This window comes from Cinclus cinclus, chromosome 14, assembly GCF_963662255.1.
Source record: "Cinclus cinclus chromosome 14, bCinCin1.1, whole genome shotgun sequence".
Taxonomy (NCBI): domain Eukaryota; kingdom Metazoa; phylum Chordata; class Aves; order Passeriformes; family Cinclidae; genus Cinclus; species Cinclus cinclus.
In genome coordinates, this window is record NC_085059.1 from 5,544,223 (window position 1) to 5,825,056 (window position 280,834).

Sequence of the window (280,834 nt, forward strand, 5' to 3'; positions counted from 1 at the left end):
CCAGGCTTGGCCTGCGTACACTTTCCACACCTACTGGGACAGAGATACAGGCATGCAGCTCAGTACATTCACACAGCCAGACAAGACAAAGAAGTGACAATGTTTACAGAGATGAATGGTCCCTAAGGGGACATGGGAATGGGTAAACTCAAGGCAGATTTGCTTAAATCTGGTCATATGGACCTCAAACAGCACCTGCTGCCAATACAGCTCTGCAAGATGAGATGGGAGAAATTCCCCCCACCACCACCCCCCAATCCCTGTAATTTTAGGTCTCTTGCCCTTTAAATCCTTCCCACATACTCTGTTGAGCCACTCTCCCAGCAGCCCCATAAAGTCTTGAGTGGTCCATACATGGAGGTGTGTGCTGTGGGTGGACCTGGCAGCTGAAATAATGCAGAGGATTCCAAGGATAGAGCCATCCAGGCTACTTCAGGTCGTTGTTGATAACCACACTGTCATGCATGTCACAGTAAGTTGTCATCTTCTTCCTCTTGCCAAAGGTGGAGAAGCTGTTTTTGTTCTCCCGGCCTGGGAAGAGGGGCCCATCCTTGCTGGAAAGCAGAGTGGGCGTGCCTGGGATGTAAACGTTGTGCTGATAATCCAGGGCTGGGTACAAAGGGCTGTACTGGGGTGTCCAGACGCTGTTGGGACCTGCTGAAGCCTTCTGAAACTCTGGAGAAAAGATGAGTGTATGACTGGCTCAGGTCACATCCACATCCCACGATTCAAGTCCTGTGTCACCAACCTCCATCCTGGTGCCTGGACATCCCTCCCACCCACAAAATTTCCCCACTGCTAGGAACAGGGATGTGATGCCCCCACTGCACCTCTAAAAGTGACCAGAGGGTCTGGTCTTCCCAGTCCCAGTATCTCAATACTCACCAGAGACAGGGGTCACCAGTGTGCACAGCCTCTCATGCTCCTTCTGGAGGGCTTTACGGATTTCCCCCACATCCTCCAGGCTCTGGGAGCTAAAGAGAAGAGACTGGTTCAAAGCTGTGTCAGATGTAACCTCCCCATTCCCGTATCCCCCTTCCTCCTGCTTCTTCTGTTCCCCCAGTGCTGGATTCAGTACCTTTTCAGGGCAGCTCGCTGTGTGCTTGGAGGCAGCCAGTCTGTGTTGGGCTGCTTGGCCTGGAAAACACAGGGAAGAGCAAGGCTGGTTATTGGGACCTTCTGCCAATCAGCCCTGGGACTCTTTGTCAAAAAACCCATCTCTGCCAGCACAAGGCTTCAGCAGGCAGGGATGCAGTACTACATCTCCACTTTCCCTGGGCCCTTCGTGGAGAAGCAAGCAGCACGTTCCTGTTTTGGGGAAACTGAGACAGCATTGAATCAGCCTGTTCCCTTCTGGCTCTTCCTCACCCTCCCAAGATATTGGGTTGTTTTTGGGCTTGTCCTCTGCCTCTGAGTTTTAAGCCTGTCATTCTTGGGAGAGACAGGTGGTTTTCCTATTCCTGCTGATTTTCAAAAGCCTTTTTTTGCATGTGCAATGTTTACTTAGCCCAGGTCTGAGGTACCAAATGATGAGAGATGCAGAAATTGGCTGCCTGCTCGAAGTCCCAGGAGGGTTGCAAAAACTGCAGGAAACTCTAATTAAGTATTAGGAAAGAGAGTCCAGGGGCGCAAGGAGACACGTAGAGAGACTCTCTTGGCAGAGAGCAGGGAAGGGATGATTTATTAAAAGTCAAACGTAAGTGGATTAGACGCCTCATCACTCTCCATCCTTGTAATCGTGTTTTGGAGAGTCTTTCATCGGGAAAATTAGACATTCCTCACTTCAATACCTAACAAATGTTGACATCGAAATCCTGCCCTGAAGACCCCACTCCCTGCCTGCTGGCACAGCCTGGTGCAGAACAGCAGCCAGGCCTGGGACACTGCAGCCCCCCGTCAGCACAGGGGAAGCAGAGCAGCAGCGATGCTCAGACTGTCCCAGCATGAATTCCTTACCCACGCCAAGGAGAAGTCACCCCCACCATCCCACCGCCCCTAGGGCACTGGAGCATCTCTGCTGCCTCTAACGGGTACAAAAGACGGCGAGAAGGGATTTCCTCTCGCCTCAGCCGAGCCTGGCGCTCCCCCGGTAATTAGACCCGTCGGGAAGCTCGGTGATCTCGCTGCCTGTCGGCTCCTAATTCCCGCACTGATCAAAGGCTCCGGTTATTCTCTGGGAGAAGCCGTGCCTGGTTTCACTCGTGGCAGAGGCTGAGGGAGGGGGCTGGGGGGACCTGCGGAGTGCTGGTAAGCACTGCTGGGCATTATGTTACCTCTTTGGAGACCTGGAGATGCTGGTCTGGCCGGGATCTCTTCCCGGGGTCCTTCTCGTTGTTCCGGGGGGGGCTGCAGGGTTTGAGGAACATGAAGTCGCTCTGAGCAGACTCAGGACCAAGGCAGACCTTGTAGCAGTAGCCTGGGGGGCCGCCCGCAGGCACATCAAGGCAGGTGGCAGCCGTGGTCCCTGCAGGGGGCTGTGCCGTCAGGTTGGAAGTTTTCAGGCCATCAGAGGAGGGTCTAGACCCGGGACAGCAGTGGCAGCGAGGTGGTGAGCAGCTGTCCCCTTGGCGGGAACGCCGCTCTCCACGGCAGCGAATGGCTGTGAGAATGAGGATGGCGAGAAGGAAGGTGAAGGAGATGGAGCCCAGGGAGACAAGGAGATAGAGGGTGAGTGGGGAAGATGAGGAGACCTCCGGAGGGAGGCTGAACTCGCTGAAGTCGGAGAGAGTCTGGGGGATGGTCTCCACCACCGAAAGCAGGAGGGACACGGTGGCAGAGAGGGCTGGCTGCCCTCCATCCCGCACCTGCACCACCAGCTGCTGCCGGTTTGCATCCTGCTCCAGAAAGGAGCGGAGGGTGCGCAGCTCACCCGTGTCGGGTGCAACGCTGAAGAGGGTGAAGTCAGTAGCCTGGAGGAGCTGATAGGAGAGGCGAGAGTTCAGCCCCTCATCCGCATCCACTGCCGACACCGTGCCCACGAGGTAGCCAGGCCTGGCTGCTCGCGGCACCAGCTCGGTGGCAACGGAGCCGTTGCGTGGCATGGGGGAAACGATGACCGGAGCATTGTCATTCTGGTCCAACACAAAGATGTGGACGGTGACGTTGGCACTGAGTGGGGGAAACCCCGCGTCCTGTGCTTGCACCTGGATCTGGAAGCTGCGGATCTGCTCATAGTCGAGGGAGCGCAGGGCGTACATGTGCCCGCTGTCTGAGTTGATGGACACGTAGGTGCCCACAGGCATGCCATGGATGTGCCCCTCGGCAATGGAATAGGACAGGTAGGCGTTTTGTTGGCAGTCAGGGTCTAATGCACTGACGGAGCAGATGGAGGCACCTGGCGCGTTGTTCTCCATCACGTAGACGCTGTAGGAGGGCTGGAGGAAGCGTGGAGCGTTGTCGTTCACATCAGACACGGGGATGGTGAGGGTGCTGCGGGTCAGCAGGGCAGGCGAGCCCATGTCCCGTGCCGTGATGCTGACATTGTACTCGGGCACAACCTCCCGGTCCAGCGCTTGCGTGGTGACCAGCGTGTAGTAGTTCCGGAAGGAGGAGCGGAGCTCGAATGGCACATTGGGGCCGACCTCACAGCTCACACGCCCGTTGTCCCCAGAGTCCCGGTCCAGAACGCTGATGACAGCGATCACAGTGCCTGGGGGGGCATCCTCCAGCACGGGTGTGGACACAGAGGTGAGCGTCACCTCTGGCGCATTGTCATTGACATCAAGGAGGTGAACAAGCACCCTGCAGTGCACAGCCACAGCTGAGGGCCCGCGGTCCTTGGCTTGCACGTAGAGCTCGTGGATGCTGGCCCGCTCGTAGTCCAGGCGGCCCTTCAGGAGCACCTGCCCACTCCGGGGCTCTACGTGGAAGAGCTCCCGGACACGCGGTGGTGCGTGCCCACTGAAGGAGTACTCGATCTCCCCATTGGGGCCCTCATCCAGGTCAGTGGCATTGAGCTGGATGACCAGAGTGCCAGCAGGAGCATCCTCAGGAAGGCTCACACCATAGGAGGGCTGGTCAAAGGCAGGCACGTTGTCATTGGCGTCCAGCACCGTGACTAGGATGTGCGCTGTGCCTGAGCGTTCGGGCATGCCGCCGTCGACAGCGGTGAGCAGCACCCGGTGCACACGTTGCTGCTCACGGTCGAGGGCACGCTCCAGCACCAGCTCTGCAAACTTGCTGGCATCACTGCGTGTCTGCACCTCGAGTGAAAAGAAGCCATTTGGGCTGAGGCGGTAGGTGTGCACAGAGTTGGTCCCCACATCAGGATCCTGGGCGCTCTCCAGTGGGAAGCGGGCACCGAGCACGGCAGACTCGGCCACCTCCAGCACGTATTCTTGCCAAGGGAAGGTGGGTGCGTGGTCGTTAATGTCCAGCACCTCCACCTCGATGCGGTAGAGCTCCAGTGGGCTCTCGACGAGGAGCTGCAGGTGGAGCAGGCAGGTCCCCCCGGCCTCGCACACTTCCTCCCGGTCAATCCGCTCATTCACAAAGAGGATCCCGTTCTCCAGGTTCACCTCCAGGTGCTGCCTGGCCCCGGCCCGTGACACGATGCGGAACCTCCGCGCTGACAGGGTGGACACATCCAGTCCCAGGTCCTCACCCAGGTTGGCCACGAAGGCTCCGTGCTCCAGCTCCTCCGGCACGGCGTAGCGCAGCTGCCCCCGCGCCGGGGACCCGGCCAACAGGAGGAAGAGGAGGGTGCGGAGGAAGAGCTGTCCCCGCCCGGGGCCTGCCCCGGCCCCCATGGCCCCGCGGCAATCCCGGGGACGAGGAGTCGCACCCGCGCCGCCGCCTCCTCCCTCGCCTTCGCTTGCCTCTCGCACTTTCAAAGAGTTTAGGGCTCCCGGGGGCGGCGGAGGAGGGCCCTGCCCAGAACTGAGGGGCCGAACCGCGGCCACCGGCAGTCGCTTAACCCTTTCTTTGCTGGCCCCCGCAAGGGGCTGCAATCCGGGGCCACAGCACAATCTGTTTACCGGAGCCGGACGCACCTGGGAAGGGGATCACTTTCGGGCAGATCCCGTTAACGGCGGTGGGAGCTCCAGCGAGACCGATCTCTGTCCGGGGCACCGGTATTACTCCGCAGATGCTGCGCTCGTCCCCACGGTAGATTAAGAGGAGGACAGATCGCGGCTGCTGCCAAATCCCCCGGCCGCGTCCCCCGCCGTGCCGGTCCTAACCTTTACCAGATGGTTAAGCCCCTCCAGACTTGATTACATTTCCCTGCACACCGTTTTCCTTGTAATGCGGAGTTTTTAATTACAGGAGCAGGGGGATTACAGCCCTGGATAAAGCTGAGCCCATCAGCGCGGAGGCACAGAGACCCCCCCCCCTCCCTTCTTTCCCTGCCTCCTTCCCACCCCCGACACCCCTCTTTTGCCCACAGCTCCGCGTCCCAAATCCCGCTCTCCCACCGGGCACCCCAGTGTCAGCCCCCTCGGGCTCTCGGGGCGCGATCCTGCCCAGATACCCCGAGATTTGCCTCCCCACACCCCCAGCGATGCCTCCACCGCGGGCACAAACTTTCGGCCCCCCGCGGAAGGCGAGGGGGAGGCGGGAGAGGAGCGAGCCGCGGGTCCCCCGCCGACACCCGAAGCGCGACAGACGGTGGCCCCTGCGCCTCCCGTTCCCCTCCCCGCCCCGGTACCGCTCACGGTCCCTCCGCTGGCCGATCCGTTCTCCCCGCAGACCCGTCTCCAGCCGCCGCCGCGCCCGGCAGCTCCGTGAGTCGCCTCCCACCGTCGCCGTCCCCGGGGGCGCTCGGTAACGGGACGGGGCGGTCGCTGCCCCCGCCCCGCGGCTGCTCAGGGTGCGGATAATCCCCTAACGATCTAGTTAAAGGCTCGAAGGGGCTCGGAGCCGCTTTAGCCGGTCACTGATATTTCACCGCCTTTGTCTCTGCTTACTGGTCCCCGTTGGGAGGGGAACCGCCGGCCCCAACCGCTCCCCCCACCTTGCTCCCCACGGGGACCCGAGTGGGAAGCAGCATCCAGAGTCGACCGGGAGACCGGAGGAGGCAAGAGGCGGCGGAGCTGGAGGGGTTTGTCGGGCTGGGAGAAGGATTTGGTCCCTGGGAGTGCAGCGAAACCCATGCGGGACGTGCCGCGCTCGTGGGGTCGCCGGTCGGGGAGGAGGGCAGGCAGGGGCAGGCAGGAAGGGGAGCGCCTGAAGCACGCGTGGACTCGGGCCGCTCACGGGTGGAATCGGGACGGCTCCCGGTGAGTGAAGCCCAGCCTGCACAGGCTGCGCCGGTCACTGCCAGCCTGTCCCCCGAGCCATGTCCCACGCCAAGATCACCCCTGGCGGCGTCGTTGTCACCCCCGCCCGGATCTGTTTCTTTTTAATCCCACTCCAATCTCCTATTTGCGTCCCCCTGCCCGCCCCACCTTCATTTCATCACCGCCCAGCACTCCCAGGGCTGAGACCCCGGAGGTGGGATGGAGCGGATCGCGCTCCTCCGAGAGCCCCCTCGAGTGCTGCTCGAGCCAGAGGGGGATTGAGGGTGGGGGTGACACGGGACACAGAAATTTTCTGGGGTCTTATTTCATTCCCTCCAGTCCTTCCCCCTTCTCCGACCAAATGCATTCTGCAAAATCATTGGAGCGGCTCTGGTCCTATTGTTTGATTTAGAGTAAAATATTCACCACCACCTCCTGCTCCCCCAGGTGCACCGGCAGGATCCGAGACCCCCCCCCCGACTCCCGCCCTTCTTCAGCTCTGCTTGGTAATGCAGCCCCCACCCCCGCACATCATCTCTGCTTCCTGGGGGGGGAACCGTGTCATGTCCCCTCTTGCTTCCCTCCCCTAAGGGAGATCACAGGATAGTTCCATCCTGTTCCTTTTCCTCATCTCCCCAGACCCTGTAGTCTCTTCTAGCTCCCCTACCAGACCCCACGATTCCATGGGACCACGGAACAGTGGGGGGTAGGGGGGGCGTGGGAGGGGTTTGGGAGAACAGGTTTGTTCCAAGGATCCCTTTCCTGAAGGAAATGGCTCAGGCTGGGGGTGCTGCAGAGGGGTGAGGAATCCAAAGAAGAGCCTTTTTTGGGGAAACATAGCAGAGGAGGGTGAGCAGCAGGATGGGGGGATGGAATGGGGACAGTGCATCACTAACACCCCACTTCATACCCTGTAGATTTTAGGGCCCCTCTTGTGGTGCAGAAGAGTGTTCAGCTGCCAGCCCTGTTCTCTCGGGGTAGGGAATCAGGATGCAGCTTGGAGCTTGTTTTTGGAAAATGCTGGAAGCTAGAAGGGAGTATGTCTCTCTGAGATGTCTTGGCACAGGCAGGCGGGTGGCCAGTTGCCGCGGGTCAGCACTGATGTGCCTTGGCAAGGCCAGCCGGAGAGATCAGGGTGGGATGCAGCAGGAGATGCCGCAGGTTGAGCTGCCTTGGAAAAGTCATGCAGAGAGCAAAGGACTGAGGGAGGGGGGGACCATCATTCAGCTGCCTGTGGGCACTAAACCTTGCCCAGCCACCACTGTCGCTCCATTTCCCTGCCTGCTGCGTTCCGGGGCAGCAGAAGGGGCTGAAAGAAACGCTGTCCCTGCCAGACCACACAGCCCTTCCCCCAGCTCCCCCGGGTGCCCGTCTGCCCAGCCGTGCATGTGGCTTCGCTGCTCCCTCCTCGCTCCAAGCGGGAGCAGTTACAGTCTGTGGTGCCCGAGAGGGCAAATGCGGTGGAAGCAGGGGGTTTCCTGGTGGGAATGAGAGCAGCCCTGGCCCCGCAGCTGGGAAGTGACTCTGGGGTTGCTTTTGTAGGGTCAGGTGCTGGGGATTTGGTCTGTGAAGCCACAATGCTCTCTGCAGCAGGATGCCCTGGTCAGTGCTCCTTCTGCCCCAAAGCTTTGGTTCCCTACCTTCCCTTGGGAGGAAAACCCATGCCCTGAAGGGGATGGTGGCCGTCTTGGCATGTTTATCAGGGCTGGGGGGCACTCTGCCTGCCCTTGTGTGCTGGGATGCAAGACATGACACGTGCCCATCTCCTTTCAGAAGTGCACAGGGACAGGGAATGAGAAAGAAAGGGCATGAGCTGGAGAAAGGAAATTCTTATTAAGGAAAAAAATCTTTAGCATAAGGGACCAGGGACCAGACTGGGGCAGGGTTTGCCATCCTGGGGATCCTCCTGAGCTGCTGAATCTAGTTTTGAGTAGGGATGCCCCAGGGTCCTCCAGATGTCCTGACAGAAAAAAATCCCTTGTGAACTTGGGAAGTCCCAGTCACTGAGCAGAGGTGAGTAGGTCACCAAGGCAAGTGAAAGAGCTGCCCAGAGAGCCCAGGCTTCCAGAGCACAGGTCCCAAGTTTGTCAGGAGACAAACTGTCAGGAGACACTTCTCTTCCCAGGCACCATGCCCAGGGGTGGATGGAGCAATGAAGGATGCCATGACTCTATTCCCACTGGAAGTCCTTGTCCATGGGATTCACTCTGCAAGGTGCTGGAGTTGCTTACCACCCTCCTCTTCCTCTGCAGTGGTGCACCCGGCATGATGTGTTCATGAAGTTCCAGGGAGTTTGCAGGTGAGAAGATGTTGCTGAGGTGAGCAACTCAAGGCTCACTACTGGTAGAAGGCACTTGACTCTCTTGGCCAGCCACACATAGGGACAACTCCCCCAGTCTCTTCATCTGGGACAGATGGAAACTGAAACAGGCTCAGCTCTGAGCAGACCCTCTGTAGCTGTCACCTCTTTTTGAGCATTTTCAGGACATGGGGCCCAGTCCTGCTCAGCCTCTGAGGGAGGGAGTTCTGACCCCCTGTAGGACACAGACTTCAATGGCAGTTCAGGAAGCCAAAGCTCCCCACCTGCTCTGGAGGGGGGGGAAATTTCTTGCAAACCCAAGCTGCCACAGGACCTGCTCTCATGGCTGATGTCTTGTTCCACTTGGAGTAAGAGACTTGGGACCCAAAGCAAAAGAAGGGGTGCGTCCCCATTATCCTGAGAGCTGGGACTACTCATTTTGCTGTGGGCATCCTCTTAGAGGGTCTCCCTAAAATGTCCTGAGGGAATGTCTCCTTTCTGCTGAGAGGGATGAAGGTAACTGTGATCAGGAAAGAAAGGTGGGTAACAGTGTGATGATTGCCTGGGGGAAGAGCAGAAACTTTGTGAGAGAGGAGGTGACACCTCTCCTCTGGCAGGCACCAGTGTGACTGGAATATTATGCATAACACTTGTGCCTGAAGTTCTGAAAGGTTAAAAAACTGATTTAAGCCTTGGAAGAGTACCTGACAGGGAGAAGTGTAAGTGAACTCTGTGGAGAAAGAAACCAGAGGAGACGTGATGGTAGGGCCAGGAGGAAATGTTTTGGAGAATTAGAAGGAATGCAGAGTCATGGCTTGAGCCTGACAGCTTCATATATTGGGCAGAGAGAAGGGACCAAGCTGTCAGGACTTTTGATGGAATCTGTGTCTTTTGGTGTCCACAGATCCATATGGAACAAGAAATTCCTAAGTTCCCCGGTGTATCATGATGGTGTGGGAAGACTGGGCCTGGGAAGAGTGGCTCTGATTGATCTGACCTCTTCCAGCAGAGAAACCACTGCAGCTTTTCCACTCATGTTGATGTTGGGACCCCAGTGAGGAGGCCAAGGGCCAGTAGGAGTAGTAGCCAAATAGGAGTGGATGTTTCCTCTCCCCACAGACATCTTGCATCAACACCCAAACAAAAACTGTGTGCCTGCAGTTCATATTCAAGTCTCACATCCCTGGGATAGGTTGGTGGTTTCAGAAGGAAAAGGCACAAAACGGCATGTTCTCCTTTACCCCCATTTCTAAAATTCTAATTCTTCCAGTCTCGGACAGATATGAAGATGTTTCCTGCTTCCCTGTCCCTTCTTTCACTTCATTTCTCTGTCTCCATTCCCAGGATAGGAACCATCTCTACCCCCCCACTCTCCCCTGGCCTCTGCCAGGGTCTCCTTGGTCACCCTGAGACACACCCCACTGTCCCCATCTTCTTCAGGGAGCTTTGCAGATCCTCCAGGCCTCTCTTTTCTCCCCCACCAGCCCTACTTCTTTCCTCTCTGTCTGAGAGATCAGTCATCGAGGGTGTCAACGCACACGCACCCGACTCCCCCGGGAGGATGGGGAGCTGGAAGCTGGGGGTGGTGTTCTGCTGCGAGAAGGCAAAGCTGCCATCAGCAGCCGCTTTGATCTGGAGACAATTACAGACGAGAGTAGGACCCTGCTCCACTCAGCCAATAAATAATGGAATCTGTGTGTTGACACAGACAGATTTCCCCCAAACTGTCAGAGAAGGGGAGACGGAGTGAGTGAACAGGAGCCCGAGAGGCTGGAGGGAAGGGGAGAGAAACAGGAAGGGGAAGGAATGAAGTGGGCCTGTGGGAAAACAGGGAGAAGGGAAAACAAAAGAAGTTTGGGAAGCCAACACTGATGAGGGGAGCTGGGCAGGGAGGAGAAGGAGCCTAAGGAACACGTGTTTGTAGAGGGGAAGGAAAATCAAGGAACTGTGGGTGGAAAGGGGGGGGTGGGGTGTGGAGTGCTGCATATGAAGCTGGAAGCAGAGGGAAAAAAATCTGAAGGTGGAAAAGAAGGAGAAGGAGGAACAAAGGCATGGCAGTGTCCCCGGGGCTCCCCGGCTGCCTGGCAGATCACACGCTCTCCGAGCAGGGACCATATTCCCACAGCCCTCCGCAGAGCGGCCCTGACCCCCCCGAGGCGCTCAGCACTGCGGAGCTGGCGATGGGGAGGCACGCATGAGTTGGTGAAATGGTGCCACTGGTGTGCAGCCAACAGCAGAGATTTGCTCTGAGATCACAAGTCCCTGAAAAACCTCCTGCGGATGCCCTGTCCCCGTGCTCCCCCTGCTCCTCCCCATCTCCCTCTCCCTGCTCCCTCTCCAGCCTGGAGCTGTTTGTTCTCTGGCTGGTGATGGTTTTGTACTTCACTTACGACAAAGCAAAACCTCCCTTGTGCTCAGGAGCCCCACACTGAGCCCAGAAGAAAACATCCATCCAGCAATCCTCCAACCTGGATGTGGCAACGGATCTGTCAGGGATGGGGGATGCACTGGGGTTGTCTCCTTCCTCCCAGTTTGGAACACTCACTTGCCCTGTTTGTTTCCTCTTGGCCCCATGTGTTGTCTGAGCTGGATCAGTCCCAGAAATTGAGTGTGTGGAGTATGGCCCAACTTGCTGAGGTCTCCAGGCCAAGCACCACTTCACTGTGGGTGTCCCTGGCTCCCAGCTTGATCCTTTTTGTAAAAACTGGTATCCGAGTTGGCTCCGAATACCTCCCAGCCCAGAGTTTCTCCCCTCTATAAATCTTCATATTTCCCTATCTCTGCCTCCCACCCCTTCCTCAACTAATGCCCAAAGAACCTGTGGCTGCTCTCTCCCTGGAAGTGCTCAAGGTTTGGATGGGGCTTGGAGCAACCTGGCCTAATGGAAGGTGTCCCTAGCAGGGAGGGGGTTGGAACTGGCTGATCTTCAAGGTCCCTTCCAACCTGAACCATTCCAGGATCCTGTGATTCCTATTTTCTATTGCAGCAACCTCAGCTCTAATCAGGGCTGAACCTTCAGCCTTGCACAGATCAGATTCTCCCCTGGGGACACCTTGCTGTCACCACACGAGGAAGGCAGGACAGGATCCAGATTGAGCCAAGCATTGACTGATCCAGGTGGCTTTCAGTACATAAGGTCTCCACAGAGCTGGGAAGGGGCAGGAATAATGGCTCTGGAGTTGTGTGGGATGGTCCCACAGCACTGATGGGACTGATGCGAGACCCAGGAGCCTGAACAGAGCAGGGGTTGGTGGCACAGACTCCAGGCACCACTGTACCAGGTCAAAGCCATGCAGGAGGGAGGATTTCCAGGGGTATGGCCTATGGATGTTGTTTAGCTTTAACACTGGTAAATGGCAGGAATGCCTGCCTAACTGGGGCAGCAGTAGCTTGTGGCCTGAGCAGTGGGAGGACTGGAGCTCCTGCCAAGTTCTTAAATCTTTCAGGATGTAAAACTGGTGTAAATCGCTGAAAAACCAGGTCTTTCTGCTAATAAAATCACAGGGAATGATTCAACTAGCCTAGACAGGGCCAGGCTGGGACCCCTTCTCCAGAATCACTTCAGGTCCCTAGTCACAGTCATTTACTGGAATGGTAGGAATGCTGCTGCTGCTCATCTAGTCCCAAGCAAAATGCACAGAGTGAGGGGAAGGTGGATCAGCAGGAGAGGGCAGGGTTGAGGAAGTGTCCAGAAGCTTTCTAGGGTGCCCAGGAAGGAAAGAAAGGAGAGCAGCTGGGTATTCATGCTCAGCCCCTCCGTGAAACCTCAGCCCTTCATCCCAGGATGAGGCCAGGGGAGATGTCTGGGAGAGAGGAAGCGGAGGTAGCAAGACAGATTTATGTTTTTTCTGGGGTCTGCTGTGATGCCTGAATTTTTCTCCAAACACTGCCATCAATGTTTAGTGGGATGAAGATGAGGGAGGCCAGCTCAAGCTGAGCACAGTCCCCACCCTTCCTCTGGGTTCTCCAAGCCACAGGTCACAAGGAACTTGCACCTCTGCCCAGGCACTGGGCACAAGCACCAAGCTGGCTCCAGGCACCTCAAAGCACTGTCACATTGAGAGCAGGCAGGAACACCCCAGCCTGGATGAGCAAACCATGCAAAATGTCTCTTCTTACTCCACCAGATCCATTTCAACTTGTGGAAGAGCTAACAAGAAGCAGTAAGGACAGAGCACCCCGGCCTTGTTCACTGGTGAGGAGAAGAAGGGGGGCTGCAGAGCTGGGTCTTCTCTCTCTCTCCAAGTAAAACCCCAAGTCCTGATGCATATTGGGTACATCTAGCACCTTAAATTCAACATGGAGATAGCAAATGCTAACAAGGAGTCATGGAGAACCACTGCTCCAGCACTGGGAGCTGAAAGCCAAGGGTTAACACCTCTCAAAACAGTGGTGGGAGCAAAGGGTTAACAAGGCTGGTACAGGCAATGTTATCTGTCTCTTCTCTAAATATTATTTCCTCCCATGAAACCAGCTTTTCATCCTTGGCTAGAGGCAGCTCCCGCTGCTGGGAATCCAGCAGGAGCTTGTATCTGCTGCTGCACACACCACTGCTCCCAGCAAGCTGCCGAGACAAAGAGCTGCGCTCCCCTGGCGCCAGCAGCCCCAGCATGGGGAGCTGGGGCTGGGGCTTTGGCCCCCAGGGTGCAGGTGGCCTCGGGATGGGCTCGGGGATGACAGGCTTTACACCAAGGAGGAATCTCATTATTGAAAGCACTGCACTGTGGAGGGATTTCCTCCCTGTTTTGCAGGGACAGGCAGGGCCCAGCAGCAGGAGGCTGTGCAAACCTCACCACCACCCCAGGAAGGTTTCTGTGGGGCTGCTCATTTCACACCTCACCCCTTGGGTGTACCAAGATGGACAAGAAGATCAGGATACACCGTGGGAAAACCAAGACAGCGGTCACCGGCTCCAAGATCACAAGCTGGAAAAGATTGGGGGTGCGGGGCAGCCTCTGCCCCCCTTGTCAGCAGCACCAACTGCATTGAAGGGCTGGGTATCTGCAAAGCTGGTGGCTGGAATAAAATGGCTGCTGCTAAATCTTCTCTGAAACATCCTAAACTTTTAATGTGTATGAAACCACGGCAGCATCCCTCTCGCATCCCGGAGGGCACAAAGGCGCGAGCGTCTCCGCTCTCCCATTCAGCCGAGCCACGTGCTGCAGCCTGAACAGCGCTAGGAACGTGGCTGGAATGAAAGTCGCCCTCCCAGCCTGTGTGCTCAGAGAGCCAAAGTCAAAGGATTGCCAAGTTAAAGGGGTCAAACCTCCAAGGACAGCTGTATCTGACTGGCTATATATCATTTCAATAGCATCTTCAACGGGGATTATAATCTGAATTGAAGCGGAAAGACCTGAGGCAATGAAGCTGTCAGCAGGCTAAGATTAAGGAATTAAAACAGCAGCACAACATTACAGGATTTGTTCTAGATGTATTAGAAAGAGCAGGCTAAACACTGCAGCCTTCCCCAGGCTGGAAATTTCATAGGAGCACGGAGAAGGGCAAGCAGAAGGATTTCATCAATATACATAAAAAGAGAGAGGAGAGCGAGACAGAGCTACGAAAACCCAGCCATGCAAAATATAAATCCTAACTGCAGACGGAAATGAGTCACACAAGGTTTGACTGAGGTAAATAAAAGCAGAAATGAAGTGGATTTAGGGGCAGGCAGAGGTGAAAAGACACTGACAGCCAGTAGACAGGGAAAAAATGGCCCTTAATATACTAAAGCTGGTAAAATCTGGAAGGCAGCCCAGCCTGTCTTGGATTGCCTGATGGGAATGAAGGTCCCCAGCCCTGAGCTCCCTTCCCCTTCCATATTCTTATACCCATCTCCAGAATTACTTAAAAAAGCCAAGAATGATGGCAAAGGCCTGCCTAGGGCAGCTGGGAGCTGAGCCAGGAGAGGAGGGCACACACCTCACCTCTGCCACCACTGGGGTCCCCAGAAGGCCACCCCAGCTCTGTGCTGCTGGGAGACACCAGCAGCTGTTCTTGTTGGGAAACAGAAGCTCTCAAAATAAAGAAGGCACCAAACCCCCACCAAAGGGGCCATTAAAACGTTCCATTTATTTCTGGCAAATTGTACACACCTTTCTTTCATTGGCTCTATCCTAGACCAGACATGGGGAGGAACTTCTCCCCTACCTTAATGATACTGAAATTATGGGATAAAACACAAAGAAAAGGAGGGAAGTCTCCCTTGCAGATAAAACAAACAGCAAAGTTTCAGCACCCAGACTCCATGCAGCCACCAGCTCTGCTCAGCACAAGCCATAAAGATGCACCTCTCACACTGCTTGCTGTGGCACATTTTCTTCATTATGAGCCTAAAAGCAACTGAATCCCTCCCAGCACCTCAAACACATCTTGGGTGACAAGTAGGGCCTGGCTGACAACTAGATTAATCCTGAACCAGGCCACCTGTGCAGAATGTGCACTTTATTGACAAAAAAATGTACCCAACAGAGCACTTCCCTGCACACACACGGCCACAGAGCAGCTGAGCAGCCACATCTAGGACACAGAAGGAGAAGGGAAGCTAATGAGAGGCAGAGCTTGATCTGCAGCACAGGTAGAGCATGGAATCACTTTTCAACTCTTCCAGCCAACTTCTACTGGGAGATTTACATACAAGTCCTCAATCAAGTCTTTGAAGAGTTATCCAGAGTTCCCTGGGTAAAAACAAGCTGTTTAGAGAAAGAGGAGAGTCCAGAGCTGCTCAGTGGCTCTTTTTAGTCGAGCCAAAACCAGAGAAACCCATCACAGCTGCCATTTCATCATCCTCTTCAAAGGTCAAATCTTCCTCTGCCCGCCTCTTCTTCTCTCTCTGCTTCTCCTTCTTGTAGGCTTTGGCCTTCTCCTCCTGCAGCAAGGGACACAACAGCAAAACAATTTGCACCTCCTGGTCTGAAGTTTTGAGAGACCAGGTACTACAAAATTAACACCAATCCTGCCCACAGTAGCCAAGCTGTGCTTGAGGAAATAAACAGCAGAAATCCTGGTCTGCAGTCTTCAAGGAGGAAGCTCACCAATGAATCCAGACCACCCCATTTCCCAGGCTAAGAGTAGAGCCACACACACAGAAATGGACAAAATTAACATTATCAAACTCTCTCTTCCGAGCAAACATAACAAGTTTTGCCTGGAATCAAGGCTGAGACAAGAAGGAGCTGGTTTGAAAGCAGGAGGCCGTTGCCTTGTCCAATGCTTCATGCCAGTGACTGTGATGCCTGCTGGCTCTCAGCCTGGCAGAGTGACAGCTGCTCACTGCAACAGCAGCCGAAGCTCTGAGCGGCTTGGAGGGGGGTTTTGGCATCAAAGAGTCTGTGCTGCTCTAATCAAAGCGTTTTGCTCTGTGAGGATCACGAGCCCTGGAACAGAGCCAGGTTTGTACTGGGTGACACCGAAGCACGGCTTCAGCTCCCAACTTAGCAACTGCTCCCACTGTCCACTGTGCTCCTGAACACAGCCATGCCCTGGAGACAGCTATACCAGGAGTTGCTGCTGATTTCTTTCTTGCCATTGACTGGCAGCAGCTTTTCAACCCACAGCCCTCCCTTTGCTGCTGGGGCACCTCCCTCCTATCCCTTAAACAGATGGGGCTCAGCAGCACCACAGCCTTCCTGAAAGCAGAGCACGGTGCTACTCTGTGAGCATCCCGAAGAGCTTCCCAAAACGCTCAGGTCTTGGCCAGGGAGACTCAAACAGTAAGTGATTTGTAACCTTGGGTTATGTGGCTGCTGAGAGAGGAGAAGAACCCATAGAAGCTTCTCAGCTGTCAGAACTTTGTTGGGTCTTCAAATAATTGAGCTTCACATTTACTAACACCTAAGCCCCAGTTTGAGAGAAATCTGCTGTCTTTTATCACCTCCTCACACATTTTGCACCACAACATGCTGCTCACAAAGCCCTTCTACACTTGGAAAGGCCACACAGAAGCAAATGCCCTGTGGAAGGGGATTCCAGCAATTCTAAGAGCTGTGGAAGATAATGGATGAAGATGCAGATCTGCTACCGGACCACACAAATTCCAATGCAACTAGAGGGAGATAAAAAATGGACTTGTGCTGTTCTCAGTGGAAGTCTGAACCATCTGAAGTTATTCTCACACAGAAGAGGGGAAAAGGGTTTCCAGGGACAGCAACACAAACTTTTCAAAAGCAAAAAAATGCACCCCACTGATAGGAGCAGATGAGAAGCCCATGCTACCAAGAACAATGCTTCTGAGGAACAAGGGCAGGAAACCAGGGCTAATTTCCTCCCAAAACATGTTTCTGGGGAGCTTTGCTTCCTCAGTTGTTGCCCAGACTCACCTCCTCACGGAGTTCCTTCATCCTCTCCTCAAAGTCATAATCCTTCTGCTTCTCCTCCATCTTCTTCTTGTTCACCTCAAAGCGTTTCTTCACCTGGTCCAGTGTGGAACGCTCCACCCGCATGGACATGCCCAGATTCCTCTGGTCTGGAGAACACGAGTGGAATCAGCAATGTGCAGCAACACTTCAGGGCTCTGCACAAAGCCTCCATCCCTGATCCCAATTTAAGCAGCACAGCACCACCTTCCTGCCCATCATCCTCCTCAAAGCACTTTCCAGGGCCAGACTAAGGGTTTCTTAGGTTGGCGAGGTGGGCTTTAGGGGCATACCATAACCCACAAAAGCAGTGGCCGTAACAATCCAAACACTACTTGTAGCAAGACCACAGACTTCTTTAAAGGTTCCTTATTTGGATACTCCCTGTCATATTGGTGCTCTGATGCTTCAGGAAATTTAATCTTGGACCAGTGGAATAAAAAAGTGTCAGAGTGTTGAAAAAGGAGCCAGAATAAAACTGACAGGCTGGCATCTCTCAGCTGTGGGCAATGCTAAACAAGACGTGAGTGGCACTCAGAGATCCTGATTACACAGGACATTCTTAGCTAAAGCAGAGAATATAAACTCAGGCCTCTGATTCAGTGGCTCTTCAGAGCAGATTCACAGTTTTTCACTTGTGGGTAAGCCTATGCTGACGGGGCTACCCCCAGAAATGCCTCCAACCCACATTCCTGTATGGATCCAAACAGCCTGTTCACTCCAGCAGCCCTGCAAGGTTTGTCCCAGGGATGCAGCAGCACTTGGAAGCTTAAACTACACACCAGGAATTAGTAAAAGGACTGCCAAGAACAAACACATTTGAGCCAGACTTACTGACTGGTTTGAAAGTTCCCAGGCATATTCATACTAACATATTGTGCAACCAGCCACACTGCAATCCCAGCTCAACCCTACAACTCATGCCCATCCACACAGCCATGCCAGGATTTTAAATTCCAGATACTCTCATATGAACTTCTTGATCATCTCCCAACGTGTCAAACAAGGCACGTTGGCACCTTCCTTCCATTCACATAAAAGCCCAGGTTTTTAAAACACTGTTTTCTTTGTTCAGCTACAGAAAAACAGTCCTCAGGTTCCTCCTGAACCTCCTCTTCTCAAACAGCCCTGTGTGCAGGTCCAGAGCACACACATCCCTGCCTTTTTGTAAAGGGGTGATTTTCTGACTTCCACAAGGAGCCAAAAACACCTTCATGAGCAGGAACAACATGTAAAGTGTGTCATTCTGTCCTGCTGCTCCTTTATTTTCTCTACATTCCCCACTCCCTGAACAAGGAGAAGCAATATCCACAGTCAGATCAATGAGGGTACAGTCCTGATCCATGCTCCAGAGCTCAGGCATCAGCCAGCTCTGAGCTTTATACTCAGCTTCTGCAAAGAGAAGTTTCTGATCATGGACCAGTCCCAGACCTTTTACTTATCTAAATACTTCTTTATAGTTCTAGTGCTCTAAAAAGCCTCTCTCCAGGTTTTCAGAGGAGACATCACGATTTGGGGTGTGGACTAGATGACCTCTGAGGGTCCCTTCCAATCCAAACTATTCTACAATTTTCTGACCCCGGGTTTCTCACAGCATTGACATGATGGATGGGGAAAACATTTCCACTAACCACAGTACACCAATCACTGCTTCTGCTGGGCATATTCCATGAAAGTGGTCCAGCACTCTTGGACGGTGTCAGGAGATAAGGGCAGCACTTCCACAGCTCTCATGATGAGCTTCTACATCCTGATCTCCTAAGCTCCCTGATCCATGGGTAAGTGTTCAGGCCTCAGACATGGGTGAGGCACAAAAGGAACAGTCCCTCCAGCTCAACCAATCCTCCAATAAGGCAAAGAAAAGGTCCTTACGTTTTTTGCCATTGATGTGATCCAAGAAGTTGATGGAATCTTTCACCACACAGTCACATACATTACAGTAATACCTGTCAGGGGAGACAGAAAAAATGAACCCCAAAGCATGGCACAAAGCTCAACCCACAGAGCAGCTATTTGAGACAATCTGCATGTCACTGGGGATACAGGACACTTCTCCAAGGCAAGAGAGCCCCAGGGAAGAGTAAGGGCAATGGCACACCTAATGGACAGGGCTGCCATGGAGGTACCAACCCTTATACTGACACCTCTGACATGACAGAAACCAAATTCTGAGCTCCTCTGAGAGATACCAGCCACAGCATCCTCCCCTTCCAGTCACACCCTGCTGGGTGGGATGGACTTTGTGACACAGCCTGCCCTCCCCAAAGGCAGGGCTGGCCAGCAGCCCAGGTTTCCATTCCCTAGCCTCTCACCTGGCTGCAAGGTGAGTGCTACCATCCCTAACACCTCACAGTGCAACTCCCTGATGAGCACAGCTGTGCTTTCTGCCCATCTCAAGAGCTGCTGCAAAAGTCCAGCCAGGGGCTGAACTGCCATTCCTGGATGCTGGTCAGGGCTGCACATTTCCCTGGCACTACTGCCCAGGGAGACACCGACAGGGTCACTCCTGAGGTGACACAAACTCAACACATTCTTTTCATGCTTTTGATGTCTTAAGGTGAGCTCAGAAGCCTTTCAGACTTCGGTGGAACACAGCTCACACAAACAGTGGCCAAACACCATTCCTAAGAACAGCTATCTGGATGTTTCTCCCATTCCCAGTGCACAGATACCCAAATCAGCAGCAGTCCTGGTCTCGGTGCAAGCAGGTCTGGTTAAAGACACCCAAGCAGACAGCAGAGATCTGCCCCTGCTGGTCCTACAGGTGGGCAACACTGATGCTAAGGAATAATGTCCAAAGAGGCTCAGCCTCCTAAGTCTCTTTCAAATGATACCCCAAGAGACACAGTTTAGGTGTAGAAAAATGCAGCCCCACCATGCCAGACTCCAAACACAGGCAGCAGCTCCTGGTGTCCTGTGAGGGTTCCCTGCTGTGTCACAGCTTCCCAGTCTAATCAGCATGACTCTGAGACTTCAATAAGATCACAACCTACCCTCCCATCTCTGACTGAGGGGTAGTTTTGGTGATGACAATGGTTTTCCCCAGCTTGGATTCCAGGTCCACTTTGTAGTCTCGGTGCCGCAGAAGTTCCCTTTTGACAGGCTGAGCTGGTTTGCCTAAAATACAAACAAAAAGTCAAGCTTGACATGCTGGATTTCATGTTCCCCTTGGTACAGAGGGGCCTGCTGGGTAACTGGGACTACCTGATTCATGCAGAAAATGCACCTTTGTTTTTAAATGAATAAAGGATATGATTTCCTCCCACTGTTTCCTGGCTCCTAGTAGAAGCAGGTACATCTCTGACTTGAGTCATATTCTGAGATCTTCTTTCTAGCAACTGTTCCCCTCCTTCCCCAAAGAGTCAGCCCCTGGAAAGGTTCTCAGTGATTTCTTTTGTCAAAAAAAATATACTCAGTGGCAAACAAAGTAGAAAGTGTAGGAGCAAGCCAGCTCTTTCCCTTTGGGATTGGACTTCTCACTGCTCCTTCCCTCCCAAATTCCAAGGGTTTGGGAGCCTCACTGCCAATCTGGCACAGCTGGCCTGGAGCCAGCACACTACTCACCATCTTTCTTTTCTCTCTCCTCTGTGAGCCGCTTCTCTGCGAGTTTCTCATATTCATCCTTGTCCCACTTCCGGCGGAAGTCCAGGTTCTTGGTCTGGGAGGGAAACAAAGTTCATGAGCATTTATTACACAGTCTGATCACCTCTGAGGGGGTAAGGAGGTGGAATCACTTGGTCTGTGAGGCCAGTGCAGCAAATTAGGAGAATTATATTATATCCCACTGTCTTCTGTTTTCCATCCAGGAATTAGGGATATGGTTTAAGATAATCACTCTCCGCATGCCTCTAGCTACTACTAGAATAATTTCAGAGCACTAAAAGAAGAAATGAGTTGATCTTAACAGCTCCTGAGACGATCATCCATGGTTTTGCCTTGAAAATCAGACTCAAATGGGATTGAAAGTGATGGATGTAAGACCTGTTAAATGCCCCCTGACAAATACAGCAGGAGGACTACACCTTCTTCCAGAAGTCAAAAGAATCCAAGCTGCAATGTCAGACAAGGAAGCTGTAAAACACAGCCCAAGCCACAGAGAGTCTGATTACACTGCAGGAGCAGGGAAGGCTCTGCCTGTCTGCTCTCAGCAGTGTCTACGTGTTGCAGGCATCAAAGTGCCAGCTTGCCATGAAATCACGGGCATCCGTGTGGGATTTCCAAGTGAGCACTTGTACAAGCAAACCAGAAGAAGCTCTGAAACCCCGTCTGTCAAGGCAGGGCTTGGAGGTGCAAGGAAGCACCTGTACAAAATCCACAGGTTTTGCTGTCCTGCTCCTGCAGTTTTACATAGGGAAGGGCAGAAACACTTCCAAGGCATGCTGGTCCTTTGGGAGCTCCACAGAACTATCTGGCAGTGACAGGATACTTTAATACAATTCTGAAATGGTTTGGGTTGAAGGGACCCTAAAGTTCATCTTGTTCCACATTCCCTACCATGGGCAGGGACACCTTCCACTATCCCAGGTTGCTCCAAGCCCTGTGCAGCCTGGCCTTGAACACCTTCAGGGATGGGGCAGACACAGCCTCTCTGGGCAGCCTGTGCCAGGGCCTCCCTACCCTCACAGGGAAGAATTTCTTCCCAGCACTCAATCTAACACTGCCCTCTGGCAGTGGGAAGCCATTCACCCTTGTCCTGTCACTCCATGCCTTTGTTCAAAGTCCTTCTCCAGCTCTCTTTGAGCTCCTTTAGGCACTGGAAGATGCTCTAAGGTCTCTTTGGACAGAGACTGGTGTTCAGTCTTCCCCAGGCTGAACATCCCCAGCTCTCTGTCTCCACAGCAGAGGGGCAGCAGCCCTTGGACCATATCCTTGGAGCCTCCTCTGGGCTCACTCCAACAGGTCCATGTATTTCCTGTGCTGGGGCCCTGGAGCTGGACACAGCATGTGCACAAAGGCTGAATTCAGGTGAAGCTGGCAATGAAGAATACAAATAACACTTTTTTGGGTGGATTTCACTCAATCCCCAATGCTGAGGACAGAATTGATTGGACAAGAATTCCTATTCCACTCATATCTACTCTGACCAACCCAGCTCAAGCTCTTCCCAGCATGTGCCCCTTCTGCAGCTCAGGCCCCTACACCTGGGATCAGTCACGGTTTCACTCAGCCACTTCCTGAATTTCCTGAGCAGATAACCCTCCCTTTGCATAGAGCTGCATTTCCCTCAGCATGGCAGGGAGAGCCTCTCAGTTTCACATTAAAGAAAGGACAAGATGTATTTAAAAACACCTCTGGGGGAGAAGGACCCCCCATCACCCCACACCCCACCGCCTTCTCCGTTCAGCCAAATCAAGAATCCAATCACAATCCAAAGGACACAAATCCCATTTGGAGCTACAGCAGCAGCACAGCCATTTAAAGTTCTCTCCTCTGGCAATCCTTCAAATGGAACGAACAACTACTGATAGGGATGAAAACGCCTTGGGGAGGTGTAGAAAAATTCTCATTTATTCCCAGAGCTTCTTAAGCACTTTAAGGATGTCGTAACAGGTTTTATTAACCACCCTGAGCAAAAGAAAAGAAAATATCACTGAGTGTAAATTAACGTTTGGGGGTATTTTCTAGACTCTCCTGCATGCCAGGCATTATCACAAATTGTAGCTGGTGGGAGCCTACGGAGGGGGAGGTTTATTAGCTGCTTCTCTCTCCTGCTGCAATAAAAGGAAAAGAGTCTTTTGCAGCTCTTTTACCAATCTGCCTCATCCAGGCGTGGGGAAAGAAATTAAACTAAACTGCGTTACAAGATCTTGGTTGGACAATATTTGAAGGCATGTTTCTGAATTGCTGTGGTGGAGGCAAGGGGGCTGCAAGCCCCCCAAATCTTTATCTCGGAGCTGTTTTGGGTGACAGAGACTACTTCCCAAATTAATAACATATATTAATAACCAGCAGTGCCCCACAGTCTCTTGTTCCCTCTGGAGATGGACACCAAATGTGCCCAGTATCAGCACCAAACCCTGTTAAACAACACAGGAGTCTTAAGCCAGGCTCAATACAATAGGAATTCCCACCTGGTAGCTGACAATAAACCACAGGCCCCACGTCCCTCACAGGCAGACATCCTGCTCCTGACCTCCCCCACTTCATGGAATCAATCCTGGAATGGTTTGGATTGGAAGGAACCTTGAAGATCAGCCAGTCCCACCCTCCTGCCAAGGGTAGGGACACCTTTCACTATCCCAGGTTGCTCCAAGCCCCATTCAACCTGGCCTTGAACATTTCAGTGGATGGGGCAGCCACAGCTTCTCTGGGCAGTGCCAGTGCCTCACTTCTCAGTAAATGGCTTCAAGGAAGGACAGATGGGCCAAAACCCTTCAAAAAATACAGCCCCTGTGCTGCTGACAGCTTTGGGATATCAGTGGAGGTGTTCAAACAGCCTGGCTCTCCAGTCAGGCTACACCTGCAGCATCTACCTTACCCATCCCATTTTAACACTCACAGAATCATTTAGGTTGGGAAAAAAACCCAAAATAATCAAATCCAAGATGTGACAGATCCCTACTTTGTCACCCAGTCCAGAGCACTGAGTGACACATCCAGTCAGTCCCTGAACACCTCCAGGGATGGTGACCACCACCTCCCTGGACAGCCTCTTCTGGGAAAAAAAAAAACTCCTCCTGATTTCCAAACTAAACCTCCCCCGTTTCCTCTCAGAAAGGTTGTCTGGGAGCAGGGCTCAACCCACACAAGGATGCACCCTCCTGTCAGGGGAGTTGCAGAGATGTTCCTCCACCAGGACAGGAAAAAGGCAATCCTTTCCCTGGGGAGGGAAGGGAAGGAGCCACCTGCATGAGCCATCGCCCAGCCCCTGTGGATAGGTGGGGGTCCCTCCCAGGGGGCTGCAGTTGGGTGGACACCTCAATCTCCTCTTGCTCCCTGTCTGGGACAGACGGAGGTCTGGCCCTAGGATGGGAGAATCACAGAACCACTGCGACTGGAAAAATCCTCGGAGACCATCGAGTCCAACCTGTGACCCAACACCACCACGTGAACTAAACCAGGGCACCGAGTGCCACGTTCTGCCGTGTCTTACACACCTCCAGGCACGGTGACTCCACGACTCCGCTGGCGGGCGGGATCGCGGCGGGACCACCCCACTTCCAGCCCTGAAAGTATAGGGGTGTCTCAAGAGAACCCCGGCCTCCCACCGCCCACACACAGAGGTGTAAAGAGCAGGGATGAGCCCCCTCCCACCCCACGCACACCCGCCCACCGCGGCACCCCCTCATCCCGCGGCCTGGCAGCGGCCCCGAGCGCGGCGCGGCGCGGCGGGGCCCTGCCCCCGGCTCTGCCAAACCCGGAACGAGCAGCGGGGGCGGCCGAGCGGGCGGCAGCCCACACTCCGAGGGCAGCCCACACTCCGAGGGCAGCCCCAGCGGCAGCACCTACCCCGCTGCCCGACGCCATGGCGAGCTGAGGGCACAGCACCGGGAACTGTCGCGCGGCGCCGTAAAGCGCGGCCTCCCGCGCAGCCACGTGTCCCGCCGCGGTCACGTGCCCGCGCTCCCGGCGTGCCGGTGCCGGCCATGCTGCGCCTCGGATCCTTCGCCGCCGCCGCCGCCCGATGCCTGCTGGCGGGGTCCCGCCTCGGGCCGCTGGGCCTTGCTGGGAGCCGCGGCAGCTTCGCCCGGTCCTGGCTGCCGGCCGGTGACCGCGGTCCCCTGTCCCGGCAGGTGCGGGCGGCGGCGGGCGGCGAGAGGGTGCCGGTGCTGAAGACGCCGAAGGTAAATGTGGGGGGTGGGTACCGGGTGTTACCCCGCGCTCTCGTCGCTGACGGCCGCTCTCTGTCCCGGGCAGGGCACCCGCGACCACCCGCCGGCGCAGGCGGCGCTCCGTGACCGGCTCCTGAGCGCCGTGGTGTCCTGCTTCAAGCGGCACGGGGCGGCCGCCATCGACACCCCCGTGCTGGAGCTGCGGGTGAGGCTCGGCGACAACTCTTCCCCCGTGGTGTGGGAAGGGGGACACGCTCTAGGGTCTGTGGGCCCCCCTCTGCTCCCTGGGGAGGGCAGCTGGACATGAACTCTTGTTTCCTTTTTGGAGGGGGATGGGGAGGTGGGCTCAGGTTCGGGGGGCTGGAGGAGGGATGTGTGTAATGTCCAGTTGGTGGGGACCGAGCTCTGTGCTTCGTCTCGGGGGACCCTTCACCCCAGAGCCACCCGGTCACCAGCCCCTCTGCCCTTCCCCAGGAGACGCTGATGGGGAAGTATGGGGAGGATACGAAGCTCATCTACGAGCTGCAGGACCAGGGAGGGGAGCTGCTTGCCCTGCGCTACGACCTCACCGTATCCTGTGCTCCCAAGGGCATGGTGGCACTCTTAGGGGATGGTGGCACCCTTAAAGGATGGTGGCAGACCAAGGTAGTGGCCACCTCTGCCTTGAGGGATTGCTCTTACCCTGGCCTGCTTCCACTGAGGAGATGGCAGCCCCCTTGGCCATTCCAGCTGGTCTGGCTGTCGTTGTTGTGACTCCATCCCTCAGCCAGGCCAGGGCCCGGAGTAAAGCCCCTTCCTTCTGTGGACATGCACCAGTATTATCTACTGTACTGGTTTTATCTCCTCCCAGTTACGATCCCCATCTCTGCTGTGCCCATCCCACCTTGCTAGTGCCACCTGGGAAGGTGTTTGCTTCAGGTGTCCATCCCAGGCCATCTCAACAAAATCTGATTCCTTCAATGTCCATATAGCTGTGCCATGCATTGAATTCCCGTTGATCAAACCGTGAGAGGCTGGAATGATGAGAGAGGGTCCTTGTGTGTGTGATGTTGTCACGCTGTGGGTCTGGAGGAGGAAATGGAGCTGTCCCAGCATTGAAAGAGTTCAGGTGGTTCATTTTACTCATCCTCAGTCTAGGGGATGATCTCCCCAGAGGTCATAGTTACGGAATATCACAAGTTGGAAAGGATCTGCAAGAATCATTGAAGTCCAGCTCATGACCCTGCACAGGACACTCCAAGAGTCTCCCCATGATTGTGACAAAAACTGGGATGCTGCTGGCAAAGGGAACGGGCGATGGGAGGCTTTGAGGTTCAGCTTCTACAGTGCTGGGGATCTCCATGTTGCCATCCTTAACTCTTCGGGCCCAGGTGCCCTTTGCTCGCTACCTGGCCATGAACAAGGTCACCAACATGAAGCGCTACCACGTCGCCAAGGTGTACAGGAGGGACAACCCGGCCACAACCCGGGGCCGCTACCGCGAGTTCTACCAGTGCGTGAGTGTTGTGGTGGCTAGTGCTGCCACCAAGGCCACAATGCCAGGAGGGTTTTCCCAGCTGGAGTGCCTCCAGCTGCTGCAGAGCAGCACGGCATACCTGGCTAAGGCTCCTTGGCTCTGCCAGGAGCTCCCATCATTTCTTCTGCCCCCAGGACTTTGACATCGCCGGGCAGTTTGACCCAATGATTCCTGATGCCGAGTGCCTAAAGATCGTGCATGAGATCCTGAGTGACCTACAGCTCGGGGACTTTGTCATCAAGGTGAGACTGGGTGGGTTCTCTGTGCCGTAGTGGGAGGCATGGTCATTGTTCCTGTGGTTTTGCACAGGAGTAGCTCTGTCTGCTGTAAGGCCTGACCCAGAAGTTGATCCCACCTCTCTGCCTCCTCATATCGTATATGCAAAGGGTGGACTTGCTTGGACATGCCTAGAGCTGAGAATACCAGGGGTTCTCATGAGGCTGCAGTCAGCAGAGTTCTCTCCAGGATTAACGACAGTCTTCTGCAGAATTCCAGCAGCTGACTAGATCCACAAAGTCACAGGATGGTTTTAATACGTCGACACCTCCTCTTCCCATGGAGTTTGGGTGCTGGGAGAACAGCACAAGGAAATGCCAATAGGTGCAGCTTCCCACACACTAGGAAAAAAATGAATGACATCAGGAGGTGACCCCAAGGTAAGCGTGCCTCTCCCTCCCCCAGGTCAACGACCGTCGGATTTTGAATGGTGTGTTTGCTGTCTGTGGTGTTCCAGAGAGCAAGTTCATACCTGCCTGCTCCACTGTGGACAAGCTGGACAAGGTCAGCATTGGGCTCACAGGGAGACACTTCTGGTCTTGGGATGGATGTCTTAGGCTGGGCAGTGTTGTGGCTGTTCTTGTTGTGAAGAGTTTTACAGCAGCTGAGATGGGGTCTGTGAAAGATTTGAAGAGTTCTTGGGCCTGGTTAAGAATAAAGCCTAGTGATTTGTTAAAAATTCCTGTGAGAGAGAAAGGCATGATTAGTGAGATTGCTGACTGTTCTTCCACACAAGTTGTGCACATGTGGGCTGATGGAGGCAGCGGGTGAAGAGAACATCCTGCAGTGGCTGATGCCCTTCTCTCCCCTGCAGATGCCATGGGAAGAAGTGAGGAGTGAGATGGTGGGAGAGAAGGGGCTCTCTCCCGAGGCTGCGGATCGCATCGGGGAGTATGTCCAGCTCCATGGTGAGCACCACGGGGTCGTGCCCTTGGCCTTGTTCTGGGCTGGGGAAGGAAGGTGCAGGGCACACGCCCAGCTGGCCAGGGCCCCCGTGCTGGCTGCTGCTGCCCTGGCACACCTGAGGCATGGCTGGTCCCCACAGGTGGGCTGGACCTGATCGAGCGGCTTCTCCAGGATCCCAAGCTGTCCCAGAACAAGCTGGCCAAGGAAGGGCTGGGGGACATGAAGCTGCTCTTTGAGTACCTGACCCTGTTTGGCATCACAGGGAAGGTGAGGAGATGTGGGGGCAGAAGGGGCTGCTGCCCTCGTGGCCCCCCCCGAGCACCCGCTGACGGGGCTGCCCTTGTGCCCTGCAGATCTCCTTCGACCTGAGCCTGGCACGGGGCCTGGACTATTACACAGGGGTGATCTTTGAGGCTGTGCTGCTGCAGCAGGAGAACGAGCACGTGGAGGAGCCGGTCAGCGTTGGGAGCGTGGCTGGAGGCGGCCGCTACGACGGGCTGGTGGGGATGTTTGATCCCAAGGGCAGGAAGGTGCCCTGTGTGGGGGTCAGCATTGGGATCGAGCGGATCTTCTCCATCCTGGAACAGAGACTGGAGGTAGGTGATAGAGGCAGTGCATCGGGGAAGGGTTTAGGAAGCAAAATACTGTTTATTAGAGGTCTCCAGCTCCACAGTGCTCAAGGGAAAATAATTTTGGGGGAGAAGGTGGCTTTTTGCATGCCTAATTATCGATGGACAGAAGACAGAGTTCTTTTCTGCAGCCCATTATGATGCAGGTGTGGGCATCTGAGGGCAGCATTCCCTAGGAGATGTCAAGGAAGTGTTAGAGACAGCCTTGAGCTCTGGGCCTGGCTCTGAGCTTTGTGCCCCGGTCATATTGTTCTTGTGTCTTGCCTCTGAAGTTTTCTGCCCTGGGAATTCTGAAGCAATGAATTTGGTAACTGCTGTGAACTCACTGTAATAAACCCCAGGAAAGCCTCTGTGAAGATTCATCATTGTTTGTTTGGTTCCAAGCCTGTGATTCCTAGCAAGTGAAGCTGAGGCAATGTGTTTGTACGTGAAGAATCAAAGGAGACATTGGAAAGCTGTCCTGGTCCCATCCAGGAGGTTAGCCAGGGTCTCCTAGGAACAGCAGCACACAATTAGTTAGTGTGACAGTATGCAGAATCCCTGAGGGGCTCATTAAAGGTGTCCAGGTTGTCACTGACTGAATTAAGATCTGGAGATGGATGATATGAGGTGTTGTGAGCTGCAGATTCCCACTCCCATGGATGCAGAGTCACTCCCGTGTATGTCCCATGTCTGTCCCTTCAGGCTTCTGGGGAGAAACTTCGAACAACTGAGACCCAAGTGCTGGTGGCTACACCACAGAAACACCTGCTTGCTGCCAGACTGAAGCTCATCTCTGAGCTGTGGGATGCAGGGATCAAGGTAAAGGAATGACTTGGGCTTGGCAGTGTCCCAGGTGAGGGAGGGAGAGCCTAAAGGGAGCTGCAGCACAGCAAGACCAAATCTAATAGTTGTGTGTCTTCCCAAGATCTGGGTCTGTCTGAGATCACAAGATCCAAGTTGAAACAAGACCTCCAAGATCATCAAGTCCAACCTTTAGATCTAGGCAGGCAGAGGAGAACAGCCCAGAGCAGTAAAGTGGTTGCTGCAGGGTTTAGTATTGGTGCTTTACTGCAGTATTCATCAGAGCAAAGTTGGGTTAGTGATTCACCCTTCCCACTCCATCCTAGGCAGAGATGCTGTACAAGAAGGATCCTAAATTGCTGAAGCAGCTGCAGTACTGTGAGGACACAGGGATCCCCCTTGCTGCCATTGTGGGAGAGCAGGAGCTGGCAAACGGAGTGGTCAAGCTGCGAGATGTTGCAACAAGAGAGGAGGTGAGAATGCCCCTTTTACACCAGTTTTCCAAACTCTAGGGATTACTGAAGAGCTCTGGGTCTTCCCTCAGTGTTCCTTTGGGAGGATCAAGATAGCGCAGGTCTATTGGGTGACTCCAGAAAACCAGTCACAAACTGTGTTGGTATCCTCAGTCTTTAAAAGTGCTTTTCTCTAATGCTGCTCTGCTTTGCAGGTTGATATCCCCAGAGGAAAGCTTATTGATGAGATCAGGAGAAGGCTGGTGGAGCCCTGAGGACTTTTCTGGCTGGAGCTGCTTGGCTGAACTGCTGCACAACTGGAACCCTCCTGCAGCACCTCAGCCATTCACTGCCTAAGGCTCATGACCTCGGCTAAGGCAGTGAGAACGGAGGAGTAAGAGGGTTTTAAAAGCTGTGGACGGTGCGGTCACCAGGTTAACCTTGTGGTTAGCTTCTCTGAATGTCAAGTTTGTCCCTGTATGTGTACAGCCATTTCCATCACTGTACTCGGTGGCACGGATGGATGTGGTGCGGCTGAATCCAGGATCAAGGCGGAACTCCACATTTGGGAGGGCTAATCCTTGGTATGTTGGGCACCTGCCCAGCTCAGGACGTGGGGCGAGGGGGGCAGTGGAAAAGGACCCCCGGCCCTGCTTGGGCTGCGGGGGCCGCTCCCGACCCGCAGCCGGGCGCGGAGCTGCGGGACCGCCCTGGAAGGCAGCACGTGTCCCATCACCGAGGGGCACAACGAGCGGCTGGAGCAGCGGCGCAGGCCGGGTCGCGCGTGGAGAGAGAGGCGGTATTTTTATACATTAAACAAAAACCCCGATTATAAACCCAAACCGCAGGCCCCGGCTTTTACTTCCCCGCGGTGGCGGCGCTGCGCGTGCGCGGTGGCCGCGCGGGAGTGGCGCATGCGCGGCGCGGGCGAGGACTCGCCATGGCGGCCGAGGAGGCGGCGGTGCGGGCCCAGGCGGAGACCGTGCGGAGGCTCAAACAGGACAAGGCCGATCCTGACGAGGTGCGGAGCTCTGGTGTTGCTGGGAATGAGGTGCAGGGAGAGCAGCAGTAGGGCTGGGACGGGCGGGGAATGAGAACTGGGGCGCCGGCGGTGTTGGGATGGGGATGAGGGGCTTGAGGGAACTGAGGGTGCTGGGGCTGCGCTGGGAGAGCAGCTGGGCGATGGGTGGGGAACTGAGAGTACTGGTGTAGAGGTTATTGGGCTGGGGCTGGCGGCTTTGGGAAGAAGGGTATCGGAAAGGATGGACGTGCAGGGCTGGGAAGTGGAAGGTGATCATCACTCGTGGTGGTGATTCCGGTGTTAGATGGAGGGATGCTTGGGGAGAGTTAGAATGGGAGGAGGATGATGGAAACTGCAAGTGCTGGTGCGGGAGCTGGTGGTGGTCGGAGATAGCTGGATGGTAATGGAGGTGGCGGGAGTCAGAGAATGGTGGGGGTGTTTGCTTCCTGAGATAGAGATGCTTGCATGAGAAGTGGGAAGTACTGGAGAGGGGCAGGGAATGTCCTCTGGTTGCTGAGAAACTGGGAATAGTGGGTGTATTGAGGTTGTGGAGTCCAGGTGCACTGGGAATGCTGAGGTTGAAGGTACTGGGGAAGGCAGTGGTGGGTGGTCTTATCCCCAGCTCCCTCCTTGCTCCATCCCCAGATTGCAAAGGAAGTGTCAAAGCTGCTCGAGATGAAGGCACAGCTGGGGGCAGATGAGGGGAAACACAAGTTCGTGCTCAAGACCCCAAAGGTAACTCCTTACAGTACACTCCATCCAGTGCCCCTCTGTGCATTTCCTCCCCCATAGACACACCCAGCACCCCCCCCACATCTGTGGGTAAAAGTCCAGCATGGCCACACCTGTCTTTGTTCTCATTTCTGTTTCCACTTTCAGTTTTAGCAGCAAGGGGGAGAGGGATGAAAATATCCCCTGACAGCATTTAACCCAGATACCCCCCACTTTAGAGGCTTCTGGGTGCTTCTGTGATATTCCAACCACTGCTGTAGTGATCAGGAAATTCCCTTCTAATGAAGTGTTATTGTAGCTGCCCAGTGCGAGAGTGCTCATATCTGCCCTTAGACTGAGGAGCTGAATAATCCATTTTAAATCCAGTTTACTGAACAGGTCTGGCCAGCTGCTGGAATTTCTGTGTCTTCTTGTGAAAGGACCCTTCCTTTACAAGTAATTTTTCAGTCTCCAGGCCCCTAAGAATAGTGTCCATAATGTAATTTCTGCTGAAAGACTTTGTAGCCTGGATATTTCATCACTGGCAGCTGATGAGAGACCACCTGCTTCCATGCTGTGGCGTGGAGAAAGTTATGAATATGTTCACAAACAAACCAGGCTATGGGGATAATACTGACATAGGAAATCACAGAAACACGGAATGGTTTGGGTTGGAAGGACCTTAAAGCTCATCTTGCTCCACCCCCTGCCACGGGCAGGGACACCTCCCACCATCCCAGGTTGCTCCAAGCCCTGTCCAACCTGGCCTTGAATGCTTCCAGGGATGGGGCAGCTCTGGGTAGCCCAGGGAAGAATTTATTCCCAATATTTAAATGTCTCAAAAATCCCATTTTCCATTTCCTTTCTGATAAGTTTTGTTGAATGTTATTGCAGTGTGATGCCTGGAAAGTGGAAGGGTATTCCTGTGTTTAAAAGTGTGGAGGAGGGGGATTTTGCAGCCCTGTTGAGTGCCAGAGAAACTCATTTGAGTTTCCAGCCTATCTCAGGCTTGTCAGTGGCAGCTGAAGGCCACCTGAGTGCTGTGGGTGGGGGTGCTTCCTCCTGCCTAACTGGTTTTATAGAGTGGAGGTTGGAGGTCTAGCTAATTAACAACTATTTATATGTTACCAAGAGCATAAAGGTGGTCACTGAAATTATTCCATGATCCTTGACACCAAAGAAATGGAGAGGGTGCATGGCCCTTTGGATTGTAGTCAGACATTTCACAGGTGTTACATTTTGAAAGATGATTTTTCTCTATGTTTGGAAATTGCAGAGCTGGTGGTTTCAGAGCATGTGTGTCCTCTGTTTCCACCTTTGGGGTGGCTCATTGGGCAGGGGTCTGGCTAATTAGTCTGAGTCAGAGCTGAGAAGAGGTCCTGGTTGCACTGTCAGACTTGAAGGCAGTGGACTCTGACTGCTGGATCTGTTCTATCTCCTTTGATTCCTGTACTGGGAAACTCCCGGTTTAGGTTTTGCTCTGTGGACCTTGGCAGACTCTCTTTGAGCTGTGCCCTGAGGTTTTCCAACATTTGAAGTGCTGTTTACCAATATCTGGTGTCTGGACCTTGCCTCTCTGGCTTTGTTAGCAGTATGGCAGCTTCTTCATATTGCTTCTGGCATCTTTCTCATTCCATGCCTCTAACCCAAAGTGTTCTTTGCTCCTTCCCTCATCCCAGGGCACCCGGGATTTCGGCCCCAGGGAAATGGCCATCCGTGAGAGAGCCTTCAAAGCCATCATCTCGTGCTTCAAGCGCCACGGAGCCGAAGTCATCGACACACCGGTGTTCGAGCTGAAGGTGGGTGAGGATGCAGCAGGTTGGCTCAGCTGGTGAGGATCCTACAGATGAGAGTGTTGAGGGTTGAGTTTCCTTCTCCTGTTCCTGGGCATTCTCCCTTTCTCTCCTTGTTTTCTCAGTGCTCTAGGGCTGATCCTGTGTCACTGAAGGTGCTGTTGGTTCGTGTGTTGTTTTGTTGTAGGAGACGCTGACAGGGAAATACGGTGAAGACTCGAAGCTCATCTATGATCTAAAAGATCAGGGAGGAGAGCTGCTGTCCTTGCGCTATGACCTGACAGTATCCTGCCACAGTTGGTGCTGAGGGGGCCTTGTCTGTTCTCCTTTTGGGGAGCACTGTCCTGAGGGGGAGGGAGGACCCCAAACTGACAAAGAGAGCATGAGCAGGCACTGTGGTTCAGTGGGTGCAGAACCCTTGCTCAGTTATTTACTCTGCATTGCTTCTGTTCAGTGAAGGAATGCTTAGAATCATGGAGTATCCTGAGTTAGAAGTGACTCCAAGGATCTTTGAGTTAAATTCCTGACCCTGCACAGGGCGATCCAGCCAAGTGCCTGAGAGCATTTCCCAAATGCTTCTTGAGCTCTCTTAGGCCTGGTGCTGCAACCACTTCCTTGGGGAGCCTGTGTCTGTGCCCAACAACCGTCTGGGGGAGGAACCTTTTCCTAATATCCAGCCTGACCCTCCCTGACACAGCTTTATGCCCCATGTGTGTGGAAGTACAGAAGATCTGTTCTGTGTGGTTTCTCCCAAGAAGGGTTTCCAGGCCAGGATGCTGCAGCACACAGCCCGCATGAGACTGAGATCCAGCCTAAGGTGCTGCTGGAAGAAGCCTGAAGGGACACTTGGGAGACAGCGTGTGTGGAGACCCTGGGGAGCTGTGATAAGTCCAGCTGTCTCTTGGCAGTCCGTTGCCCCAGGGCTGCTGGGTGGGAAACAGTGAGGACCCAGTACTGCCTGTGACTGATAATTGGGGGGCATGATCCTTTCTTGTTGCCATCCTTAACTGTCTGTCTCAGGTGCCCTTTGCTCGCTATCTGGCCATGAACAAGATCACCAACATCAAGCGCTACCACATTGCCAAGGTGTACAGGAGGGACAACCCAGCCATGACCAGGGGCCGCTACCGCGAGTTCTACCAGTGTGTGAGTTTGGCTGTGGACAAGGACGCTGCTGGGGCAGGCTATGGGCTGGGCAGCACCTGTGGGAACATAGCACCATCAAAATAACAGCTGTCTTACCCTTCCCTGTGGGTGTGGAAAGCACTGAAGGATCCACTAATCTCCTTAGTGTGTCCTTATGAGTGTGAAAAACAACTGGACAGCTGTGACATGGGGCTGGTGTGCTGTGGAACTTTGTCATAGAGTCCCTGGGTATCACCTCCTATGCTCTTTATGGGAGGGCAGCTCCTTGCTCTGTCCCACAGTGCTTGCTGGATGGGTGGTGTGGAAGAATTTCCTTCTGATCCCAAATCTGACAACAGTTCAGCTTTGGGTATGCTACCAGGACATACAAACCAGACAAGGTAGTAGCATACGCTACTTCCCTTTCATGTTTAGTCAATTTTAACTTCAAAGGAAGGGAAAACCCAGAGGCCAAATTACAGAACAAGTAACAAAGCAGTTTCCTTCCTGGCTCTCTCATAGTAGCCCCAAGAAGCAGCTTTGCTCTGCTCTGCTGATACAGTCCCCAGGGACTCATATTGTAAACATTTTTTTGTTTGAAAATATTCCTAATTCATTATACAACCCCTGGGAATACCTTCCAGCTTTGGCTTGGTGATTCTTGTTTCCAGATGACTTGGGGTCATTGCCTCCTATCTCATCTCCTACTCCAAGATCTCACTCCTAGGATAGCTAGAAATGGTCTCCTAATATCCAGGCTGAACTTTTTTGTATCTGATGGTTTCCTTCCTCCCGTTTAAAGAGTTCAGCTCTTGAAAGAGTAGCTGTCATCCCTTGATATCTATTCTTCCCCTTTCCCAGGTAAACTTTTGGGAAATTTTTAGAGAAATTTTCCCCTCCTTAAACCATGTAAATCAAGCTCTGTTATCTTTTTATCCTTCTCTCCTTGGAGATGATCTCATTCTTTTCTCAGTCTAGCACCTTTTCCTGCAGCTTTTCTTCAATATAATTCACCAGCCCCTGTTTGTTTGGTTTTTTTTTCCCAATGAGATTTCATCTGTGCCATTTACAGCAATATCATCACTTTCCTGACTTCCTGTACACTTCCTCACCCAACTTTCCCAGGGATTGCATCAGCCCTTTTTGCACTCAGCTGATCAGGAATTAACTATGTGATCCCATCTCTTCCTCCACTTCCCCAATTTATTTTGAGAGCTTGGTGAAGCCCTTTTGAAATATATCCACATAATGAAAATTATTCTTATACCTAAATCTCACTGAAGACTTTGCATTTGGAGATTCCTAAAACAGGAGTTGAACAAGGGCTATCTTGTTGCTTCTGTGGTTTATTTCTCTGAACACTGATGATGTTTCCAGTTGTGGGAGACCAGCCTATTAAAGCATCTTGATTTTGGTCTTTGGTTCTTCTACATACTAGTTCATCTGGTGATCTCTGGTGGGGACCACTGAGGGTTCCTGATTCCTTTTTCTGTATTAACAGAAATAGATTTTGCTTCTCTTGCCTTCCCTAATCATTAACTTGATTGGCATGTGTATTAAAAAAGCACCCTGAGAACCAAGGTGAAACATTTGGCATTTAGTAAATATAATAGCAAATTTAGCAAATGAGAAACAGTTTTTTCCTCCCCTTTCTGGTTCCTTTGTTCTGTTTATTTACTGCTGCTCCTCCTTTCTTGTTGTATTTTGAGGATCTTTGTTTAGGAGTGTCACACAGCAGCTGCTGGGTCAGGGGAGCAGGTCACAGTGTACAAACTCTTTGAAATGCAGTGGACATGAGAGCACTGCTGCCTTCCATGGTAGAGGTCCTAACCCACATCCTGTCCCTTCTGGATTCAATCTGTAAGGGATATAGTGCTTCCTGACATCCCAGTTCTGTTGGGTTTTGTATACAAACTGCTGTTACCAGTTGTATATTGAAGCTGTTTTTCTGCAGCCATGCTGTGGTCCTGAATTGCTCACTGTCTTTTCTTCTGCCCCCAGGACTTTGACATCGCCGGGCAGTTTGACCCGATGATTCCTGATGCTGAGTGCCTGAAGATTGTTCACGAGATCCTGAGTGACCTGCAGCTCGGGGACTTTGTCATCAAGGTGAGACTGGGTGGGTTCTCTGTGCCGTGGTGGGAGGCAGTGGTCATTGTTCTGTGATTTTTGCACAGTAGCACCTGTTCCCACTCTAAGGCCTGACCCAGAAGTTTGTTACTCCTCTCTGCCTGAAAGCAAATTCGCTCCCCCTTGTGCTAAAGATTGGACCTCCACCTGGATTTGCTTTGAGATGGGAATGACAGGAGTTTTGCTGAGGCTGCAGCTGACAGTGTTCTCTCCAGAACTAACTATGGTCCCTTGCAAAATTCCAGCAGCCAGCTAGAATGATAGAATGGTCTGGGTTGGAAGGGACCTTAAATATTATCCAGTTCCATTACTCTCCCATGGGCAGGGACACCTTCCACTAGACCAGGCTGCTCCAAGCCCTGTCCAGCCTGGTTCTGAATACCTGTAGGAATGGGGCAGTCACAGCTTCTCTGTGCCAGGGCCTCACCATCCCTATAATAAAAAATGTCTTCCCAATACCTGTCTAGGCAGGTGACTGTCATATTCATTGCCTGCAGTAAAACAGGCTCTGGTCCAGGATTCCTGCCCTTATCCCAACTCCTGATATCTCCTTAGCAGGGGCATCTGCTCAGTGTGTGTGGTGTTGCCTGCACACTCCTGCCTTTCCACCAAGTCCTTTTTTTGGAACTGAAGCATTTTCTAGACCAAGAGTTGTCCCCTACTGTAGGCTGGGCTTGCTATTTGCTTCCAGACACCTCTGCTCCCTTGGGATGGCAGCAAATGGTGCTCAAATGTGCAAGTGAGGCAGGGTGGGAACGGTGCACAGGAGCAGGAGAGCAATGGGTAGGAATGCTGGATACACAGGAAGGCAGTGGCATCTATGAGGGACCTGGAGCTGGGCCATTCCTGGGTACTGCAGGCTGGATGCTGTGTTCCTATTGCAGCCCCATGGGGCAGGGGCTGAGTATTTCCCCTTGCGCCTGTCTGGGGTGAGATGAAGGAGCTGGGTATTTGGGGAATGTTAAAAGTGGGGCCTTTAAAGATGAAGACAGTCCTGCAGTAGGGAGCAACAGAATAACCTGCTTGTGGTTATTCTTGTCTCCCACAAGGCAATTTCTGGTTTATGTTGATGCTGGAAGTTTCCAAATTCCTGTGCAGTTTCTTTGTTTCTGACTAATTGTAGACATTCTCAATAGCCATGGAAATACTGAATCCTGCTGAGTCTTTGGCCTTAATTATGTATTCTTACAGAGCATACTTAAGCTACAGAATTCACTATACTATCATTAAAAAAGAAATTCCTCATTGAGGATTTAACATAATCAGATGTCCCTTTTCTCTTATGCTGATAGTGTAGGGTAATACTCAGAATTAATCTCCTTTGCTGGGCTCTGTTCCTGAGCTGTTTTTACATGTCCACATGAGGGGCTCATAGGCCCTGATGTTTGGTTGTTTTGGTTTGTTTTTTTTTTTTTTTCCTCTGTTGAGTGGAAGTGTCTGTGGCTCTAGAAGGAAATGTGATGGCTCTGCCCAGGCTTGGTGGATGTCAGTTGTGCTATTTAGTATGCTCTGGGAAGCTCAGCTTCCCAGGAATGGAAAACAGAAATTACAAACAGCAAAAAAAAACCCTTGACAGACATCTCCCATATTCTCTTCCATGCTTAAAACTACAGGGGAATGAAGCAGGACAATGCTGAAGCATCTGCTTGAGTTCATAATTCCTGATGTGCTGCTCCCTTTCCCCCAGGTCAATGACCGGCGCATCCTTGATGGGATGTTTGCAGTTTGTGGGGTCCCGGACAGCAAATTCCGAACCATCTGCTCCAGTGTTGACAAACTGGATAAGGTATGGGCTGGAGCTCCAGGCTGCATCTGCTACTGCTGCTGGAGTCTCAGTGAATAAGCCACGGTCCATGAGAATTGGCTGGAAAATGCTGATAAGCATCAAGTCGTTCCCACCTTTCCCTGGAGGGGATACATGCAGGGCACGGCATTCACATAGGCATTTTATTTTGTTATCCATGAGGTCCTGATAAGAAAAAGGTGGGAAGGGAAAAATGCTCTTTCACCTAGGAGGTTCAGTTTCTCAAACCTTCACCTGCTCAAGGTTCTGCTGCTTATGAACCAGGCTCATGAAAAGCTGCAGAGGCATGACCAAAGTTTGGGGTGTGGGGCTGTGTATATGTGGAGAAGCAATGAGAAGGGAGCACTGTGCTTCCTTGTGATGGGATCACTTCATTGTGGTTTATCTCAGTGTAGCTGGATGTGATCAAGACTCTGGTTCTCTTTGAGCCTTGGTCAGTGGGAACATGGCAACATATTATGCTTACATTGGGTTTTTTCCATTACCCAAGCAATACCTCACACCTTTCCAGGTGATTCCATGACCAGCAACACTTTCCTGTATGGTGTTTATGTCTAAGTATCAGGTAAACCACAGCAGCAAGATGGCTCTCAGACTTGGAGGTTATACAGTGCTGATACTTAATTCTGGCTAGAAATCAAACTAAAAGTATTTTAAAGGGTTGGGATACAAACAAGTTGTGCAGAGGTACAAGAAATGGAGTTATGCACACGTGACTGTGCTCTAAGAGCACCTCATGCACCTTCTAACCATGAGGATGGGATTCTGCCATGCAGAGGAGAGCCGTGTCCCTGGTGCAGTGGCTGATGCCCTTCTCTCCCCTGCAGATGCCATGGGAAGAAGTGAGGAGTGAGATGGTGGGAGAGAAGGGGCTCTCTCCCGAGGCTGCGGATCGCATCGGGGAGTATGTCCAGCTCCATGGTGAGCACCACGGGGTCGTGCCCTTGGCCTTGTTCTGGGCTGGGGAAGGAAGGTGCAGGGCACACGCCCAGCTGGCCAGGGCCCCCGTGCTGGCTGCTGCTGCCCTGGCACACCTGAGGCATGGCTGGTCCCCACAGGTGGGCTGGACCTGATCGAGCGGCTTCTCCAGGATCCCAAGCTGTCCCAGAACAAGCTGGCCAAGGAAGGGCTGGGGGACATGAAGCTGCTCTTTGAGTACCTGACCCTGTTTGGCATCACAGGGAAGGTGAGGAGATGTGGGGGCAGAAGGGGCTGCTGCCCTCGTGGGCCCCCCCGAGCACCCGCTGACGGGGCTGCCCTTGTGCCCTGCAGATCTCCTTCGACCTGAGCCTGGCACGGGGCCTGGACTATTACACAGGGGTGATCTTTGAGGCTGTGCTGCTGCAGCAGGAGAACGAGCACGTGGAGGAGCCGGTCAGCGTTGGGAGCGTGGCTGGAGGCGGCCGCTACGACGGGCTGGTGGGGATGTTTGATCCCAAGGGCAGGAAGGTGCCCTGTGTGGGGGTCAGCATTGGGATCGAGCGGATCTTCTCCATCCTGGAACAGAGACTGGAGGTAGGTATTAGTGGTTAGCTTTTTTCCCTCTGCCTTCAGTCAGAGTCAGGATTGAACCACAAGAGGCAGGATTTTTGTGTTCGGACTTAGTTGTTTATGAATTCTTACCTAGTACAGTGAGTTTTGTGGCACTTCTAGTTAACGAGCTAAAAGTGAAAAAATGTCAGTGGATCTCACTAGTTACAAGGTCTTTTAAAGGCAAGCAGTCCAGTTAAAAGCTAACATTATATTATTTATACTTTTGACGCAATGACCAAACACCTGCAACTCACACTGTGGTGCTTTCTATCCTACCAAAAAACTGCTACTTAAAACCAAGAAGAAGAAGGAAGAACAAGATACTGCTACAGAATGTCTATCTTGTCCCATACCTCTTACTGTATTCTAAAACGCCAAGTTCCAAACCCTTCATCGTGTGATATTACACACTTCTATCCAAACTTCACACCAGTGATCCCAACTCCATCACTCAGTTCTGGAAGCCCCTTACAAGGCCTCAAGTCAAAAGCAGTATTCTTTTGGGGATCAGTGCTAGAAAGCACAGAAAGTTCAAAACTCCCAGGCTTCAGGGTTCCAACAAATAGGTGCCTTTGATGCTCAAGTAGGCATGATTAATTCCCCCACTCCAGCAGATGCTGAATTAAGTGTTCCTTGCCTCAGCCTTTGGAGGAGCCAGCCAGGCCTGTGCTGTGCTCTGCATCAGGAGTCAGAACCAGGATATCACCTCCAATTCTCTGGTCTGGCAGGTGATGTCTGGGGCTCCCACTGAAGAAAAGACTCTTCTTCCCACAGCCCTTAGTCATGGCTTCTCCAGCTGCAGCTGGAGGGGGCACTTCAGTCCTCAGCAGGGGCAGGTACCTTAGTGTTCCCCACTACATCAGGCCCATGAGCTCACTACATGAGCTCACTTGGGCTCACTCCTTGATGAGTCAGCATTGTTCTGCAAGGGAGGCAGCAGCCTCACACATCTGTTTGTCCTGCCTATGGCACTACAGACAGGCATCACCTGTTCTAGGGCAGGAACTGCAGTGTCTAGGGGTTTCCCAGAGACCTTTTTCTTCTCCCCCCTCCTCAAAGTTGTACTGTTCTCCATCCCAATCAATGGGTGTTAAATAGCTCTTTGTAAGCTCCCAAAAAGTGGCTTCACGTTCCCCTCCCCCAGAACTCTGGTGTTGGGTCTGTCTTGGCAGCCAGACACAACTGGAATTTCTAAATAGAAACTGAATTCCTCCCCCACCACCTCTAGTCCTGGCCAGGTTTGTTCCTTTACAGGTGACCTTTTAAAGGCTGCTCCCTTCAGCAAGGCAGCAGGGAAATGCCACATGGAGTATCCAGCATCTGCCACAGGGGCTGGTGGAGCATTCAGCTTGCTGCTGTTTATCCCATAGTTAGAACCTCAGCTGTAGAGCAGGCACTGTGTCCACCTTCTCCTGAGTGTGTTGCTTCTGAGCTACTTGGGGCAGATATTTAGGAGACCCTTGGGTGTGGAGAAACATGAGGGAGGTTGTGTTAAACACGCATCATGGAAAATTGTTTTAGCTCTAGGATGGGAGCTGTGGGATCTCCCTGACTCCGAGTTAATGCTGGTGATCCCTCTGAGCCCAGTCCTCTTCAGTGCTAGATTGATGGAGCTGAGTGATGACCTATCCTGCTGGTAAAATCTCAGATGTCTTGGTATGTCTGTGGCATCTTTTGGGTTTTGTCCCCACTCTAGGCCTCTGAGGAGAAGGTCAGGACAACAGAGACACAGGTGCTGGTGGCCTCTGCCCAAAAGAAGCTCCTTGAAGAGCGTCTGAAGCTCATTTCTGAACTGTGGGACGCTGGAATCAAGGTATGGCTGTGTGATGGCAAAGTCAAGAGCTGCCTGGTTCACTCTCTGTCCAGGAATGGACCAGATCTGGCTTTGCTTTGGGAAGTAGTTGAGGGGAGCAGACTGCCTTCCTGAATGGAGCCTTCCTTTTCTCAGTGTTCCAAATCATGGGCTCTCCAGGGAGGGCAGGGCAGCAGGACTTGATTAGCCCTCTAACTGCAAGGCCTTGTTTAACCTGGTGCCCAGCCTTCTCCATGAGTCCATCCTGTCCCCACCACACAACCCCACACTCAGCAGACTGGCCCAGCAGTGCCTGGTTTAAGGGATCCAGTGAAAACATCCCAGTATGATGATGGTGGTGTGCTCTGGCTTTCTCCCAGGCAGAGATGCTGTACAAGAAGAACCCCAAGCTGCTGAATCAGCTGCAGTACTGTGAGGACACAGGCATCCCTCTTGTCGCCATTGTGGGTGAGCAGGAGCTCAAAGATGGAGTCGTCAAGCTACGGATCGTGGCAACCAGGGAGGAGGTATGGCCATGGTGGGGTTGGCTGTGTGACCCTTCAGCCCAGCTAAGACCAGCCCTCCAGACCCAGTGGTGTTTCCAGCAACTTCTGTAACACCCAATATTCCAGTTCCTTGCCCCATGCAGCTTCCTGGAGTCCTGAAGTGCTGTTGTCTCTAGCTCTGGAAAATTTTCCATCCTGTGGCCTCCTTGAACCCCTCGATTCAGGAGCCTGGAGCATGGAAGGGTGATTCAGTGGTGCTCTTGAATTGAGTGAGACTGAACAGAACTTGATTAGCCCTGAACTGCAGAGCTGCTCTGTGCCTGTTACCTCAGGACAGATTCCCAAAACAGGCAGCACTGGAATCAGTGCATAAGTCACTAGCTAAGATCACTGCATAGGTCATCTATGATCAGTAGCTTTGGAACCAATAGGAAAGTGTGGGAAGAGCATCATTCTTCCAACCATTATGCAGGAAGGGGCTTATTGGGGTTGCTGGCACATGCCTGCTCTTATAGGTTCAGCTCTGTGGCTGCTGCAGCCCACTCAGTCCCTGTAGGGAGGCTGCTGACACCTTGCTGTGACCTCCTGAGACACAGGGCCACCACTGCGGTGACATGTCAAGCTGCTGGAGTTGTATTTAAGCAACTTTTTGCTCCCCCTGTGTAGGTCAATGTTCGAAGGGAGAGCCTGGTGGAGGAGATCAGGATACGGACGAGTCAGTGTTAACCCCTTCGGGCACATCTACTCCTGTGCTGGATTCCGGCTGACAGATTTCCTTCCATAAATGCCTTCAGCAGGCTGTGCAGCAGTGGGTGGGGTGTCAAGATGACTTTGAAAGCTGTATTTATTCTTGTCTTATGCCCTCCTTCTCTGGTGGGAGCCAAGAGACTGCACTGACTCCTGTGCTATGCCCTAGCCCTTGAGAACGTTGCTGGAAAGATGTGGAAGTGGCTCTGGCAGACACTGGCCACACGTCTGCTGCAGCGACCCGCGGAGCGCCGTGTTGGCAGCAGATCCCCGGGGGTTTGGCTGCAGCTTCTTGTTCCCGTCGCTTTGAATAACCATCCCACCCCATCTCTCTGCTCTGGCTGCGGGGGGTGACCTTATCCCCAGCAAAATGTAATGGCGCTGCTCCTAGAAACATAATAAATCTGTCTGTCCTCTGCTGTGTCTCCTGTCTCTGCTTGCTGCTCGAGGCAGGGATTTGCTCACCTGCCTCGTTAAGCCAGAGCTGTTCTTTAAAGGTCATTGTTGATGTTTCTGCAGCCGTGATGTTTCCTCCTCCCTCTGGATATCCCTGGTGCTGCCAACCCCAGTGACAGGTGCAGACCCAAGCCCCCACGGCCGGGTGGAGCTCCATGAGTGACCTCCCAGCCACGGGTGTGCAGGCTCCCCCAGTGTCCTGGGGGTGGCTCGGGGAGCCCCACAGCCCCCTTGGCCGCTGAGCCACACATTTTGCCTGATGTCCACCTGAGGCTCCCTGAACAAGGGTTAGACGTGCATAAAGAAACAGTGCATCTTTCTGTGCATAAAAGGGCGTGATAAGACAGGCAGGTGGCAGAGAAAGCAAGGTAAGAAAGGGCTAGGAAAAGGTACAGCAAGGAGGCAGAACAAGGTAAGGAAAAGAAAATTAAGGGAAGGAAGGGGTAGGTAAGGCCGCCCTTGTCATACCTTGCCAACCCCTCCCATGCCCGTGCGCCGATGGATTCCATGCCTTGGGCAGGGCGCTGCAGCTCCCGCCTCCGCTGGCACTGACACCGGCCTTAACCTGTGCAGCGTATTTATACCCTCCTACCCAGCCAATCACAGCCCAAGGGCATGCCATGCGCAGCCAATCACAGCTCGAGGGCATGCTCGGCCAAGCCAATCCCGGCCCGCCTTTTTCGGAGCCGCTCTCTCCCCTCAGGCTCTGCTCCCGCCGCCTCTCCGACAGCCGATCGCGCCCGCTCCCCGCCGTCCACTCCTGCCCCGGGGAGATCTTCCGGCCGGGACCTGAACGGGGATCAGCCGCTACCGCCCCATTCCCGGGCCCCAGAAGCTCCTGCCGCGGGCTATCGCTGCGAGGCCGCTGCTCCGCCGCCTCCCGGAGCGGCGCCTCAGGCGAACGGAGGGGCGGGGCTGCGCCGCGACTGAGCGGGCAGGGCTTGGCAGGAAGGCGGACGGATTGAAAGGGCGGCTGTGATTGGACAGAGCAGAGAAAGGCGGGCCGGGATTGGCGGGGCCGGGCGCTGCCTCCGCGCAGGATGGGCGGGGTTTGGGGGTCTGTGGGGATGGCCGTGGGGAGCCGCCGGGGATGGGGGAGGGGGTGCGAGTCCAGGAGCCGTTCCCGTGGGTCTCGGAAAAACAAGGAACAGGCTGGCAAGGGAGGGATTGGTACAGCAAGGGAAGGAAACCAAGGCATGGGAGGAGAAGGCAAGGATGGGAAGGGAATGGTGGGCAAGGCAAGCGAGCGCTTTGTAAGGCAAGGGAGGGGTAGGGAGGAGAAAGCAAATGAGGCCTCCGTAATCAGTGGAGGGACAAGGTACACGAGGCAATGCGAGGGAGTGGTTGAAGGGCAAGGCAGGGCAGTGCAGGGGAGCGGCAGAGACTGGGGGGGGAACAGCATGACTGGAAAGCTGCCCTGTTGAGAAAAGCCCTCGGAGTGCCGGTTCACAGGGGCTGAACGTGAGCCAGAGCGTGCCCCAGAGGGTCAGGAGGTCAAGGGCATCCTGGACCTGCTATAGTGTGACCAGCAGGACCAGACCAGTATTTCCTCACTGCCCTGGGTGAGACCACAGCTCGAGTGGTGAGCCCATCACAGCAAACACTTGGAGGGGCTGTTGCATGTCCAGAGAAAGGCACAGAGCTGGGGAAGGGTCTGCAGTGTCAGTCCTCTGAGGAGCAGCTGAGGAGGCTCACACTGGAGAAGAGGAGACTCAGAGAGACCTTCTTGCTGTCTTCAACTCCCTGAGAGGAGGGTAGAGATCAGCTCTTCTCCCAGGCAACAAGGAACAGGAAAAGGGGAAATGGCTTCAAGCTGCAGCAGTGGAGGTTCAGACTGGACATCAGGAAGAATTTTTTCACGGGAAGGGTGGATAAGGCTGGAACAGGCTGCCCAGGGCAGGGGTGAAATCACCATCTCTGGAATTGTGCACAAAACAACTGGACCCAGCACTCAGTGCTCCAGTCTGGTTGACAAGGTGGTGTCTGGTCACAGGTTGGACTCGATGATTTTGGAGGTATTTTTCAAGCTCAAGTGATTGCATGATAAAAAGGACAAAGAAAAGCATTGAAAACCGCCTTTGATGATCTTTTTCATTTAGAATGTTTAATTACATTTTTAGACATAAACTTCTGTTTGCAGTTACACTTTTTAAAAGGTTGTGCATGTCAGCCTTAGGCTGTTGAAATAAAAGCTTCCAGCAGGGTTAAAACTGGGACCACAGATAGTAAATATGAATTGAACCCTTTTAGTAAATGAAGCATCTGCTTTCATCATTAAAATAAATTCAAACCCAGATTTTTTGTTGTTGTTGTTGTTTGATGGCTCTGGTAGCAGGCAAAGGAAAAAGAACAAACCTAGTGCAATACAAAATATAAAACCATGCAGTTATTTCAGACATTGTCTCAGTGGGCTGATTAACTGTCTGCAAATGCTTAAACTTGTGGAAATGTAGGTGATAATCTGTGTTTTACCTTCACAATAAGGCCAGTGAAGCTTCCTCTTCATAAACTGATGAATATAAGTATATTGCATAGTCTTCAACTTAGAAAATTAAAATTAAATAGTGGCCTTATTAAAAATTGCATAGCAACACCAGGCACTAATTCTTATATTTCTGTAGTTGAAGTTTGATTCTGATGCAACATTTCCCCCCACATATTTATACAGCTTAAGGTTTACATGTTTCCCTTGTGATGTTTTTAGCATGTGCCTCAAGTCTTTACTCATCAGAACTATTAGGTGATGGAACTAATTAAAAAGAGAACAGTACTGCTGCAATGGAGGTCATTTAGATTTTAGCTTAAATCAGCAAAATTATGCTTTGAACCTCTTGATAATTTCACATCACTAAAAGAAATCCTGTAAATTAGCAAAGGAATGCAGCCAATTAGAGCTGGTGATCTAACTAGAACTGGTTAAAGAGTTGCAAAGTTCTAATTCCTCCACTAAGGATGTGGCTAAAGCTGTGTGGTGGCCTGAGGTGCTGGTTCTGGGAAATCAGAAATCAGACGAAGCCAAAAGCAGCATTTACTCTTACTAACACTCAACATTTTAGCGGCTGATTTGAAGTTCCTTTGAGAAGTGCTGGTTCCTCACATGTTTGTGTTCCAGTGTGTGTGCTTCAAACTGGCAGAGAATTGATTTCCTCATCCCCAATCCCCACCCCCAGGCTCTCTGACATCAATTAGTAGTGGGTGACTGCAAAATTTAAATGTGTTATCTGAGTGTGTGTGAAGCAGCTTGAGAAATTGAAACTATGGATATTTCTGCACTCTGTATTATAAGAGAGGTGTGAAATGATCAGAGGATATGAAAGCATTTCTTAAAAAAAAAAACTTACAGAAGAGGCAGTGCTCCAGAGAGCTCTGTGGGATATGGGATGGAACTGTATGTACCAATTAAATCCATAGTGCCAATAGCTCACAGCAGCTCTGCAAATCAGTGCTGTTTACAGGAACCAGGCAGTAAAACAGAAAAAAAAAAAATAGAAGCTTATTGCAATTACAGTTTCAAATATGATGCGCTGGGATTTTTTTTCTGCTTTTCAAAGTCTTGATTCCATAGATTTAGGGAATTGATTTGGACCTGTCTTAGTTCATCTTGTGGCCTCTTCCTTTCGTCTCTGCTTGACTTGCACAACTGAGGTGGAAAGAAGTGATGGTGGAAGCACAGAAACAGCTGAAACTGTGGGTTTTTTTCTGCCAGGTGGGGTGTGGGAAGATATTTGATAACTACAGATAATCTGGGCTGCATAGCATGATCTTGGTTGTCCAATAGCTGGGAGGAAGGCAGTGGAAAAGTAGAATTGCTACCTAATATTTCACTTGATTTCTTTTATGAAAGGGTTTCATAACCTGAAAATTATTGATCTGTCACATGAGAAACCTCTTTCTCCAGAGTGAATGAACACATAAACCAGAAAAATTACCTGATGGAAAATGGATATATTCTTTGAAGGAGCTTGTCCTTTGTCTTAGGAGCAGTGCAGAGAGAAAGCTGCTCTGTTTATCCCCTGGAAATACGACATATGCAAAAGATCTGGTTGGCAGTCAAGCTTTCTGTTTTGTTATCTTAGGTAAAATTGAGCTGGACCTGCTGAGATCTGAATTTGAATTCCGGCTATGGAGTGTTATCATGACATATAATGAGCCTCTTCTGGAGTCTTTTGATCTGCAATTGAAAGACCTGAGAACCCAGACTGCTCCAAGGAAGCCCTGTGAGTTGTTTTTTTTCTCTTTCTGAGGGAAATGCCAGAGGGGCTGAGAGATCCCCCCTACATTGTGAAGAAATCTAGCTGATGACTGTACTAGGAAGAAAAAATTCAATCTTTACAAGGAGAAATTTTATTTCCAGGATTTCATTATTCAGGCCAGAAGAAGAGAGTTTTGGTTTCTAACCCAGCACCAAAAATGACACTTGTCACTGTATTTCTACTTCAAGCACAAACCAAACCAAACCAAACCAAACCAAACCCAGATCTCTCACTCTTCAAGGCCAACACCAGAAAATTATGAAAGCTGTAAAATTACAAGATGTGTCATACCTTTTCCTGAAAATTATAATGGGTATAGGCTTTCCTGATCCTTACACTTTGCTTACCCTTTTCCTCTTGTGAACCACCAAAATCTTCCCCACTCTCACCCAGGCAGCTCTGAACAGGGAGCAGCACTGCACAGAAGAAATATGATTTAATGAGGGTCTAGGACAGCCTGCAGTGCTGAAACATGCTGCTGAGGCAGGCAAGCATATCTACCACTGCCTACACACCACCAGAACATTTTCTCTCTTTTCTTTCTGTCTTCCTATGCTTGTTCCTCCCCTAGTGCCTCCCTTTCCCCTTCTCATGAAACATCCCATATGCCATTTCATATAATCCATAGGTTCTGCTCTGCACCACCCCCAAATTCTCCTCCTTTGCTGTAAGTCTCATATCACCAGGGCCATCATTGTCCTTAGGCTTCATGACATTGCCAAGAGAGAGTTGCCTTCACCTTGGTGGGCTTGGATGAGCCAGAAGAGGAGTGGGGACAGTTTGTGTTGGGGTTGTTGCCTCCTGTCTGACCAGCTGAGTGTGGTTTTTTGGAAGTGAAATGTGTGTTAAGGACAAGGAGAGGAGTGCAGCAGGGGATACCACAGCCACCATAATAAACCTCTTTGTGGTAGGGGGGAGCTCACTCCTGGAAACTGGAAAAGGTGGAAGGCTGGGGAAAGCAGAAGTCAAGGTGAAGCCTGTGACCCCTCAGACACATCTGAACACAGGGAGCCATGAGCCTCCCCTGCTCTGCTGTGTGGGATTGGGTTAGGCAAATAATGGCCCAAGGACACAGTGCTTGAATCAAGAGTTAGAAATCCAAGTAGCTCTGGACAGATGCAGAAGAAAAAGCCCGTATCCAAAAAAGCAGCCCCCACCAGAAGACAGAAGTTATTGTGGGCAACTGCAAAACTGGATTATGGAGCAGGTGCTGTTCTCAGGCCAGATGAACAAAATGCATAAAGGAGAGGAGGGTGTCTCACAAAATCAAGGGCATGTTATCCCATGGAATGCATGAATGAGGCCAAGCAAAGAGGTAATGCCTCGCTGAAAGAGAGGGATCACACATGGAAAATTCATTCTGCATGTCCAAAAACTGCTCTGAAGAAGAAAAGGTGAAGAGGCCATGATGGATTGACTGGACAAGCCAGTTACAGCAACCCATCTTGGAATATTTCATCGGGTGCCTGTAGCTTGGAAGGACTTTTTCCTGAGCAGTACTCAAGGGAATTCAGGTGTACAACAAAAGTCTCCAGAGCTTCTGTTCCTGTTTACTGAGCATTAGTCAGGACGGAATGGTAAAAAGTCTCAAACTGGAGATGCAAAGCTCTTGGCCCTTGGAGAGAAGGGGAGGGTAACCAGCACAGACACTTGGGTGCCTTCAGCACTGACTGACAGAGGCTGAACACAGGTGGAATGGAATGGGCAGACCTGGGCATGAGTGGAGAATGAACATGGGATAAGCATGGGCGCAGAGGAATGATGGTGATCTCTGGGGACAGGGAAGGGAGGTTCTTAGGCGGAACCTTAAGAGTGGATGCAGGGGAAGGGAACAAACCTGAGGGCACAAGGAGCTGACCTGGCTCTGCTGTCCATCCCACTCAGCAACCTTTCCAGCCCCAAAAACCCCTTCCCTCCCCAGGATCCCATCTTGTGCCCCGAGACACACCCCTAGAGCCCCGGACATCCCGACCCCTTCCCCAGCTCCGTCCCGGCGATCCCCCGCGCCCCCCCCCGGCTGTCTCCAGCCCCCGCCCTTGGCCCGCCCCGGTCCCGCCCCTCCCGCCGCAGCCGCCGCGGGTCCGGGGCTGGGCAGGCGGCGGCGGGGGCGCCGCGCCGGGCGGGCGGCGGGGCCATGCTGGGCAAGGACTACATGCTGGCCATCGTCCTGGTCAACTGCGACGGTCAGCACGGCGGGCAGGGCGGGCACGGGCACAGCCTGCGGGGTCAGGGGCGGGTTGCGGGACCGGGGATGAGTTGTGGGGCCGGGCTCGGGTCGCATGCGGGGCCGGGCTCGGGTTGCGGAGCCGGTCCCGAGGGTGGGAGCGGCGGCCGCGCCCGGAGCTGTCCGCGGTGCTGATCGGGGCCACTGGCGCCCGGCCCGGCCCCGCCGCTCCCCTCCACGCCAAGGTCGCCGGGAGCCCACCCGCTCCAGGGGCACCTCCATATCCAGGTCTCCCCAGCCCCGGAGCACCCCCACCCTGCCACCCCCGGGACCCCCACCCCCGGGAACCCCGCCCGGCCCCGCAGCTCTGGCCGCTCGGAGCGCGCCGCCCCCGCGGGCCCGGACTCGCTCCGGCCGTGCTGCGCCACGGGCTCGAGTCGGTGCCGCCGCAGGGCTGGGGGTGCGGGGACCACGGCTACCGCACCCTCCGGCTGCAGCCCCCGGGGCACAACCCGCTGTCCGGAGCCCGGCGTCTGTCCCGGCGCCTTTCCCGGCCGAGGCCAGGGGAGCACTGGGCTGGCGGCCGCGGGCCGAGCCTGAGCCTGGACATCCCGCAGGGTTCCCGGCCTGGCAGGCCCAGGCTGCCCCTGCCCTCTGTGCCCTGCCGGGGTTCTGCTGTCCCCCCGGGAGCCAGCGAGACGGTTCCCTGCACTGGGGTCTGCCACCGCTGCAGCCTCGCTGGCACAGTGCCATGTTCCCTTGCCAGGCTCCTCTCCCAGCCCTTGTGCCCAGCCATGCACACAGAGGCCACCGCAAACCTTTAGCTGCTGGGCAAAGCTGTTGGCTCCTCAGGGCAACTGGGAGATCTCCGTCTCTACCTCGTATCTCACACTCTCTCTCTGCACAGACAACCTCTGGAGCGACCAGAGCCTGGAGACAGACCCTGACCTTCCCCCAAGCTGGAGGAAAATCTGTGACTCTCTGGGTACCTATTACTGGCATGTGCCAACAGGCACGACACAGTGGCAGCACCCTGCACGCACCACCGGCCCAGGAGGGCACACGGAGGCTGATGGAGAGGAGACATTCCAGGGAAGGGTAGGGAATGTGGGCAGAGGTGTGACGGCTGGTGTTGGATTCCACCCCTGGCTGAATCCTGCTGAAGGGTCCTCTGGCCTGGTCAAGCCTCCCCTTGGAGCACCCCCTTTGTGTGACCCTGAAGTCCTGCTCAGCCCCATTCTGGGGTTAAGCCCTTTGAAAGGCTCCCAACAGGCCCCATCCTAGTTGGACTCATTTTGACTACCCAAGATGCTCACAAGCTTGTTGCTGCCCTGGGAGGGAGGGCTCCTATCTGGTGCTTCCTGACTGCCTCTCTTGCAGCTGTCACCCCCTTTCCTCTTCTCTCCCAGGAATGCCAGGGCCGTGCAGCAAAGCACTCTGCAAAGGACCGGCCCATTCCCAGCCCCATGGGTTCACTGTCCCGGAGGTAGGGCTATTCTTGTGCTTTGCTGGCTTGTCTGTGGGGTGCCATTGATCCTTGACCAGCGCTGGGTGCTGGGCCCTGGTGCTCCCCCCCCCAGAGCAGACCCCCATGCTGAAACCAGCCGGGCCATGCTGGGCACCCCCATGCGATGCTTCCCAGCTGCTGGTTCCAGGGCATCCCGATTCTTCCCTGGGTGCCCCAGGAGAACGCAGAGGGAGCTTCCCCTAACTGTCCCATCCCTCTGCAGGCACTCACTGTCCTGGCATGGAGATGACTTCCAGCACGGCGCAGAGCCCGGCTCCAAGGTACCGCACCCGCCAGCTTCAGTGCCGCATCGTGGGCCGTGCTGGCACAAGAGGAGGGTGGCAACTGGCAGGGACGTGGACGGGAGCCAGAGCAGGGGTGACCACTCTGGCATGGTGAGGCTGTGCCAGTGGCACTGAAGCCCCTCGTGTCTCTGCTCAGTGTTTTGCTGTGCGCTCTCTGGGCTGGGTGGAGATCCCCGAGGAGGACCTGGCACCTGGCAAGAGCAGCATCGCCGTCAACAACTGCATCCAGCAGCTCTCCAACAGCAAGGGCCAGGGTTCTGCAGAGAACCAGGGTGAGGTAAGAGCCTGGGACGGTGCTGCCAGGCAGCATCCCACCCCAGGGTCACTGTTGCTGAGGCTGGACCATGCTGGAGGGGAGCAGGTGATAGAGGCAACACTCTACACAAAGCATCCATTCCAGGTATAGAGCAGGGGGGTCTGACAGGCTGTTCCTTGGGAACAACGCCAGGATGCCTGGGTGGGTCCCTACACATGGGAATGGTAGCAGGCTGAAAGGAACAGGGCTGACCCCACAGCTGGGGTGGAGTAGACTGGTGGGGAAGGGGTTTGCCTACACAGGGGCTGGATGCTGGGGATGCACAAGCTGTCTGCGGGGCTGAGGGAACCACTGCCCCTCTTCAGGGCCAGGACCTAGTGATGATTCTGAAGAAGGACACCATGAGCCTGGTGGACCCCCTTGACCGCAGCCTCATCCACCGCCAGCCCATCCTCAACATCCGTGTCTGGGGTGTTGGCTGCAACAACGGCAGGTGCCAGGGGCAAGGCTAGAGCTAGGGGCCAGGGTGGTGGCTCTGCCCACTTGGGGGGAGGCACCCCAGCAGTGACCTGTCCCCTCTCCTCCCTCACGACTGCCACCACGGCTGCAGGGACAGGTAAGGGTGCACAGGGCTGGGGGGCAGTACAGGCAGGGGGTTGCCTCTCTCGGGGTCTCACTGGCTTGCTCGTGGCCTTGCAGAGACTTCGCCTTTGTGGCCAGTGACAAGGACACCTGCGTCCTCAAGTGTCACGTCTTCCACTGCAATGTGCCTGCCAAGGGCATCGCCAAGGCTCTGCATGAGATGTGCTCCAAGGTGGGATGCAGGGCCTCCGGAGGGTGTGAGCACCGCCTGGGGATCTCGGGGGTGAGGGGAGGCTCCGGGACCCCCGTCTCTTGCAGATCGTGGCCGAGCGAGCTGTAGCGAGCAGCAGGCTGCCCCGCGCCGCCACGCTGGAGCCCATCTCTGCCGAGGACCTGCCGCTGCAAGGTACAGTCCCCCAGCACTGCCGGCTGCTGCCCCTGCCCACGGTCCGCCTTTGAGCCAGAGCCCTCTGGCTTGTCCGGCTATTTTCTCGCGGTCCTTGGGGATGGGGGGGGACCACACAGGGGTAGCCCCACCTCTCCCGTCCTTGCAGTGGATATCCTAGAAGCGGTGCGGCAGTCGATGCAGACGTACGAGGCGCTGTACATCGGCAGCCTGCCCGTGCCCAGGGCCATGGGTAAGCGCCGCTGCTTCCCCGCACCTGGGGGACGCCCAGGAAGCTCTCCCCTGCCGTGGGGCGGCCGGGCAGCCGTGCCCTGGGGCCCCCGCAGTCGGGGCCGATGGGATGGGGTGTCCCTCTCCCCAGGGATGGATGTGTTGAACGAGGCCATCGAGAAGCTGACGAGAAGCCCTGGGCGGGAGAACTGGACGCCCTCTCTCATCTACGTGTCCGACACGGCCATGAGGGTGCACCCGGCGCAGGTGGGGAGGGGACAGGGGGCTGTGGCCGGAGAGGGCACGGCGCTGCCCCCGGCAGAGCGGACCTGGGGGTCAGCAGGGCTGCCCAGGCGGCGGCCAGGGCTGGATGGGCCCGCGGGGTCCCCGCAGGAACCCGAGGAGGCGGCGCACATCTGGGAGTGCCAGGTGCGGTACGTGACCTTCCTGGGGGTGGGCCGGGACGCGCACACCTTCGCGCTCATCGTGGACACGGGGCGACGCTTCCAGTGCGCGGCCTTCTGGTGCGAGCCCGACGCCGGCACCATCTCGGAGGCAGTGCAGGCCGCCTGCATGGTGAGCACCGGCGGCGCCGTGGCTGGAGACGCCCAGCCCCGGGGAGGGCGGGGGTGACGCCGGTGCCGAGTCCCCCCCGCGCTGCCTCTCGTGTCCCCGCAGGTGCAGTACCAGAAGTGCCTCGTGGCCGCCGCACCGGGGGCGAAGGCGAAGAGCGCGGCTGGCCGGGGCCGGGCCGGGCCGGCGGCCGCGGAGGACGCTGCCCGCGGGGCGCCCAAGGCGGGGGGGGGCGGCGGAGGAGCGGGGACCGGGGCCCGCAAGCGGGGACTCTTCTCCTTCCTGGAGGTGTTCCGCCTCCGGCGGGCCCTCCTGCACAGCCCGTAGCGGGCCGGGCCGGGCCGGGGCCGGGGCCGGAACCGCCGGGGAGGAGGCCCCGACCCCGACCCCGACCCCGACCCCGGCCCCGGCCCCGGCCCCGAGCGCGGCCCCCGGCGGGGCGGGGACAGGCGCGGCCCCGCCCCTCCCGCCCCTCCCCGCCTCACGGGCCGGAAGGGGCGGGGCCGGGCGTGACGTGGCGGGATGGCGGAGTCCTACGTGAAGCCGGGTGAGGGGGCGCGGGGCGCGCGCGCGGCACTTCCGGTGCGGTGGGGCGGGGGGGTCCCGGTGCGGGTCTGCCCGGGTGGGAGCGCGGGGCCGCGCCCGGGAATCCCGGGAGTCGCCTCCTCCGGGGGTCCGGGTGTGGGTGGACGTCGGGAGGGAAGTGCCGGGGGGTCCCGCCTGGCGCGGGGGTCCTCGGTTTCCTCCGGTCTCACCGCGCCCTTCACTGCTGCAGGGAACCAGGAGCGCGGCTGGAACGACCCCCCCCAGTTCTCGTACGGGCTGCAGGCGCAAGCCGGGGGCTCCCGCCGGACCCCGCTCACCCGCCGGGCCCCCGCCCCGCCCGCGGGGGCGCCCCCAGGTCAGCACCGCGGAGTCCCCGCCTGTCCCTCACCCTACCCGGCCTCTCCCGGCGGAGATCCGGGGGCCGCTCCCCGCCGGCATCCGCGGGGAACTGCGGCACGACTCCCGCAACCGCGGTGCTGGGGGCGGCGGAGCCGGGGCTCTGCGTCCCCGTTCTGCGGGGCCCGGTGTCAGCCGGGTCCGAGCTGACCGGCTCGGCGCCTCTGCCCTGCAGGTGTCCCCCCGGAGCCGCCCAGTGCCCCCGCAGACCCCGCAGCGCCGCCCCCCCGGGCGCTGGGGCCGCCCCCGCAGGGTTCAGTCGGCGCTGCCCCGCGGGCCGAGGGCCGGCCGAGCGCGGCGTGCCCGGAGCAGGAGTGCAGCGTGTCCGCCGACGCCGTCCTCGCCCCGCTGCGGGCAGCCCTGGACGCCTGCCGGGCCACGGTGCAGGTGAGGCTGAGGCCCCTCCCGCCGCCTCTGACCCCGTGGTGCAGGAGGGGTGGCAGCCGGGGCAGCCAGGCAGGGGCTGCCGGTTTCCGGGAGACCTCAACGGGGAAGAGAGCCGCCCCAGAGAAGGGGAAGAAAGCCATTCCCCTCACTGCCAGCTCGCCTCTGCTTCCAGAAACAAGTGTGCAATGACATCGGGCGGCGGCTGACAGTGCTGGAGGACGCGTGGGCTCAGGGGAAGCTGTCGGCACCAGTGAGGAAGAGGATGAGCCTCCTGGTGCAAGGTATGGGGTGAAGGGGGCCGCAGCCGCCCCAGCAGCAGGCCCTGGGGCAGAGGCCCCCGCGGGACGCTGGATCCTGCTTCCCTGATGGGATCCCCTGTCCTGGCAGAGCTTCAGCAGCAGCGCTGGGACGCAGCTGATGAGATCCACCGCTCACTTATGGTGGACCACGTGAACGAGGTGAGCCAGTGGATGGTGGGCGTCAAGCGCCTCATCGCCGAGACGCGGGACCTGCCCACCGGAGAGACGGACGGCAGCGCTGACACCGAGCCCGCCGCGACCGAGCCGGAGCAGGAGGAGCCCTGACACCAGGGACGGGGCTGTGGACTGTGAGCGGGGCAGCCCCTGCCCAGGGCCACCGGCAGGAACAGGGACCCTGCTGCTGGAGGGAGTCTGGGCACCCCCTCTGCCTCCCAATCCTCATCCAGGAAAAGGGGATTTTAATCATTGCGACATTTTAGTGGCGATTCATTATGTTTAATAAATAGCACCAACCTGCCCCCTCCCACGGCCTCCCTGAGGGTTCTGGCACTGACAGGTCCTGGGGCTCCTAGGGTCAGCAGGAGCTGGGATTGCTGGTGAGGCCATGGGGATCGGGCCTTGGCAGGGTGGTCTTAGCCAACAGGATGTTAAGGAAAGAACGACGTGCACTGGCTGGCAAAGCTTGGCTCCTCATCCGGCAGTGGTGGGGGGGGGGGGGGGGGGGGGCGGAGCGCTACAGCAGCTCCAGAGCCCAGCCCTGATGGGAAGCCTGACATGCCAAAAGCCCGCTGTGGCATGAGCATGAGGGTTTGCAGCCACAGCCCTGGCTCCCATCCTGCTGGGATCCTGCTCCCATCTCCTGCTGTTCTGGCACAGCTCAGAGCCGAGTCTGGAACCCAAGAGACCTGGGTGACCTCAGGGACCCTGAGGTCCAGGGACAGCCACGTGCCCAGTCAGGTGTTAACTGAGCTTTCTCCCCATGTTCGTGGGATGGCCTCACCAGCTGCCTCCACCACAGCTGAGAACAGACCCCCAGGCCCTCACCACCCTCTACGTGCAGTGTCGCCCTCTGTACCCTCCTGGTGCTGCTCACCTCCCCTCCCTGGGGGTGAGGACCCTGCTGAGCCCTGACAAAGACACACACCATGTTAGCACAGGGGTTTCACGGTGTTTATTGATCAAGCATGAGCTCCTAGGCAATTGCACCAGCCACTTGTGCTAGAGCCTGAGGTGTCACACGTCCATCCCCAGCATCAGAGAGGGCTGCAGCCAGCTGGTCACGGTGCCAGCACCTCCACGAGGCCCAGGAACAGGCCCAGCCATGGCCTGGAGACGGGGAGATGGAAACTCAGATGTCCATCTCAAACTGGTCTTGATCTGCAAGGGCACGGATGGATACAGGACCAGGGTTAGTTAGGAGGGGGCTGGCTTGGCAGACGTGGGCAGGCAAAGGGAGCAGAAGCTGGAACTGGGGCCAGGCTGGGATCTCGCCCTGTCCCATGCCCCAGGCAGGTGGTCCATGGGCAGGGGCCCGGGCTGCTCACCTGGCATGGCCTCTTGGCTCTCATTCCGCTCCTTGAGCTCCTCCAGCTTGACGAGGCTGGACTGGGCCAGGGATGTGACACCGGGGGTCTGGGGCAGGCAGCAGGGAGGGGTCCTGGCCGCGGGTGAATTCTTGCACTCCAGCAGGAACTTGCGGTCGCAGATGATGCGGGTACCTGCCAAAAGCGGGGGCTGTCAGGCACTGCTGGCCCTGGCCACCCCCACCCCTGAGCGTCTCAGCCCAGAGCAGGGGGTGGGACCCAGTGCTTGGCCACGGCTCATGGACACATCTGGCTCTGGAGCCACCACATCTGGCTTCCCAAAAGGCAGCCTGTGACACCCATCCTGCCCAGCAGCTATTTCCCACATTATTCCTCCCCTTCAGGCTCCTGGAGATCTGCAGGATGCAGCATAGGGGGTTCAGCCTGCCAAGGGCTACCCCATGGTGGCCAACATAAGCCACCCCTGTGCCGCCTGGAGGGCAGGGCCAGTCCTGGGGCACACAGGCTGCTGGCCAGGCAGCGACAGCTTCGTGTGGTGCCCTGTTCCAGGGTGGAGCAGCAAGGGCTGGGTATCCCACGGTGGGCACCCTAGAGACCTGTCCCCTTTGTCTCAGCCAGCCACCTGCTGCTCCCTGCAGGAGGACAACAGCTGGGTTCCATGGGACACGTCCTCCTCCAGCCTGCTGGGTGTGCAGTGTCCACCTGGGGCACACTCCGCCTTCTCCCCGTGCTCCAACTGCCTGCCAGGAATGCCCCAGGTCACAGCAGCCTGTGGGCCACGTCCGCAGCCCTGCTGCCCCCTGCCCATCCCTCCCTGCAGCCCAGCACCAGCTCCCTGCCAGGCTCTGGCAGCAGGTGCAGCCCAGGGTTCCAGTGAACCCAGAGCTCCTGCTGGGCACTGCACACACATCTTACACAGCCCCCACCTGCCACAGCCCCTCAGCACCGGGCTGGGCTCTCTCACCCCAGAGAAGCTTTATTGAAGGTACACGATGGAGGCAGTGCCCACAGGGCAGGCACCTGCGGCTCAACCCAAACATGGCCAGCTCAGGAATGAGGCACATGCTTCCCTGAGGACAGACAGCAAAGAAAGGATCTGCTCAATGGCTGACCCAGGGGGTCAGAAGGGGGAAGGAGGACAGGTCTGGAGAGCCCTGCCACCCAGGGCTGGTAAACTCAAGTGGGCACAGACTCTGGTGTTACCCCCATGCTTTCCCTGGATCCAGCCAGCCCGCCCTGAGGGACCAGCACTGCACTCACCAGTCCCCTGGCACTGCCACCAGCCTGCTCCCCAGAAGCACAAGGACCTGCCTCTGCCTCCCTGCAACCATGGGGCAGTGATGGGCCAAACTTCGAGCAGCATCTTCCTACAAAATTTTGGGGTTCCCTTTTCCCAATCAGTGGAGGCTGCTGGGGCCACTTGGATCTGGTGATCAAAGCAAGTGCCTGTGTCCTCAGGGAAGGAGCTGTGTGGGGACAACCCAGCAAGGGACCTGTGCAGCAAGGAGCTGCCTACATTAGGCATGGCTGGGGTGGACAAGGCTGTTTCAGGGACAGCCCCATCCCCACCCTGGGTCTTGTCCCCTTGATGTCACAGAGCAGACTGTGCCACCCGCCCTGGAGCTGCAGCCCTCCAGGGTGGGAAGACAGTGGCTCCCCAGGATGTGGCAGGAGGAGGTTGGCACTGCTTGCTGCAGCCAAGGAACTCACAGAAGTGGGCACCCCACCCCTCCCCTGCACCTCCCCCCAAGAGCACACACCTACTGCACCACAACACTGCTTGTTTTCAGTACAATTGCTGCTGACATGCGTCCCCTGCCCAGGGCAGGGCATTGCACTGGGTGATCTTTAAGGCCACCTCCAACACAAACCTTTCTGTGACTCTGATTCTATGTGCAACTCCTCTGGTGTTGGCACTACTACCACAGGCAGCAGCAGTTCCTTTTTTTTTTTTTGATTGTTTTTCTTTTGCATTCTGTCCTCAAATAACAAGAAGAATATTCTGAGTACACCACCCAGCAGTGCTTCCAAGATTGATTTGCCTCTGGTACGTGGATACTGCTTGTGCAGATTGGGTTTTCAGTACTCCTTTATGCTTTTACTGGGGAAACTGCTGCATGTAAGGATTTGTCTGGATAAGTGGAAGAAGGTGAAGTCTCCCCACCTGGTCTAACATTGATCCATTGGATTAGACACTATGTGCTCTGGAGTTTCCTGCTTAAGGAATGCATCTAACATTCCACGTAGTTACTGCATTGCTCAGGAGCAAAAACAGAGCTAAGCACAGTCCAAGTGCAGAAAGTGGAGAACTGGGTCAGGATTTGTGTTCATCTTAAGCAGTGCGCAAAAATTCTCTCCTTCCTTACAGAAAGGACTTGAGGAGCTCTTAGAAGATTTACAGCATTACAAGAAGCTTAGAACTGAACCTATCACATTTTCCTCTAATGGGAAGCACTTTTCTAAGATCTGCTTCAGGACAAGTGAAGGAACCCTGCATTCACCTGTCACTGTTGCTAGCCCTTCTCTGCAGCCCTGAGCAAAGCCTGATCTCTCAGGTGACCACCTGCCAGAAGCAGCAGAACTAACCCAGAAGGAAAACACCATAACAGAAGCAGGTTCATACCAATAAAAGGCTCACAAGTGGCAGGGGCAAGGACTCTGCAGACATCTGTGGCTCCAAACCCTCCCAAACCTGCCTGCACCCACGTGCTCAGTACGTGACCCTGGGGAGATGCATCACTGGGCAGGGCAGCAGCTACTGAGGACAAGAACATACAGCCCTTTCCAAAATTCTCACACACAACCTATAAATGCTGTTTGCCTTTTATTGAGTATTCAGGTAAATATTTCACATTAATACAGGCTACATAAAGTAGAGCCACTATACGACATGAAATTTACTCAGCTTTTCCTTTTAAATCTGTAAACAATTATACAGGTATTTGCCACCCTAAAAGGTTGAAATCATGTCATCAGCTAGTTCTCTGCTGCATACAAGGAGCATTCAGTAGTGTTTAGCCAAAAGCACTAGTTTTGTTTGATTTTTAAGTTTCAAGTGGCTAAACTAACTGGAGAACAGAATCAGTTTGTATAGGTAAGTCAATTTGTTCTTATCCAATGGGCAATCAAGATTCCATTGTTACAGCCCACAGAAAATTGCTTAGTTAGGCACATGAAAAAAATCCCCAGGGTTCTTCAAGGTCATAAAGATTCCCAAACCAGGCTAAAAAAAGGACAGACCCCCTTAAATCAGTTGACGTACTTGAGATGCATGTTTCCAATGTGAGGTGCCCAGGTGCCAGGCCAAATCTACAGCAAGAAATAAAAAGACAAATCTATTATAAAAACAAATAAAGGTTCCTTTAACAGTGTTTTACCACTGAGGGTGAGCATAAGGCTTCCCTCAAAATACAACCAGACTGTCCAAAGGCAGGAGCTCTCCAGCTCTGGCCAAGGTCTGACTGACAACCTGCAAGGTGCTGAGTATGGATATAAACCCTCTCACTTGTAACAGTCCATTACCTGGCTGAGCAGCCTTGAAATGCTGTTTGTTTTACCTGCAAGGTTTGGTACCAGTAGCACCACGGATATTTTATGAACACACACACACTGTAGGGAAAAGTCATGCAAACAATCTCAATCCTAGTTTCAAAGAACTGCAAAAACCAAATGTGTCACCCAGCCAAAACTGGGTATCACAGCACCAGGTAAAAAGCCCCGGGAAAGCACAGGTGGGAAAAGGCAGCCACACTACCTGCTGAGCATCAGTACATTCTGTTGAGTTCTGGACAACTTTGATCATGGGATTCCAGGCAGGATCTGGAGTATGGAGCCCATTAAAGAGGGGCCCTCCTGGGCCATCTGCCAGCTGGGGGTGCGAGGGTATCAGAGTGCCACCGTACATGGAGATGGGCAGGCCCTGAGGGGACAAGAGAGCACTGGTGAAGGGTGGCTGTAGGACCAGACAGAGCCAGGTCACCTCCAGAGGTAACGTGCCACTACTGGCAGGAATCTCAGCACTGTCAGGGAATGCTAGGGCAGAGTATGGAACACAGTGACTTCAGAGCTGGGCATTCCAGGCAGCTTAGCCATTTTTCTGAACTTACACCTAGCAGAGGCTGCAGCACACACAGAGTTTTCAGATAAGCCCACAAAGCCAGGCCAGCAGCTGAACACTGTTACCTCAGTGTTCCTTCTTTCTGCAGCACAGGACAGCTGCAGTGCACACAGTGCTGCACTGAGCTGACCAGACTGGGTTAAGATTTTCTCTAACTCCTAATGGCCATCTAAAATAATTCTGCCTGTTCAGAAAGAGCAAGTTACAAAGCAGCTTTTTGCAATTAGAAGACTTCTCTTCCTATGTGTGGATGGCTCTGCTTTGCTATGCAGAGGCCAAGACCACATGCTATGGCTCCTTCTGAAATGTGCTGGGAGTCCTCTCCTCCTGCCACTTCCCTAAGGAAGGCATGGGGTATTGTGGCCATGATTTGCGCTGAAAGCATTAAGCAAACTTGTTATCAACCTCAAGAGCTGGGCAAGCTTTGTGAAACATTTCCAGGAGACTGAGCTTCTGAGAGATGAAACACTGCAGAGTGATGAAGGCCTTCAGCTACTGACCTGAGAATATCTGCAACCTACAAACTCTGGCTTTGTTTAGACCTGCCTCCAGGCTTGGGCACCTTTTCTGGTCAGTTCTGGGATGAAAGAAGAAGGTTCAGGACTGGGGTGACAAGCAGTGGCAGCAGAGGGCACACACACACACACACACACACAGGGTGAACAGGCAGAACAGGAGATGCAATAAAGTCAGGCCCTGGTCATTCCAGAAGTCCAACTCTCTGTAACTTACTTTAGAAAAATCCACAAAACTATTTGGCATAGGTTGGTGGAAAATATTCGAGGGAGCCACTATTCCAGAATCATCTCTCTCCATTGGCTGATGCTGAGAAAACGTGCCTGGGTCCGACAGCTGCTGATGCATTGGATGACTTCCCATGACAGGCTGAGACCAACCCGACAAACCTTCTGCAAAGAGATTAAAAATGATTAAATTCACTGCAGACACTCGAGTAGAACTCAGCAGCTGCACACACCTAAGCACCCGAAGTGCCACCCAAAGGCACCCTGAAAACACACAGCCACAGAGGGATCTCAGGTATCCAGACAAGGGTGGAGAAGATGGGGACTACCACAACTGCGAGTTCCACATGTCCACTGCAAAATGGCTAAAATCCAACAGAGCTCCCAACACTACCTGTAAGCACACACAAGCTTTTCTTGAAAACACACAGCAATGCTGAGACATGAGTTAACCAAAGTGTGGAGGGCTTCACTGAAGCATGTAACAAATGCAGGACTCAAACGTTTGTATTGAAAGTTACCAATGGAAACACTCTACACCTCAAATGCTGCACCTCCTCCTTTCCACAAAATCCAACTACCAGGAAACTGAACGTAAAACTTCAGCTGTTTCAAAGTCATTCTTTGGGAACCAAGGCTGCCTGGAACAGAAGTTATCCCATACTGTTCAAGAGTCATGAGGAAATCAATGCAAAACCCAGCATCCACAGCTCTGTGTCCCTGGGTGCATCAGCTGCACCTCAGCTGACACTGTAAAATGTGAGTGGAACACAAGAGAGAAACCTGGGCAGAGGGAGCCAAGAGTCAGGTCTGGAAACAGTCCCCTTAACAGATAAGCTCTGCATCAGAGGACTCTGTACGAGGTCTCTGCACCATTTCAGGCTCACATGTGCCTGGTGACTTGACCCAGGCTGAGAACCACCAGCAAAAGGAAGGCAAAAACCACAGAACTCAGGATGTTCTCCACAGACCGTGGAGCTTTACTCCTCCTCTCCACCCCTCCTTTCCAGCACAGTCCTGCTGAGACCCCGGCAGTTTCCCTGCAGCACGGGGGACTCACCGGACACGCTGTTCACTCCGAAGGACCAGATGCCACTGTGGCCCACGGGGGCTGTGAAGTTGGTTCCCAAGGGCGTGGGAGTGACGGAGCCTCCCTGGCGGATCCTGGCGAGCCTCTCTGTCCCGATGGGAGGGGGCACCTTCCGGTCCTGCGTGGCGTTACCCGTTTTTGGCTGGCCCAAGTTAGCAGGTGCAGAAGCAGCTGAGAGGGGTGAAGATGATCCTGAGGAAACTGATGGAATAGGAGATTCACCTGCTGAAGAGAGTATTTCTCTTGCTTAATTACACACAAAGTAGCAAGTGTAAATGCCAGCCCCTTTATATCCCCAAAGCAAATGATAAAATGTTTTAAAGGTTTTTTTTTTTTTTTTTTTTTTTGGCAAGCATTCTTCAAGTCTTTCACAGAAATTCTGTCTAGGAATTATTTTAACTCTAAAATCAACATTATAACACAAATGCTTTCAGCCATCAGAATCATGATATTCTCATGACATAGCAGTGTATCTAAATTAATTACAAGAAAGAATAAGAAACATGGAAGAGTTTCAGGAAGAGGTGAAAACATCAGCCAAAACACCATAAATATCTAAAGAGCCTGGTTTTGGTATCTACCACTTCCAGCAGAAGAGAAATCAGACAGCTTCCCAAAGCCACAGGTGTGACCCAAGAGCATGAAGTCCTGCCAACTTCAGAAGCGTCACTGACTCTCCTTGGGAAATCCAACTTCCTTTGAGCACTCATTTAAACATTTTGGTTCTTAAACTCAGAGTGGCAATGAAGTTGCATGCAGTGACATGAAAAACATCTTCAGCTAAGATTCTGAATCGAAGACCCATATTTTCTGTAAAGCTACTTCCATGTTCTTTCCATTAGGAGTAAAACCCACTGTTACCCTGGATGATGCTTAAAGATTTTGGAACATTTTAAGTATAATTCCAGATCCCAATTAAAGAAAAAATAGAGAAAAAGAAAAAAGAAAGAAAAAAGGCAAATATAACTTCAAACTATGGTAAATATGACATTTTCATCTAATACTGCACTCATACAACTTAAGAGAGGAATCTTTAGCTTGGTGTCATCACCTCTACTCCCCCACAGCTTCATGCCCTCTCCTCTCAAGAGCCTACAGTGACTCATTTTTTTGCCCAAATACACCTTTAGTAATGCTACCAGAACTAGTGGCATGGGAAAAACCCCACAAAATAGCACAGCTTGGGATTTGCACGCCATCCTCACAGCTGCTAAAAGCAATTGGAAAGCATTTTGTGCATTACTGGGTACGTTCCCCTCAAGTTAGAAATCTACTAAAGACAATAGCTATGAATTTATAGTTAACTAAGACAGACCCATGAAGTTCCTACATGAATTTGTTGCGCTTGTCCAAGGATGTGGTGAAAAATGCTGTCTGTTAAAGCTGGGAGTCCCAACAGGCGCTGGCCCTTGAAGGTAAACCCGTGCTCCTTGTATGTTTGCTGAAAAGCCTGTCAAAGGACCTGAAGAAGAAGTTGTAGAGCTGTTGGATGGATCTAGAGAGGGTAAGCCTGAAATAAACATAAATTTGATTAAATATCTCTCTTTGGGAACCTGCTTCAAAGCACCAGAGAAAGCTAGTGCTCCAAATATAATTAAAGCATCTCATCACCTTTGGGGGCATCTGCACATGATAAGGTCATTTTACAGGTGCACGATTCTCCCTCAGAAACCGTAGAGGCATCTCTGGTTTGGCCTCAAGTTTTAACAGAAACAGCCATCTCTTTGGCCACTGAAAGAAAATGGTCTTAGCAGGGAGGGCAGAGCAGGAAACCTGGCAGTGGCCACGATCTTTGCTTACAAAAAGCCACACAAATCCAACAGGGATCCAGGGCTGTGCGAAAATCCCAGGGGAATCCAGCACCAGGGAAGCAGTTCTCTGCAGGATGGGCTTTGCCCTCCCATAGGTACCTTCATGTAGAGATCAGTCAGAGCACGCTGTGGCCACAGAGACAGGGCTGGTGTGGCACAGCATCACTGGGGAGGGGGCTGCTTCCTCCAGGGACGTGTGAGAGGAAGAGAGAGAAAGAGTTCAAAGTCCCACAAAAATTACTAGCAAGGGTGAATTACAGCTTTTTTTATAAGCCAAAGGTTTTAAGTACTTTTCCAAAATGTTGTAAAAGCTCTTATCACACGTTATTACCTGAAAGCAGAAATGGGTATGGCAGTATGTTCACCTGAGTTTAGGGTTTAGTTTCAAGGGCCTATTAAACAAGATTAGTTTCAAAACCGTTTAAACATTTCAAAATGACCACAACCAGGACCAGCCTATGTTGCTGCAGAGTGAGGTTGAAGGTTATATGTACACACACCCCACCACAAAAAGCAGTGCTGCCAGGCAGTACCTTAGGTCAGAAACTAGAGGGGCACCTTTCAGTGCCTGGATAGTTCCTGAAAGCCAGGTTTTCCCCCCAGTATTATCAACTGAGTCAACCTGATTTACTCCTTCCAGAATTGCCAGATCCAACCTGCTCACATGGACAGGAATGATTTGTTGGAGCTGAAGGAGGTGCTTTACTCACTACTCCAAAGGTTAAAAACAGAAGTCTCCCTTATAGCCAAGGAGAAACAAATCTCCCTGCTGCTGGAGCATGGGGTGCTCAGCTGAGGGACACCCAGCATGGGAGGACATTCCTGGGGTTGTCACAGCACAAACTCCATGGCTCTGAGGAGGATGCCAGTGCCTGCGACTGCAGTGTGCTTGAGCTGAGTTTGCTGAGTTGCAGCCTGGCTCCAGCATGCAGCTCAGGCAGCCCAGGGCCCTCCCTGGGCATCTGCTGTGGAGCCACTGACTGGACACTCTGGCCACAAACCTGGCAGCCAAAAGGCTCCTGTGGAGACCAATTCCACCCCTCGCCAAAACACCAACTGCCAGCTGGCTGGCAAACCACACAAGATCTGCCCCAGACAGAAGGGTAACAGAGCTGCCATGGGTGCTGCTGGGCTCCCAGACAGAGAACAAGGCAGGGATTGTGAGAAAAGCAGCTCTCCTGCAGGACAGGGATGCCCAGCTGTCTTCTGATGGCTCAGTAGGCTGATGGGTACACAGGTTTTGGATACATAGCTTGCAAAGTGCAGTGACTGAACAGTCAGGAGCACTTCAGCACAGCTGGATATGCTCCATGGGCTGAAGGGAATGTGACAGCCAGAGATGCACAAATCCAGAGCAGTCAGGTCACAAAGAAGACTTCTTAACATTATCTTGTCTTTCATAAAAGTGGATGAAAAACTTACCTCGATATTAAAAATGGCTCTTCTGAACAGTAACTTACCAAATCCTGACTGCAATTAATAAGCTTCCTATTTATGTACTTACCAATAAAATCAGGTTTTCTAATACTAAAACCTCCTGCAACACTATACTTTGCACTTACTTGGGCTATGAACTCAAACTCCTCATTGTTCTCTGAATCCATAACTGACCTTCTGAGAGGAGTGTATTGATCTCACACAAACTCTGCTCAAAATTCAGTTTATCAAAGACCCCGGGCAGATGTTGGTTACTGAAATGTTACCTGCATCTTTAGAGAAAGGGTCACAACACTTGGTCACTCTGTGTGAAACAGAGTCCAACCATTTCATGCAGTTCCATACTCATGTGCTGCTTCCTAAGCTGGCATACTCCAAGTTTTTGATCCTTTTAAAGAAGCAAGGTCTCAAACTCCTTAAAATGCAGAAGACAGAAGTAACAAGCAGATTTCTTTTAGTCTTCTCCACAGCCTCCTTTCAGGTTGGGCTAAGTCTGTGCTCAACTACAAACTGCCAGGACAAGAGACCTAAAAATGTGAGACAAATAGGCCATTTCCAGAATGGATCCTCAGTCAGTGAGATCTGCAGAGATATCTGTGCCTCAAAGGAACTGGTGAATCAGAGAAAACTCAAGCTGCAGCTGAGCTCACCCACGAACAGGAAAAGCAAGCTACCTGAACTTGACCCTGAGGTGAAAACTTGTTAAGAAAAAGCTGGTTTAGTGCACAACCAAACTATGTTAGATCTTCACCAAATAAATTTAGAGGTGATCCCTTAGAAATGTTGATTCGTGGAAAAATTTGCCATGGGCCAACTGTGCAAGAGAGGCACAAAATGCAAACCTCTGCTCCTTCAGGTGTCGTCATAGCTGAGATCAGAGGATGGGTGTCCACCTGCTCCAAGGCCATTACCAACCCCTCTGACCACACAGAATTGCCAGGCCAGGCCCTGGCTGCTCCCTGTCCACTGTGCTGCTGCTGACCAGAGCATGAGCAGTGACCAGCCCTTCTCTCCCCTTCTCAAAATCTCATGAACCCTGTCACCAAGCCCTGTGGAAATAGCCATGGAAGTCCCCAGTTCTGCCAGCCTCAGGGGCTGAGCTGAAGGCAAGGTCCATTCCCCTGGGACAAGGGGAATGAGAGGGGTGGACAGACCCTACTTAGCTCTGAGGGAAGGCAACAGAGAACTCCTCAGCCTACTGTACTCACTCCTTTTCTCTCTATCACACTTTCCAAACATCCTCAAGCTCCTTGAACCCTGGGACATCTAGATTCTGGAACAAAATCAGGATGAAATAAAATGACATAAAATGAATCAATTAAGGACCTGACTAATCAGTTGTCTCCAGCTAGACAATTTTAGCAGCACACTACCTATCTGCAGTTTTTCCTCACTTGGCAATATCCTAATGAAATCCTAACTCAGGAAAAGTGTTCTCTCCAAATATTTTTGAGCTTCAGTTGAGAACTTTGCACATATCTCCCCCTAAGTCAACTGTGTGAGTTTTCCTTGGCCATCTACCTAACCTTTCTAAGGGCAGAAACAGATTTAAACTCTTTTCAAAAGACTTACAGTCACTTAAGGATATATAAAGTACAAAAGGATATATAAAGTAGAAATATAAGACATTTTCTCCCACTACAAACAGATGATCTTAACATAAGGGAACAGCAAAATACTTTGCTGCTGTAGGAAGTCCCAGTCACCCATGTTTGCACATGCAGGATGCCAATGCCAGGGTAATCAGCAGATCCCATTTGCCCTAAGTTTCCTTTCCCAGGAATTATTTCAGCAACAGCCAATCCCAGTTTAGAGCACTGCAGAGGAAAAGCTGAGCCATTGTCAAGTGGCTTCTGAGCCTGTTGGGGGTCTGGCAGCTCTTTATTAAGAGTCTCTGATGAACGAAGTCCAGTTACTTCATCTTACTAACCTGGTTCTGCTTACTACACTGGGGCTGGATGTGGCACAGAATTCAAGGTGTGCCCTCCCTTTGCAGAACTATACAGCCCAAATTCAACAACTGAGAAAACTACAGTCATAGCAAACACCCAGTTTTGTGGTTAAAAGCCAGTCAGAGAGAAGTGCTCTGGTTTGCACATTTGTCAAGCAACTGAGACGAAAGGGAATGCTGAACACCTTCTTTCCCTACCATCACATCTTCCAGATGCTCCCTTCTCCTTTAATCTGAAAGTCAAACCGCTTGACTTGTCCCAGCCCAGCATTCAAGTCCTGAAGCTTTAGCCCAAATACACAACATACACTGTGTGGGCAAGGATGACTCCAGAGCAAGCTCTCCAGATACCCAGCTCCAGGGCACCCCACAGCCACCATGGCAAGGACAAAGGGGTGGCACAGAATAAATCTCTTGAGGGTCCCTTCAAACCAAATGGGTGCATTTGGTCGTCTGCAACATAGTTTGAACACTGAGAAAATAAAAATCCTGCAGGCAGAGCACAGGACGGGCAGGGAGCTCAGTGTCAGTGCTCCTAACACATTTCAAACAAATCCAGATGTGCTAGTACTGCTATACTGAACTTCTGAATAAAAGACCCCACGCAGTAGCACTCCAATCAGCTCTACAAAGCAATTTTAAAATCCCAGAGCCATATCAAGAACCAAAAGGCACAGAGAGTTTACCCTTACTGAGTCAAGCTGGAGTCTCACATACAATATGAAGCACCTGCATGCAGTCATTGCTGCAGCTGGAACCTCCAGGAGTCCTCAGGTTTGGTGTCACCCCACACTGTGCTCCATTCCAACACAAAACCTAAAATCAATGCTACACTACAAACAGGTGGGAGCACTCCTGTCTCACAGAGAGGACAAGCAATGCAACATCTGCAATATTCCCAACACACCTAACAGCCCAGATGAGCCGAAGAAAAAAAAATCATGTACATTTTAAAGAGCACTTGGAAAAAAAAAAAAGGCCATCCTCATTACATGAGCGCTCTCCGACTGTCATTTGTAGACTACTTCTCCATCAGTATGATGATCAAAGTGCAATGGCTGGAGAAATAATTTTGTCCAGAACATGACCTTACTCACTTACCTACAGGACTGGTTGAAACCCGTTGGGAAGGTGGCCTGAAACCAGGAGCCTTGGAGTTGTCGGGATGGACGTTTTCCACATGTCCTAGCACAGAGTTATTCAGAAAGGTAGACTGAACAGTGAAAGACGGGTCAGCTCGGGTAGAGAGTGGACAGTCTCCCCATGCTTGGTTAGCTGGCACCTGGTTGCTATCAAAAAGACTACTAAAGTGATTGAAGAGCGTTGCTGGCCCAAAGGCAGGAGGCAATGATTTGTTTGCTGGGTTAATGTGCATCTGAGAACCGTTCATAACGTTCATGGCTGACGAAAGCTGCACTGCAGCAGGTGGGCCTTGAGAAGGTGTTAAAGGAACTTGATTCGTAACAAAAATAGACTGAGGATCTTGATGGAGGTTTGCATTTGGTACCACTGAATAGAAAGAACCTCTGGACTGCATCCTGTGAGTAACTCGAGGTGCTGGTACAGCTACTTGAGGTAAGTTACTGTTGTCCTGATTATCTGCAACGACCGACCTGGGCGACGCTAAGCTTAAAGGAGCAGTTTCTGAGCTGGATGAAAAAGGCATCGACATGGAAGGGCTGATCTCAGACATGCTGGTCGGCAGAATTTCATCTTGGGCGTTGCCGAGCGGTGCGGGGCTGCTCGCCGGGCGCGTCTCGGTGCCCCCTGAGCTGCTGCTGGCTGGCACGCTGCAACCGCCTGCGGCTGAAGCTGGCGGGCACGCGCTCGCGGGCGGCTGCTCGGGGGCGGACACCTTCTCCTTGGGTGCGGAGACAGCCGAGAACGAGTCCGCTTTCAGGGCAGAATGCTGCGCTTGCGGAGCAGGAGGCGGCAGAAACGCTGCGGGCGCTTGCCCGTTGTTTGGGGGGGCAGAGGAAGCTGAGGGCAGAGTGCTACAGGTGCTCGTCACAGTCGAGATGGCTGTCGCCGCAGCGCTCGTCTTGGGGACGCACGTAGCAAAGAGCTGCTTCCTGACCGAGGAGGGAGTCCGGTTACTGGTCACACACAGAGGCTGGGTGGAAGCAGCTACAGACGAGGCCGTAACGGGACAGCTGGACGTAGCTAACCCAGGAGACTCCGTCTGCAGAACGTTTCCATTCTGACTACCTACACGATTCGAACTATTATGCTTTGGAGAGCTGTTCGTGCTGCCAGGGTTAACTGGTCTCACTGGGAATGGTCCCCAAGTGTTTGGCGAAGGCGAAAAGGTTCCTCCAAATTGGGCCATAGGTAAGCGAGGGTGCCGGATCTGTTGCATAGTTTGGGCAGCCAGCAAGGCAAAATGAGGGTGAGAATAAGCGAGAGGAAGAGACACTGGAAAAGATGAGCGCACGTTTGCTGGGACATTCTTGTTTAATTTGTTAGGAGGCTGGAAAGTAGATAGTGTTGATGACTGCGATGTGACCAGGGGCGGTGCTCCGAGAGGGAACGAGTTCTTGTTGGAAGCAGTTGCAGTGCTGACTCCAGATGAAAAGTTTGCGTGGATTGATTTGGTACTTGAAGCAGGTGTTCTTATATGAGTTTTAGGAATCAGGTCTTCCAGTTCCTTGGCAGGATCTTGAATAAGAGCATTGATGAGTTGCACTGCGTATCGCGTGGACTCTGTACCTCCCCTAGAATAAACACAAAGATTTATCTTCTGCAAAAGGAAACCCCGCTTTGCGCAACACTCCGAGCTTCAGTCTTACACTGATCTGTAAGTCTATTGTGAGTTTACTGCAGTAAGTTATTTCTTGACGTCTGTGTATTTTAAGGATTATCTTTGAAGTCGACTGTCAGCATAACTTGGTAGCAGTAATGTTTGTTCTATTCTAGAACAAAGAAGCTGAATAGATCCTGCCTTAGAAAGCAAACAAACTTTTCAATAAATGACACTGTGGACTAACTCAAGACTTTCATTTTGAGATACTGTACCTTATAGTGATCATTCTCTCTCCATTCTTATCTTTTTGCTTATCCACATCAATGTGGGCACCAGTGACATCTTGAATTGCTGTGATGTTGCACCCACCTCTTCCCATTATTCTAGATACGACAGAAGCTGGGACTGATAATTTCTTTGACCTGTATCACAAAGATCAGAAATCTGTGAAATGCATTCAAACTTCAAAGACAGACAAACCCCCTCTGCTGTCTGACAATGGCTGAAGTAATATTCTTAAGGGCAGTAAGTGGTTTTCTGCTGACCCTTTCTTCACCCTTTGGAACCTCTCTCAAATTACTCATCATGCTCAGTGCCTGACAAGGATTCTCCAGTAGCATTTATTCCACAACTACTGTAACACAGATATATGAGCCTCACACTACTTCAGAACCCCTTTTGGATTTTATCTTATCTTGGGTACCTCTCCAAAGCGACACAAATCCTTAGCTTATCAACCTGAATTTACACAAGCAGCACTGCTTCAGATGTAAAAGCCCATGGCTTAACTACTTTGACTGTTTATAGCAAGGAAAAGGTGGCTTTCCAGTGTTTTCCCAGTGATCAGCTCTGTAACACCACTTACATCCACAACCTTTTAGTATCCACCTCTTTCAGACCTCGAGACCTGGAAGGGCAGCATCACCAATAAACAATGGTGGGGGAAAGCAGGTGAAGGTGTGCAGTGCTGTGATTTAGGGAGCTGCTGGAAGCCCCTGGGATGGGAGCCTGGACTTGCAGAAGCAGGCTCGCTGTCAGGCCACAATGCCGTCACCAGAGTCAGGCAGTTCAGGGTTTTCCTGATTCCCACGGTATTGGGAACTGTCTGAACACAAGCACTGCTTTCACACAGACCTCAGCTGAAGTCTCTGGGCCACCACTGTCCCCAGATTTCAGGGTGTGTCAGACCTCTTGTACCCATAAGGTGCTTTCAGGTATGCTACTGATGTGTGCTGGCTTGATGCTGAACAATCAGAGGGGATCCAAAGGGGTTTCAGAAATCACAGCACTCACAGGTCCCCATCACCCTGTGGAAAGGCTGCCAGCTTCACCTAGCTATTCCAGTCTTGGAAACTTGTAAGTATCTGCATCCTCAGGGAACTGTTTGTCACTTAACAGGACTTAGAAGAAACCCGTTTAAACATCTAAATGCACGGAAATGTTCTAAAGCAACACCTCATGTTGCCAAGGTATTTTTACTTTCCCCCATTCCTGCCAGAACAGCACACTACAACCCTTCCCATCCCCAGAATCCCCAGGGCATGCATCCAGCTCTATCCCAAGGCTGTTTCATGATTTGCGTTTTCTTCCCCACATCCACCTTCAAGGCTCACCTCTCAAGACAAACATCACAGCTACTCCCTCCCCAGACCAGAGCTCCATCATCACCTAAATTTCAAGAGCACCTGCATTGCTCACAGGGCTCCTGACTGCACCTTGGTCTGCTTCCACCCCAGCCCACTGGGGACCTCTGCCAACCACTCAAGGAGGTATTTCACTTCCAGGAGAGCCCACCCTAGTGCCCAGTTCCCTCCCACCCATCATCCACAGCTGTCTCCCTCCCTCCCTCCCAAGGCTGATGGTTTTGATCTAGAGAAGTGCTTCAAAAGTACCTTTTTGCTCCGGAACAGCAGCGCCCTCCTCTCTGCAGCTGAAATTGCTCAATTGGTGTTGGCTGCAGAGTGTTGCTGGGGGGAGGATCTTTCAAAACTCTGCCCACTTGCCTGTCAGGGGCAGAAGGGATGCTTGCATTGGTTACTTTGATAGACATCCCTTCTTGCTGGGGGTCACTCACAGGGAGAGGGAAGAAGAATTCTTGTTGAGACAATGAGAGGCTTTAGCAAAGGGAGCTCCTGGGCACTGCACCCACACATCTACAGTCACCAACAATGCCCTTTGGGCAGGACATGCTTCCATCAGTCAGGGCACAGCAAACACCAGTGCAGAACACTGAATGGAATGTTCCTTATGACATTCCCCAGGAAAGAGGATAGGGCAGGTTCTGGATGCACATCTAGAACACTGCCAAGACCAACACAAGAGCAGACAACAGCCATGAGAACATTCGGGCTGAGCCAAAGAGACTTGGAAGCCCCAGGAGAGCAGGAGCAGCCCCAGGTCAGAGAGGTGTCAGGGCTGTCTGAGGGGTTCCTGCCTGCACCACTCCACAAGGAGGGGCCAGGCTGCCACCACACCCAGCAAGGCCATGTCACTGTCGAGAGCCCCACTGGTGACCACATCAAAAGGCAGAGACCAAACCAACTCAGAGAGCTCAAACACACAAATTTTCATATTAAACCGACTTTTTAACCTTTATTAAGAACACTCTGTGGCTTCTGCTAATCCAAATGCACTAAGCGCTTTGCACATAGCCTAAAATGCTCCAAAATGAGCACATCTAGCACATCTAGCCACTGCAGAACACAAGAGCAGCAAGGTTTCCTAAGTGCATCCAAAGCATCTGACACTGCTATGTGTGCTGCATTCCTTTTTGATAAAGAACAACAGCCACACACACAAAAAAAAAAAATCAAAGCCAGATGATTCTAGTTCCAAGCAGTAGACAACATAAGGTTACAGAAGAGATACTGGGGTGTTAATGTCCATACAGTAAAACCCAGTACATTTTCAAAGGAAAAGATGGCTTTACAGTGAAACTTTAAATCTCACCGTGTCTCTAAGCACTCACTATTAGGTAACACAGTTTTCTACTGAGTCACTGATCAAGGTCACTTCAAAGTACAATTCATTTTAACCTTGAAGTGGCCATTTGCCTCTCCTCTCCTCACATCCATTCTGCCTTTAGCTCATGGGCAATCATCTGCTGTAGGGCTTTACACTGCCCTCTGCTCCCTTTCCCTTTTATGTGGTCCCTACATCCTTTACTCAACTAAAGTGACAGCTTTTAGGTTTTCTTTATTTTCTCATGCCAAATACAATGCCTATGTCATGTTCACATTAAATTAGGGAGGAGCAACTACAAATTAGGGCTGCAGTTGGTTTTCCCAGCACTGCAAGAGGAAGTGCAGTAAATTTTTATGTAAGTTAATTCTTCAGTTATATAATCTTACTGGACATTCTGTATTTGAGAATAATTTACATGCTAAAAAGCTCACAGAGAGTTTTAAAACATAGTATTAAAAGTCTTTACCTTCTAACCACTTCTTTCCAGCCTTCTTCTCTTTTCTGGCCTCTTTTTGGACTGGTGAGATTCAGCTTTACATTTGGAGAGGTCAGAGGCAGGGAAACAGACTTATAAGTAGTCGACAAAGAATTCGAATGACCTTCGCCATCAAGTCTGGGAACAGAAATGTGCTGATTACAAATTACAGAATAAAACGTATGTCAGCATACAGTTTACATTCCTGCAGCTTACAGCTAGCAGCATAAATTGTTTCTAGAAGAACCACCTCTAACAAGGAGTCAGAAGGATGCATTTAGCTTGTTCTGCTGCAGTGAACTGCACAGGACCCCAAGACTCTTCCAGCAAACCTTGGATGAAAGGTCCAAGGTAGAAACAATCTATGTCTGAAGAACAGAACAGAGACAAATTCCAATTTTTAACACTCCTAATGGGAGCCCAAAACACACACCCTCTTCTAACCACAAGGGTTGATGAATCCACTCATTCTGCAACTAACTTGAATCTGGGGAAAAATAGGAAAATATCCTCCCTTCCCACTCCCAGACAAGCATCTCAGTCGGTCTGACAACAGCCCTGTCTCCTGCCCTTCCTGATGCCACAATGTCTGTGGTCTCATTGAAGCTGGCCTCTCTGTCAGCCCAGTGTCCTGCAGATCAACCTCACTGCCCTCCCTCAGAGCAGAAAATGGAAAGAGAGAACAAAACTTTGGGGGGATCACACTTGTATTACTCAGATGTAAAAACAAACAAAGACTACAGACCCACATGGGATCAAAGCCTTCTGATTCAAACCAATGACCTCTTCAGAAAGTGGTGTTGTAAAAGTTATCAGAACATTTCCAGGCAACTGAATGACCTTTTGAACCATTCATGTGCCCCTGTGAGTTCCCTGAGTTTTTCTGACTCTCACCTCTGGCTCGACAAGGTTATATCAAACTGGCCATCAACCTGGCAGGTGAAATGCTCAGAGTCATCAACTTCTTCTCTCCTTAAAAGAAAGAGATTGCAAGACAAATGAGTTAATGATGAAACCATAAAACAATCAAAGGGTAACAAAACCACTTCTGTATGTGGATGATAAGTAAAGCTGGAACTTCCTTATTAAATTCCCGGCATATTCACTTTTTAAGATCTGTTCTAACAAAGCCGACAATGAGACATGGATGCCTAAAAAGTGCAAAGAGAAAATGTCATTTTGATCAAGTAGTATTAAAAACTAGGCAAAAATGCCAAAAAATCTTGTTCTTATAAGATTTAAAAGAGGTTGTGTTCAACAAACTTAACACAGCTATGCAAATAAAGCAGCCTCAGTCTCTCTAGGCTCTGGGAATGGTGTAGAGCTTAAGCTACAGAAAATTGACACAGGCACAGGTGGAACCTTGTGAAACAACAGGGAAGGAACAGTCTCACCTTGTTGGTGTTTTGGAAGCCGAGGTGCTGTTCTTTTCTTCCTGAGAGGGGATGAGCAGTGAGGCATAGCGCCGCTCCGAGGAGTTTGTATCCATTGTGAAGTTCAGCTCTTGGCTTTTCCCTCCACTGCTGCTTTCACTATTGCAATCTGTGCTATCCAAGTTATCTGAATCGCTGTTCCCACTCGCACCACCACCTCTTGGCTCTCCATTTATTTTGTTTTTATCTGCTTTTTGCTGTGCTAGAGATATATGCTGATCTGGCAAAATTATCTGCATATTCTGAGGAGTCTCTTTAGTTTTATTTTTCTTATTTTTTCTATTTGTGCTGGGGGTAGTCACCACATTAGCTCTCTTCTTCCCAAAGGCATTTGTGAAGGTAGTTGAAGTAGCAGAAATTCCAATTGTAGTTGTAGTAGTTGCACTTGGAGGCTCTATAGGAACTTCTTGCTCCACTGAAAGAAAAGCAGTTTATATACAATCAGAAAACACAAAATAGAGAAATCAGTGCCCTCACTGAATACACTACAGCTGAAGTTATGTTCCTTGCTGAGCTGTCAATTCAGCTGTAAATCCTCCAAGAGTGAAAGACTTTTGTGAACAAAGGAGGGGGCTGAAAAATGAGCAAAGGAGTTTTGCCAGGCAGCAGCCATGCAACAGTGTCAAATACAAGAGGCCAGCGTTCAAAGAGATTCCTTTACCTTGATGGTTAGAAGGTGGCACCCCCACAACTGCACTGTTTATAGAAACACTTGTTCTTTACCTTCATCATCGTTTTCTTCTTCATCGTCATCTTCTTGTAGTTCCAGAGTTTCCTTAGGCTTGTTTTCTTCATCTTCTTCTTGTTTCCTTTTTTGTTCCTCTTTCTTCTTCTTTCTCTTTTCCTTTCTTTTCTCTCTTTTGGCTGCAAGAGCTTGTTTTCTGCTCTCCTCTCTTGACTATGTAGGAGAAAAGAATCCAAATTTAAACATTTTCACACAGATTAAATTATACTTATAATAAAGATCTTCCCTAGAAATCTGGGGGGGGGGAAGAAAAAAGGAGAGAGAGAGCACAACGAACTAGAATGACTTTGGCACATACTGAATCATTACACAAAAACTGGACAGACCTTATGCAACAACAGCACTAGCTGGTCCCAAAACTTCTAAGGAATGATAACAAAGTAATAACCAAAGCAGAAGTACTAAAAAAAAGCAGTTTTACTGGAAGATCTTTTCCTCTCAGTCCTTTCTCAAACATTTAATAAGTTCAGTGATATTTTTGTTCACATGTTTGATTCAAAAGCCAGCACTCAATGGTTCTAATTTTAACCTTTTTTTCTTCAACATATGGAATCAGTCATCTGCTGCACTGTTTGTCCACAGCAACTGATGTGTGCTTAACAAGTCCACAACCTGGAAAATTCAATAAACTAACATGGAGCTTGTCAAAAACTGTGAGATCCTCCATTAAGAGAGCCCACTCAAGACTGGGCTCCAGAACAATTTGCAGTACTCTCAGCAAAGGGAGAGGGCAATTTTCTCCACTATCTGCTCAACTCTGATTCCATAAAATGCTTATGGACTATGATTTACACCCATAGAAACACACCATGAGACTGGAGACCTCCCTTACTAACACTAACACATCCTCTGTGCTGAGGTGATCCCAGAGAGCTACTGCCTAAGAAACTCTTGGTAAGTCCAAGCTTTCCTAAAAAGGACAGTGGAGTGGCTGAAGCAGAAGTCAGCTTTAATTTGCCACCCTCAGTGTTTGCCTCATTTGTGTGATACACAGACGCAGTCAGAGTATAAAGACTGCCCCAAGAAGCACCAAAGGAAATGCAGCCTAGAGATTCACACACAGTTCAAACACTGTTACATGACAGCAATTATCTACTCACCTTTTCCAGGTCTAGCTCCTTCAGCAGTATAGTTGCATTTTTATTGGCTTCTGCAGCCTGCTGGTCCTTAGCTTTCACAATTGTCTCCACACACTGGTGACACTTTTTCAACAGGTCCTGAAATGCAAATTTGTCTTACTACCACCGTAATAAACAACAACTGAGGAGTGAGGCTTGCTCTACAAACACGAGATCAGCTCCCCTGCATTCAGAAACACACAAACTATTTCACAGAATGGGATCTAATGTTGATTTACTTTTTAAGTGCTGTGTTAAAAAGACATGCACAAATCTCCAAATCAGACGTAGGTGAGCAAACATTTACATTCAGTTTTTGAACACTTAAGAATTTCCCATGGATATTTTTGCTGAAAGTTCAGGCCAGGGTCTTCTCCCCAAGGCCAACTCACCTTGTCCGTGATGGTGGCTATGTAGCGCATGCACTCAATGTCTGAAGGAAACTGGTTCACTTCTTTCACCAGGAACTGAACTACTTTCACATGCCCCTAGAACACCAAAGAAAATTATCATCGTTTGTATACAGTCGTCAACATTCATCATCAAAACCACAAGTATGGTACCTCTTAGTTCAATGTAAAACATTGAAAACAAGCAAGAACATTTCTGGTAAGCTGCTGTTTGGGAAGAAGGGCAGCTCCTGCTTGCTCAGTGCTGACAGCACAGGTGGCAAAGACAAGCTCTTCAACAAGTTGTTTTTTATTTTAAAATACAAGGACCAGAGGCAGATCCTCATGGTTTTAGTAACAACCAAGACATAAGACAACCCTCTTTAGGCACCATTTGTCACCCAATCCACTCTCTTGCCACTACCCCCATGGAGCTGACTTAAACTGTTCAATCATAGGCTAAGTCAGATCAGGAAACTGAGCCACCTGAATGTTATCCTGGCAAGCACATTCCTCTGCTCCCAGGGTACACTGTGCAACCACACAAAGCACCCATGTTGCTTCTGAAGTTATATAAAAGCAAGGCAGTGTCAAAAGAGGGGCAGGCTCAGAATTTTTGTCAAAAAAGCTGCACACTTATTTACTATTTTGTGAAAGGCAAAGCAGCTAGAGTTAATAAATTCCTCTGGTTATACTCTTTTCACCTGACACCAGAACTGATGGAACCATCCCAAAGCAATGTTCTTCCTGCCAAGAAGAGGCAGTGGGTGACAGAAGAGCTGACTACACAGTGTCCCATCACAACAGATTAGGCACAGAGCAAGAGAAGCACAAAGGAACCAGGACAGCTTATTGCAGACTGGTATTGTGCTCATCTCCAAAGCAGGACTGAAATGAGCAGTACAGACTGCAGAAATATGGAAATCTCAAACAGTCAAAAGTTTTTGCACAGTGTACAACTGGAAGTGATAAAGCTAACATCATTTATGGAACCAAGTTTTTTCAACTCTCAAAAATTGGATCTTAGTGAAGTACAGTAATTATAACTTTGAAGCAGGTATTTTATCAAAGCAGTAATTTTGCCACATTATATTTGATTCGTCCAAAAACCAAGCATTCAGACTCAAGACGAAACGAGAGGCACTGTTTTGAAAACATGAAAGAAGTTGGTGTCCTACCTTGCGAAATGCTGACATAAGAGGGGTAATTTTCCTGTTATCTGCAGCATCCACATCTGCCCCTGCTTGCACAAGCAGCTGCACCACGTCATAGTGCCCCCCATTGGCTGCCAGCCACAGCGGGGTGTTTCCTTTCTTGTTGCGAACATCAATGTGTGCCCCTCTGCAAACACAAACCCAGAAATGGGATGAGGAAAGGTGGAAGTCAGAGAGCAAGATCAAAAAATGTCAAGAGTACAACTGGATATAGAACTTTAGAAATTGAAATACAGTGGCAAGATACGAGAAATTCTGTCCCTGAATTTTATCGGCTTCTGCAGCCTGCTGGTCCTTAGCTTTCACAATTGTCTCTACACACTGGTGACACTTTTTCAACAGGTCCTGAAGTGCAAACTTGTCTTCCTACTACCATAATACTTACTACCACTGTTTCATCTGCAGGGTAGTGACAAGGGGCATATTTAAACCTCCCTGACAGAAATGAATGCTAATTTCATGCCATCTACTGCGCCAGAGATATGCAACAAACAGCCTTTAAATTATCAGTGTGGTGACTACCCACAGTACAAAGCAGCCCCTTGAGATTTGAGCAGCACACTGGGTTATGCTTGAAAAGCTCAGGAGCAACTTCCAGGCTTTGCCCCCCAAGTGACAGTGAGGAAATACTCACGTGGGAGCTGCTGGATTCATACACAAACAAGCTGCCCAAACCAGACACTGTCTGCCTGCCCCTGGTCCCAGCTGCCTGCTTCGCTTAATTAACACTGCAATAGTCAGATATGTCAGGACAACACTGCAGAGTAGGGGACAGATTTAACATCCTATTTTCAAAGCTTCCCATCGCCCTTGCTCTCAGGTGCACGAGGTAATGTGAACAAGAGCAGCCTTGCCACAGAGGAATACAGAACAAATGTGCCACTAATCATTAATCGTGACTGCTTTGGGTTGGAAGGGACCTGAAAGCTCATCTTGCTCCAACCCCAGTGCCACGGGCAGGGAAGCCACCCAGGAGGTCAGGTTGTTCAGAGCCCCACCTACCGTGGCCTTAAACACTTAAATGAGAAGAAATGATTTACCGATTAATGAGGAGCTCGCAGAACTTGTAGTGACCCTTATCTGCTGCAATCGTTAAAGCCGTATCTCTTGAGGAAGGCACAGGTGGGGCGTTCACATCAGCTCCTTTATCAAGGAGAACCCTTCCAACCTCTGCATAGCCTCCTGAAGCTGCTTCCATCAGAGGTGTGAGACCAGTCTGTGCAAAGAGAACGAGTTACTCTGTGAAATCTGCACAATACACTTTAGATAAGACATAAATGATTCCTACAAAGGGAAATCAGATTTTTATTTAGCTGCTTATATTTAGTTTAGGAGCCTAACTTCAAGCAGTCTCTTCCTCAAAAACGACCCCAAAAACCCAACCAAAAAAACTCCCAACAACAAAACAAAACACCCACACACAAACCAACCAAACAAAACCAACCCAAAACCCAAACACTCTTGGGCTTTGATTTATACAAACCCAAGCAAACTGTTGACTAAGCACCACCAGATACCTGTCTCAACAGCAAATGCAAAGTTTATAACAAGATCTCTACAACAGAGGTTAGAACAGATTCAAATGAAGACACAAGTGCTTCTACAAAAATACTCAGAAACTGGCTTTATAGCTTTTCTCTAGTCTCCCTTGGCACTGAGACTGATCTGGGCCCAACTTAGTTGCCAGGTCAGACTGTTAAAAAAACTTACACCAGCTGCTAACATGCCCAACTGACCATTTGAGAGCTGGCTTTTATCCATATCCCCTTTTCTCCAGCCACAGTCATTCCAGAAGCAGGCGGGGTAGACAGACACAGCAATTATTTCAGCAGCCTTAGGAGTTACCAAAAATTCCTTTGTGCTGGGGAAATCAGTCTGGCTGTCTACACAAGCTTTAAGCTTGCTTTATGGCAGGAGACACAAAGCTGTCCCAGAGCACCAAAGGATGGGACCTGTGGAGCATTTCAGAGGCACAGAAGGTCACAGTACTGAAGCCACGGGTTCTACAGCAACGTAAAAGCTTTACAAAGTTTGACTGCACTACTTTGGTTGTAGACAAGAAGTCTGTTCTATATGAGAATCACAAGCAACACTAGTCTCTTCCTGCCTAGACTTCACTTGCATGTAAAAATATCTGCATCTGTTCTGTTACTGAGTATCACGTCAAGTTTAAACCTGAAAAAGTCTAGACAAGAGTCAATCTAAGTTTCATTATAAACTCAGAAGGACCAGTCAGCTTTTCCCTAATGCAAAAAAAATACATCATCGTTGATGCTTTTTTTTATTCTTTAAAAGAAACCACGCTTATTTCAGAACATTTAAGTGCTCTGATGTAATAACTCCTCTGAGCCCAGAGAGGCTCAAAGTTACAGGAAAATTTGAAGAAACTTGATGACTCAGAGGCAATAAGTCATAAGGAAAGGCAAGTCCCCCACTTACCTTTGCCCTGTGCTCGACATTGGCCTTCCTGTCCAAAAGCAGACTGACCACCTCTGCCCGGCCCTGGAAGCAGGCCAGGGTGAGGGCTGTGTTGCGGTTGGTCTCGATCTGGGCGTTGATATCAGAGCCCATATCAAGCAGCAGCTTCACGGCAGGGACGTGGCCATTCATAGCAGCCAACATCAGAGGAGAAATCCCCAGCTTGCTGCCAGTCCTAAGGGAAAGAAACAAACTGCAGTGCCCACGGTGGAGGAAAACCTCTGGGAAATATAAGTGTATCCAAGAGCATCAAAATGTTTTGTTGGAAGTCAGAAAGGAACATGTAACCTATACAGAATACAGGCACTGACCTAAAATAGTAGCATTTTTAATTGATTAGGAGAAACCACCAGAGGAACTATATGCAATAGATAATTGCAATTTATAAACAAGAAAAATACATTTCAGCTGTTACACGTTCTGATGGCTGAAGCAGACATAAGCCTTAATCTACATCTGATTTTTTCAAAGAAAAACCTGCTTCTAGCACAGCTGCAGCTTGAACTTTCTCTACTTAAAGAGTTCTCTCGCTCTATCTAGTGTTAGAATAGATGTCAGTTTTCTTAAAATGAATAGAGACCAGGGTTAAGAGACACTGCTGTGTAAATTTGCTCCTCTGCCTGAAAAAGACATCTTCAAACACAAACAGCTGCCCTGAGCATTTGGCTGCTTCCTTGACGTGGTTCTATTGGAAACAGTTTGACTTCCAGACCTCAGAATGGTGGAAAAGGGAAAGAATAGGTTTGCAAACTATAATCCCTTAAAACTTAGGTACAAGTCAGATGAAATTTGTGATAGTAAAGGACTTAAAAGCACTAAGATAACATGAACACAGAAGATGTCATCAGTGTAAAGGACGTCTGGAAACACCTGAGATTCCAACCTGTGCACCAGGATGGAGCCAACAGAGAGTGCCTGTGCCACACTGCAGCTCAGCTGGTCACATGGTACATTACCTGGAATTAATTTCTGCCCCAGCATTGAGAAGAATCTTGATGATATTAACATAGCCACCAGATGCAGCAAGGCTTAATGGCGTGTAATCAGACACATTCCTGTGTTCTTTATTTGCTCCCCGGGCCAGCAGCAAATCCACAACCTGAAAAGACAGGATGAGTATTAACACATATATTGTGGCCTTTGCTATTATCCAGGGAGTGAGAGGATGCTATCACAAACTTTCCAATGTAATACCAGTTTCCTTTATCAACAGACAAGATCCCATAGGAAAATCTCCACCCTCTTCTGCTTGACCTTTCCCTATCTCTGTACAGCTTCCACAGCCCATGACCCCAGCAGCTGAGCACTTGTCTGCCGAAAGATTGTTTTACCTAAATAAAACTGCAAGGCTTTAAAGTGAAGCTCTTCCTGGGAATCTTAAGTCTGAAAACAATAAATCTACCCTTCTCCCATAAGGTCTCACAATGTTTGAGCATCCCTTTCAGAAAAATTCATCTCACAACTTGAATTCAAATGACATTTCAGCCAAGTTTGACTATGTGTATTACATATATTTTTGAACTTTGAAAAACAAAAACAACCCATGTGGTAAAAATCAGAGTGGTTGATGTTAATGGAACCAGGATGAGGAAGGACTCCTCTATCAGAAGTTGCTTAGGAGAAATAAAATGGGAGAAAATGAAAACATTTTCATGATGTACTGTATTTAAGTGGGCCTCAATTTACTATTAACACAAGATAGGTGATTTCCAAACAAGGCATTAAAAAAGACTCTCTTGCTAAGCCAGAAACATAAGAGGTAGATTCTGGCATAAAGAAAAAAACCAAAGAGGATGAACAGAAGACTTCAGTTGTTCAATATATAATGGTACTACTACAGGCCATGCTGATCTTGCCTTTTTATGACAAGCACTCTTACTGTTAAATATCTGCAATTCAAAAGTAAAATGGAAACTCTCCAATTTTGGCAACTATTTTAATCCTTATATTAATCTACTATAAGAGCTCTTGGACATCTCCACGCCATCTTCTAAGGTACTGTGCACATGACTGAAATAGGAAGGATTTCACAAACCTTCTTTGGACAACAACACACACACACACACAGATCTGACAGAACTCTGAAACATCCTCAAAAGACAGGTACAATGTGTCCTGCATTGCATCTGCACTTATCAGCTTTTGTCACTAAAGCCATGTACTGCCTACACAAAAATCACAGTTTCTGTCTTTGTGTGCCTACACCAGCTGTTTCAGGCTTGAGAATAGGGAAGAATGATAAAGGAAGTGCTCAGTGAATAAAGTTATTCAATAAATATCTGCCTCCCTCACAGAAGTACTTACCATGTGAGGATACACTGTCTGAAGAAAGACCACAAGTTATCACAAGTGACCATGATCATTAACTAACAAAACTGGGATAGGCAAGGGAGAGAAGAAAAAAAGTCTTAAATTTCATCTTCCTTTCTTGGAAGACAAAAAACCTTAAATGAGCTACACTGAAACAGGTAATAAACCTTTTAGAAAAAAAAAAAAGTCACATGTATCAACAACAGAAGAAACCCAACACTGTACAAAAAACCCCCTAAGTGCAAGTAACAACTGAAGCCCTCTGAGGACAGGTCTGTACCTCCTGGCGTCCACCGGAGCATGCCAAGGAGAGCGGAGTATCCTTCGTGCGCTCCGACTGCGCCTCTATATCCCCACCTTTGTCCAGAAGGATTTCCACAACACCAACATGTCCAGCAGTTGCAGCCAGAATCAAAGGTGTAAAACCTAGAAACAGGAGATTGCATTAAGAAGCAACCTTGAGTATCTCCAAAGTATTACTAAGGAGCAGAAACGCACAAATGGGTTGATGCACAATGACTTGTACTGTCTCCTTCTCACACTGGGGGTTTCCTGCTGGATGCCACAATCTCAGAGCCTTTCCCAACCCTCTTCTGACCCTGTCACATCGAGGCTCTTAAACAGCCTTTGGCTGGAATCAAAGGAATTTAAACAGTGCTTGCAGTGATCAGTTTGGATTAAGCTCTGACTAACTCCTTCCTCGGAGAAGTTCCAGCTTTCTGCATAATTGCTGTTAAATTAAGCTCCAACCAGTGACCACATGTGCCCTGCATGTGTTGCTGACTGCCAGTGGTTAATGTGAGCTCCACGTGGCATAGTGGTTTTGTTCTCTCAGCTCTACAAGATGTGAGATCTTGCTGAACTCTGTTCCTGAGAACAATGATACCCAACCTGACAACTGCCACCACTCAGCGCTGACAGCCAAGACTGGCTGGTTACCCCATCAGCTCCTCCATCCAGCTTGCTGAGGTCATTTGTAGAGGGTGAGTTATAAGGACAGAACTGCCTCACATGTCACAAATTTGCTTAAGATCCCACTCAGGTGCAGACAGCTCAGCAGCTCATTGGCTGTCTATGACCAATGCTACTACGTGAAGTGCAAGAACGCAGTTCACATTTTGAAATTCACTGTTTCAAGGTGTTGTTCATGGTTAAACTGTGCCATGGCTTTCACTTACCCTTCTTGTCTCTGTGTTCAATATTGGCACCACGGGCAATGAGCACAGACACGAGCTCCTCGTGCCCCCCTGCACACGCCAGGGTCAGCGCAGTGTCGTGATTGCTTTCAGTCTTCGCGCGTAGGAAAGAAAAAGAAACAGATGTTCACAAACAGAAAATAAAGACAACTTGAATTATTTTCTTCCCAAGCAAATGCAGTCCAAGCTAACCTCGACTACTCACATGTGCATCGATGTCCACTGATGGATACATGGGGAGCACAGACTGTTGGGGCACATTGCTGGCTGCCTGCGGGCAGGGCTCGGGCGTCGGGGACTCCGTAGTGTGCGAGGAGCTGGTGGAGCCACTGGGTACTCTGCTATTCACAGCTGAAAATGAATGCAGCAGTTTATTAATCCACTCTTAGCAATGTCCCATTTTCTATGAAAAATAATTAAGTTCCATAAAACTGCAATGGTCTAATATCAAAACAGTAACAGGGGAAACAAATTGAATGTTCCTAAAAACAAAAAGCGGCTTTGAGGCAGTTAAACAGTGTAAGCATCGTCTCCAAACTGCGATAAGTTAGAAAATTATTTCATTAATTAGTCTGTATGCATTACGGGTGTGAATTATGAAGGTGATTAGTTACCCTTTTCTAAGTGCAGCCTTCACTGTTATAAAGAGTTCAATCGTATGCTCAGTTTAAGCAGGCAAATTATTTATCCCTAACACACAAGCCTGATGTTCAAAAACATAGTCTTGTTCTGCAATCCCAAATTTTTTCACATAAAGGTTAGTGCACACGTAGCCTCCAGAGAAAGTTTTCAGAGCAAGATGACTGACAGCAACTTACATTATTAATCATATCTCAGAGTTAAACCAAACCAGGAAAGTGGAAGGGAAGCAGACAGGAGGGGGCAGTCAACAAAAATAAGAAAGCTGAAAACTGTCTGTGCTCCCTAAAATTTATTCTGATTGATGCACAGCCTGTAAATGATGTCATCCTGAAGATCCAGCATTGCTCAGGGACACAAGGAATGCACTTTATCTTCTTTTATTAATAATTGAGAATCAGAATTTTTTCCACCTGGTTTTAAATCACCAAGTAGAGAAATCTCTCTGGACATCCACTGCAGGGCCAGGACTCCTGCCAGGCTCTGTAACCTGGTGAGAGTCCAAGTGGAGCCTGGATCTCTGTAATCACCTGGGATTACCTCCAGGAAGGTGTAACACACCTACATACTGACTCCCCATGTGCTTTAGCTTCAGTAATCCCTGCTGATAGAGCAGCTGGATTTCACAAGTATTGTCACTGCTGGATTGCCAAATGTCTCTATTGTGTAGCCTCCTCAGTTGGAACACCCAGTGATCTTTAGTTATTCCAAAACACACAGTATTTAGCAGCATTCCTGGAAGATGCAACTAAAGGAAAACACTAGCAGCTACAGGTAAGAAACAAACAGCAACAGCATTTTGCCTTTCTCCAAGTATTAAGGGAAGATGCACTCAAACCTGTGTATGACTGAGAGAAAAATATTTGCAAACCAGTTCAACCTTCCTCATTCTACTGACAGATTACACACCAGCAATTGCTCACAGGAAAACAGTGTAGATGGAAAAGTCATAGAAAAAGCCCCAGAATGACCATTAACACCACTAATTCAGCCTATAGAGCTGCCAGTGCCTGACAAAGGAAACACAGACTGAAGCAGGGCAAGATGGGTCACTTCCATTGGATTCTGGAAACACAGCAGGGGGAGTCACTGAAATTTGGGGAGGTTCTATTTTCAGTTGTATTTTTTAAGCAAACACTTCTTGGTACACAGGCAAAACCAGCATTAGCATTTGGTCACTGCGTTTAAACAATGAAGTACCAGATCTGAATTCCTGCTACAACCTTCATGAGCAAACCAGATCTGTATTAAAAGTTTCAAATACAAAAGCTCACTATGATTATCACTTACAGCAACAAATGAGCATTAATTAATAAAACATGATTGTTTTCTTGCTTAATGCACTGAGGTGCAAGATAATAACTGGATTTCTACAGATTACTCCTTCCAAAATACACACATCGTATCACTTAGGTTAAATCAAGTTGGTCCTTCCTAGTGGAAGACACTGGCTCAATTATTTTATCTCTTGCAACTACAGATACACATAAAACCACATGCATGTGCTGTGCATGCAGAGCAGTGTGTGCAGAGGGACTCCACTGGAGCCAGATTAAGGGTCTTAAAGTGATTAAAGTAATATATTCAGTGTTGCTGTCACAGTTTCCACAAATTCTCTGTATTTCACAAGCATGACTGAAAATATAGAAGTATTTCTTGCATACTTTAGATTTTCATCATGTGTTTGAAACATATGAGTGTGCACTAAGCACTTCATGTGCACAATAATAATATTAAACATAGGAGAGAACGACCAAGGCAGTAGAAATAAAGATAAACCCTGCACTGATTCCCTAAAATGTGGTTTAAAGTAAAATCTAACAAATATTCTTAGAACATCCACCAATTAATCACCCCCTGCATAACTGCTGAGTTTACAAAATGGCAGGATTTTTCAAAATGCTATTTTTTATTTCCTCAGTGTGGTTGGCAAGCTGGACCCATGGAGCAGCAGTATAACTTGTGGTCTGTGGAGCAGAAAAAACCTGAGACCTTCTGCCTCCAGTTTCATGGAGCTGATTTATCCCAGCTTTAGTTACACAGCAAAATATAGATTTTAAACTTGAAAATGACCTTGCAGCAATGGTTCCAACATGGCATTAACACAGAACATCTGTGGTGCCACAGCTTAGCAGTGAAAGCAGCACTGACACTGCCTGCCCTTGACTCCAGGGAAATGCCAATTGTGTGACAGAGGTTTTAGATGTGTCCATAGGCTTCAATAATCAAAAGATTTCCTTACAGAAAAAAGTGATCATACACATGACAAAATCCAGGTTTCCCATGTCCTGCAAAGGGTTTGCAATGTTCCAAAGGGTCTGTGTTTGTATGACTTGGAAGCTGAATGCTGGTCTTTAAAGACATGGATGACTATTTTCAAAGTTACGAAAAAATACTAAAGGAAACACGAGTAAAACAAAAAGCAGGAACTGGGTATTTTATCCAAATACAACTGTGGAGCATTGACAGTACCTGGAGCAAGCAGCTCTGGATGAGATTTCAGCTGTAGGCTGAAACTGTGGCTACCCAGCTGCTGTCATGACACGAGCACTGACATTCAGGAATACTGGACTTAGATTGCAGTTCCTCTTTCCTCAAAGGAACTGCGATTTTCAGGACAGAGAAAATCATCCTTTTTCAAGCCTGAGCAGCCTTTCAGCCTGTCCAGGCAGCTTCTCAGCAACCAGCAGCTCCTCTTATGGCTTACCATTCCTCACTCCAGTTTGTCCCAGTAACCAGTTTTACTCCAAACACCATTGCTCGACACAGTAACTCAGATGTCACCTCCCAAATCCTTACCTTAAAATACCATAATTCTGTATCGTCAACTACAGCCAGAATGTCAGAATCAAACAACAAAGCTTCTCAGAACACATCTGAAATTTCAGTTTGGAAACATCAGCTCACAGGACGAGAGTGGGACAGAAAAGCACACATAGTCTCTTGACTAAAAATACCAGCTCAGCAAAACAAAAAGAAACAAAAATATTCCAGCTAGAGACAAACCAGCAACACAGGAAAGTTCCTCATCCTTAATAACCCAAACCAGAAAAAAGCTTCAATTCAGATCCTACAACTATGAAATATACAATGGAAAATGCAGAAGGTGAACTGAAATGAAATTCCAAATATGCAAGACAAGAGGCTCCAAGAAACGAGACAGATACTGAGTAATGGAAATGATAGCTGTGTTCCAAATTAATTCATTGGTTTCCCACTCTAAGCTGCACCAAGTCTGTGTCTTTTGTAAGCCCGGTTAAAATTTTGACTGCAGTAAGTCACACCTTTAATGAACTATTAGGTGCAAGATTTTTGCAGTAGCACATCAAAATAAACTCCAATAGAAACAAAACATTCTGGAGTGGAAAGAGCTGCTTCACTTTTAGGTTTTAGCTGACTTTGCAAAAGGTACTTGGTTACTTCTGTGTGGTTTTATGAAAGAGGGGATGTGTGCCATGACTCACTGACACTTTGCACCTTGACATCCGCCACCTAAACACCTCTCAGCTGACACATCCTGCCAGCAAAACTGTAAGATAAATACTCAATTTATGTATGTTGTCACTGTTCAGATGGTCAGCAAAATACAAATTTGTAGCATTATAGAAATTAAAGTTCTCCCTTACAACTGGTCCCAGCTGAGCCTTGGAATGATGTGCCTCCTACATCACAGAATCCCAGAATGGTTTGGGTTGGAAGGAACCTTAAAGATCTTCTCATTCCATTCCCTGCCATGGGCAGGGACACATTCCACCATCCCAGGTTCCTCCAAGCCCCATCCAACCCAGCCTTGGACACTCCCAGAGATCCATGGGCAGCCTCAGCCTCTCTGGGCAAACTCGGGGCCTTACCACTCTCACAGGGAGGAATTTCTTCCCAATATCCCATCCAGCCCTGCCCTCTGGCAGTGGGAAGCCATTCCCCCTTGTCCTGCCCCTCCAGACCCTTATCCCCAGTCCCTCTCCAGCTCTCCTGGAGCCCCTTTAGGCACTGGAAGGGGCTCTGAGGTCTCCCCTGAGCCTTCTCTTCTCCAGGTGAACACCCCCAGCTTCCCCAGCCTGGCTCCAGAGCAGAGGGGCTCCAGCCCTTGGAGCATCCCTGTGGTCTCCTCTGGAAATCACCACTGCTAAGAGCAATACTAAAAGCTATTTCAGGGCAGAGGGAAAAATAATTTCTGTTCTTCTGAAGCAGTCCCCACCCAAACTGAAATACTCAGAAGGAATAAAAATGCTCATACCTCTTCTAAACCCAGAGTCACTCACTAACATCACTGCAGCTCCAGCTGTGGGATCAAGGGGAGCCTTCAATGACATCCTGAGTGTGGGACACAAGCTCCCTAAAACCCAAGCTTCCCATGCACCAGGCACAAGTTCCTGAACCGTTTTTCCTGGCATCTGTAGTGGGCATGTAAAAACAGATCGTGTAACAGTTTTTATTGCTCAAAAGTTCTCTATAAAATTAAGAACTGATGGGTAAGTTTGTGGGAAAAGTGCATTTTAGATATGGATCAAAGAGTTCAGAATATAAGTAGATAAATGTATAGTTTGCTTTTACATGGCTATAAATCTGAGATATGGTAGGATTATAATTTACATGGAGGCCACTTTTACACAGTCTGGATTTACAAAGTGGGAAAGATACCTATCTTCTGACAATTTTTTTTTGTAGGGGAAGGAAGTGAAAGAAACTTATGAACTTCAGAGAAGAAAATATATTTCAATAAAGCAACGTCAATACATTCCTGCAGAAGCCTCTGGAACTCAATAGCTAAAGACTCCTCAAGTTGCATTTCTGTAAATGTCACTTCTAACGCAGAAGAAGGTGCTATTTGTAGTGATTTTTGAAATAAGTAAATCTCATGTCTTACCAAAAAATGTCTTTAATTACTTAGCAAAACCAGTAGCTGTTTTCACAAAGCAGACCAATGTCTAGTCAACAATGTCTATTGCAATCTTGTTTCCCACAGCACAGTTCTCACACTCAGCTGGACTGCAGCACTTTTCACCGTGGGGACACTGAGTCTGTGGCTGTAGAATGAGCTGCTGACCACGAGAGGGTACAGGCTCCATGGCCTTGTGCCAGACTCGTTCAACTCTCAGCAACAGCAACTACTCCAAAGACTAATCCCCTGCTGATTATGTTTTCTGTTACCCATTCAAATTTTCCTCCTTATACACTCCAGTACTAAAATTTTGAGTAATAAAAATTGAGAGTGTTTTAATGTTGGCTGAGTATTCTGAAGAGCACCACAGAACAGGGAGGGAGGCTCGTCATGCCAGAACAGGGGGAACTAAAACTGATGCTCTATAAAACAACTGGAATTACAGCAAGGAGAGGATAAAACTGATGCTCTATAAAACAACTGGAATTACAGCAAGGAGAGGACAGGAGCTGGTACAACCACTCCACTACTCCACCAACTCTGGGTTCCAGGGGAGGTTGCAAAGTCACAAGTAGTCTTGACTTGCATGAGCTTGATGCGATTACCGTTCCAAAGGCTCTCAGGAATGGCTGCCCAAAGATCTCACTGCACACTTCTACAAGCCTTGGCATCAGAGGACACGGCAGTGACTACGAAATGGGAGGGGCAGGGGAGACAGACAGGAAAATAATGGGCAGATATACAGGCACAAGGTACAAAGAAAAGTCAAAAAACACTGAATAATAAAAAAAAAACTACAGACCAAACAATACTGGCTATATCCTACATACCTCCAGCAGCAAACCTCAATCCTAGTCAAGTCCACGAAATGAAGTGACCCAAAGTGATCCCTGTTTCTGCACAAGGGGACTCACACAACCCCACGTGTGGGCATTCCCATTCCTCTTCACACCAACACGTGGAAGGATGTTGGGGTTTTTGCTTTTCATCCAGCTAATAGGACATGTTTTTGCCATGTGGGACATCTAACCAGCAGATATTCCTGTACAACACCTGGGGTTTAGCAGGGATTCTGCAAACACAAGCCATCACAGAACGGAGAGGTTGTGCATGGATTCCAGGCTGTGCTTAAGCTCCAGCAGCAAGGAGAGGGACGTGTTTGCCCATAAAAGTGACAACAATTTGGCTCTTTCTAGAGATGGCTACCACACTGAAGAAAGTCGCTGATAAGCCTGCACAGAAAATTCTACAGAAGATATAAATCTGTCATGCTTTTGGGTTTCCTAATGGGCACTACTAATAACTTGTGATGAGGCTTTTTAAAGAAGCACAGAAAAAGATGAGGCCAAAGGGGCTAAAACAGATGTCCAGTACAGGAAGTTTTGCACTTTGGAAAAAAAGATATTTAAAAGTATCATGTTAGAATTGGAAGTCACTGTTAGGATTAATAGCACTAATCAGGAACTTTATTCTTAAGCAACTATTCCCAAACTGGAAAACCCCAAGACGTATTTGGAGGGAAGGAAAGAGAGGGAAACTGAGCACACAAATTAATGCAAAAATAGGTATATTTCTTAACCCACCTGCTATTAGGTCATCAAGAGTGTCGGTAAGCGTCTGTGCTGGAGTGGCAACCATTAATCCGTCTGGTTCTTGAACTAAGAGCCCCTGCCCAGCAATTTGCTGCTGCTGTCCTACATTCTGCTGATTCCCTAATGCTTTCTGAAGTTCAAGAGACTCTGTCCCATTATAACCTAAGTTACCAGAAAAATTACATTGCGGTGCTGGCAAAGGCTGGATAGGGACAAACTCTATTTGTTCAGCAGCTGGTGGAGACTGGTGTTGCTCATCATCTTTAGACAAGATTGTGTCAACCTGAGGTAACCCTGAAAAGTTATCCTCTGGCAGACCCTTATCAGCTTCCACTTCTGGGAAGACCCCTGTATGTGAGCACTGCTGCTGCAGGGCAGGTGGTGTGTCTGTCTGACCTTTGGTCTCCAAATATTCTTTGGTAAACTGCTGTTGGGTTTTCATCTGCAACTGCCTTTCCACCTTCTGCAGCTCCTTCAATATTTTCTTCTTCTTCTGTACTTGTTCTTCTCTGTTCTTTTTAAGTTCTTCAATCTTATCTTTATTTAAAGGTTCACCTTGAATTAATTCCAATGATTTAAGTTGTGCTTTTTCAATAGCACTAATTCTCTGTCCAAGTTCATTCAGCTTGCCTTCAGTCTCTTCTACTATGCATTCCAAAGGCTGGTATGGGTGAAAAGGTGGCAGTAGGTCCTTATCTGCTACCTGCAGGGAACTTGACTTCTGCTTGGATGCACCTAAGCACATGAAAAATGTTTGAAAAAATGCCATGCTGAAGATACCCCAAACCTCCCCTCTCACCCACCAAAAATAATAATAATTAAAAAAAAATAAAATGAAAAAAATCTTTACAACTAACACTGCACATCTGTCAAAGCACAGAAAGGTAAACCCTACACTCCATGTTAAGACAAGAAAGGACAAAGCAGATAGATGGAATTTTCAGTATTTGATCCTCATATCCCGTTGAGAACAGCTATTTTAATCTTACAAGGAACCTTGACAATTTCTGACATACATGACAATGCACTCAGGAAGGGGAATCAGCAAGAACAGCAAGGCAATTTACATGATTTACTGAGTTCCCAAAGTTCTTCTGTGCAGACCTTAAAGTAAGAGTATTTTCCAGAGGCTGACTTCCAACAGCAAGGCTAGGAGCAGAAAGACTTTAGGGTTGAGAGCAGACTAACCTGACAGTAAGATGATACTTTGAGAATTAGGATTTCTCCAAACATTGTAGCATTCACCTTCACATTACAAGCAGAATCCTGCATCTGCAAACTTAGTGCTTTCAAGTGGAGTGTGAAGTTTTAGCACCTTTTTAAAAATTCTGGGACCTAACTAACAACTTGCTCACTTCCCCTTCCAGTAACAAATGAACAATTCTGTTCATTATAAAGACTCTAAAAATAACCTTCACCAAAGGCCCACCAAACCTGGGTAGACTTGCCCCAATTCCTGACTGCCCTCAAGCAACCCACGGCTGCTTTCCCAAAAAGCTACATCTGGGAAACTCTAGTCACATCTTATTGAAAGGAATCTATTAAGTGCTGAAATTTTGACTATTACTCCAGAACTTTAATTAAAATTGTGAAAGGTTTTAGCCTGATTAAATAATTTTCTGCACTAATACTCATTTGCTTTACCCAAACACTGATATATAAAGCTTTAAGAAAAAAAAAAAGGAAAGAAAACTTGAAGTTTTAGAAAGCACACTCGCATAATTAATCATTAAAAGGGGAACTAAAATGATGCATAGTTTGAGCCATGGTTTAATAAAGTTATCTAAATATTACACAGTTAAGTGAAAGTCTGGATGCAAGAACAAAGCCATGGATCAGTCTCCAGCCCTGGAAGGATTAAGTTTCCTGAAACACAGTTTTATTTTTCTCTTTGGCCATCCTTCACCAGTACACTAATTCACAAACAACTTCAGTTTGCATTGCTGTCAAAACAAGAGTCACATATACCTCACTTTGAAACTAATCTTTTTTGGAGGAACTAACTGCAAACCAAACAAAAGTGAGATTTTTTTCTCTTATAAAGAGAGAGGACAAATACGAAAATAGAACTGGACCAACTCTCTACTGCACACCTTCAGCAAAGTCCTGGAAAAGCAAACCATATCTAATTGTATGAGAAACAAGAAGAATTCTGCTAATCCCAGGAAACAGCCCAGCATCCCAGAGCCACCCTTCAGGATGCTCCTCCTGCAGCTCCATACTCTGTGCAGGTCAGTAGTTCCAGCTGAGCACCTCTCCCACCACTGCTGTTACTTTGCCTCTGAGCCATAACTGAGTCCCCAGCCAATTTCTCAGCAGACAATGAGGAATTTGGGGAAGTTCAGCAATCCCTGGCTCCGTGCTGCTTGGGGGCTCTTTAGCTTGAGCCCGCTCTAACCCGTGGCCTCTTTGGCTTTGTTGTGCACTCAGGGGTTATCCTTTAATTTTAACAAGTGTAATTTACAGATTTTTGAGACCACTCTGAGAAATACATTTGCACTCACCAAAAAAATCTCTGAAAGGTTTGTCTATATCGTTGTTTTGAAACTAAGCTGTGCTCCATTGCTATAGAAACCAAAGTGCAAACGAACCCTGCCTTCAGCTCTGCTTAATGTCACCCCTAAGGTTCCTGTGTCCTTCATTCCCATCCTCACACAAGGCACTCCCACAAGCCAGCAGCTCTGGACACCTTCTATCACTCTAGGAAAGAAAAGCTGCTGTTCAAAGAGCCTCCCAAGTAATAAAGTACCAATGTTGTCCCTCTCAGTTAAACCTGAGCTGGGGAGAAAACAAGCCTATGATGGGAAAGATTTTCCAGGAGCACAACCCCACCTCGAGAACTGGGCTGGGCTGAGGAGCCAGGCTGGGCTCAGACAGCAGCTCCAACCAGGAATCATCACAGAAAGGTGGGACAGTTTCTGCAGAAAGGAGTTAGGAGACCAGCTGGGCTCTCAAGTTCCAGAAAAGGTACAGAAATTTACATTAATCAGCTGCTAATTAGATAGCAGGGCCACTTTTCAGGTTCCAGATCACCCTTTCTATGCCAGGAAACAGCTGCAACCCGCAACTGGAGATAGTGGGAGAGGACAAGGGGTAGGAAGAAAGATCTGCTAAACCTGACATGATCACCAAAACAGTCAGGTAAAAGCAGAGGGGGAGAAGCTACACTCTTGGTAGCTTTGAATATGCAAATATTTGATGTACTAAAAAGTAGCATTTCCTGGTTTATCCAAATCTCTATACTACAATATCCTGAAAAATACTGTGCCCATTTTAGTACATAATTATGAAAACAAACTTAACACTTTCACTTTTGAAATAATGCAAATACAGTAAGACTTAAGAATCCAATCACGGGCCAGATCATAATCATATGACCTTTTTTTTTTTTTAAGCTTATTTTGTACATTTCTCTTTTGGGGGCAGCATCAGTCATCTACACAATCAACCTACTACCAGATTCCACCTAGCAACATTAAGCTGACAATCTGGCCTCTAAAGCAACTATTTTCATCACTTTTAGAAGACTTGTTTAATATGAAAATAAGTTATTTAGACTGAAGATGACAGAAATCCAGATGTTGCTACACAGATGCCACCTGCCATCCAATACCATGATTATAGGAAAAAAATTGATCAGCAAACCCAGAGTGGTTCTGAGCATGCTAGGAAAGCCACAGAGTAAAGAAGGGACTGATTCCCCAATTATTTTGTGAACAGCATCACCAATTACTCTTTTATTTGCATTTCCACATTCCCACAAGTTCTGGTCCCTACCCTGTCCAACTTAGCCTTCACCACAATCTCTGCAGAGCATGCACAGATCTTCAGCCAGGCTTGTGACCAACATTTATAACTCAGGATAAGCCCTACTCTGCCCAAACACAGCTTCCCATCCAATTCTCTCCAGGAAGTGGCAGGTGTTTCTGATGGAAATTTCCTGTATTTTCCCATACACTTAAGATCATCTCCCTCAGACCTGAGTTGCAGCAGCCCACTCACCCCAAAGAGCCTCTCCCAGGCATCATTCCTGCTCTCTTGAGCAGCCAGTAACATGCAGAGAGGACACCATCAACAGGTTTTAATGCTTCTGGCTGCAAATAACATTTTCAAGTCCCTAAACAATGTGAGCAGGAAACTGGAAAAATACCCTTCGGTTCTGTAGTCCTCAGGTGGCTTTCTCAAGCAATTGAGCTCCTCTAATTTAATTTTTCTTAGAACACATTCAGTATTTATACACTTGCTGCCAACAAACAAATCTGATACCATATTTCCACACGAGCAGTGATGATTCTCAAGGAAGTTGCTCTTCTAGCTCCTGATTCATAATCCATAGGATGTCACTTGTCCCAGGAAAGAACTAATTTATATGCCTTTCAGTTGTATTATACTTTATTAGACAAAACTCTGAGATCTGTTAACAGCTCCTTAATTTCTATTGTCATTGTCAAATGGAAAAAAAAAAAAAAGGTGGATTGAAATCCAAATAGTAAAGCCCAAAAGATTTTTTTTCCAGCATAAAAAAAATGACAGTAAGAAAAAGTCAGTTGTGTGACACACATTTGTATATTCAAATACATCCTCTCTGCTGGAGACCCTGTTACATGAAATTGTGTGAATCACCATGTCATTTGTGTGCTCTGTTACAGAATTGCTTGTCCGTTGCTCTTGCACTTGAGGTTTCTTTTCGTAAATCTGATTTCACTCAAAAGCTGAGAGTTCAATTTGCAGCCTGCAATTAAAACTCACCAGCCTCATCAACATGAACAAAATTAATTCAATACTGAATTTGCATCAAAATTCTGTGTTTAACTATTATTTGTATCAGTAAGAAACTCATCTCTATGGATCTGGAGAAACTATCAGTTTGTCCATACACACACAAATGCAAAGTACAATATTACATAATCTTGCTAATTTGGGAAAAAAATAAGCCTACATTTCCCAAGCAAATTCATGTGCTACATGGTTTTCCATACATTCTGAATTCTTTATAAAGAAGAGGTTAATTGCTAGAAGGCTGAATGATGAGTTTGAGTATGTTCACAGTACCCCTCCTGGAACCATGGAGTCATTTTGCCAGTCTTTATCACTCCTGCAGCTGTTTCTATGGAAAACTGCAGGGAATAGGTGCAATGCTATCCAACAGACAATGGCTACACAGCTGAAACCAAGCCAAGCTGAACTCCATTTTCAGCCATTCAAAAATTTCAGTTTCTTTCCAATCTTAAGTCTTCTTCTCAGGTTTCCTCTGGTGGTTTCATGGTATATAACTGGAAAATTGCTAAGATGTAATTGAATTAGTTGGTGGCAAGCAGGCAACTGAAGCTTCAAAGGAGCAGAATTTCACAAACCACCATGAAAAGATTGTTACACATTTGTGCTCCTGGGGACCTACATGTGTCTGGGTGTCAAATCCTGCGCCTGCACTGCTGAGGATTTGCAGAAAAAAGTCTTTACAAAGAAAGTATTAGTAAAGTTCAGAAGTCAGGAAGTGTGAATGGATGGTGAAATCTCCCTTGGGAACTCATCCCAGATACCTGGGCTAGTTGCTGACCCAGGCAGGAAGTTTCCAGCAGGAAATGGCAAGAGTTGATCAGAAGATGTTGAAACACTTTAAAAAATGAACAGGCAGCTGGGACTGTGCAGTAGAAAAATCTGGTAAAAATCAGAATGCAAAAGCTGGAAAAGCAGGAGTGTCAATTTGCCTTACTAATGTTTTTACCTCCATGGAAGTAATGTAACTTCCTAGTTTTACTGTTAACTTGGCCCCTATTTTTATTAAATCACACAAAGCATGAGATATCTGCTGGGATATATAATTCAGTATTATGCATAGAAGTCAGGTATCAGAATAAAAAATATTTATTGAATTTGTATCTATTGAAAGTCACACAGAGTTTGTTTTTCTTCCCCTTCTCCACACCATCAGAATGTTAGATTTAGCATGGGGATCCAGGAAATACCATATATTGAATATCTGAGAAAGCTTAGAGATTCCAAAAGTACCACTCAACTTTAGGGGAACTCTGGTCTCCTTTACAGGGACCAAAGGCAAATGTGGGCAGCTTTCACCTGAATAAGTCTGTTTGGTCTTGTGCAATTCTAAAAAAAAACCTGCACCCCAAATGAGAACTACTACAAGTTATTGCCCACTTAAAAAGGACACTAGAAAAGTCTAATGACAGCATGTTGACAGGTTTTAAGTACTCACTTTAGGCCAATTAGTTCATTTGTAAACACAATTTCAGAGTAAGTATGAAGTGAAACAAATCTGGAAAAAAATTAACTGAAAACCTGATACCTCATTCTCCAAAACCAGACTATTTTGAATTCTGACACTTTTAAAATCAGCTGATGTTGGTAACAATATTTTGACTAAGAAAACAACCCTGCTGCCTTCTCCAGGCTCCCTGAGCATCCCAGCATATTTGATGAGGATCTAGAGCGTGCTCTGTGCTCCAGCCCTGCACACTGCACAAGGCTCTCCAGGAACCATCCACTTGCATTTACAAAGTAGAGGGGAGTATCAACAGCTGGTTTCCTGAAGAAATCCAGCAGCATTCCTTTGGACTGCTCCCTGGGCTGGACTCCAAGCCCCTCTCCCAGGGAAGCAGGTGCAGGGCCATGTGGAGCTGCAGCACAGCCCTGCAGTGGACAGACCCTTGGGCCTGTGCAAACAGCACACCTGGGTTTTGTACCTAAAAAGCTTTTTGTGCTGAGCTGCTGCTGCTGAGCAATCCTGCTCCTGTTCAGCAAGGGCAGAATCCACCAAGGAAGGGATCTCCTGCTTCTCCCCATGGAAGGAAAAAGAGCTGAAATGGGATTTCTCTAACATGGACACAACAGACACGTGCTAAATGGAATGCACTGAGAACAATCCTTCCTAAGCAAGTAGGAGCTGAGGTCCGATCAATCCCATAACTATTTCTGCTCCTTTTTTCACCTGATTTTTCTTTAGTTCTTTCCAAGTTACAGTCTTGGTGTGTCACCTTTATCTGAGCCTCTCTAGATCCACTGTTACCTCTGAAATGTTTCTCTTTTCAATTGCTAAACACTGAAATGAAATCCTTTGCCAAAGTAATTATTCAAATGGTAATGATCCCATGTTCTTCCATGCTTCACTGAAGAATAATAATGATAATAAAATTCAAAAGTAGACCATAAATTCCTCTTGTAAAACCTCATGTCATATCTGAATTGTAACAGGAACACTTAAATGTGTTCAAATTTTCCATTTGACTTGCCAAGAAGTCTTCAGGAAACAAAGTGTCACTATTGCAAAACTCACACAGGTCCATTAAAAAATCTTACTGTGCTAAGGTTAAGGAGGCAAGGTACTGCTCTCCTACCTCCCAGTAGTTCACAGTTTATACAAAATCTCAAGGGCTACTTCTAATTGAAGGCAGGTAATTGTTCTGCCCCAGATAAACAATTTTGTTATGCAAGTACCTGACTGCTCTCCTGCCTCAAATAATGAACACCTCAACTCACCCCTTCTTTTGCCCCTCCTCTGCCAAGAAGTTTAGTGATGAAAATCTGGTGAATTAAAGCCACATGTGTGTAACAACTCACAAATGGCAGTTCAGCACAGCACACCAACTCTGCACTGCAATGAGCACACAGCATTTAGCACAAAAATTACCATTTCCCCCCTAAAGATCTGAGAGACACAAGAGCTTTGCACAGAGTTTTTGGGAATGCTTCATCAGCCTGATGACACATTTGGGATTGCTGCATCTCCTGCAACGCAGCACAGATGAATTTTGCTGACACGCATGAAGCGTGTCCTGAACCCTGTGAACAATGAGATCTCCCTGTGCCAGTCCCAACATCACAGTACTGCAAAAAACACACCTAAGCATGTGCTGACATTGGCAATAAGGTGTTTGTAATGAGAGCTGTTTGCTAAACTACAGTCAACTATTTGCTTTTCATAACTGGGTTAAATAAAATGAAACTTTTAGCTTTTAACTTCAGTCTTCTGACTCAGCATCAACTAATCCCTTACTGATTCCCATGCACCACAAAACGTGCTCCCAGAACACTCCCACTCTGCAGTGCTAACAGGCATTGAACTGGAAGGGCACACGTGCCAATATATAGCTTTTTGGTGGGTTATTTGAACCAGAAGTTGTATATTCTTTTCATCTGTTTGGTATTCATTTTTTCTGAAATCCAAAATATCAAGCGTTGCACATCCTAGGAAATTGAGACAGCAAGTGCATCTGAGAGGTCACACACATGGCATATGCATGGAGAGGGGCACAGCTGCACATTCAGACACCAGCAGGTACACGATGCTTTTCTCTCTTTATTTGTGCCCCTAAGGGGTTTATGTTTGTTTGTTTGCTCTGGAAGTGCTCGGTGCTTCCTCAAACAAAGGATTTAAGCAGATCTAGATAACAGAGCTTTGGATACTGTAATGCTTAAGATGCCATCCAAAACTGTAGATGATTAGAAGCTGCAGTTTGTAACTTCGCACATGAGAATCTGCTTTTCTTTCTGAGCTGACTTAGCAGATAGGAACATTTTGTTACAGAATCCATAGCTGGAAACAAACTCCCTCATTGCAATTTATTAACTGCAAGGAGTTTTAACCAATCAGTTTGACCACGTTCAAAGCAAAAAACTGATGTTACAATTACTTGCAAGAGAACTATTACTAATACAACAAAAACTCTCCTGTAAGTAGATCTGCACTGGTATTTTATAGTGCCAACATGTCTGCATTGCTACTGATGGAACAGAAAAAAGTTGGTGCATCAAGTTCATTGATAATAGATGCAACTATTCTAGAAGACCTATGTACAATATTCAAAAGTGAACACCACACCTAGAGTACATGAATGTTTTTATCTGTCTGCACCACAAGCATTTTATTCCACAAGAAAATGGAATAAGCATAATTCTAATAAATTAGAATAAGCACAATAAGGTTAGAACAACCAGTGTTGCTATACTGTAGAACGCAAGAAAATAAGGAAAAAAACTATGAACTATATAAAATAGTTTTAATTTATACTTCATTAGAAGTGTTCAAGAACTGATGGAATTGACTACACTATGCATGAGCTCTAATAAAATGGTCCCCATTCTATCCATTTCCAAACCACATACATTCTCTGAGTGGCTACATACTGACCTTTCACCACTCCCAAGAGAGGTGGGGAGTTCTCTTGAGGGGTCCTGTCAGGCTCCTGGGGAGGTACAACCATAGCGAGCGTATGCACCGGGACACGGGGAACCTTGAATCAAAGGCACAGACACACGCTCAGGTCAAAACACCTTCTGGCAGGACAGATCTTCAGGGTTAACACAAAGGTACAGAACTACAGCATACTCCTGTTCACTCTTCCCAGCTGTGTATTCTATGCTACCTCTTCATATGACCCTTGCTTTTTTACTGGGGACAATATGCTACTCTGTGCAAGAGCCCAGGCTGTGTTGGCTGGAAAACTGTTTATTCCTTTATGCTTCTGGATCAGCTAACTCCCCTGGAGCTGCCTCTTCAGACTGCAGAATTCTGAATTTTCAGAATATATTTTCTTTTCTATAACATACAGAATCCCTAACACCATGTGAGGGGTACTACCACAAGGCTTTAGAACTGCTGAACCAAAATACCAAGCAAATGCAGGAAAGAAAACAACATCCTTTTGAAATCCCAGATTTGGGTCTATCCTGTCCAGGGGGCAGAAAAAGGAACAAAGCTCATGTGTTCGTCAGGTCTCTGCAGGCAGCACCAACCAATTCTCTCACTCTTATCATTCTCATGTGTGCAGGGCTTTTAACATTTCTTCCACTGTCTACGTTCATTTTGAAATTAAATACTATGCAAGTGTTTCTTCCCAACACTGATGGATGGTGCTGTTTTAAAAAAAAACAAACCTCCTTACTCCTTACCTGAGACTGATCCTGAGATGGAGGTGTGAGCTGGGACAAGTCTGCTGCAGGAACCGACAGAACATTGTTTGGGTAATCCAGCAAGTAAGAAACAACATTTGTGTGTCCTCCCTTGGCAGCTTCAATGAGCATTGTTGAGCCATCCTGAAGTGAGATTTTGGAAACAAAAGCCAGAAGATGAGTTTCACTCCCCAGAGTAGCATCCCCATGTAAGATGCAATTCTATGACTTAAATTTACTGTTTCATAAATCAGCCATGTGGTTCTTTCAGAACCTATGAAGCAAGACAGCTGCAAGTGAATACCTTGAGCCGATGAGTAGGATCTGCCCCGTGAGCCAGGAGAAGCTCAACCACGGCCAGGTGACCTCCAGCACAGGCCAGGGACACCACTGTGTGATCATTGTTGGCTGTAGCCCTGTTCACATTGGCACCTAGTAAGAGATGAGCTTAGAATTAAACACAAAGAAATTCTTTCTAGAAGAAAGTATCAACAAGTACAGTATTTTGTGGAACAGAGACAAACTTTACTCTTGTAATCTAATTACATCCTACACACTTCTAGGGAAAGAGCAAAAGGGATTTTGACTAACTGATTGGCTTCTACACATCCTCCTCCTCACCTTGTAAAGACAAGGCAGTTGCAACAGCAACAGTGGGCTTGTAAGTGTTAAGTGAGGAAACACATGGTGTAAGAAGCACAATTCCAAATGTTCACTCTGAACAGCATCACTGTGGTGCAGTTGCTACTGTTTCAGACAGTACTTGATGTGCTTTCCTGAAGGAGGAAGTGCTTTTTTCAAGAAACTGAAAATATCTGCTGTACTTCAAATTTAATCTATACAACAGAATAGGAAAAGTAACTAACAAAATATTTTGTAATTCATTCTATCATGAACTACATGAAACTCAAAAGACCCTTAAGAGTTTGATAAATGCTTGTAATGCATATAACAAGAATAATTTTGAAGATGGATCACAAACATGTGGCATTGTAAGGTGGCATTTTAAGCTTTTTAATTGGTTATGCAAACTAGCATTTACCTTTGCTAATAAGAAATTGCACGGTGCATAAGTGACCAGCTCGTGCAGCCTTCATTAGTGGGGTTCTCCCACCTTCAGATTCGTGCTCCTAGAGAAGAAATAACAGATGTATAAATGGGCAAAAATTGTACCATTATTTCATCTTCTGAAGTATCTTGCGATGGGACCAGAATTACCCATCTGAGTGGATCTGTCTCACAAGCAGCCTGTAAAAAACTGACCGGTGTCAATTTTCATGTTACCTAAAATACCCAATCACACTGTTAAAAAGGATTAGGACTACATCCGTACCAGTATCACACCAAGAAGCTTTCATACTTACAACCCCCTTTTTATTTTAGTGTTCAAATGCATAACATACTTGAGAACAATAAGACCTTGCTTCCTCCTCAGAAAGGGTGGAAGGTGTAACACAAATGTCACCCAGTATTAGGAAGTTCAGACAGGTGCCATGTGCTGCAGGACCTCAAAACTGCAACAGTACCTTGGGTGCACACAACATTTATAAAACATACTGAAGAGGATCAGAAATAAAAACGAGACAAATCACTGCAGGTCACAAGAAGTCTCTAAGAGGATTGGAGAATACAGCAGAAAGCTGAGAAAAGGATGATACCAACAAAAAGGGAACGAGCGTCAAGAACAATTTTCTTTCTATTTTAAAAAGTTTCTCAATACTGGAAAGATGTGGTTGAATACAAGCGTATTAGAGCAGTTACAGAACTAGACAATGTGCCTGCTATGTAGACATGATCAATACCACAAAGAATGCTGAGCAATGACATCAGAACAAGAGGAAGAGAACATCATCTTCCTGGGACTGTTTGTATGTGCTCTTTATATTCAGTATTATCCTATTTCAATACCATTCAGTCTGATCAATAACAGACTAAGAATAAGTGGTTTTTAATCAAATACCTGGGAAGCCAAGCTGTAAATTCTCTTTATTTAGTAATTGCATGTATACCTGACAGTGCAAGCTAACATTTAGTACTGACAGTGGATGACATGGCTACTTACAAATACACTCAGACAAGAAGAGATTTGACAGAACAACTCAATTCCTTCCTTCATAGTTTCTGTATTCCTGAAAACTCTGCATATGTCCTTTGACATATGGCTTGTTTCAATTGCAAGCTGCATGTTAAGTTAGATTTTGTTCATACGTTTGCAGAAGAAACCTCTTGACTGGATCTTCTGTTGGAGACTGGCCCCCAATCCAAGGCATCCTTCACTGTAAGAGGTTACACTGCCTCTCCTGCTCTGCTCCTCAGCCCTCACAACAGCTCTCTGTGACTGTGCACCACTGCTTTAATACACAGCTCAATCCCACATTAGAGCTCTGACTTCTTTGCTTACTCAGTAGTACAGCACACAAGCAGACAGCAAGCCTTACAGACTTACTACTGAAGTCACTTTGGTTTTTTTTATTTACTAGATTCTTCTTGCAGGGCAATGACTGCTTAGATGTCAATAAATACCTGCTTCTGCATGGCAGAAACATTTGCAGGACATGTAAAGCTAATTATGTTAACATGTGGCCCTATGATTGTAAGAATTAGTGGCGTGCCCTTGAGTCCTGATGCTTACTCTGGTATTTGGCATAGTTTTTCCTTCCTCAGCCACTGCCAAGAGATCCTAAAAAGCCAGAAGCTGCTGTGTACCTGAAGCACAGCAAACCCCTGGTTCCTCCAGCACAAAACTCCCAAAGCAGCTGTGGATGTAAAAAATTCCTGACCACCACTCTGCTCTGAGCAGGATCTGGACACTGCTGCTAAACTATTTCGCACACAGTTCTAAATTCTTACTGATGTAAAGATGGCAAGATACAAAATTTATTTTAGGTCACCTTAACTATATTCAAGGTAGTGAAAAGCATCCTATACTGCACTGAGGTGTAGCAGATAACTGGCAGTAAGGAATAATTATTTGCAACATTCAGGCTTCCTAACAGATCTCACTGTTGGAAGTCTCAAACAGGATGCCAGGAGGTTTCCTCATTTAAATGCAATGCAGTGATTCTGCCCGGTTTAACCAACTGTCACTTCCTCAGGCAGGCAGAACTCCATCCTCAGCTACTACACACTTCCAGTTCTTGCAGCACCATGCACACCATCAGTCCAGCCAAACCAAACCAAACCATTTGGGTGCCCACCTGCTGTAGATCTTCAAAACTTATGGCATTTTGATGGTATTTTTCACATTGGAAGATAGAAAATGCATGTTTTATTTTAAGATTAAATTAATTCTGACTTCATCACTCTCTATAGCCCTAATAATGGCTATCAAACAGCATCAGGTTTATGGGAAGATTTCTAGGACAAGCCAAAATAAAAAGCTGAGACAGTGCAGTACCTTTGTCTCCTCACATCCTGTCTTTTTACCTAGAAAAAGAATACATTTTGAAGATTATACCTATCTGTATCTACCTCTTTTTCAGCTGCATTAGGTAATCAAAATCAGGACAGAGAAAATAAAAGTTGTCCCAAAGCATCCTCATTACCTTCCCAATGTGCTTTTCCCTTTTATTTCTATGAAGTGCACATCAGTGTTTATTTTCTAATATCTAAACCCAGTAAATTGTCTCCAAACACAATCCCCTGCCTCTCTGCACTGTAGGGCTCACCACAGCATCCCATCTCTTGTCACTGCTCCAGCCCTGAGGAATGTGGTAATTAGTAAAATCACAATTTGAAAAGCCATTCACTAAACCCCTGGGTGATGTATTCTCTTGCTAATTCAGCTGGGATAGAAAGAACACCTGAGAAGAATTTTCTGTGGGTTTGGGTAACAGACAAGAAGGGAGAGGAAAGTGAGAGTGTTACCCAAATCAGGGGGAGTTTACACTGTCTGCACCTTTTCCACTGGGACTCAAGATGAGATTCCAGTCAGCAATAATTATCTCCTTTCTAGACAAATCAATAATCAGTACTTCCAAAAGCACCGCAGAAACAGTCATCAGGAGCATCTTACAACTATCATTGGTATTTTTTAATTCTTCCTTTTGAGTTCTCTGGTTTAGGCAATTTCAAGATCAGCTACATAAAGGCTTTCCCCACATACAATTCTTTTTGGTTCACAAACGTTCATGGTTATATTAATCACTAGGATAGTTTTTAATTTTTTTCCCCCCAATGTTCTATGTTATTTAAACCTTCAGGAAGAAAATCTCAAAGTAAAATTTCAAAGTAAAGCTCCAACTTTTCAGTTCTTTAACAAGCCTCCCTCATTGATGACAACAGTGAATACTTAAAAGAAATCTAAATATTATTCTGAACAAAATTACCTCAAGAAAGCTTCTGATGCAAAAAAACCCCACAGCCCCTAATACTTTGCTGATTTTCAAGACTGAACTCCTATTCCAGCAGCCACCAACCTACCTGTCCCAAATAACCTTCCTGAAAACTCAACTAGGCCTCTAGTTTAAAGTAAACACCTAAAAGTAGAAGATCTTAGAGGAAACAGATTTATGAGGGCTGCTAACAATGAGATAACATGCTGCATTTGGGAAGGCTGGGATATTATATTTTAAAACCAGTTTTAGAAAACCCAAAAGAAGGGAAAATACAGAACAAGAATGCCCCATCTAGTCTGCACAGTGAGTCTTGTGATCTTTGAAGAGACTGAGAAGTGATCTTTGAAGAGACTGAGATACCTTGAAGCCATGCTTGTCCTTAGCATGTCTCCTTACAAGGCACCTTACAAGCATCAAAGGCCAACCCCACCTGGTGCCTGCCCAGCTCTGTGCCCTCCAAAACTGTCTTCCTAAAGTTCTCCTTCTGCTCGTCCTGCAGAAGGAAAAAGAACAACTCACAGCTCCTGCTCTACAAACAAATGTTCCTGGTCATGAAGACCTGGAATGTGAACCTAAATTGGATGAGATCCACCAGCTGAAAACTGGTTTGCTGGCATGAAGCAAGCAAGAACAATGGCAAGACCAAGCAATAAAGCTCTCATGAGTTCAGACTCCTACCATGAGCCATTCAGATCCATAAAGAGAGCACAAAGATCAGACACAGCATCTTTGTTACAGACTAGATGGATTTTTGTTCATTAATGGCAAAACAAAGAATTTCATTGTACTTTGCATTATCCAGAGACTGCAACAGCCAGCAAGTGTTGAAATGAGCTTCACTTGTCCTACCATGCTTTATCTACACAAGACTAAGGACCAAGTCTAAAAAAGTCAGAAATCCCTAACCTTCCCCTGAAGGTTCAAAATCCAGTAAGGAAAAACATAACACACCTTGGATTCCTCACTGTAACAGCAACACAGCAACCTCCAGAGTTGCTGAATCCAAATCCAAGGAGACTGGCTGCTTTTGTAGTTTTTTAAATCATGCCTCATACACAATGCATAAACCCACAGTCTGTCACACACATCAAGGAAAGTGAGTTTTCAATTTAGGAGCCATGTTAGTGTAAAGGATGCTATCACCTGAAGGCAAAACAATGATCCCTGCCATGACAGAAACATGTCTGTAAAAGCATTGTGTCATAGGAGAAGATTTAAGAGATACTTGGGCATGCATGTTTAGGGTTTTTTTGCAATCAGAATTATTGCAAATTAAAAATTCTAATTTTTGCAATTAGAAGTATGTGGATGCCAGGTAGCCAGTTTTAGTCTGCTAAGCAAAGCAAGATGTGGGATCTTAACAAGTACTGAAGACTTTTGGGGAGACCCTGACAGTGTAAAATGAGAAAAATACAAGGATGAAGCTGTCCTCATGGCCTCTTTCCATCACTTATTTTCTGCATAAAAGCTCCCATGTATCTTGTAGGAGAAAGGTAAACTCCATCACTAGATCAGCTCCCATGTAGCACAGCCTCATCTACAGCAAGAGGGTCCAGGTTAAAAAAAAAAAAAAAATCCAATTTAAAACTCTTTTCTGTATTTCCCAGCAGAAAAAAGCTGAGATGGTCTCAGTGTCCCAAAAAAGAACATGTCTTTTTTGTTTGCATCTACATTGAAACACACAGAGATACAACCACCTTGTCAAGAGCAGCACTGCCTTCAAAAGGGACACCAGAATCTCCTTTAATCCAGATGTGATTCTACATCAAGAGGGAACAGGCATCCAAAAAAGGTCCTTTTAGTTTATTGAAAGGTAATCAGCTTAGAAGCAGGATATCACCTCTCATTAAATAGCTCCAATACTCATTGTGAGATTTACAGTCCTTAACCTGGTTCCTGTGGGAACATTTATGTACCTCCCACGTCTCACCTTAGACAACCCTTGAGATGAAGGTAACTGCTGGGAAAGACACAAAGAAGAAAGAGGAGGAAAAAAAAAAAAGAAATCTTATAGGAAAAATTATCCTTTCACCTTTGGAATTAAACAATCCTTGCCATGCTGATAAATAGATGTATTACTGAAATGCTGGATATTTTTTGCTTAAGTTACTAAACCATATTTCTGCTTTCAAAAAATTCTTTTAGAAATTCACATTTCAGAATTCCAATCTCCAAACTTTTACTCACATAGATCACAAATCCAAACTAGCTGTTCTGTCCCCATAAAGGTTGCAAACAAGTAAAATTTACATTCGATCCAGTGGTAGGAGCTCAAGCTGAGACCCTGGAAGTCCCTATTCCTGAAAGGGATGGGAGAACTAGAATGCAACTATGGCACAGATGGGATCACAGGCTGAAGGCTTCAGATGTGCCTCAGATTCAGTCATTCATACACTTGGCAAAAGTGAGCTGATTTCAAAATGCATACATTAACAAGAAAAGGTGCAGGCCTGCCAGCTAGTTTTGCTACAGGTTTTGACAGGCTAACTTTGTAAGGGCATGGAAAAGATCCCTTAAAGAAGGGCATCAGAAAAGCACAGAAGTATTTCTAGCACACCAGACTTCATGAACAATTAGTCACAAGGAGACAAATCCATCGAAGTACCACAGAGGATTGAGCAGCTCTCCAGCACAGATGAACACTCTGCCACTGCTCATTTCTAGTACTACTTGTCACTGCAGAGCTTGAAGGAGAAAGTAACCACAAACTGAAGAAACTTCATCCCAGCCATAATTTTTTTTAAGTTCTCTCGTGTTTACAAAGCCACATTGCTTAATGAATGTAACAGAGCTCTCAAGATTTTCACTGGTTCCTGAACTGAATGCCATATTTGATATCCAGGCCAGAGGATCAGTCCCTGAGAAGCAGCAATTCCTGTTTTCACTTGCCAGAACAACACCAGGTTGTGCTGAGACACGGTGGCAATGGTTACTCCCACTTCAGACAAAACTCTAAGGGGCTAGAACCACTTTTCATGAAACAATCACACAATGGTCTGAGTTGTACAGAACTTTACAAGACCATTCCATCCAGCATCCCTGCCATGGACCCAGGCACCTTCCTGGCTGCTCCTGCTTGATTTTACTGTTTAGGACATAACCAGTACCTTCCTCAAAAAGAACTGCTTTCCAACAGGAAAAGATACTGCATGTCCAGCTCCTCAGTGACTCTGAATGAAACCTCAGGGAAAATGAAAGTTTCTGGAAAACAATGAAGCATCAGTGCAAGCAATCCCAGGAAAGAGGGAAGCCAGAGGATGAAAAAGGAAGGAAAGAAAAGCAGTAAGAGATGTACTTTCTTTTGCTGGGTTTGAACACCAGCAGTAAAGCAAAATTAACTGGACAAATGTAGACAGACCAGCTAAATTACTAAATCCAGATCTTCATTCAATTCCTGACTTCCTGGGACAACTTAAAGGAATCATCTAAACTCATTTGAATGAAAATTGAAATCTAGAACCAAGGTACTGCCAAAGAAGCTTTTTCTAGCAGTAAGGTAACAGCCTTCAGAGCCCTCCCTCAGCCCATGACAAATGTAACAAATCCATTTGAAACACCTTCCAACTTCCAATAAATCAAAGCAACACAAGAGTTTGAGCAGAAGCTGCTTCAAACCAGAGGCACCTGCTATCAGCATCACTACCCCTCTGCAGGTACTTCCCAATTAACTTACAATCAGAATTCAAAACTGGCAGATTTACATTGCAGGTCTTCCTTTCAAAGCAATCTTTCTTTGCTTCCTTAGTCTGTTTTCTTTTGCCTGTTCCACACTTGCATGGCAGTACAAGAAAATGCAGTGAAATAAAGCTTTACTTTAGAAAGGACAGAGATATAGTCTCTTCTTCAGTCTCTGCAAAACTGAGAAGCTGATGCTGATGGCCACAAGCACTGCTCACCTCACTGATGGGAGGGGGGAAAATGACACAACCCCAAAAATTTGCACTGACATTTAAGCAGCAACTCTTGCACGTTCTAAAGTTTATGCACAGCAATTATTTATACCTTTTTTTTATGTCAGGCTTTCCTCCCTGCTATGAGATAGACCATAGGTTTTACCTTTATATAACCAAGTATTTCAATTTTTTTAAAAAATATCCAATAAACCCCCCCAACACCTATTATGCCTCTACTAGAGTGGTTAGTTAATGTTTGGTAACCAACACTGAATTGAGCTAAGTGCAGTAGGCATGCCAAAAATCCCATAACCCCCCCAAATAATATAAAGTCCCTCCCTGATAAGAAAAAATTAAGCAGAACATTACTGACATTACTGCAGAAGAATTAGTAAGCCCTTAAGAAAATAAAGTCTCAAAGAAGAGTGGAAATATTCCCAATTACAGCATTAGTTTATTTATCTTTCTAAATAAAAAAAAAATAAAATAAACTTCATTAATGACTGAAGTTTAAGTAACTTCATTAGCATGCTGATTTATCAGGTTCAATGATAAATTTTTCTGGCATTCTTGATTTTTAAAGGAACAAAAATTTCTGAATATCCAACCAAAACCCCAACCTACCCCTCAAGCAAAATAAAACACAGAGCAGTGAGTATGTAGGGGGGGGGAAAAAAAGGGGAATACTCCTCCTAGGCAACCAAAAGAAAAATCTTTCCTGCTTGAGCCTTGTTTGACATAAGGCTCCTAAACATTTGTGGAAGACCAGAATATCAATTGATTTTACTAATTACAGGTCAAATGTTATATCCCTGTAGCTGGTGAAGAGGCAGTTTTGGTTTTCCTGCTACATAATAAGAGAAGACAATTATGTAAACAACTTAGTTTACATTACAGAAAATAAATATGGGGAAAGCAATGTGCTAAACCCAAGAGTCAGAAGAAAGAAAAAAGATCAAATTATGCTGATCATTTAAGAGACACTGCTTTGTTTGTGGGTTTTTGCACAGTAGTTGCATAAGTTAAGACACTAACAGTGATCAGAGACCAATACTGACATAGAGAAGCAGGAGTTCCTAATGCTAAAACATTTTAAATTCAGAGCAGATTACCCATAACTCTTATTTTGTAGACCAAACAGAATATGCAGGCTTTAATAAAAGCTTCTTTCATGCTTCTTTTCAGAGCCATATACCAATCTCTATCCCTAAGCTCATCACTCTGTTTTCTAAGCACACAGGTTTTGCCTTTTGGTGCCAAAGACCAAAGCATTTTTCCTTCAAGATGCAGCAGAAGCCTTACCAGATCAGCACCAGCCTGAAGCAACACATCTGCCACATCTGTGTGTCCATTTTCACAGGCGTAGGTCAAAGCTGTATCTCCCGTTGCTGTCGTGGCATGAACATTAGCTCCTACAAACACAACATTGTTTGCATATTGGATATGTCTTTATCAAGGATTTCACATCAGATAAACATGAAAATCTCTGATAACAGCTGTATCCTACTGACCAACAGCCTCCACAGTCCAAGGGCATCGCTCTCATGGCAAAAATTGCTCTCATAGTGAAAATACTCCAAGGAGAGGGGGTAAGCCAAGGCTTGGAAAAAGCATGACTGACAGTCTAAGCAGTTAAACCTGCATGCTCACTTACTGCTACAGTCCCTCTACAGCAAAGATTTCAGTTGTTACATTAAGTAAAAGGGAACCCAGACAGTTTTGCAGATTGTCCATTTGACCTGAAGCTGTATGCCAAGGGAAACCAGAGAAAATGCACACCACTGAATTAATATTAATACAACAAACCCATACACTTCCACAAATTTCCCTTCTTTCCTGCTCTTTAAAGTCCTTTGCTTTAAAACCATTTTGTTGAAATAATTTTGTCTAGCTTCATATCCACCAGCTCTATGAAAACTACCTATGGCTCTTTATATGTAACACATTATCCTTAAAAAAAGAAATGCCAGTGTGATTAGCCATGTTCTTATTTATAAGGTGTGAGGTATAATTAGAGACTCCCTGATGCCAAAACAAGGCTCCTTAATCAACTTTCTACACTATCAGCAGTGAAGTGCAGGCAGTGAGCGTTCCAAGGGAGCTGGTGACAGGTGTCACATGCTGGTGTCACTGCACCAAGTGGCACAGTTGTTACTGTCCCTCGATGAGCAGGGAGCTTTACTTTCTAAAATTACAAATCCAGCCAATTCTATGCTTATTCTTAGAAAAGAGCATACAAATAAATCACCTTCCACAACAAGGAAGATACCCCAAATACAGCTCCTTCTTCTTTATCATTTTAAGCAGAACACTTCAGATCCTACCAACTTTATAAAATGAATGATGAACATCAAAGCATCATTTTACCCCAAACTCTAGCAAGATTTAATTTTTACTACTGTGTAATGTAGCAGTAAAGCTCATTCATCACAGAAATTCAGCCCATTCCAGAATCTGTCTTGCACATTACTTCCCAGCACACCATTCCTAAAGAACTGGTTATTCAGGGAGACTGAATGCAGATAACCAGGCTTAGTCAAAGCTGGAGTAGCAAGCAAAACCAAGCATTATCTGTATTAAAATTTTGTCCTAGATGTAGCTAGCTGGAAACAATCTTTCTAATGAATGTGGATGCTTTCTAGATATTGGAGCAGGATCACCAGCTCCAGGAGGCACTTTTCTCTGTTAACAATATCAAACAATACTGAGGTGCAACATATGCTTATTCCTTCTTGCTAAGTTATCTCAGGATGTTGTTTCTTGTTACAACACTGTTACTATCAAAAGCCCAGGCATCTTCCAAATCACACAGAACTCATCAAGTCCATGGTATCTGTGGGCATAATCACTTGCTCTGAACACATACCTGCTGCCAGCAAGTATTTCACCAGTTCAAGATGACCTTCTTGAGCAGCTTCCATCAAAGGTGTTGAGCAACCAAGCTCTATATCAGCTCCTGCCTTAATAAGGAAGTCAGCGACTTCAGAGAAGCCTCCACAGCACGCCAGGGTCAGGGCTGTTTCCTGTGTTTCCTCTGTCTGTGCGTTAATATTTGCCCCTGGGAAACAAAACAGCCATTACTGACCTGGCCACACGCTGGCTGGGCAGGTGAATGCTCATCATTCAGCTCTGCTCTGTGGGTACAGCAGAGCAATCTGCACAGGACACCTGTCAGCCACGGATCACGCCGCGTCCTTCTGAGCGCGCCATCGCCACGGGATCTCACCTTGTGCCAGCAGCAAGGCCACCATCTCTTCGTGGCCTTCCCGGGCAGCTTCCATCAGAGGTGTGTAGCCTTCATCATTAACCTCCTCCAGGTTGGCTCCTCGTTCGATCAGAAGCGCTGCCAGCTCCACGTGCCCGCCACAAGCAGCCAGGGTGAGCGGGGATTCGAAGGAATCCGCGGGCATGTTCACCTGGGCACCGCTGTCCAACAGCAGCCGTGCCACCTCCACGTGGCCATCCTGCAAGCAAAGGGCAACCCAGCAGTCAGACACAACTTGATGCTGTACTTGCAACCACTGTCACCCTAGGCCTGAAAATGATCCTACAAAGACAGGGCCTTTTTACTTATCGTGGTTTAATTATGACAGTTATGGTAATACTTGGTCCAAACCAACATTTATGTTTCCACCTCCATCTAATACTTGGACCTGACCAACATTCAGGTTTCCACCTGCATCTAATACTTGGATGTAGCCAACATTTAGGTTTCTACCTGCATCTAAAACTTGGACCTAACCAACATTTAGCTTTCCACCTGCATCTAAAACTTGGACCTAACCAACATTTAGCTTTCCACCTGCATCTAAGTCATGTTTAAATGCATGAGGAGAAAAAGAGTTAGATATATGTTGGTGTTTCTATTTCTTGAGGGAAAAAGAATTATGGCACAAGACTTAATTATTCAGCATGATCTTTGGGACACAAAATACTAGAGATAGCAAACAAATGCCAGAAGTAATAAACCCACTCCATGACTAAACTGCCAAACAAGCATCAGAAAAAAAAATTTCTTTTTCTTTGTAGCAGTTGATTCATGACTTCTACAGATAAAAAAACCAAGAAAGGCCCCAGTTGGCAACTTCTAGACCCTGGGAAAGATACCTGCAGAGAAACTGAAGTGGGTAACAATAAGGCAGATAACAGGAGGAGAGAAGACTTGGAAAAACTCTTAAAGGTGACTGAAAAATGCCTCAGGGTGAAGCCATAGAATAAGAGAATTAGGACTGCCAGAGCAGTCTGAGTCCTTATCAACCAAAGCACATAGATGTATCTGTCTGCTTCTCAAGAAAGTATTTTTAAACTTCTCAGTTACTTGAAACAAACCAAGTACCTAAAAGCTACATTTCACCTAAGGTGTAGCTGGTAGAGAGCCACAACATGGGCAAAAGGGGAAAGCTTAAGCTGCCCATGAAGCAGGTCATAGGTAACCTGAGATGGACAGCAATCAGGGGTGCCCATTAAACACAGGCTGTTGTTCTCAGAGGGCTGGCCAGAAGCCAACAGCCACCTCATTAGAGGCATTACCCTAAGTGTGGCACTGTCCCGACCAAAAGGAACTCTGAAGCACTTACAAAAGAACTGGTGATCAGAGACCAGACATCTCAGCAACCTGTACCTGCTGCATTCCTTAGGAAGGAGATGAAGGCTGGGAACAGTCACAACAATTTGGTGGAACAGCTCCCTTGTGCAAGGGTGCAGCCCAATGATAACAAGAAACAAATTCCTTGTTATGGAGTTGGGACTTCAGAGACTCATCTTCCTTTCTGCTGCTTTCAAATGTCAATACACACTCTGTAACATCAGAACACCCAGTCTGAAACTAGGTGAAGAGCTGAAAACATGCAGGCAAACCTCACAACTCTTCTCCCCTAAGTGAGGTGCTTCACAGCCTCCAGATTAAACCAGTCCTTGGATTGTTTCACCAGGAAACTTAAAAAAAACAACCAACCAACCAAAAAAACAACAAACAAGAAAACCCCAAAAAACCCCCCAACCTAAACAGAACAGTGGGGCTAATTAACCTTTAGCCTGCAGTTGTGCTGCAATCTCCTTTAGATGACCGCATGCATTCACTGTCCTTCTGAATTGCTTATTGGCACCAGGCTCTCCTTCAGGGAAGGCTATTCAAGGATACAATTACCAGCTCACTAGGGGAAGACTTGGACACAGCTCCCCATGTTACAACCTGACCTTGGTCGCTTGCATCATCACCTCACAACTGCACTGAAAGAACACTTGATCCTCCAGCTCTCAGCAGCCTGGAAGAACACTGCAGCTATCTTCCAAGGATTATAGGTTACTGGAAGAAAATTCAGTTTCTCTCTTTTTGCTGTGCTTCCGATAGAAACAAGGTCCCTGCTCTTTCTTCAAAGAAGTTCCCCAGCTTGGAGAAGAGAGAAAAGGTCATCCAAGATCTGTACAAAAATGGTTGTAGACAAGCTTTGACACAACAGCACGCTCTTTATTAAGATGATGCTCTTAGATAGGGAAGTTTTCCCTCAGTGACTGCATTGAAATTATGCGGACAGTTGCTAGAGAACTAAAGACTACAATATTTTTCATAATAAAATGGTTGGTCAAAAGAAAAACCTCACAACCTCATTTATAGAAACTTAGAAGAGAGCAAGTCACCTCTCCATGCAAAACACTTCTGGCAGTGATGAACAGACAATTGTAATGCATGAATCATCCAGCTCAGTGCACTTCTGGAAGGCTCATTCCACGACACATGGAAAGACCTTATTTATAAAAACAAATGTGGAAAACTCACTAAAAATGACCCCAGAATAAAACCCCAAACTAGTGACTTGTACTACGTCACTGCACTGCAGATAAGTCACCCCTAAACTTCACACAGGGAGCATTTAAAACAACGCATCACCCCCCAAAAATTAGGGTATTGTTTCTTTGTGAGCAGCTAGACTGAGGAGCTGGTGGGAGCTACACTAAGCACTTTTTTACAGTAACAACACACACATTCACTTGCAGCCCCAAACAGCTTGTTACCCAAGGCTCACTCTATTTTATCACCTCTTGCATTCCTCTCTCCCCGAGGAGGGAGCAGTACAAACAAAGGGATTTACCATGCAGGCCTCCATCAGCGCTGTGTGCATCTCATCTGTTTTGTGCTCTTGATCAGCTCCAGCTTCAAGCAAAAAACGAACCATATCTAAATGGCCTTCAAATGAAACAGATCAAAACAAATAAGCATTCCACATCATCAACTTTTAGTACAGACAATACACTAAATGAAATCATTCAGATTTTCACAGTTTGCTATTAGAATCTTTACAAGTTACAATGGGTAAACATGGCTTTTTAAAGTACTCTTTAAAAAATACCAATGCAAATGAGTCAGCAGCCTTCAGAAAGCCTTTCCCAAAGACACTACTCAGCTGTGAGATGGAGACAGACCTGTCTAATTCAAGTTTACACAAGAACCTTTCCTTGTGACTTCAAGCTACAAAACTGTGCTTATTCCCTATAGAACTGTACAGTGACAGATCATATAAGAGTTCCAAGGCAACATACAACTGGGGGGATTATCTTTTAGGGATGGGTCCATGCAGATCTGAACTTAACTTTCAGCATTTTAATAGCACTCACAGACATATTTCTGAGAACTAAGATACACACATCGTATCGTATCATCTGACATTATTTTTTAAAGCTTCTACTGAGCTTTACTGAAACTTGATTTAAATTTTATCACAGCTTCTGTCATTTTAGAAATTGCCCCTTCTAAGTTTTTAGCCTCCTGATGAGCATTCTTCTCTGAGGGAAGAGCTAGTCTTACATAAACTGACAAGAAAACAATCAACCATCTTGTCAAAGATAATAAAGGGCATCTCTGTCATTCAAGGTTCTACATTCCATGACTCAGTTAGGTCCTGGGTCAAAAGAAACAAGAATGACCCTCCAACACATTCAGGGGTACTATTACTGACATTTCCCTGTAAGGAACTACCACATGCTGTAGGAAATCCATGACAAATCCAGATGCAAGTCCTCAGATAGGTTATACATACTATGTATCACCAATTCTAAACACAGAGGCAAAGCCTAAAGTTACTGTGACAATAATCCACATCCTTAGTTTCTATTTGTAGAAAAACAATGGTTGGAAAACAAATCATAGAAGCACAGTGGATCACCACTGCACTGTTAATTTACATAGAAGCTTTAAAGAGCAAAATAAATTAAGTCAAAAGTCCGTGCAAGTTTATCATCCTTAAGAATTCAGAGACATTCTCCTGAATTACACTGAAGGAAAAGAACCCAGTAATAATGGAGGCACTGTCTCTCCAAAAGATAATAAAGAAACACACATTCCAACTTCACATTTCTGAAGAACCAAAAGAGATGTTTTCAGAATTCACAGACAGTTGGTGAGGGAACTGGGAATGAAATAGGGAATGTGGGTAGGAGAGAATGGTGGTGTGTCAAAGCACAGGTTTGGACATAGCCAGTTTCAAGTTTTCATCTGCAACATGTCAAACACCTCCACCACATCTGGACAGAAATGCAGACTTCATACCACTACACCACAGAGGAGCACGTTGTGACATTGAGTTTAAAACCAAACCAGATTTACAAAACTCTTAGGAAGATATTCAAAGTCCTGCTGAAAGCTTTCATCAAATACACCCAAGCAAACAAATTTCAACAGAAATACTAAACAATGCAAGAGACAATACCTTTATAGCATGCGAGTGTAAGCGCACTTTCTTTGAACTCATTGGAGTGAGTGTTGATTCCTGCACCATATTCCAGCAATACTCTTGCAACCTCGACATGCCCTGCACTGGCTGCTTCCATCAGGGGGGTGTGTCCATTCTCATTGTGGTCTTCTATGTTAGCACCAGCTTTCAGTAGCACCTTCACCACGTCCACAAAGCCCCCGGCACAGGCGTACGTGAGAGCTGTGTTCCCTGCAGGAGAGGTTGCATGAGAGCCCTTTCTGTCACCCACTCCTAACGTGGGGAAGGACACCATGAGTGTTAACAGCTCAGAACAAACCCAAGTACATCACCAGCAGCAGCCTTTCATCTCACAGCAATGTTACTCCAGCCCAGATATAAAATCCCAAACAACCGTAACATGAAAGTTTTAATGCTAAACCAGAATTACAAATCAGGGGTATTTTAGTTTGAATGTTATGTTTCCTACTTTAGCACACAAAATTAGATCAAATTAACACACACAAAAAGAACAGTGAGTAATTTTTACTGTAGAGTTGGGGGAATGTTTTTTTTTTGTTTTGTCTTTCTTTCTTTTTTTTTTTTTTTTGCCTGAGATTGTATCCTGTAATTCCTTGAAAACCTTATACTGGCTGGCTGAGAATAAATTTATAATTTAAAACTCTGGTACTGTAAGTGACAGACACTCACATATGGCTCATGTTTTAAATGCTACAGTCAATTTTAAGGTAACTTTGCTTAACATGGATGGCTAAACAGAATGATAAAAGAATATCTCATAGTACGCACACATTACTTGTTTGAAATTTTGAACAAAGCTTAATTTCTATCTTAATAAGCAGAATCCAACTGCAAGATAATGCTGTCAGTGAGGTTAGCTAAACTGTGGTCAAGAACCAGCAATACAGAAAACATTCAATGCACCTGAAAGAATTTTAAGTCCTCTTACGTAAAAAGGGAGAGACAGAAATAATGGTGTTGATGGGATGTGTCCTGTGGCCATCTTACTGGATTATTTTAGATTGTATCAAAAGAAAAGATAAACTTTTTTTTTGTATTTTTCATGTCCTCTGACACCAGAGTGGTTTATACAGGAATAATATTTTGCATTAGAATTGATATTAAAATCCACCTTCAATAATGGCCAGTTAAGACTCCAAACACATTCTTTACAGATCTGGTCTATTCCTACCAGCTCCTGTCATGTTTTCTTGTGAATGAAAGTGTTAGACAAAAACACAGATGTTCAGAAGAGCTGTGTGCCTTATGTGCCAGCCTTACTAACTGTGCTCCTGCTCCCCAGTTACCTGTGGAGGACTGTGCATTGACATCTGCACAATGGACAAGGAGGAGTTTAACAATATCCACGTAGCCTCCACTGGCAGCTGCCATCAAGGGCGTGATGTCCCCTTTATTGCCTCGATCTTCAACGTTGGCGTGCATGGCTAGAAGCACCTAAGGGAGAAGTTCACCACAGTGAGTAAATTCTAACACCAACCTTTTGTTTTTAGTTCAGTGGGGCTTGTGACACTCACAGCCCAGTGCCAGCCCCAGGAACATTCACTGTTACTGCCTGCACTGGGCTCTGCTGCAGAAAAACTTGAGTTTCTATATTTGTTCATATCTAAGTTCCAGTGAAATACTGACATTTTTCAAAAGTCACAGGGCAACTTGCTGACCAGAATGACAGCACAGAAACTGTCACCTCCAGTAATGACCAGGGCACTCACAGGACAAACTCACAGGTGAGAAGTTCTCTCCCTGTCCTGTGTGTTTTGGTGTTTTCACACCAAAATGTGAAGTTGGGCATTTCTGAGAACTATCACCTAAACATTTCAAAGCAGCTGCCCTTAGATACAGAAGCAATATAGCTCAAAATTAACAGAAATTAATGCACTCTTGATACAAACGTGATTTTAAAAAAGGATTTTGTGGCTGAGACATGAGCTTTACAAAGGCAACCAATTGCATATTTGGGTTTGCTGCTATTTTAGATCCTCTTGCTTGGCAGAACAGCTGGAATACATCTAGAAAAATGCCAGAAAAGTAGATACATCACAAAACACAGGATTCATTCCTCAGACAAGTCTCTTCAACCTGAAGGCATATATGAGTGATGTGAGTACATTTTCCTTTAGAGATACCCAAACAGTAACTGGAAACCCACAATAAGCTGTATTCAGTGATATTCTGTTGAAATAACAAAAAAATTATAATAACCACGATAGCTAAAATGTTTATCTATCAAAGAAGCACCTCAGACAATGCTTCACAAATGTTTACTTCCAACTGCATTTGTTACTTACTTGTGCCAGTTCATAATAACCTGCTGAGCAGGCCAAGCAGAGCAGACTCTCCCCTTCTTCAGTGTGTTCATTTACACTCCGTCCTTCATCCAGCAGCTTCCTGACAGCATTCACATCCCCATCAGAGCATGCTTCTGCCAAACTGCGACTGCAAAATCAGTTAGCACACAGTGAGCTCAAATCACACCTGCAACAGCTGGGCAGCTTTCCTAGGCAATGAGGAAGCCTTGACCTCAGTGCTAAGCTTTACTTGCAAATACACCTTGCACATATATATTTTTCAAGTGTATTTCCACAGGGAAAATGGAGATAGATGCCTTCCTTATTGTCTAAATTAGATTGTTCTCATCAGTTGCTAACTCATAATATGCTCGCATACAGACTAGATGCAGAGAGGAGTGCTCAAAACTGCTTTTGGTGGTGTTTGCAAGACAGGAGCAAACCTCAGTGATGCTATTCCCACTCCAGGGAATGCCACATACACAGAGGTTGTGACCATGACAAACTGCTGACTGCAGGTGCCAAGACAAATTCCTATTGCAGACAAAGCCAAAAAGTCAGCACAGAGACCACTAATATGAATAGTGCAATGAGACAAACTTCTGTAATTAAGAGAGCAATCACCTACTCTTCTACAGCTAAGAACTTCACTTTTCTTGAGTAAGAGCTCAACTCTGGTACACAGAAAGAGCAGCAGGTTAGAAAGTAACTTTTTTTTTTTTTCCCCTTTTCTCTTATCCTGTGAAGCCAGTAATCTGATGGGATAGTAGTTACACCTTCAGATGCAACCTGCTTCTGCTAGCAGTAGAACAGCTCCATCACCAAGTACTAACCAAAATATTACCTGAATTTGGAATAAAATTCCATTCCATAGCTGGGGAACCTGGCATGGTCAGTACAGAATTTGAAATAAAAATCCCATTTCGTAGCTGGGGAATTGGGGATGGTCAGCACATACAACTAACTGAATCTGAATTAAAACCCCATTCCATAGCCGGGCTGCCCAGTACATACAACTAACTGAATCTGAATTAAAACCCCATTCCACAGCCGGGCTGCCCAGTACATACAACTAACTGAATCTGATTTAAAACCCCATTCCATAGCCGGGCTGCCCAGTACATACAACTAACTGAATCTGAATTAAAACCCCATTCCATAGCCCGGCTGCCCAGTACATACAACTAACTGAATCTGAATTAAAACCCCATTCCATAGCCGGGCTGCCCAGTACATACAACTAACTGAATCTGAATTAAAACCCCATTCCACAGCCGGGCTGCCCAGTACATACAACTAACTGAATCTGATTTAAAACCCCATTCCATAGCCGGGCTGCCCAGTACATACAACTAACTGAATCTGATTTAAAACCCCATTCCATAGCTGGGCTGCCCAGTACATACAACTAACTGAATCTGAATTAAAACCCCATTCCATAGCTGGGCTGCCCAGTACATACAACTAACTGAATCTGAATTAAAACCCCATTCCATAGCCCGGCTGCCCAGTACATACAACTAACTGAATCTGAATTAAAACCCCACTCCACGTACTTGTCCACCTGCCCGTTGCTGTGGCTGCTCTCGGCTCTCATGCGGGTCAGCGCCGCGGCCGCCTCGTCCAGCGCGCAGCTGACGGACGATGTCAGTCTCCGGAGAACCTCGGGGTCTGCGAAGGCTTTGCCGTCGGCAGTGGACAATTTACCAATTCCTTCAGTTCGTCAGTGGGGTTAGTAGGAAAGTCACACAAAAGAAATGCAAAGACACCGTTTTAGAGTTCAGCCGCATGCGCTATTAGTTAAACACCGTTTGCGAACATGCCAGGTAATTAGCTACTTAAAACTGAACTATCTGCTAACATCTGCCCATGACCTGAATATTGAAGTAATCATAATACAGCAGTAAAACCCCCGTATCTTTCAACTGGCAGCTTTGTTACTTCTGCCAAAGTCTCAACTCATGCCTTTGAAGAATTTTAAAAAGAACCCAAAAAACATCATATTGGAAGAGTAAGGATAAATCCAGACACTGAATCCCAAAACCAGAAGTTTAGGAAACAGGCTTGATTCAGTATTTTCTGAATGTGAAGAATTTTTCGACTTAAAACACTTATTACCCCTTTCCCACCCAAACCAAAGCAGATTGAGTACTAATACAGCTTTTTTTTTTTTTTTTAAGAGTAAGAAAAAACCTCAAAGTTTATTAGTTTAAATTCCCAGTAATTCACCACTCTAAATTGCCCAGCTCTAGCAACAGGAACAAAAGTTACAAAATGAAGTTAAAATATTTTAAGTATACTTGAAACCAATGCCTCTCCTTCACAGAAATAAGACAGTAGAAATGCTAGATTCAAGGAACTTCCTTAACAGTTTCTTTTTCTACCACAGTTTCTTTGCTCAACTTTTACTCCACACAGGTTATACTCCTCATAGTTAAGCACAACGTATTTAACATGTGCCAACAATCACTGCAGTGTGGGCAGGGCATGTATCTTCATGTACAAATGTGCAAACAGCACAAACACCTCCCAGCCACCCACCAAAAAAAAAAAAAAACCCAAAACAAACAAAAAAAAAAAAACAAAACCACAAACCAAAACAAAAATCCCATAAATCAATCAATTTCATGTGCTACAAAAAGTGACTAGTTACTGCTTTATAGATCAGCTACCTTCACCAGTCATAAATCAGTAACTTTTCAATTCCATAGCTGTTGAAAAGGGTCAAATTAGATACAAATATCTGGAAATAAGGCACCTTATCCCTCAGAAGATTTGCTCTTTGGTATGTGCATATCTCTGCAGCTTTGATTCACACCATATTTCCCACAACCCAGCTTGCAATTATTACAGAATAAATCATATTTTAAGTTTGAACGTTGTCTTCAGACAATGTTGTTTCCCCAGTTTGAGAACATCCAGTTTGCTTCTCGATAATGTAAGAATCAATACTTACCAAATTTCTCCACCCTAAACCTCTCAAATTTCTCCACCCTAAATCTCTTTATGCCAGCACCACCAGGCACAGTGTGACTTTACCCTGCACAGCTGGTGCAGTGCTCCAAGTGCTGGCAGACAGCACTGCAAGGTGGTGCTGGACACGATGGAGAATGCCTCTCCTGTCATTGAGACACCTCCCCTGGGGTGCAGCAGCTTGCTTGGCTGATGGAAATCAGCCATGGAGGTTCTGTGAGCTGCTTAAGAGACTTGTACATCTCCTCTCTGGCTCCAGCATCCCACATTTGCATCCCTTCAGCATTGCCAATGGGGATATGAAAACCAATTTATAACTAATTGCCCACTCTGCAATGAAATCAGAAATAACACCTTGATCTGTCTGGGTTGGAAGCCTGGCTAGTCCAGAGCAATCAGAGCACAAAAATGAGGGGCCATGGACTCCTGGAGGCCACTGGCCACATGACCCCTTCCACCTCCAAACCGTCCAGGCCATCACCCCTGTGGCCATTGCTGTTAAATATGGCAAGGTTTTAAACAAGCCTCAAATGCCACAGCTCACATTTGTGTATTCATGTAAACTGGATTTGCTGGTGGTATAAAAGGGTTTAAAAGGAGCTGTCATCTCTGCAGCTGGAGCAGGTGGGACAGTGGGGGACAGTCACTGCAAACTGGGTCAGGACAGCAATTTAGTACCAAATACATCAAAAGGGTACAGTTTTTCCACAGCTCTGCTTCCCCAGGATGGCTCACGGAGTAAGTGCTGAGATGTTTACATGAGCTATTTCTGGTGGCAGTGCTGGCTTACGCTGCATTGCAGTGTACATAAAACACTGCTGAAGGAAACACAAAGAATTAAGTCTTCCCAACTCAGCACTGAGGCCTCATCCAGGACTGCTGCTACCAAAGCTGAACACCGTGGTAAACAACATGGAAAAGTACTTGAGAGAAATCCACAGGACCCCTGAGCAAAGCCTAAAAATTCACATATTTAGCTTAAAAGGAGTAACGGGACTGCAGTTTCCCTCCACTTTAAAAAGGTCTAATTGAAGAAGCTGTTAACAGCTCTACTGTTGACAAAAGAAGTGGAAAATACAAAGTCCAGCCAAAAGAAACCAACCCAAAAAACTACCAAAAGCCCACACAACCCAAAAGCCCATGTGATCTGGCTACCTGCAACTGCACTGGATATCTCCATCATTTCAGCTCATCAAAGCAGTAGAACTGCCTGGACAAGCAGGACCTACACTTGATACCTTCTTTTTTAGAAGTTTGTTGTGGCATTCATACCTGGGATTTCTGAAGGCAGAAGTCACACCACGGATCTCCTGTAGCTGGTAAAGACAAGCAAGCTTGACCACTACAGCTCTCCTATTCTCAAGTATGTGTTTTCATGGATTAAAGCTGGTAGTCTCCTTGGAAGACTCACCAACCACAGGCTGCTGGCTCTTCCTTCTGGACAGTCCAAGTGTGCTTACAGCTCCCTCCAGTTTCTGACTTTGCTCCAAAAACTGAGCCATAATCACACCAATGCCTTTCTGAGGGTAAGTGGAAGGGGTCTTTTATTTACCTCACCAACTAGAGCTCAACCCAGGTGCCATCTCCAGCTCTTAATTTCATATTTTTATATTGCACATGCCAAAACTAAACAATAGCCACAGAAGACATCAGAGCTGACATTTGTTTGGCTGGCTGGAGTAAAAGGGAGACAGACTACAAGAATTACCACTGCAGACACACATTCGTTCACTCCCCTTTTGCCCACTGTACTCAATAATTTACCATATAATAACAATTTGAAGTTTTTATTTTGCTATGATTTAGAATTACTACAGCAGAATCTCAATGCTGTAATGCTCACGTGTCTTTTAATCTCTAATTTACTTAATTTTGTGCCCAAACCACTTTTTCTTGTGTCACTCTCGTACACACAGGGACTCCAGCAGTATGATTTATGTGCAGGATCTTGGCCAAAATTCTTCTTGCCTCCTCCCATCCAACAAATACTGAAAGCATCCTCAGGACCATTCTGTGCACTCCTGCACAAGAGTGATCACAATTTCTCACATTATTACAGTCTCTCTATAATACATTACTGATCTGACACTACGTGAACTGAACCCAAGGTGTGACATTCTGTACTTCCTGGATTATTACACACAAGCCTCTATAGAGGCCATCCTTCCCATCTTTTCATGGACTGATCACTGCTGCAGGTTTCAGTTTGAAAAGAAAATACAGGACCCATTGTTTTGTATTGAGAACAGTCCACAGTCATTAATTGTACAGAGTATGTTACTAATGCAATGTTACAGCTTAACACTAAAATTATGAAGAGTATTTTCTTAAGCAAGCCAAAAGGAAGCGCCTTCATCCAACATGAGCTGCCCTGCAAAGACCAAAAAGGTGAATTCAAAAATAGCTTGGGTAGAATTAATGTAAAGCTCGTGCCTTCTAACAACCTGAAAGTCACTATTTAAGGATATTCCTGAACAACAGACAACTGGAAGAATAGAGAGTGGAGAGACTTTCACCTGTACTGTGATGTTCCTGCTTTTCCCTCTGCAGAGAAAAGCAGGGCCACTGCAGGGCCCACAGATCTTCAGATGAGAAAAATCAGACACATCTTCACATCTTCTGTAGTGGGCAGCTCTTCATCTGAGCACCTGCTTCTGGAGCCACGTGCCTGCTCACAAACCTGGCAGAACAAGGCCAGCAGCACTACCCAACAATGGAAGAGGTTGATGACTGAACTCGGGGCAGATAATGCCAGATATTCCACACCTTAATGCCATATTACTGAACTATTTAAATGAGCCTGAAGTTGATTACAGAGGTGTATTAGAATAAGGAACTCACCTCTCAAGGGAAAAGTTTGCTCATCAGATACACACCTAAGCTCCCATAACCAACACTCCAATCTCCTTGCTGACTTTCAGACTCATCAGGGTATTCCCACCTTGTAACTACTAAGGTTAGTGTTTCAAGGCTACCTGAAATGAGCTGGTAACTTCTCAGTGTGATCTGAGTTTAACAAATCAGAGATATAGATATTACCTCAAAAAAAGAAAAAAAAAAGAAAAAAGAAAGAAAAAAAAAGAAAAGAAACACCAACACGTTTGTGCCTTTGGAAAATACAGTTAAGTCCCTCATAGGACAGCTGGTGTTAACATACACTTTGAGCATCAAAGGAGACTGCTCCAAAAAAAGATTAACATAGCCAAGAGTTAATGTCCAACAATCCATACAAAGCCTTGAAGATTCAGTGGTGACTGTGTGCTTTCCCTGTCATTTCCAGCACACTGCATGTTCTAACACACATTGGAGGACATTTACTTGTAATGCATCCAATTTATGCCCTCACATTCATCACAAAGTCTAAACCCAACTTCAGCTTGTACAGAATCAGCTGGGGGTCCTTAAGGACCCACACAAGGACAGGCTGTGATGGAAATGTGGACAGCTTTAAAAAGAAGTAAAAAATGAGAATTGTGGAGCAGAAATGTTTCTCTTCATCTTTTTAACAGTATGTCAGGAATCTGCTCTAATCAGCCTGGTGTACAAGTAGCACCTCAAACAAGGTGAAGAGGGTTCAAGGAAGGAGAGGGGAGGAACATTTAGGTTCTTCACTGGAATATCCATTCAGAGGAATTGAGAAGTTCTAGATTGTCCAAAGCAACATGCCAACAAAGCCAAGAGCCCAGTGCCAACAAGCAGTGACCCTGGCAGAACAGGACTGACTCCAGCACACCACAGAGCTGCTACCAGACAAGAAGGCAACAAGCAGAACTGAACACACACTGCTCTGCAAGGTCTCAGGTACCTCAATGGCAAAGTTACACATTACCTGTGTTAGTAACAAAAAAATGTGCACTTGGCTCCTCTCTGGTGATGTCTAAATATTTTCCCCAAGCACAAATTTCATTATTGCTTAGGTTTCAGAGACAGTAAACCAAAGAAAAACATCCTTCATTTGCTTGTAAAGAGCAGCCCAAAGCCAAGCAAACTAAAAGGAACGGTCATTAGCAAGTTTCACTGCATTAAGGTATCTAATTTGCAGGATCAGAATGAGGGACATAAATATATTTGAATTTTTTGAATGTATTTTAAATATTTACATGTTGCTTATTGTATGCTGATTGCTCAGGCTAAAGTCCTCAAAGCAAAAGCCACATATTGAATAGTGCTCTTCAGGTAAAGAAACCAGAAAATACTAATAATTCATTAGAGTGCACTTATCTTTTAAAATTCATATGCTTTAAAAAACTTTCATATGAAGTGCTGTTAAAAAAAAAATCAAATTCACACTAAGCTAAAGACCATTAGAATTACAAGGAATACTTGCAGTATAAAGAGAATAACTGTTTTAAGTGGGAATATAGCAGTATAGCCTGAACATTTGGGATTTTCAGGTAAGTTTTTGTGGGGTTTTTTGCATTTTTTTTGTGTGTGGGTGATTTTTTTTTTTTTTTTTTAGAAAAGTATTATCCAGAATGCTAATGCTTCTCCACTTTTCTTGTGGGTCATTTTCAAGTGAGTCATTTCAACACTACTATTCCCAGGCATGGAACAGTTTGATCTGGCAGGGATTATTTTAGCTTTGTTTTCTAAAACACTAAAAAAACTACACTGAAGCTTTCAGTCTTTCCAAGCCAAGCACACACCTTTGGAATCACTACCACTGAAAATCACAGCTCTGGTGTGACCTCAGCTCAGCTCCAGAGCAATGAAAACTCACTGTACCTCCATCAGCCCTGGTGCATCTGCACTTCACACATCCTTTGATCTCCACATGGTACAAATTTTCACTGTCAACCTATTTTCCTGTCTCACCAAATGCATGGCACAAACAGAACTCACTGGCTGTAATTTTTATTTTTCTTCATCTCAATCAGTATTTGGACATACTAAATAAAATTCATTTAGCGTGAAATCAAGAGCTACAGCTTGAGGGGTTTTAAAAAAATTTATTAAATAGCATTATACAATATTTTATGTGTCACCATCACAGTTCCCCATAGACTTCAAGAGCAGCTTAGTTCTCACTTGCTACAAATCATATTCCTGACAGCAAACTGTAACAGTCAAAAATGACTTTTTCAATGCAATCTGAAAAATCATGTTCAGATCATCTGCTAAGCATTTTCTGGCAAAAGCAGAAATTTATTCTCCTGGACCATATTTCATGGTCCTTATCTCAAAATATCCCTTCTTCACAAATCCACACTCTTAAACATAACAGGAAATCACCCATAATATCCACTAGCAATACTCACAAGTGAAAGGGGATGCCTGAAAAAACCTGAAAGGCCACTACAACACACACACACCTTCAGAGAAAACTTCCCTTAATTCCAGCTCCCACTTTTCACCTACTTGACACTACAAACTTAATGTAACACTTCCATTTACATCTATTTCAATGCACTTGTGGGAACAGGAGCCAGCAATCTCCACCACATTATCTCCTCTTTCCAGCATGGCAGCTGTAGCAGCAAGATTTTCCTCTTCCAGAATCAAAAGCCAGGAAGTACTTCTCCAGCCACAATTAGCTCTTACTGTTATTTCAGTAACATTTTGATGGCAAGGGTTCCTTTTTGAGATCATCTCATTTTACATTAGTGTGCTCAAATACCTCACACTCTCAAAACTAATTTTAAATTGCACACAAACACAAATCCTTGATTAACTAGTCAATATTCATTAACACTTCTTGTGAGAAATTAGATTCATTACATTTCAATTTATAAATTTAGATTTCAATTTAGTCTCACATCACTTCAATAAGGGTTACCTAGTCAGGGAATTCACTGCTTCAGCCACCAACTTCCATTTTAGTAAAGCTTGAAAGACCAATAAGCAAATTCAGCAATGAAAAACAGCTTTACATAGACTTACAGATGTTTCTAGAAAAATCCCAATATTCCCAAAGAGTCTGCAATTTCATTTAATTCCTCTCCACCAAATCAAGTTACCCCATTCCTTTGCTTTCAGAATACAAGGAAAAATAAAAGTATTTGACAGATATGGAACACCAGACATATTTTAGCTTAGAACACTGAAATAAAAGATTGGTTTAAACCTTGTTGCAGAGACTTGTTAACATATGAGGTCAAATAGGACAGAACAATACCAGAAAAATTATCCGTATAACTATCTCCTCATCTTATTTAAAATCCTGACCATGCCAGACTTTGCTACAGCAGAACTCTCAATTTTTCTGTCAGTTTGATTTTTTTCCAATCTTTCATTAAGAAGCCATTTTCTTCCAGGTATGAACATTAAGTTACCTTTTCTAAAGCTAAAATAACATGAGCTCTTCTGTGCCAATCTAACATTTGGCCACTTCCAAAAGGATGACTTTGTGCTCCTCCTCTCCCTCTGTTTCCCGCACTACCCTCACACTGGAGCTTTCTCTCAGCACAGCAAGGTAAGTCTGACCAGCAAAAGGTCTTTCCAGGCACTACCAGGAGGCAAGAGGAGACAACCATGAACAGCAGACTACTGCCTGCCTACGACAGCAAACAGCCACTGAAACACCTTACTCACCTCACACACCTTCCCATCACTCATTGACATTTGTTCGAAATGTTTGTTTCCTAAATCTTCATGAAGAAATTAAAACTTGCATTTTTTTTCAAGATTTTGTTTCTATTAAATCTCTATCAAAGAAACATTAGCGTTACTACAAGGCAACAACTTTCCAGATGCAGCCCTCAACACTGCTGAGTCCTTGCAGGAACCACGACTTCCAGACACACTCATCACATTCATCACACATGTGCAGAAAATCCAGCTGATCACTCAAACACATGCACTTTGATCCCACACATATTGCATGTAGTTTATATGGAAGCATCATATAAATTATGGTGTTATTGAATTACTCTGGTGTCATTACAGATGTACTTCAGCAGCAGCAAACAGCTTTTCCACCCATCTCACTGCGGGTGAGCATCTGGGAGAGAACTCCAACTTCTGGGTCCCCTTGGGTTTTAAAGCAGCAGCTACAAGCAGGACAGAAGCAGTATTACAGTGGAAACAACTGCCAGTTCTGTCTGAAAATAACTATTTCTACCAGCTCCACTAAATTGTTGGGCTTTGTTCTAGTTTGATTTTCATTTTTTTTAATGGAAAAAGTACTCTTACTCACTGGTAACTAGACCTTCTTCCCAATTTGTTTTTGATTGCAAGAAAACATAAGATTTGAGAAAAATATTTAAAACACAGTACTAACTTTAATTCAAATTACAAAGGAAAAAAATGGGATTAAACAGTGGTTTATCTATGTGGCTCTGAAAAACCTGAATTTGTTTTGGTGCTTAGCTGGGATTAAATGGGAGTTACACGGGATATCACAATTAAATAGGAGCTTAGCACTTCATTCTAAAAATTTTTTGAATGACCAAGTCAGGGATTTTTTTTTTTTCCACCCTTAACATAGATAAAAGCCAGCAATACACACCCAGAATGATTTGCCACAGCAGCAAAACCACAGCGAGCTACTTGGGTGCCCAATGCCTTTTCCCTTGCCAGTCTTCTCTTCCCTCCCTTGCTATCTCCTCCCACCACAAACTCTCCACACCTCCCCCAGGGCTGCAGCACCAGAGAGTGTTCAACTCCATTTTATACTTACAGACTTAAAACAAATGCTCTTATGGTTGTATCATGCCTGCCAGCCTTGCTGTGATTAGCTAAGGGAAAACTTCAGCCACGGGCAGAATTGTTCGCCCGGCTTTGTTTGGCTTTGAACTGGACACAGTTAAACGGCAGAGTCAGCACATCTCCCGAGCCGGGCAGTCACCTGCTCCCAGCCTGCCTACCCAGCAGAGCGTGAGCACACACAGCCCAGCACATCCCAGCACAGCCCAGCACATCCCAGCACAGCCCAGCGCAGCCCAGCGCAGCCTGGCAGAGCGTGAGCATACACATCCCAGCACAGCCCAGCACAGCCCAGCACAGCCCAGCACAGCCCAGCACAGCCTGGCAGAGCGTGAGCACACACATCCCAGCACAGCCTGGCAGAGCGTGAGCACACACATCCCAGCACAGCCCAGCACAGCCTGGCAGAGCGTGAGCACACACAGCCCAGCACAGCCCAGCGCAGCCCAGCGCAGCCCAGCACAGCCCAGCACAGCCTGGCAGAGCGTGAGCACACACATCCCAGCATAGCCCAGCACAGCCCAGCACAGCCCAGCACAGCCTGGCAGAGCGTGAGCACACACATCCCAGCATAGCCCAGCCCAGCACATCCCAGCCCAGCACAGCACAGCCCAGCACAGCACATCCCAGCACAGCACATCCCAGCACAGCACATCCCAGCACAGCACATCCCAGCACAGCACAGCCCAGCACAGCACAGCCCAGCACATCCCAGCACAGCCCAGCCCAGCACAGCCCAGCACAGCCCAGCACAGCCCAGCACAGCCCAGCACAGCACATCCCAGCACAGCACATCCCAGCACAGCCCAGCACAGCACATCCCAGCACAGCACATCCCAGTCCATCCACCAGCACAGCCCAGCACAGCCCAGCACAGCACAGCACATCCCAGCACAGCCCAGCACAGCCCAGCACAGCACATCCCAGTCCATCCACCAGCACATCCCAGCAGCACAGCACCCAGGCATGAGGAGCTGCCATCACCTACTCAGTGCCCAGCCAGAATCACAGGAGCTCTGCTCAAATTCCAAGCTTTGGACACCAGCTCAGACACTTCTGTGTGTCCAGGAAGAGAAGAAATTATCTGATTGCTGCTGGGTGCTTATATGAAGTAATTTTAAACTCCTAAGTCACTCCTGGGGAATTTAAGCTAAGACTGTAGTGCATGCAATATTTACCCATACAACTACAAAGGTGGCAACCTGCTAAATGATCCAGAAGCAGAAATTATGACCTCTGACCAAAGAAAGCTACAACTTTTTACTTTGTGCCATCAGATATGGAAAAATGTGCACAGTTTATTTAATTATTTTACAGAAAAATATCACAGCTAATGTTGGCAATTATTCTTAATTTCCTGGTTCTTCCTTTCATCAGAGAGAAATATTTTCTAATTTCAAGTCTGAAAAATGCTTGGCTCCAAGAATCTGGAAGATACATGTCAAAGAGCTGACTGCTACTGAAACAAGGGAAGAAGGGACATGAAAATGGCACTGTCCACTGTGGGAGGGTAGGGAGCAAAGAAGAACCTCACATATCCCTGAAAAAGATCAAAAGAAGAAAAAAAATATTCATACTGCGAAAAGTGCATAGAATTTCTCTTCTTGACTTCTGGCAGTCTAACTCAGCTCAGTATTTTAGGTCTCATCCTCTGTAGGGCCTGTGTCCCTAGAAAATAAATTACCTTACAGACACTCCCACCTATTTAGTGGGATAAGGGGAAGACAGTGGAATTACTTTCTGCTTTTTGAGTAACCTAAAGGAAGGGAAAGCATCACACCCCTGTGGAGACTGACTCCAGGATATGACCCCCCTGCACAACAGAGATGCAGGAGGGCAAGAACTCAAGTAACCTCTGAGTGCTATTTATAGACAAACAGCCCACTTGAACTCTTCTCAAAGTTTCTGGCAGCCAGTGGCAAACTGAGCCCCAATGGGCTGTAATTGCCTTCCTGAATCACAAAGCAACTCTGACTCAGTACAGTGTCCAGTGACTATCTGGGAAAAAGACATTTGAAAATACTACTACATTCAAGCAAAGATCTAAGAGCAAACTGAGTGCCAGTAACATCACTGAGCTAACTCGGAACCCACAGAGTTTTAACCCCCAGTTCATGTCAATTATGTATGGCAAAGCAAGCCAAAATGCTGAGTACTTTCAGAGACTGATCAAATGCACCACCTCTTTAAAAAAAATAATCACCACACTAATAGTGCATAGCACAGACTAGTGTACAAATTCATGTCTCAAACTGAACACTTGAGAAACTCTTCATAAAACCCTCTCCTCTGCCTAAAATGATCCACAGCCTTTCAGCACACTGTCATCACTACACATATGCTGCATAACCAGAAATCCTGAAAGTAAGACCTTCCAGAACACCACAGTAGATTGGAGTACCAAAGCATCAAAAATCAGGATACTACGGTCTTCAGAAAGAAAATAGGGAATTTATTTTATCATGACCCAATGTGAAGAAAGAACACACCCATTCACTGCTAACACCTCTCTACAAGAAACATCTCGGGGCTGGGGGGGAATCATCCCATCAATTTTTTTTTTATTTTTTTTTTTTTTTTGCAGCATCCTCTTGCTGTTTTAAAAACAAAAGGGAAGGGAGGCACTTTCACCCAGCTCTGTGTCTCTGAAATTCTGGTGCTTCAGATGGCAGATTTTGTCCATCAGAGGTCACAGAATCCAACATATGCCACCACACAGAGTTTTACTGAGCTTCTTCAGAGCACAATGCAGAGAGAAAATGTAACGAGCACGAATCCAATGGAGGGAATTGCTTCCAACAGTGAGTATGGAAAAGTCCAGACAATTAAGGTTCTACCAAAGCAAACTTCTTTCACTATTTCCTCCAGGTCTATGTTCTTAATCTGTGCAAAGACTAAAATAAAGTTGTTCTACCTCTTGCTGTGTCTCTACAGCTGAGGAGGATCAGGTACTGGGTGCCCTCACTATAAGTGAAGGCTAATAGCCAAAAGCACAGCCATAGTGCAAAGCTTATCCTTTTTTCATTAGCTAATCTTCCTACTTTCCCTCTAGAAACTTCCAAAACATGCTGCATACTTGGTTTTGGCAATACTAGACAAAACCAGCTGGAAGTCAGGCCAGGTTGGTTAGAACATTTTTGCTTGCTGAGGTCTTCCTCTTGCTACTCAAAAGCCAACTAATTCTTTGAAAGCAAAGACAATTTTAGCCTTTATAATGCTTTTGAGTTGAGAAGGTTTTTTTAAAGGACATATTCAAACATGGGTGTTAAGGAAACAAAAACATACACACACACATACACAGGAATAATCAAATGCACAAACATGGAATAATTTGTAACAGCTCTTCAGAGAAGTATTGGTAGATTTAAAGACAAATTCAACCTGCACACCAAAGGCAAAAGGCAGACAACAAATGGAGATGTATAAACAAAACACAGCTTGCAGGACAGATGAAATAACACTCCTCTCTCCATGCATCAATAGAGCTCAGCTTCAGTGACACGACTCATTTGGGGCATAAAGTTATGAAGAACAGAGATCATGTACAGAGACTCCAGAGGAGAACAAGAGCAGATGAAAGTCTAAAGAACATGAGTTAAGGGCAAAGAAAGGTTAGATGATATTTAGCAAAAAACAAAACAAAACAAAAAAAACCCAAAACAAACTAAAAAAACCCACACACACAAAAAAAAAACAAACCAAACCAAAAAAAAACAAAAAACAAAAAAAACCCCAAAAAACAACAACAACAAAAAAACAACAACAACCAAAAAAACCCAACCAAAACCAAACAAACAAAACCAAAAAAAAAAAACCCCTAAGATGAGGGTGATATCAGTCTGCAAATCAGCTGCACTGGAAAAGGGAACACTGAATCTGGATAGATGCACTAAACAAGCAAAGCCTCTAAAAAGCATTGATTACTTTACTACATCTTTCTTCCTTTTCTCAAAGCTCTTCCAAAGGAAGCAGCTCATGGCTCCCTTCACCCCCGAGTTATGTATTTCAGTACATAACACAGGACTGGCAGCCCAAAAAACCTTCTCATCCCAAGGACTGCAGTGGGCTTGGCATGTTCTGGAGCTTCCAGCACTGGAGATTGTCTAACCAGTTCCTAAAGCCACCCATCAGGAATGGCACAGGCACAGCTGAATCTGCCTGGGGAGAAGGAAGAGAAGATAAAACTGAATCTACTGAGACTTTTTCAGCCAAATTTTTGAAAAACTTGTAAGAAGCTCCACAGAATTTCAGAGAAAGGTGACGCCTAAATGACAAGTTAACAATTCTTGGTTTGGAGGCAAGTTTTATGACACAGGGGAAAAGTCCTTGAAGAACTGCACTGTACATTTTGCTCCCACAGCAACTTCTTTCCTGATGAATACAACCAGGATAACTTTATGCAATGCAATAATTTTTTTTTAACATATCCTAGCATGTATTGAATCTTCAAGTATTTAAATAATTCATATTCACAAAGAATAAAACCTGCCTTTTTGTGCAAGATGTTTAATGTATTACAGCTCATTTTGAATTTAGAGATTGAAATTCTTAGCTTTCAAAGTAAAGTCTGTAAAACAGCACAAAATAATTTATAGCAGGAAATGGTGATGCTCATACCCCACTTCTTTCCATAGGCAGAATCAAAGATGAGTGGCAGTATATTTCATTTCTTTTGTTTTTCATTAATCTGGTGAAAACTAGCTTGGCTTTTTAGAAATAAGCAGAACTTAATCATTTATGCTATGCATATACTATATTACCATTTGTCTTCTTTGAAACTTGCTTAGAATTACTTCCTAAATATACAACAGTAACATTCTGTCAAAGTTGAGTAAACAATTTAAAAACCCAACTAACTCATGCATTACACTGCAAGGTATTGATGACTCAGTAAATCTGTTGCTTCTGACACTTTAAAAGACCAAATATTTGATGAGAGTGTAGAACTGACAGAAGTGTTCTAGACACACGTGTTACAGCCCACCCCAAGAGGGTGTCCCCAGACACAGAACATGACCCAGACTGTTTTGGCAGCAATCAGCCCTGCTCCAATGCAATGACTCCTCACAGGACAATTCCCTCAGCTCCAGGAGGGGTGGATCCACATCCAGACTACCAACCTGATTTACCAGTTAGTCCAGTATGGAGCTAAGTGGCTGGCACTGGTTACTGCCACCTCGCTTGAATATTAAGCTACAGAACATTCCAAAAAATAAAAATTGCAAAAAAGGCAATCTAATAGACTGATTCAGATCCAATCATCTGCACATCCCAAAGCATCCAGGCAATACTCAAACTCTCTTTTGAACACTTCTAAACTCTGATTTTATCACTACATGACTGACAAATGCAACATAGATTTCAAGTCAGTGTAGCAGAGGTTTTTTAATAAACTACTAAGACTCTTCTTGCAGAAGATACAAGCAAGAGATTGAAGCTTGTCTGCATCCTCACTCTCTCCTGACACATTTCAGGAGAGTCACATTCTGGTGAACTCCAACTTCCAGGATCAGTAACTGCTTCATTTCCCACAGCTCCCTCCCAGCATGCCAAGGACAGAACCACACCACAGCCATCTGCTGAGAGACAGGCAGGGACAGGCACCAAAGAGAGCAACTCTGCACTGGGTACATCCCATCTCAATTCAGGCACTACACAGGACTGTCAATAAAGCAATTTTCTCCTGCCCAAACTCTTCCTATATTCCTTTTGGCTGAGGCTACCCCAAGTACTAACATAAAAGTCCATCCTGAAATCAATACTGAATGGAAAAATGTTTTTAACCAGCAATAATATGTTCCCCATAGTGGAACAATAGAGCAAAAGGTGCTTTATCTTACAGAAGAATCCAATTTGCATGAAAAATAAAATACAGCAGAAGGAAAATAGAAAGGATAACTATAAAACTATATCCAGAACTGAAAAAAATCTTGTTAAAAGGAGGATTGCACAAATTGTCTATGGTACAATCATGAAGAACTTGCTGATTACTTATAACTACCTCTGACACATACACAGACATGTATAAATATGTAGGCAACTTGAGAGATTGAGGAGAACCCTGGCCAATTTTTATACTTCACAAAACAAAACTGGTAAGTTTTTGTCTTGTCTCTTCCCACTTCACATCCCCTCTGAAGAAAGGTTAAAATCATCTTCACCAAAGAACCCCAGAAGTAAAGCTTTCAGAGCTGGTAAGGTAACTTAGCCATCTGATACCTAAAGGCAGCAATTTAATAGTATGACAATGAGACTGTTCTTCATAGCAAAATCCATCTGGAAAACAGCTAAAAAATATGAAGCTGATACATCTAACACACTGTCAAAGCATGGAAGTTAATTTGACTAAGAACAGGATTAGACTAGACTTTTTCTAATCTAAAAGCCTACTAGAACAGATAAAATATTTAAATCATGCAAAATCTCAGAGAGATATAATATTAATAATTCAATTACATGCACACAATCCTGTTTATCCAACTTACTCAAAAGAACAACAAATCTCAATGTTTCACATACCATATATTCCTTCCCACTCTGAATCTTTAGATGGTGAAGAAAGAAAATGAGTAAGTCATTGTAATGTGCCAACATCTCAAAAGGCAGAAGCTTTCCAGTTAACAAGACAGTGGTGATTTCAGTGGCAGGACAGCTTTGATCTCTAAAGAAATACCTACAATGAAGCCTATTCAAACTGTCCTAGTGAAAATTGTTTCCCTTATTTGGTCTGTATACCATGTACATATAACACCAAGTATTTTAGATCAGATCAAATTATGGTGAAAAGCCTTTGTCAGTTTATGATCAGTCACAGTAGCTGGACTAAGGTAAGATTTTGGCCATGTTGAAGGAGGCTAAACACACCTCAAATTTAATATTGTAATATTTTTACAATGAAGTTATATCTTTGCTCAAATTCCAGCAATCCTCTCTGATTTCCCCCCATAAAGACCCCGCTTCTCTTTCTTTATTTCATAGCACTAATGTATATTAGATATGCATTTGCTGTATTCCAATCACAGAGGTGCAACCAATAAAATGACAAATACGAATCTGTTTTCTGCAGACCCCCACTTCTGTAGCTTCAAGTGGAGCTTGGACAACCCTTCAGACATTAAGTTTCCAATGCCCACCTTCATTTAAATCACAGCTTAGTTACTCATCAGCCCTAAGAAAAGAAACATCAAGTCCACACAAGAATCTTAATCACCATAAATAACATGATCAAAGAATTTCTCCAGCCCTGTCTCTGACACTTTCTGAGAGTTCCTTTGGATGCAGGATGAAAGCAAGCTGTGCCTCTCTGGCACTGCTCTTTTACACTACAGCTCACTCCTGGTAACCCCTGTTGTTAGTGAATAATGAATGGGTTCCACCACATCACAAGAAAAAAAAGAACAAAAAAAAAAAAATTTGGTCAATAGGTTGGCAAGTGAGTAAATAGAAATACACATACCCAGAGGACAGCACTCAATTTCACAATTGCTGAATCTGCTCTAACCTTTCAGTTTATCTGAAAGCAGGTACATTTCATCTGGGCTCATTGATATTATGATCTGTGTTCTATATTTCTGCTAAGAAGGTGATCACTTCCACTTTCTTCTGCCTTTCCCAGTTCCAAAATACACAAGCTATTCCACCACCACCACCCTAGCAGCTTTTCCAAAGAGCAGTGTCAGGCCCTCATGCCTGAGTGAACTATTGAAGTTCACAGGTATTAACAGGCACACATTATTAGTACTCGATTTCTCTTTCATCATTTACATTACAATTAATCCCTCAAAGTCTCAAAAACACCAAACCATTTGTGAGGGTCTCCAGCCACCTTTAACACTGTATTTCATCAGAAAAGAAGGATGTGCATAACTCCACTCCCTGTTTGAACATAAGGATGGACTATTCACATGTTTCATTAAACAAACCTTTGGCTCAACATTTTCCCTCTCAAAATATTTTCCTCACAAGCCTCTTTGCAAACAACAGTGGGAGTCCTGAAGAACTCACTGCTTACAGAACTCCTCCCTGTGTAGATATTCAATAGGAACATCATGTCCTCCAAAGGCAGCTGAAGTTTCTTTACCACTTTCTTCTACATGTTTGGTTTTTTGGTTTTTTTTTTTTTGATGCTTCATTGTCAAAGTTTTTCAGCATTCAGACTGAGAAGGAACACACTTAAAATCTCTGCTGGTAGGGACACAGGCACTCAAGCTATTTCCTCAAGTCAAAAAGCAGTTCACTAACACTGTCACTTCCCAGAAAACTCAGCCAAACCATGCTGAAACACTACCAACAGGGTATTTTAACAGCAGGCATTAACATTTCGACATTTCACAACTTTCTCTAGAAATATGTGTTTTTGGTGCAGAATACACCAAATGGGCACCCAGGATTTTTATTTGGCCATGTGCCTGAACCAACACCTTTCTCTATTATCCTCTAAAACAACCTCCAGAAAGAAGACTGCACAAAACAAGCAAGTCATTTCCTCTTCCTGGTGTCGAGACAAGTTGGGAACAGAAAATGAAACTGGTTTAACCTGCTGAAATTTTCCCACTTTGCCCTTTTACCAACTCATGTTGAGGACCCAAAAGGAACCCTTCAAGAAGAGCAAGTGCTCTCAACACTCTAACCATTCATTCCCAGTAGCAAAGAGAGCTCTCATCTCCAGCTGTCAACTACTGCCCCTAAAAAGGGCATTTAATAGACTTTCTTATGAAGATCCATACAAGAATCATCACTCTTCAGAGCTGGAATGTGATTTTAAGAAATCAACAGTACCCTAATTAACAGTGGAGCAAAATGTTTCTAGTGTAGAACAGGACTGCACTCTCAGAATATTAACAATCTGTTTAATTACAGCTTAAAAATGGAAACGTCCTCCAAGCAGGATGGTTCTCATTCCATAGGTTATTTTACCTATAAATCCCTTCTCTCCTAACAGGAGTTAAACTGCAGGAAGATACACAAGACTTGGTTTGTTTGTTTTAAAACTTGCCAAACAACAGGATTCAATTGTTGCAATTTATCTTCAGTTTTTGATGATGGAAACAACTGATATTTACAATGGTCTCTTGGTCTTCAGACTGTACAATTATTTTCTCTGGAATAATACAAACACTGACAGTTGTTTAAAGGTAGTTGTTCATTAATAAAGTGCCTGTTCTTTCACTGAATGAAGTATGGTTGTCTAAACTGAAGCTAATCAGGGAGGTTTTCAGAGAAAAACAAGAAATCTGTGTTTGTGTGCCCATGGATATATATACACGTGTGTAATGGCTGCTATGCCAAGGGGGGTGAGACACAACCCTCTTGCTGGAAACTTGGCTCAAGGCTCTTACCTTCAACATCCACAGTCCTTGAAACAGAATAAGCAAGTCCAACAAGCAAGTGAAAAAAATATCCAGCACTCTCATGGTGGGTAAATACAACCTATAGAAACATTTCAAGCAGTTCAAATGACCTCTGGCTTCTACACTGTGCAGTAGCTCTCAAATCAAGACAGCTACTTTGCAAACAAAACACAACTCCTACAAATCCTACAGGACACTGCATAGCTGCAAACCACTTCTGCACAAGTGGAAGAACAATATCCCGTGTGGCTGCAGCAGCTAGAACTTACCTTCCAGAACTAATAAACAACAAGTCCATGTGAGATCTGAGCATTAAAGGGTTCAGGAAGAATGAGCAAAACTAGTTTTGCAAGTCATGCTCATTAAGATCCTAATGACACATCCACAAACCTGGCATGTGAGAAACCCCAAGAAACCCAAGACACTGAACACAAGATAGATTTTTCTCTAGGTTGCAAGGTAGAATCAGGCCTAGCACAGGGGGAGCATCACAACCAAGGCCAAGCTATGCCTGGAGACTACAGACAAGGCTTTAAATATGTTTGAGCTATAGTTTTGCCATCTACTTTTTCAGGCTATCCTTCATGCTGAGGACTGAACTGTGACTAAAAAACAGCACAAATCACTTGCTTTTGCCAAACTCCAAAAGAACAGAAAGGCCCAACACTAAGCTGCCATGATGTAAGCCTAGAAGCTCACTTAGGGTAAAAAAGGGTATTTTCAGCCAAACCAGGTAGATAAATCCAGTGAAGATACTAGAACATCTTGCAAAACCACTAACTTCCTTTTAAAATAAATGTCAAATTATGACTTTTATTAGTGAGCTACCAGATTTGCAGCATCTTCTTTAGCTGAGCCTGATATTTTTAGTGTTCCAATCCACAGTGGTAAGGACAAATACAGCTTAACTAGAGAACTTTCCCCAGAGTATTTTCATTCTTTTGATCTCACACATTCCTCAAGTGGCATTAAATTTTGTCCAGTCTTTTAAGAGAGGTAGATGAAGTCCTCAAACAAAGGCACTCTTGTTTTGATTTGCTCTTCTTTCCAGATTCATTCCGCTTTGCTCATGTACTCAGGAAAACCAAGACATGGCAACCTCAGCTAAGAAACAAATTATCTAATCCTGGGGACAAATACCCAACTACTGCCTAGAAATCTCAAAGACAGCATTCTCACAGATGTTACAAGCAGCAAAGGTACCTCCTGGATAAGTCAAATACTCTGTGTACAGATCCCTGTACACATTGCTGCCCCAGCATTGCCCCATAACACCAGCCAGATTCACCAGCAATTTAGAAAGCCAGGGATAGGCTTTGGGACACAGCAGCCACCAGGTACATGAGAGGAACTGATTAAAAGTTCTTAAAAAGGGATTACATTATTCAAATTCCCTTAGTGCATGGAGTATCCCAAGAATAGCCTGTCTTCTGCAAAACAAAGTTTGGTCCTCAAGAGTTACAGCAGATAGGTTGCTGCAACTTCCTGCTGACCACAGGTGTGCTGTGTTCTAAGTTGGGCTTTTTTCAAATCCAAAATGCAAAGAACCCACATCCCAAATCCTTGCCCCTTTTGCTTCCTCAGAATTAAGTTCTCCTTTAAGACTCTACATAGCTTTGCATCTAAAAACCTGCAAGTAAGTGCTATTTTATGTAGCTCTTTAAGTGTTCCAAAGTAAGGTCTGAAAACTCCAATTTCAGCACACCACTACAAGTCTGAGTACACAGCTGTGATGAACAAACGGGATTTGTTTCAAAGCAGGGGGTTTATATCTTTTTGTCCTTGGAATTTTGAAACTAACAAGTAATTTCCAAACCATTACAAACACCCCAGTCACAAAATGTAGGAGGATTTGAATTAGACAAGCTTTCACTCTTAAGCTAATAAATGCAGAGGCAAGTATGTTTATCAGATCTGGTTCCAAAACACGAGTATTTGATATGTATTTTCCAACAGTGATGCCTCAGAACTACAGAATGTGAAAATGCTTTTGTAGAAGTTAAAACAGCGAAAAAAGTATTTTACCTGTAAATTTCTGGAGTAATGAATTAACAATTATATATTGACCAAAGCAGCAGGGAAAAAAAATCATTTTAGCAAACCCACTTCCTTCTATTCTCTCCCCATTAATTCTCCCTCTGGTATTATATGTAATCTCAAGTCAATGAAATACCATTTAATTCAAATTAATTTTTTTAACTTTGTATGTAGAGAAAGAGAGAACCAAGCAACCTGCAACACTATTAAGAGTTAAGAGCTTCTTTTCCATGTTCTGCTCATCATGGGAAATTTCCAGTCTCCTGAACATTTCACTAGGGTGTCAAAATTTATGTGCTGCCACATGTGTGTACAAGTCAGGTTCAGAAAAAGAACTATACAAAGAAAGTACCTGCTGCCTCCAGTAAGGCTTCAAGTCTTGCTTGTGTTTCTGGATCCACAGTTCTCAAGTCTGCACCTTCCGCAGCACTCGATAAGAATAACTCCGATGTGGTTTTAAGTACTGGGTTATCAAGATCTTCTTGGTCCAAAATAAATGATTCAACCTGTTTGCCAAGTTAGAAAAACAATTTTACCATTTTTGAAGCTTTAAAGTAAATCTAAAATATTACCAAAAAAGTTCCCATGAAAGTAATCTAACTTTACTATCATAATTGTGTTTTAACTGCCAAGAACATAGAGCAAAACTACAAAAAACAGCTGGGCAACTCACTGAAGAGGTAGTTAAAACCATAAAAGAAAAAAAAAAAACCCAAAAACAGCATTAAAAAATATTGCAAAAACTTCAATTTTAAACACCTTACATACAGCAAGGTCAAGTCAGATTAAATACTGAATAAGCGTTATGCACGTTTGCACAGTCAACCACCCAAGCAGGCAGCCACAAGAGGCTGTAACATCTTTGTCACCAAAAGCTCATCTACCACATTATTTATAAAAGCCACCAGCAATGATTTTGGTGCAGCTGGACCTATCTGAGTGCCAGGAAAAGATGGAATGTTTTCCCGAGATGCCTTTCACTTCTCTTTTAAAAGTAATTTCAACAGAGGCAGCACAAAGATTTTGTTTGTTTTGAGCAGGAACATAAGAGTTGACCAAATCTCAACACCAAAACATCTGTCTCCAAACTGGCACTCAGCATTACCCCAGTCTGCTCTGCTTTCTGGACAAGAACAGATCTGCAGAACGATTAAGCAGGCAGGTATTCCCACTGAGCAGCAATAATGCTGTCCCACCAGTGCCCCACGTGACCTCCAAACACAAGTCCATGGAATTTCTCAACATAACACACTACAGTTTTATGACAGCTTGCCAGAGTAAACAAGGAGGATACCTGACTCACACTCTAATGAGAGCAGAGCTACATTTCAGAAACTCCCAAGCTCAGACATAATTCCCTTTATTTTCAGTATTATTTTAAGACAAAAACACTATTTCATAATTAGATGTTGTCTGTTACCTGTACCAACACTACTGGTGCCTTAGATTTGCTGTAGAAATGAAACATTCACTCCTGCTACTCAGCTACTGCTGCCCTCTCCCACTTCATATCCCAGTCTCATCTTCTTCTCTCAGTTTTCCCCCAAATACTTCCCCCTATTTTTCTCACCCCAGCAGAAAACCACCATCTCAGTTTCCCCTGGAAAGGGAAAACTTATACTTCAAAAAAAATCAAATCAGGCCATCTGCAAATTCATTAAGTGCTCCATTGTGTGAACAATGTTAACAGGATCTGGGAGCAGCCCAGAGCCCTGCTATTCAAGAGCAAGTTGGGTTTGCTCATTTCTTCCCCTTTTTGATATGTAAATGGCTGTAACACTATCCCTTGTGTGCCAAGGAAATGCTAACATGGGAATCAGGGAGCAAGCATGACTTTTTGGGAACACAAAACACGAGGCCCAAATCTCAGTGGGCATTTGTCATCCTGGCCAGCTTACAGATAGTAGATCTTGTGTGCCAGACACAAATATTAAAGGTAAGGCAGCAGGCTCTGATTTGGTGCTCAGAGAAGCAAGATTTGTAGGTTAGTCCAAGCAACGGTCCTAAAATAAGAAACTGTCATTGCAAGAAAGAACTGAAAATTAAACAAGCAAAAAATTAGTGACCTAAACCAGTAATACACATTTGTACTACAAAGAAGAGCTATTTACAACTCACAGCAAAATGCATCCCTGCAGTAAAAGCCCCTCAACAGAGCTCAAATTCCAGGTTATGCCATAGCTTAAGGACTCCTTACTTTTATAAGCTCTGATGCAAAACTGACTTCTGGGAAAATTCACTTTCACCTACATGAGCACTTCAGGGTTTTTCATTTTTTCCCACAAGACTACACAAGGCATTAATATAATGGAAATACTGTTGCTATTGCAACACGTTCGTGTGACCTGGTGAAGGGCAGGAATTCCCACTGTGTGTACATGACCATTCATTATATACAATTGAGAACTAGATACAAGGAATTTTATTAGATGCTTATGGACATTTTTCTCTGTCAACTACATCTCTACCTTTAAAAGCAGTTCTCCCATTTGAGGACATACCAAAAGGAGTAAAAATGTCACCTACCACTGAAGCAACTGCACTTGAGAACAACAAACACTGCAGAAACACTCAGTGGCTGCTGGCAAGCCTCAGGGTTCAGCCTTGGGAAGAGCCAGGCAATGCTCAGCCAAGGGAAGCACAGCGGCCTTGCAGCAGCCTGCCAGAAGCTGTCCTGCTGCAAATTCTAAAACTTCATGGTTTTGACACTTCAGAAAAGATATGGACCATTTTCTCCCTGATTGCTGCCAGCCCAAGCTAGATGGGATATATTTACTGGATATTACAGGCAGCAATCCACCTCTTGAACCTAAATCAGTGTTAATTCCCCATTCACAAATACTCAGCTTGCAAGGAACCTCTCTCCCCCCAAAAGGGAATACATTTACCTTATAGGAAGGTCTAAACAAGTCTGTCTTTTTAACAATGACTGCGCAAACACTACTAATTAGAGTAAATCACACACACAGTTTTACTTAAGAATACAAGTTGGGTAGTACTGGTGCAGTCTGCTCTTTTCACCACTCTTTTTAACTCTTCCTGCCTTTCAGCTTTTCTTTACATCAGCAACTGCACTTCCAGAGACTTTGCACATCTAAAATCTCACAAAAAAATCTTGCTTCATTACAATATTTTCATCATAGTTTTGCATCACAGGAAGACAGATGCTTTCATTATTACTGAACACATTAAGCATCAATTTTTAGGTTTTGTTTTGATTTTTAGTAAGAAGTTAATAACATACCCACAATACAAATATAACTTGAGTGTGAAAATACTGGAAATTCATATGCAAAACGTTCAAATAGCTGCACCACCGCCAATCTCCCAGAATAAACTTTGGTGTATTTTCAAGTCAGAATGTCTGACATTTCTGTAAATCAATACAGTTTCTCACACACTAAGACAATGCAAGGGAGAATGAACAGTTGGATATCCTATCACTAATAGTAGAGTGAGAAATTACCTAATTGATCAGATGTCTCTGGTGAATGGAAGTGACCCACAATGATCACTGCTAGCAGCATTTTTTTTTTAAATCCAACTATCCCAAATATACCACACAAATCTGTCTTTTTAAACAGAAAATAAACTCCAATAAAAATCAAAACAAGCAAATAAAAAATCCAAACAGATTTCATGTTAGCATTCCTGGAAGATATAATACACTGCTCATGTGGCAAAATTTAGGCACTCTGCTCTATCCTAATCAGATTTGCAGCAAAGTGATAGAGTAACCAGTCACTGTGCTATTTTTGGATTATTTTGTGAGCTGCTTTGGGCAGTTAACAAGCATCTTACTTGGGAAGGCTCATTAGGAACACATGGAGAACTCAAGATACTATTCTAACTGCCAAAAAAATTTCACCTTCCCAGTCAAAACCTGAGAAGCTGCACAAGACTCCAGGGCAGGGCTTCACCACACCGTGTGTCTCGTGCTCTTCCACAGCAAGGCTGGACCTTGCCTGAAGTTCTGCCAAGGACTGCAGCAGCCTCCGAGCTCTGCAGATCCAGTTACACCCCTGGTTCCTCCCTCCAGAGCAGCTACACCGCAGCCATGTGGCCTCAGCTCCATCAGTGTTTATATGTTTACACCAGAACTGAGTTTACTGCAGGTCAGGGGGATGCAGAGGGACTTTGCAGGCACCAACATCACCACTAACACTGGTAATTCTGGTGAGATGGACAATGACGGGCAGGGTTACAACACATTTCCAATATTAAATCTAAACTGATCTTCCTTATGTTGCACTACTGCAAAGTACTTTTCCCAGAATAGCCTGGACCTGCTCACAAATAGCCTGCTCCTGACAGGCTACACAGGATGGAAAAGCTTCCTGGGTAGCTGTAGAGCACTGTTCTCTCCTCTTCCTGCAGACAAGGGCAGCAGCAGAGACAGCTCCTTCTACCTTCTCCTTCCATTTGTGCCACACTCATGCTCCTGGGAAGACTGTCTTTACAAAAAAAGTCTTGATAGGAAAGAGAAAGGTGCTGCTAAATTACTTCCTTGAACTGGTATTTTTAAGGAACTGCTTGAACTACAAACACTTATTTTGGGGTAACAATACTCATTGCTCTGTTTGTGAAGTGTTTACAAATAATGAGGACCCTAGCTCTTGACTGGGACTCCTAAACTCCTATTTTTGATGCAAAAAAATGACTGCCTGAATTTCTCTTTTGTGTTAGGAAACTCTTCCTAATTACTTCTATAATTCCATTTGGACATTTTCACTCCATAATTAACAACGTGTGCAATGAAGTATTAGGATCACACTAGAAAGTTCTTGGGGATTTTTCTGATAAACCCAACCTCTAAGAGTTTATGTTGCCATGTCCCTTATTAAACTGAATGCCAATATTGGATTAATACTCGCAATCCTGCTCTAAAAGTTTTGGGGAATAGTGATAGGACACAGTAAAAATTAAGATTGAAAATTAGTTTGTACTTCAAATTTGACATCAAACCCCTTTGAATTACACATATAAAGAATCAAAACCATTAAAAACTACTGTTCCAATGAGAAAGGAAAGTGAAGGACTTTGTACCTGACACTTCCCTGCAACAATTAAGTGCAGCACTACCCCCTTGGTGTGGACTAGATACCACCAAAAGGCATGGTTTTGATTTACCAGAAAATTTCAACACTCTTCCCCTGACAACCCAGCCAAACATCTTTGCACCTGCTTAAGGTACCTCCCTGCACAACCATTCCAGTTTCAAGTTTCAAGACTGAGTAAAGGAAGAGGAAAAACCACACAATAGCGTGGGCATTTTCACAAAACCTTTCAGTGGGTCTCAGGACACTGTCCTTTCTTGGCATTTGAAAGCTACTGAGAGAAAATAAACATTTCAGGGAAGTAGTCTAGAGTCAATACCTAGAAACAACATAGAATCAAAGGGAACATCAACTGAGACATAATTAATGATATAAAACCACACCTACTCTGTTTGGCTTGAGCTGCAATTTCTGAAAACAATCTTTTCCATTAAAAACCAAAAGTTCCAGCCCACAAGGACAGCAGCCACCATGACCTGTGAATCCCCAAGAGAGTATTGTCCAGCACTATGGATGCTGTGATCACACAGTATCCTGTCAGCCTGGGGGGTGCAGGGTCCTTGGGGACATCACCAAGGATGATGTCACCACGCTCATGGGGAGCATGAAGTACCTGAAGCATTCTTTCCATTCACTGCTCACCTTGTGCCAAGTCAGGCAGCTATCAGACTCTTTCACAGGTTGGTTTAACACATCAAAAAGGGAGAAAACTCAGGGGAGGAAACAATTTGCTACCACTTTACTGAATTTCATGGACTTAAAAAAGGGTCTGACAAGGTGGAAGATCATTCTTCTGGGAACAGAAAGGCATTAGATCACCTCAGCTCCATGTGAGGCCACAAACCTGACCACGGCTCCACTTTTAAGTGGAGCTGTCAGTGCTCAGCACCTGCAGCAGCAGCTCTGTAGGCAGGGCATTAACTGGGAGGGTGGGGAGAGAAGGGGTGCAAATCTGTTTAGCTCTGATTGCAACAGGAAGCTGACTGACTGGAGGCAGGATTATCTAAAGGCCAGCCTTTATTCCCATAGATATTAAGCAATTACCAGCTAATGAAACAAGCAGCTATAGGATCTGGGCTGTGATGAGCTCAATTCAAAGCACAGGTTCATGTTGCTGCTATAGATACAGTGTAAATGCAGGTGGACACAATCTCACAATTTGTTGCTGCAGGAAAGGAAAGGCCCTCACACACAGAGTGTGGGCCATGAATCCAAAATCCATGCACAAAACACAATGTTCTTGATGTGTTACCACACGAGCTGCTAAAATGATGGGAGAGACAGCAGGCAGTGAGCAAGGACTGACATCTTTATGGCTGTGACTCCAAGTCACCAGTGAGTTCTCAAAATTACAGCTGTTATTTGAAACATGCAGATAAAACAATAAATCAGAATTCATGTTTTATACTATTACTCTTCTTTTCCAGAGACAGCTGATCCTGGTTTTCAATTTTCTTGCACTCACACTGAACCATAAGCAGAACCTGGACAAGCAGCTGCCAAATGGTTCATGTCAATTTAACCACTTACCTGGGTTCTCTCTTAAACAGACAACTGACACTATGGCATTTTAATGCTGAATTGCTACAAACTGCACCCTATCACAAGGCTCTGGAAAGAGCTGTCTGATATATGGATCTTCCAGAAACAAGAAAGCTACAGTTTATTTTCATTAAGATACTGTTTCACAACAATAAGCAACATGATTGCACCCTGCTAACGCTCACAGAATTAAGGTACAGAACACAACAGGTTGACTCCTCTTGGTACAAGAAACTGGCCATGTTACAAAGTTTCTCGGTACAGCAGAAAAAGATCTACCCATCTCAGTAACTGCTGAAAAAATCCAAAGAACTGCTAAAACCAGCCTGTAGCTCTCACATATTCCATGTCTGATAAACAAAAATAATTATATTTTCCCTGTGTACAAAACAATCTCTTGCAGCAAGGAGCTGTCATATGCAGAACTGGAACTGACAACTGAAGCTTATTCAAAATTCACATCAATTGAAGTAAATAAAGTGCCAATTCTTGACACGTACTTTATACCAAAGAAAACCTTTGAATGGAGACCAGGAAACTTGACTAAAATAAGCATCACTTGCACCAAGCACTCCTTATTTTCACATATTCTGTCTCAGTCCACTCTAAATCAAGTTTTCAGTGCTCCATCTTCCCCAGGTGCTCTAGGATTCCCTCCTCACCTGTTTTTTATACTTAATATTCCCACAGAAAGAGCCTCTCTTCTTTCCTCACCTCAAACCAAGAAACAGCTGGCGTAATTCAATATTTGACTTATTAGAATATAAAACAGAATTGTTGCATCAATTTAGTCAGGGCTTTCAGGATTGTGTCCTTATTCAAGTATTAAATCCCACGCATTAAAACAAAGTGAAAGCAACTTTTAAGACAGAAGATGAATACATGTCTTGTTGATGTAAAAGCTCACACCCAACCAAGATGGGAAGCATTCTAAGCCACCTTCTTGGAAATGACTTTTTAAAATCTCTTCTCAATCCAAGGGGACAATGTCTAAATAGAAAATAAAATCATACAAGTGAATCTTGCATACAACAGTAATTCAATAATCTCTTTCCAGGTCAGACAGAGGAGTCTCAACATTTAAAGTGACTAATTAAGTTATCTAGAGGCTTACAGCAAACTGAAAATCATCCTGGGCTTTCTGCCCCTCTCAGAGCCCAAGCTAGTGGCAGCTATTCTTTTCAAGGCCTGGATAAACAGGTCTGTGCACGCTGTCCTGCTGCCAAAGCAGCAGAAACCCCAATGCAACTCCTGAGCCATCACTTAGTCATTTCAAAGAAACTATCAGAGAGCCCTGGCTAAGCTATGTTCCACTGCAAATTCAAGATGTAGCAGTACAAGGGCCGAAAAATGTAACTATTAAAAAAAACAAACAACTAAAAGACAGACATTTATCTAAGCTGTTGGATTTATCCTAAGAGATCCTGACTGCCAAACACCCACGTGAGACTCCCTTTTCCTCTGACTCCCTTTCAGGCTGTGGAGGAGCACATACTCTGAAGAGGTGATGCTCAGAAGTCACCATGACCAAGGATCACAGTCTGTGAGCAGATCATTCAGCCCCAAATGCTGATCTCCCCTGTTCCCTTGGTTTGAAATACGACTGACTCACTACCTACCTGCCATGTGACACTGTTAGTTTAATTCATGATTTTGGAAAGGGAAAAGTTCAACAGGTTTAGGGATTTTTGTAAAAGAAAATCTTACTTAATTAGTAATTCCTATGTTTTACTGAAGGCAAGGGAGAATAACTTCGGGATCTGGCTAAAACCTGATGCTAAACCACGAAATCTTAAAATAATGAGAATGACTTTCTGCTGGCCCACTGTTCACCAGCCAATATTTTTTTTTTTTTTAATTATTATTAGTGAGTGTTCTCTTCCTGCAGAATGGGTATGCAGGAAGGTACCTTTGAAAAGCTCTCCTGGCCAGAAGGGCCAGTCACACTTGTCTCTTCTCAGCTACCACCAGCATTTGGACAAATACACCATCATAATTCAACTGTGAGTAACCCCTCTCAGTCTACAGCACTTTTCCTACACGTTCTGGGATGCTCTGGAAGAGCAAAAGATGAAAATAATTTTGAAAAAAAAAACCCTCAACTCCCTCTTGAAAGCAAAGGACCAAAGTAAGGGTTCTCATCTCACAAAAAGCAGGAAAGAAATAACAGGATCCAGCACAGGACCAACTATTTTATTTATGTTTTATCATAATAAGTGTTTTCTATCTCCACTTGAGCAGAAGATAAACAATACTGCAAAAACTGAGAAAATTTTCTAGTATTTTATAAAACTCTCAAATCATCAACATTACGTAAGAAATCTTAAGTAATGAGTTGCAAGAGTAAAAAGAAGATACTATCCTACAACAGGATGTACTTCCATAAATTTCACTTGCTCAGCATTCCTCCAAAGATACACAAAATAAAACCTCTGCACTTTAACAACAAAAAGGGATAACTACTTGTTGAGGAAAAAAAACCCAAACTATCTGTATTCTATTCAAATATATGGATACATTAAGAATTATAGCATATTATCCCAATCAAATTAACCCCTAAATCCAAGTATTAATATTCACCTGTACCCCAGTTTGTCAGAGGCAGCATGGGTTTTTAACATAAAGGTTGCAACCTTGTTACTTCAGTCTGTTGCTACAAAAAAAGAAGGTTTTGTATCATCTCAAAGTTTTAGTAATCTTTAGTTTATCATAGACCAAGGTCATATGAGGTACCAGCCAGAAAGTTTATATTTGAGATAACCCCTGAGGCCAGACACTGCTCAAAAAACCTCCTAAATTTACCTAAGCACTTGCACAAATCACTGATTTCTGAGGTTTGCTTACAGCATCCCATTCCAGCAGAAGGCAATTCCCACTAGGAAGATAAGGTTTACACAAGGCCTTTGGCTGGTGTTTGCATGGCACCTGAGCTGCTGCTAGGGAAGAAAGCATCTGCAGGAGACAAATGAAAGCACTCTGCTGAAGACAGAGGCTTCTTCATTTAAACAGTGCTGCAAAGAGTCCTCAAACAAGATATAGGAGTGATTTTTCTTGCTTCATGAAGTTTTCAGTGGGAAAGAAAACCTAAGGTTCATTTTTCCTTAGAAATCAAGACTTGCCTCTGCTTAAAATACAAGAATCGCTTTTACTCCCCAATAGCAGCTTAATACTTGAAAGGAATCTTCATGTATGTTACCAGAGCTCAAAATTACCTACTAAGATTGAAGCTCTGCAGCCTCCTCACTTGCAAGGCCTGAGCCCCAGCTGTGGACTCCAACAAACCCCCCAGTTCAGTCCTGGAGCTGCTCCCAGTTTTAAAGGCCAGGCCGCACGCGTGCACAGAAGGAGGAGTGTGTGTGAAATCCCCTTTCCTCAACACTGACCCTTCTGTCAAGTGAATGTTGCAGGGATGGTTTGAGCTCTGAGCAGAGGACAATGTCCCCATGGCACCATCCAGCTGTCCTTACAGCTGGATTTCAGCATCCTCCAAGGCAAGGAAAGGAGACAGAAGAGCTGCCCAATATCAAGCCCACAGGGGAGCAGCTGGGTAGCTCCAATTTAACTCAGAACACAAGAACTCATGATTCAGCATTAATGCTCAAACAAACCCTTCCCACCCCCCACCAGACTGTAACTAGTTGACTGGTGAAACCTATGTGCAAATTTGTACCTAAATATAGATGTTCTGCTATATTTGGCAAATCTCTCCTTACCAAGGGGTTGCACTGCATATTTATGTAATTATACAGTAGTATTTCACATCTTTACTTTCTATACCTATCATTAGAAAACAGTTGCTGACATTTCTTTTAGGTCATGCACTCAACTGGATCAAGCTATACTAAAGGAAGACCCAAGTTCTGCAAGAAACCTTAAAAATCAGTTCACTGTAAAATGTTATTGAACAGGATTAACCATAACTACACTGTTTTGTTTCTGGTTACCACAGGCCAGACTTGCAAAGTTACTGAGATACCTACCATGATTTTTCTGTCAGTCAGAAGTCTAATCAGACTGGGAATAAATTAACAACCTACTAACCAGCTCTCTGCATTCTGAAGAGTCACCTCAATGCTTCTGGACCCTGAACATGTTATCCTTTGATGTTTTCTAATCAGTGAATAATTCCTGGAAGAAAATTTTACATTTTCTTCCATCTCTTACCTCCTCAACTTTGAAAGAGCTTGTCAAAGGAAAAACATCAACTGCTAAACTGAAATCTACATTAGTCAGGGAAAAGGCTCTTCTACTTAATACTATCTACTTGAATTTGCACCCACTTTATGAATTTCTATTCCTTATGGTATAGAAAATGCTGCTATTTACATGGTTTCTAATACAATTAAAATTAAAAGTGCCTGAGCATTACATTAACCTCAGAAGTCAAAAGATGCATTGTGCACAACATTTACAAAGCAGATCCATGTTAGGAAGGCTCAACAATGCAGCAATGACTTCAATAGACAAAACTGCTAATTTGAAACAAACTACGTATTTACTCTGAATTTCAAATCCAGTTTAAAAATTAAGAGACCACAGATTGCAGGGAGGGGGGCCCCAGACAAAATCTCCAGGTACTGAACTGCTCTGGAGTGCATGCCATTCCACTACTCATCCTACTCCTTGTAGGAGGTATGTTATGTCTGATTTTTAATTATGCTTTATGTAAATATCCCCAGAGGCTTATGCAATAGGTACAGGCTTAAGTAAGGCGAGCTGGTGGAGGCAGCTCAGGAGAGGGAAGCCGAGAGCTGAGCTGACTCCATAGCCAAGGGCTGGGTGAGCTCCAGTTGTCTTTGAAGGCCTCCAAACCCCTGAATTACAGAATATGAGAGATTTGCTACATTTGTACACTCCCTGCCAAAAGCCACTTGCTGAACCGAGCTGCCAGATGCCCTGGTACTTCTGTGGACACTGCCAGCTCCTGCTACTTGATTTACAACAGCTCAGCAAATGCACTGTCCCTGAGCACCAACACAGCCACATTTATCACCTGCTTCAACTCCTGCCTGCCACGTTTTGCTGCTGGGGGGGGGGCGGGGTTTGATGAGGACCTACGCTTTATGTGGCCACCAAAGACCCCATGGACACACATCAATCAGCACTGGCCTCCCAGCACACCTTCACCTTGACCTACAGCCCCCCCAGCCAGGGCGGAGGAGGCCGTTTAATGCCTGTGCCTTTGGCACCGCTGTGAGTGCCAGCAAAATTCACAAGGGGAGGTAATAATACACTTCAAGTCACACCAAAAATCTCACTCTAAACAAGTTGCAGGCTGTGTTCACACCCTGATCAAGCTTAGAAGGCAACTAAGCAACTATTTGCACTGAGGTCAAAACCACCTCATTTCTCAGGCTGCAGCCAGCGGTGGAAGTTTCTCTGAGCACGCAGGAGATCCTCAGCAACATTCCAGTTTTACACAGGAATAGCACAAACCTCCTGGCCTCATCCCTCCATGCCCAAAGACGTGCTTCAGCTTGCAATTGTTTCTATTTGCATGTGATAATTTTAACTGGTAATTCCAGAAAATATTCTGCACAGCTGCATTCAAATTTCACCTTGTGGACCTAATGCAACTCATCTGTACAGGATCCACTTTAGTTCTTGGTTTCCCAACCAAGAGCCTGGTCACTACCATAGGCAGGCACTGAGCTAGGAAACCAGAAAGCTTCAATTTTCTCCCAGTTCTGCATGCCAGGATAAATGGGGCACACCTTCTTGACCTGTAAAATGGGGACAGTACTCTCCACTGTAAAGTACGTGGAGATCTGATCTAAGAAATGCAATGTATTTTCAAAAAGGCTAGGTTAAAATATATTGTTCTTTTCATTCTCTAGATAAATGCTACATTTCACTCGTTGTCCTGCACTTCCCTGATTATACTCTTTTTTAACTAATTTGCCATTTTGACCAGTCCAATTATTTTAGCATATTAGACTAATACAAGGATACAAAACCTAAATACCACTGCAGACATGTAGCAGAGCCTACAGAATATTGTACCATGATTTTTATGGCTTCAAAAGTAGAAGCCATGAAGAGAAGAGAATAGATCAAGACAGCATGGCAAAAGCTCTTTTTTTTTTTTCCAGTTTTTAATTCTCCCTTTTAGTTCTCACTAATTCCACCCACTGGTAATAGCTGAAGGCATACACCCAAATCAGTGACTCATGGCACAAGACCACAGTCCAAACAGTGACTGACTGGCTTCTCAAAGCAGCACTGTTCAAGAATTGCACTGTTCTATCCCTGGACCTTAACTATCTTTTCTTTGCTCAAAAAAAAAGAAAAGAAAACAAACAAACAAAGAGAAATACCCATCACTGACAACAGGTGTTTCCTTAGCTCTCAGGAAAAAAACAAAAAGAAAAAAAAAACTGAAACAAAAAAAATTACCCCTGGGTGCTCCCAGCCATGCAGCCCAGCCTAGGCACATTCTTCCCACCCATGCTTCTTCCCCAGGTAACTCTCCACAACCAGAAACACAAGACAGAAGAACTCCCCAGGCAATTTCAGCTTTGAGATTAGCCCACCTCCTCTCATGTGTGCTAGAAAACTTCAAATATTTCAATTCCAATTAATTTATTCTATTCTGTGTTTTAAATAATGAACTTTTTCCCAGGTTTTTCAGAGAAATCATTTAACTTTAAGAGCTGTTTGCTTTATTTTTTTGACCTCAATGGCAACCTCCCAGACACATTATTTATAATAGGCTGTCTTTCTTAATACTTGCTATTAGTCAAAAGGTTGCTTAGTAAACATCCTAGCTGTCCAATCTTCACATCCCTTAAATAATGGGGTGGGTTCAAAAGGGATAAGCTTCCAAAGTAGGACTCTGCTCAACTTGTAAAGAGCTACAACCACCCTGATACAGCCCACTTCCCATCATTTTCCAAGTTCTGTAGCTACTGCTTTGTATCTTCAAAGATACATTGAAACGTGACATAAAAGACCTCCTAGAGAGAAGGCCCTCGTAGATTACTTGTGTACTACTCTATCTATGGTATGCCTTCCAGCTCCCCCAAACAGGTATGTACTAATTCCATATGGGACTGAATGTGGATGTCCAGGACACCAATCACATGAGCAATGTTCACATACAAGTGCTCATCTGCCTGATCATTGGATTTTGAGTTGAATTAAGTGTCCTGCTGTTACTACCACTCCTAATGTAGCTTAGGTGGTCATGAGCAAAACGCAAATGTGGATCTGTGTCAGTTGAGTCACTTTTTTATTCAGGTAAGACCTGGTTCTGGTTTCAGGGGGGCTAGAGAAAAGATGGTCATCAATAAAAGGCAAAACAATTTAGCCACAGGAGGATGACTGCAGGCTCCCCTCCTTCCATCTCTCCAGAAGGAACAAGGACACAACTTAGGTACTCTTGGTTGGCCTCCAAATTATAAACAGTATGTATCACCTTGGCCATTTTCTTCCTCCTGCAGAAGCCCAAAGGAACTGCAAAAAGCCTGCGAGCAGTAAGTAGCCACTTTCTCCTGCTTTCCACTAAAACTATATAAGGACTGTGATCCAGCTGTGATCCCATCTTTTGTTAAGAGACTACTACGGAATGAGGATTCACCCTTTGGTGTGGCAGTGACACATAAAAGCCTTCATTTGCCTTCTCTCCCTAGGCTACATAAAGCAGCATTAAATGCCAGTTTACAGGTCCAACAACGCTCCATTTGGGTTGGGATAAGGCCCCCGTCCCTCCTCCACACCCTCCCTTTAAACCTCTCCGCAGATCAAAGGAAGACACCCTACTACCCTCTTCCATTTTGCTGGGTAAGAAATATTTCTATTGCATAAAAGCGTGTGTGTATCGCTATATCTACAGGATTTTATCCGTGGCTAGGAACCCCGAGTCCAGGGCAGCAATAGTGGGGCTGACGGCTTCACTTTGTTCTCCGTCGGGTGCAGGATCTCGCCTCCCCCTCCAAACCTGCTCCCAGGTGGAAGCGGCTCCTTGAGGTCAGGACACATCCTCACCCCACTCCGCGGCTCTCAGAGGGCCTGGCCGCCCCCGGCCCTTCCCCGGGGCCGCCGGGAGGCGCAGCGGGGCGAGACCCCCGCGCTCGCTGCCTCCTCCCCGGCCCCGGGCCGCGCTGCCGTGCGGGGCCGCCGGGACCCGCCCATGGCGGCGGGAGGCCCGGGACGAGCGGGTGCGGCGCGGGCGGTGCGGCCGGCGCGGTGAGCGGGAGGGCGGGCGGGCCCCGGCCGGGCCTGTCAGGAAGCGGCGGAGGGGAAGGAGGGCGGGCCAGGATCGCTCACCTCGGACACCTCGTCCTCGTCGCTGCCGGAGCCGCCGCCGCCCCCGCTCCGCAGCACGGCGGCCGCCAGCTTGAAGTCGAGGGCGGCCTCACCGGCCGCGGGCGCGCCGGGGCCTCCCGGCCCGCCGGGCCCGGCCTCCCCGAAAAGGCGCACGGCCCGCAGGCCCAGCGGGGAGGGCCCGGCCGCGGCGGGCGGCTCGGCAGCGGCGGGCGGCGCTCGGGGCGCGACCGAGTCGATCTCCTCGTCGGCGGCAGCGGCGGCGGTGCCGTCCGTGAGCATCGCGCTGGTCCGGGCCCGGCCGTCTCCGTCCCCTCACGGCACCGCGGCAGCGCCACTAACTTCTCACACCCTACCCGGCCGCGGCCGCCGCGCCGCCCCCCTACCGCTCCGCGCACACCTATTGGGCGCGCTCGGCCGAGGGCGGCGCGCTATTGGCCGCGGTGCCCGCCACTCAGGAGCGCGTCACGCGCTCCCAGCATGCTGCCCTGAGAGCGCACGCCGAGGCGGTAAGAGTGCGCCGCCCCGCCCCGCTCGCCCGGCCTTGCTTCCTGAACTTTCCGAGCTACGATTGGTTCTCCGGGACATCAATCATGCGCCTTTGCGGAGCTGCGGGCGTCGATGGGGCACACGGACTGTCGATCAAAGCGCATCCAGGAATCACGGTTTTGATTGGTTGAAAAGCACATCGCTCACAACGCACGGCGTCTGGCGTCTCTCGATTGGCTCCTGCGTGCCCTGAGCCCGCCTCCCCTTCGAACCCCTCTGAAGGACTCCGTCAGCGCGATACCGTCACACGCCCGCCTGTCCCGAGCGATGATTGGGTCGCGGAGCTGCCGATCAAAGCGAAGAGCACACCTCCTCCATGGCCCCGCCCCCTCCCGGGTGCTGGCCGCCATAGGCTGGGCGCCCCGGCTCGCTACTCCGTCGGCCACGCCCATTGTGACGTCACCTCGCGGCCACGTGGCCCGGGGGGTTTAGGGCCTCCCCCGGGGGTCTCGGGCCCGCGACCCCCGGCCCGGGGCGATGGCCCCGCACAGCCCCGGCCCCGGCCCGGCCTAGTTCACGGAGAGGTTGATCTGCGGTCCCGGGCGGTGCATCGGCTCGCACTGTGGGGGGAGCAGAGGTTTCGGGGCTGGCACCGCGCCCACCCCAGGTACCCCCGCGCCAGCGGCTCGGCCCCGGGGCGGCTGTGACCGAGCGAGGTTCCCAGGACAGCACCGACCTCCTCGGCTCTGCTCCCCTGCTCCGGCCTCTCCCGGGAGTGTGTCCCCGCCGCCCCCGGCCCGGGCAGGGGCCCGTCCAGCCAGCTCAGGTCGTGCGGGGAGAAGATGCGCTCCAGCCCCTTCCGGATCCCCACCAGCGCCAGCAGCTGCGGTCGGCAGGCGCGGGTCAAACTCGATGGGGCCGGGGGACAGGCAGCATCTCGCTGTCACATCCCTCTGTCACCCCAGGAGATGCCATGGTGGTGGCCTGTCACCTCTCCTGGTGACACCTCACCTATCCCAGGGGACCATACTTGCCCAACAGTGACACTCAGCCTCTGGTGACAGGCCCCTGCCCCAGACCAGGGGGTGAAGGCTGGTGGCCCTGGAGGGCCTCTGCCAGCCCCCTTGGGTCTGAGCACTCCCTGCACCACCTGCCACCGCTCATGTCCCCTTCCAAAGGATCACAGTGGACCCGGTGATGCTCAGGGCAGGGATAGACAGCACCCAGCCCAGCCCCAAAACAGTGCTGTCGATTCAAAGGCTGTCATACCATCACTGGGAAAATAATAGCGGCCACGGTGGACTTGAGAACCCAGAGCAGGGCCAGGCAGAGCAGCTGGATGATGGTGAAAAGGTGCACGCGGCGCAGGGGCACATGGCAGAGGTAGGCAAGGTCTGGCTGGTGCTTGGCTGGCATCAGGAGCAGCCTCACACGGTCCATGAGCTGCAGGGAGAGGATGGCAGGTGGGTCACACCTGTCCAGCTACTGGGCAGCTCTCACCCACCTCCCTGCTGAGACCAGGGTCAGCAGGATGGGGTTTCACCATCATTTCTGCACTTCAGACCTCCTGCCCTCTGTGCTGACACCCACCTGGTGCCTGGGCCAGTGAGTTTGTCTGCAAGACCAGGGCTCCTGGTGCCACTGTCACCCCAGGCTGCAGGAGTGCTTTCCAGGCAGACCTCTAGAAAGGACTCTAGCTACCCTTACAGGGACCCCTTGGTCCCACTCACTTCACAGGAAACTGCTGCAGCCTCCTCCAGAGCACAGCTCTGGGTTTCCCAGGCAGAGGGAGGGTGGGAGTTTCCCAGCCTGTCATCTAAAGCAGGGTAATTGCAAGGAAACTGTACTATTTGGAGGAAAAAGTGGTGTAGATAAATCTGGAATAGGGATGTTTTTTTCCCCCTCTGTTGGTTTCTCAGGAAAAGAACAGAACTGGCACATGAGCAGCAATACCAGGACCAAATGATTGTCATGTCCCAGCTCTGCCTGCAGCTCCCAGGTGAGGAAATCCCTGTGGCTCTGAGAGCAAGTCTGTGCTATCCACTGGTCCCACTTCTCCCAAACCACTTGATCCATCAGTTCACAAGTCTCTCCTTTTCCTCAGCATCCCAGAGCCCTCCTTTGCCCTAGAAAAGTGTCTCTCTCTCTCTCTCTCTCTCTTTGTCCGGGGCCTGGTGGGAATCAGCTCTGTGCCAGGCTGTACACTGCAGAGAGTTAAAATCCAAGCTCTACTGTGCAGTGGCAGCTACTGCTGAGCAAACCCCCTCCTCCCCAGCAGCACCCCCTCCCAGTGCAGCCCTCCCTCACCTGGATGCTGTTCAGGGCCGTCACCCCCATGTGCAGGAACACTCCATACAGCACTGGCATTGGGATGTGCTGCAAGACAGTGGGGTGGGGGATCAGCAGGGCTGTTCCCTGGTGCTCCATGCCTGCTCAGTGTCCTCTCATGTAAAACCCTGCGTGTGTGTCCATAGCCTTTGCCTCCTTTACTCCCAACAGCCCAGCCTGGCTTTATTGAACCACTGGAGGTTCACATGAGCCCACATCCTCTATGGTCCCTTTGGATGGCATCTCATGCCCCAGGTGTGTCACCGCACCTCAGCTTGGTGCCATCTGCAGATGTGCTCCATCCTGCTGTCTGTGTCTTTGATGAAGATATTAAACAGTATTTGTAAGTTTGGAAGACATTTGGAAGACACCACTTCTAGCTCGTTTCCATTTGGACATTGGGTACTGGCTGTAAATCTCTGAACATGACCATCGAACCAATTCCTGATCCATCTAACAGTTCTTCCATCAAATCCAGTTTGGAGGTGAGGGTGTTGGGATGGCCCAATATCAAAGGCTGTATGAAAACAACCTCAAAGGTGAGGAAAGAGCTTGAGGAAAGGAGACCTGCCTGCCCACAGGTAATCCAGGGCCACTGGAGGGGTTTTTCCATGGCAGTGACAGCAGGTGAAAGCCAAAAGCAGCCAGGTCATCCACATAGTAGTGTGGAGAGGAGGTGGTGGGGTGTATTTGGGGAGCATGGGGACCCTGATACACATGGGGAGGGTGGACAAGTGACATGGGGCCACAGTGCCTTGTGTGCCAGCCCTCCCGAGGCGCTGGAGACAAACCCTTGGTGCAGTCCATATCCACACAGGGCACAGCTCCCTGCCCTGTGACAGACTTCCTGTGCTGCTTCGATGGGCCTGGGGAAGGAACCTCCAACCTTGCAGAGTACAGCCACCCCCTGCCTAGGAAAAGGGGCCATCCCAGCCAGGCTTCCTACCTTGAGCACGGGGGCCATGAAGACAGAGGCTCCTGTCAGGATGAAGACAGCCAGGCCTGTCAGCCTCTGCTCCCTGTGGGTGGCAGCACAAGTGTCACAGGTGCCCAGGGTCCTTGGGGAACCCACCCCTCTACCTGCCCTCCTGGCCCCCAGGGTCTCTGCTCTTTGCAGTTTTGATGGCCACAGGGAAAGGGGTCAGCTGTGGGGAGATCCCCAAAGCCAGGTCAGATGGACAGCATGTCCATGTCCCTCTTCCCTGTCCCCACAGCCATGGGCAAGGGGCTCCCCAGAGCAGGGCCCAGGCTTGTTGTTTACCTGATGCCCAGGAACTCAGGGTGCTCCCCGGGGGCTGAGGTTGCACTCTCCTTCCTCAGGCTCTCCATGTGTGCCAGGGAGATGACAGTGGCTGAGACATACCAGGGGAGGCCAGTGATAGAGGTGACAACCATTAGCAGGGAGACACAGAGGAGGTCCAGGTGGAAACCTGCTCCTTTCTGCAGGGGAAAAGGAAGCAGGGCTGGGGGTGTCTTCCCACATTCCTGGCCAGTTTGGGGTTCTGCTCACCCCTGGCTGCTTCCATGGGGCCCAGCCAGGACCTGGATCCTCCCCATTGGCTGGTGCTGCCTGTTCCCTGTCCCCTGCTCACCTGCAGCTTGTACTCCCTGCGGTTAAGAATGACAGCTGTGATCTGCTGGTCCATGAAAATGAGGATGGTGACAAGGACAGCAGGCACTGCAGACACCAGGCAAACCCACCATGGGTTGGCTCCAAAGGGGAAAATGATCCAGCCCCGTGCTGGGTTTGTGGGCTGTGGAGAGCAGAAGGGTCATTGCAGCTGCCACCTACTTGTGGGGAGTGCAGCACAGCTGGGTGATGGGACCAGCCCCAGGTGCCCAGGCTGGAGCCCTACAGGCACCTCGGGAGTGGAAGAGCATCCTCACTCATCCTGGGGATGCTGCTGGGCAGAGTGACCTGCCAGCCCCCCACACGGACACCCTGGCTGTGATTGAACAGGGTGTTATTCATGGCCACCACAAGCCAGGAGCTGGGTGTGTGACAGCAGGGGGAAAAGGTGGCATTGTGCTGCGATGACAGTGAGCCCCTCAAGGTGGTGGTGAGCACTGGCTGCTCTGGGGCACTGCCAGCTTTGCTCCACATCCAGGGTGAGAAGCCCAAGCCTGGAGCTGAGCTTGTGGCTCTTACTTCACTGTGATTGTATAGTCAAGGACTGAGCCAGGTTATTTACAGTGCATGGGGTCAGTAGGGCTGGAGCCAGTGATGAGAAGGACAGTGACAGCACAGTGGGATGGCTATCGTGGTGGGCACAGACCCACACCCTGACAGTGCTGTGCCCACCCTGCTGGCACCTTCAGCTCGCTGGGGACAAGGAGCTTGGGGGTCTCCAGGCCCAGGACAGCATCGACAGCGCAGGAGGCCAGGATGGCCAGGATGACAGCGAAATCGCTCACCAGCTTCCTCACCTGCAGATGGACAGGGCTTGGCCCAGGCTGGCAGGGGTGGGGGCTGCTCCAGGAGCAGCCTCGGGTTGCAGCACCCCCAGAGCCATCCCCACACCAGTGGGACAGGTGGCCATGTCACTGGGGTGCCTGAAAAATGCTCACCCCCACAGGGAAGTAGCGGCTGCTCCTGAAGCGCTTGAGTGCAGTGCAGAAGAGGAAGGTGCCCCCGAAGAGCAGGAAGGAGATGAGGGTGACATCGGGAACATACTGGCAGCTGGTCCCCAGGAGATGCCCACCTCGATCCAGACACTGGGTCCTGCTCAGCCCTGCTGGGGTGGCAGGAGGCTGCAGGGGCAGGGTGGGCAGTGAGGAAGGGTCACACGTGGACACCTTGGGCCCACCCCAGTGCCTCACCTGCCTGCCTGGGAGCAGGAGCTGTACCTGCTGGGTGGCCAGGGGTGAGGGCAGCAATGTGTAATTCCCTGCAGGGCTGTGAGCTGCAAAGTGACAGGGATCAGATTGGTGCTGTTTTCATCAGGATGACTGGGATGATGCTGCCATCGGGCTGGGTCATCAAGCTCTTCATGAGGGCTCAGGGTGCTGGATGGGGCCCCAAGGGACCTCTGAGGCCCTGGCTCTGGCTGATGCCCAGGGAGCACCAAGGGAGTGATGTTCCCTGTGAAGGGCTCTGGCTGATGCCCAGGGAGCACCAAGGGAGTGATGTTCCCTGTGAAGGGCTTGGCTAAAGCACAAGCTGCTCAGAGGCACCACTGATCCCAGGCTGGCAGTACTGATGTTTTTGGCACATAGTGTACGTCCCATTTCCAGGGTCAGTGTGGGTCATGTCATTTCCAGGAACATGTCTTCAAGCCCCTGAAAACAGCCCCTGGTTTATAGAGTGGGCTAGAAATAGCAGAGCAAACCCATGCAGGTGCCCCTTTCCAGCCTCTGACATCCCCATCCTGGAGGCACAGGAGATGGGCCGAGGCTCTCCTTGCTCCCTGTACTGCCCTGGTTCCTGGGCAGTTCTGGGAGGCGGGAGTAGATGGACAGTCTGTATGGAGGGAAGTGGAGAACACTTCAGTGTGCTCAGGCAGGTGAGGATGGGATTAAACAGCCTCCTCCTCCAGTGCCTTCCCCCATCCAGCCAGGAAACAGGTTCCCAGTGGGATCCTGCAGCAGCAGCTTCCTGCTCCCCACCCGCCCACGGCTGCTTGGGCTCACCGGGGCTGGACAAGTTGCAGGAGCAGCTGTAGGAGGTGACGTTGTCCAGCCGGTACTGCCAGTTGATGGGGAAGGCATCTGCCAGGCTCAGCATCTTCTTCAAGGAGTCGTAGATGAATATCAGGCTGATGAGCGCACAGAAGCCTTCCTCGGTGAAGCGGGTGAAGTACCTCACTAGGTGACTGGCCTCGGTGGCCACCAGCACCACACCAAAAAAGGCCACCCAGAGCCCAATCCAGAGGCGGAACTCCAGGTAGTCCAGGCTGTGATCCCTGGGGGAAAGGGTGACTCAAATTCTCACCGATGACACCTGCCTGGAGTGATGGTGGGCCATGCCCCAGCCGGGGGACAGTGGGCTGAGGATCTGTCCCTGACACTGAACTCACTGGCTGAAGGAGAACAGGAGGCGCTCAAAGACGAGCACGGGGCCAGTGCTGCTCAGGATAGTCAGGGGTTGGCCCGAAAAGAGGCAGAAGATGAAACCAGCAAAGGCTGTGCCCAGGAAGCTCTCCAGCACCCCCTGAAATGCAGGGAAGGGGTGCCAGGGGTGCCAGGCACATGGCAGGGAGGAGGGCTGTGGGCCTGTCCCCCCAGCAGCACAGAAGAATACAGGGTCAGTGCTGGGGGCCACAGGGGGAGGATGCAGAATTCAGGCAATGTTCAGGATGTCCTGAGGATGCTGGCAGGAGGTGGCCACCCAGGTGTGCAGTCTGGGCTGGGCTGAGCACGGTCAGTACCAGGCACCCCACGGCCACACTGACCTGCATGTTGGCAGTTGCATCCCCCAGTATGCCCCCAAAGGTGATGGCATTGGTGACTGTTGCCAGGTAGATGTAGAGCACTGCTGAGACGCACTGAGGGTGCAGGGCATCAGAGAAGTCGCTGCCGTACCACGGTGCCTTCCTCCGGATGTCTCGCAGCAGCCCCCCAAAAAGCCTGGGGCAGAGGAGGGAGGTCTCAGAGCAGACCCTGCAGAGAGCTGCACAGCAAGGGATTGTCCCTCCCCCTGGATACAGCAGCTCAGAGGGGCTTGGATGTGGTGGCCCAATGAGAACCGGTGATCTGCCCCAAATCCAGCACCTTGCTGCACCTCCCACTGCCCTTCCACACTGACCTGCCTGTCCTCTCCAGTTCCTCCCCAGAGCATGGGTGCCCTGAGCTGGCTCTGTCCCCAGCTGCTGTCATGTCCCCATTACCATGTGGCTGCCGGTCCAGTGGGTCCACAGCAGTCCTGGGGCAGAACAGAGACTGAGACAGCAGGCTTCACATTGGGACCCTCAGGACCCAGCTGCATTTAGGGGACACTAGGACAGGAAAGGGAGAATGGAGAGAGGACGGGGTGCAAACAGGGCTTGTGAATCCCCTGATAATGGAGAGGAGAAAGATCAGGAAGAGGAGGAGACAAGGCAGATGATGATCTTCGAAGGTTTCTTCCAAGTCAACCATGATTTTCTCTGGCAAGCTCTGGAGGCTGCCCTCGCAGGACTGGTTTTAGTGGAGCTGGGCAGAGCCTAGGGAGTCCTGCTTAGAGGTTGAGTTTCACATTTGAGTACTGAATCCCAGTGTTCCCATCCCTTTTGGAAGGGATTTGCCATCCACTGCCAAGTGGGACAGCAGGGCTAACAGCAGTGGGGACAAAAACAGGGAGCTGTGGAGGGGCTTGGCTGGGATGACCCCTTGGCTCCTGGGCAACTTCATCCCCATGGAGATGGAAGTCACAGACAGAGATATCTGTGCAGGACCCTGCAGAAGGGCTGGCAGGGGTTGGGGTGCCCTCCCTCCAGCCCACCTCCTGCGTGGAGATGGCAGATGACTTGGTGGAGGAATTCGGGCACTGGGGTCCCATTTCCCAGGAGGAAGCACAATCAGCTCATCCAGGAATGCCTCTATCCCTGTGATGAGGTCCTCTCGATGCTCAGCCTGCCAGGCAACCCTTTGGAAGAGCTGTGGGGAGATGCTGTGGTTTAGCCACGATATCTCTGCATTCATCCACTTGGAGCCTTCCTCCCTGCCTGCAGCTATCACCAGGAAACAAACCCACCCACTTCAGGGTAACAGGAGCCCTACATCCTGCAAACCCACACAAACTTTTGGGGTTTTTTATCCTGGCCAAGGGACACCACCAGCTAGCCCCGTCCTCTGCAGCCTGCAGAGGAGAGGAGTCCTGGTGTCCCCATTCCAGGCCCAGCCCATCCATGGGTGCTCACCTCATCTGTCAGCAGTGTGGCCATGGCCCTGCCAACCTCCTGGTAGGCTTTCACTTTGGGGGGGCCCAGCAGGATGAAGAGGAACCTGTGGCAAGACAGCACATCTCCAGAGCAGCCCTCTCCCCCCCCCATAGGAAATGTTTCTCTGGGGGACAGCCATAGGGATGGTGGGATGCTGGGGATGGTGGCTGGGCAGGCCTGGGGAGCTTCTGCCACCCCAAAAATGTGGCTGGGGGCAGAAGACAAGACACATGTCTGCAGTGTCTGCTGCCACTGCATGGCAACCTCACAGAGACCATGGGATACCACAACCCTGGCTGGATCACAGGGGTCTGCAGAAATCCAGACTGGGAGGTGTGGGGGAATAGGTCTTTGGGACAGAGGAGGAGAAATCCTCAGCTGGAGGTGTCTGTGGCATCATTTTCCTGGGAATGTTGCTCACAGGCAGGATGCTGGTGTGTTAAGAGATGAGAGTTTGCCAGTAGCATGGGCAGCAGGTTTGACAGGACTCTGGGGACATGGGAGGAGACTGGAAAGAGTGCTCAGAACCCTTGATAAAATATGGCAAAAATCCCACACTTGAGAGGATGGTGCAAAATCTCCAGAGGGACAATCCACAGAAATGTTTAACTGAGTTCTCCATACCTTTCCAAAGTTGACAGGAATGGTTACAGTCCTGAAAGCCTGAGGTTGTCAAGCAGTTCTAGTGACTGTACCCTGAGCGAACCCCCAGAGAGGGGGCAGGGAAACTCCTCTGTCTGTGCAAGTGGGACTTGACAGAGCCCCCAGGTGCTGGAGGCCTCTGGAGCCTGCTCCAAAGGGATGAGAGGTGACAGGTGCCACATGGGATTGCTTTCACCCAGGCATCTGCACCAAGGCGATGGGAAAACCTTAAGAACCTAGAGATGGATTTGGATGAGAGACAACCCTGAGGCAGTGGCTGCATCTGTGGAACAGCCTGGCATGGCCAGCAACAGGGATGGCACCCTGGGCAAAGGGATGGGTAGGGACAAGGTCTCCCTGGCCCCCGGTTTGGGGGAGGAAAATACAGGGCAAGGAGTTATCTATCATGAAACCCTCATGAGGTTATCATGAGACCCAGGGGCATTCACGGGCACTTGCCCCCCAGCTCCCGCGGAGGAGAGAGCAGCAGGTGGGTTGAATGTCTGTCCTGCTCCTCCCAGCTCCTGGGGCCGGGTGCTCTGGGCAGAGTGACCGGGAGGTGGCAATGTCCCTCCTGATCCCCGGCTGCTTCCTCCGCGCACTTCCTAAGGAAGTCCCCAGCTGAAGGCACCCTGCTCCTTTCCCCTCACGGCTTTAGAGGATTCATTCATCAGCCACGGGGAAACCACGGGGACCTCTTGCCCTGCTCCTTTCGCCCCACCCCATCTCATCACTCAAAAGATCAGGGGAAGGGCAAGAGTCTCCTAAAAACCTGCATTCCAGGCCCCATGCTCCCGGGAGTAAGTGGAGAGCATCCAGAACGAGCTAAGGACAGGGAATGCAGAGCCCTGTGGGAATGACCCAGGGGATGTCCCTTCCAGGCTGCTCCACACTTAGCCCGTTCTGGAGTGCTCCTAAGAAGCTGGGAAAAGCAGAAGGGGAAGCAGGGAGACAGGATTCTGGGACTGCATGTGGCACTGGGTGCTGTTCCCTTTGCTTTAGACGAGCAAAGACTTGTCTGGTGTGGGAGGAAATGGGGACACCGGGCCAGGGGAGGGCACAGGGCCTCTCAGCCATGCTCTGTTACCTGCTTGGAAGAGAAACCTCAGCCAGTGAGCCAAGGGACACCCCATGCCTGAGGCGAATGAAGGCAGCAAAGGGCTTTTCCAGGAATTCAACTTCCCCAACAGCGACATGGGCTGCTTCGGCCCCCGGTGGGACCTTCTTCTTAAATCTGTTTCTCAGCTGAAAGGAAAGGGATGCAGCAGCTGGGTACTCAGGATGCTGTGGCTGGGCAGTCAGGATGCAGTAACTGCTCCCGGCACAGCTCCGTGCTGCCATACCTGCTCCTTAAGAGGTGTTTTGGAGACCTGGGTTCTGGGCTCAGACCTGCCTTTGGCTTTCCCTGCAAAGTAAGAGAGGGAGCAGCAAAATCCATGTGCAGGTGAGCGGCCGTGGCGGGTACTGCCCCGTGCTGGAGGCAGCAGGAGGATGCCTAGTGGGGCTGCCAGGTTTCCTACCTCGACAGGGAGAGAGACCAAGCTCTGCAAGGAGCTGCAGCAGGGATTTTGTGGGCTGGTGCTGTGGCTGGAGGAGCAGGAGGGCTGCCAGGCGCTCCCTCAGTGCAGGCTGCAGCTCTGCTTCCTCAGGCTGCTCAGTAAGTGCTTTGTCTGCATCAGGGACAGGGACAGTGCTGAGTACCCCTGGTTCACTGCCCATTGGGGAGCTGCCCAGGGAAATCCCCCTTAGCTGGAGGAGCAGACAGCTCCCCCAAGTACCCAACTGCCATTCATCAGTGCTGTTCTATAGCCACCTCCTGGTGGCCTGTCCTTCTCTGGTGACCAGCCCATCCCATGAAACCACCTTTGCATTACCCATGTACCGATTATTTCCTTGAAACTGGTGCCATCCAGATCCAGGAGCATTGCCCCCTTCTGCAGACACGTTCTCAGCTGGAACAGGCTGTGCAGGGGCAGAGCTGGGACATGGGGTGCACTCCAGCGCTCCCCACCATCCTCCACTTTCTCCTCAAACTTTATCCACCTGCCCAGGGAGATGTGTGGGGTCAGTGGCAGGGTAGGCCCTGTGCCCCATGCCAGGCAGTGGGAGCTGGAGCCTGGGTCAATCTTTGAGCTTAGCATGGGGCTGGCACAGGCAGGGAGGGGTTTGGGTGGTTCAGGGGGGCCTGCAGTTGGTTCATGGTGTAGGGGCAGCTGGGCAGACAAAGTGGTGATGCCCCCATTCCTGCAGATCCACACCTCTCTAAAATCAGGGGAATTCCAACCATAATGAGGTGACAGGATGGTTCAGGTTTGAATGGGCCTTAATGATCACCTTATTCCAACCCCTCCACCATGGGCAGGGACACCTTCCACTAGACAAGGTTGCTCCAAGTCGCATCCAGCCTGGCCTTGAACACTTCCAGAGATGGAGCAGCCACAGCTTCTCTGAGCACCCTGTGCCAGGGCCTCACCACAGGGCACCACCCTCACAGGGCAGGATTTCTTCCCAATATCCCATCTAAAGCTGATCTCTGGCAGTGGGAAGCCATTCCTGCTTGTGCTGTCATTCCAGTCCCTTGCCTAAACTCCCTCTCCGTGTCTCCTGGAGCCCCTTCAGGCCCTGGAAGGGTCTCTAAGGTCTTCCCGAGCCTTGTCTTCTCCAGGCTAAAGAGCACCCCACCTCTCTCATCCTTGTCTCCACAGCAGAGCTGTCCCAACAGAGCTGTTCCAGCCTTTGAATCATTTCCATGGTTTCCTTTGGATGTGCTTCAACAAGAGCTGGATGTGGTGCTCCAGGGCAGTCTCACACAAAGCAGAACAGAGGGAGAAGCCCCTCCTCACCCTCCTGCCCCTGGTGCAGCCCAGGCAGGATACACTCGGCTTTCTGGGCTGCAGTGCACAGTGCTGGCTGATGTCCTGTCACCCACCAGCACTCCCAGGCATTTTCTGCAGGGCTGCTCCCAGCTCACCCATTTCCCCAGCTGTGCTGGGGCTGGGGGTGGTCCTGCCATTAGCAGCACTTGCTGGAGTCAGAACAGAAGTGTCTTGAGCTGTTTCCACGCTCGGGCCGTGCCAAATATTTTAACGCCGGGCACAGACAGAGCTTCCCTTTGTCCCCGTGGGTGGGCGCGCAGCTCGTCGTGCTGCACGGGCAGAGCGTGCCCCGGCACCGCAGGCTCCTGACAGCGGAGCTGGGTGCCGGGGACAGCCACAGCCCGGCGGCTTTGGTCCCCACAGACCCTCCGACCCCGGGGGAAGACCCGTTACTACCCCCAGACCCCTGTGGCCCATGTCCTTGCTGGGGGTGGGGGGGATGCTAGGGGACACGGGGATATCCCAGCCCCGGCCCAGCCCCTGAAAACTTGGAGAGGCAGCAGAGAGGAGCAGGAGGAAGGGCGCTGTGCCTGGCTTGCCTGACACCCTGCTCTCTCCCATGAAATTAAGTCAGCCCAGCGTGGGCACTGGGGAGGCTGAGCCCTGCCTTGCCTGGGGCTGAGGCACGGCCAGCCTCGGGACATGCCGTGCGCTCCAGCTCAGCTGGAAGGCTGGGCTCCCAAAGCGTGCCCCAGCAGCTTGGCTCTCGCAGGAATGCCTACCTGGCCGTTTCCCTCCACTCCAGCCCCGCCGGGGTGCTGAGGAGCTGGTTGAGCTGGATGAAGAGCAGCGGGCAGGTGACGTCCCCCCTCTCCTCCCACTGCAGGGCGGCACCAGCTCGCCGGGCCGCTGTGGCCGTGCTGGACGGGAAGATGCTGCAGCCGAAAGCCTGTGAGGGAGCTCCAGGGTTACTGCACTCCAGTCTGGGCTGTGAGCAGGTGTCTGCTGCCCGGAGAGCCGCGGCACCCGCCCCGGGCGTGTGGGATCGCATGGCCACCGGCACCTGCAGCCACAGGTATGAGCTCCCCTCCAGAACTCACAGAATCCCACTCATCCCACACCTTATAACAGCTGTGAACTGGTTTAAACTGGCCACAAACCAATACACAGGAGCCAAGCCCAAAACAACCGTCTCAAAACAGCAGGGTCAGCCCCACAGGTCCCAGTATGGTTGTGTCCTGACACATCCAGCTGCCCTACCAGGGCACCCCCCCTCCTCCTGCAGGTGACCTGTGTGGATAAGGATGTTCGTGGGAACCAGTTTGTTCCCAGCCTTGTCTGCACCCTGCAAGGTGTTGGTGAGTGGGTGGCAGGGCCAGCCCTGAGAGCTGGTGGCAGCATCGGTGCCAGTGTGAGGGTGCTGTGCCCACGGCAGGAGGGATGACACGGCCCACGGCAGCCCATCTTGGGGAAGTGGAAATGCTCTGAGGAAGGATGTGGCACCGCGGGCACAGAGCGGGGAAATGAGGAGCTGCCGGCGGCAGGGCTGACGGCGATGGCTGGGAGGGCTTCAGGGCCGTGCCGGTGTTCAGAACGCTTCTGTGCGAGCCGCAGCCGGTGAGCGGATGGAGGGGGAAGGACTCGGGCACAGCCGCGGCACCCTGCAGGGACACGGACATGGCAGGGCCTGCACAGCGCTGCCAGCAGAGAGCAGCCACGGTGCTCGCTGTGTCCATACCATGCCCACCGCCACCGCCACCACGCTTGGCCCCCGCAAACAAACCGCGGGGCTGTGTGCACTGCAAACACGGCGGCGGCACCGCAAACACACGCGGCTCCGGCACGGGCCGGCTGTGCTGGAGCCCGCTGGACACGACAGGATCCAGCCCCAGGAGCAGCTGGAGCAGAGCCAGGCACCACCACGGCAGAGTCACGTTTTGGGAAAGTGCGGGTGGGAGTGTGGGTTCCTGAGGTTCTGGTACCCGCCTCGCAGGAACTGCGGCCAAAGACCTGGCCCAGGGTGTCCAGGCTGCTTGCTCTGCGATACCAGAGGGTACCATAGTGTGTGGAGGGGGGCCCTTTAATGGGGTGGGGACCAGGGGGAGACCTCTGGCAGAAGGACCCATCCATAAGGAGCATCCGGGATGCCCTGAGGTACCCAAACCGTCCGGGAGTTGACCTCCCCATCCTGTGGGGGCTGCCTCAGCAGCATGAGGTGGGCCATGACTGGCAGCAGCAGCAGGTAGGGGGGGCAGGAGATGGGCAGGGATCATGGGAGTCTGTGGGAGGCAGAGGGGAAGAGACAGCAGGAACCAGAGGCAGGCAGGATCAGCAGCCTGCAATATCCTTCTCACCCTTGCCAGCTGCCAATTCCCTGTGCCAGCAGCCTCCCTGGTAGTTGACGTGAGCTGGTACCTCCCTCTCCCGAGATGCCGGGGCAGGTGGCAAATGCTGCCCGCACACACTGCCTGCGCACTCCCAGCCCGGCTTTGGGGACGTGGTGGGGCGCTGGCAGGGGCAGAAAATTCCATCCCAACATGGGGACCTCCCCAGGAGCCAGTGTGCAGGGCTGGCCAAGGACACAGCCCCTCGCCCGTTCCACCACCTCGCTCCGCTGCCAGAGGCTTTAGGCTCCTAATGGCCGGAGGAGGCGGAAGGAAAAACATCCAGCAAACAATTGCAAAAGTCAAGTCTGAGCAAGAAGGAGGGCGTGAGCCGGGGGGGGGGGGGGGGCACCAGATCCGGTGGTATTCCTTGGAGACGGCAACAACAATGACAGGAATATTTGCTCATGCCTAGCTGAGCCCAAACTAGCCATGGGCTAAGGGCTTGGGACCTCGAGGAAACAGCCAGGGGCTTCTGCTGGCCCAAAGGAGAGCTGGGGCAGGACCCTGCACTCGCCTGGCACTGACGTCAGTGACATTTTTTGTCCTGTCACCTGTGCTGAGGATGAGGCCAAACGCAGCACACGGTTGCCAGCATGGTGAAGGGGACTGGGAAGCTCTGGCAGTGCCCAAGCACAGTGGGCTGGGACAGGGACAGTGGCTGGCTTGGGGGGGCCTTGTGAGATGAGGCTGTGGCTCAATCACTTGGGCTGCATAGGGGCACAAAGGGGGCCTTGGGGACAGAAGGGGTCTCTGCTGCCATCTGTCCTCTTTCTGAGGGTCAGCCCACCCTCAAGGGCTAGGAAGAGGTGCAGTCCTGACTCCTGAGGTCCTGCCTTTCACCTGATGCTCCTCTTGTGAGGTACACCCGCTCCCCCAGCACCCTCGGGTCATCGCGGCCACCTGCCAGCCGGGTCCTGGGGCCGCAGGGACCATCGGGATCCCCCTTCTCTCCCCCTGGCTGGGGTCACATTTTCCCCTGACCATCTCCTGCCCTCCTCGCCTCGCCCCTTTTCTGCCTGGGCTCTCACTGCCCAGCCCAGCCCAGCCCAGCCCGCAGCGCGGACCGGCACTGGGGATGCGACGGCAGTGGCTGACTCCCTGGCTCGCCTCCTGAGCGAGGAGAACCCATCGAGCCCAGACCAGCATCCCTAGACCCGGCCCCAGTCCCGGTCGGCGGGACGCCCCCGGGGGCGGCGGGGAAAGCCCTTCCCGGGGGCGGGGCGGTCGCTCAGCCCCTCCCCGCCCCGCCCCGCCGCCCGCAGCTTTCTACCCGCAGCGGAGCGGCCGTGCCGGAGAACGGGCATCGCTGCGGTACCGGGCGGAGCGCGGCAGCGGCTGGACGTGTGTGCCCGTGGGTCATGGACGGGCGGGCGGTGCTGATCCAAGCGCTGCTGGCGGCAGGTACGGACTGGTGTAGGGAGCGTCCCGCGTGTGGGTAACACGTCCCAGCGCCGTGCTCGAGCGGAGGGTCCCAAGCTTGTTGGGGGGGAATGGTCTTGAGCAATGCGGGTACGGCCGTTTCTGATCCCGGGTGCGGGCACACGGGAGGATTGGTCCGTGTCCCGCGTGGGGGGTGCCGGGCAGGGCGGTGTCAGCCCCCAGTTCTGACCGCTCTCTCCGCAGTGTGCTCGGCGGCGGCGGGCGGGCTGCGCCGGGACGAGCTGCACAACGAGGTGCTGCACAAGGGCGGCGGCGGGGTGCCCGTCCCAGCCACGGCCCCGCTGCTCGGCGGTAGCCCAGAGAAGGAGGGCGGCGGAGCGGCCTCGGGGGACGATTTCAACGAGCTGCCGAGAGGTACGGGCGGGATGAGGGGCCCCACGGTGGGGCCGGGGTCGCGGGACGGGCTGGGTGGGGGCAGCTGGAGCCGGAGAGGTTGCGGAGGTACCGGGCTAAGCTCGGCTCAGTCCTGCGGGTGCCCCGGCAGCAGTTCCGCTTCGGAGGGACTTGTAGCGGTGGGGGGAGCAGTCCCGAAGTACCGATCCCCGGCCGCAGCAGACCCGAGCGGGACTAGCCCGTACTGCACCAGCACGGAGCAGTGGCGCTCCTACCGGGGGTTGTCCGTGCTCCTGAAGTCCCTTGCAGGGCGGATTCCAGGGGGTCCGGGGTCTCAACTGTTTGGCCGGGAGGAGACAGAGCCCTCGTGGCGGGATTGCCGTGCCCGGGGACCCGCGCTGCCCGCCCGGTGGTGGCCGCGGCGCGGGGACCGCCGTGAGTCACCGCCACCCACGCGCGGCTGCTCCTCATTCCGCGGCTGGGCTCGTCAGCCGCCGGCCCCGCCACGGGGGCGTGGGGGCGCTGGGGCTCCCGGGCTGGCACCAGAGAGTGTCCCGGGGTCTCTCGTGGGGGTTGGACGGGGAGCCGTGGCAGGCTGAGAGGGTGACATGTCCCTGTGCCTCGCACACGCGGCGTGCCGAGGGCAGTACCTGGCACCGGCAGCGTGCTTTGCTCCGTACATCTCACCCTCCCATTTTTCCGTGTTTTCTTTTGCTTTCTGGCTGTGCTAGCAAGCTGTGACAAAAAGCTGGCAAGACCGGGCCGAGCCGCTCGCACCGGGGGGACTCGGCCCTTGGGAAATGCAGCAGTTTGTGTCGGCTGGCTGTGGCTCGGAGATACCCCTCAGGGCAAGGGAGGCAGGGGACCGAGCTGCGGTCAGCCTCATCAGGGGGCTTCTCCAAGCCGCAGAGTTTCCTGGAGTATCGGTTTTCTCCAGGCACAGCGTGAATGATGTCGAAATAACTTTGCTAGGTGTGCAACTGGTGTGTGCCAGCACGAGAGGCGCTGGCTCTGTCGGGAAGTGGCTGAGAAAGAATTGGGCAGGTTAAAACTTGCCAGGTTGGACTCTGCTGTGCTCTCCTCCCCGAGCAGCCCAGGGCTTAATTCATCGGGGTTACTCAGCGCCGTAGCTTGGGGGAGAGCTAAAAAATCTCCCTTGGAGCAGTGAGTGCTCTCCAATACCTCAGCACCGAGTGAAATCAAGCTGGCAGCTGATTTTTTTTTTTGGTATCTGCACACCTTAAAAATTATATCAATACCGTTGCTAGTGTTGGGCTGTGTCTGGGTGAGGAGCTTGATGCTCTGATTTCCGCCAACCCAGCAGGGGGCTGGCCTGGCACGAAAAGGCTCTGGTTACTGCACCGCAATTAAAATACCCCCTTGTAATTCATGGAAATGATACCCTCGCCATCTCCGTGGCGCTGCAAAACCAAAACTTAAAGCAGGCTTGCTCTTTTAATCCTGCCCTGGGGTGAGTAAGGCATCCTTGTGCCCACGGGAAGGAGAATCCATCAGAGCCATGAATAGGGTCTTAGAAAAGCCTGTGCTTGGGAAATAAAGGCCAGATAAAGGGGCAATTAGCAATGTTCTGTATTCAGTGGAAACTGGTGCATATAATAGCAGCATTTGAAATGTATAAAGCTCTGTTCCCCCTGCCTGACTCCCCTCTTTCCTTGAGAATTGTTCTTGTGAATTGGAAAGGCCATGATATTTGTGAGGAGCTGGAAAAAAAAATACCACCACCACCCCCCCCCCATCCCGGGCTCGGGGGCAGCTCCCAGCACAAAGGGCTGTGGGAGCCAGGGCTGAGCAGTTGTGGCAGCCCTGGGATGTGGCTTTGCTTTCTCTTTGGTTGGCACGTGGAGCTGATCTGACTGCTGTTCTCTCCTTCCCAATTGTTTTTCAGTTGCCTTCCTGTCAAAGCCTCAAGGCCTTGTTACTCCCAAGAAAAAAGGGAACGGCAATAAAAGAAGAAAAGGCAAAGGTCTGGGGAAGAAGAGAGACCCGTGCCTGCGGAAGTACAAGGATTTCTGTATTCACGGCGAGTGCAAGTACATCCGAGAGCTGGGGGCTCCCTCTTGCATGTGAGTTGCTGGTGTGTGCTTGTGCGGGGGGAGCCTTAGTCATGGTTCTTTCAATTCTCTAGGCAGGGCAGAGGAAAAGCAGAGATATTTTTAGTGCACGTTCCCTACCCATGCAGGGACAGCTCTGACTTGGCCTCTTCCTTGTACTTCTTGAGAAGAGTCCACCCCTCCCCCAAAACCTTTCACAGCCTTAGAGCCAGGGTTCTCTGCCAGCACGCTGAGCTCTGGCCGAGCTGGGGTCTGCAGAATGGTGTGTAGGGCTGGGGTCTGGCAGCTGAGGGCTTCTCCAAGTCTGGTGTGGGAAACCTCATCCTGACCCTGTGTAAGAGATCTCTCAAGGGAAACTTCAAGATCAAATGAACCATCATGACCCCCACCTGTACTAGTGGATTGTGACACTCTGTCACTGTAAATCCCCCACTCTGAGATCTCGGGGCACCTGCACGTGGGAGGAGCATCTCTGCCATGCCTGTACCTTTGGGTACAGGCTGCCAAAGCCATGTCCAAGCTGTCCCTTGGCCTGATAAGAGACAGGGCTGTGTACCCCTTCTTGCCCGCCCCCTTGGGTGCAGAGCAAGCAGGAAGATGAGGCAAGTGGAGAAGAAAGTGTTTGCCTGCTGCTGGGGCACCTGGATACAGCAGTGCTGCTGTGGGAAGTACCCCGGGGTGCATATTTGATCCCCGCTGACGTGGGCAGGACTTGAGCTGGCAGATATGTAAGAGGCTTTGTTCTTCACTATCAATCCTCTGAGCCACCCAGCCTTGAGCCCAGGGAAGATAATAGCTCCTTGGCTTATGGTGCCCACAGGATCTGCAATCTGCAGGGATCAAGCTCTACAGAGCTCCTCTAACTCCCTAGTTTCTCCCTGTTGAAGCTGTCATGAAGGTGGAGCCTTGTATGGGGGCTCAGAACTGCCAGTGAGGGAACATCTTTGCAGACTCGGTTTGGGTTGGTGACCCAGCACAATGTGGGTTGCAACACCCCTGTGTAGGTGTCTTCTGCTCAGATTCCTGGGGCTGGGAGAGAACCTGGGACACAGGCAAGCAGCAGGGATTTGGGGGCTGGCTGCATCTCTTCAGCATGGTGGTCCATCCCTGGGTGGCATGTTTCAGAGCTTGTAGCAACAGTGGCCAGCTACCCCAGTCTTCTCTGATGAAAGAGTCCTTATGTTGACTGGTGTCACTCAGTTGTGGGTGCTCTGAGGTGCTCTGCCTGTCACAGGTTTTCCTGAAGTGTTGCTTCCTGGGGCACAGGGTGGAATGAGGATGCTGCTGGGCTGGATCCTGCACCTTTGCCTTATGCCCAGCCTTGCTGCTGGGCCTGGAAGGTGATGCTGGCATGTGGCATTGTGAGCCCAGGAGGAGGGCTGGGCTGAGTCTGTCTTGGAGATCAGCCTGAGGTGCTGGATATAGAGGGATATATATATCTGGCTGCATCAGCGTGATGTGGCTCAGGGAGGGCTGGAAACCTCCCAGCCTGTGTGGGGTATTATTTCTGTTACATGAGCAACCTCCCAAGTCAAGTCTCTAGGGATGGGACACCTCTGAACTGGCAGGGTGTGCAGGGACATCCGGCTCCATGGGAAATGCTGGGCCAGCTGCCTCATTGCCCCCTTCTCACTTCCAGAGGAGGTTTGGAAGGGAGTGTCTGCCTCGGGATGACTGGGAAGAGCACAGACCCCAGTACCTTCTACTGGGGGAGAGCTCCACCTTTCTTGCCTTCACTAGATGCAGGAGAAGCTAAATTTACCAGTACAACAGAGATGATGGTGATATCACACCTCCCAGCTCAGCAGTGTGGGGTATGAGTGGAACAGGCAGGGCGCTGGTTAAGGCTGAACACAGAGCTATCGCCTTCCCATGAGGTGTGGGACCCACCAAGGCCTCCTGTCATTGCTCACCACTGACCTTTACGAGTTTCCTTCTTGCCCAGATGCCAGCCAGGCTATCATGGAGAGCGCTGCCACGGCCTCTTGCTGCCGGTGGAGCACCCGCCCAGCGCGTACGACCACACCACAGCCCTGGCCGTCGTTGCTGTTGTCCTGTCTTCCCTGTGTCTCGTCATCATCGCAGCCCTGCTGATGCTCAGGTGAGTAGGATGGCACTGAGCTCTCACATCTGTGTCCCTGGGAAGATTGTGTGCAAAAGGAGGGTGACAGGGGCTTCTCCATGCCCTGAGCATCCCTTTGCTTGGCCTCGCAGGTGTCACAAGAGGGGTGGCTACGATGTAGAAAACGAAGAGAAAATCAAGCTGGGCATCACTGTGAATCACTGAGGATGCCAGGTGCTGGCGAGGTGAGCCCCTGGCTGGGCATGGGGCAGAAGTAGGGCTGGTGGATGTCTGGGGGCTCTGCTGTGTGTGCTGGCTGGGACTGCTATGTGGATCCTGTGCCAGAGCTAGGCAGGAGCTGAAGGCAGCCTAAGTCTGGAGAAGCAGCTGGCCTAGAGTCTGGGCTGCCCTGTGTGTGCTTCAGTCTTTTTTCCCATTCCTGCTGAAATCCCTGTCCCGTGGCACCCCTGTCGTTCCTACATCCTTCTTTCTAACCCCAAGTCCCTGCTCTGTGCTGGTGTTCCATGTTTTGGGGATGTTTGGTAGTAGGCTGCTTCTGTTTTGTTTAGTTTTTTTTTTTCCCTGCTCATTCTGCTCCCTCTCTGACCCTCTGAGTCACTTCCCCTCCTTAGATATTGCCTCTATTTATATACACGTGTAAAAAACCCCTTTCCTTTTCATTCCCACTCTTCTTATTACTTGCACCAAAGCAGTGCCTGTCAGCTGGGCAGGGGCATCTTGCTGCCAGCCCATGCCATGTTCCTCTGACCGGGTTGGGGTGTGTACTCTGCCCCTGGGGTGGCTGGAGGGCCGGGTGCTGAATATCTGTGAAGCTTCCTCTGATCTGATCTAAATCCTGACGTTAGATGTGGTCATACATATTACAGCTACTTCTCTTCTTAAAAAAAAAAGTCATTGTTCTTTGTGAGGATGAAGTAATGCCTTTGGAGAATTTCGGTCACACTCATCACAGTGTTGGGGGTGGGAATTTGAGCTGCTCATAGGAGCTGAACTTTCAGAAAGGAGACTTGGCACAAGGCTTTCCTCACTGTCCCCTTTACCCTGGGGATTAATGGGGTGGATGAGTCTAGTGGAAAAAGCGCTGTGGTCCCCGGAAAGGGAAGCACTGGGAACCTTGGCTCCCATCCTCCCGGGTCCTGCCCCGAGGGGCGGCGAGTGGCTGCTGGCCTTGGGTGACCACGAGGGTTCTCCCGCCGGGCTGGGTGGGTCGGCACCTCCATCCCACCGCGCAGGGAGTGCAGAGCAGCCCAGGATCGCGATGTGAGCTCTCCCGCCTCTCTCTTGCAGGGGTCGGCACTAATGCACTTCTACCTCCTGGAAGAGGCGAGACCGCGGCGCCAGCGGCACGGGGCTGCGGCACGCTGGGGGCTCGCTGGAGCACCAGGACGGCACCGGCGGGGCTGCTCGGGCAGCGGTGGCACTGCGGCAGCTCCGTGGCCATCTCCGGGACGGAACGGGCTCGGGAGCGGTGCTGGCCGGGGGCACAGGGGCTCTCCGTCCACTGCAGTGTGTGCCGAGGAACAAGCTGTGAAAAGGGAGGAGACCGGGCTCGGGGCTTCCTTCGCCGCAGGAGGGGGGGGAGGGTAACTGCTATTTAACAAGATATTTTTCATTTTAAATTATATATTTATTTTAGATAAACTGTACATAGTATTTATATTTATTGTAGGTCTGGCCCTGCATCCTTCATGTACGTCAAGATGACAGGGTCAGACCTCCCTTATTTTTTAAGTGCAATGTAATATTCTAATAAATAACACTTTGTAACAAACACTTGGGTTGTTAATTTAATCGTGGAGGTTGGAAGGAGTCAGAATTCTGCATTCAGAACCAATTCCATGCTGGTGAGGACAACAGCAGCAGAAATCCTGAATATGTGGTCAGGGCTCCTGGATTAGCCTGTGCTGTCCTTGGGGAGCAGTGTGGTGTGAGGTGCTGGGGGCAGGATCCATTCCATCTTGGCCCCATGTAGATTATTTTGGATATTTTCTTCATCTTTGCATCCCTCCCACAGCACTAGCTGGCAATATTTGTTTCTGATACCTTTGTCTAGCATGGCCAAAGCCACTCTGGCCACTGATCTATTCAAAGGGGAATGGTCCCTGGTTTTAAGCCAGCTTTTGGCATTTAGACACTGGCACAGGTTGCCTGGAGAAGCTGTGGCTGCCCCATACCTGTAAATAGTCAATGAATATTGACTGAATGTGGCTTTGAGCAACCTGGTCCACTGGAAGGTGGACTGGATTATCCTTCTGACCAAATAATCTTCTGATAGTTCTGGGATTTGGCAAAAAAAAAATAAAAATCCAGAGGTGGGCTTATACCTCTCTTGAAAAGAATCCCAGGTCTTGGGGTGATGGCAGGTTCCCAGAGCTGAGGCAATTCCAGCAAGCAGCACTTTATACACTGGGTCAGGAATGATTCCTTACTTTGCAGTAAAAATAACCTCCAAGCCAGTTCTCTCCTCTTCCCTGGGGTGAAGTGAGAGTGGGGGAGTTGCTGGCTCTGCTAAACAGCCTGAAGGCAGAAAGAAACCACCAGGATAGGATCTTGGGCTGCATCCAAAGGAGCAGGGCCAGTAGGTCAAAGGTGATTCTTCCCCTCTATCATGTACAGTTCTGGTGGCACCAACATAAGAAAAATATGGAACTGCTCAAGCAAATCCAGAGGAAGCCACAGAGTTGGTAAGATGAGTCAAAGATCTTTCCTGTGAAGACAGACTGAGAGAGCTGGGGCTGTTCTGGTAGAGGAAAAAAGTTTAAGTGGGGAACTTATGGCAACCTTTCAGTGTCTCAAGGGCCCTCCAAGGAAGCCACAGAGGGACTCTTCACCAGGAACTGTAGTGATAGGACAAGGAGTAATAGGCAAAATTGAAAGAAGGAAAAATTAGGTTAGATAAATGAAAGAGAGTCTTTATTTTGAGGGTGGTAAGGGATGAGAACAGGTTGCTCAGAGAAGCTATGGCTGCCCCATCCCTGGGAATGTCTTAGACAAAGTTGGATGGGGCTTGGAGCAACCTGGGATAGGAGAAAGTGTCCCTGCCCAGCGCGACTTGGGACGAGATGATCTTTGAGGTCCTTTCCAGTTCCTTAACATTTTAATGATTCCCAGCTAAGGCAGGGATGGTTCTCGTCCCTCTGGCCACTCTGGGCCTTCACCAGCCCCGCACGGGCCGGGGACGCCCAGGCGGGGCCGGCCCGGCCCGGAGGTCTCGGGTCCACAGCCCCACCGGGCCCGACAAAGGCACCGCGGGGCGCGGCCTGGTGCGAAGAGCCCTCACGGGGCACCGGGCCACAGCCGGCCTTGGCCTGGTCGGTGCCGGTCCCACAGCGGCCCCCGGCCCGGTCCGTGCCGGTGCCTCTCCCGATCCCACAGCGCGTCCTGCCCGCGGGTGGGGCCCTGACTGCCCCCGCCCCTCTGCGCATGCGCCGTGCGCGGACAAGATGGCGGCGCCCGTGGATCTGGAGCTCAAGAAGGTAGGAGACCCCCGCCCGTGTTTTCCTCTTTCATGTCTGCTCCCTTCTTGTGCCCCACCCTTTCACTGTGTGTCCTGTCCACCGTGTGTCCCCCTCCGTGTCCCGGCGGCGCCGGCCGATCCCCTCGTGCCCGCAGCCCCGGGGCCGTTGTGCCCCCGCCGCTCCTCACCCCGGTGCTCTCCCCTGGCCAGGCGTTCTCGGAGCTGCAGGCCAAGGTGATGGACACGCAGCAGAAGGTGAAACTGGCCGACCTGCAGATCGAACAGCTCACCAAGACCAAGAAGCACGCGCACCTCACCGACACGGAGGTGATGATGCTGGTGGACGAGACCCGCATGTACGAGGGCGTGGGGCGGATGTGAGTATCGCCGGAGCGGGGACACCCCGGCTCTGTGCACCGGGAGAGGGGCCCCTCAGTTCAGTGAGGGGCTGGAGCGTGTCCAGAGAAGGATAATGCCGCTGGGGAAGGGTCTAGAGCACAAGGACTGGCTGAAGGAACTGTGGGGGGCTCAGCCTGGAGAAAGGGGCTTGAGGGGAGCTTTCTTACTTTCTTCAATTTCCTGACTGGAGAGTGGAGCTAAGTGGTTGTCAGGCTCTTCTCCCAGATAGCAAATGATACGAGGACATAGTGTTAAACTGCACTAGTGGAGGTTTAGGTAGGCCATTAGGAAGAGTTTCTTCACAGAAAGGGCGATTAAACATTGGAAGGGGCTGCCCAGGGAGGTGGTGAAGTCAGTGTCCCTGGAGTTGTTTAAGGAAAGACTGGATATGCACTTAATGCCATGATCTAGTTGACAAGGTGTTGTTGGATCATAAGTTGCACTCGGTGACCTCAGAGGTGTTTTACAACCTGATTGATTCTGTGATTCTGGGACCCCCAGCCTGAAGCCACTAGGCTGCTGCCCTGGGCCGGAGGCTCTCCCCTTCACAAAGAGCACGTCAGCTTTCTGTTAGCACATTCACTTGTTTCCTTTTTCTCATTGTCTTTCATTTTTAATTCCAGCAGTCTGCCTGTGAATGCAGTGATGCTTACTCCTTTGCCTCTTGGGGTTAGGTACTGCCTGCCTCAAAGAAGGGCTCTTACAAATTACATTGGCTTTGTGTGGTTTTGCTTGCTGGCTGAGCTCCTGGCCTCGATGCTGTCCTCTGGCACCTCTGGGGAGTTTGTAATTTCAGCTAGCAGAGCAGTACTCTAATGCCAAATGGCATTTTTGAGAAGGCCCTTCCAGATCTGCCTGGCATCAGTCATTTCCAGTGTAGTTTATGTCAAACTCCATGAAAACGCCCTGTGCATAGTTCCTGTGCTCAGGACTTTGCTGGCACAGATGTTTTACAGAAATGTCCTTTGCAGTGTTATGCCAAGGAATGTCACTGTTTGGATTATTTTTCAAACCCTTGGAAGTGAACATAAAGCTCGTATGGGTAGTTCCAGTGCACTCTTAAAGATGTGCTTCTGTGTGTTGGGTGGCTGCCGAAAGAAACACCTTAAACCAGATCAAGGTGCTCTGATTAATTTCTGAAAGGCACTTTGGTGGGATTTCAGCAGCCTCTGATAGAAGACCCTATGAAGTGGTCTTATACAGAGAGGTTTCCCCACATAAAGTGGTTTCAAATCTGAAACATGTGCTTGCTTGGCAAATATCACATTAGATTTCTGCGTTTCTGATTTGAGAAATAGGGTTTTGTCTCATGTGAGTTGGGTAACAGTGGTGACTGCCCAACTCGGGATGTGGTTTGTGAAATGCTGGATCTGCTCTGACTGCTGCCAGAAGGGATGATTGTATCGACCTCTTCCCCACTCTGTTTACACCACCTTCTTCATGTCAAAGTGGGTGATCACAGGACTGAGCAGTGAGCCAGGTCAGACTTCAAGTGCCCTCATCCATCAGCCCACACAATCTCCAGACTGAGTTGTAGGGAGGTGGCAGGACTAGGAAGCCAGGAATGGTGTGTACGTTGCATTTTGCTGAGAGTTTTCAGGGGAGTTGTACCCAGGCTAATAGAGCTGTTCAAAGTGGCAGGGTTCCTGCTAAATAAACTTTTTCAAGTAGGTGCATTAAATTTTGGGTTTGGAGGGAATGCTGGTGACATCAAAAAGAGACAGATTTTGGTCTTGTAAGAGGTGACTGATTGACCTGGGCAGGCAGGCTATAGATGTAGCAAACACTTGTGTTTGGAGTAGTCATGAGAGGTCTCAAAAGGCTTTTTTTCTTCTGTTTGGGTTTGTCACAGAGCAGACTGATGAAGAGTAAAAGATAATTCTGGAGTCAAGATGATTTTCTAAATATTTTTCAAAATTTGAAAGTCCAGAGTGCCTTTGGACTGGGGAAATCCCTCAAGGAAATTTAGAAATGGGAGAGTTTTGGTCTTTATTGTTAAATGATCGTGCCTGTGAATCAGACGTGGGAAGCAGATGTCATGTCATTGCTGTCTGAAGTGCATTGTCCTGCTTTCTGCTTCTGCCTCCTCCTTAGGAGTGAGTAAGACACCTTCTTGATGTGTTAAACCAATTACCCTTGCTGTGTACAGGAGCCCCAGGCTTCTGGGGAGTACTGTCTTCCTTCCCTTTCCATGACCAGACAGGTGTGAGGCAGCTCTGGCCCCTCGGGGATGGCAGAGGCGCCAGCAGGAAAATATTTGCATTGTGATATTGTTTAAAAACTGAACTCTTCTTGGGCTTTGCTGTATAAGTCGCTGTGCAAATACAGATTAAGAGAGTGCTCTTCTTCTGAATGCTACTCATTCATTCTTTTTTTTTTTTCCCCTTTTTTTTCGCTGCCTGAGCTTGACAGGATGTTTCTGTGAGCCCGTCTGTCCTGGCTTTGGGGCTGATGCTACCCTGCCAATTGGCAGTGATACTCTGGTGTGATTTGTGTCACTTCCTGGTGCAGAGAGCTTGCATCAAGTACATGAGGAACTTCCCGGAGCCCACTCCAACCCCTTTCAGAGAACTTATTGCTGAAATTTGGGTTTTGACAAAACAGGCTAAAGAAACACTTGAGCAGGAGTTAAAATCCAAGGGCAGTCTGGCATCTTGTGTTCCACTGGAGACCAAAGGTGGTGGTCACTGTGGTTCTTCTGGACATAGAAGCCATGTTCTGTGAAGTGGACTAGCAGATGTCCTGCATGGACATGAGTTTGGTCACCAAAGGCATATTTGTGCTGTCTGAATTTCATTTGAGTAGTCCAGTATGGAAACACTGGAGCTCTAAAGGGTTTCAGTTATCCAGGAATGATGGAGGTTTGCATCATTTAACTCTGATTATCAGGGTTCTTCTGCTTGAAGTAAGTTTTCTGCTTCTATTCCTGTGCTTAACTTTTTTTTTCTTTTTGTTTTTTTTTTTTTTAATTTCCTTTTATTTCCAAGCTAGCCCATCTAAGCTTCTACTTAAAATCTGACTTCTGATAGGGTTTCTGTGTTTTTCTGCCAGGTTGGGTGGATGGGCTGTATGCAAAGGGCTAGCACGTACCCTTCTGTAGGACAAGATGCTCCAGTTCTTCGTGGAATTTGAAGGCTTGAGGAGCTGTGGTGACGTGCTGCATCCTGGGAGGAAGCCTGCCTGGTTGGGTACTTCCTTTTGTGCTACTTGGAAAGCAGTTGTGTGGTTTTTATTTTCTGAACCCCTATCCTGAGTCTCCTTTCTTCCCCAGAAGGCTTTCCCTTTACTGCTGATGAATGTGAAAGTTTCATTTATTGTTCCTCAACTTTTTTTTTCTTTTTTTGGGGGGAAACATTACAGTTTGTGTAACATGCCGAGGCCTTACTTAGCACCACATGTGGGGCTCAATTAACTTTTGCTGAAGCTATTTTTGGTTTGACAGAAGAAATGTCAGTGCCACATAGTATGAGCTGATGAATTGCTGTGTACTGTACGTATCTGTGAGGCTGGGATCTCATCTGGGTTGTGGCATCTTGCCAAATACATTTCAGTTCTGTTACTTCATACTCTTTTGAAAGGCCTGTTACGTAGCTTGAGACAGCTACCACTGTGCTGGACTTCTGCTGAAGCTATTTGTGAACTGATATCATCGTGTTGCTTTGAGAACTATGCTGAAAGTTTACGCTTCAGAATTCTGTCTGAATATTTCAGACCTTTCCCTTTACATTCTTCTAGCCCATAACCTGGACAAGATCCTTATTTACAGAAGAAAAATGTCTGGCACTTGGTGTGGGGCACAGTGAGGAGAGTGCTGTAGTTTTTCATGCTGTGCCAAAATAGACAGTCAGTTTTGGTTTGATATTGCTTTATCATCAGTTTACTTGTACAGCTAATGGGAGAACACTTAAAAGAGAAAATATAAGTAAAAATCAAGCAAATACTGCAGCACAACTTTTGGCTCAAGATTTTCTGCAAGCATAATATATTATTGCAGCTGTCCCTATAAAACAACTTTGTGCCATTACAGTATTTTACGGGGCAGCTGTAATAACATGATTTTGAATTTTTAATTTTTTTTAAAAGAGTGGTTCAGATTTTTGGAGGCTGAACCATACACAGGTGAAACCTGAGAGAGAATTAAATGTTCTTGACGATTCCTTGGATTTAAATGCGTTCTTGCTTTTACTGCGATTCACGATTTTGATTGAAAATTAAATCAATGACTGCAAGCTCTCTCCTGACCCCCCAAAGGCAGCAGTCCCTGCTCACATCACTGGGTAAAGCTGCAGGAGCTGCATTTTCACCGTTGGTGTGCGTGTGAGGTGTTCGATTGTGCCGGCACAGAGCACGGCAGCTGCCCTGCGCTTCCCGCTCACATGTCAAAAATCTCACAAAGAGCTGAAGGACACCCAAGGCTTAACCTTGATGGTTCAGTTGCTAACTATAGGCTGGAGTGTGAAATCCGAGTGGCTTCTCCATGCCCTGGCTCTGTGGGGAGGGCTGGGTACGGGCTGGGTGCTGGAGCCCGGCTGCCGAGGAGCTGACAGGTGCTGACACCAGTCCCAGGGACCAGCACGTTGCTTTCTGGCCAATATGTGGTTTATAAACATTAAGTTCCTCCATGTAGCTATTGGAAAAGGGAGGATTTTTTTTTCCACAGTAAGTCTGGCATGTGGAGAAGTTCAGTCAGACACTGAGCTGTGGAGGAAACAAAATTTGTGTCCAGCTGCTTGAGCACTGTACATTGAACGAGCTGTTTGGAGCTGGTGCATGAGGAACCAAAGGCTACATAGGCATAAGCCAAAAGGTTTTCAATCACACAGTTGGTATTTATTTCAGGTTTTTCCTGATTTTGAACTACTCACTTTTGTGGCAGCCTGAACAATGATCTTCACATTAGGTGTGAGTGGGCATGTAAAAGTTTTCAAGATCTTTTTGGAGAGCTGTCATAGAAAGCAAAAATGAGAATGATGCATGTGGGGTGATGCAGTAGTTTTCTGTGCTGCTGCCTGTGAAGTAAGGGGCAGGAGTTGGTTATTGTCCCCTTCCTGGTTAATTAGGAGCATGAGAGGAGCAGAGCTGGTCCATGGACTTTGTGGTTGCTGCTGGCAGTAGAGAGATACTGGCAATCTGGACTCCTGGATTTGGTTCCAGCTCAGAAGGGGACCTTGTTCTCTTGGGCAGAGGCTCCTTTTCCAACAGACATCTGATTTCCAAACACATTCCTTCCCCACTGCCCTGCCTCCGCTTGGTTCTTGATCTTATTCCTGCTGCCCAGGGCTGCTCATTTGTAATCTCCTGATATCTTGGTCCAGTTATAGCTCTTTTGCCCTGCTGCTCTACATAATTTCTCCATGCAATACTGAAACATCAGAGAAGGAGAGATTTCCATGGCTTGTGTGCAAGATGTCTATCTGCCCCATTCTAGGAAACAGCTGCATTTCTTTAAAGAATCAGTTTTAGGCAGAGAACTTGGACACGTCTGATAAGTCAGTGTTTGTGAAATACATAAGCAGCATAAACAAGGGTCTTAAAATAAAAATAGTAGCTAATTTAAAGTAAAAATAGGTCTTTTACTTATCCCTACTGGAAATAAATCTGTTGGTTATAGTCCTCCACCTACTGCGTGGGTGTTGTGATAGAAGATTAGCAATACAGCTTTTCTTCTTGCTTGTCTCTCTTGCCTGGGGACATTTAACTCTTTGGGAACATTTTTCTATTGGGACTAGGACTATGACATTCACACAAGTCTGTTCCATGGTTTTCTTTATCCCTAACTTTTTCCCTACCTGTTAGCTGGACAACACAGAGGAAGGGAGCTACCTAAGTAAACTTGAGATGAAATCTAAACTGAGAAGAATAAGGGTCAGAAGGGAGACTGAGTGCTCCTGGAGGCTGCTCTTGTTGCTAGAAGAGGGAGTTTGGTGTGCTGTGAGCCAGAGGCAGTGTGCTCTCATGGAAATGCCAGAGCCTTCAGGAAACTCTCAGGGCAGCATTTGCAGGTTGGGCTCCTGTGGATTGAGGGCTGTAGTAAGGCACCTTGGCTTTGTCCCTGCCAAAGAGAGAGAAAAGCTGAGCTCTCTTGCAAATACAGCCCATCTCTTGCTTCAGTGGCTCAGAGTTCTCTTTGGATATATGCTAGACAAGTATTAAATGTTCTGAGGAGCTTACATTGCTCCTGCTTTTGTGGCTTGCTGTGCCATATGAATTTGCAAAACCATTATGGAACATGACTGACTGATTTCTGAAGTTCTCCAAGAACTTTAAATGTCACTCTGGTGTTCTGAAACAGCAAGGAACTTCCATTTGTTTTAATACTTAGTGGATTTAAAATATAGTATTTTTAAACTTTTTTCCCCATTTCCTGAAGAAAATTTTGGAATCAAGGGTGAAAGTCTCTGGAGAAATACTGAATTCTAGGGCACTTCTTTCAGAATACAGGGCTCTTTGATTTAACACAGAGCAGCAGAGAAGGATGGCCAGGTCACTGGCCCAAAGAAGTACTGGGAGGGTCCCTGCTGTATTCCTGTCTTGCCTGGAGATGCCCTTCCAGGTGTGGAGTCAGTGGATATTCAGCCAGCAGGACAGAGTGTGACAGGGCACTCAGGGCCCACAGCTGTCAAATGGAGGTGCTCAGTCATTCTCTGAGCTGGGATGTGAATGTCAGCATAAGAGAGAAATTTTAGGTGGAACAGCCTTAAAACAAATGAGAAATCTAAGTCTGAACATCCTGGCCTTGTTACCTGCTAAAAGAAGGAGAGGTTCATTCATGACCCCCGTATTAAAACACTGCATTAAATATGAAGAAACCAGTCCCGCAGCATGAGAACTCTGTTTCACACAAGTCTAATTCAGAGATGCAAGAACCAAAGTGCTGCATCAAATCTTAAACCAAATGCAAGACAACTTCTGTCTTGAATTCTTACTTTGTTTTCTCGAAAGCTATTTGCTGAATTAATGGAATGTTTCAGCCAATTTAGGAAAAAAAAAAAAAAAAGAAGTTTATTCTTGCTGATTAGGACATAGTCGTGTGGTTGTTTTAGTGCTAGCTAATTTAACTCCAGAGTCCAGAAATATCTATCTATAAGTGTTATGCTTGAATTCTTTTAGCTCGGTTATCTTTGTGTCCACTGCTGTGAAGTTTTCTGTAGTGCTTTGATGCTTTGTTGTAGCAGGATTTGGGATGTGCAGAAGCCAAGACTGTGCTATTCATCCACAAGCTGGGTCTTCCTCCTCACTTTGCATTTCAAAGGTTTCCTCCCATGCAAGGCAGAATCCTTTTTTTTTTATTTATTTTTTTTTTTTTGTTTACCCCTCTTGCAACTGTGGATGGATTTGCTTTTCAAAAAAGATGGATCCTGATTTTGCCAGTTTTTCTGTACAGGTTCTTAGGGAGGGGCTGCTGCTGAAAAGGGCATAAGTTTGTCTGTCAGAGTATAGCAGTGTCTTCATGTCACTTCATTTGCTACTGCCAAGTTCACCTTTTTGATCACAGAATGTTTATCAATAAGAAAAAGAATTAAAATAGAAATGTTTTTAGGATTATTTACCAGGGTGCTTACACCAGCATTTGCTTATGTTTTCCTTGGTATATATCTATGTGGTGTTGTAGTTTTAATTTCTTTCTTTTTTATTAAGCATTCTTCCATAGGAATTTGTGGGGAATTCTTAAAAATAGAGCAGAATTTAGAAATGGATCTTGACTTCCTATTATTGGAAAAAATAATTTCTGTTTTCTATTTCTTGCAACTTTCAAATCTGGTACAACCCAGACTGCAAAAAATCTATTTGAGGTGCATATGTGGTTGGCATGTTGTAGTCATCCGAGTTCCCTTGGTTTAAATAAGCCACAGATCATCATTGCTACATACTAACAATTTATGTGAAAACAAAATTAGAAGACAAAACCTCTAAATCAGGAATATAGTGAGGAAGAACCACTCATGGGGATTTGAATTGCATGATCTGCTGTTGTTCTTGCAATGTTTTCCCACATGGATTTAATCTCAAATGTTATGAATTCCTCTATGATAGAGAGGAGGCATTTGCTTGCTTTTTTCTTTTAAATTCCATTTATGTCAATTGAGCCTTCAAAAAGAATGTATGATGCTCATTAAAAGCAGACCACAGTACTATTTTCTTATTTTGGATTGTGCTATATTTAATCCACGCTTTGAGGTATATTCCTGATGTCTTTTTTTAAAGAACCAAACATGAACAATGGTATAAATCTACCATCTAGTTAAGTGTCTGGCAATGCAGAAACTGCTGTTTGCAAGCTGTGTTACTATCTTGGCTTGGGGTAATGTAATATGCTGTAGCTATTGAGAGGTGCCCCCCAAAAAAGTGAAAACTCAATGTAAACATGGGCTGAAGTGCAGCCCAAACCCCTCCGTGGGACTGGGCGCGTCGAGCCAGCCCGTGCCCAGCTTTGAGGAAGCAAAGGGCGTGGAATTCTTTGTTCAAATCCTTTAGCTCCTTAGAGTAAATAGGTTTATGGCTTACAAATGTTCATCTGAGTAAAAGTTACCCTTGTTGGGGCCTACGTAAGACACGGTTTGGCCGACGTCCAGCTCTGCTAATCCCGGGCTCTGCGTGCTCCGGTGTGTCAGGCTGGCTTTGCACAACTTGTGCTGCCCACTGGGGATGTCTCCTGCCCAAACAGCTCCTGGTGCTCATCCACCTCTCCGAGAGCAGCAGTAAAATGTCGTGTGAGCTATAAACCGCTCCTCCTTGGAATGTATTCGTGTATGATCCTCCCAACATGAGCTGCAGGGTTTGTTTTGCTTTGAGGTATGTGGGGGGAATAGTTGGGGTCAGCTATATCGGGGTGACCCAGTGAGACGACTGACCACTAAAATAAATGCAAACATAGGAAAAACTTCAACTCATCTGTTCAAACTCCATCTGTTCTGAACCAGCTCCAGTTAAGGCATGTGATCTGTTAATGGGAAATTCAAAATCGTGCTGAAAAATGTGGAACCCTTAGACATGAAGGGGGGCAGCACAGGCTATAATTAGTGATGATTTTTCTTCTTTATTGTAGTTAATATTGCTTCATTGTCTTGTTTGGAACTGAGTAATTCATCTTAGGTGACTAAAACTGGAATTTGGAGAGGTATATTAACTGTGCCTGGTATGAATTGCATAAAGAATCATTTACAGGAGCACCAGCAAGTCCTGGAAGAGTAGAAGTGGACTATTGGGTGCTGGTAGTTCTGCACAGCTGGTTCTGGCTCAATCAAGCTAGATTGCTTGGGATCAGCTCCTTGGAAGCCTTTCTTCCATTGGCTTTGAACAGTACTTAAAATGCAGTAATCCCCAACTGAGTCTGCTCAAAGCTTGAGTAGCAGTGCAAGTTCAGAATTACAAAGTGTCTTTAAATAGAAAAATGCATGATTGGGCTTAGCCAAACTTTTCTCACAGAGTGGTCTAATGCAAGCACTTGGTTTCATTGAGCAGGACATTCCATGTAAACACTGCTGTGATATACCACAACATGTTAGGTTGTTTAGAGATCCAGTAAACATGTTAAAATAATGTTGCAGCTTTTCGCAAAGTTGTTTGTTTTCCTTTCAGTTTTTGTAGAGAGTTTCCCAAATGGAATGAGAACCATGTAGCTGAAGTTACAGTGACACTTTGTGTGAGCTGGGAGCCAGGTGAATGGACTTACAGATCTGCCATTCACCATTATCCTGGCAAAGTAACACTGGACATATGTACCTGTAAAATTGTGTCTGTCTGGAATTAGGCGGAGAGCTGCATACCCATCTTGGCAGGGGAGAAGCTGAGGCTTCTTCTGCTACCCTGATTCTTGCAGGGATCTACGTGGAGCCAAGTGGGAAGAGCTTCTTTGCAGGCTGTTTGTGAGGGGGCCCTGTGGCCTGTTGTGGGGCTCCTTCCCCCCGATTTGAATACTTGAACATCTTCCACAGGCAAGCCAGGCAGGAGAAACACTGGGACCACATTTCCTAACTCTGAGGGCAGAGGAGAGGCTGCTCATGCCCAGGACAGCTGCCTGCCACTGAAAGCTCCAGCTGTAAAGGCTGAAGTTAGTTGCAGTTGTAAGTAATTGAAAGTAGGGATTCTTCATGGAAAACCTGAACTATGAGCATCACTGTGACTCCACCTTTAATAACTTTAATGACATGTATGTCATAATGAAGAGTGGCATGTGCTGAACAAATATCTCCATAACCTCATTCATTAAGAGGCAAATCTTTCAGAATCTAATATTATGTCTCAAAGTTAACTAAACAGCACATTTTGGTGCAAACAGGCTGAGTTATGGAATTACTTACACTGGACGTTCATCACTTTGTGGGTGTGTGTGTGTGTGACACAAAGGAGCAGACAGATGATGAAGTGGGCAGCACTGCTGACCTGACAAGAGTCTGAAGGCCATTTGGGCCAGAGCATCAGAGAGTGCAATATAAACACTGATCAAATGAAAATTATAATAGAAAATTAGAAAGAGATCCCTTCCCTAGAAAGAAACTAGCAGTGAGCCTCGGAGAGTGTGTATAAACCACTTTCCCTGCCTTAGGGAAACAAAATTCCTGATGTGGAGCTAGCAAAGGGAGGAAAATAGAAACAAGTGGGAATATTTAGAGCGAGGTTTCTCTTTCAGTTCCCTTGTGCTCTATTTTTGTTCTCATATCGCACTTGAGAACCAGCAGTCACTGGGAGGCTGAGCATGTAGGTGCAGTCCGATTGGCAACCACTTGGCTCTGCTCCATGGAGCTGTTCTTGTTGGCAACCCAGGTTTGGCTGAACACTGCTGTCCTCGGGGACCCCCCCCTCCTCTGCAGCTTTCATTTCTAATTTTCTTTGGTTTATTTCGAGTTTTCACCATAATCTGTAGACACTGGAAAATTATTAGCAAGTCCTGTTCTATTTTTACTTGCCATTCTCTTTGAAATGGGTGGCCTGGTGAGATGGGGCAAACTTGTCTGTTCTGACCCAGATAGTTCTGGTGTTAATTTAACAGCAGTGGAAAAGTTCCTGTGTGAAGAGGTGATTGTTAGTAAGCTTTGTAATTGCTACTGTGGTGCTGAATGTGTTTCTGAATCACTGTTTCATGTTTGATAGTGTAGGTGTCATGTTTGACAGGTCTATGAGTGTGTGCTGCGATGCTTTGCTGAGAGCGGGCAAACATGGGGGAGCTCTCAAATCTGGGAGAAGACGTGGTTTGCTGCTTGTGTTCTGTCAATTATCAGTGCTAAACTCCATCCCAGTTCAGCACACAAACTCTGGGGGCTTGGAGCCTCCCATGACCTCCAGCAGAGCTGTGAAAGCAGCTCTTGGGTCAGTATTAGCTGTGTCACCTGCTGGGCTCCACACCACTGAGCAGAAAGGTTCTTCTCGGCTCAGTGACTCTCATATGGGGCCAGCTCTCAGCTGGTGGTGAACCTCCATTAACTTCATGTATTTGAAAGGCTTGTTTACAAATTTTCTCAGGGAAGAATTGTCATCAGAATGTACTGTGCTTCTTTCATGAGCTTGAAAATCTGTACATAAAATAGCTACATCTAACTGAAACCAGGTAGCAGAATGACACTGCTTTATTTCTCCAGCTTGGTGAGGAAAAAAACCTAAAAATCATCAAGTTGATATATTACTTAGGGTAATTGAAAAAATGAAATTTAGATTAAATTTAAATTCTGCTTTATTACAAGTGTCCTGCAGCATTTCCTTACCTAATGAGCAGAACAAACTTCTGCTTTTTCCATGTGCCATAAACCACATTATTTCCTTAGGTAAAAACTTTGGCCAAGATCTCCATATAATGTGTGTATCCAAACTAGACGCTAAAAATCTGATGCATTTTTTGAGTCCTGCTTGTGTTGGAAAGCGAAGGTAGGGATTTAAACAGTTAACTGTGGATGTGGATTCATATTGAACTATGTGATTTATAGTTCAGCTTTCAAAGACCTGGCCTTTGGCAGCTTCCAGGGTGGCACCTGTGCACCTGAGACTGAGAGCTCCGTGGTGTTGTGGCAGGGAACTCAACCAGGTGTCTTTCAGCAGCACTGGTGAAGACCTGCAGGATGCTGCTGCCCAAGTCAGGGACATCTGGTCTGCTTCTGAGCAAGTTTTTGAATGGACGCAGGTTCCAGCCCACTGTTTTATAGCAGGCAAAATCAGGGTGGTTGTATTTGTGCCCAGCTGCCTGCATAAGTCTCATCAGTGCTAATTTCAGCCGTCCAGTTTTAATTTGCTGTCGCATGTCTGCCAGAGCATTGCAGGAGGGTGGAAGGGAGGATATTTTCCCTGATGACTGCTGTTGACATTTGCAGAATAAAAGTGAAGTCAGCCAGTTGTTTGTTGGAGGTTTTGGTGCCTGTAGCAGTTCCGAGCCAGCCGGGATCGCCCAGTGCCTGTCACCCAGCAGGGACCTTCCCAGCTGCAGCATGGGGAAAATTGCTCAAGCTGTGTTGCTGTTCAACCTTGTTTTTTAGACTAGAGACGTCAGGGAAACCAAAATGATCAATCTTCCTGTACAATTTGGGGAAGCAAATGAGAAGGGATTGTATTCTTCTTTGCTGCCCCCACAAAAAAAGGAAATAATTCAGGAAACGTTCACATACACAGGCAGGCTCAGGGAAGCAGTGACGTGGGAAGGGACTGATGGCTTTGTGTACCGAAGGCATCTTGCAGCTTTGTGGTTTTCACTAAAGGCAGCTACTGCAGAAGCAAAGCAAAATTTGAGTTTACAGGAGTTGTGTGTGAAGGCTGATGCCTTTTATTCTGGTTTTGTATGCCTGAGGTAAGAGGATCAGAATGAGGTATTTGCTGGTAGTCCTGAAAAGTACCTTTTCTCTGGCTGGATCCAGGCTCTATATCTACCAGCACTGGAAGTAGCTTCCTTCCTAGAAGGGTGGTCTTGAACTTAATTTTCACAAATCACCTGTGTTGTTATTTCAGCAGTCTGCTGTATGCCAGGACCCCAAACCATCCCCAGTGTGTGCACGTGAATGGTGGGGACACCTCCCAGTGGGAAGGGGGGTTCAGGGGACAAAGAAGGTCTGAGTGAGCTGTGTTGGTTAGATCAGGAGCAGACAGAGAGCAAAGATGATGCCGACAATAAACATGAGCCAAGACAGGGGGAAAAAAAAGGAGAAAGATTTGAGAAAATTGCAGCATAAAAGATGTAGCGGAAGTTCCTGTGGAGAAGAGGAGGTGAAGCGGAACAGGGAAAGAAGTGGGAGGAGGAGGAGGCACTTCTGTGTGCAGTTAATAGCAACCCCAAAGAGAGTTTTAATTGGAAACCTATTATAATTATCCACGGTTTTCCTCCCATGCGTTTCAGGAATGCGTGTGGCAGGTAGTTTTCCTTTTGGCTGAGTTACTGATGCAGAGGGCATTGGGTTTGCAGCCAAGTGGCAGATCCGTGTTTGTGTTTACCAGGCACTAAACAAACATGTTAATAATGTCATTTGTCGTGGGAGATGACTCTGCAAACTGATTTCAGGTTTTTCTGTAGCAGACGGGGAATGCATTCGGATGCTGCCCTGTCTAAAGCTGCTCATTTTAACTGTTGAAGCATGAGCTGTTGTCACCTGGCAGGAAGACATTGACCCTAGTTGGTACTAGAGGAGACCTTGACCTCGTTGGTATGACCCATGGAGGCTCCTTTTAAATCCCCTGGGGGACTTTCTAAGTAGGGAAGGGGGTGAATCTGCAGCTTGTGCATTCTTTATGTCTGGAAGGATGAAAAACAACCATGGAGGGTTCCTAAAATTTGTTTGAACTTAGTTGTCCTTTACCTCGTTGTGGGATGCCAGTGCCACATGCTGGAGAGCAGCTTTGAATGCTGGTGCTCCTTCAGAGGCTTCTCTTAGTGAGGCAGGCACATTTCTGCTTGTTGGCAAGCAGGACTCAGAGGTTATGGATGCATCTTTCAAATCCCTTTGGCAATTGAAAACAGAACAAGTGGAAACCAGTGGCCACAACTTCAATTAAAAGCAGCCACTTCCCACCTGACAGAAAAGCCCTTTGGCTGGTGAAAGTGTAGAAATTTGGAGATCAGTGAGTGGTTGGGGTAAAGTCCAGGCTTGAGAAGTGAGGGCTGTGAAAGTTCCATAGCTTCTGCTGGGAGCACTGTCTCAGTTTTGTCAAATCACAAAAGGGCGTGGGTTGGAAAGGTTCTTCACAGACCATCCAGTCCTGCCCCCTGCCGTGGGCAAGGACATTTTCCACTAGCCCAGGTTGTTCCAAGCTGTGTCCAACCTGACCTTGGACACTTCCAGGGATGGGGCAGCCACAGCTTCTCTGGACAGCCTGTGTCAGCACCTCATCATCCTCAGTCTGGAGCATTGCTCCCCTGTGTCCAACCTAACCCTGGCCTGTTGCAGTTTGGAACTGCTGCCCCTTGCCTGGCATGACAGACCCTGGTAAAAAGCCTCTCTCTGTCTTTCATGTAAGTCCCTTTTACACATTGAAAAGGTGCAGTAAGGTCTCTCTGGAGCCTGTTCTTCTCCAGGTTGTACAACCCCAACTCCCTCAGCCTTTCCCTGTGGAAAGCTTTGGTTTTATTGTGGGGGTTTGTTTACCTTGTGAGCGCTAAACCCTTAATAAACAGCTCTTACCTGTCCTTGACTCTGTGCCATCAACTGATTTAAATCCCTTTGAAGGGAAGGTGCTGACAGACTCCCCTTGCTGGCTGTGTGCCAGAATTGCTTCCAGATCATCCAAGGACACTGAATGATAAGAGGAAGATCTCTGTGTGTTGGTGTTCATCCTCCCAGAGCATGGGTGAGGCTGGTGAGCTTTTGGGGCCAGCCTGGTGGGCTCTGGGAGCTGTCAGAGCAATTTCTCCTGTCTGTCCAGAACATGGGAGTGAGGATGAACACTTAGCAGGGATGGCTCTAGTGTGACTTGTTGCACAACTGGTGAACACTGATATAAAAAGACTCAATTTTTTCTGTCTCTTCTTTTTCACTTGTAGGTTTATTCTTCAGCCTAAAGGAGTGATTCATAATCAACTCTTAGAAAAACAGAGAATAGCTGAAGAGAAAATTAAGGAGTTAGAGGTAAGTTTTTGCCAAATGATGATGAAAGTAAAACATGAAAGGTCAACAAGATGCTCTTTGCTACATCTCTTGTTTCTGTCTAGTACTTTTCATGCTGAAGGATTGTAACTAGATGAAACAGAGAGCCTGTTACAAGTAACATACACATAACTGAAGGCACTTGATTCCTTTCCTAGATCTACAAACCAGTAGGGATTGATTGCTCTGTGCCCCAGTATGAAAACTGGGAGCAAGGGGTTCAAATAAGATTGGTAAGAACAAGGTCTAAAACAAGCAAAAGGATGTTTGTGTGGTTATTTGCAGCAGATAAGTGATGTAAATTTTCGCCAGTGCTGTGGGTATTTAGAGGTTACACTGGCTCAGAACAATTGCACAAATTCATGGAAGAGAAATCCATTGAGAATTACCAAATATGTAGAAATGGCATCCTGCTCAGGAAGTCCCTGAACTAAAAATGTCTGGAGGGTGGGAAAGTATGAGGAGGAAGTACCGTACGGGCCTGCCTGTCCTTACAGTCTGCCCTTAAGCATCTGCTTGGGACTGCTGTTGAAGAGCAGATCTGTGGGGAGATGGGACTTTGTTTTGACAGTGTGGTCAGAGCACTTCTGTGTTCTTGTGTTTATCTGGTTGGAGTATTCAAGGCAGGGAAGGATATCTAGGAAATGAAAAGCGGTGTCTGCGCAAGTTCCAGTGTTCAAACAGGCTATCTGGTGAATCTTGACTATCTTCTTGTGGCTGCGTCTACAGCTTACAGTTCTTCTGAGAAGAAGTGCAAAATGTACTTTTCCAAGGCTGTTGGCGTGTGGGGTTTTTTGTAATTCTCCTAAAATATCATTAATACAAGCCCTTGTTTCTTTGTCTTTGAGGAATGGCAGATAAAGCAAAGACCAAGTTGTGTCAAACTGCTTTTCCCATCTGTTACTGTTTTGGAGAAAGTCTGTGTTCAAACCCACTCAGACCTGTGCAGTTCTTTCTCTATGGTCTCCTACTTACACTAAAGCAGAAGTTGAGTCTGTATTTTTTTTAATCCCTTCTTAAAACTCAGCCTGCCTGAGGAGCTGTGGAGCAAGCCCATCCCCAGATGTTGTGTTGCCTGGAGTGTTGCCTGTGCCAGACTCTGAGGGGGATTTGTGTTTCTGCCCTCAAAAACTCTTTCAGCACAGGTTAAACGAGTGCTCTCTGGACAGGCTGTATCTCTAAGCAGGTGTGCAGGCAAGGTAGAGTCATTTTTATGGTTATGTGGTAAAAGCAGTTGTATTATTGCTCCTTTGGAGCCATCCCAGGTGCCAGTGGCTTTATGCAAAGACAGCCCTGCAATTGGGGGTGGAGGACTCCCAGCACCTCTGGCTTTGGGAGTAGATGGAATGTGGCTTCATGGCAGCACCTCTGGGTTTGGAGGCAGGTGGAATGTGGCTGGCAGCACCTCTGGGTTTGGAGGCAGGTGGAATGTGGCTGGCAGCACCTCTGGGTTTGGAGGCAGGTGGAATGTGGCTGGCAGCACATCTGGGGTTGGAGGCAGGTGGAATGTGGCTGGCAGCCTGTTTATAAACTGTTCCTGGGTCCCTTGCTGCCAGCTCCTGGGCTGTGGTCAGCTTCTTGGCTACTGTGCCCTTCAGCTGTGCCATCTGGGTTTCTTCCTGTTCTGGGTGGGGAATTATCTTAACTCCTGAACTTCCCGATCACTGAGTTCAGCAGAATGGGTGGAATTTCCCACAAATTACAACCTTTGCTGTTCTTACACAAAGCCTCAGAACTGGCTGCTTCATAAATGTTTTTCTGCTTCGTTGCTGAATCTCTGGTTATGGTCATTGAGTTGAAGTTTCCAGCAATAGTGACTGTCTCAAAAGGTGGTTGGAGTGGAAAGGTGGGTGCCACATGGGTTGATTTTTCTTTTCAGTCATGAGTAGTAAGGCTCAGAATGCCAGCACACTCAAAAGTTTGTGTTAAGTAAACATTCAAGTCCATCTTTTAACTGATATCCTTCCAGTTGGCTGTGGCAGTTTTGTGAAGAGGGTTTTCCTTAGGTCTGGGATTCCCCATGGAAGAGTATAAGCACTTAGGCTGACAACTGCTGGAAACTGAGATTTCAGGGGAAGTACCTGAGTCCAACTCAGAGAGCACTTATCACAGGAGCAGGGGATTTTGCTGTCCTGAAAACAAGTTGTGACCAAAGCAGGAAAGAATGTGAAACTTTGTGACCTTGTGCTTCCACTGCATCGTTGTAAAATAGATATAAAACCAAGAAAGGTTAAACATTTCTCCATTCATTATTAAAACTGGAAGGGTTTTAAAGCTTAGGTTTATATTTTACATTGTTAACTACCTTATGACTTACTCACATTTCTCACTTTGCACAGTTGAATCAGGCTGGTCAGAGTAATCCCCCAGTACCCTATGGTGTGGCTGATCTCATTACACATGTAGCTGAGCTTGAGGCAATTGTGCTTTGCTATGATGACATTATTGCCAAGGGATTGTGAAAGGTGTATTTTTTTGGTACATGCTTGAATCTGAGAAACGTTCTTCCCTCTACCTTGGTGCTGTTTGCAGAGGAGCACAGCACAGAGGGCTGGGATCACTGCTGGGCTCTTCTGGAAATCTATCCATCCATTCAGCTGCACGGCAAGCAGATTTTGAGCTGCCTGTTCTTGAAAATGTGTCTTTAACTCGCTTCAGATGTGTGAGCTGGCTCTGCTGACATTCACAGCTGCCAGTGAACTTTGAAAATTCTGAGGAGTTTTGTCCCTTTTCTCCCTCTGACACTCTCCACTGCAGTACATGATTGCAGTCATTCCCTTTCCCTCCCTTCCCTCTCATGGGTTTCTCCATTGTTGATGCAGTGAATTGTATTTTTCAAGGCAGCATCACAAAATTGATGGGATACTGCTGGTTTGGGCCTCCTTGCAGCAAGGATAGCCAGAGCTGTCGATGTCAAGGGCTGGGAAAATAAGGCTTGGCTGGAACAAGCATTATGCTTGGTGAGAGGAACTGTGTTCTGAGAACACCAAGAGGTCTGGGTGTGGATGAGGGGGCAGTTAGTTATTCTGCAGAAGTTATCTGAAGAAAACCAAAGGTAGCTTTACCCTGCTTGTTAAAGCTGTGTGTGGACGTGAATATATCTAAGTACAAATATCAAATCATAGAGTGGTTTTGGTTGGAAAGGTTTAGATGAATGTAAAGATCATCTCACTCCACCCCTCTGCCATGGGCAGGGACACCTTCCACTTGACCAGGTTGTTCAGGTATGGGGCAGCCACAGCTTCTCTGGGCTACCTGTGCCAGGGCCTCGCCTGCCTCAGTTAGTAAAGAATTTCTTTCTAATTTCCCATCTAAATTTCCCCTCTTTCAGTTTGAACCCATTGTTCCTTGTCCTGTCACTCCAGTTCCTGATGGACAGTATCCCTCTGGCTTCCCTGTAGGCCCCTCCAGGTCCTGGAAGGTGCTATGAGGTTACCACACAACCTTGTAGTCTCCAGGCTGAACAGCCCCAATGTTCTCAGCCTGTCAGCTCCCTATGCACCTGTGTGGCATTCTGAACTCCACAACTTGTATCTAATCCTTTGGAATCCAAACACACTGCCCAGGCTTGCTGGCACAATAACTGTGCCTGCTGGCAGGCTGTGCAAACAGGGCTTACCCAAAACTCCACAGATTGGTGCCATCAGCTCCTTCACATACCAGCATGGGACATAACCTGCTTTGCATTGGATTTTTCCAGTCCTGATACTATCAAATTCTTGTTGTGTTTCACGGTGCAAGGGGTATGTGTTAAATCTATTTTGAAAGCATTCTAAAGGGATGAGCACAGACTCTTTTTAGCTCAGCAATGTTTGTGCAGTATTAGGAGAAAAACCAAGTAATGTTTTTCTTCCCTTGTTTTTAAGGAAACATGATATGTGAGGGGTGGAACAATGCTTTGTTTCAGGAAATGTTATCCGTTTCCATTGTAGGGCTAGATGGATTCTGTTTTTAAATGTGGCATTTTAAAAAGAACAAACTCTATGATGTTATAAAGACATGGAAAATTGATTCTTCATTAGGGGTGGAGAAAGTGATTATCACTGTGTGCTTTCTCTGATAATATCTGATAGTCCCCTTCTCTCCTGCTATATTCAGCTTGTTTAGTTGTCAGGCGTTGTCAGACTAAATTGCTAAAAATAACAAATAAGGGGGAGGCTCTGCTGGGCAGCTCCGTCTGCTGTGTGCCACTGAATTTAGCTCCTTCGGGAAAAGGGCAAAAGCAACCTGCAGCTTTCTGGGTGAATTGGATTTTGGTTTTGAACTCTGACCACAACATAGCTGTGTGTTTGTATCCCAGGCAATTCTTTCACATGCCTGTGGGAGACTGAAAGTTTACTGCTGCTGAGATTAAGGGTTGGTTGGTTTCTTCTGATGCTGCTTGGAGTAGAAAATATAATCAAGAAAGCTGTACCTAAAGGCTTGATTTCTAATTCAGAAATCCTTCATGCGAGCCCTAAAACACCATGTCCAATTTCCCTATCTCATGCAGAAAATGTCTTTGCTCTCCTTCCTGGTGGAGGAAGGAACACTGTGCTCTCAAACACTGCAGTGCTCCACGTTTGAAGCCTCAGGTGATGTTTGCAAAGCTGGTGAAGTTACACAGTGACTGCACTGAAATGCCTTAAGGTGACCACCGACTTCTTCCCCGGTGTTGCCTGAGCACAGTGGCTTCCATTTCTCTAATCTTATTTTCCTAGGAGTTTTAAAATGGCTTTGCTGCAGCCCTGAGGCAGAGAGGTGGTGCCCCCCCTGCGATGAGTCGGCTCTGACAGTTGCCACAGCAGTGTTTTGTTCCCCTGTGGGAACAAAGATTTGGGCAGGTGAGGTGGGGCTGGGGAGAAGCACTGGAGCCTGGGGCAGGTATGGCTGGGATGGACCTGGCCTCCCGGTGGCAGCTCGCCTTCATTTTTTATTGAAACCCTCAGCGTGGAGGCCAATTCTGTGGGTGGCTTTAATGATGTGAAAACAAGCCTCTTGAGATTTGTGTTGCTCTTTGCAGACCACTAAACGCTCATCAGAAGGTAGCAATTGTTAGACTGTTCCCAAGTTAGACCAATTTCTTCCAGGGATTTACAGCACAGAAGTTCTCATGGGATGGTTTGCTTGGGGTAGGCCAGTGCCCAGGAATGTGTGGTGGGCTTTTTAACTGAACAGGGGGAAATAAGGAATGCTCCTGTTTGCTTTGGAGAGGGGAAGCCTCAAGAATAACTCTCTGTGCATTAGCCTGGAGCAGATTCTACTTTGGATGAGGGTGCTGTTCCCTCATTCCATTGCTGGCATGTGTGCACGTAGCGGGGGCAGGATTTTAAACACAGGTTGTCCCTGAAGTTACCCCTTGTTTCCTCATGTGTGCATAGGCAAGGTCAGTCCCTCTGCTTGCTGTAGAGGGAGGCAGGACACCTAACGTGGGGACAGGTGCAGTATGGAAGTGAGTTTAGCATGTAGGCTTGGTATTTGGGCTTGCATGGACATTCTAGGAGGAAGCTATGGGATCTCTACAAATGATGGATGTTAGGGTGAAGATGAGGTGCAGAGCCTCAACAGACCCTTGGTGGGGACCAGGCCAGGCAATACCCAACATCTTGCACAGCTTTGGGTGTTGGAGGCAGCTGTGGGTGTCTGGTCAGGTCCTTGGTGACGTTCCTGGGAAATGTGTTTCATCTTGACTCTCTTGGCTGCTGTCATCCCACATCTGAGTCTGTGCCCTCACTGAGGGTTGCTCCTGCGTTTCAGGCGGCAGAGCTGCAGGCTTAGCTTGCTTTTTGAGGACATGGGTGGTCCAGCTGCCTGCCTGTCAGCTGTGGAGCATCCCCAGGCACTCCCGTGGGAGAGCAGAGCACAGCCTGCATGGGCAGAGCTGTTACCAGCAGTCTGCCCTCCATCAGAGCCTTGTTTTGAAGAAGGCAGTAGCCAAAACTCATTTTTTTTCCCCTATAGGTCTGGCTGTCTTACAGGGAGGAGAATGTGTTCTCATTCCTGGTGTTTGAAATGAAAGCTGCTTTGAGTAGTGAGGAAATTAGGCTTCAAATGACAAAACATTGAGGAGGTTGAAAGTGTAATGGACACAGAGCTAATGTTACCAGCACAGAATCCTGCTTTGTGGACAGGCCCTCTGACATTGGACTGGGGCCACACAATTTAAGGTAAATACTGGAGGAATTGGGGCGTAGCTAATGCTGCTCTAATTCTTTCTGTTCTCTAAACTGACTATGCTGATGGTTACATGAAGAACAAGCCTTCACAGCTGTGAGGAATCATTCACTTCACTTGCTTTTTAATGTTTAAAGTCTCAAGGTCTGACTTGTTTGTCAAAAATGAGGGTGGCAAAATAATTGTATTCTTACAGCTGAGCTTCGTGGGTGTTTCTCTGTTGTGTGACTGTCACCTTTCATCACAGACAGATGGAAATCAGCTGTGTGTAGCCAGCACCTTGCAGATTTTAAATGCAGCAAGTGCTCCTCAGTATCTGCAGGGAAGGAGGTGGATCTGCTTAAAAGCTGGCTCTTAGTCTCGTGTTAAATTTGTTAGATAAAGATCAAATAACAGTATGTTCTGCTTTGAAAATTGTGTAAGAAGCTTGTCATGTGTTAAATAGTGCACAAGTCACTGGTTGCAAAACATGATGTTGGAATCTTAGAGGCACATGGGGAAGAAATTCTCACATTTCAAAGGGGGAGAGGGTAGAGGGGTCATCTGCCACCTTAGGCCTGGGATGGCTTGTAAAAACTGACATCTCACCACATTTTTGTGCAGAATGTTGTAGGTAATGCTGATTTGAGTGTAATGACGTGTTTTTATATCATCACATGTGTGTGGGTATGCAGTGGCAAGGCTGGATCTCTCATTTGCAGCAATCATTCACTGCAACAGGTTTTCAAACTCCCAGATTTTTGCAAACAGTTGTTTAATTAGTAATTCTTTGTTAGTCTTCCCTGTACTGCAGACTGCAAAGTAAGCACACAAACCAGCTGAGAGGGCAAAGGCTTTATGAAGGAAGAACTGGAATTTGATGACTTTGCTCTCACTGTTCTTACCTTTATTTTTAGGTGAATAATTGTAAAATTTAAAGGCAAGAGAATAATTAACGTGGGGTTGTTTGCCTCCTTTTAAGTCCTTTATAGGCTAGTTATAGACATGCTTTCAAATTAAAGGCATCTCAGAACTTGTTTTAGGTTTTTTTTGGGGGAGAGGATTACTCTTGATTAAAAAAATCCCCCAACAACCTAACAGAGAAAACTTTTCAAACAACTCTTGCCAGTACACTTGCATGCCTTTGTAATTCAGAAGAAAGTGAAACACGTTGTGCATTAATAAAAACCCACTTCTGCTGTGTCTGAATGGTTTTGTCCATCCAGGAACCTACATTTAGTCATCTGAGCCTGAAAACATCTCTTGTTTCCTCTGATTAGCATTAAGCTGCCTTTATGGTTACACTGAAATAATTTTAACACCAAGTTGGTTGATAAGTGTAGTTTTAAAGCAGGGTCTGATTCACTGTCAAAACTCTCCTTTGTGCTTATGGCTGCAGAAGTATCCAAAGCAACAAGCTGAGCTGGATGTGGGTCCCTCTCCAAATTCCTCCTTGCATGAGTAATAATTAGTCACAAACCCAGCACTGCTGTCCCTGCCTTAGTCACCAGGCCCCTTGCAGTGGCTCCTGGCTTCTTTGTGCCAAGCAGCTCTGGGGAGGGGGATTATCTGTGCCCGATAAACCTCCATCCTGCTTCCATCTCCTCCTCCATCTCGCCTGGGGAGAACAGGAAACGATTATTTGGAAAGCGTGCTCCTGCCTGTTGGAGGCCTGACCCAGCCCTGACTCAGCTGTACAAAGCCACACCTTGCTCCCAGGTATGCAGGGCAGCCCTCACGTCACGCTTCCTGCTGTCCCCACTGCCTGGGTCACCCCCTGCTCTGTCTCTAATGCCTTGATGGTGGGCATGCAGCTGCTCTGAGTGCAGGGCTGTGTGATCTGGGTGGGGATGCTGCCTGCTTGGGAGTTGACACCATCTTTTTGTTGCTGATTTGTCTTTGAAATTTATGGAAATGATTTTTCTTTTTAAAGCAGCTTTGTTTGGCCAGGACTGCAAGAGCTGAAAGGTGTGGTATGGTTTTGCAAAAGTCCTCCTGCCAGGAGGAATCCCGATGAGCCACACCAGCTCTGCAGGACCACAGAAACTGAGGCTCTGGGTTAGGGAACTTACCACATTTTGCAAGAGGCAGTTTGGTGAGGGATGTTTCCGCCGAAACAGAACGAGGGGGTTTCAGGATCTGTGTGAGTTTCCCCTCCCTGAGTTCTCTGTTTGACCTGACTCTGCTGTCATAACCTGGTTAGGGCACAGTATCCAACCTGGAGCAATGCACTCCTGGAAACTGCTCTAAATGGGGAATTGTGCCAAGAAGGGGTGTCCCTAAAGGAATCCTTCGGGTTGAGAATACATTTCTGCTGCCACCTACTGAAAGGTTCCCATCGACTCGCTTTTGTAGTAGTTCACATCAGGCTAGGGTGCAGGAGTTCACTTTGAATTATCTGTCATTTCCCACTCACCAAGAGCAACTGTCTCCATCTCTGCTGGAAGTGCTGTCCTGTGCCTCAGACAGTGAAGTGCTGCTGCCATGAGGCTGGGGTTGAGCAGAAAGGCAGGCAGGCAGCCTGCCCCTTAGCTTGCCCCTTCTTCTCCTGAATGCACCAAATGTGGAAGTTAATGGGGGCTTTTCCAGCTTAGCTTTTTCAGAGTATGTTCCTCGAGGTGCTTCAGTAATGAAGGGGGAAGCCCAGCTGGTTGTGCTATGGTAGGATCAGTGTACGGTGATGGTGGATTTGCACCAGCCAGTTCTTTAGGCAGGTGCTTCTAAGTTGGCAAATGTAACTGTATGCTTGATGTTTTCTCTTCTTCACTCTAACCCAGGTAGTTCTGAAGTGACTGTGGTCCCTGTTACCTTGTGGAAGGAAGAGATGAGGAAAAACCCAAAGGTCTGAATCATCACTTCTCCACTTAGGTGTATGGCGTCACACTTCTGTCAGCAGCTGTCGTCAGAAACCAGCTGGGCTCCCTTCCTATTCCAGGTCATTCCTTCTTGAGCAAAGTCTGGGCAACTTCCTAAGGCAATAACTGCTTGGAAAGTCTTGAAGTGTATCTAAATATTTGGTGGTTGCTGTAGAGTAGTAATTCCCAGTGTGTACATGTGCCACAGTGTTGAACTGGGTGAGGACCAGTGCTGGGTGGACCCATCAGGGCGTAGGGCTGCCTGCAGACCTACCCCACCCCATTGCTGGTGTCCACTGTTGCAGCTTCTCCTGGAGCAGGAGCAGCTGGGTGCTGTTCAGAGTCCACCTCCTTCCTGTTCAGGGGTTCCAAGTGAAATCCCATTAAACATGTCCTCAGCACATCATCTTCCATGAGCTTAGTCTGACCAAAATGTTTGCCTTGCCCAGGGTGTGCGTGCCAGAGCTTGGAGTGCTGCTGTCCACTGGGAGTTTGGGCACTGCCAACCCCTGAGCAGCAGTGGTGGCCCCAAAAGTGAGAGCAACTTGGGCTGCTGCTGCTGCCTGGCCCCCAGTGCACGGGCAGCACAGTTTGCCATCCTCCCAGGGAAGATCCTTCTCCAGTCAACCATGTGTTCCCAACTCTAGCTCAGGATCTGCTGATTAGTTTCCCACAGAGCCCTCAGAGAATGCCAAAAATGGTTTGAGTTAACTTTGGGGGATAAAGAAGCTTTTGGCTAGCCACAGGTTTACCGAGGTGTCACAGGATGAGTTGTCTCAGGGCTCCTGTTTGAGGCACTGCATCATGCCTGAAGACTGCAGCCTTCCTCAATGGAAGCCTTCTGAGTGTGAGAGCGGGGTGCCAGAATCTGGTGGCTGTTAGCCAAGCAGGCTGAGAGCTATGGGAAGAGAGGTATTCTCTGGGAAGGGACCTGCCAGCTTGTTTTGTCATCACAACTTGGGTCTAAAACAAGTTCATAGAAAAACACTTTAGAAAACAAAAAAAGGGAGAAAAAAGAATGGGGCTGAAATGAATAGGCATGTTCCAGTACTAGATCCTTAAATTTCCATGGAAACATTTTTGTTTGGGCTTAAGCAAATCTATGTTTGCAGGTCAGAGGTTGAAGCTTTCTTTCATTTGCAGAGGTGACGTGAGAGGAGTGGAATTTGAAGAGCAAAAGTCGATGTTGAATGCTAAACCATGACTTGACACAGGAAACTCACCTGTGAGGAGGAGGGTATGGCAGGTGCCTGTTCCCTCTGGGAGCACAGGGCTGTTTGGGCTCTTGGAGTGGGTGGGAATGCTGTGCCCTGTCCACTGAACCACAGGCTCCAGCCAAGGCCCTGCCAACCCGCTCTCCCTGAAGGCAGAGGCGTTTGAATCACAGTGCTGGGGGGGGGAAGACAGTGCTTTGATCATCAAAAGCCCATCCAAGAAAAGCTGATTAATAGTTTTTTCTTGCTGTGGAATCTGTGGATGCTGGCTCTTTAATCTGCTAGGAATGCCAGGTCCGGGTGCGTCATCTTGAGCAGGACCGACCTCCGGCAGCAGTGATGCAGTGGGAGTGGAGCTGGGGGGCTGGAGCAGGAGGTGACTTCCTGCCGTGTCAAAAGGCCACGGGCCACTTCTGTTAACCACAGCTCCCTGTCTTCTTCGGGGTGTGAGCTGTAATTGTATTTGCATTCCAATCTAGTCTTTCTAGTTTGCTGCCAAAAGCAAACAGTGCAGAGCTGGTCAGGGAGCAGGCACTGCTTGTGATGGGGAGTGAAGGGCAAGGGAGAGCCAAGGAACGGGGTGGTGGCAGGGGCAAGTTCTGTGATGTTGTTTGGCTGCAGCCACCCATGCTGGGGCACAGGCTGGCCATACCAGCACACCTTGGTCAGGAGTGTGCACAGCGAGGGCAGGCTCGTGGTGCTGCCTGCACAGCCCCTGGCTGAGTTGGTGCCTTCAGGAGTCTGCATTTCCTATGCCAGCACACACAGAGGCAGTCAGGGCTGATGGACCCCCAAAGCCATTGCCTGCACCCTCCCCAAAGCCATTGTCTGCACCCCCCAAAGCCCTTGCCTGCAGCCCCCCACAGGTGCCTGGGGATGTGTTGGCAGTTGGCATTGAATCCCTTTAGGCCCATTGCATATCGGTGTCCTTCTCTCCCTTCTCTTCCTCACAGGCAGGGCTGGGGCTGGTGGTGCCTTCCCTGCCAGGCCCTGTGGCTCTATCTGTGGAGCTGCCACCTGGACAGCCACCATTCCTCCTGAGCAGGGTTCCTGGGAGATGGATGTGTATTGCCTCTTGGGTGGGGCTGTGTGAGTGGTCAGTCCCATTTTTGGCTGCACCTCTACCTGTGGGAGGTGATGTTTTTAGTCCATGTAGTTGCACTGAACCACACACAAGTGCCCCTGTTGCCCCATACACCTGTTTTAGGAAGGCTGCAGGAAGCCGTGGAGGTAGAGAAGGCTCCTGAGAGCTGTCAGGGGACAATATGGGCCGGGTTGGTGATACATCTGTACTTGAGTAGGAGAGGTGCAAAGTCCAGTTTCTGAACCCCAAGGATGTACTGGGAAGCCCAGCTGGTGGGATTGGCTCTACTGCCCAAGGAGGGATCTTATTGCCCTCCATCCTGGTGCCAGACAGCTATGAGCATGGCAATTCTGTTTCCAGAAAGCAGATTTAGGTGAGAACATTTCCTTTGGGGCTAGTTTTGAGACAGATCATCAGGGCTGTGGTTTGTCTTATTCCCAAGTACTGCAGCCCTTCCTGCCTGGGGAAGGAACTGTTGTTGGGAGTGGTATTAGCTCAAAGGAATTAGGAAACCAGGCTGGGAGGCATTGACTGCACTGGCCTTTGGGGGCATCCTCTGTGGGATTGCACCCTGTCAGTGTTCTGCAGGTGGCCCAGACCTCGCTGGGCTGTGACAGCAGCTGCGTGTTGGTCTCGTGTCCCAGTGCAGGTGGCAGAGCCTGTTCTCTGTGGGGCAGAAGGGGGATCAGGGAGCTGTCACCACAGAAGACAGAGTGGATAAGAACTAGTGGGTGGCCTGTGGCAGGAAGAAGTGAGGATGCAAGAGCATGCCCTGGGCTGGAGCAGGTCAGCTGGCTGGGTTTTGGAGTGCATGTGAAGCGTGCTGTCCACCTGGAAACCTGTAGCTGCAAATCCTGGTACCTTTCCATGCAGCCTCCCGCTCCTCTTCCTTGCTGTGTGGGGGAGAAGCTTCTCCAGTGCTGGCAGGAGCTGGAGCCCTGGGTGATCCCTCCATGTGTGAATGAACTGTGCCTGGGTCATGGGAACGCTCTGGCCTTTCTCTGGCAGTGGTGGGGGCTGGCAGGGCCTGGCAGTGCTGCACAGAGGCTCTTCCTCTGAAATAAGTTTCAGTAACACCCCACACCACAAGAGAGTTTTGCAAGATAATTCTCTAGCAAGTGGCTGTTGGAGTTGTGACCCAGGAGGAGGAACCGGCCCTTTGCTGCAGCTGGAGCCCTTGGCTGACACAGAAGCTGCTTCCTGTCGTGCCCTCCGGCTCTCCTTGCCACACTCCTGGCACGACTGCCGGGGGACAGCAGCACAGCGGGGTCACTGCCCTGCCTCCTGTGGAGCCTGGCCCTGCTTGTCAGCCGGAAGATGGGGCTTTTCTGGAAGCTCAGTGTCATGTGGCAACTTCCCCTTGCTGCCTTCTGAAAACCAGTCTCCTTTCCCTGTTATTCCCTGGAGCTCTGTGGCTCAAGCAGGGGTATCTGGGGTCGGTTTGGGCACTCACCTTACCTGTCCAGGGGCCCACAGGAGCTGGGGGAGGGTGGGGGCAGTTTAGGGCACTGGTAGGAGCTCTGGGTCAGCAGCTCGCAGGTCATGCAGCCACCAAAGCCAGTGCTGCGGGGCCAGTGTGCTGCTGTGTCCCCTTGGGCTCCTGACTGGTGAGCACTGGAGCTACAGCTGTAGAAGTGAAACCAGAGGCTTCAGAGAGCAGCAGCCACCTTTGGTTTCACGAAGCACAGTTCAACGTATCCCTGGGAATTGCCACAGGTTACACGTACCATGGCACAGGTAGCAGAGGATGACCTCCTGGAGCAGCAAACACATTTTCCCAGGGAAATGCATCAGCTCAGTGAAGCCCATCAGCCACAGGCTGGCCCAAACCAAGGGTTCAGAGGACATAAGGTTAACTTGGGCTGTGAGTGAAAAATGAAAGCTGTGAGCTGGAAGCTGGAGTTGGGGATGCAGGGTGGTGTTCGGGGAACAGATACCACCAGCCTGGCAGGTCGGGCTGGACCGGAACAGCCTCCAGCATGACTTCAGAGCTGTGCTGTCGTGTCTCTGGGCTCTGGGTGAGTCGGCAGAGCGTGTGTCAGCCGCTCGCTCGGCGCTGCTCCCTGGGAGAGACGGAGTTTCCTGTCTAGACCCCGGTAATCGCTGGGAGGAGGGGTTTGCACACAGGCTCCTGCTCCTTCTCCCGTGATTACCGAAGCAGAACCCGGGCTGCAGTTCGCCCTTCCTGGGGAAGAAACACCTCGTTTCTGCCACGTGTCTCGGAAAATGTGGCGCCCGTCTGCTGCTGGCTTGCCTGTGCTCCGGGCTGTGGGCTGGAGTGGGAGCCAGCCCTGTGCTGGTTCTGGCACTGCCTGCAGGACAGCTCGGGGAAGTTGCACCCCCCCCCCCGGCTGTGGGTGCAGGGCTCCCCTTAATGCTCGAAGGATGCTCCTGGAGCCCAGAGATGGGACTTCCTGGAAACTGCTTCTGGGAGGGAGGAAAAGTACTGGGACCAGCCTGGATTCTTGCGCCTCAAAAGTTAGGTGGCCAAGGGCAGTGATTGAGAGAAAGAAAAATTCCCTGGTTCCTGCCCTACCTGGGATAGCACTGCAGGTGCTGCCTAAGTACAGAAATGGCCTTAAACCCAGGCCCTTTGCTATGGAGAGGGCAGAGCATGTCACTGTGCAGGGGTGAGAAGTGTGGGTTCACATGTGGGTGCTCCTCTGCTGTGTCCAGGTCCTCTGTCCTCACGGAAGTAGGGCCCACATGGGAACCAGCAAGGTATCCTGATGGGATGTCTGAAATTCTGCTGGCAGGCTGGAGCCTGCTCCTGGGCTCTCCCAGTCCTGCTGGACAGCATGCCTGTGGAGAGCTGCTCACTGGAGCTGTGTCCTGCTGCCTGGTGGGAGCAGGGAAGAGAACAGGAGGGCACTACCCTTTCATACACTTCTTTAATGGTGGTAAGAAAAAACTTTAGTAAAAATGACCCCCCTAGAAGTCAGCTCTACTGCTGCCACTCTCCTCTGGTCAGCAGAGTGAGGTGAAGCTTTGAGCCACAAGGGTTTTTTGGGCCTGTCTCCTCTTCTGTCCTCAGACTCAGTTCCCTGTGTGTGAAATCCCTCGACATCTGTGCGGGCAGCGTGGGGACAGTGACAGAGTCCTGCTCGTATGTCACTGAGTCACTGGCAGTGGGAACCTGGGGCTGCTCTTCTTCTCCCTGTGGTTTCCTCAAAAGCAGTTCCTGTAAGAGAAAGGGACCCCATGTGCCTGGGGACCGTGGAGAGGGACCAGGAACTCTGGGCCATAACCCTGGCCCTGGCTGTCATGAGCAGCCTTTGGTAGTTAAATACAAACCCTTCAACCTTTATAAGCAGGGCTGGGAGAGATGTCCTCATGGCAGGGACATTCCAGCTGAGTTTGCAACTGTGCCATGGCAAGGGGAAAGAGGGGCAGTGGTGGCAGCTGGACTGCTCCATGGGCTAATGGCTTTTCAGCATTGCAAGTCTCATGGGCTCACACAAGTCAGGGTGAGGCTCTCAGGGCAGCAGCAATTCTTGCCCTTCACCTCTCCTTGGTTCGGGTGGGTTGTGGTGGCCACTGCTGCTGTACTGGGCTCCTGGCACTGGGGAGGTGACTGGTAGAGCCTCTGGCAGGATGCTCTGGGCAGAGGCCTGGACTCCTGAAATTTAATACCAATCCTGCCAGTGCTTACTGGGAGCTGGCATGGCCCAGAGCAGGGCTCTACAAGGGCAGCACGGGAGCCTGTGCTCACAGCAACACCAGAGGAGACTGTTGTGTCTGTTGTTTGGAAACCCAGAGAAAATAGTCAAAAGAGCCAAGCGCTGATTTTTCCAGCCACAGAGGAGCACCCAGACTAGCAGGAAAAAACGCTGCATGCTGAATTCCTATCTTGGGATGCATGGCTTGGGGCTCCTTCCCTGCCAAGCCCAGCCTAATTACAGATGATTAAGGAAACATGTATTTGGTGACAATGCCAGGGAACTGCTGATAGAAAGGAGGATATAGGGTTAGAAAATGGCCCAGCTGCTTAAATGAACCATTTCTGCCCAAGGAGAGGGTTTTGCTGTGTCTTCAGAAGGAGGCCTTGGCATGTCAGTCTCTCTCTAGGCTCCAAGAGTTACAGGATCTGATTTGATTTCCTTCCTTGCTGAGGTTCACGACTCCCACTTTTTGCAGTGCTGCTGTTGCAATACCCCGGCAGCTCTGAGAAGGTTTCAGGGGAGAACAAAATTCCCTCCATGTAAACATTGCCCTGCCCCTGTGCCTCTGGGGGTGCATAACTGCTGTCCCCACACCTGCAGTGTGGTGGGTGTCCCAGCCAGCACCCACAGCTCTGCCTGGGTGGCTTTGGGCCCTGATACCCAGGTTTGTGCTGGCAGGGCTGGGGGGATCCTGACTTACCTCTGGTTTCTGCCCTGCAGCAGAAGAAGTCGTACCTGGAGCGGAGCGTGAAGGAAGCAGAAGACAATATCCGGGAGATGCTGATGGCCCGCAGGGCACAGTAGTGGCACCCCTGGGTGGCAGCCCTGGCTGCTCTGGGCTGATCCCCGTTGCCTGACCCCCCTTACCCCACCTTAATAAAACAGTGCTGTGGCGCACAGCACGTGTCTGTGTGGTTGCTCTCTCGTGTGATGGAGAAATGGACTGGTGGGAGGAGTTGGGGTGAGGGGCCTGCAGAGAATTCCTGCTGTGCCCTCATCTTGTGGATACCCACTCCCTGCTGCCTGGTGTGGGCACTGGGGGAGGTCCTGCTGGGGAGGGGTGGAGGGGGAAGAGGGAGGTGGGCAGGGCCGGAACAGGCATAGACACAACCATGGCCATGGACGCAGGCATGGGCACAGGCACAGACATGGGCATGGGAATCAGCTCAGGCCCAGCCAGCCTGTGCCAGCAGGTCACTCCCACTGCTTGGGATCATTGTGGCTGCCCTCGGTCATTCCCTCTGTCCCGTTCCATTCCCTCTGTCCCGTTCCATTCCCACTGTCCCGTTCCTTTCCCTCCCCTCTCTCCCGTTCCATTCCTTTTGTCCCGTTCAATTCCCTCTGTCCCGTTCCACTCTCTCCCGTTCCATTCCCTGTGTCCCATTCCATTCCCTGTGTCCCGTTCCATTCTCTCCCGTTCCATTCGCTGTGTCCCGTTCCATTCCCTGTGTCCCGTTCCATTCTCTCCCGTTCCATTCCCTGTGTCCCGTTCCATTCCCTCTCTCCCGTTCCATTCTCTCCCGTTCCATTCCCTGTGTCCCGTTCCATTCCCTGTGTCCCGTTCCATTCTCTCCCGTTCCATTCTCTCCCGTTCCATTCGCTGTGTCCCGTTCCATTCCCTGTGTCCCGTTCCATTCTCTCCCGTTCCATTCCCTGTGTCCCGTTCCATTCCCTGTGTCCCGTTCCATTCCCTGTGTCCCATTCCATTCCCTGTGTCCCGTTCCATTCTCTCCCGTTCCATTCTCTCCCGTTCCATTCGCTGTGTCCCGTTCCATTCCCTGTGTCCCGTTCCATTCTCTCCCGTTCCATTCCCTGTGTCCCGTTCCATTCTCTCCCGTTCCATTCCCTGTGTCCCGTTCCATTCCCTGTGTCCCGTTCCATTCTCTCCCGTTCCATTCCCTGTGTCCCGTTCCATTCTCTCCCGTTCCATTCGCTGTGTCCCGTTCCATTCCCTGTGTCCCGTTCCATTCTCTCCCGTTCCATTCCCTGTGTCCCGTTCCATTCCCTCTCTCCCGTTCCATTCCCTGTGTCCCGTTCCATTCCCTCTCTCCCGTTCCATTCCCTCTCTCCCGTTCCATTCCCTCTCTCCCGTTCCATTCTCTCCCGTTCCATTCGCTGTGTCCCGTTCCATTCCCTGTGTCCCGTTCCATTCTCTCCCGTTCCATTCTCTCCCGTTCCATTCCCTGTGTCCCGTTCCATTCCCTGTGTCCCGTTCCATTCTCTCCCGTTCCATTCTCTCCCGTTCCATTCTCTCCCGTTCCATTCCCTGTGTCCCTTTCCGTTCCCGCCCCGGCAGTGCTGGCGGTGCGCGGTCCGACATCGCCGCCGTGTGGCCGTTGCGGGCAGCGCACCAGCCCGGGCCTCGCCGCTCTCCCAGCGCTTTCCAGCGGCTCCTTCCGGAGGCTCCCGAGATCTCGGAGTTTCCAGGTCCCGCTGCCGCCCCCGCCGTGCTGTGACCCCCACAGGCACACGCGTGCTCTCACACTCTGGCCTGGCCGTTCGCTGCCCCCAGGCTCCCACCCCACCTCCATCCCCCACCACGGGGGGTGACACAGGGACTCCACTCCTGATTCCTGCTGCCGAGCTGGTGACAATGACAGGGAAGGTGCCAGGGAGGGTGCCAGCTCTCATTCCCATGGCAGGGACCTCTGGGAACCAGGCCACAGACCTGAGCTTAAGGCTGCAGAGGGGCAGCCCCCAGGAGAAGGCTCTTGGGGTCAGGGAATTGCAAGGGACTCTCAGCCCCAAACACAGAGCCTGCCCCAGACCAGAACCCCAAACTGCCCTGCTGAGCCCAGGGTGGAGCTGTACAGACGGCCCAGGCTGCACGAACAAGGGATGCCCTTTGCATCCATGGGTGATCTCCAGGGAATGCTGTGCAGAGCCAGTGTGTGTCAGGGCACCAGGGTGGGCTTTGCTCCCAAGGCTGGGGGAGCAGCAGGGTGGGACACACCTCATGGAACCCACCAGCAGGTTTTCCCCATTTTGCTGCAGACAAAAGCTTTTTATCCCTTTTCTGGCCAGGCATGCCATGGAGCAGCTTCAGCTCTAAATCCTCAGCACTAGATTAATCCATGGCTTTTCTCTTCTTACCCATTAATTTACCTCCCGCAAGCCTCTGCTCTGCAACACGCGATGATGGATCACAGCTCGGGGCCAGCCCTGCCCCCAGGAGCTGCTGGTGCACACACACAGCAGCTCAGCCTGTGCTTCTCCCACCTCTGCTGTCCCACGAGCTGCTGGAGAGGGCCCTGGTTCCAGAAGGGGGAAAAACAAGGATAAAAACCTGACTGTGCTGCCCTGTGTGGGATGAAGGGCTTGGAGGTGCCCACCAGGCAGAGTCAGTACCCACAGGAGGCCAAAGACAGCACCAGAGGGGATGCCCACCCTGCAGCCATGATTTACTGAAACAACCGGGACCTAGTGAAGAAAATCAACTGTCGGCTTTAATTATTGCGTACATCTTCATCTCTAGGGCTAGGAAAATCTCAACTGGTAAATATACATTTCATCAGAATGCCTTTGGCTGAAACACACCATTAGCACATTCTTCAAAGTTACAACAAAAGTCTTAGAAATGTTAAAAAGGGATTCTTTTTCCTTTACTAAAATAAAGGAGTGCACCCCCCACCCCGACAAGGCGCTAGGACGGACAGACGGGAACTCTTGGCTGTGCAAAGCAGAGCGCTGATTACAGTAACAGAAAGAAGTCGGGACAGGAGTGGGGAGCCTGCATAGCACTCGGTGAGCGGCGGGGCGGCAGCGGCGTCAGGTCAGCATGTCCCAGAGGCAGCAGCAGCAGAGCGCGGTCCAGCACGCCGTCAGGCAGGCGCTCTCGCCCGTGTCGTCCCTCCGCCGCTCCTCCACGACGTACACTGCGGGACAGAGGGGCAGGTGAGGCACAGAGCGGCGACACCGCTGAGCAGCCGAGACACGCTGAAGGGGACAAGAGCCAGGTGTGGCCCGGCCCCCAGGTCAGCTTTCCAGGCGGTGCCAGCTTCCCCAGCTGCAAGCACATCTGCAGCCCGTCCGTGCAGACCGGCACTGCTCAGCCCGCTTGAATGAGGAGCTGTTCCCAAACGCTGCTCCGGTCTTACCCCACACGGAACTGCCTCCTTCTCTAGGCTGACAGGGCCGGGACCAGTCCTGGCAGGGAGGGGACTCGCAGCTCTGGCAGCGCAGCAGCCGAGGCACAGGCTAGGAGGTGGCAGTGCAGTGACACCCCGCTGGCCGAGGGGCAGGTCCCCAGACGCTGCTGGCAGCCTGCTTGGATTTACCGCACACTGCCCCCTGCTTGAGCACACAGGAGGGAGCCCCAGGCTTGCATGGAGCTCTCCAGGGAGGGTCTCCCACTTGAGGCCAGTGTGCTGCTTGCTCTTTGTGCAGCTCCTGAGGCGCGTCAGCACAGAGGAGCAGTTTATCTTTGGTTCCTCCTTGCTGAGTCCAGGCTCTTACCCCCAGAACTGCATCAGTCTGAGGGAAGACAGGTGATTGTCCTTCCTGGAAGCTTTCTTGGCTCCGATTGTTGTGGTCTGTGTGGGAAACGTGCCCTCACACAGAAGTCCAAGCCAGGCAGGCAGCTAGTGCTGGACACACGGTGCTGGCAGGATACAGCTCCTGGCATTGGCCTGGCCATCCCACGGGCTTGCTTTGTGCCCAGGAAACTGTTCCCCACTCACTGCTTCAGCTCTGCAGAGCAATGGGTGGAGGATGATGCCAAAACCCTGACACCACCAAGTGAGGCAGAGAGTGGGAATCCGGTACCCCCCAAATGTCTGTGCTTGGGGACAGCCTGTGCCTGAGCCTCGGGCAGTCTCCCTCTCGTCAAGGGGAATAAAGAAGAAGATACATCCTGTGGCCAGGCACAGCCCCTCCAGGGGAACCCCTGCACAGCATCAGTACAGCACTGCTGTCTCCCTTCCCTCTGACCATTCAGTCACAGCACCTGCAGCCCTTGGTCCAGGAATGATGGAGGCCCCCTTCTCTCTTCAGTCCCAGGAGGAGGTGGCAGCGCTGTGACAGGCTGTGCTGGAGCAGGAGAAGGTGCCATGCACTCTCCTCCCTCAGGACCTGCTGTCCCTGCCCACCCCTGCAGAGCACCTCCCAGCAGGAGCAGAGCAGGACCCGATGGAAGCCTGGCTCCCTGTGCTGCTGCCAGGGGGAGGCTGCACGACCTCCTGTGCCCAGGACCAGCCCCTGCCACACCCACAAGGAATGCAGAACAAGGTCCCTGACTTGTGAGCAGACCCATCCCATCCTATCCGAAAGGGAGTATGTCCCATGGCAGTCAGGACTTTGGTCAGGCTCCTCTCTCCTCCCTGCCCTCAGCCCCAAATCTGCACTCAAAGCCACGCCTGGAAGATCTGCAAAGAGAACATGGAGGCTTGTGAACCCTGACCTTACACAGCAGCATGTCAGCAGCTCTGTCCCACTGCCTGTTCTCTATGGAGAGGTGAACCCAGGGGCTTAGTCCAGGCTTTATTTTCCTGCTGGATCCAGGAGCTCTAAACAAGCAGCTCCGGTGTGTTCATTTGCTCTAAGAAGGTCCTGTTACAATCAGTGGAGGCAAAACACAAACCAATTGCTCTGAGAGTCCTGTGTAAGACAGTGACATCCCTGTGCTGGATCCCAGCCAGCTGCCAGGTTGCCATTCAAGCTCAGGTTCCCACCTCTGAGCCACGGGGAGCTGGATTGCTGCTGCCAGAGCACTGCCATACCCATAACTGAGGGCCCCAGTGCCCTGAGATATCCAGAGATCCACACTGCAGAAAGAGGCTGCCCTTGACAGTTACAATCAGCTGTCCAGGACTGCAAGAAGCATTTGCCTGAAGTATTTATGATTAATCCATTAGAAGTTTTAAGGCAAGTGTCAGGGACATGCTGGCAAAGTGCGTTCAAGGCATGTACAAAGTGCTGTTATGAAACACTTGCTGAAATATTAAACAAAATGGCTTTCCCAAGCTTGGGGCTGTGCAGAGTGAGCTGGGTGCTCTCACCAGGGCTGCTCAGCTGACTCATGTTGGATGTTGCCCCTCTGCACAAGTGGGTCACAGTGTCCATGGCATCACCCTGTCCCTGTCAGCCCGCTCTGCTATGGTTTGTGCTGTAAGGGGCTGCCCAGAGCTGGATGAAGGACAGGCACAGCTGCCCACTGACAGCTGGGGACAGGACCAGGGCAGGACCAAGGGAAAACAGCCATGTCAAGGCTTTTACCATGGGTTTGGGGTGAGCCTTTCTGTTAGAAACAGTGCTCATGTTTGTTCCCTCACTTCTGCTAAAAGCTGGAAGCTATTTCAACCACCAGCACACTGTGGCAAAAGCACCTTTCTGCAGAAAGCATCTGAAAAAAACTGTGGTTTTCCCCCATGGCTGGCAGCCGTGGTACTTTAACAAGTGCACTCACTGTCCAAGTTCAAGGAATGCCCCAAAGACAACACCTGAAATACACATTTGAGAAGTTGCTGCCTTCCAAAATCTCCCAATGAAGGGAATTGCAGCTTTTGTGAGATTCCTTAGTGCCTGAGTGCCTCCAAGCTAAAGCCACCCAGTTTTCTATGGTGAGCCTTACTGGGGACCACATCAGCTGCTCTGTGCCTCTCTTTTGGCCAAGGTTGGGCACTCCAACCACCTCTTACAGCACAAAGGGTCCTTGTCACTATGAACAGAAGCCTGGTGGTCCCAAAAAGAAGAGAAACAAGGGGAGGCATTAGACAGCACTAGGCTCCAGTTATGAGGGTTTCATTGTTTTTCCTAAAACAGGATGGGAGAAGGTATAAACTGAGAGACCCTCCCACCTAATCAGCCTTAAAGAGCGTAGAGCACAATTAATCATGCTTACCCTGAAAATGCTATCAGTCCCTGTAATCACACAGCAGTGGCCTGCACAAACCAGTGCAAATAACTCCCACTTTGTTTTTAAAACAAATAATACAATACCTTCTTATTTCATGTACAGCCTACTTTATCTTAAGCATATACATTTTGTTTCTTCTCATACCTAATTCATACGTTAATCATTAGCTCCATGAGGGGAAGGAATGAGTTGTACTTTTCACCTGGTTTGACATAAATTAAAATCATGACCTTAGACTGCAATGCCCCTTATTGAAGTGCTTTAGTAGGTCTACAAGGATTGCAGCACAAGGGCACTGGCTTTGATGTCAGAATCAGTCCATCCTCTTCCAGGATCCAGACACAGACATCACTGTCAAGGTACCAACTTACCTACATGGGGGTAGTAATGGTTCCTGAGAGCCCCTGAGCTCCACAGGCTCTTCCAGGAGTCCTGATGCACATCCCAGGGGCCAGGTCCTTGCCTGGGTATCTCAGGTATGACAGGAATGACCAAGCAGGCACAGAGAAGCCAGCAAGGGGCAGGCTCAGTGCCTGGGGAGCTCCAATCCCACTACCCTGAAGCTGACTCTCCTTTAGCCCAGCTGCGTGCCAGCACAGAGCCCACTGCTGGGCTCTCCAGAGCATTCCTGGCTATGAGGCAAGGCCTGGGGCACATGAGAAGAAGCAGCAGTATTTTACCAATCACTGCTTCTGCAGCCCCAAAATCCTTCCCGTGGTATCAAAATGGCTGTTTGCCATGGTAACAGCTGGTCAGAGCAGGAGTATTAGTTAACAGTAGAATCTCATCTGGGAGGGAGTGCACAGCAGAGAAGGGACCCATAAGCTTCTTCCTACTTGTCAATTAAGTGGGTTTTATCACAAGCACCAAGAGCTTTGTTTTCTCTTCTTCAGCAAGCAAGACGTCTTGCTCACCACCACTTAGAATGATTTTGTGCTGCCTGCAGCAGATTGCTAAGTCAGGTCAGCCTGTCGCATCTGCTTTTACCTTCAAACCATTCTCACCCAGGCCCTTGGAAAACTTCTCTATTCAGGATGGAGGCCAGAGAAGGGGAAGTCAGCACAAGTGCATCTAAGGGAAGCAGAAGTGACAGCAACAGGAAATCAAATGTCCCTGAGCCCCTCTTGGAGGTGCACACTCTGGTCTGCAGACCCAGAGCTGCAGGAGGAAGGCAGCTGTGACCTCCCAGACATCTACTCCTGAAATAAACCCCTCACAGGCAGCAAGTGCAGAAGAAGAGATTGCAGGACTGGGGAACAGGGACTAAACTTTCATATGAGCTGCCACCAAAGCTGCTCTCTGCACGAGGCCTCCAGGGCACATTCTGGGCACAGATGAGATCCAACTCTTCTTGGCAAGGAAGGCATTTAATTGTTCTTTCTCCTCTCTGAGGGTATTTGCTCATGCCTTTGCTCAGGCCTGTTATTTCCCAGCCCCCCAACTCCCTCCTGCCCAGAGGCTTTCACCATGTGCACAGTGTTGACTGACACCACACTCAGATTTCAGGAAATACCTCAGTATACTCCTGAAACAGATACCAGAGCCAGATGGAAATTCAATAGCCCACTTCCAAGCAAAAATCTTCCAAAGCTGCAAAATGCTCAGAACAGGTTTCACAACTCCCAGCTCCAAACACAAATGGCTACTGCCAGAGCTACCTGAGCAGAAACCAAGTGTCAGGGAATGAAAATACCACAGAGTACAGGCAGTTCCACCTGCAAATCCCCTTTGCCACCCAGCCCAGCCTTCAGCCTGGGCTCAAGCAGAAACAACTGATCTACAAGTACTCACACAGGTAACAGAGCTGCCCTCTTGCACGGCCACATGCCTGGGTTCAGCAGGTTCGGAAAATTCCTGCCTCTCTGTTCCCGTAAGGCTGAGCAGCTCTGACACTCACCCTGGAGAGCTGTTTCAGCTTTCAGGAAGCTGATCAGGCCACACATTTCAGGGAAATCACTGTGCAGGCGAGCCAAGCCAGCACTTTCCAGAGCCAGCACTGCACTGGGCAAAGCTGTTCCCCTCTCACATACCAGCCTGGGCACCAGGCACGGGTTAGGGCTCAGCAGGAACAGCGCATAAGATTTTCTTGCAGCTGAGCTCAGGGCTGGAAAAGATATTGCCTCCTCACCTAAACACACAGGGATGGGATTAAGAGATCCTAGAGATAATGGAAGTGATACTAATCAGCATTTATGGTGTATCAATGTGCCAGGGAAGGATTCAACCTCTCTAAAAGGCACAAGGGTTCCTTACAGGAGTCAGCACACCTTCTGCAGAGTACTCAATGTCAGCAGGCATCAGCCAGCTCTCCAAAGCACATAAACCCCAGCACACAGGTTAGAAAGTGTACAGGAGACATGTTATATGAGAAACAAACTTCCCCTCAGCTCAAATGTAAAATAATTCAGGGCTTCAGACCCTTCAGCCTGCTTCTAGACTACAACAGATGTATTTTTAAAACCAGTAAAATCTTAATTTACTGTTAAAGCAAGATGTTTTTAACCTAGTCAGTTGCAGGGTTAAGAACAGCACAGTCCTCAGCCTGTGTCAGTGCTTACACTGAAAATCAGCATCAGATCTAGAGTTAAACAAGATCTGGCTTGGAGGGATTACACAGCACAAACCTCACCTTACAAGGGTTTTGCAAGCATGTTCTGGGTGATTGACAGGAGGAGGGACAAAGCCCAGTTTAAAGCAAAGGGAACATGCCCCAGTGAGATCCTCTCTGTGCTGACCCAAGTACCACAGTCTGTGCAGTGCTGGGAAAAGGCTGTGCATGATTTGCTCCTCACCCAGCCTGGTGCCCAGCTGACAAGGACTGGAACAGCAGCCTCATTAAAATCAGCCCACACTGGAGCCTTCTTGGTCTCCTGAGACGAGTCTCTCTGAAGCATGTTTTCAGACACTGGACCTGAATTGGGAATAATATTCTTTGCATCAGGTTTTAATCAGATTACTCCCTCCTCGGGGGTGAAAAGCAGTGAAGGTGAGGTGCCCCAGGACTGCAGTGTTTGCCAGCCAACAGCCCCTGCTGTTTGTGCAGCCAGGGACAGAGGGAGGGATGATACAGCAGTCCTGGAGAAGAGGATGCTGGGTTTTAAAGCACACTAAAGAATGAGAAGCAGATAAGAGCACAACTGCCAAGTAAGATTCATTTACTTATTTTGGCAGGACTCCAGCATCTGGAGTTGCAGCACCTGAAGGTACAGGAACAGTTAAACTAAATGCTCTGACAGACTACTTAGAAAGGACCAACACACAGAGAGAAAGCCTCTCCTACAAATTAACTCCTGCTGGGGAAGGCTCAGCTCCACATGGTTTGGGAAGCAATGGGACAACCACTGAAAGGCACTGGAGAGCCTCTCCAGAATGATTCCAATCCCCTCCCTTCCACACAGGGACAGGTAAAGAGGAAAAAAAAAGCCATCCACCCCTGCAGCAGCAGGCAGTGCCTGTATCTAGGTGACCTGTTTATTTTGCAGCTGGACAAACATTAGGAGGCAGACAGCATCACTGTGACTATTACTCTTATCACAGCCGGCTTTGCTGCAAGTAATCAACTTCCAGAAATAAGATTTCCACCCTGTGTGTACAATGGCTCAGACACAATACTGAGCTCTGGCTGCCCTCAGTGCCTGCTGACAGAGCCTGGTTCCCTTTGGCACAGCATGGAATAGCCTCATCCATTACATTGGCGTGTATCAACAGGGAGCAGGGGTAGAAATAAAAGTGGTGAAATTGCTAGCATCAGCTTCTGCTTTTAAAATGAGTACGTCACTTTGTACTTTGGCTCATTCCACTTCATTTTAAAGCACGCCCTTATCAGCTGCATTACATTTCACCTCTAATTTACACAGACAAGAAAGCAGCAGCTGACCAGTACCAGCAGTTACTGTGGTTTCCTTGTGCCAGCTGATAACAAATAATGAAAATACTGGTGGGAGAACGAGATATCTCCTGGAACGAGGTATTTTCTTCCTCCTAAGCAAGCCCCTGCTGTAAAGAAGAACCTGCTCCCTACACAATGATGCACACAGGAACCCCATTGTAAAGCTGTCTGTTTCCCAGCTTTGTTCTGGTGCAGGCAGGTTCCCTCTAGCCACACCAAGCACTGTGTGGAACATCTACCCAGTTCCAGGAACTCACACCCACACGGGCTTTGTGTGGATGGACACGGAGTCAGCCCTCAGCCTTTGCAGCAGCAAAACTGCATCCAGGGATCAGCACGTCAGCTCCCAGAGCTAGGAAGCTGCATCAGACACCCTTAAGGATGTCCCCCAGGCTCAGCATACACATTATCATCCCTAAAGGCAAAGGGCAAGTTGTTTATTTCTAATGAACAACAGCCAAGTCAGTTGCCAGCCCTTGAAAAATGTCAGACGTGAGGTTTCTTTGGAGACTTTGGTATCAGTAACCTGGTGAAGCCTAAAAGCCATTCGTCCAAAAAAACAAAACCATGAGGGCTCCTGTGCCACCTCAGCAAGTCACCAGTGAGGCTCCAGCTTGCTGCTCCTTCATGTGAAGAAAAAAACATATGCTTTGAGGTCTTTCACACCTTCTTGAGGTAGCTGGGGTGACTCTGAGAGGGTGCAAGCTTGTACTCCATCCCCTCTGGGAGAAGGGGCCAAGGAACACTGGGATCAGCTGACAGGGAGACTTCCCTGTCCCACAGTGCCCTATGGGGGTGGCCACATGGCAGCCATATGGCTACCACCACTAAGTCTTAACACATAACCACAAGCTGATTTCTGCACCCCAGACACCCTCGTGGCTGGCTAATCCTGCACAGACAGTCCAGAGGGAAACACACATGTTCTCCTTGTTCAGAGCTGGTCTGGGCTGCAGCTTCTTCCAACAAGCCTTTAGGTTTGTCCCCCTGTTCAGTGGCATATTGAAAAGGTGGTAACATCTCCTTCTCACCTATTTGTTGCAGAGTTACTGCTCACCGAAGAGCAAGAACGTTTTCTTCCCTACCCTTAGCAGCACTCAGGTGAAGCTGCTCCCCTGTTACATCTGAGAGACAGCTTTAATACAGAGAGTGAGGCATGTGAGTTTTTACTTCTCCAAGGGCCAGGTGGACAGGCTATGTCCATTGCTACTCCTGACAGGCTACAAATTAAGATGAAAAAATACCACCACCATAAAATGCTACTTTACCATCAGATTCTGAGAGCTCAATAGTAATTGTTTCCATCTGTGTCATCCACTCAAGACCAAAATATGATACATAATTACCTCCACACATCAGCAGTGGCACACTGGCTAAGATCTACAACATAAGAGCCTGCTGCTTTGCAGTTTTCCCACACAGCAAAATAATATAAAGTACAGAATTGAAAGTATAGCAAATTTCCTAGTTTTCGCTGTGGACACAGGTTTGTTCAGAAATACTAATGTATTACTTGGAGCAGCTTAATTCATTAGGTTAAGCAAAGTCACGTAGGAGAGCAAAACCTCCTCTCTGAAAGGAAAGCATCCACACAGTAGCTCTTCACAGATAATTGTTTGGAAACATCACAGGAACTGACAAGCCACATGAAATCACACTAGACCAGCTAGGCTGACTGCAATGACTTGATTAAATTTAGATGTCAATTTTTTTTATTAGAAGTTCAGCCACACCAACAGATACACAGCACTAGTGTAACAGATTTATAAAAAAATTAGCTTTTTTAGAGGCATCCACTCTAAACTAGACACTCCTGGGGTTCTTAAACAAAGCCCCATTGAAAGCTCTCTTACAGTGTCAGAGGACAAAGATCAGGTTCCAGTCTGACAGACTGGCCAAAAAGAAGCAAGGTGGTGGGGGGGGGGGGGGGGGGGGGGGGTTGTTTAACAGAAGGAGAATGAAGAAAAAGAAAGCTTTTGCAGACAAAGGCAAAGTTATAGCCCTCACTTCACTTTGCAGACATTAATAAATGTGCTTAAAATAAATGGGGCAGGGCTAGACGGGATATTGGAGAGAAATTCTTCCCTGTGAGGGTGGGGAGGCCCTGGCACAGGGTGCCCAGAGAATATGTGGCTGCCCCATCCTTGGAAGTGTCCAAGGTCAGGTTGGATGGGACTTGGAACAACCTGGGATAGTGGAAGGTGTCCCTGCCCATTGCAGGGGGTTGGAGCAAGCTGATCTTTAAGTTCCTTCCAACTCAAACCATTCTATAATTCTACCACTTTTTTACATCTACTTCTGCAAAACCAGAGCAAATTAGATGCTCCCAAGGTGGGTTCAGGGACCACCTGTAGCTGCAAGAAGGCAGTTCAAGGACAAGACTTACCAGAAGATTTTTGATTTATGGGTTAGAATGCTGCTTCTGCAAAGCTGAAGTTGTGTTAACTTAGGCTTAACAAAATCCAAACTCCTGCAGATCAAGCCTGGGCTCTCAGTGAAAGACACTCAAATGCTTGTCCCCTCCCATTTCTCAGCCTATTCTTTGTGCTGGTCCACAGGTTTGTGAGCAGAGCAGAGGACATTCAGTGTCATCAGTTCCCTGATCCAGTTTGATACAAGATCTTGAAGCTTCCAAGGCGGCAGAACTGTCTCAAAGCCAAAGCCCCGGTCTCCCTTCAGCCTCTGCCAGCACATCCCTTTCTGTGGCTACAGCAAAAAAGTAACACTGGCACCAACCAAAGATGTTCAACAGGGGAGACAAGGAGTCTTCCCCTGCCCAGTAGGTAAGAAACATCTCTTAGCCATCCCAAAAACCCAGGGAAAGCCCTGATTGCACTTTGAATCCATGTGGTGGAAGTGGTGGGAAGCATCACCATGCTGGTGCCTCGTCCTCCAGGGTTCTCACTCTGTTACAGAGGAAGCTGAACTCATGACTTGCCCACAGTTCAGTTTCTTATTCACTCACACCAATTCTTCACTGCCTATATTTGGGCCCTCCTGACAGACCCACGCCAGACTGTTCAAACTCACTGAACAGTCCCACCTCTCTCAGCTTGTCCTCACAGAAAGGAGAAGCTCTGGTCTTTTAATCATCCTCTCTGCCTCTGCTCTGACAATCTGAGCCTGCAGCAAGCCCCAGGAGAGCTGTGGATGCCAGGGCATACCAGTGTATCATATTGTGGGGATACAGCACACAGATGGACTGGCCAGCTGCCAGAGGGAAGGTGCACCATCCTCCCTCCCTTCCCCAGAAATCTGGGCTGTTCCACAGAATGATAATAACTTCAGAAAAAAACCAAAATTCCCAGGAATGAGTAGATCACTTGGATGGATACTGATGGCCTCAAGAAGACAGAGGCCCATTAATTCAGTAGCCGTACATTTGAATATTATAAGCTTTAACTGTGCAGCCTTTGGCTGAAACACATCAACCAAGAGACAGGTGGAATGAGAATTGTGGCAAATCTAAAGCCTGTGCAATTTAGCATAAGGATTCCTTTGAGGAATCAGCACTAAGGATGCTCAGCAGTGTTCTCCAACAACCAGAGAGAGGACCCTGAGAGACACTACAGCAAAACAGAGCAGGAAAACAAGCTGTAAACAAAATCACCACTTCAAACAAATCTCTACCTCCTCCAAAGCCATTAGGTAGAAGTGAACACATTACTTCAAGGTCAGTGTGTACTCCTGAGGCAAACAAGTGCCCCTGACATTGTAGCTGCTGAGCCATACCTGTGTTTTTGGGCCCATCTGCGTACACCGGTCCCGGCGGCGGTGGAGGAGCATTCTGCCATCCGTACTGGGGATATCCTTGGTAGCCTGGCTGGCCTGGCTGGTAGGGCCCGGGGGGATAGCCAGGATAGGGGCCAGGAGGGCCCCCTGGCTGCTGTGCATAAGGTGGGTATGGGGCAGTCGGGCCCGGGCCGGGGTACGGCGGAGGGTTATCGTAGCTCATGGGGGATGCAGAATCTGTCCTGCAAAAGAGGGAAACAAACAGGACAACTGGTTTGCTTTTGTCTGCTCATTCGTGACCATATGAGTTGCATTTCAGACTGCTCTCCAGAAGGCCCTACCTTGTGTGAGAAACAGACTTCAAAGTACCTAGTCAAGGAGCAAATTAATTTTTAACCCTTCCACAGGGGCAGGGATGGAGTTGGAGTGATTTGTCTAAGTGACACAAGCTTAGCTGAGCAGGAGTAACATGCTGCTTTCCAGTCATGAATCAGCTATTCACCCTAAGTCTTGCAGCAGCAAAGCAAAATCCTCTGCTTCCACTCACAATTAAAACACTTTTAAGAGAGATTTAGTAGCCATTACTTCATGTTTCTGTCAATATTGGAAAGGAAAATGATGGCAAAATGCAGCCTGTTCCAGGTATATTTGATAGCTTTGAGAGCAGAAGGAGTGAACATGAATGTCCATTACACTTCTGCTAATTATTAAAGCCTCCAGACCAGCACTCTGGAGCAAGGCTGTATGTGAATAATTTCCTGATGACTCTGTACCCCAGCATGCTGTGTAGTCTTCCAGTCATACACAACTGAATCATTAAGCAGCCACAAAGAATTAGGGCCTAGGGCTCAGCCTCATTCAAAAAGGAACATTAAAGACACCTCAGAGAGCTGCTGCTCATAAAACCCATGTCATGTACTACTCATGGCACAGCCATCGAAGATGAGACTGTCACAATACTGCAACTTTAATGAACCTCGGAGCAGCATGACTAAGCAAACCATTTCTTACATTAGGCTGCTGGAGCTTCCCCCTGTCTGAGAAACAGAAGTGTATGTTAATATCCTATATGCTCAGGAGCTTTCCTGCCTAAAGCAGCTGCACCCTGCTATTTCCTTCCCCTGTTACAGGGTGCAGACAATTCCCCTTTGCTGCACACCTCCTCCCACACGCCACAGGGAGAAGAAACACCAGGAGCATCATTTGCCTCGGCCAGGCTCGGCTTGCAGCGGGAGAGGCTGGCCAGCAGGATCCCCTTTGGATGGCATTGGGATGGGCACAAAGCCAGGCAGGGCTGGCAGCTCAGCACTCCGTTCCCACTCTCAGGGACGGGCAGCAGAAACCATCGGGTGAATCCAGCGAGCTCTGCGTGATGCACCCCAAGGATTTCAGCAGTGCACCGCTAGCGGAGCTCAGCGCCGTGCGCGGGGCAGAGGCCGGGTGGGTCCAGCCCCTGGGGTTATGTTTAGCTGCCGCAGTGTGTTTACAGCCTGCTGTTTGATGTCCTCGGAGAACCGCCTGTCCCTCCCCGAGGAAGGATCACAAGGCTTGTTGACAACGTTACTCCTGCCCGAAGGTTGCCAGCACGATGATGATGATGGTGATGATGATGATGATGATGCCAAGCGGCACCGCGGGGCTCTGCCGCACACACAGCCCCGCTGATCCCACCCAGACCCTGGGACAGGGCTGTGGTCCTGCCCAAGAGGACACCGAGAAGCCCTTGAGGTTCATAGGCCGCAGCAGTCACTCAGATGAATTCATCCTAGCGCTCCTCTTGGTGTGCCAGGGACAGTCACAGAACCACAAACATGCTGAGTTGGACAAGGATCATCCAGTTCAATCCCTGGCCCTGCACAGACACCCCAACAATCCCACCCTGTGCCTGGGAACATTGTCCAAATGCTCCTGGAGCTCTGACAGCACTGGGGCTGTGACCATTCCCTGGGGAGCCTGAGCAGTGCCCAGCACCCTCTGGGGGAAGAACCTTTCCCTGACATCCAACCTAACCCTGCCCTGACACAGCTCCAGCCATTCCCTGGTTCCTGTCACTGGTCACCAGAGTGAAGAGATCAGTGTCTGTCCGTCCTCTTCCCCTCACTAAGAAGTTGTCCCAGCTAACTGTTAAGGCAGTGCTGTACCCTGCAGATGATGCCTTTTAATGGCCTTGTCAAGAGTTTTAACTGCTTGACCAGTGCCAGGGATTACAAGAATTTTATTTATGGTTTGTTTTTTCCCCCCCCCCCACTGCTAGGCCAGCCAAACCACTTTACTGCTCCCTTGAAAACTGACAAGCACAACATACACTTAACTCAAAGCTCTTTAACCACTGCACTGCAATGCAATACGCCTACCAAGTCTCCAGCAAGGAAATTCTTCCTTCAGGGAGGCAGGGAAAGGCAGGCAGCAAGCCCTACAACTCACTTCAATACAATCAATTAGAGAACTGGGACACATCAGGCCACTAACGCTCATCTAACCCAGAAAACTGTCCCAAAATAACATCCAAAAGCACACTTCCAGGGAAGAACAAGGTCAGAGTGAGTGTGTGTATACTCACAGACCACTGCACGTGGCAGAGTAACCATTTGGTGCTCAGACAGCCCTGTGAACCCTGTGGTTTGCTCAGCCTCCCTGACCCAATGTACAGCTGCTGTGCTTGCTCCTGGCATGAGGGGATCCAGGGCACTGGTGCCTGCCTTGTGGAAAACTGCCTCCTGCCCCACCAGGGTCACCCTCCTGAATTTAGGAACTGCCACCAACCCAAGGAGGTGGCATGTGGGAATGCCCTGCTCCAGATCAGAGCCCCAGCCCATTGTCTGCTCCTTGGGCACAGGACAACCTCTCCATCCTTACCCCCTTCTCTGCTCAAGGGTGTAATTTCACACCCTAGGTATAAATAGATGTGTTTTTATATACACACACACACAAGGCATTCAAAGGCAGCAAACAGACCATGTTTTGTTCATAAACTTTAAGAACCCCCTGGGCTTAGCTTGCTTTGATGAGCAAGTTCAGCTTCAGCAAACTCACCTGGTTTACTTCAGTTTTTCAAAGTCCTTCTTCCCAAGAGGATGATCAACTCAGCCCACCCTTTCCAGGGAAGGTCAGTCTTCCCTTCTGTTCCAACAATTAATCAACATTCAATATCCTAGATATTTCAGTGCTGAAGGAAGGTTTAACAGATGCTGTGATTCTTCAGCTGGCTGTGAATTGAAATTTTGTCAGCAGATAAACTCAGTCATCCCACTGCTCCCTTACCACAGGGACTCCTTCTGGAATTGCTGGGGGCCACCCTTCTCCATCAGGACTGGCCATTCACTCCCTTTGGTAGCCAAGCAGGGAGCCTGCCTGGCCTCTGAACAAGTACCCAGCATGAGAACATGCCAGAATCCCTTTGGAGCCAGTGGAACCACACAGGTAACAAAGCATCTCTGCAGAAAGGGCTGAGATGGGGATTGGGTATACCTTGCAAAGCTCAGAAAGCCCTGACAGAGTGTGGTAAGAAGAGAGCCTGGTTAAAACCAACAGCCATGGGGATGAAAAAAAAGCTGCACATCAGCAGCTCTTCAGAAATGTCTGTGAAACAGTCAGAAGGAGTTAAAAATCCAATGGCTTGAGCAAACAGGGAAGTGGCAGCATAGGGAACAAGAAAGAACTACTAGTGCTCTTTGTTTACCAGCTCCGTGTTAGCTGTGTCAAAACAGTTTTTGAAGAGAAGGCAGGTTTGGAGTGGAGGCAGTAACTGAGATTCCAGCTGCTGATATGGATGAGGTACCTAGGGGAAAACTGGCCAGAACCTACTGACAGCTGTACAGATGTCTGGGACGAGACAGCAGAACAATAGAACAGAGGAAAAGATAGAGATTAAGAAGAGTATATTCCACAATTGAGGGTAAAGTAACATAACTCAGATTAGGCAAGAGATAGAAGAGAGTGTCCAGCAGGAACAATTTCAGCAGCCACTGGAGATTTGTCTGTGATGAGTGAGGAAACTCCTGAAGAATTCATCAAGGCATTCAGCAAACCCAGCTGTGGAACCTAAGTTCTCAGGAAGACTCTTTCCTTGTCCCCCAGTTTTGCTGCCAGTCATTGCTCCACACACACACATCCCTACTTGCCCTTTTTGAGCTGTGTGACAACACTGAGATTTCCCTTCAGTCTCATGACTTCACAGATGATTTTATACACTTCCTAGCCCTATTTACTCACATGGGTATGTGTTTGCATAGCAGGGCTTTGAATCATGAAACAGATACTTTTCAGGGTCATACCTGAGCTCTTAGTCAAACATATCACCAAGCTTTGCTGTGGGTTTTCACCCCAACCAGTAATTCTGTGTGAGCTGCAACCAGGATCAACCCCTGTGTGGTTGGATCAGAACTGGTATCTCTGGCTTTCCTAGCAAAGCTCAAAAGAAAGAAGTCAACCATCAGTAAAGCCCTTTGTTTTCCATGGTACTGAGGAGGTCCAGCAGGAAGAGCCACTACAGAACTCAATGGTACTTGCACAGCCTCACCAAGAGATTTCCTTGAAAACAAAGATATTTCCTTGACTGTCATTAAGCATTTGCCCTGTCTGTTGCTGCTTAACAACAGAGGAATTGCTAATCCATCTGAAGAGAATGGCAAACCACCTCCTGTTCCACCTCCCCACTGCATCAGTACTTTGGCTAAGGGGCAAGTTCATTAGTACCTCATTGTTTCCTTAAGTTATGGTCACACTGCTTTGTTCCACACTGCTGAGTAAACACTATTTCCCCCACCCCAACAGCAGGGTTTCATTTTTAAACAAGCTGCTTACTATACCCCAGGAGGCTGCACTGCTGCTCAAAAGGTCTGCAAAACAGAAGTCACTGAAGTATGGTGCTGTATAGAAAATGCACATGACACCAGATGTGCATGCACACACAGAGGTACCAACAGGCAAGAACCACCATCCTATGGGATGGTATCAATCCCTCTATAGCTGTAACCTGGCTCTGGCTAAGGCTCAGCAAAAGGTACAAGTACAGAACTATAATGCTTTGCATTTACCACACACACATATATATTTAGCTTGTCCATTTTGGCAAACAATCCTTAGAGAAACAAATTTCACCATTTGGCTTTGAAAGAAAACTGATTGTTTCACACTTACTGCCTTGTACAAAGCCAGCAAGCCAAGGCAGCTGCTACAGAACTAGTCAGTCACTGCTCCTGATCCTCCTCTTCCAGCACACTCATGAATTTATTATCTTTTTCTTTCTTCAGGCATCTCTCCTGAGCTGAAGACTCTCTGCTTCAACAGGGCCTGCAACATTCCTTGATTCTTCTCTCCAGCTGTGCCTTTTAGTGTCACCATTTGTCTAGGAGAAAGCAAGCAGACTCCCTCTGCATAGTGCCACAGCTGTCTCCTGCTTCCCACCCCTTTCCCAGGGCAGCTCTTGCCATCCATCAAGCTAAAAACAGAGCTCAAGTTGCACTGTACATAATTGCAACTGCAAGATCTTTCCAAGTGGGAATAGCTCCTGTAGTGCCTGTCACTGCCCATGAACAGCTCACCACACTGCTCACCCAAATGACAACACAGTCTCTTCCACAAGTCTCTGAAAACAGCCTCAGTTTTAACCTGGGAAAGTCTCACCATCCACAAGTTGCCACCTCTAAAATTAGGAGAAAAGGAACATGAAGCCTAATTTAGATGGCTGTTGACTACATCACTCCACTCTGTGGCACAGCCCAGGGGGCCTGGACAGGGAGAACTTTTGGTCAGAAGGTAACATGATGCATGAAAACAACCAAGAATGAAGAGAATAAGGGAAAGCATGATGGAAGAACGCTTTTCTATTAGCACAAGGGGTGTCCAAACAAAGACCCTTCAGAGCCTGCCAAGATGACCCAGTTTCACCCTTTTCCCTCCTCCAAAAGGCCACGTACAAGGCTGGCATTCCCAAGCATCTCCTGAGGTCAGATTAATTATGGCCACCATAATTATTGCCCAAGTGACTGGAGAGCAGTAGGAATCTGCTTCTACCTGTTGGCCCCCTGTTACATTGGCAAAACTGAGGAGAGCATCTGCATTTTTATAGGGTAGGTGTTCACAGCTAATCCACCTGCAAAGAAATACCAATCCCTATGGACAGCTGCCCACAAGTAAGATCCTTCAAATGCAATCCCCAGTGCAAGCAAATCCATTAAATAAAGAACTCTGCATGTGGGGTGAGAGGATAATCTAACCAGGGTGCTGCAACAGGGTGAAACACCTTCTCTTGCATAGGGACCAGTGCAAGAAACAACCCTATGAAAACAAATGGGAGATTAGTAAATTAAACAAACAAACCAAAGAAAATCTGCAGTTTGGAACACAGGAAAAAAAAAAACCAAACAAAACAACCCCACAACAACCCAAAAGCAATTAGCAGATTTCTGGAATTTAAAGGAAAAGTTGCTTGTTTTTAGGACAGCAGAACAAGCATTGCACCTCGTGCTGCTGCAGTCAGGAGGAATCACGTTTTGGATATGGCAGGTATTGATTCAGCTGGTCTTTGCAGAGATGAAGATGGAGGGCACGGAGAGAGGCCAGACCCTGAGAAGGACAACTGGGGCACCCTGATGTAACCCACCCCTTCCAATGCCTGCAGCACTAGGAAGCAGTTTTCCAATACAGAGCTCTAATGGAAAGTACATTTAACATCAACAATCCAGCTCCTGGCAACCAGCCTAGCATTTAAATTACATTTCATATGAACAGTATCCAAATGAAAAAGAGCACAAGTGGCTCTTAAATGGCACTGGCTCCGTGTTTCCCTCTTACCAGCTTATTTGTCAGCTCCATTTAGTGATTGTATGAAAGGTATGTTAAGGATAAATGGTAAGAGATTTCATTCTTGCTCGGTTTGCTTCCAGGAAAAGCTTCCTCCCTGGTTTTCCCTCCCACTATACCAGGTAGCTCCATCAGCCTAGAGTAATAGCTGAGGGCGAACAAGAGCTGCCCCCACTTTTTCTGACAAAAGCTGTTTGAAATTACTTTAATTTCCAAAATGCAGGTCTAGGCAAAAGCAAAAAGCCCAGCTTTGTGCTGTGAAAGGAAAAGCTAAAACCCACTCCTCTGTTCAAGCCCATTTCCTTAAGAGGTGTCCTGGACTCCAGGACACTCGCAGTCCTTGGGAAGAGGGGCATTTCCTCATGTTTACTTGAGTGGCTGCCAGGTATCTCCTGCACAAAACAACTGCTGCTGGTCATGTGGCAGAAGCCACCAGCTCAGGCAGCTCTGTGCACTGAACAGTGCTTTGGATGAACAAGCATTTAACCTTCCTGAGCCAGGTATTCCCTCCTCCTGGTATCCTCCAAACCCTCCAGAGAGCTGAAGTCTGCCCATGTGTGAAAATGGAAAGTACAGTGATGTTTGAGGCTGATGCTCAAACTGTCCCAGCTCCCCAGTCCCGTTGTCTGCCCTGCCTTCTTGGCAAAACCATAATGGATATGCACATATCCAGGTGATTTTGGTTTCAGAAACCAGGATTTGATCAGCTCCAAAATGCTGTCATGCTGACAGTTTTTGCCTCAGAGGCAACATCCTTTGTAGAGCTTCAAAGTCACAGATCACCACAGAACTCTCACCAATGCACCCTCACACCCACACAGGATTGCATGCCAGGGTTTTCCTTCTTCAGATAAATTTCAATGTCTCATCAATTGTTACCAACACACAAACCTCTCCACAAACACTACCCATCACTTACTGCCTGCCCACTGTCTACCTACATGTTCTGCATGGCAGAAGGAAAGTATGAAGCTGACATTGTTCCTACAATAAAAGCATTAGTGGAAAAAAAAACAAAACAAAACAAAAAAACAACCCCAAATCCAATGCCCTGCTACTGTTATTACATGAAATGCAACCTTATGGGGGAAAATTGTCCCATTTTCCAGACACCTGTGAAAGGTTTAAGAAAACCTTTAGATGAAATGTACTTCAACACCAGGAACTAACAATTACAAAGATGGAAAGCATCACTTCACAGCTCCTTGGGTGGTGTCAGCCATAGTTCTTGTTGCTGAGACACCAGGTGAGACTCTGCCCAGGTACAGCAGTGCCTGTGGCAAAACACACCAAAAAGCAAAGTTCTTTACACAGAAATAATTTCAGAGAGAAACATGAACATGTTGATTGCAGGTTTGAATGCTTTTGCATGCCCTGCTCTTGTTCAAGTCTTTGTATAATATGTTGCCTTAGATAATTCTAGAAATGCATGACTACAGTTTGCTGTTAAAGTGATGTACTGACTGTTTTAAGGTACAACAAATACCAAAACAACAAAAAAACTCAGTGAAAACATCTGATTGTCAGGTAAAACTACACCTGCAAATAACAGTTAAAGTAAGCAGCTTTGTTGGTCTAACTGAGAAGAGAATGTGAAACAAACAGTATGACTGACAAGAAAATTAATAAGCACAGATAATACATTTTTATGTTATTCAGATGGTGTTCTGGCAGCATTCCAGCCATGGAACAACAGCAGTCTTTCAGCATAACTTCCCCAACTCTGAAACACTGGTGGATTAAGTAGAAGATACTACCCAGAGCACACGATTTTCTAGCACCTCAAGCAGAAGCACACTGGCAGCAGCACAGCTCCCAAGGCACAGTTTGTTGTTGTGTGCAGACAGAAACACAGGCATTTTCTATAGCTCAGATCTCATTACTCAGAAGGAGATTGCCATGATAGGCTAGAAAATGGAATGAGACCGAGATTTCTCTGCCCCCTTCATGTTTTCTCACTTTTTCTGCTTTTCCATCTCTTTCATGTGGCTCTAACACGATGCTTTACTTTGCCTGCAGGGCATATGCAAGAATCCTCTTTAAAGCCTGCTTGTCACAGGCTGCTCCCAGATTCTCCCACTGGTCACCAAACCAAGAAAGCCTTTACCTTACCCATCAGTCAGGGGCTGAAAAACTTCCACACATAAGGGCACTGCCCTCAATAGCTGGTAAGACCAAATAATACCTCAGGAATACATTATCATTCTAGAGTGGAAATATCTCTCTGATATTTAAGTGACAGAAACAGCAACGTTTGTGGTGCTTCCTGGCCTAAGGAATACAACAGCCCAGATGCTTCCAAGGAGATCCATTCCCCAAAGCCCTCTGCAATCCCAACCAGCTGTGGGCAGGCACTGCAGCACAGCCCTGCTCCCTCCCAGGACAGCGTGGTGATGGCACTTCCACACGAAGGGATCCCAGTTGGGAAGAGCTCCCAGGGTACAGCTGTGAGGGTAGCCCAGCATTTGCCAGCCCCTCAAGCAGGGGTGTGAGGCCAAGCACTTCACCACTGGGGAAATCCTGGGGAAGGCAGCCTTGAAGGCTCCCAGGCTGCTTGCCCGGCAGGATGCCAGGCCTGGCAATACTGACTGTCTGCTTGAATGATTTGGGCTCCTTCCTATCTTTCCCTATTCCCAGAAATGACGGTGCTATTTTCTCCTCATTGAGCCACTGGGTTTGAGGTCAGCAGCAGGAAGTTGAGAAAGGCAGGATACGCAACCCAGAGAGTAGAAAATATCAATACTGAGAGCAGAGAATGAGTAAACCTGTTCATTCAAGGCTCCAGCTCCCACAAGAAGTTTTCAGGGACCCCTGATAAGCTTCCAGCCATGCCACAGGGAGATCACAAACAAGGGACAGGAGAAATGCAGACCTGTTTCTTGAAAATCCAGAGTTAGACAAACTTGCTCTGCCCTTGCAGCAACAAATAATGAGGTAACATATTCATCTGATCCTGCACAGAGCTCCCCTGAGCACAGGTAGCTCCTCTGCTTATGGCACACAAAGACCTCCAGGCACTTCTCCATCACCCCAGTTCAACGCTGTGAGCAGGAACATCTCTCCTTACACTCACTGAACACCTCTGGTTTTCTGAGCACTGCCAATTTTAAGCGTAATATGGACCTGGGGGGACACAGGGCAGCAGAACAGCAGAGCTGTCTGCTCTGAGTGACACCAGGGCACCGCCTCGCAGGGTCTGCTCAGCACACACAGAGCCCCCACCCATGTCAGAGCCACTCCTTTGCAGGACAGCCTCCTCTTCAACCTCTGCTGCAAGGACACCCACTAGCCTCTGCAGATTATCAGTTAACAGCTCTCACAGCATTCGGGGAATGACAAATCAGTATTTAACAAAGATGGCCTTTATAGCACATGCATAAGGGGCAGAGCGTGGCAGACTTGGTGCTGCAGAAGTTCTGTGCTTGGTAAAACCACTATTCTGTGCAATGGAAGATTATTATCTAACATGCATGTTAATCCCTGACTGTCCCCAAAAAGCACTGAAATACGATCAGAAAAATTTATAAAGTCTCAGTGTTTTTAGCCTCCTCCTCAGTCTACCTGATACAGTAATATTATTATCGTCATCAAAAATTTATAGGAAGAGTTACTTATTATTTAAGCAACTGATGTGAAATTCCCCATCGCTAGCACAGCAGCACTTCCCACACCTTGTATCCTACCACTGTATTTCCACAGCACAAGGAGAAGGCAGCTGCTCAGCACAGTCGTTATAACTCACCCACACTCACTATCTTACCTAGGCTTGTTCACACACGAGGTATCAAAGGCAAAAAGCATCTCTTTTTTTTTTCTTTCAGATAAAGCTAGACAGGAACCCGGGATGAGTGGGACAGATCTTGGCACTAGCCTGGACAGAGCGGGGCTGCCCACTGCCATCAGAAGAGGTGACAGATCCATGCAGCAGAGGACAGGAGACGAGTGCTCTCCTTCCCTCATTCTCCTATTTCACCATGACATTTAATTATCCAAATGAAGTGTCCTCAGCTACAGGAACAGAAAACATAAATCCAGGACAAGCACAATAGCTTTTAAACACACGATGCGGGGCTATTCTTTTTTCCTCCGAGCGCTGCCATGCCTCTTGCTCTACACGAAACAAGCCTCGCCATCGGTACCACCCGCGCTGGGTGCCCGCCCTCGGTTCCCGCACAGCCTCAGCCGGGCAGCCCCGCGGACAGGGCAGCGCTGGGACCCGCCAGCCTGGAACTGCTCAGGGCGCTTTTGGGACAAAAACCAGGCACGGCGGGACCCCCAGCCCGGGTGGGTTCGCTGGGCCCCTCCTGCCCCGACCCCCTCCGCAGCGCCGTCCCCAGGGCGGTCAGCCAGAGCGGGCTCCCAGGGATCGCACGGCTCCGGCCCTTCACCTCGGGGAGCCTTCCTCCTCATCCTCCTTCTCCTCGTCCTCACCAGTCCTGCGTGGCCCCGCTGCCCCCACCCGCACCGGGTCCGGCCCGGGCCCCCCGGCCCCTCACGGAGCCCCCGGTACCTGCGCCCTGCGCGTCTCGCGCCGCCGCCCGCACCTGCTGCGCACCCCTCGGGACGGTGACGTCACGGGAGACACAGGCCACGCCCACTCCGAGAGGGGCGGGCACGTCACGGCCAGGCCACGCCCAAAAAGGGTGCGGTCATGATGGGGCGTGGCCGGAGGGAGCGACCGGGGCGGGTCCGGGCTCTGTGCTAGTCCTGGTCCCAGCTATTGCCCCTGGCCCTGTCGTTGTCCCTGTTCTAGTTACTGCTCCTGTCTCTGTCCCAGCTATTGCCCCGGCCCTGTCGTTGTCCCTGTCCTAGCTACTGCTCCTGTCTCTGTCCCAGCTATTGCCCCGGCCCTGTCGTTGTCCCTGTTCTAGCTACTGCTCCTGTCTCTGTCCCAGCTATTGCCCCGGCCCTGTCGTTGTCCCTGTTCTAGTTACTGCTCCTGTCTCTGTCCCAGCTATTGCCCCGGCCCTGTCGTTGTCCCTGTCCTAGCTACTGCTCCTGCCTCTGTCCCAGCTATTGCCCCGGCCCTGTCGTTGTCCCTGTTCTAGCTACTGCTCCTGTCTCTGTCCCTCTCCCGCCCCTGTCCCAGTTACTGCGCTTGTCCCTGTCCCAGTCCTAGTCCCAGCTACTGCTCTTGTCTCTGTCCCTGTCCCAGCTATTGCCCTTGTCCCTGTGGTTGTCCGTGTCCTAGCTACTGCTCTCTTGTTCCTGTCCCTTTCCCGTCCCTGTCCCAACTATTGTCCCTGTCATTGTCCCTGTCCCAGCTACTGTCCCTGTCATTTTCCCTCCCCTGTCCCAGCTACTGCTCTTGTCCCTTTCCTAGCTATTGCCCCTGTCCTTGTCATTGTTCCTGCTGCAGTCCCTGTCCCTATCCCAGCCCCATTCCTGTCCCAGCCACTACCCCTGTCCCTGTCCTTGTCCCTGTCCTTGCCTATGGCACTGCTATTGCCAGCGAGGTCTGAGGATCCCGAAGCTGGGAAGGACCCGGAGGCTGCCGGCCGTGCCCGTGGGGAGGGGAGGGTGGTCCCGGCAGTGCCGCTGAGCGGGGCCGGGCAGTGGTTAAGCCAAGGAAGGACGGCAGGGTCACGCTGGGCGCGGAGACTCGGGGCGCAGTATCTGCCTGCTCGGGACTGGGGCCTGCAGCAGTGGGACCCGGGGAGGTCCCACTTGGCCCCACCAGGGACCCCCAGGCATGGCAGGGGCTGGGCTGGTCCCCTTCCCTTCCCTTCCCTTCCCTTCCCTTCCCTTCCCTTCCCTTCCCTTCCCTTCCCTTCCCTTCCCTTCCCTTCCCTTCCCTTCCCTTCCCTTCCCTTCCCTTCCCTTCCCTTCCCGACCGGGACCTTTGCACGGGCGCTGTCGCCTTCTGCTGATAAGGGGACACGTGCGCAGGAGAAGGTCCAAGCACAGAGCCTGGGAAAGCAGTTACGGGTTTGCCCAGATAAAACAGGTCAAGGACACAGGTTGGAGTGTTCAGTCACCATCCCTGCCCCTGGCACATGACCGTGACTCACGGTGGTGGCCAGGGCGAGGGGACCGCAGTGGCCACCTGAGGAGTGACGCTGTGCCCGGGGAGGTGACGTGGGCTTGGGGACTGTGGTGGGAATGTGGCTGGGGACAGTGGTAGTCCCCAGGGAGTGAAGAAGCATTATCCTGCTCCTGTGCTGCCGTGTGCGCTGAAACCAGTTTCTTTTTCCCCACCATCGATTAGTAGATCTAATCAGGCCAGCTTAATGCTGGGTCCCTAATGAGGCTCAACCAGGAAGAAATTATTTAAATTAGTTATGTGACATGCTATATTCTTGGGCAAGAGAAAAACAGGATACACAGCTATCCCTGCTCTGTCTGAAGAACTCAGGCAGTGCCCGAAGTGTATCCCAAACGAAACCTGTGGGCTGATGGGAGGTGTGGGAGACATTCCAGAGCCCTTCCAGGGCACAGGAAGAGGCTGCAATTCCTTAGATGCGGGCGGTGAAGCACCATCATTCCCCAGCCTTGTCTGCCCCAGCCACGCTGCCCTCCTCACACAGTCACAGAATTATTTAAGCTGGAAAAACCCTCTGAGATCATTGAATTCAATCATTCCTCCAGCACTGTCAAGGCCACCATTAAACCATGTCCCCACGTGCCACATGTACATCTCTGTTAAACCCCTCCAAGGATGGTGACCCCATTTGCTATGGGCAGCCTGTTCCAATGTCTGAACACCCTTCTGATAAAGAAATTTTCCCCAATATCCAGCTTAAACTTCCTCTGGTGCAACTTGAAACCATCCCCTCTTGTCCTGTCGCTTGTTGCCATGGAGAAAGAGGCCAACTCCCACCTTGCTACAATCTCCTTTCAGGGAGCTGTAGAGTGGGAGAAGGTCCCCCCTGAGCTTCCTTTTGTCCAGCCTGAGCCCCTGATCTCCCCCAGCTGCTCCTCATCAGACCTCTGCTTCAGAACCTTCCCCAGCTCCATTCCCTTCTCTGGACATGCTGCAGCACCCCAACATCTGGCAGAGACCAACAGAGGCAGTTTGGTCCACAGAATGGAGAAAAAACCAACCAACCAACCAACCCACCAACCAACCAACCAACCAACCAACCCACCAACCAACCAAAAAAATCCTCTGGATCATTTTGTGCCACACCATGTGGCTCATGCGAAGGGTATGAGGAAGAAGAGGGCTGGCATGGAGGGGCCAGGGGAAGGCACTGCACATGTGGGCATGAGCTGGGGCTGCTGCTCCACTGCCCTGGAGCTGCAAACAATTCTGTCCCGCTTGGTTTCCTCACCCTACAATGTCATTTCCATGTGCCTTTGGAAATGAAACTGCCCAGCCAAGACCTCACAGCAGAAGCAATATAAATTGTTTTGCAGGGCAACACTGAACTTGTCCTGGTTCTTGACTCCAGTGCCAGTGGGCACACGCTGTTGTCCTGTTAAACATTAACTGGGAAAGCAGCTTGAAAAACATTGCTTGGCTTCATTAAAATCTTCAAATGACACTTGATGCTTACATATCCTTATGAGCAGCTTGCACATACTTTAAATACTAATGCAGGCCAGGCTTTATGGCTCTTATGACTGCTCTAGCAGAAATTACACACTAATTTCTAGGTGCAGCTCTTTACTCTGGGAACAAGGCTGGTAGGGAATGCCGTACAACAAATTGGGGTTTAGCTCCTACAAAGAGAAGACAGCCAGGTCTCCCATGGAAAAAGGAAAGGCAGGATGCTGAGCAAGGATGTGTGGAAGGTACATTCACCCAATTTCCATCAGGTGTGTTGGCACATCCTCTGAAGCCACATGAGAGGTGTGGGAGAAGCCTGGAGGTGTTGCACATGTTGAGCTGATGGGTTCACATCAGCTCCCACACAGGCTTCACTGAGATGCATGGTGTGGCTGCAACTGAGGGCAGGGAACTCCTGAGATGCAGGAATGGAGTTGTTTGAAAATGGTGTCTGAGATAGTGGAGGACAGACCAGATTTTGCATCCTTTGCATTTCTACTAGTGTATTTTTCCTTTTCTTTCTCCTGTTCCCTGACACGACCCATCGTTATTAGCAGATGTGGTAAGGGAGGTGTGAATCCTGTTAACTGGGAAGCCTGTGCTGCCTGGAAACTCTGGTTTAACAATATTTATCTCCCCCCAGCCTTCCCTGTGCCTGGCAAACTCAGCAGCTCTATAATCAAAGCTTTTGTCTTTATAGTTTACTTTTTTCTTTCTGATTGCCTGAACAACACCAGCCAGAGGGAAAGAGTTGACCTTGCCAAGGACGAGGGCAGGAGCTGGACCTAGACAGCACAACAGGCTGTGGAGAGCAGGTGGACAGGAGCAGCAGAGTGCATTGCAGTGACTGCCCCCATTCCTGTTGGTTTCACACCTCTTTCCACATAGCAATTTGGTAAAGCCCGTTGCAAAAGCCCTCTGAAACATCCCACTGTCTTTGCAAGAGAGTTCTGTGAGACTGCAGGTTGCAGGTAGGGTGATTGTTGGCGATTTGTTTTGTTGTGATTGGTTTTGGTGGAGGTGTCTACAGGGCAGAAGGGATCAGGGAGGAGATGTCTCTGTCCTTGTCTCTCTGACAGCACCACCTGAAGAGGTCCTGCTCCATCCCCAGACTCCCACCAACCTGTGCCTTCCTTCCTACTACATGCCAGTGCCTCCACAAAAATACTATTTAGGACTTTGTGAGCAGATCCAGGATCAATGTCACACCTCGAAAGGAAAATATTGTCCGGGAGGATGAAATCCCTGAATCTGCACTGTCTGTACTGAAATCCCAAGCCCTGCCTGGGACAAAGGTCTTTCTTACCCATCATCTTCACTACTGGGAAGTTTTCCTGACTCTCTTGATCAAAATTCATGGTTTGGAAGTTCAGATCCACACTGATCTGTGGCACAGACCTGTTGAACAGATCCAATGTCCCTCTGCATCTGCCCAAGCTCATCTGGGTGAACGTAAGCCCTGCACTCTGGAAACTGGCTGTGTGAGAGAGAAGTGGTGTCTATTCTTCCCTCCTTAGGATGGGTTCTGCTGTGCCTCTCACTGACCTAAAAAAGCCCTCCAAGTGCTTCTGGTCTCAGCTGTCCCGTCTGCAGGTGAAATGGAGTGTTTCTGGCAGCACCTCCCTCTCTGCCCTCCCCTCTTCACAGGGCTGGGAAGCTCCTGTGCCCCGATCCTGTGCAGGATGGTGCTGAAGCTGATCTGCTCTTCTGCTCAAAGGTCCCAGGGCTTTGGTGCTGGGTCATTCTGAAGATTTGGGTTTCTGTTCTTCATAACATTCAGCATCCTTTGATCTTTGCCTGCTTCATCCTTATCTTTCACTCCCACTCAGTAAAGTAAGATTTATGCTGGCAGATAAGGTAGGAAGGCTGCTATATTTGGGTATGGGGAAACAAAACTTTGTCAAGAGCCAGGCTGAGCATGAATAGAAAGAGAACAGATCACCTGGCAAGATCCAAGGCTCAAAGACCTCCTTACAAAGGTGCCTGTTCAGGGGGAGCTGGAGCCATTGCTCTCCTCCTGCTGTACCGGGCTAAGAGAAGCTTGGGATGTACCTCAAATCCATGGATGCTCCCTGCACTCCAGCGTGGCTGGTAGAATTGGGATGTGCTCCATTGCATTTATGGCTCTTAGTGTTGTCTAACTGGCCCTGAGCAGGCTCCCGTGCTTACCTTGGGGGTCACTTCCCCGACTGTATGTTAGAGTCTAGTGCTCGTTAGTGGCTGCTTTTTGCTTTCACTGCTGCTCTAGTGCTTATCACCTCTCTGAATCGTGCCTGGGAACACTGATAACAGCCATGGTGATGGGCCTGGGCTGGCAGGTGGCCAGGGCAGGGCTGCTGTGTCTGTGCTGGACAGGCTGGCACTCCAGTCTGAACTTGAGCTGGAGGGACTGAGATGTATGAGTGAGTCCACAAAGGAGCACAGATCCACCTGCAGGCTGTGGAGGAGCCCACAGCATAGCAGGAGGATGCTTGAAGGAGAATGGCCCCTGTGGGGCCTGTGCTGGAGCAGGTTTGCTGTAGGACCTGTGACCCCTTGGGAGATCCACGCTGGAGCAGTGGGTGAGGAACTGCAGCCCCTGGGAAGGACCCAGGCTGGATAAATTCAGGGAGAGCTGTCTCCAGGTCTGCGGGGCAGCCCATGGTGGGGCAGCTGCGTTGGGCTGCCTGTGGAGGACTGGGATGTGACCACCCTAATGGGGACTCTGGCAGGAGCTCCTTGGTAAAGCCAGGCTGGAGACAGAGGCAGGAGTTCAGTGCAATGTTAAATCGGGTAACCAGGCCAAAAGGACCAGGGATGGAGATCACAATGGATCTGTAAATGTTTTAAGCCATTATTTGAATTGTATGTTTCAGTAATTACTACAACAGGCACCATTCAACCCCAAAACAGGAGAAGCCTCCCAAGAAGCTGTTGCAAGGCAGCAGTGACCTGACCTGAGCTGCCTTTGGTGCCAAATGACTCTCCCCACCCAGCACCTCTGCTGTCCTGAGTGACCACTAGAACAGAGAGAGCTCAAAGTCATGGACTAAATAAATTAACAGGCATTTTGTTGATCTTTATAAACATTTTCCAGAGAGGCCCATAGACCAAGGGAATGATATCTGTGTGTTATATCAAAGAATGGGAAGGGGGGTGGTGGTGGGTATTGAAGTTGTACTGAATAGTGTGGGACCTGGAATGGTGTACATGGTATAGAATATGGGGTAGAATGTGCTGGGTTTGGCTGGAGTAGAGTTATTTTCTTCCCAGTGGCTGCTGTGTTCTGTATTTTGTGTTTGTGCTGAACACAGGGTTGATAATATAGAGATATTTTTGTTATTGCTGAGAAGAGCTTGCACAGAGCCAAGGCCTTTTCTGCTTCTCATACTGCTTTGCTGCCAAGGAAGTTGGGTTTGTGGTGGAGGTGGGGAGGAGACACAGGCAGCACAGGTGATCCCAACTGACCAAAGGGATATTCCATATCGAATATTCCAGATTCCAATTCCGTATTCCATTTGGGGTGGCCTGGGTGGCCACTGCAGAGTGGGATGTGCATGGAGGATGGCACATGTCCATGTGGATTCAGTGCTCCACAGGCAGGTCAGGGGAGGAGAGGTAGTGCAGGATTAGGCTTCAGCAGGGGTTTTACCAGGGTCCTGCATGATGGCTGGGAAGGGGGACAGATGAGGTTACACAGAGGAAATTGTATCTTAGAGTTTGTAGTTTTCTGCTGCCAGTAGGCAAATCACCACCCTTACAGGAAAGGTGGGGCAGGACTATTTACAAGAGCATGCAGTAACAAGACAAGGGGGAGTGGGTCCAGATTCAAAGAGATGAGGTTTAGATTAGATATTCGCAAAATATTCTTCACTGTGAGGGTGGGCAAGCCCTGGCACAAGGTGCCCAGAGAATCTGTGGCTGCCCCTGGATCCCTGGAAGTGTCCAAGGTCAGGTTGGATGGGGCTTGGAGAAAACTGGCATAGTGGAAGGTGTCCCTGCCCATGGGAGGGGGTTAGAACTGGATGATCTTCAAGGTCCCCTTCCAACCCAAACCATTCTATGATTCTAGGACCCATTAGAGCAGACAGCTGCAGGTGTCCTGTGGTACCTAGGAGCACTTGGCTCCCACAGAGCAGATTGAAGAGCTTTGGAGAGAAGGCAAAAACATTAATGCTTTAATAACAGTGCCTTGTGCTTCCTACAAAGCATTTTATCCCAAGAATGCAAAGTGTTTTGCAAGATCTTAAATAATTAAGCCTTAGAGCAGTGCCACACAAGACAGAAATATTTCCTTCCCTCCTCAAATTCATCTGTCTGGGATGGCCCACACTGGGAGCCAATGGGCAGAAAAGGAAAGGAGCAATTACCCAAAGCCCCACTGCTCAACCTGCGCAGAAGAAATCCTGAACTGGGGTATTTCCCTGGAACATCCCCTGTTCTGCAGGGGGGATATGAGGCTGTTCAGCAGCAGTTCTCTTCAGACCTTAATTTTGTTTGGGGTTTTGCTGCAATGATCCTGGGTTTTGGCCCTGGTCCTGGAAGAGCTGGGCATGGCCCATACCTGGAGAACAGTCCTCCTCTGTCCAAGGGCTCTAAACTGCATGAGTGAGTTGCCTCGAGCCCTGTGACTGATGTTGGAAGCTCCCTGTGTCATTAACTGAGGGATTTGAACTCAAGCAATCCCACATTCCACAGGACACCCACATGATCTTCCTCCAGCCCTTCTGCTGGCACTGCCCCACAGCCAGCCCTGCTGAAATCAGACTCTTGTGAAATTGTACCCTGGCCACTGGCAGGGCCCTTCCCTTGCCCTTGTGAATCCCATTCCTGTGCTGTACATCCCGTGGGACAGCATGTAGGCGTTGCTCCTTGTAATCAAGAGCTGTGTCAGCCCCTTCCCAGCCAGCCCCCACTGCTGCAGACTGACCTTATTGCCAGATGCCTCAGCAGCAATTTGGCAGCTCGAGGGCACAGGGAAAGCCCACCTCGGTCTTTGTAGGTGTTTAGGTTTGTATCCAACACTGTCTTTCCACCTCCCAGCAGCAGGACCCTGGTAATTTCAGCTTTGTCTGTGCTGGAGGGATTTGGCACAGCAGCTCCTGTGCTTGAATTCCCCTTTTCTGGTGGGAAGAGCATCACTGCTGTGTTGCCACACAGCTCTGGAAAAACCTCCTGCTGCTTAAGACACAGGCACAGAAAGGTGATGGAGGGAGGGAGGTGAAGGCTGAAATCACTTTAGGGTGTATTGTAAGTAGCAGCTGAGCTTTGCACCTGCTGCTCCAGACCTGTGGCTCCACAGCTGGGTGGGCTCTGGAGTTTAAACTCCCCAAGAAGGAATTTGGATGTGCAGTTCTGGCAGGACCCCCTGTGTCCTTGCTGGGACAGGGAAGGGGACAAGCCAGTTCTGCAGCAATGCACTGGCACCCCCTAATGACAAAGTTATGAATATTTGGAGGGACCTGGGTCGCTCCTGCAGCCTGTCCTGCCGTGCTGGAGCTCGTCTGCTCACAGCTGTTCTGGAGCCTTTGGTGGGGAAGGGATCACTCTTCTCCATCTGCTCTGCTCCAAATCCATATCTCAGCTCCCCTTTGGTGCTGCAGATTCCCAGGGTGCAAACATCAGGGAGACAGCAGGGAGGGTTTGTGGCTGTGCACTGCTCTTCCAGGTGAGCTGGCAGCGAGCACTCTGTTCCCATCCCTCAGCCCCAGGAACAAAGCCAGCTGTGGTTGCCCCTACACCACTGCAACAGGGGGGTTGGTGAGCCTGCAGCCAGGTCCTGTAAGCCCACTTTTGGCCACACTGCCCAGGCTGGCTGAGGAAGCCCCTTTACTCCCATTTGTGCTGCCTCAGAGACATCGGCACACTGTGCCAGCTTTGTCACATAGGCTTCAATCTCTCTTTTCCAGCTCACCCCATGGCAAAGCCAGAGAATGTGTCACTGAAATGGGATCACAGAATCATGGAACATTTTGGATTGAAAGTAGCATCAAAGCTCATCTTGTTCCACTCCCCTGTCATGGCAGGAACACTTTCCACTAGACCAGGTTGCTCCAAGTCCTGTCCAATCCCTGTCCAGGGATGGGGCAACCACAGCTTCTTTGGGCCTCACCACTCTCACAGGGGAGATTTTTTTTCCCAATATCTAATCTAAATCTCTCCTCTCTTAGTTCTCCCATGTCCTATCACTCTGTTCCTGTGTAAAAAGTCGCTCTCCTTTTTTATAAGCCCCTTAAAGTACTGGAAGGTGACAATGAGGCCTCAGTTCAACTTCATCCCAAATGATGCTGAACCTGATGAGAACCTGAGCTGCACAATTGTCTTCTTGGTGATTTTGTGCCATGGCCAGCGGTCTGGGTGTCCAGTGTGGGCTTCAGACATGCAGAGCAGGGTACTGGAGGCTCCTCTCCAGCTGCCCCAGCTCCACCTAGACCCTGCTGCCTGCCTCTGGGAGCCCAATGGAATTCAATTTGCTCAGCAAGGAGGCTTTAGCCATGCTCAGCCACCTCGCAGGACCTGACGGCAGAGCCACAATGGCAAATGCAGTCAGCTCTTCCCTGGATGTTGTGTTGGCTGACAGAAGGCTTTGGTGCTCAGGAATTGAAGTTGGCCATCGGTCCCAGCACTGTCCTGCCAAGCTCATGACCAAAGTCAGCATTTTTCTGCTTCAACTGGGAGAAAGGGAAAAAGGGTGAGAATGGCCCTAGCAAGACCAGGATTGTGGATCCTTGTACAAACAGGCCAGTGGGATCTTGAAGAGTGAATCAACAGCCTGAGCAGGGCGAGGGCCAAAGCTCCCAGGGAAGCCTTTGTCTCCTCTGACAGACATGAGGACTGAACTCTGGTCCATGTGCCAGGGCACCCCTCCCTTCCTGCAGGAGCTGCCCAGTGCTATCACCCTCGCAGGAGATGTGCCCAGAAGCTTCTCCCCTCGAGAGTGTGTGGTTGTGGGGAGGCTGGGCAAGGCTTTGGGGACTGTCCAAACAGGAGCAGATGGGATGGGAATGGGCATGGGATAGGAATAGGGTGGGTATGGGATGGGGTTAGGGATAAGGAGGAGGATGTGAAAAGACTGTAGTGGGATGGGAATGGGGACTAAGGTGGGGTTAGATGGGGTAGGGAAAGGGATGAGATAAAGATGGAGAGTGGGACCAGGATGGGGAGGAAAAGGGGAAGGGAGTGGGATAGAGGTGGGGAGGGGAAGGAATAGGGTTGAGATAGAGCCTATAGACAGAGCTGAGTAATGGAGCTATGCTAGAGCTGGGGAGAAGAAGGGGATGAGAAAGGGGAAAGGGGAAAGGAGAGAATTAGCTCCTGTTCAGACAGCACACGTTCAGGCAGCAGCTCATGTTAGCTCAGCCAGTCAGCCACAGCAGCTTTGGAGAGCACTGAATGCCTCTCTCTTCTGCTGCTGTCCCAAGGGCCTGTGCTGCTCCACCAGCCAACTGTACCAGCAGGTTTTTATTTTGCATTTATTTTCCTAATGGCTTGGGTGGCCTGAAAACTTGAGCAGTGAATTGTGACTGCTCAAGATTGGGTAAAAATCCACACAATGGCTGTGCACTGCAGTGTGGCACCGGGGATGAGTCACTGAAATTGCAATTAGGAAAGAAAATAACAGTGGGCTTACAAGCTCCTTTCCAGGAGCATTGCATTTCTCTGGAATTACAATGGTTCCTTAGAGTGGTTAATGAGACATTGCTCCATGTCAAAAAATACATGGAACTGGAGGAAGTGGTAGCTGATGTAAAGCAGTTTAACAGTGAAAGGAGGGAGGAAAAAACAGCTTTAATCTTCACAGTGACAGCATAGGTCTTTTGGGAGGGGCTATGGGGGGAGCAGAGGAAACCACAGCAAACCCCAGGGTTGTGGGACAGTGGAGTTGTGCTCTGACATGGAGCCCAAGGTGATGCAGGTAGTGTGGGCAGAAAGGGCACACAGGGAAGGAGGCCCTGGGAGTGACAAAGGTCCCACAGGTGCCCCCTCATCAGCTTGCAGAACCTTGCTGGAGAGAACCTCTCAGCAGAGCGCAGCAAACAAGGAAGATGCATCACACTGGAGTCCTGGAAAGCAAAAGTCAATCTTTCGTTTGTCTCCCAACAGCTTTATTTTGTCTTTTGTCTGAAAAGTACAGACTGCTCTGCACTGAGCAGGAGTGTAAGGTACTGAGTAAAGAAGGGAATGGGCCTTTGGGCCCGTTGGGAATGGGCACTGATAGAATCTTTGTGGCCCAGCACCAGCATCAGCTGTCAGGAGTCCTGGGGAGAGGCTGATCACAGCCCTCCTGTCCACATGGTGCCAGCAACAATTCTGACTACTGTTGCCTCTTTTTCCAGCTGCCCCAGCTCCAGGAGAAAAGGCCAGCAGCTCCTGGGTGCTCAGCCTGGCTTGGACACAGGGACTCTGTGCCCATCCATTGGGCTTGGCTTCACCCTGAGCTCAGCAACTGCACAAGAAACTCTGCAAAACCAGAGCCTAGGGGATCCCAATCGTCACCTCCACCCCAGTACAGAGACACAGCTGTGCCACCCAGCCCAGGACCAGGACAGGGGAGAGCTGCTCCTCACCCTCTCCAGGCTGGCAGCAGGCATCAGCCAACTCTCACCTGTGGGCTCTGAACAGCTCTCATCTGCTTGGATTACCATGTTTTTAATTACTTTAATTGAGCACAGAGATGTTCCAAGGTGGAGACCAGACAGATACTGCTGCTGCTGCTGCTGTTGGGAAGCAGAACCCTGCCTGCTCACTCTGACTGCTCTCCTGCACTGTCACTGTCCCCAGAGTGACAGGACACGACACTAAGAGAGAGCCAACAGCCCACCAGCCATTTTCCTGTGCCCCGATGCTCCTGAGCAGCCACACATTCAGTCCAAGATGTTATTGGTCATGGCTGTCCCAGGACTCCCAGGAGTGAGATCTGATCCCTTGTTGCTTCCTGGCTTCTTGGAGAGCAAGGCAAAGATGCTGGGTCTCTTCAGCTCCATTGACACAAGGGAAGACTCAGTCCTGGTCAGCACAGGGTGAGATTCTGGGAACAGCTGCCATTCAGCTTTGGGAGATGAAAACACAAAGGATCTACAGCTGGTTAGACAGGTTTGGGCTAAAACCACCCTGTCTGGCTGCTGAGTGCTGCTGGAGACTGGGGCGTCAGGTGCCTCATCCTGAAAGTCATCAGTGAGATAAGGGCTGTAGACTTCAGAATCCTGAAGGGAAGGAGGGTGAAAAGCAAGAGCACAACCCTGAAATTCATGAGAGCAGACTTCAGCCTCTTCATAGGTCTGGTTATAAGAGTCCCATCGGATAAGGTAGAGAAATACCCAAAGCCTTCAGGAAAGCAAATGTCACTCTTGTCTTTAAGAGGGGCAAGAAGGTGGATCCAGGGAACTCCAGGCTGGTTTGCCTCATCTCCATCCCTGTAATGGGAGCAGCTAATCCTGAATGTCATTTCCAGGCACATGAAGAACAAGAAAATAATCACTGTTTGATTCCCCATGTGGACAGTCACACCTGGAGTGCTGTGCCCAATTCTGGTCTTCCCAGCACAAAGAGAGACTGGAGAAACTGGAGACAGTCCAGTGGAGAGAGCCACAGAGTGGGTAGGGGAACAGCATCATGTCTCATGAGAGTGCTGGGACCGTCCAACTTGGAGAAGCAAGGGCTCAGGGGGGACCTTACCTGTGTATATAAATACCTGAAGGGAGGGTGGCTAGAGGAAGGATCCAGGCTCTCATCAGTGGTGCCCAGTGACAGGACAAGAGGCAATGGGCACAAATGGAAACACTGCAGGATCCCTCTAAGTAGCCAGGAGCGATGGAATCTCCATCCTTGGAGGTATTCAAAGCCACCTGGACAAAGTCATGGTCCAGGGCCTCTCATGGTTGAGTGGGGCCAGAGCAGGTGGCCTGCAAAGGTCCCTGCCAACCCAGGGACTCAGAATCACCCAGCCTGTAGGTGTGTGATTCTGTGACGTGGCACAGAAATGCCAGGCAAGCTTTGGGGCAGGTGGGACAAGGTGGGCTGGAGCAGGTGCTGCCAGGTGTCCATGTAAAGGACAGACAACCTACAGAGGTTCTCAACTGTCCCTGGAGGTGGCACAGACACAGAGCTGCTCCATTTGCTGGTTTTGGTGTTGAGCCAGGACACTTGTGTGCGTTTCTTCTGTCACACTATGAGCATTCACCACCTGGACACCAAGGGCTGTGCTGTCTCCATCACCTGCCTGAACACCAGGACTAAACCCAGCTAGCAAAGAGCAAGGTCAGAACAGCACATTTTGCAGAATAAGCTGATTTATTGTATGAGCCAGAAGGAATGCTAAGTAGTTAAACAACTGCTTTAGACTATATTTAAACAGCTACACAGCTCCTTTGAATTTCCAAAAACTGCTGTGAGCTCTGCTATTCCTGTGGGACACAGGGAGTTTGTTGAGCTGGCTGAAAGACAAATTAGAGGTCAGCTTCGGGCAACTTTATTTCACAGTCCTGGACTGGTACTTCACACACAAACACACATTTCATGTGAGCATCTCATCTGAGTGCCAGCAGCAGCACACACAGAGATGAAGCATTGTCAGCCTTGCCCCTAATTTATGAGGCTTTCAGGCAACCAATTCCTTCCTGCAGAATGAAAGCTCCTGGCAGAGCAAAGGAGGGCAGGAAGGGTTCACTCCTCCTTTTGCTGTCAAAACAACCCGCAGTAATGTGTGACCCACAGATGACACTCTGCACCCTCCTGAGCCGTGGCTTGGGTGGCCACTGCCACCTAGGGGGCTGAGCTGGGGAGGAGAGAACACTTCCCGCAGGGATTGGCGTGAGAGGGGAGGGATGTGCGCAGGGATTGTGCGGTTCAAACGTGTGCAGCCCACATGTGGTGAGTGAAGAGGTTGGGGGGTCACTGTGCCTGGCTGCAGCCCCTCTGTACCCCTCTGCCCTGGGGAAGGAGGGAGCTCCCGGGGTGCTCCATCCCACCAGCACACCTCCAACATCTGCCCAGGGTCTGCAGGATCCCACACTGGGGGAATATTCCCCCTTAGCCTCACTTCTGCTTTGCATTTCATCTTTCTGCTCCTCTTGTAAAGAGTCACTGTAGATGAGCCAGGGGAGCTGAGTGACACAACCGCATCATTTAAATGCCTGTTTCATGCTTAAGGAAATGTCCAGCCTGGATTTTGATCCAGCTGTGGACACGGCAGATATTTTCTGTCATATTACCCTTCTCCCCCTTAGCAGCTGAGGCTACTATGCAAGTATTTCTAAGATGCTTTTCTCTAAGAAAAATATAATGCCACTGTAAGGTATTTTATAGCAATTAAATAGAGCAGTGAGTTGCAGAAGGAGTTTCAGGAAAAACACTGTTATAAAACCATTTTTCTGTGGTGCCTCTGGGGGCTCGTACCTCAGCTGAACTGTCACTGCAGCCTTTCCGTGCTGGGGAAGCAGCTTTAGGGGTCGTTCTCCTGCCTGGCCACCACTTTTCATTCAGCACAGGGGAACTGAATCACCCTGAGATCTCACCCGTGCAATTTTTTACTCAGATTGGCTGAAATACAAACGCTGGTGGGGAAGGACAGGGGCTGTGCGAGTGGCCGAGCATCCTCAGCCCAGGCGGTTCTGCTGCTGGATGGAGCTGGGCAGGACAGATGAGCTGACACGTGGGCAGCAAACTGGGCCAAGTGCTCAGCTCTGGGGCTGTCCTGGCCTGCGGCAGGGATGGAATCAGGGACACGCCGAGGGTTCTGCTGCAGAACCTGGCAGGGAAGCGGGATGGGAAACGCCTGTGAGCGAGCTGGGGCTGGCAGAGCAGGGTCTGTCCTGCCACCGGCACAGATGCCCCAGGGAAGATCCCAGGGGGATGTCGGGCAGAAGGGAAAGGAGAAAATCCTAACAACGGCACAGGGAGTTACCACCAGAGGGCACTTAAATATTGCTCTTGCTGAACAAATGGTGTTTCCTAGCTAGACGCCAGCTCCGGATTGCCTGACAATGCACATCTAAGCCTGAGTCATTGCTGGCACAGAAAGCAAAGGAAAGCACTCAAAAGGCATTTGAGAAGTCATGCATGAATGGGAGTTTACTAGCAGGGCAGAGAGGAATGAACGTTTCTTTCAGACCCTTTCAGAGGGGTCTCCACCCTGCTGAGTCCAGCGAGGTGAGCAGTGCATCACCAGACCCTGACCCCTGTGGTACCCACAGGGCCTGGCACAGGGCAGTGAAGACTGTTCACACTCCCTCCTGCTCGCTGCAGATGTGTCCTGTCTGCTCCTCAGGGCAAGTGCTGAGGCAAGAGTTACAGCCCTGGCAGATCCTGGCTCAGCACCTGCTGTGGTGCTCACCTGGTGCATCTGTGCCCTGCTTTGTATTCAGAGCTGGGCAGAGATAGAAACACTATGTGTCTTCTGGGAAAATTTGCAGGGAACGAGTAGGATTTGGGTAGGTGCCAAATAAAGCCTGCAGGAGTGAAGACAGCCATGGACTGCAGGTGTGAGGACAGCCAGGTAATGAAGATGGAGAACCACTTCAGGAGGATGGAGAACAACTTCCATCCTGGTGTTGAGAGCCAGCCACAGCACCCTGTGCATGACCCAAGATGTCTCAGAGATGCACCCTGAGGCTCAGGGTAGGATACGGGAGGTGAGGGCTTATCCAGGGCCAGGTGCAGCTGCAGGTCTTGGTGCCATGCTTGGAGATCTGCTCTGAGCACAAAGAGCTTCATCAGGATCCTGAGACCAAAGCAATGAGAGCTGGGGCTGCTGCAGATGTTGGTGATGGAGAGCTGAAGGAGGGTGGCCTCTAGAGAGGAAAAGCTGACTGCAGACAACAGAAAGCTTGTGCTGTGTTGGTAATGTTAGTGACTCCTGCAAATACCTAGAGAGAATGGGTTTAACCCCTACAGGGTAGTGGGAGGACAGGGACAAGGCTTGCTTTATGATGTGGCATCTCCCAGCATCTCCTGGGATCATCTTCCTGCTAATTCTCCTGCCTTTGGAGTAGCCAGATCCTGGGCTTTGCAGCAGGGTTTCCCAGGATGAGCAATATGAAAGCTCTGTCCTTGGGAATTGCTTCCAGGGGACACTGGAGAGCAGTTTGGGGAGCCTGTGTGCTGCAGCATGTGGGAACTTCTGACTGGGTGGGATATGGGAGGAGCAGGGATGGTGTGGGGGGGCAATGGGGTCCCCATCTGTGGGATTCTCCCATCACGACCTGCCTGGCACGTGCCCTCCCTGCTCCAGCCAGGGCTACTGCCTGTGCCAGGACTGGATTCCCTCATGCTCTTAGTTGATTATTTGCAATTAGCACTAATTAGTGTCTCTTTGACAGTGCCTTGTCTCTGCTTTCCCCTGCCTTGTCCTGGTCCCATCATGCTGTGTGCTGGGCCCATTTCCTCCTGAGGCACCTCCACTGGTCTGGGCAGTGAAGTTAGAGGATGAATTTGGGGTTCCAACCTGCTGTCCTGGAGGACCTGCCCATAGGGGCTTCAATTTCAGGGGTGTCTGGTTCTTTCCTGGGGTCTCCCTGGTTTGCTCCAGGTGTGCTTCCCAGGCAGTTGTGGTTGTTCCCCAAAACCAGATAATGATATTATGGGGTCTCTTTGACCACTGCAGGCAGAACGGGACTGTGGGGGTAGCCCTGTCCTTTCCCAGTCCCCCAGAGCCATCCCAAGTCCTTTCAGGGGGCTGAAGATACAAGGCAGGTGGGCACAGAGAGGCTGGCACTGCCTGCCCCTGCTCCTGGCTCTGCAGGTCCTCAGGGTGGTAAACCCTGCTGGGAATTGGTACAAGAGAAGTCTCAGAAGACAGAAACATTTAAAGCTGTCCTACCCTCTGGAAGAATAATCTGGGGTGGCAGTGAGAGGGACAGGGTGCTCCCAGGAGAGATCCCTGCTTCCCTGGAAGCAAGCCCAGGAGAGACAGAGACGAACCCTCATCCAGGAAGGATGTAAAAAACAATTGTGAAAATAGTACATCAAAGAGTCATAGAATCACAGAACGTGCTGAGTTAGAAGGGACCCACAAGCATCATCAAATCCAACTCCTGGCCTTGCACAGGACACACCAACCATGCCACCCTGTGCCTGACAGCATTGTGCCAGAGCTCCTTGAGCTCTGACCACTGCTCTGGGGAGCCTGTTCAGTGCCCCATTACCATCTGGGAGAAGAACCTGTTTTTCTGAATGCCAATGCAAGCCCTAGAGAATTGTCCACTAAACACACAGTATTTTATAGCTGATTAATCTAATAGGCTGCACAGGAAAGTATTATCACCTTCACCTCCCAAGGCTTGGAGCCTGATTGCATCAAGCATAAATCTTGCAAATGGATTTTTACTTTTCTCTGGCATTTATTTTAAAAAAGGAGCATTTTATTTAATCTCACAACCATTCAATATGTCAGGGAGAGGTGGAAGCTCTGGGCAGAATTAAAGTGCATTGCATTTGGGCTGGAGTCATTTTGATGGGCTGAAGCCTTCGCAGCACGTGTGGTCTTCATGAACCGATGAGAAACCTCTGTGCCAGCCAAAATCAGGTGGGGAACAACAGGAAGATCCCATTCCTGTCAAGAGGTGTTGGCAAACCAGGAAAGACGTGGTGATGGTTTTATTTGGATGTTGGGTTTGGACACAACTTCAGTGGATCTTTGCACTCAGGGTTTTGTATGTCTGGTTGGAAGAAGAGCTCAGGACTGCCCAGGAACTGCTGAAATCCCCAGATCCTTTGTGCTTGGCTGGATTAGAGACCTGAAAAGCTCTGATATGTATTTTTTTTTCAATACTCACAACAGTGTGGTTTGGTGCTTAGTAAATAGCTGTTTGACAGCAGAACTCACAGCAGTTGGCTTCACTCATCCTTTAGAGATGCTGAAATTGGAGAAGAAGATTTAAAAGGCAGAAAAAAGAAAAGGATTAAAGAAAAGCTGAAAGGAGGCAGAGTTAGAAAAGACACAGGCACCTTAGGAGAGCCAAATCTGGCTGCCAAAGTTCAGGAGGTGAGGGCAGGGAACCCTGCAGGTTGTCAGGGGTTGGAGGCAAGACCTGATGGTCGTCTCTTCCCTTCTCTGATGTTTGGGAGAGCCAAAACTCCGGGTGGCCTCCATCTCCTCTTACCCCCCAACCCAAACCTTTCCTTTCCTCTCCACATCTTCCTGAGGCACCCTGTGCTGAGGTTAGGAGTGCTGGGTTTGCGCATGGCGTGCTCAGGATTACCTACTAAAGCAAGTGGAAAACGAGCTTTTTAACTAATTTCAAAGCTGTTTAAGCCAAATGTTCCCGTGGGAACATTAGGTGAGAATCATCACATTGTTTTGAGCAGGAAATCAGCTTTTCTAGAATAGACAGAAAAGCATTTTGTAATCAAGCTTCTTTGTCAGATACTGGGACATGGCTCCACCCTGGGAAAATGGGCTGCCTGCAGCCTCATGGAGAGATAGTCCCTGAGCCCCACGATTGCCCTGGAGACCTCTCAGGTGAAGGAAAGGTGCTGAGCAAAGACTTGACTGGTGAAATACAGGTGTGGAGAGACAGGGCGGAGGCAGAGCTGCTCCCTGGGCTGACACCAGTGGGTGTCACCTCCTGGCACTGGCTGCTGTCAGGGGGGCTGTAATTAACTACTACTAATATTCTACTTGAGCTCAAAACCCGTGTGCTGGGCATGCACAGGAAGCTATTATTATTATTATTATTGTTATTATTATTATTATTATTATTATTAGTAGTAGTAGTAGTAGTAGTAGTTATTCATTTCAAAATAGTAGTGTCATTAAAAATTTGCAGCTAACTCTGCTTTTCCCCAGGGAGCAGGTCTGTTGAGGGCTCACACATGTGAAGTTGTCTCTGCTGTGATGTTGCTCCACAGAGGTTTGTATTTTTCTGAATCACTGATTCCCATTTTTTGTCAAGGACCTGTCTGGGCAGAAAGACCTCAGCTGGCACCACTGGAAGGTGAAAAAGGCAAAAAGCCAGTTCTGTTCTGAGTGAAGTGGGGCTCCAACCCACCTTTACACCAGGGGGATGTAGCACTCTACTGCCTTCCTCACCCTCCTCTTCCTCAGGCACAGTTTTCTGAAGAGGTTGAGAGGTGCATCCAGCTTCACCCAGCAGTGGTGATCTGGGTCCCCTCCCTCAGCTGCACCAGTCCCAGTTCCCACACAGTGTCTGTGTGTGTGCCCATCACCAGGGCTCAGGCTGCACCTTTTCCAACCACCTGCAACGAATTTGGGGAGCCACCCACGCTGCTCATTTGCCAAGGACCTGACCTGTACATGTTCCTGGCAGGACTGGGATGAGGCTTTGAGGTGAGCTGGGGTGCTGGCCCAGGAGTCAGTGAGAAGCTTCACTGGGCACATTTGTGGTATGAAGTGAAAAAGAGCACTAGAAATTTATACTTCATCTGGCTTCCCTGGGACACTGAGATTTCCGTTTCAGTAAGGGCTGAACAACTGGGAGACACAAAGGTCACCAGTTCCCTAGTCCAGGGTTCATTTACTTCTCCCCAGAGCGGCTTGGGTGGCAGGTGAGATCACCTGAAGAAGCTCATCAGGCATCTCACCACCCATCATGGCCAAAAGCAGGGCACAAGACCATGTTGTAGGGAGTGAGTCTGTGTGAAGGCCACCAGAGCTCAGGACACCCCGCCCAGCCTGCTCCCAGTTCAGTGGCACTGGGAGCTGGTGGGCTGGAAGCAGACCGAGAGACCATGGGAGTTGAGAAGGTCTCTCTCCTGCTGTTCCTCGTGGCATCTCCTGCCAGGGCCAGGGGTGGTGCCAGCTTTGTGCCAACACAGGCAGGAAGGTCTGGTGGCCATAAGACTGACGAATGGGGCCGTGGTGGTGCCACCAGCAGTTCCTTATCCAGTGGATATGTGCCCATACCTCTTTTGGGGCATGGACTGGGTAATCCCTCCTGCTTCCCAAAAAGCCGTGGAAGGGCTGCTCTGGCAGCCAGGGGCTGCACAGGCCATACCAGGGATCCTTGTGTTCCAGCACTTGGGTAGGGTCACCACAGCCCACAGAGGCACACAGGCTGTGACACCAGCAGGGCTCAAGGGCTTGTGTCCTGGATCCAAACAGGATCCTTCACTCATTGAGACACTTCCTGGGGCTTCTCCCTCCTTGATCACCTTTCCTAGATGTTTTGTTATTGCCCAAATGTTGGTGCTTCAGGAGCTTCTTTAGTTTCATGAGTGTTTAGCCCTTAGTAGAGCCATGGATTTTTAAAATCAAAAGGTCATTTCTAGGTCACTGAATAATTACTATTGCTGTCCCCACTGTCACTAATTCCATCACAGAGAAGCAGCAGCTTGCTGAGAAATCCTCAAGCTGCAGGCTGAAAATGAAGGGAAATTCATCACAGAAAATGTAAGATTAGGAGCACTTAGTGCCACGGGCTATTGGAAGGAGAAGCGGGGCCAGGAGACATCCAAGCTGGGCACAGGGATTCCCTTCATCCCTGCTGCTCCCACATGGGACTCAGCTCATCCTGCACACGATGTTACTTTCACAGTGCTTAGCACAGTGAGGAAGTCCCTGCAGACCCTTCGTGCTGCACCTCCACCACAGGTCTAGACTCTGGGGTTTTGGGTGCACACTCCTTTTTTACAGCCTCTGCTCAAAGCACTGTGCTGGTCACAGAGTCTGTGGGGATGTCAGTGTTTGCTGTAAGCCAGGGCAAACCCTCAGAGGTTGGGGGGAGCCACCAGCTGGAGGGAAAGCTGCTGCTGTTCACGGAATCATGGAATGGTTTGGGTTTGGAAGGAAACTTAAACTCATCTTGCTCCTCCTCCCTGCCATGGGCAGGGATATCTTCCTCTAGGCTAGGTTGCTCCAAGCCCCATCCAACCTGGCCTGGAATTCTCTCAGGTATGGGGCAGCCACAACTGCTCTATTGCTGCTAGAGTTTTTTTATTTTTAAGGGAGCAACAGGATCTTTCAGCCGTGCAGGATTATATTGGGATAGATTCACTCATGGGCCAAGTGAGGGGAAGCATCACCAGCTGGTGGGGGACAAATCTGACTTCCCTTACTCAGAAAAGCTTCAGGAACCCTCTAGGAGCAGGAATTGATTGCTCTGGGGTGGAGCAGCTTCTCCTGTGCTTACAGGAGCCCAGCACTACACTGGGCCATTGACTGCCCTTGTGATGGTCATGATGTGATTCCACCCTTCAGCCAGTGCAGCATGCAAAGCGTGGCCAAGTGCTTTTCCATTGGGGATACACTGCAGGTTCATTCCATGACCAAGATGAACAGCCTCAGCTGGGAATCCTTGTGGGCTGTGAGGTGTGCTGGACATTACAGCTGTTGTTACTGTCCCTCTCACACGGCAGGGCAGGGACAGGCACTTCGGGCATCTCAGGCTTCCAGTTTTAATACTCAGTCCTTCTGGTCAGTCCTGGAAATGTTTGCTCTGGCTGTGATGGATGCAGGCTGGCTCAGGGAGACATTTCTGGGAGGAAGAGCAAAGGGAGGTGCAGGGAAGCAAGCACCTGTTGTAGGGTCAGTAGAGCTGAGCTGGTTTCTGCTGCTCAAAACCAGTCCCCTCCTCTTTCCCACTGTGTTTACGGCTCTCCCAGGGCATCCTTGTCAGGGTCAAGCTCTTCCAGGCATCCCTTGCCACTGAGCTTTTGCCTCATGGAGAGTTTCCCCAGCAGTCCCTGCCTGGGGACAGGCAGCTGCCTCCGAAGGCTCTGGAGCAGCCAGCCCCATCCCTGTCCCAGCTCGCCCAGGGGGTGCAGAGCAGTGGCTCCCCAAGAGTCACGCTGCCTTCCTCCTTGCCTGGCAGCAGAAATCACTGTCTGGCCTTGTCTTGGCTTTTGATTCCCAAGCCAACTTGAATGCCAGGTATGTTATAAAATCACCCACTTTCAGCATCTTCATATTTTAGACTTGGAGAAACAATTGCAGGACAAAATAATCCAAGTATTCTTTTCACAGTTCCTGTGCTCTGCTGGGTTGAAAGGGAAGCTCTTAGGAGATGGATCAAGTTCATGTCTATGCTTCTTTATTGCAAGTATGCATTCCTGGAAATCCAGAGCAGTCTCTATTACCAACACCTGCATGGCAGGACTGGGAAGGATTGGGCATCTACCAGTTGGCTTTTGAGTCACTTCACCATGTGAGCAGCAGTAGTGGAAGCAGCAAAAATACCTTCTCTGTTTCCCAAGGTCAGGAATGCCACCTTGGGGCATTTATTTTTATCTTGAATAACCTACTTCAGCCAATTCCTAGAAAAGTCACAGATTCTCTGCAGTGCCAACCAAACCAGAGGGGAAGGAATTACTTTGGTTAGGAGCCATCCTGTGAGGCAAGGCCAGCTCAGGATGGATGATCCATATCTGAGTTACTGGAGCATTGTCCCATCCACTGAAAGTGAATTTGACCAATTACTAACCCCAAAACTTTGTGACCAGAGTTTTTGTCCAATGTTTCAGCTCAGTTTTTGCTTTAAGTATTAAAATGAGCAGTGGAGACATGAGAGTCAGCAGGATCAATGCTGAGGGTCATTCCCGTGTGCTATAAAGAGAGTGTTTGGTTTGGAATGGGAAATTAAGCTAAAGAGGAAGTATTTTCTTGCAAAATAAGGGCCTGTCATGGTTTGGCAAGGTGTAGAGCAGCTGTTTTCTGCTGCTTCTCAAGCACCAACCATTGGCCAGTGGGTATCAGCTTGGAGAAACATCTGGCCCAGGTAAGTTTCCTGATTTTTCTCAGACAAATGGAATCATTTCATCAGTGTGCTCAATTCCTCCCAAACCAGAAAGCAAATTCCTGGGGATATACTGCTCATAACCATGGGCTCGCTCACAAAGGAGATAGAGATGTGTGTAAATATTCTGTTCAGAGGAGAAAGGGAGAGCAGAATAATTTCCAGTGGAAACTGTGTTGTCTAACGGGTGAGCTGCTGAAGTGAAAAGCCCAGGGAGAGCTGGGGTGGTGCTGCAGGGTCCAGGATGGATATCTCAAACCTTTCCATACCAGTGAGGGAAAGAGAAGAGGAAAGGGGCAGGGGAAGGCTGGGTCTGGGCTCACCCCTCCCTAGCCAGTGGAGAATCCTGCCCTGAACATGAAGCGTGAAATCATGTCCAACAAAAATTTCAGCTAGTGCATAATGTAAGCTCTGGATGGGTTTGTAGCCAGGGCTCTGGCGCTGAGAGCGTTGAATTAAACATGGGGTGACTCAGCTCTCATCCACGCCAGCCTGGGAGCGGGGATTGCGGGGACAGGTGCATTATTGATAGTTTCATTTTCCCCAGGTTTGAGTGCCTGGGAGAAAAGCAGCATCTGCAGCGCTTAGAGGGGGACACGGTGTGGCCACACTCGGCATTTGCAACGCCTGCCTGCTCTTCTGCTGCTCCTGGTAAAGGGATTTGTGCATCCAGCCTCTCCCTCCCGTCGCTCTCCAAGCTGGCTGGGAGTCCCAAGGCAGGGCAGCATCCCCCAGCCCTGGAGTTCCAGGGAGCTTTGGGGCTGCACAGCTGGCTCCCCCATGTCAGAGAGCGGGGTTTGGGGCTTGGAAGGGCTGAGAGCTCCTGAATTTGCCTTCGGCCTTGCGGATGATCCAAAGCTCTCATCTGCTCCATCCTCTGGTGACTGCCCGTGGACCCATGGGCTCTGAGCAGGATGTTCCAGCAGCCTTGGAACAGCAGGAAGCAGGACCAAGCCTTGCTGGAACTGAATGTGACAACTCATTACCTCGCAGGAGGATATTCTACTTCTATCCCAAAGCTTTCTGCTAAAAAAACCCCCACCTCCAGGCCCCAGACCTCAGCCTGGTGAGCAGCAGCGAGTGCCGCAGGGCTTTGGGCTCAGAGCATCTTGCTTCATCTCAGCCGTTTGGGATGTGAAGGGAAAGCCTCATGGAAGGGGTTGGAAAACGTGAGCTAGCACTCCTGTCAGGCCTGGCAGGGAGAGGCGTGGTTTGCTTCTTCCTCAGAACCTAATTTGAACCACAAGGATGCAGTAAAAAAAAGAAAAAAAAAAAAACAAACAAAAAAACCCTAAAACCTGCTTTGGAAGATTTTAAAGAACAGCACGAACTAAAAAAGCAGCTGCCAAACCAAATTTCCATTATTAAAAATCAGCACTGATAAGAGCCATCTTAGATCAAATAATTTATTTAGTAATTCCATGTAAACACTTCAGATTTACTAGCAAATACAATGCTTGCTGTTCTTTTAAATAGATCATTCAAAAAATAAGAATCTATTATTAATGGCAGGTTGACTAGAGATCTCCATACTACTGTACAATAAGGAATTTGTTTTCTAATGGATTTAACATCTCGATTTTTCTTGTTCTGCATTTGCTTTACACAAAGCCCAAAGGACACAGGTTTGAACTGCTCCCTGACGATGCCACTGCGGCCCGGGGTGTTTTGGGGAAGGTACGCAGGCAACTCCTCCCATCCTGGCATTGGTGTGAGCTGATGTGAGGGTGGGATGGCAGAGCTGGCGTGAACACTGTTCACAAACACACGCCTTTTCGGTCAGAAAACAGACACTGAACGGTGGAGAACTTCTCTTTGGGATGTATAAAAGCAACGAACTCCATCGTTGGCATTTACTTATCAACACAGCAGTACACATACACGTATCCACAGTCTGGAAAAGCATCCTATGAGCTGGAGAAAGCAGTGGTTCTGAGGCTTGGTACACCAGTGCACTAAAACCAAAAGAATGATACCTTCTTACATAGTCAAATGAAAAATAAATATCTTTATTTTCTGCCTACTTTATTTCAGTTTTCAAATAAATTTTAAATAAATCTGTACAAAGTATACTGTTACAGTATATATTTGTAAGTGAACTGAAATGCCTAAGTGTAACAATACTACAGGAAAGCAGTAAAGATTGGCACATCTCTAATCAAGATTAACTTTTACACTCGAAAAATACCAACGCCTGTGAAAACCCTCAAGATATTTTTGGTATTTTTCTGCAAGTTGTGTTGCAAACACATGACAGACCAATTCTCCCCTGCCTTGAAAAGAAAACCACTTCTCGTGCTTTTCAGAGAACATGAACATCTTTATGATGCTAAAGGGACACCATCAGGTGAAAAGAGAGAGAGAGATTTCAGTTTTTAAAAAGCAAATGCTTTGGTCAAAAATGGTCAAGTTTGAGACTTTGTGCACTTTTGCACTCCCTGAGCTCTGGGGCGAAGGTACTTTGGCCAGGGACCCAAAGCCTCAGAGAGGAGCTGTTCCCCTTACAATCCAAAAAAGAATTAACACACAATCCACAGGGCTGCATTTTGCGGTTTCCTTTTCCCCCCAAAAGCAAGAAACTAAAATTGATCTGACAGTGTCCCTTTGCTCAAAATAAAGACTTCTGTGCTAGGGAGATAAGGTACCGAAACAAATTTTTTCACAGGGTCAAAGAGTCAGGTACATCTCAAAAATCAAGTTTTCAAATCCAACTGCAGTTATTAGATTCATGAGCTCTCAAAACCTCCTAATATTTAGTTAAATAATTCCCAACTGGGAATTGGGGATAAATACTACAGATTAAGAGCGAGAGTTTTCTCTCTTAATCTTTCCAAAGATATATTCACTCCAAGTTTACATGCTGAAAGTTAATCTTACATTAGAATGTAATTGGCTGCAACATAAACCTATAAATAAATCAACTACCATAGATTAAACTCTGTTAAATATTTCTAAGTTAATAAAATATTGACAGTATTATAAAATTACAGTATTTACAATAAGAAAAATCTAGACTAATATATACCTTTAACAGATCTCTTCTCCAATTTGGGATTGCAACAGAATTATGAATATATGAACAATTTATTAGAAAGTTGCATTGCAATTATCAGGTTTTCCATTAGAGCTAGAGAGGGCGAGCTATCACTGCCTTTGGAAAAAAAGAAAAAAGCCAAAAACCAAAAAGTGACTTCTGATGTTGGGGTGTAGCTTTTGAGTACCAAACTGGTAACGGGAGTCCTCCGCAAGACGTCTGAAGATAAGGTAGGACCAGCCTCAATTGCTCAGATTAAGGTTGTATTACAGAACTGCCAGCAATCAGAACCACCCAGGCTGCAAAAGGGGAGGAAAGGTAGTTTTCAGCTCAAAGTGCACAGCTGGAAGGGCTCCCTTCATTCTGGACTCCAACTAAGGCTGCAGGAGCTTCGATCTGCTCTCAGGAACGGCAAAAACCTCAGCTTGGGGTTCGTGAGGAGGAAATGAGCCACAGTGCTCCTTAAAGGGACATGGTAGAGCTGCAGCTATGCCAAAAACACCCTTGTCAACCATGTACAACAAAACCAGAATGGGTATTTGAGATTCTCTGTGACTTGCTTTTTTTAGGAGGTCTTTTTTTGTTAATTTTTTATTTTTTTAAAAATTTTATTTTATTTTATTATTTTATTTACTTTATTTTGTTTGGTTGGCAAAAAATAAAATTGGCCGGGACCGTGCAGTCAACTAATTTTGTATCCCTCATCAGGTTCTCTGTTTCTGGGGTATTATCAAAATGTGCAGCATTTGGGTGGCAAACTTGTGGGGAAAAAGGAAGCTTCAACACTTCGAAGTCATTTTGTCTTGGGATAAACCAAAAACAATTTGAGTTCCTTAAAATTCACCAGCTGCTTTTGGGGGTCTCAGACACCCAGTGATGTCCTTTTAAGGATCAGATCTTTCACTTGCCCTTTTTCCCAGCCTCGGAGGAGGAGTTTACAATGAGCTTAGGAAGGGCCACGTTCACATTCTCTCCCTCCTCCCCATGTCACATTTGCTTTCTAGGAAAAAAGGGGGAGAAAAGTAAGTTTCAAACTCCTTTCCCGCCCTTCCCTCCCCCAGTCCTGCTCACAGTAAACCAGAAATGGCAGTTTTAGTGTATATTTTGGAATAAATTATTTTCTCAGCCCCAAGCCTGAAGATGCTAGTGAGAGACTACAGACCACAGGCTACAGAGAGAAGGAGCAATTTAGGGGTTTGTACCAGCTCCCATGGTGGGCAGGTGGGAACACCTCTGTCCTTAAAAGCAGGATTTAAAATGGTAAAAGAATAATTTGTAAACTCGGATCTACATTACCAACAGAAGGCTCTAGGTCCTGAAGGCTCCAGTTCCCAGAGATGCAGAGCAGGAAAACTAGAAAGAGAACTCGGTACCTTTCAACCACCTGCTGGGTTGTACTGGGGGGAGTGGGGAATGAGAGAGACAAAATGCCAACTGACCTTATAAACAAAGGTATGTTTAGGGCTTCTGGTTTCAGGAATAAACCGATATTTACTGGTAAAAGTCTGCCAAAAAACAAAAACAGAAACACAGGATTACTGGTAAATATTGGTTTATATGGAGAATTAAAAAAAAATATTAAAAAAAAAATATAAAAAAAGATGTCATCGTGCTCCTGATCTCCACGTGCTCCCAGGCAGGAGCTGAGAACCAACCCATGGCATCCCTGCACCCGGCAGTGTCTCTGACACTTGGACACCTCAAACCAGAAGCCTTGTGTCGAGAGGAAAGTCGTGTTTGTTTCCTTTACTCCCCTTAAACCACGTTTCTAGATTCCCCCCTCCCTCCTCCTCAAGGCTGGTCCTACGGGGGTTTGGCTCAAGAGATGGGAAGTGTGCTTCCAAAAGCACTTGGAAGTGAATTTGTACATAATACGGTATCTCAGCACAAGGCTGCTGGGGCCTGAGATACCATAAAATATACAAGACTGAGTGTACATTTTAAATAAAGCATTTTCTTGTAAGTGGCATAAACCCATTCATTTTATTTACATGCTTATTTATTTCCAAAAATAGAGTTGGTCCACATTGGACAAGAGAAATCAAGAAGCCATACAGTAGAAGAGTTAAAAGTCCAACATTTAACCAAAGTACAATGAAATTCCAGAAGTCTGTGGCTGACTTGAACCACAGAAACATACACATGAGCCACACAGACATTTGTACATAGAGCATTATATTACCAATAATATTTGCAAACATGAGGTCAAGATGGCTAAAAACCCAGCAGGACTGACCCGGGCGTCCTGGCTGAACAGAAGTGGGTGCTGAGGGGCCGTCACTGCTGTGGGGAAACACAACCCTCCAGAGATTTTGCTTCACTTTTGTTTTTTTCTTTTAACTGAGAAAGTCCTAATTTTTCTGCCCTGGGGATCCAAATTGAGGACATGGTGAAAGCCAACCCCATGGAGCTCCCTAAATGCTGGGGTGCCGGGGGCTCAGACCTGCGGGACAGCGCGGATGCCACACAGCACCGGAACCCCATTGCAGGGCAAACCCCTGCCCTCTGCTACTTGGCCTTAAAGATCACCTGGAAAAGAAAAAGTTGGGATTTATACCCTTGTGGTGTGCTGAGAAAAGTCTGCATGGGGTTTGCCTCGAAAACAAGGATTTTCCTCCCTTGCCATGGGTGATTTTTGGTGCTAGTTATTCCAGTCCTGTCTACCTTTCCTGGAAGATCACAAATATCCTAGAGGATGTTGCACCAATAGATGAGAGTATAACTATTTTACTTGAAAAACAAACAAACAAAAGAACCCCAAAAACTTGGAGGATGGACAGTAGAAGAAAAAAAAAATCAAATGGAAAAGATGCCTTATCTCTGTATGAGGGTCCAGCTTGTCTGAGTATTTCCATGGACCTCACCACGATAATATCTCAGTGTCTCCAAAGGATGGAAAAACAGACTTCAATCTGTATGTTCTGCTGCAGAAAATCACAGCAAGTAAAATGGGGAAGACAGTTGCAGCACTCCTGGTACTTCCACAAACCACCCACTACATGGGGTAAAACCACACAAAAAGGGTATAAATTAATTTTCCTTTTTCAAGTCATCTTTGACACTCACTCTATTAAGCCTAGTCCAATGTGAATGCTAGTACAGAGCTAATGTACAGAATACCAGTGATAATTATCGGTACCTAGCAGGATTTAAAGGTGAATATACTCAGTACATTTATTAAAAAACACTATTACCAGAACGCCAGAGCTCTGACAGCAGTTACACAAAGCAGCCGTGCAGGTCTCTACGAGGACGGGGCCTTTAGCACAAGTCGCTATGATCATCTGAGTCTGTGACAGACAACTCCATCTTCTAATTTGTTTCCTAGAACATTTCTAATCGCAGATGTGAAATACATTTTAAAACAGAGATGGGCCTGATCCTGTGCAGTTGGGTACATACAACACACCCCAGTGAAACTCAAAGCCCAAATTCCTAAAGAGAGAGCACAAGAAATTGTTGTCTTACATCAAGTAACTATCATGCAAGCATATCACGACGGTTTTATATTGAGTACTTCAAAGTCAGCTGGTATAATTTAACTAGAAGTGAGCAATCTAATGGATTTCTAGGGGTAGGGACAAAGGTTGTGCCAGTGACAACCACCTGATTTCCAGGGAGAGCAGCACAGGGACACTGTGGGGGTCTAATGAGCTGTGGTACAGAGGAGCTCCAGCTCAGCAGCCTCACAGACCTGCACCTACACCTGGAATTCTGTGCAGGATTTCTGTGACAGGCTACTGCACACCTTCACTTCATTTGCTCTGCTACCAGAATCTGAGTTCTTCCTGAATGAACAATTCGCTTACAGGAAGGACATACTGATGGAGCATTAAAAATTGTGTTTTGTCTTTTTTTTTCCCCCCACCCCCCCTTTGTCTCCTATGTCCCAGGGTTAGCCCTATGCTCACAGCACCAAGCCTTATGCTCTTCTCAATTTTCCAGCCACATCCAGGCTGGGGTCATTTCTCCAGTATAACTCAATCACTCTGCTCCTTGTCTTCAAACATAAACTCTGACTGAAAGCCTCATGGTGCCTGCAGTCATCCTGCTTCTATTGCAAACTCCAATGACTTATCAAAGCACTCACACTTTGCTACCATGATCTGCTGGAGACAGGGAAGGTGGGGAAAGCCATGACCCCTAGACTTTTAAGCAGCCTAAAACTAAGCCAGAGCAGCAAAAGGTTGCTCTGGCTGACACCAGTTACCTGTGGGTTCTCCTGGGTCTCTTGGAAAGAGAGGTAACACAAGTCTGCATGTGTACACACCAACAATCCTCCCCCAAGGACACACCTAGGCAAGAGCTGAAAGATGCTGCCCAGACCTCCTTCCCTTTCTGTGGATTATAAAAATCAAGACCTTTTGAGTTTTTTCCTAGTAAAAAGAAAAGAAAACAGAACATACCCACAGTATCAGTTGCTGAGGCACACTCTGGGATCTGGCAGACCTGCAAGTCCAGCTCAAAGCAGGAATTTGAACTGGGAGTCCTGGTTTACAGAAGAAATCTAGATGCCATCTTACTCAGTATTCTGAGCTTGTTTCTCCCCTTCAGACCAGACTTTGCAAACGGAACCTAGTGGTGCCCACCACAAAAGTTTCATGAAAATCAACCCTTCTCCAGCCAGCAACTTTGGGTTTCATGAAACCATTGAACAGAACTCATTTGCTCAAAGGCTGAAGATGCAGACTTGGAAGCCTTTAATCACCTTCTCTAATTAACTTTAGTCTATCTTTTGCTCCCTAAGTGACAAATATCAACTGCAACCAAAGAAGGACTCTGTGGTATTTTTCTTCTCATTACAATCCTGTTTTTATGCTGCTGTTTGTCAGTGTGTTCAGACATTCTGGTAGGTGCCCCAGCAAAACCGACTGATCATAGAATCAAAGAATGGACTGGGTTGGAAGGGATCACCTGGTCCAAACTCCTTTCTCTGCAAAAAGTGTGTTGCTTTCCACCTCTCACACACTGAAGAGCCACAGCACTTTAGCTTCTCCTCAAACTGGAGCTCAGGGTTGCTGACCTGCAATTCCCAGTGCCCTGATTAATACTTTAATTAAAAAAAAAAAACAAACAACAAACAAAAACCTGACATTAGGATGTAATCTAGTCATGGAGAATACTAAGCTGTTTTTTGACAGCCCTGTTTTTATTAGTACCTTTAAGTATTTCTGTCCCAAGCTTTTTCAAAACCCCTTGATATACCTGCTGCTCCTCCACTTGAATTTCCTACTTTGCTCCAGCATCTCTGCCTCACTTGAGTTTCAGAGGAAGGCTCCTTAATTCACCCAAAAGGCTGAGGTGATGGATGGCAGGCTCTCAAAGAAGCCTTGTGCTCCAGAATGACATGGAGGAATTGCTCCAGTGGCATGAAATAGTGCAGGAAATTAATTCTGTCTTCAGTCCTGCACAGCCAGATTTTTTTCCCCAGCCCTGTCTCTGATGTCCCTCAGACAGCATTGGCTTCCCAAAGCCCCTAACTCTGCAAAGCCCCTTGTAAACTGCTTCATTTTCAGATCATGGTTACCTGCCCTACATCATGGTTCTTCCAGTCTGCTCCTCAAGAGCTGGACTGTCCTTTGGTGGAATCTTGCTGAACTCCAAAAGTCCCTTCCTTTATAACTATTTTTAACAACAGTTTCAGGGTTGTTCACTCTTTCATGACAGAGTTCTGCCTCACCTGGATGCCAGTAACCTTCCCAGGTATCTATGGTAAGTTTAAGGACTTCATTTTTCTGATCTTCTCCCCTGCAATAATTTGGAATACAAGGCTCACTTTTTGTCCAGCACCTTCTACCCCTGAGAATGCTGAACCTGCAGTTCAGTGACCCCAGGTGGTCACTGCTACTTAACAACTCAACAATAATTCTATCTTCAATCAGTTCTTATGTTTTAGTCCTGAACAGAGACTAACTCTAGACCAGGCTGTTAGAAGAAACAATCCTTTAAGTAAATCAAGATGTTTGCTCACCAAAATGTTACTCAGTTCCTTGCCAAACAACCTGGCCAGATAGCATGGTCATAATGGAACTTAGTTTTTCTAACAGGTTTATGAAGATACATGAGCCTGTTTTTTCCCCAAGGCTCATGAAATCCTCAACTTTCCTTTTGTCTGGAATGGAAAACTTCCTAATACCTCCATGTCATTAAAATACAGAATTTATGTCCAACATAAATGCGGTTGTTTGGTCGTCGGTACTCCAACTGCCTCAGATTTTACAGCAACCTTTCAGATACATGTGTTCCTCCTTTATGATCCAGCACACACCTGCTACAATAGCAGGTAATGCAGTGTGTTATTGATTTCCATCACCCCCACCATGTTTCAATCAGACCAGCTGTGCCAAGGTCTTTTTTCACCACCGAGCAGTCTACAACAACTATTTTTCTCTCCTGTTTCCACCCTGTTGTGCAGATGTGCCCATTCCTTACTCCAGCCCAGTCCCTCCTGTCCACACAACTCTGCTCCCAACCTCCACATATGCCCCAGCCCCGACAGCCTCAGCCTCCCACCAGTCTGTCCTCCCCAAACCCTGCCCACTTCCCGTGCCACCAGTCTGGGGATGCCTGGGCTGAAGTGGAATTGCTGTGAAGTCACAGCTCCTCATGTCACTTCCCTGTCACAGCCTTTTCCCAGGCACACACACTGACTTTAGGAACAGGTACTGCCACGTCCTAAATTCTGCCTCCTTCCTGGACACCCAGTTTAGCTTCCCAGGTACCTCAGTTTCAAGAATGACAGCCTCAGGCTTGGCCCAAGCACTCTGATACCTTTCAAGGTCTATGTGTCCAATCAACAGGGAAATAGTTTGATGGATCTCCTAATCACTGGGAGCTTCTATTTCCCATCACCAAATCCTCTGCCATTCAAACCTCCCACTGCTGCTTTTCCAGCTTCTGGAGGCATCTCCAGAACACTAATCAACTCCTCAACCAAGGCTTTGGTTATAAATCACCCCTTTAATCCCACTCAGTTTTAACTCTCCACAAATACAAGGCAGGGCAGCCAGTGCTGTGGTGGGAATGAGCCCTGACATCTGCAGAGGATTTGATGCCATCTCTCCTCCAGCAGCTCAGCAGTTCTGGCCTCAGGATGCTTTCTGGAGCCTGGAATGCCCCCACTTGTTGCTCCATATAGTATTTTATCAGCAGATAATCACTCATAAAGCGTGTCCTCTTTGCACTCTTGTGTGCAGTTCTTTGTGCAATTAAGCCAATGTACTTTGATTCCCGTAATTAAGCTAGGAATTTGAGTTTATGACCATATAAAGTCCATCTTTAAACTAAAAATAGACTGACCGTTAACAGATTCTTTTTAAAAAATTACTTTAAACCGCCAATTAGAGACTTGCATTGGACAAGATAAGTTACATATGGCCTTGCAGAAGCCTGCAAGGACTCATTTTCCAAGACTTTTATTGACAGGTGAAGCTCAGCAGCCAACTTTTTTTTTTTCAAGATAGAATGAGACTCTGATCACAGCAGATCTATCCACAAACCAAACTGTTTGCATGCATGAAAGCAGAGACGGCTTTTACATGAATTTGCAGTGCTTAGTTCAGAGTTATTAATGACAGAAAATAATTCAAAGCCTTTAGTCCCTACTTTGCTTAGACCTGCCTGGTTGCCCTTCAGCAGCCCCTGGCAAAAGTGAATATACTGTCATTTATTATTTAAATAAAACAATCTTTTTAATAAAAAGAAATTCTGACCCCATTTAAACTGTGTACCTGACAAGACACGGCTTCTTCTTTCCTTCACCTCTGGTGCTGCTCACACAACATTTTTTTCAAGCTGACCTGCCCACACAGCTCCTGATAAGCCAATGCTACATTGCCAGCTCTCCTCAGCATCACTCGAGTGGGAGGTTTAAATACCAGATTTCACAAAACCCTTCCTCCATGATTCCTAGCCCTGGCTTTTCTTGAAGTATTGACAGATTGGCAAGCCTTCCCAGCTCACCCAAAAGTGAGCCAGCTGGACCTGCTTCTGCTGGACTGATGCAGAGAGATGAGCTGGTCCCTGAAATCCCAGCGCTCACCTCTCGACCCCTAGGTGAGTTCTGAGGAGCCTGGACCGGCTGGCACCGATGCGCCGATGCAGACCCACTCCCCAGGAGCTGCTGGTCTGAGCTCCCCTGCCCATATGAGATGCCTGGGCAAAAGGTGAGCCCAGGCAAGCTCCAAACCTCAGGAGACTGCGGGCAATAAAGCCAGCAGCCTACAGTGCTCACTGTTGTGCAACCAGGATGGAGGATGGAGAAATAAAATGCATTCCCTAAGGAGACACTAGAGCAAGAGCAAGCTGGGGGACAGAGACACCCAAACCAAGGTGGCTGCCTTTCAAATGACAGTGCTGCTCCCAGACATCCCAACAGACAGGTCCTGCCTGATGCACAACCACTGTCCTGCCCTCTGACAGTCACCTTTCTACCCAGAGTGAGAACAAAAACCCCTAAACCTCTAATGTCCCGACCTCGATGGGCGCACAGCAATTTGAGCCTGAGTCACACTGGTAACAGAAAAAATGACCACTGCTCATTTACTGACTCTGAACTCCCAGCAACAGAAACTATTCAGGCCTGTGTGATATGGACACAGCCTCCTCCAGCCTCATCTCAACACCGGCCACATCAGCACAAACCATGCTGGGGGAATCAGCCCCACTGCAGAGCCCCTGCAGCCACCCCAAAACACCCTGTGCCAATGCTGGCCGTGCATCAATCCAGAGCAGGTGGTAATGGTGTCTGAGAACCCAGACTCAGCTCCCAGACCTTCCTGCAAGCATGACAGTGACACCTCCCAGCCCAAACCACTGACACGTGTCAGTGAGAGACCATCTCCTGCACCAAGGCTGCACCCACGGGGCTGCTGCACGGTGACTGCACCGTGTTCGGTAACAGCCAAACCCACCGGGGTCAGCACGGTCACAGGGCTTCAGATGAAGCTTGCAAGCCACCTTCAAAGCAATTCTCCGTTGAAATCAACATTAGGACTGGGATGATATTTCAACACAAGGAAGTTTTTCCCAAAAAGCTGTCTAAATCTCTCCAAGTCATGCACTTGCAGTCCCAGCGGAATGCACTGGATCAGGTCCCACAACAGCCACCTCCCTCCAAGGTCTCCCCAGACAAGAGGGGCACATCCTTCCTTGCTGCAGATGTAAATCCACACCTCTCACCTCTCCAACCTTGAACAGAAAGAATGAAGCTGGTTTTTCTTGCTTCCTGCATATTTCAAGATAGTGTTTCAAGAAAAAAATGCTTCAATGCCACAGCCAGGGAGACTCAGCAGAAACTCCCACTGCCAGTGTTGCAGCCAATCCTCTTTGCACTCCAGTTTGCTACGTGGCCCAAGACTCAGAAAGGGCTAAGATGTGTATTTTTGCAAAGCTAATGTCAGGATGGACAGCAAACCAACTGATCACCAGCAAAGACAAAGAATTGTCTGAGTTAAGAGACTGAGTTCCTGCTGGGGAGATCCAGCAGATTTCTGTTCAAACCAAACACCCTCCCAGCTGGTGGCTGATCCACAAAGGAGCAGAGGTACACCACGTGTCATGAACTCAAGCCTCAAAAGAAGGTGTGGAAATGGCCAGGATCATCAAGTTCAACAGCAAAGTTACCTGTGTTTTGGATATTTCACTCTCCTGTGAGCTCTAGCTCGGCCTGATAAACCTGATGCCCACTGGTTGCTAAGACTTGTATTAGTTAAACCCAAATTGTATGAGGCTTTGTGCTCTTAGACTGCTCCAAGGTACATTAAACAGGGACAGCAGAACTTCCCTACCAAACCCCACACCCAGCTCATGCTGCAGAGATAGTGCCACAGCCCAGGTGATGTCTGGTCACCCAAAACAAGACAACATCCACATGCAGGCAAAATCTACAGCCAGCCTGAGCAGGCTCCATCTCGGCTGGCCACGGTGCCTTCCAGAGCAAAAAGCTCAGGACCAGATCCCCTCTCCAGGTGAAGGAGCACCAGCAGTATCTATCTGCAGAGTTGTTCAGGGATATCCAGCCAATCACTCTGTTTTGTTTTAATCAGTCAACGTTCAAAAGACAGATAGTGGAGCCAAAAGTCCTCTATCTTTTTTCACTTAATCTCCAGCTGACATTTTTCCATGAAAACACGCCTCGTTTCTTGCTGTATGACTTCAACTCTCCCTCTCCTGTGATATTTTGCTTCAAACAGGCTACACAACCGGTTACTACTTTTATAGAGGTGGGAGTGACATGCTTTGACTCTTCCAAAACACAAAATGCTCATCTGGCTTCAGCCACTAAACTGCAACAGTGGGGAACCAGCAGAGCTACTTCAGCTGGGGAGCTCAGTGCTCCCTTGGGAGCAGCTGCCTGACACCCCTCAGCTGCTTGTGGCAAAGAGCCACTGTCACCAGGCTCTCATAGGCTGCTCTGAGTGCCACACCTGTGCTGATGCTGAAGCACTTGCATGGCAGCCCAAGTGTACCTTGGCTATCCATCTCTGCCACATCCCATCTCCCACTTTGCTCCGAAAGCCTTTTCCCACCCTCCAGGCAGACAACACCTTTGCTGTGACTGCTGGGAGCTCCTCCCCTGGACAAACTCTTTTCACCCAGCCTGAGTCTGCCGGGTCAGGAAATGCCTTTGTTAGTGACAGCACCACGCCTGCCCAAACACCAACCCGCTCATCCTTTCCCTTTCAGTGTACTCCTCCAACAACAACTTCCATGCCAACCAAATTGCACTAAAATATCCGGAACGCCATTGGAGAAGTAACACTGTGAAACCCCTGCAAATGGATTTGGCCTTTACTTCTCTGCTATCCGCAGCTGTTCTGCACTAACAACAAGCAACACACAGCCCAGTAAAGCTTCGTGGCCCACTTGTCATTCACAAGAAGTGGGATGGCTGCAGACCCTGATGTGAGCTGCCTTTCTCCCAGACTGCAGCGCTGCTAATGCACAGTCCACCAGGAACTGAAATGCTTTGGAAAGATGACAAGCAAAGGAGAGGCAGGCTAAGAGAAACTCACAGAGCGGACCCAGAACCATCTGGCATGAATGGGAGCGGGAAGGCAGGCTCTGCTGGGCGCAGAGCAGAGCAGGCAGCAGCTCCAGCTGTGGAGCTTCCGGAGAGCTGCCACACAAGAGGAGCATCCTCCCTGCACCATCACTCTCAGCCATCCCAACACAACACGCACCACTTCAGAGAAGAAAAAATTTAAAAAAAATATGCCATGAACTTCAGGCCCACAGACTAGGCTCTGGGGAGTATGAGCTTTTTAAAAAAAGGGTTAGAGTTTTGGAAGTCCATTTAAATTAACCTTAACTAGCTTTAAACTCTATATACGTATCTCCTTGCCACGCTCACAGCCCACACACATTTTGTGGTGCCAGTGAGCTAAATCATGTGCAAGTGAGCAGAGTAAAAGGAACCACAAAAAAAAAAAAAAAAAAAAAAAAAAAAAAAAGCTCTGGGCAGAAACTCTGTTTCATTGTGGCAATCGGCAAAGGAGATGGCAACAGCAGAAGGAATCAGGAATAAAAATGGAACTCGCTTGTTTACCTTGTCGGTTTTGTCAAAACATTGCGACAAAGCTTTGCGTGCAGCCCGTTTCTCTGTTCTGCCACCAAAAATTCAGAGCCCTTCACCTTTCTTCATGCATTACAGGAGAAAGCCAAGAAGAATAAAACTTTTAGGGAGATAAATGAGTGTGTGGAAGATATAAAAAAGCCCAGCATGAGAATTTCAAACTACTGGGTTCCTCTTCCAGCTAGTCCAAACACCACCAGGAACAGTGACCCTCCAGCTGCACAAGCTGAGTTAACAAGTAGCAGGCAGCCAATGAAGGAGGAGAGTAAGACAATAAAGGGAAACTTCGGGTAAGCCTGACAAAAATAAAAAAAAAAATACCAAAACCCCCCCAAAAAAACAAACAAACAAAAAAAAGTTTAAAAAATCAGAAAAAGCTGCAAACTGTATTTCTAAAAAAGAAAAATTCTTGACAGTGTCTTTTTAAAAGAGAAATTCACAGTGCTTCAGGCAGAGCCCTACCTCTCCAAAAGCCACCCAATCCAGTAAGAAGCAGCAAGTTTTTGAAGGCGCAAGCTGCACAGCTGTGGAAGAATTTGCCTTTACTGCTTTCTTTCCAATTCACCTAAGAGACTCACTGTCTACCTGGAGGACTAGCAAAACCGAGGAAATTGGTTGGTTCTAGTTATACTTTTGAGGTTTTCATGCTTGACAAGAGCCCCTAAAATGTAAACCTGTTTTAGCATTCTTGTACATTAATGTCATCGTTCTCCCTGCTGACTCCCACAACTTCTGCCACAGACAAGTCAATCAGATTTGGTATATGCCCTGGGACAGGGAAGGGGAGGGCTGGGTTTAAAGCAAACAAGCAACCAAAAAATAATTATGTCAGTGCTCTGCAAGGTGTTGGATCCAAGCTCGGTGGATCTGCTGAAGTCTTCGATCCAAACCACTTGGCAATTTTACTTTAAAAAATGAAACAAACAAAAAAAAACTTTGACCTGTTGAACTTAGAGAAAAGCAAGTGGCAGACCTTGGAGGAAGGGAGACAGCGTGTGAAGGTGCAAAAACATCATGTGCTGTAGTTCACCACTTTAGAAGAAATCAGTTTTTGCTTTGGTTGGTTTTGCTTTTTCTGAAGTGCCAGGGAAAGGCTCTTCCCAAAGGGCGACTTTAGAGTTTATGGGTGCCAAGGTGGAAGCGGGAAGTGAAGACATGCCATAAACATCAGGTTTGCATAAACCCTTCTGGAAAAAGTGCACCGTGGTTTTAGGAAAAATGCATATCTACCAAATCTCCACTGACCAGGGGCCACTTGCACACGCAAAGTTGCATAAATTGGCAGCACCAACGCTGACATTTTTGCCTTCTCCTTCCACCCCCCTCCCCAATTTTTTTTTTTCCTTGGGAGACATAACAGCGCCACTGCATTAGAACGTACAAGAAATGAAAACAGTGAGTACGACTGATATAGATCCATTGACTTTTTATTACAAATGTACTTGATCACTTGGCTTCAAAAAAGTTTAAATCAACCCCTATTTTCTGTACGCCAGTACAAAGTAAAATCTATTTTACAAATTAAATACCTAAAAATTTGACAAAAATATTAAAGTTTGATGGAAAAAACAGTTATAAAAATCTTAAATCCCCTTTTAAGAAGATAAGAGATAACATTCCCTCCCAACCCCCACAGTCCTGTAATACAATATTAATAGTCATTTTTTTAGAATAGGTAGGTATGTTATATCTTGCTGTTAGCATACAAGTCACTCTAATAGCTTTATCTGTATATACTCCAGTTAGTGCATGAATGTCATCTGATTGAATATAATCAACTATCTTTAACTGATCCCTAATTTACATTTCATAGCTTGCATAGTTTGAAGGGACAAAGGTTACACTACAGCTAATCATAAAAAAGGTGGTTACAGTGCTATTTTTAAAGGCAACAAAGTAATTGCTCCCAAAAAAAAAAAAAACCAAAAAAAACCAAAACCAAAAAAAAACCAAACCCAAAAACCAAACCCAAAACGAAACAAAATCAAAAAAGAAGTTACCGGTCGGCTCTGAGCAGGGGTTAAATCCCCGGCCGCAGCTCTGCCTGGCTCACGGGGTGGGCTCTGAGCCCGCCCGCTGCCCCCGGGGCAGCCCCTCCGCGCTTCCCCAGTCCCGGGACAGGTCGGGAACCGCTGTCCCGGCAGCGCTACGCCCAGCGCACTTCAACCCCTGCGAGGGATACGCGCAAAGTGACACTGTCAAGTATTTATTTCCTTTTTTTAATTTTTGTTAAAATCCAATTGAATTAAAAACAACAACAAAAAAAACCCCCAAAAATCCAAAAAATATCCAAAACGAAAAGCCCTCCGCTTACGGGCGCGCCTGGCTGGGATTTCGGAGCGCTCCCGGCACCCGCGGCCGGGCTCTGCCCGCCCGCCGATCCCGCCCGGCCCAACCCGGCGGCTCCCGGTACCGGGGCTCGGGGGGAACCCCGGAGGGTCCGGCCAAACCCCCCGGCTCCCGGGAAGCTGCTGGCTTCATCCCGCCGCAGCATCGTCAGAGGGACCGCAAAGAAGAAGAAGAGAAGAAGAAGAAGAAGAAGAAGAAGAAGAAGAAAAAGAAGCAGAAGAAGAGGAAACAGAAGAAGCAGAAGAAGAAATAGAAGAAGCAGAAGAAGCAGCAGAAGAAGAAGAGGCAGGAATCAACAGCGGCTCGTGCTGTTTCTTTTTTTTATTATTATTATTATTTATTTAAATTCTTAAAGACAGAGCAATTTCACTTTTTTTTTTTCCTTTTTAACAAAAAATATAGAATTTGAATTTGGAGGAACATCTCCCCGTTAGCATAAAACCACTTAAAAGGTGGTTGCATTTCAATGGTAAATTACTTGACAGTGTCCCTTTAACTTAAAAATAAAATAATGTCAGTATTGCAATGAATTTCAAGTTTTCTTGCACGTAGTCGTTATAAAGTAGCTTTTATCATGCTCTTGGACCTATTCTACAAGACATTTAAAAGCATATCATCAAGGAAAATATAAGGCATACTTCTCAGGAATTAGGTATCTTGGCACATTTGAGCATACTGTCTTTTTTTAAAACAACACATATGGTCAAATATACCTTTCTTCTTCTAACATTAAACAGGGTTTTCTGTACTTTGTTTTAAATACTGAGATATTAGAGCCTTGGTAAAGTACCGAGCACCTCCGGGAAAACAAAAATTAAAATTAAAAAAGCAAAAAAATAAATCAAAAGAAATCTAACACAACCAGGAGCAAAATCCCATGAATCTTTACAGTCATTTTAGTCTTTCGTTTCGTTATCATCATTCATCAAGTCCTTGAACATACAGAACGTGCGTTAAAAGAAGAAAAAAAAATAAAAACAAAACCAAAACAAACCACCAAGGAAACACGCAGAAGAAACCCAAAACGAGACAAAAACTGACCACAAGTTCTCGGCCACTGTTCACACAACTGCCCCGCGGGCTGTTCCAGGCTGTCCTGGTCTGACTGGAACCGCGCGGACCGTGCGCTCCTCCAGTCAGCCGGATCCTGGGCAGGATCCGGGCGGCGCGGGCGAGGAAGACCACGGGAGGAGCCTGCCTCGTTAGCGATGCTCCCAGGAGCCGGGAGGGACGGAAGGACACTCTGCCGTGCTCTCCTCGCCTCCCGCTACTTATTGCTGGGAACGCACCGCGGCGGCGTGGAACTACGGGCGCCGGAGCGCGTCCGTCGGCAGCGCGACAACTTTGGGGAGGGCAGCGAACAGCAGGACCGAGACAATCAATCAATCAAGTAGCAAAACCAAAGCAATTAAATTCCTAACTACGTCTAGCAGCATGGAGAGCGCAGTCCCGACACATCACAGTTGAAGTACAATAATCGCTGGAACTGCCCGTCCAGAGCCTCCGATTCAGAAGCAGGTTATCAGACACATGTTTACATGCAATTGAGAACCATTTCAAATGTCACATTACGCACTCTGAAAAGCTTATTTCACTACTGGGAAATAGGAAAAGTGCACATTAAAGCAATTTTAAACATTTCCAGTGATTGTTTAAAAAGAAACAGAAACACCTCGCTACCAGCGGCTCGTGTTTAACTTTCTGTGAACACTAACAGCAAACTTCTTTCAAGGGCAATAATGCATGGTACAATGGAAACAGCTTGTTTTGACACTTACAGTACATCTCAAAAAAAAAATTAAAAAAAAGACAATAAAAAAAAAGAAGAAAAAGGGGATTATAATTTCAACTGGGAATAAAACGACAGCAGGAAATCAAATTCTTTAAAACAAGCTTTTTTTTTGTTTTGTTTGTTTTCTCCCCACCCTTCCAAAACTCCATCCTTGCCCCTCAGTAAAGAAGCACTGGCAGCTCCTGCTCACACGGGAGCAGCTCAGGTCTACCTGATCCCTAACTTAGCCAACACCATTCAGCAAAATGATTGCATTCCCAAAAAACTTCTGAGTGGAACAAGATTCTAGTTTCTCTGAAACGCTCTCTAATGAATTCCAGCCAAGAAAAGAAAAGAAAAGAAAAGAAAAAACAAAAAAATAAAGTTTTGTTTTCACTGTTTAAGGCATCTTTTTTTTTTATAACATTTTCTCTTCACTCGCAATGATGATAGTCATGCAGCAGTTTAATGATAAAAATATATTAATATTTTACTATACAGCAGCAAGAAGTTAGTCAATTAAAAGCACACCAACTTTTTTTTTTTTTTTAAGGAAAAAAAACCAAAACATAACCGAAAAACAACAAAGACAACCTGTAAAAGTCTATTATTATTCTCATTATTATTACAAACAATTTCAATTTGGAGAACACACCTGGACAGATTAGTGTTCTGACAAATCTGTGTTTCCCTAGCCTAGGCTTCGAGCAGAGCCCGCGCCCGGCGGGAGCTGGGACGGGGAGGGCAGGGCAAGGCCAGGTATGTAGCCAGTAATAATAACTAGCACCACAGCTACATGGAAATCCATTACGGACACACACCGGCTTGGCTTTCACTGTCCAACCAAACTCCGACCCCCATGGCTCAGTGGGATCACGCTGCCCTCGCGCTGCACTGCTTCCTAACAGGCCTACGGAAGTTTACAGGGATCAAAGCATCGGTCCGGACCTCTCACGAGTTCAGGAGATAGTGCTAGTGCCAGTGGCCACACGGAAAGACTCGCTACCTGCTGCCAAAAAACAGGTGGACTGGAAACCGCTGCACGTCAGGTTAAGTACTTTTAAGTACACAGAATAAAAAAAATATATTATGAACAATACAAGTACATCTCATATACACAATAATGACAATATGCCTACTCAGTTGTAAACCAAACAGGTGCAGAAAAAAATATTATGGGAGGAAATTCTTTAATTTTCTTTTTTTTCTCTCTCTCTCTCTTTTTTTTTTCTTTTCCTCTTTTCTTTTTTTTTTGTTTTTACTATTTGAATAACTTTGGTTCAAACGTAAAAATCACAAGTTAGCAAATTTCATTTAAATGCCTTTTTTAATAATTTTTCTTCATGTTCACAGAAGTTTCACTGACCATTTTTATATGTTTAAGGTCCAGATGCAATGCATATTGTATAAAAGAGAGCACTTATTGTTTACCTTGCATGAATTAAACCTACGTACCTTTTAACTCTACAAACTTCTGCATAACATTTAGACAAAGCTCAGACACACAGCATGCCTAGCCCTCATATATATATACACATCTCTAATCACAGGTATATAGGGTGTCAAATATACTATAGTAACCTCCATGTAAGGTTCGAAATTTGGTAACAAAATGAGAAGAAAAAACTAAAAATATTATTTTACGTGTTCTAAAATATCTCTTTTTTTGTGCTAAAGTCAAATGTTAGCTCAACATGAAAAGGACTTTTTTATATAATTCAGCAATATTATAATCTTGACCATTTTTGCAAACACTTTTAATAATAATAGCTTAAACGTGTACAAAAGTTCTCGGTTAATTAGGGAAATAAACACTCAGTTCTTTATATTTTTAATCAAGTAGGAAACACAGTTCATATATAATGTTATTACTTTTTTTTTTGACTCTTTTTTTTTTTGTGTGTGGTTTTTTTTTTTTTTTCTCTCTCTCTCTCTGTTTTGTTTTTGTTTTAGCAGCTGCTTACTGTTTGATACGGTGGGTAAAGTGGAGGAACATCCAGCGATGGGTGGCGGGTCTGAGGCGCTGCTGCTGCCGGGCGGCGGGGGGGGCGCCGGGCGGGCGGCGCGGCCGGGGAGGCTCCGGGTCCGGGCGGAGGGGGGGGCTCCGGGCCGCCGCCCCCGCTCCCCGCCGCCCGCCCGCCCTCCCGCCGGCGGCGGGGCCAGTCCTCGTCCCGGGGGGCGGGCGGTCAGTCCTCCTCGGGCTCCTCGGCCTGCAGCAGCGCGCCGGGCGGCCCGGCGGCGGCCGCCTCGGCCTCGGGGGGCGGCTCGGCGCCCACGGCGGGGGCGGCGGCGGCGGCGGCGCGCTTGTCCCGCTGCTTCTCCTGGATCTTCTTCATCTCGTCCGAGTACTTGCAGAAGGTGTGGCCGAACTTGGCCCAGACCTTGTAGGGGACGGTGATGGAGTTGCGGTAGGTGGGCTTCACCTCGCTCACCCGCATGAACACGCCGTACTTGTTGGAACCCACGTCGAAGAAGAAACGCTTGTTGTCCACAGTCAAGGAGGTGCCCTCGGGCAGCTCGGCCGGCTCCTCCTCCACGCCGTAGTCGTCGATGAGCTTGGCCAGGGCGTCGCGGAACTCGATGAGGCCCTGTGCGGGCAGCGCGATGGTTTGGCCCTGCGTGGAGCCCAGCCCCGGGCCGCGGTTCACGGTCTGGCGGACGCGCAGGAAGCGCCCGCGCTGGTTCTCCTTCAGATCCATGTAGTACTTGCGGTTCTCCCGCACCAGGAACTCGCTCTTCAGCGCCCGCCGGGGCTCGTCGGCCGCCTGCGCCAGCTCGGGGGGCTGGCTGGGCCCCAGCTGCGCGTAGTGCT

General features: G+C 48.6%; 12 protein-coding genes across 27 annotated transcripts in view; 6 read left to right on the top strand and 6 right to left on the bottom strand.

Moving 5' to 3' along the window:
* Positions 1-427: 427 nt before the first annotated feature.
* LOC134049461 (protocadherin-10-like) lies at positions 428-4,748 on the bottom strand. The gene is made up of 4 exons (XM_062501926.1): positions 2,274-4,748; positions 1,079-1,137; positions 886-974; positions 428-675 (listed from the first exon to the last, which is right to left on the bottom strand). The coding sequence occupies exons 1-4, from the start codon at positions 4,746-4,748 to the stop codon at positions 428-430; spliced, it is 2,871 nt and encodes a 956-aa protein (XP_062357910.1).
* Positions 4,749-14,567: 9,819 nt separating this feature from the next.
* Positions 14,568-24,362, bottom strand: ZMAT2 (zinc finger matrin-type 2). The gene is made up of 6 exons (XM_062501927.1): positions 24,318-24,362; positions 20,433-20,526; positions 19,862-19,985; positions 18,741-18,814; positions 16,833-16,978; positions 14,568-15,382 (listed from the first exon to the last, which is right to left on the bottom strand). Exons 1-6 carry the CDS (start codon positions 24,333-24,335, stop codon positions 15,239-15,241), a joined length of 600 nt encoding a protein of 199 aa, XP_062357911.1. The 5' UTR covers positions 24,336-24,362; the 3' UTR covers positions 14,568-15,238.
* Positions 24,363-24,454: 92 nt separating this feature from the next.
* Positions 24,455-29,555, top strand: LOC134049437 (histidine--tRNA ligase, cytoplasmic-like). 2 transcript variants are annotated; one of them, XM_062501873.1, is made up of 12 exons: positions 24,455-24,652; positions 24,726-24,845; positions 25,115-25,210; positions 26,011-26,136; positions 26,291-26,398; positions 26,838-26,936; positions 27,247-27,340; positions 27,478-27,605; positions 27,692-27,934; positions 28,652-28,768; positions 29,077-29,223; positions 29,418-29,555. In XM_062501873.1, exons 1-12 carry the CDS (start codon positions 24,455-24,457, stop codon positions 29,475-29,477), a joined length of 1,536 nt encoding a protein of 511 aa, XP_062357857.1. In that variant the 3' UTR covers positions 29,478-29,555. The 2 variants fall into 2 exon arrangements, with proteins under 2 accessions (XP_062357857.1, XP_062357858.1); XM_062501874.1 differs by lacking the exons at positions 24,455-24,652; positions 25,115-25,210 and having other exon boundaries at positions 24,724-24,845; positions 25,773-26,132.
* Positions 29,556-30,130: 575 nt separating this feature from the next.
* On the top strand, positions 30,131-42,765 carry LOC134049438 (histidine--tRNA ligase, cytoplasmic). Of its 4 annotated transcripts, none has more exons than XM_062501876.1 (13): positions 30,131-30,223; positions 30,869-30,958; positions 32,614-32,733; positions 32,915-33,010; positions 33,748-33,873; positions 35,854-35,961; positions 37,670-37,768; positions 38,614-38,707; positions 38,845-38,972; positions 39,059-39,301; positions 41,016-41,132; positions 41,492-41,638; positions 42,284-42,765. In XM_062501876.1, the coding sequence occupies exons 1-13, from the start codon at positions 30,143-30,145 to the stop codon at positions 42,341-42,343; spliced, it is 1,509 nt and encodes a 502-aa protein (XP_062357860.1). In that variant the 5' UTR covers positions 30,131-30,142; the 3' UTR covers positions 42,344-42,765. The 4 variants fall into 4 exon arrangements, with proteins under 4 accessions (XP_062357860.1, XP_062357861.1, XP_062357862.1 ...); XM_062501877.1 differs by having other exon boundaries at positions 32,918-33,010; XM_062501878.1 differs by lacking the exon at positions 37,670-37,768.
* Positions 42,766-49,207: 6,442 nt separating this feature from the next.
* APBB3 (amyloid beta precursor protein binding family B member 3) lies at positions 49,208-53,403 on the top strand. Its single transcript, XM_062502024.1, has 12 exons — positions 49,208-49,256; positions 50,145-50,335; positions 50,647-50,723; positions 50,968-51,025; positions 51,186-51,326; positions 51,671-51,798; positions 51,916-51,921; positions 52,005-52,119; positions 52,206-52,293; positions 52,442-52,525; positions 52,655-53,079; positions 53,182-53,403. The coding sequence occupies exons 1-12, from the start codon at positions 49,208-49,210 to the stop codon at positions 53,401-53,403; spliced, it is 1,584 nt and encodes a 527-aa protein (XP_062358008.1).
* Positions 53,404-53,566: 163 nt separating this feature from the next.
* SRA1 (steroid receptor RNA activator 1) lies at positions 53,567-55,188 on the top strand. Its single transcript, XM_062502026.1, has 5 exons — positions 53,567-53,623; positions 53,852-53,977; positions 54,194-54,405; positions 54,578-54,686; positions 54,793-55,188. Exons 1-5 carry the CDS (start codon positions 53,599-53,601, stop codon positions 54,987-54,989), a joined length of 669 nt encoding a protein of 222 aa, XP_062358010.1. The 5' UTR covers positions 53,567-53,598; the 3' UTR covers positions 54,990-55,188.
* A 633-nt stretch (positions 55,189-55,821) lies between these two features.
* On the bottom strand, positions 55,822-156,897 carry ANKHD1 (ankyrin repeat and KH domain containing 1). Of its 11 annotated transcripts, XM_062502319.1 has the most exons (38): positions 156,556-156,897; positions 142,041-142,194; positions 121,241-121,397; positions 119,685-119,832; positions 118,686-118,833; positions 117,376-117,609; positions 115,762-115,856; positions 112,899-113,136; positions 112,539-112,730; positions 110,975-111,084; positions 102,485-102,572; positions 101,747-101,874; positions 101,443-101,586; positions 100,682-100,784; positions 91,528-92,271; positions 84,629-84,774; positions 84,406-84,517; positions 83,508-83,653; positions 81,874-82,016; positions 80,879-81,092; positions 79,480-79,655; positions 78,404-78,566; positions 77,229-77,324; positions 76,819-76,935; positions 75,697-75,871; positions 74,935-75,388; positions 74,435-74,512; positions 73,532-73,678; positions 71,994-72,104; positions 70,374-70,523; positions 68,460-70,072; positions 63,475-63,669; positions 62,130-62,384; positions 61,059-61,234; positions 59,964-60,128; positions 59,472-59,518; positions 56,210-56,383; positions 55,822-56,042 (listed from the first exon to the last, which is right to left on the bottom strand). In XM_062502319.1, the coding sequence occupies exons 1-37, from the start codon at positions 156,832-156,834 to the stop codon at positions 56,230-56,232; spliced, it is 7,995 nt and encodes a 2,664-aa protein (XP_062358303.1). In that variant the 5' UTR covers positions 156,835-156,897; the 3' UTR covers positions 55,822-56,042; positions 56,210-56,229. The 11 variants fall into 11 exon arrangements, with proteins under 11 accessions (XP_062358303.1, XP_062358302.1, XP_062358301.1 ...); XM_062502318.1 differs by lacking the exon at positions 59,472-59,518 and having other exon boundaries at positions 63,475-63,621; XM_062502317.1 differs by lacking the exon at positions 59,472-59,518 and having other exon boundaries at positions 62,130-62,360; positions 63,490-63,669.
* Positions 156,898-157,610: 713 nt separating this feature from the next.
* On the bottom strand, positions 157,611-169,736 carry SLC4A9 (solute carrier family 4 member 9). Its single transcript, XM_062502346.1, has 21 exons — positions 169,468-169,736; positions 167,752-167,912; positions 167,390-167,539; positions 167,213-167,274; positions 166,957-167,114; positions 165,207-165,291; positions 164,789-164,943; positions 164,114-164,230; positions 163,761-163,935; positions 163,386-163,519; positions 163,000-163,271; positions 162,217-162,272; positions 161,938-162,120; positions 161,683-161,796; positions 160,962-161,123; positions 160,631-160,809; positions 160,316-160,388; positions 159,349-159,417; positions 158,311-158,484; positions 157,778-157,924; positions 157,611-157,661 (listed from the first exon to the last, which is right to left on the bottom strand). The coding sequence occupies exons 1-21, from the start codon at positions 169,734-169,736 to the stop codon at positions 157,611-157,613; spliced, it is 2,946 nt and encodes a 981-aa protein (XP_062358330.1).
* A 2,647-nt stretch (positions 169,737-172,383) lies between these two features.
* HBEGF (heparin binding EGF like growth factor) lies at positions 172,384-178,636 on the top strand. The gene is made up of 6 exons (XM_062502067.1): positions 172,384-172,473; positions 172,696-172,866; positions 174,752-174,929; positions 176,863-177,018; positions 177,132-177,224; positions 178,288-178,636. Exons 1-5 carry the CDS (start codon positions 172,431-172,433, stop codon positions 177,202-177,204), a joined length of 621 nt encoding a protein of 206 aa, XP_062358051.1. The 5' UTR covers positions 172,384-172,430; the 3' UTR covers positions 177,205-177,224; positions 178,288-178,636.
* A 1,786-nt stretch (positions 178,637-180,422) lies between these two features.
* Positions 180,423-211,755, top strand: PFDN1 (prefoldin subunit 1). Of its 2 annotated transcripts, none has more exons than XM_062502265.1 (4): positions 180,423-180,476; positions 180,668-180,834; positions 195,807-195,891; positions 211,577-211,755. In XM_062502265.1, exons 1-4 carry the CDS (start codon positions 180,444-180,446, stop codon positions 211,658-211,660), a joined length of 369 nt encoding a protein of 122 aa, XP_062358249.1. In that variant the 5' UTR covers positions 180,423-180,443; the 3' UTR covers positions 211,661-211,755. The 2 variants fall into 2 exon arrangements, with proteins under 2 accessions (XP_062358249.1, XP_062358248.1); XM_062502264.1 differs by having other exon boundaries at positions 180,431-180,476; positions 180,668-180,813.
* Positions 211,756-214,280: 2,525 nt separating this feature from the next.
* On the bottom strand, positions 214,281-236,723 carry CYSTM1 (cysteine rich transmembrane module containing 1). The gene is made up of 3 exons (XM_062502261.1): positions 236,645-236,723; positions 225,331-225,572; positions 214,281-214,731 (listed from the first exon to the last, which is right to left on the bottom strand). Exons 2-3 carry the CDS (start codon positions 225,551-225,553, stop codon positions 214,625-214,627), a joined length of 330 nt encoding a protein of 109 aa, XP_062358245.1. The 5' UTR covers positions 225,554-225,572; positions 236,645-236,723; the 3' UTR covers positions 214,281-214,624.
* A 43,414-nt stretch (positions 236,724-280,137) lies between these two features.
* Positions 280,138-280,834, bottom strand: part of PURA (purine rich element binding protein A) — a 1,022-nt gene continuing 325 nt past the window's right edge. The window contains exon 1 of the mRNA XM_062502259.1: positions 280,138-280,834. This exon is cut by the window's right edge and continues 325 nt beyond it. Coding sequence (XP_062358243.1) covers positions 280,209-280,834 — 626 coding nt within the window. The 3' untranslated portion in view covers positions 280,138-280,208.

Coding starts and splice junctions, on each gene's coding strand:
- LOC134049461 (XM_062501926.1), bottom strand. CDS start 4,748: ATGGGGGCCGGGGCAGGCCCCGGGCGGGGACAGCTCTTCCTCCGCACC. Junction 1,138..2,273: donor ATCTCCAGGTCTCCAAAGAG/GTAACATAATGC, acceptor TGTGTTTTCCAG/GCCAAGCAGCCCAACACAGA. Junction 975..1,078: donor CAGCGAGCTGCCCTGAAAAG/GTACTGAATCCA, acceptor TCTTCTCTTTAG/CTCCCAGAGCCTGGAGGATG.
- ZMAT2 (XM_062501927.1), bottom strand. Junction 18,815..19,861: donor CCTCAGTCAGAGATGGGAGG/GTAGGTTGTGAT, acceptor CTCCCCTGACAG/GTATTACTGTAATGTATGTG. Junction 15,383..16,832: donor TGAAGGAACTCCGTGAGGAG/GTGAGTCTGGGC, acceptor CCCTTGCTGCAG/GAGGAGAAGGCCAAAGCCTA.
- LOC134049437 (XM_062501873.1), top strand. CDS start 24,455: ATGCTGCGCCTCGGATCCTTCGCCGCCGCCGCCGCCCGATGCCTGCTG. Junction 26,399..26,837: donor TCGGGGACTTTGTCATCAAG/GTGAGACTGGGT, acceptor TCCCTCCCCCAG/GTCAACGACCGTCGGATTTT. Junction 27,606..27,691: donor TGTTTGGCATCACAGGGAAG/GTGAGGAGATGT, acceptor TGTGCCCTGCAG/ATCTCCTTCGACCTGAGCCT.
- LOC134049438 (XM_062501876.1), top strand. CDS start 30,143: ATGGCGGCCGAGGAGGCGGCGGTGCGGGCCCAGGCGGAGACCGTGCGG. Junction 32,734..32,914: donor CACCGGTGTTCGAGCTGAAG/GTGGGTGAGGAT, acceptor GTTTTGTTGTAG/GAGACGCTGACAGGGAAATA. Junction 35,962..37,669: donor TCGGGGACTTTGTCATCAAG/GTGAGACTGGGT, acceptor CCTTTCCCCCAG/GTCAATGACCGGCGCATCCT.
- APBB3 (XM_062502024.1), top strand. CDS start 49,208: ATGCTGGGCAAGGACTACATGCTGGCCATCGTCCTGGTCAACTGCGAC. Junction 51,026..51,185: donor GCGCAGAGCCCGGCTCCAAG/GTACCGCACCCG, acceptor GTCTCTGCTCAG/TGTTTTGCTGTGCGCTCTCT. Junction 52,120..52,205: donor TGCATGAGATGTGCTCCAAG/GTGGGATGCAGG, acceptor CGTCTCTTGCAG/ATCGTGGCCGAGCGAGCTGT.
- SRA1 (XM_062502026.1), top strand. CDS start 53,599: ATGGCGGAGTCCTACGTGAAGCCGG. Junction 53,624..53,851: donor GGAGTCCTACGTGAAGCCGG/GTGAGGGGGCGC, acceptor TCACTGCTGCAG/GGAACCAGGAGCGCGGCTGG. Junction 54,687..54,792: donor GATGAGCCTCCTGGTGCAAG/GTATGGGGTGAA, acceptor CTGTCCTGGCAG/AGCTTCAGCAGCAGCGCTGG.
- ANKHD1 (XM_062502314.1), bottom strand. CDS start 156,834: ATGCTCACGGACGGCACCGCCGCCGCTGCCGCCGACGAGGAGATCGAC. Junction 84,775..91,527: donor TCTTGATGACCTAATAGCAG/GTGGGTTAAGAA, acceptor ATTCATTTTCAG/CTGTGAATAGCAGAGTACCC. Junction 70,524..71,993: donor TGCTGTTCCGGAGCAAAAAG/GTACTTTTGAAG, acceptor TTTGTGATACAG/GTCAAAGAAATTATCAGTCC.
- SLC4A9 (XM_062502346.1), bottom strand. CDS start 169,736: ATGCGATCCCACACGCCCGGGGCGGGTGCCGCGGCTCTCCGGGCAGCA. Junction 162,121..162,216: donor CACCCCTGGCCACCCAGCAG/GTACAGCTCCTG, acceptor CTGCCCCTGCAG/CCTCCTGCCACCCCAGCAGG. Junction 157,925..158,310: donor CTATTATTTTCCCAGTGATG/GTATGACAGCCT, acceptor TGCCGACCGCAG/CTGCTGGCGCTGGTGGGGAT.
- HBEGF (XM_062502067.1), top strand. CDS start 172,431: ATGGACGGGCGGGCGGTGCTGATCCAAGCGCTGCTGGCGGCAG. Junction 172,867..174,751: donor TTTCAACGAGCTGCCGAGAG/GTACGGGCGGGA, acceptor ATTGTTTTTCAG/TTGCCTTCCTGTCAAAGCCT. Junction 177,019..177,131: donor GCAGCCCTGCTGATGCTCAG/GTGAGTAGGATG, acceptor TTGGCCTCGCAG/GTGTCACAAGAGGGGTGGCT.
- PFDN1 (XM_062502265.1), top strand. CDS start 180,444: ATGGCGGCGCCCGTGGATCTGGAGCTCAAGAAG. Junction 180,477..180,667: donor TGGATCTGGAGCTCAAGAAG/GTAGGAGACCCC, acceptor TCCCCTGGCCAG/GCGTTCTCGGAGCTGCAGGC. Junction 195,892..211,576: donor AGAAAATTAAGGAGTTAGAG/GTAAGTTTTTGC, acceptor TCTGCCCTGCAG/CAGAAGAAGTCGTACCTGGA.
- CYSTM1 (XM_062502261.1), bottom strand. CDS start 225,553: ATGAGCTACGATAACCCTCCGCCGTACCCCGGCCCGGGCCCGACTGCC. Junction 214,732..225,330: donor AGATGGGCCCAAAAACACAG/GTATGGCTCAGC, acceptor TCTGTCCCGCAG/TGTACGTCGTGGAGGAGCGG.